The sequence below is a fragment of the Carettochelys insculpta genome, chromosome 14 (genome assembly GCF_033958435.1).
Source record: "Carettochelys insculpta isolate YL-2023 chromosome 14, ASM3395843v1, whole genome shotgun sequence".
In the NCBI taxonomy this organism is placed as follows: Eukaryota; Metazoa; Chordata; order Testudines; family Carettochelyidae; genus Carettochelys; species Carettochelys insculpta.
In genome coordinates this window covers 44947999-45175817 of record NC_134150.1, presented here as the reverse complement: position 1 = coordinate 45175817, position 227819 = coordinate 44947999, and the positions used below count along the sequence as shown (strand labels likewise).

At 46.0% G+C, this 227819-nt stretch overlaps 1 long non-coding RNA gene across 1 annotated transcript; it reads right to left on the bottom strand.

The window, feature by feature from the left end:
- Positions 1–17031: 17031 nt before the first annotated feature.
- LOC142020871 (uncharacterized) lies at positions 17032–227372 on the bottom strand. The gene is made up of 3 exons (XR_012647531.1): positions 227306–227372; positions 92790–92918; positions 17032–17099 (listed from the first exon to the last, which is right to left on the bottom strand). It is a non-coding gene; the product is annotated as an uncharacterized LOC142020871 (long non-coding RNA).
- Between the last annotated feature and the right edge of the window lie 447 nt (positions 227373–227819).

The window sequence follows — 227819 nt, the reverse complement described above, 5'->3', positions numbered from 1 at the left end:
TTGAGTTTTGTGAAATAACGCTTCCTTATGAATAGTCTCCGCACTATTCATGACCTTCTGTCACGTCCCTCCTTAGTCATCCCTTTTCTAAGCTGAAGAGTCCTGGTTTTTCAATCTTTCTTCACATGGAAGCTGCTGCAAATTTGTAATCATTTTAGTGGCCTCTCTCTACATCTTTTCTAATTCCAATAAATCTTTTTTTTTTTTTTGTGATGGAATGACCAGAGTTACATGCAACATTCAATGTATGGGCTTATCAGGGCTTTATATAGTGGCATCATGGTACCGTCTATCTTATTGTCCACCCTTTCTTAATGGTTCCTAACATTGTTAGCCTTTTTGACTGTCATTCTGCACTGAATGTATGTTTTCATGTTCCCTCCATGGAAGATCTACCAAAACAATAGCTTGATTTCACAGTGTGAATTGTGAGGATCTTTTTCAGCCACAGTGATAATGGCTATGTGGTTCCGATTCCTCTTCACTTGCCTCTTGGACAGCTTTTCTTTTCCTGTGATCAGGTTCAGCTATTTCCCCCACGTCCCATCCAGCCCAACGCCCATTAGCCATCATGTATGGTCACTCAGTCATCTGGGGAATCCTTTCAGCAGTGTGTCATCTTGTCTTACTGCAGACCAGTGGCCTGGAATCTGAATCTTTCACCTCTACCACTTGGTGCTCTCTCCATGTCAAATGTAAGTGGTCGTCATTTATGATGGGCTGGACTCTTTTAGGATTCACAAAGCTAGGACTCCCAGCAGTGCTGCAAGTTGTTGAGTTGTAAGAAAAACCTGTGCAGCCCCCTTCCTGCATAGTTCAAGGTCAGTCAGAGCAGAGACACGGTACCTGCAAGCAAGGCAGAACCTAACTCTGCTTTTGTCTTTTCCTGTTTGTGATCTGCCTTCCTCACATGGACGCTTAACTGATGAATAAGCTGCTCCTTAAATGTCAGCTGAACCCTCAGTTTTTCTTGTTCCGTCATTTGCCATGATGGAGTAACACTGAAACAGATGAAAACAACAGTGAGAAAGGACCGCACACAAAGGAAAGGTGGAAATCAGACATGTCCTTGTGACATCAGTCTTAACAGTTGGGGAGAAAGTGCACAGGTGGCCCAGGATAAGCCACTACACAGTCTCTTTAGGAGCTACTACAAATTCACAGGATTCAGCTGACAAAACACAACCCAAACTCTCTGGGCCACATTCCTTCCTGCAACTGAACAACCTAAATTCTAGCAAACTGTAAAAAATCCAACATAAACAGAGCAGCTCATACATCTCAGAGCACATGCTTCAATTTAGCAAACCCTACAATTAGTCTCTCATGACAGTAGTCCTTTTGAAGTTTACATTAGTTACTCCTGATTGCATAGGTCAGGAAGAATCACAGCTGGGATTTAGCCCCAACCCCTGACCCCCATCCCATATCATTTTCCCACATAGCATTTTCCTCATTCCCCTCCTGTGCTAAGCAAACATCCATTTTTCCCATTGGAAGGAAGAAAGGAAGGAAAAATAGGGTGTCCACAGAGACGACAAAGTTAACAGAAATCTCTTCTGCAACTGAATTCTCAACTGGCTGTCCACTGACTGTCCCCCAAAAATAACACAGGGACCCTGAAAAGCTTGAAGAAACAGATGATAGTAAAGTTTTTGAAAAAAGAGAGCTCCTGAGGGGAGGGTATTTGGCTTCCCTATTCACTATAAGGCTTCTGTACACAGGCTATGTTATCAACTGGCCATCCGCTGACTGTCCCCTCTCCCACAGTTGCATCCAATCCCTGAAAATAACACAGCGACAGACTGTATTCTCAACTGGCCCTCCACCCACTCCTCCCTGGAAAGATTTTTGTCTTTCCTCTTTACTACACAGCCATTGCCAACACAGGGGAGGGCAGTGAAATCTCACACACTGAGCTTACAATGGAACGAGAATCTCAACTGGCCCTCCACCCTGTGTTTTTTTTGTGGGGGGGTGGGGTGTCAAAGCATTAGGAAAAAGATTTTATAACAGAAATATCAAAGCAGCAGGTGTCTGCAAGAGGCAACAATGCCCAGGAAATATTTTTGGCGGGGAAGGGGCTAAGGTCTGCAGCTGCAGAGCCACTTGAAATGTTAAAATAGTTGAAGTAGTCCCCCCAAATATCTTAGCCACTGGGGAGACTTTCCCCTAGTGGCAGCAAGCCTCTGAGTATCGTAGCTGCCGGTGGAGAGTTCCCCCTGGTGGCAGAAAGCTCCTACAAATATTTTTTGGGGGGGGAACAGTTGAAGTAGTCCCACCCAAATATCTTAGCAGGTTGGGGAGACTTCCCCCTGGTGGCAGCAAGCCCCCCAAAATCTTTCCGGCACTTGGAGCCCTAACTGCTCACAAGCCAGGACATGGTGCTGCCTGCCAGCATGGTTGGCACCGAAGGACAGGCACATCCTTCTATTGAGTGGGGGGCCAGGCACGTGATGTGGCTGAGCACAGGAAAGACCCAGACTGTGTGGTGCCTGTGAGAGAGAGGGGGGGTTTGTGCACAAATGTGAACCACTGAGAAGAAGTTTTTCGGCCTTTTATATAAGCACGTCCCCCACAACAACCTTGCTGCCGCGTGGTGCAGCAGGGCAGTGGCTGGCACCAGGCAGTGCAGAAAAAATGCCACGTGTAGAGACAGAACCACAAACTGTGCTGGGGCTATTTGTAATGCGTAGCTGCTCTCACAGTGCTGATAGCAAAGGAAGAAACGTTTCTCAGGATCTCACACAAACATGATCCCAGAGCCACAGCCTTCCTGGTCCTGATTTGAAATTCACAGTCTTCCTGTTACTTAATTCCTGAGCATCTGGGAGACCAGCGGCCAGAGTGGCGCTCTGAGGGGCATTGTGGGTTACACATGGGACACCTCTGGAGGCTAATAAATTCGATTTTAAGACTTGGTGCTTCCACACTGGCCTTTAATAAAATTTTTGAATTGGAGCTTGATGCTAAATTGGCAATATTGACAGGTATTGACAATACTGTGATATCGATATTAGTGTTCCTTAATTGAGCTAATGGTAGTTACAGTGAACATAGTTACATGGTAATATCGAGCTAATTGCCTTAAATTCAAATTAATGCAGTTTCAGAGCCTTCTGTGTTGGCTATTTGCACAGAGCCAGCACAATTCACAGGGGGCGGTGGGGGGGCACGTGCATGCAGCCAAACGATTATCATCACTGGACTCAGCAAGATACTCACAACACACCACCGGTGACTTCTGACCACACAGGCTAGCATTCTGCACCACCAATTATTCATCTCCATCCCCTCTGTGGCTGCTAGCTGGGTGTTCAGGAGACAGTGTGCCCAGGAAAAGAGGAAGGAGTCAAGAGCCTTACAGAAGCTTCATATTGTCTCAATAGTCCCCTTTCAGGGAACAGGAGTTCATGGTGCAAACCAGGACATCATTCAGGGGTCAGGGATGCCATGTTGTCACGGGTAAATCAATGGCTGCACAGTAGCATGTTGTACAAGGCCCCTGGAGCTGGAGTAGCAGGGACTTGAGATAACATGGAGGGAATCTCTCTTGTGGGACAGGGAGTTGTTGGGTGTTTTCCTGCACATCACAGCCCACTAAAGCATGTAGCAAGTCACAGCCTTTGTCCTGTCTGCAGAGCTTCTAGCCTCTCCTCTCCAAGATGAAGTTTCAGCAGACTGTCAAGCCTGCACACACCTTTATGCTCAAACAAGTTTTTCTCTCCTACAGGGTGTACCCAGGAGGGAAATATGTGGTATTCAATTCAGCCCTGTGAGGAAAGGCTGGGTATGCAGTTTGCAACCCCTAACCCTTTGGAGGAAGCTACTCTTCTCAGAGGTACTCACAGGGATTCTCCAGGAAAAACTTCAACTTACATGCTGGATTCCACAGACACCTTGCTAGTGGCTAATGGCTATGGGATTTGCTGAACTGATACATTTCCTAGATCCCTGGATGATGCTGCCCACTTTTGGGACATCCCACTGGCTGATTCTGGATCCCTAAGCAAAATAATGGGGCTTGCTGATGCTTTCTGCCACTTGCAATCCTCTTTCAGGAAGACTTATCCTGGAGAATGGCTAGCAAGCATAAGATATACAGCAATCACGTGCTCTCGTTGTAATCAAGTTTTCTGTGCAGTCAGCAAGTCACAATTAGAAATGCAAATTCCACATCTGCATTTTCTTGCTTCTCCCTCTTGCTCCCACTGCCTGTTCCCAACCAAGCAAACTAAAGTAACATTTTTACACATATACAAAATAGGAAATGACAGCCTGGGAAGAAGTACTGAGGAAAGTGACGTGCGGGGTCATAATGAACCACAAGCCAAATATGAGTCAACAGTGTAACATTGCTGCAAAAAAGCAAACATCATTCTGGGATGCATTAGGAGAAATGTTTTATGTAAGAAATGAGAAGTAATTCTTCTGCTCTACTCTGTGCTCAACAGGCCTTAACTGGGGCATTATGTCCAGTTCTGGGGGCACCACATTTCAGAAAAGATGTGGACAAACTGGAGAAGGTCCAAAGAAGAGCAATAAAAATTATTAAAGATCTTGAGAACATGATCTATGAGGGAAGAATGAAAGAACTGGCTCTGTTTAGTCTGGAAAAGAGAATATTGAGAGGAACAGTGTCAATTACAAAGCAGAGGGAGAAAAATTATTCTCAGCTTTTGATGATAGGAAAAGCAGCAATGGGCTTAATTTATTTATTAAGTGCAGGAAAGGAGGTTTAGGTTGGATATGATGAAAAACTTCTTAATTGTCAGGGTGGTTAAGCATTGTAACAAATTATCTAGGGTGCTTGAAGAATCTCCATTACTGGAGATATTTAATAGCAGGTGACAAAAACACCTGTCAGGGATGTTGTAGATGGTGCTTGGTCCTGCCTTGAATGCAGGAGACTGGAACAGATGACCTCTTAAGGTCCCTTCCAGGCCTATGATGCTATGAAAAAGAAATTATTTAATAATTAGCCATAAGCCTTTGTGTGGTGCATGTGCACAGGAGGGGGAAGGAGCACATTTGTAACAACATAGCTGTCACCACCGCTGCGGTAAAAATGATGAAGAAACAGCACACAATAACAAAAAGTGAGCTAAAGACAATCACCTTGCAGGCTCGTATGTGCCTCAGCTCACATTCACACATATGCACCACAAACAGAACATGGCTCTGCCTACTGGGAATGCCAACCCTCAGGCTAATGTGAAAGCAAGTATTAACCTACTTATTGTACCCTTAGGCAATTTGCAGGGCCAGGAAACTAAGCATTTGGGGAGCAGGCAAGACAGATCTCAGCGTTTAACTACACTATCTTGTGATCATCTGAGGAAAATGACAAGAACTATTTACTATGTTAAGAACATTTTTCAGCCATTTCCTTGATGTGTCTGGAGAAAAGGTCATTTGTTTCACTAGACGTGCCCCGTTTTTAATGGAACACATGCTATGGCAGAATTAGAACCTTCTTTGAGTCTCTCTTCCTCTAATAGATAGCAAATAAATTTGCAGCAAATCAAAAGCTTTGTTATATCATCCACCGTTAGATCACTTTTCTGCCAATCTCTAAGCTTATGTGCAGAACAGGTCCACCACTCCTGGCCCTGTTGGCTGAACACTGTCCACCAGGGAGGTGCTGAACTAAAGCAGCTTGCCCTGTGGTATCCAACAGGAACTGAAAGAGTGCCACACTTGTGGTTGTCTTCTTTCTATATTCACCACAGCTTCCCCACAAGCCAGGCTCCCCCAGGCCCTCCTAAATAATTGCCCTCCTCCAGCACCAGGCTTCCCCAATCCCCCCCCCAGTAAATACCCTCACCCAGAGCCAGGCTCCCCCAGCCCACCATTCTAAATTAATATTGGTGATTCACCAGAAAAGTTGGAGGGGCTGCTGCTGCCGGAGCCACTGGGGGCAGAGGAGCCACCTGGGCTGGAGGAGCAGCTGGGGCTGCAGCCAGCAGGGCTGCCACTACGTGGCTGGGGCCACTGCCAGAGCCAGAGCTGCCACCGGGCTGGAGGAGCTTCTGGGGCTGGCAGAGCGGCTGGGGCTGCTGTTGCTGGGGCTTCCAGGGCTGCTGTTGCTGGAGGATGGCTGGGGCTGCCATGTGCTTCTCCCATCTTCTCTGCATGCAGCTCCAGAGCTGCAATTTGCCACACTGTAGTGTCCCACCACCACAAGTGATGATCGTGTTGAACATTGTGGCCCTAAAGACTCTGCACTCCTGGGAACATGGATGAGCAGCAGAAAAGAGGGTTCCAGGAGCCTTCAAGTTCTACCAGATTGGGCTCATATAAGGCTATGGTCACAAAGAAATGAGTATGACGGATTCAGCCTGGTCAGTCAATATTGCTTCTTCCAATAACGTATATCTGGAATATTCTCCATATCTGAAGAAGTGGGTCTGTCCCAAGAAAGCTCATCACCTAATAATATGGTTAGTCTTCAAGGTGCTACAGGACTCCTCTTTTTCTTTTTTTTTTTTTTTTTTAAATCTTATAAACAGTCTCCTGATCTCCCTTTCCTCTTACTTAGCTCAGCAAACCTGCTAGTTCCCTTGCTTGTAATCTTTGATTCTGTGAGCAATCTTCACTGTTTCTGTTCAGACACATGACAACCCCGATATCAGATCTCAGCTCAGAATTCACATTGCCAATTGCTTTGGTGCTTTCTTTGAAATCCCAGGGTTAAGGACTCTGGGCATAATTAAGACATATATGTTCCAAAATTCACAGTTTTAGTTCTCTGACTAAAGAAGAGCCAGGAAGCGTAGAGCCTGAGAAAGGGCAGGGACATGGACAGACAGGTGGAAAAGGAGGGTGAAAATAAAAACACAAAAGTGGTTACTGAAGGACAATGTGTGCAACACTACACAGTTGGATTCTAAAACATGAAGCAAGAGTGTTTTTTCTTGAATTTTACTACATGTTTTGAGAAACTACATTAAGAATTTATTTTTAGAAAGCTGTAATAAGAATAAATTTAGAAAAGGAACACAAGGTTTTAATAAATAAATCTACCACTTCAGTTAATAACTGAAACAAATCCTACTGGGAGCTTGATCCCACAAAATCTCAGCTTGATTTTCAATTACAGAAGCAACTGCCAGAGTTGGGTGCATTTTACAGTCCTTTGATACTTAACTACCTATTGCACCTACAAATCAGATGAAGTACTACATACCACAAATATACCTGTGGATACAGTAATGGAGGGGTGTGTTCAGGCTCTTCTGAAATTCAGAGTTTTATTGTTAAGTTGAGCCATAACTCAAACCCTGAAGATACTGCAGTGAGAATCCTCGTCCCCTTGCACATACTTTTCCGTACTCTATCCATAACAAGAATCAGACATACTCCAAGAACTGGAACATCCTCCTCTGTTCCTCTTTGGCTATGTCTACACTAGCCCCAAACTTCGAAATGGCCACGCAAATAGCCATTTCGAAGTTTACTAATGAAGCACTGAAATGCATATTCAGCGCTTCATTAGCATGCGGGCGGGCGCGGCACTTCGAAATTGACGGGCCTCACTGGCGCGTGGCTTGTCCCAACGGGGCTCCTTTTCAAAAGAACCCCACCTACTTCGAAGTCCCCTTATTCCCATGAGCTGATAGGAATAAGGGGACTTCAAAGTAGGCGGGGTCCTTTCGAAAAGGATCCCCTTCGGGACGAGATGAGCGGTGGCGAGGCGCGTCAATTTCGAAGTGCCGCGGCTGCCCGCATGCTAATGAAGCGCTGAATATGCATTTCAGCGCTTCATTAGTAAACTTCGAAATGGCCATTTGCGTGGCCATTTCGAAGTTTGGGGCTAGTGTAGACACGGCCTTTGAGTATCATTTGCATGAAAACGGCTTATTTCCTGCTATTTGTAAAATGATCTGTTTTGGTTGTTTTTCCACCATTTCTATTTTCAGTGTCCTACAGCTGAGCAGCTTGCTTCCTTTTAAAGCCTGCACTAGGTTTTAATCTATTTAGCTGGGATTAAAAGATTTGTTAAAGATTTTTTATGCTTTGGCTGATAACTGGAGAAAACAACACTTGTAAGCAATCAGTGCCATGCAGACAAGCCATTACTAATTTCAGGTATCTTTATCAGGTGGGGTCCCCATGGAGATTTTGATGCTGTACAACCAAAAGTTTCTTGGCAGTCAGGGTCTATGAGCTGTGGGGATCAGGACCTTCATTGAACAGTTAAGAACAGGAGAACAGCCATATTGGGTCTGACCAAAGGTCCACCCAGCCCAGTATTCTGCCTTCCAACAGTGACCAAAGCCAAATGTCCCGGACGGAGTGAACAGAAAAGGTAAATCACCAAAGTGATCCCTCTCCTGACATCCATTTCCAGCATCTGACGAACAGAGGCGGGGGTCACCATTCCTACCTATCTTGGCCTGTTTGCACCATTCTCAGAAAGTACCTTGCCCATGCAAGGCTGATGTCAACAAGTGGCACCACACAATGGCAGGGGAGCCAGCTCAGTAAAACAGGAGGCTGCACCACAGCTGAGTGAGCCAGATCTCATCCACTACCCGCTGTCATATTGCCTGTAGAAGGTAAGTGAAGAGGGTGCTGGTAGAACCAGTAGATCCACTTTGGACACAGCCTCATTGCTGAGCTCCTGCTCAATCTCAAACAGGGGTGCTGAAGCAGGTAGGTAGAGGGTACTAGTGGTCCTGCAGTGGCACTACTGTGGGATTCCCATGTAGATGCGCACATACTAGGGGGCAGCAGATTGGACCAGGAAACATTCTTCAGCCAGGCTGGAGTGGCTGCTGCAGGACCAGACAGAGGGTCCTGGAGGGGTTGGAGCATCTGCCTAGGAATGGGAATTCAGGGTAGAGAGTGAGATTTGATGAGGTTGGCAGTTGACACAGATTTGAGAGCAGGCCAGAGAGCAGGACCCGGAGGGGATGGAGGAGCAGCCCCAGGACCAGATACTGGGACTTGAAAGCATTGGAAGTGGCCCCAGGGGCAGGTGGAAAGCACCTCCTATTCCTTAATCCTCTTGCTTCCAGGGAGTAACCCTATCTGAAACATAATGACCACGATGCCTCCCATTGCCATCTCCAGGTGGTTATGACTAGCAGTTTTCTTGAAAGTTCCCCTGAAAAGCTTGCTGCCTTTTCCCAGGCCCTGGATATATGAGGCCTAACTACTCAGTTCATTTCAGTAGTAAATAGATCTCTGAAATAAACCACACAAAGAGACACAAGTAGATGCCTTATCTTGCTAAAGTTGCTTAAGGTTCAGCTGTTTGAGAGCAGTCACCACCAGTGTCCCCTGTACACAGAGTGCGTGGTTGGTGGCACAGGAGAGATTCAAATACTGATCAGCTGATTAGCATATTCCAGGCACATTTGATTGATCGTAACTTAAAGTAAGGTAAGGGTTTGGTTGTCTCAGGGCAATCAGATGTGCCTGGAATGTGACTGTGTCTCAAAAAATGGAAAGCGGGGGCTCTTCAAGCAGGGACAGTTGTGCTATATAATGACCACAAGGGGGCAGCAAGGGGCCAGATATGGGGCCCAGAAAAGCTATAACCCCACTGGGTCAGCAGAGGGCAGGGATGGAGAACAGCGCATCTATGTACTCTATATTTCAGAGAGTTTATTTATTTGCCTGTCTGCCTGCTTCTGAGCCAGGAGATGTGTCCCCCCCTCCTGAATGTGCATGCTGCAGCTACCCTGGCCATAGGCAGATGCTTCTCATCCGTCCCAAAGCTTCTGTGGTGAGAGGCGGACTAGGACTGTCCTCTCTTCCCATGGCAGCCTGAACACTGGGCCCCTTCTCCCCAGCCTCATCCAGTGCAATGATATTTGAATTAAAGAGCTGAGCAATGCTGGACAAATCTTCTAGTAATAAATAATTGCCAGATTGACAAGACCTTACACTCAGCTCCACCACGCTTCTGTTTGTATGTCCAACAGCAGCCACTGGCAGCACAATACCCCCAGCTCTGCTCTGCCCACCTTCCCAGCACAGTTTAAAAAACTGAAAGACTTGCCTCGCAGACAGAAAAGTAGTAAGAATGGGTGGTGCAGGTGAGAATGGAGGTCCACACAGAGACCCCCCGGGGAGGTAGGTGAACGGAGGAATTTGGGTCACTGGGGAGGAGGAGGGAGCACACAGAATCTCATTTGAGGGAGGGAATGGAGGACTCAGCAAGTCTTTGGAATGGAGGACACCACACACAGCAATGTGGCTGGAAATGGAACCCTGTTTTGTGCAATGTACTTGGCTTGCACAGGCCACAAAGTACTTCACTACAGAAACAACATAATGTGATGAGAGATTAGCTATTATGCAAGATGACGCCCACATTTTAAGGTCTTATATTTCCCAATCTTTGGCACAGGAATACAGATACTTCAGTCCTTACATCTAGCACATTCCTAAGTGCCAGGCACATGTTACTTTTTAAAAAATCAGTCTCAAAAATGGTTGCAGGGGACAAAATGGAGTCTCTGTGAGGGCTTTGGTTTAGAGGAGTACAGAAAGTCACCCCTTATGTTGCAACAGAGTTCTACTGGGTTCTGTGCAAGGGAGAGTGCAAAGGATGGAACAATATTCTGCGGCAGTTACTTTTCCACATGGGTTTAAAAGGCACTCCCAGAATTCTGAGGGGCAGCTCTCTATAGATTATTTCTCTTAAGATGCACTCAGCTTCAGCCACTCGCCTGACTGGAAGTGCACATGTAAGAACAATTCACCATTCAGGAAAAGCCAATGCTGCTGTCACAATTCAGCCTCATTAATGTCTTCATAATGCCTAGCTACTCTGGAGCCATTATGTACGTGGCAATTTCTGGCTTGGTAGACGTCCACGTAAGTGGTCTGGACACAAACTGCAACATGAGAACTGGGGTTGGTGAAGGAAGCCAGGAAAGTAATAGCAGTAGGAGTTCCAGGTTAGGATGGGGGTGGCCTGGAAAAAAGGCAGGGGAAAAGGGCTCCATGATGCAGGGGCTTGCTGCAGAGCAGGACTAAGGACAATCGGCAGAGTTTTGTGAAAGAAGCTTGAGCATTACCTTCCAGACTCAGCTGAGCTCCCCAAGGAAGTAGGTATGCTTCTGCTGTCTCAGTTCCAGAGTCATGTTTTAAACTAGTGGTTCTACAGTTTGTTCATTCTGTGAACTCCTTAGAAAGAGAAAGATTCCCTGATGGACCAGCTCTGCTCTATAATCTTCCCAGCCTCACAATACATGGTTCTTAGCATGCTGCCCTCTCCTGATCCAAAGACCGTAGCTGGATTCTGTGAAACCCCAAGGCAGCAAAATTACAGAGAGGCTAACAGTAGAGAATGAACTCAGAGCTGCAGCCATGTTCATCTGTAGCTTCACAAATGGCAAGCAATTGTGTAGCACCTTAAAGACTAACACATTTCTTAGGTAATGTGCTTGTGTGTGTAAGACACACTTTGCATGTTATCCCCAGACCAGTGGTCTGTAGAGTGGAGGAGAGCGCCACTTGTCCACCCCTGCAACTCTCTGCACAGCTCAGGAATGGCATTAGAGGTGTCCTGAGAGAGTTGTAAAGGTTACAAGAAAGAAGAGTGGGAAGAGCAGGTTCCCAGAAGGATAAGCATCATCATCCCAGGAAAGATCTATAATTTTGCTTCATTTTAGTTTAAAACTTGGAAATATTTAATTCATGTGCTTGCATCCAAGAAATGCCTGGACTGTTGAGCACCACAATTAGCTGACACTGATAGCCAGAGAGAGCCAGTGAGTTGAGCCAGTGCCGTGAAAAGAGCAAAAGACAGATAAACTCCTACAAAAGTAAGGTAAGAATCCTAATCCTGGCAACCTGCTTGTCATTTTACTCACACAGTAGATCTCTGCATCAGCCACATCTGAAGGGATTCTCATCACTGACTCCATCAGAAAGACAATGTGAAAATCCTACTGTGGTGCTGCCACCCCACACCCTGCTAAGGGACTCTTTACCTCCCTCACTCTTCCTCCAGATAGTAGCTTTTCCATCATTCTCTAGTGCTACAGCAACACTGATCTCCATTTTCTTCCCATCCTCTCTGGGCACAGGCTGCTCCTCCACATCTGACTCCCAATGGTGCTAATGCCCTGCCACTGCTAGGATGCCCCCATTCTCTTTGTCCAAGTGCTCATATCCTCACCTCTACAGAGGCTCAGCCCTTTCCTGTAGGCACATTCTAAGTTAGCCTGAGCTCTGCCCAAGTGGAGAAATGTATGGTCTGGTGAACCACAGCTCAGCTGCCTCATCTTCCCCTATGTCACAGGAGGGTGGTGAAGCACTGGAATGAGCTACCTAGAGAGAGGGCAGAATTTCCATCCCTAGAGGTTTTTAAGACCAGGCTTGACAGAGTCCTGGCTGAGATGATTTAGTTGGGGTTGGTCCAGATTTGGGGAGGGGGCTGGACTTGATGACCCCCTGAGGTCCCTTCCAGCCTTATAATTCTATGATCTCACAACAGAAAGAAGGCAGCAAACTTCCAGGTACATGAAAATCAAATCCAAAACCTTCTGAAGTCTAGACGTGTAAGGCTGTCAGGGCTTTTTCACCATTTCCTCTCAACCTCTCAACCTCCCTTCCAAAATTCAAAACATACCTACTTTTTCTTCTTGTGGCCTCACATCTAAACATTATGTTGTGCATGTGTCCTGAAATCCATTATGCTGTTTAGCCACACACAAAAATATGGTAATACATATTAGAAAAGCTCATTACGCCACATATGGCCAAAACCAACGCATACGCTGCATACAAATATGTCAACTTCACATATTCAGTGATGTTACAAGTATGAATTTATGCTTTCAGATAAAAGCTGTAATTGATTACACATTCATCAACTGAGGCCTCTTCATTCACATCAACACAATGTTCTTTAAAACCAAAGGCACTAGAAGCTTGCTTTATGTTCATATGAAAATTGGAACTCTGGTGAAAAGCTTTTGAGTGCTTTTTCACACTCAGGAAACAGCTTAATAACTGAATGGGACCTTTTCAATTCACAGTGGACAACCATTGCCAAATGCTCATTGCAAGCTCCACACCCAGTCCCAGAATGCCAGTAGTATGCATTTACTATAACATTTTTTAAAGAGACAACTTTAAACTACTGAGTTCATTTCCCCATATCTGTACCACAGAATCAAAAGTGAAAATTAGCTTTTCCAAGTACCACGATAAGTAACTATTTACTACTGTTCTGAGGCTTGCTCAGCCAGATATCCATGTAGCATCAGGGTACCATTATACCAACCAAAAGTACCTGCACACTCCTCTAGTTCCCATAATCCCAAACCCCTGAGACTTCTCTCTGTGGTCCAACAGGACTCTCACAATTACTAAGGTGGGGTGAAAAAGAAAGGACATGAAGAACCTTGCTACCAGTCCTGCATCTTCAGAGCATTTTTAAGACTTCCTTATGGTTGGAACTGGCTTGTCAGTTCCACCCATGAACTCTCTCTGAAAGGGTAATGCCACCACTAGGCTGACCTTCATAACTTTTCAGGAAGTCAGATACAGATCCCTTGCTGAAATCATGAGCCAGACACAAGGCATTTTCAAACCCTAAATAATCCCACTGACGTGCCACAATACCTGTCACGTACAGAAACCTTAAATGCTATTTGCCAGTACATATTTGCTGCATCAACACAAGCAAGCTCTTTCAAAAGATTTTTGAAAGGTGGGGGGGCTCTTTTGAAACATCCCACAGAGTATCAACACACAAAAGTAAATCGAAAGAATGTGGTGCTCCTTTCAACATCACTTTTCCTTTCCTGTTTCAGGAAGAGTGCCCCCTTTTGAAAACTTCTTTTAAAAGAAAATGTGTGTAGACACTCCACAGACCCTGTTTTGTGTTTTTTTGTTTTTTTTTTTTTGAAAGAGCAGTCATCATGGGGCCTGATTTTTCGATCCCTAGTCCTTTCTTCAAAAGAGCTGGAGGCTGTGTGGACACTCTCTTTCAAAAGAGCAGAGCTCTCTTTTGATCTGCTTTGTTGTGAGTGGACACGAGTTTTCAAAATATGTTTTTTTGTAAGAGATCTTCTGGAAGGGCTTCTTTCAAAAGATCTCTGTGGTGTAGATGTAGCCACAATGTCTACAAAGGCAGTCTGTCTCAAAGACACAGGTAGAAGGAGCAGACTCTTCTTCTTATCCTCTGTCCCAGACTTATCCCAATGGAAAAACAAAAAACGAAAATCCACCAGCAAGAAAGCATGCAAACAGGAAGCTTGCCCAGAAACTCTCTCTCGTTTTCAATGGCTCACGGAACCCCATGTATCAGTCATGTGGTTTGTAGAGATGTTAGGAGTGGAGGTAGGGGTAAAAGTGGGTGGAGGGACAGAGGGGAGAGGGAGAGACAGAGTATGAAAGGGGGCTTTGCCTCTGATGCATTAACGAGCATTTGGAAGTTTAATTTCTGCTGCTGCTGCTATTTTGAGGAGAAAGTACAGAGCTTTCTCATAGGGCGGCAAGCCAAGCCGCCTTCTCCGTGCCTCACAGGCTCACTTTTTTTAAATGATGGGAAACACTTTTAGACAGACACTGGCACTCATAAATTATACAGCCTATTTGCATATTCCAGTCATGAGACATTATGCAAATGTGACATGATTTGCATAATGGATTCCTCTTGTCGCTTCACCTGCTTCATGGTTTTAAAAAACAAAATGAAATAAAATGAAAGCATGAAAAAGTGAAAGCAGCAAGTTCCCAGTATTGCCAATGTCTCCTCCCATCTGCACTGTAATTCACCATCATTTGCAGCAGAGACTGGGGGTGAAGGTGAAAGAAATAAAAAAAAAAAAACAAAGCTCTCATGCGGTATATTTTGTTCTTAATTACAACAAGCCAACTTTCTCCTGGTTGAGATTCTTCACCACAAGCAACACATCTGAGCCAATTAAAAACACAAAAAATGCAGGGCTAGAGGACAAATGTTTAAAAGGCAGCAATATTCAAACTGCCTACCCCATTGGTTCAGTGTGCTTGGGGTGGGGAGCCCTCTCCTTCACAGTTACTTAATTAAATAAAGTTGGGGGGGAGTTGTTCATTATAAGAAGTCTTTTTCCCCCTACTAAAACTTCCATATCTTTCATTTTTAAAAGCGAGGCGGGTGAGGGAGAAAAAGGAGGAGGAGGAGGAGGAGGAGTTGCTTTCATTACTTATAAGAAAATATAATGGCAACATATTGCAAAGGATGAGACCACAGCCCGCTGGCTTTCATCAGCTGTTCCTCAATACACAGACAGCATTCCCTCAGCAGTGGCTTGGCTAGTTTTGTTGAGGGCTTTTCTCTGCCCTCCCTGCACCAGTGCAAAAGACAGAATTGTGCCAAGCGGATGGTGTCTGTACCTTGTGGGAAAAGTTAACTGTAATTCTTCTGCTTTTAAAATCAATTAACCTGTGTGTTAATTAACATCAAGTCGATGGAGGGGGGAGGAGGAGTGGAGGGGGAAGGGAGGAGGGAGGGAGGAAAGAAGCTGCAAGGGCGGATGGCAGAAGAGCTGGCACTGTGCCATCCATTCAGTGGCAACGCCACAGTTTCGTGTGATAACAGCAGCGGGTATATGTTACAAGGGCCCTGTATGCGGGCCAGACAGTGCAGTACAGCTAAGGGAGATTATTCAGACCCCCAGGAGCAAACAGCAAGCAGGCACTGAAGGCACAAGTGCCAGGATTACAGACTAGGTTCTTCCACTGCAAGCCCATCCTCGGACACAGGGAGTCGTCTATTGGGGATCTGGGGCACTCCCCCACCGCCGAGGCACGGATCTGACTTTTCCCCCCCTTACACGTCATTCTGCCGCAGTGGAACTAGCACAACGAATGCTTTCGCACCCTGTGAAACAAAGGCCGTCATCTCCGCCATGACACCGCTGCGTTCCAAGCCGAGGCCGGCATCCTGGAGTTTTTAAAATTAAGGGAACAACAAAAACAGCCAAAGAGAAATCACAACAACAAAACCCTCGTGCCCGTTCACCGTGCCAGGGGCTATCTGGGCATCTGTCACAGCAGAAGGCGCCTGTGTGGGGCTTTTCTTCTTCTTCTTCTTTTTTTTTTATTTTTCTTTTTTTTTTTTTTTTATTTTGGCAAGCTGTTGGCTTGTTTGACATTTGGGCTCATTTATAAATTAACTAAAGAAAAACAAACAAACAAAAAAAACCCATAAAACCCCCCAGCCTAGTCAACAACAAACAAAAGGGAGTAGCCGACATCGAGAGAGAAATGCCACAGGAAGCTGCAAGAATGCAGGCTACAGCCGATGCCACTTGCCATTCGGAGAACCTCAGGGAAAGGTGCCAGTTCTGCAGCTCGAGAGAGACACAGAGAAGGGAGCATAAAGGTCTCCACACAGAATTCCGAAGGAAGCCTGGAATACAGCTCTTCTAGGGCAGGATCAGAGATGCACACAGCCTCTGCTGGGAGGAGAGGAATGTTTGTAGAGCTATAGCTAGAGATGCTTATCTGTATACACACACACATACATGCGCATGCATGTGCACACACACACACACACGCACAGCCTCAGACATTTTCAACCACATAGATGTGTATGAATGTGAGGTATGTGTATGTTTATGTTTATGCACGTGTGTTTCTTTCTGTCTACACACAGACACACGTGTGCATGTCTCTCTCTCTCTCTCTCTCTCTCTCGCTCGCTCTCTCTCACACACACACACACACACGTGCCTGTGCATCCCATTTTTTTACCCAGGTATACACTGAAGACAAAATAAAAATCATACTCCAGCAGCAAGCAGGCAGGCAGAGATTTATCTACATTCACTGCTATCACCAGGGAGATGAATGGGGCCGATCTGAAGCCCTTTACAAGATCCACTATGGGAGTGAAGGAGGAGGAGGGATGCCACACAGACATGCACAAACTTGGAGACGGCGAGATTTGGAAGGTGCTACTTGTGCAACCTGGGTGGCACACCGGAGGGGTGAGAAGGAAAAGATTCACACACACACTTTGTGGGGCTTGGGGCTTTTGGAAGCGGGTTTCAAGGACAGCTGGCTACTTACGTTATCTGCGCTGCTGCGGATCCTGAAAGGTGTTCTGTTGGCACCGGGCGCTGAGCCAGGGATGGGCGCTGAAATCAAAAGGGAGAGACAAAATACAGTCATACAATGGGAATATCAATTGCCTCCTGCGGATTTTACAAAACATACAAACTCTTTTCTTTCCCTTTCTTTTTTTGTAAATGTGGATTGGCGCGCGTCCTTTTTGAATGGAAAATACTAGCACGGGATTTACAACCCAGCTACAGGGCTCAGGATTAACAGCGCTGGCATCTTTTGGGCATATTTTTCCTCTTAATGAATGAGCTTTCGCTGTTAATGAGGAATAATCGTTTGGCTAATGAGCTTTGAAACATTAAGAGAAAAGAGGTTTTTTTTCCCCGTTAATCGCCCTGGTGCGACCGCCTGGGTGGATTACAAAAGACAGCACTAGGAATGCAGTACAAAGGGGGGCAACGTCTTCTGGAGTGGGATAAATGCAGAGATGGGTGATGTATCCCTGCATCTCTCCTTCCTTTGCACTCTCTGCCAACTGCTATGGGTTTCCATAACTCCGCAATCAAAGTGGATGTTCAGGAAAGATTATTACAGTCAAACAGTGAAGCGTCAGCTGTTAATGTCTCCAGTGTTTAATCATCATACAGTAGAACGGTTTTATGCATATTTCATTTGCATATCATTAAACGGTGTTAGCATGGGACATTCAGAGTCAGGAGAGGCACAAAGTTGGCGGGGGGGGGGGGGGGGGGGGAGAAAGGTCCCTCTGATGCCTATCTTCAAATGCCAGGGACTTGTTCAATGAGCTGTCTTCACTTTCACTAAAATCATGATGATAGGAAACCTCTGATGTTGGATATAACCTTGTATTCTTCTAATTCCAGCAGAGTGGTGTATTAAAAAGAGGGAAATTTTGCTGCACTAGACATTTAAAGGAATATAAACTCCAGTGGTATGGAAATAGGAGCTCTTTGGGGAATGCACTGGCAGAGCCAGCCACAGCTTTGACAAACATCACTATCCTATCTGGTTAATATTGATAAAGGATAACATAGTAAAAGCAAAACAATGAAGACAACATACATATTAACATGGGAATTATATGTCTCTTTTTTTTTATCAAGGTGAAGAGAGGGATGGAACCAGCGGTAATTTACTCCCTAATTAGTGAACAGTTGCCTCTTTTTGTTTCCTTTTTCTTTTTCCTTTCTTGCTTCTTGGAAGAGTGTTGCCACTGTTGACGTGATTAATCAATTATCTGGTAGCTAAGATCAGTCTCCACTGGCACTGGACGGCGAATGAAGGTGATGGTGGCGGGGGAGAGAAAAATACAGTGGACTCTTTGTAGATCTTATACATGCACAACATATTAATTGGAGTCTTTATAAAGCTCCATCAATGGACTATTTTATTCCTGGTAGGACAGCAGCTGATTAGCCACTGTTGGCAACTCTTCAAATATCACTTCTACTGGGGGGTTTTTCTGTAATTGTTTGTTATTTTGCTTTATTTTTCCTCTGGATGGAGAGGGTATGTGTGCAATGCTACCCTACTTCCCCCCAGATTTTGAACAGTAATACAGACAATTTGGATTTCAAAGCAGTTCCTTGTGCAAAATACACACCAACATTTGGAAATGCAATGCTGTTTTATAGTTAAATTCCTCCCCTTCCTTTTCCTCCACATTTCTTCTCTTCCAAACCTTTGTCTCAGCTGTGAATATTCAGATGAGGTCTGATGTGATTACACTGTACAATTACTTGTGCACATGATGATGGTGAAGGAAGCTGAGGAAAGAAAGCCGACATGCTAAGAGCTCATTCTGGTCTTGTTTTCTGTATTTTTCCCCATCTCCATGGCACTGCAGCACATGCAGATGTCGCTGTTGTTCTTTATAAACCCTAATGATATGCAAAAGCATAACGACCCCATTTGTGTGCAAAGCATCAGCGAAATATTAAAGCGGGGGAGAGAAAATACTGACTGAAGGAATGTCCACATAAATTAGTTTTATTTAAATGAGCAGGAAGGGGGAGGTGGCAAGTCAGAAGAAGTCACATGGAGTGCCTGCATAATATTAATATGCAGAGAAACTGCTCAGCACAGCTCTAGGGACAAACATGCACAGCCTACCGCAGCACGTTCATTAGGGAATGGCACAGCCCATTGCTGGATTTACCTATGTAGGCTGCCCCATATTGCAGCCGCGCCACCAGGCAAACGTGCCACTGGGAGCCTCTTTGAGGCCTGGAAGCTGGCTGACCAGACACTTCTAAGTTTTCATTCAGAAAGTGCCCCCAGAATGTTTGCCAGAAGGGAGGAGCTGCTTCATGTAATGATTCTGCAGCACTGGAGCACTTCAATGAGGGCATGAAAACAGAGCAGTATGTAGCTGGGCAGGGATTCCCTCCAGTTCCAGCCTCAGATATGTTCTTCAAAGACAGGATACCTGGGGCAACAGCAAATAGATCTCTGCCCTACTGGCTTTGTCTCACTATCACTAAAAACCAAGGGCAGAGACAAGCTCTTTCCAGCTCAGGCAGCTATGGAACAGGGGTATTCACTGCAATCACTATAACAGGCTGCAGAAGACCTGACAGAGCCATCATTGCATAACACAGGTCATATCCTTCTACCAGTAAAGCCCCTAGCTTTAGGGCATTTGCTCCTGTAACAATTTCAGTTATTGCATCACATAATAAGTGTAAAAATAAGGGTATATATAGGGTGGGGTTACTGGATATTTTGTAAGTATGTTCAGGTAGAAATATTCTGCTGTATTGACCTCCACATAACAGCAAGGGGTTAAACAAGTCATATCCAGGGGATAAACAAGCAATGGCAAACAGTAATGTGGTCATTGCAGCTGTGGTTCCCTGGGCTTAATCAGAAAAAACATGTCCAGACATGTATAGCCACACAAAACGCGAGAACAGCTCCAGCCAAAACAGTGCTCTCTGCAGCACTCTGGACGCTGGCATGGCTCGAGGTGCGGACAGGGCTCTTCTCCAGAGAGATGGGTGCCATTGGTTTCTTCCCTGCCTACAAAATGAGCAGGTGAGACCCAGAGACAAAGGCAATTCAGGTGAGCTCTACTATGAAAACAAAAAAAAGACATCTTTCACCCCACACTGCAGAAACAGATAGACAGGGCCTAGTCTGTTACCCTAGAAACTCCAGGGCCAGGTCTTTGGCTAGTGTACGCCAGCATAGTTCCACTGGCTACAGAGCAGTTACCCAGATTTATCCACTGGTGGATCTAGCTTAAATGTAAGTCACAAAAAGGTCCTCAATGGTCTGCTGAAGAGTTCTTGAGGCCACAGTAACTGGGGTATGAGGTCAAGCCAGGTTTCCTCCAAGCAGTGAGCAGGTGCGGAAGGGACCCATGCAGAAGAAAATCAGGATGGACAGACTAGTGCTTCTCTTCGCCTATAATTATTCAAAGGGGGGGCAGTTGGGGGATGGGCTGTGGCAAAGAGGGAAACTCAGATGAGGCTGCTAGTATGTACTCAGGCTCATGGACTCATCTATCTTTCTGTCACTGCCATCTTCATGCTGCATGAGAAATGAACCTATCAGCAGAACACAAACACACACACACACACAAACGGTGAAAAGCAAATCCCTATTAAGGCCACTGGAGTTCTATGATGCGGGTCTAATTTATCTAGTCTCTACTTAGGTACTATGATACTCTTGGGACAATTCTGCAATTGTAACATTTGGAGTCATAGTAAAATTGCAGAATTCCTCCAGGACTGCACTATGGAGTGGCAAAGTGGTCTGGAGAACTGAGTAGGAAGGGATGGAGGTCAGGTCATCCTATATTCCAATCCTAGCTCAGTCTACTCTATAGCCCCACATAAGCCACTTCACCACTCTATAAAATGTAAATGCTGTAAAATGGGGAACGGTATTTATCAATCTACATCCCAGAGTGTTGCAAAGATTAGTTAATGGCTATACTGTGCTATGAAGGTCATCACTACATAGTTACCAATGGGCTTTACAGACATGCCTAGGATAAATCAGATCAAATCATAAACATGAGACCTCTGTCACACTTCAGTGCAGTGTATCACTACCCACTTCCAAGAAGGATGGATCACAGGTACCATTGTCTAGGTAAGCATCTCCAAGTAAAACAGAACATCCCTGGACCTAGGTGAAAGCATGAATACACCCTGCATATAAGACATGACAGGGCACAAACCACCTGCGAAATATACATTGGGGCCAGGAAAATATAGAATAATATAGGTAAAGCAAATATATAAAACTAAAGAGAGAGATGGCAGTTACAGGATATGTGCCTGTCTGCATCTGGTCTCTGCACTCAGGGGACCTGACCTCTGGCTGGCTTCTTCTCTTTTAGACTGTAAATTCTTTGAAATTTAAACAATCTGTTTGCCTGTGCTGGTGCAGAGATCAGTCTAATGGGTGCTTGATCCTGTCTGGGGCCTATGAGCACAACCACTATAATCCATCATTGGCATGTATATGGATAAGAGGGCAGGGATCTGAAAAGAAGTATGTTTCTTGTATATTAAACTCTCCTTCACATCCAACTGCACTTCAAATGAAACAGGATGGGAAGTGGACAGAGGCAGAAGGAAGCGTGAGGGGTGCCTCAACCGTGCCTTGGCTCCCAACAGTGAATGGAGGTCCTACCTTCTGTTTCCACAGAAGTGCTCTTCAGCATTACACTTGCAGACCAGGAAGGAAGGTGAGAATTTCGAAACGCACTCAGCTTCCACAACTGAGGCCAGCTTTACAAAAAGGCTCAAAACATTCGGTCCACCCAGCAGCTGAAAATGTGCCCATAAGCGGCACAGCTGAGCTCTTTTGTCAATACGTGCTCACAAATCCAGATTCTATGTTCTATGGCATTGGCACATGAGCTGTTGGAGGACGCCAGAGGTTTTTCCTAGCCTCTCATTATATTGTCATTTCATTCTGATGCATTCCTGAAAGCTCCTGAAACACTTGTCTTAGGTTCAAAGTGCACTCCTCAAAAGAAAACATGCCTGCTGGATTTTCTGAGGAGTAATTTCTGTTCGTTTACACCTCATAACATTGATGAGTGAATCATGGCATAGAATCACAGGGCCATGCCACAGAATCATAGAACCACAGAATACTAGAACTGGAAGGGACCTCAAGAGGTCATCAAGTCCAGTCCCCTGCCCTCATGGCAGGGCCAAGCACCATCTAGACCATCCCCAACAGATGTCTGTCTAACCTGCTCTTAAATATCTCCAGTAATGGGGGTTCCACAACCTCCCTATGCAATTTATTTCAGTGTTTAACTATACTGACAGTTAGGAAGTTTTTCCTTATGTCCAACCTAAACCTCCTTTGCTGCAGTTTAAGCCCATTGCTCCTTGTCCTATTCTCAGAGGCTAAGAAGAACAATTTTTCTCCGTCCTTCTTGTTACCCTCTTTTAGGTACTTGAAAATCTCTATCATGTCCCTCTAAGTCTTCTCTTTTCGAAACTAAACAAGCCCAGTTCTTTCAGTCTTCCCTTGTAGCTCATGTTCTCTGGACCTTTACTCATTTTTGTTGTTCTTCTTTGGACATTCTCCAACTTCTCCATATATTTCTTGAAATGTGGTGCCCAGAACTAGAAACAGTACTTCAGTTGAAGCCTAATCAGTGCTGAGTAGAGCAGAAGAATGACTTCTTGTGCCTTGCTCTCAACACTCCTGTTAATGCATCCAAGAATCATGTTTGCTCTTTTTGGCAACAGCACCACACTGTTGACTCTCATTTACCTTGTGGTCCACTATGACTGCAAAATCCCTTTCCGCAGTACTCCTTCCTTAGACAGTTGCTTCCCATTCTGTATGTATGACATTGATTGTGCCCTACTAAGTGAAGTACTTTGCATTTGCCCTTTGTCACAACAGCCAGGAAGGAGGCTTGCCTGTAGATCAGGAGAGCGGGTACTTTTAGATCACAACAGAGAATGATCAAGGATGCAGACAGATCACAGAGTATTTGGTGGGCAAATTATTAGGCCCTTTGCAATGGAATGGAGCAGAAAGTGGCTCACCAAACAGCATGGGGGGTGGAAGTGTAGCATCAAGAAAACTGAAGTCATATCCTTATAAGACAAAAGAAGGCTTATTGGGCACACTAGAGGAGAGACTTATTGTGGCAAGGTGAAACACAGCCCAGTGGCCAAAGAGGCAGGGAGGCGGTGCCACTGAAGGACAGGGAGTGGCATACCAGCTGTGCCCGGTAGAGAAAAGACTGTGTGTGATGGGCTGCGAAGGGAACTCATCTGAAAAGCAGTGAAGGTGATTTGGATAGGCTGCTGGGATCTAAATGGGATTATGGTGGGTCACTATGAAATGAGGTACAACAGAAAAATCTCAGAAGTCACTTTAAGGCAATCTTAGAGGAGAGGGGATTTGCCATCTCAGCAGGGTGGGCTATTCAGCCAGAAGGCCAGTAGGTGTGATGTCACATTGGGGACATACCTTTTTCTGATGAAGGGATCGTGTCATGTGAAGGCAAAATGGCTGATACTAGGGGCTGGGGCAATCATTGCTGAGTAAAGGTGTCACATCAGAAAGGGGAAGTTCAGGGCTGTGACATTATTTAGGATACAATCAGGAGCAAAGAACAGCTATGTCCTCCTCAGATCTCCAACCTACAGTGCCTTTTACACTGCTTTGGTGGTAGAGCAGCCACTCCTGGTCTCCTTACTCTAGCATGTAAATTACCCCCCAATTATAGTACATCAGTGCCATAACTAGCCCCTCTTGAATTACACTGCAGGGCAAGAGCACAAATTTCCAGCTTCAGTTTTGCTCCAGAATCTGGAGCCCAGACCTCACTTGGAGAACGAAAGCTTATATATATACTCTGTGATTTTATTAATAGAAAATGATACACACAAATCTTGTTATCCTGAGAAGGGTTTTCCGAACACTAATGACTATCTTACCTACTCCCTAAAATAGCATCCTTAGGAAAGGGTACAGACCAAATGTTATTTATACACAACTGGCTCAAAAATCAGTAGCACAAGTAGATTTATTCCAGAAACATAGATTTTAAGTGACAAGTAATGAGGCATAAAAGTCAGAACTGGTTACAAGAAAATAAAAATAAAACACAACTAATGCCCAACTTACCAAGCTAAGTGAATTCAGATTGAAGCCTGTCTCACAACATGCTTCACTAGTCATACTATCTGAAACGCTTTCAGTCAGGCTACCTATTCGTCCTCCCCCTCCCTCCCCTTGTCCAGTGCTTCTTTCTTTGTTCTTGAAGAACTGTGGATGCCATGGGTGGAAAACAAGGGAGTAATAATTTTGGGCACCCTTTCTCCTTTGTTATAGCCCTTTCTCTTCTTCAAAAATCATCTCCAGCTGTTTCTTTGTCAAGATGTATATTTTCACTCACAGCTTCTTTCCTGCCAAACAACTGCCACTTCAACAGATGATGGTCCATTTGATTTGGCTGACACCTATCTGAGTCATTGTTAATCTTTTGTCTCTGGGGTCCTGGTTGTGACTTCATGCTTGGAACGTCTTAGTAATATGATAATATAGGTTGCACTTCCTGTACCACCCCCTACCCCAGCTCTTCCCCACAGTGCGGCTGCCAGGGCTCCTTGACTCCAACCTGGCTCCCTGTCACTACCGGGCTGCTGGAGGGGATTCCCGGCCCAGATCTGCTGTCAGGGGTTCGCAACTGCACTGCAGGGCTCCCTGACCCCAGCGTGGGCTGCTCCCCACTGCTAGAGGGTTGCTAGTGGGGCTCTCCAGCCCTGGGTGTGCTTCCAGCAGGGATCCCTGACCCAGGCTGGGCTCCCTGCAGTGGGGCTCCCTGCCACCAGTGGGACTCCATTTCCGCTGCCAGCCAGACTGGCTTGGAGCAGCTGGGGCTCTCTGGTCCAGCCTGACCATAGATGATGCTGGATGAGAGTGTGCCAGATGAGAGAGTTTCAACCTCTATCATATAGCAGAATCTTTTAACTTTACACCTGATGTTCCCACATCTATTTTATCAGGACAATAATGATCACCAGATTCTGAGTTCTTAAATTATACCTCACAGGTGTACTTGGTATAAAAATGTATCACAGTCTTGTAAGGAGGGTGAATATAGGTGTACGTACTGTCACACAGGCACCACTGTGTCAGGGTTTAATGCACTCTGGTGTATGAGAGAGGTGCAAGAGGCAGGTCACAGCAGAGTGGAGGGAAGTATGTTGAGTGAATGGGAGGCTTTTTCACTAAGGACACTTTTGAACAAGCCACGTTCTTGCTCCAAACACACATAGACAATTGAGGTAGCTCAAGAGTTAGATGGCCAGTGAATGGGGAAAGGAACTCTAAGGAGAGTGGAAAGAATGAAACTAAGAAAGCCAGAATACCACAATTCTAGTCCTTCCATCCATTTCTTCAGCCTCCCAGGGAGCATGAAGTAGAAGTGTATAAAAATACTCAGCGTTTATAGGCCACCAGCTCCTCATTCCAAAGAGAGCAGATGGAGCTTCACAAAAGAGATTACGTGACTACTAAACCTTGGGAGAGGTGGCTAGTTACAAGCCAAGGAAGGGTGGTCATGTACTGAGGAACATGAGGGCTGACCTAGGCACTGGCAGGTCCATGCTGTGGAGCTGGAGCAGCCATGGAATGAAACTAGACTCTAACTGGGTTGCATGGGCAGGGTGTACTAAGCCTGAGAGAGAAAGGTCTTTCAGAAGGGAATAGCTGCTAAATTCAAAGGATTGTTTGAGGAGGTTGAACAAGGTGGTTTGGAGCTCTATCCTAGATGAACCTCCTGCAGGGCATTACATACACTTCAAACAAAATCTTTCCTGTATTATATCTTCCCCACAAGGTCTCGGAAGCCTAATGAGAAGAGAAATCCCATTACATTTAATACTGACTGTGGAATTCACTGGAGCTGTTTGAGCTTTTTTTTATGTCAACCAAACCTAAATCCATGCATTAAAACTCCTGCCCATTCTTAAAATAAGACTAAGGTTGTGACACAAACTGTGATACTCGGACTGCAGCTCAGGAACTTCCTATGCCCACTTTCCCCATCTCCTCAAGCATATGAATTTAGGAAAAGATACAGTAAACTCTTTCATATCCAGCATTATATCATGTGGAATTCTCAAATAACTGGCACTTTAACCATAAGTAAATTTGAGTTATGTTCTCCATAAGTACAGTATAGCGAAAGCAAATACAAATAAATACAGCAAATACATGTTTACAGTGTACAATACTACTATTTCTAGTAAATAAAGTACTCCACATGCATTTTTATTTGTTTCTTGATATCAAATCTTGTTTTTCTTTAATATTATGCATTGCTAACTACACCTCTCTATCATCCAGAATATTTGACTATCTGGCAAACTCCTGGTCCTGGGGCTGATGAACAGGAAAGAGTTTACTGTATTAGCTTTCACAAAATACACCTGGCTACATCTACACTACAGTGATCCTTTGAAAGAACTTCTTCTGGAAGTTCTCTTCCAAAAAAGAGAGAGCCCCTCCACAAACAAAATGCAGATAGAAAAAGCGATAAGCTCTTTTGATAGAGAGCATCCACACAGCTCTACTCTTTGGAAAGAATGGGCCAGGAATTGAAATACCCAGTGCCCTGAGTACTGCTTTTCCAGAAAAAGGGCCCACAGAATGTCTACACATCTTTTCTTTCGAAAGAAGCTTTTGAAGGAAGGAGCTCTTCCTAGTCAGGGAGTGGAAAAGTCTTCTGGAAGAAGAGCCATGTTCTTTTGAAAAGAACTTTGGCAAAGTTTGCAGACAATACTAAACTGGTCAGCACAGTTAAGATCAAAGCAGACAGTGAAGAACTTCAAAAGAGTCTCACAAAATTGAGTGACTGGGCAACAAAATGGCAAATGAAATTTAATGTGGGAAAATGTTAAGTAATGCACATTGGAAAAAATAACCCCAACTATACATATAATATGATGGGGGCTAATTTAGCTACAACTAATCAGGAAGGAGGTCTTGGAGTCATTGTGGCTAGTGCTCTGAATACATCCACACAGTGTGCAGCAGCAATCCAAAAAGTGAACAGGATGTTAGGAATCATTAAAAAAGGGAGAGAGAATAATACAGAGAATATCTTGTTGTTGTTATCCAAAACCATGGCATGCCCACATCTTGAATACTGCGTACAGATGTGGTCACCTTATCTCTAAAAAGATACATTGGCATTAGAAAACATTCAGATAAGGGCAACTAAAATGATTAGGGGTTTGGCACAGGTCCCCTCTGAAGAGAGATTAAAGAGGCTAGGACTTTTCAGCTTAGAAAAGAGGAGATTGAGGCATGATATGATAGCAGTATATAAAATTGAGTGGTGTGGAGAAAATGAACAAAGAAAAATTATTTACTTGTTCCCATAATATAAGAACTAGGGGACACCAAATGAAATTAATGGGCATCAGGTTTAAAACAAATAAAAGGAAATGCTTCTTCACACAGTGCACAGTCTAAGGCTGCTGCTACACTACCATGGTCCTGTCGGCAGGGCCATGGTTATGAGGCAATTTGAAGCAAGCTAATGAGATGCTCACATGCATATTCAGAGTTTCATTAGCATAATGGCAGCTGCATGAACAAACTTCAATTTTTAGATTGACAGAGAAGATGAGGGCAGTTTCAAAATAAGTGCTCCGTTTCTACATTCCCTTACTCCGTTCTAGTTCTGTGGCAGTAAGGGAATGTTGAAGTGGAGTGCTTATTTTGAAGCTGCCCCCATTTTCACTGTCAATCTGAAAACCGAAATTGTTCGTGTGGCTGCCATTATGCTAACGAGGTGCTGAACATGCATATCAGCACCTCATTAGCTTGGCTCGAATTGCCTCATTACCACGGCCCCTCCGACAGGACCATGGTAGCGTAGCAGCAGCCAAAATGTGGAACTCCGTGCCAGAGGAGGCTGTGAAAGCTAGGAATAGAATAAGGTTTAAAAAATAGCAAGATGAATTCATTGAGGTTAGGTCCATTAATGGCTATTAGCCAGGATGGGTAAGGAATGGTATCCTTTGCCATTGTTTGTCAAAGCTGGAATGGATGGCAGGAGAGAGATCATTACCATTTAGTTCACTCCGTCTGGGGCACCTGGTTTTGGCCACTATCGGTAGACAGGCTACTGAGCTGGATGGACCTTTGGTCTGACCCAGTATGGCTGTTCTTATAATTTCAGATCATAGAATCACAGAACACTAGAACTGGGAGAGACCTCAAGAGGTCATTGAGTCCAGTCCCCTGCCCTCACGGAGGCACCAAACATCGTCTAGACCGTCCCCAGTAGAGGATCTATCTAAACTGCTCTTAAGTGTCTCTAGTGATGGAGGGTCCACAACCTCCCTAGGTAACTTATTTCATTGTTTAACCACCCTGACAACTTAGGAAGTTTTTCCTAATGTTCAACCTAAACCTCCCTTGCTGCAGTTTAAGCCCACTGCTCCTTGTCCTATCCACAGAGGCCAAGAAAAACAACTTTTCTCCCTGCTCTATGTAACCCTCTTTTAGGTACTTGAAAACCACTATCATGTCCCCTTTAAGTCTTCTCTTTTCTAAACCAGATAAGCTCAGTTCTTTCAGCCTTCCCTGATAGCTCATGTTCTCTAGATCTTTAATCATTCTTGTTGCTCTCCTCTGGACCTTCTTCAATTTATCCACATCCTTCTTCAAACGTGGATTGAAAGGGTGCGTTTTGCGTGTAAACGCTCCATGTGTTCTTTCGAAAACTGGCCAGATTTTCTGAAAGAACTTTCTAGTGTAGGTGCAGCCCCTCACAGAACAACCAACTAGCCACCTCTCATTTGGGATCTCTACCTTCAGTGTAAAGAAAAATGTCACTTTCTTTATAGGACATGTGCCTCAAACAGACTCAGAGAAGAGAGAGGCAGCTGCAGCAGTACGGAAACCACCACTGCTAACTGTATTACGCCGGGGTGTCCAATCCAGAGCTCTCGAGCTGCATGAGGCTTTTTGAGCAATTAAATGCAGTTCCTACTTGGAGCCTACTATGTGCAAGCGTGACCTTAGCACTCTATCAGTGTGAACACCTGGCATTCGCTCACCTCAGACAGGCACGCCTGGAAACAGGGAGTGAAGGAAGCTCTTGCTTTGTATGAAACTACCTTGGTGAAGGAAGCGGAACACAGGAGAGCCCTCAGGAAGATCCATGCCCGTGATACCAGAGCGACATCTGCCTACTGCTGCTCACAGTGCGGAAAGTACTGCCACTCCCGGATTGGACTGCACAGCCACAGAAGATGCTGCTCGAATCAGTCCAACTGGGGCGCAAACCCATGATCCCTCGCGATCGAAGGATGCCTACTACTACTTGGAGCTACACACTAGGACTGCTGTCTGCCGTTCTCTGCACATGCCCTAGGGAGAAGCTCATGGAAATGGCAGTTGTGGTGGCTCTGGTGGGTCAGTGGCGTCAAGTATGAGCAGGGGAGTGGAGGTGCCTGGCTCTGGGGGAGGGATATGGCATTGAGTTAGAGTGGGTGGGGTTGGGGATGCCTAGTTCTGGAGGAGGAGGGGGGATTGGGTTAGAGCAGGGGGCTGGGGTGCCTGGCTATGGGGAAGGGGGAGAGCACTGAGCCACATAGTATATATTTGTTATCTATACACCAATCTAGATACCAATAAATATGTACCATGAGGCTCTTTGCACTCTATCCATGTGGCTCTGTGTACTCTATCTGTGGCTCTTAGTCCCTAACTGGTTGGCCACTCCTGGTATATGTTATTGTACATGCATAGAGAGGCACTGTGCTCAGCAGCTATGCCAGCACAATGTTTCTAATTACGAACAGGTGAGCATTGCGAAGAAACTCTCCCCACAGCAGGGCTAGCATGGGGCACTTGACTGAATGCTGCAGGGGTGCCATTGCTCTACCTGTCATTTTACCAAACACCCTGAAGAAATTGGTTCTTAGAAAAAGGAAATTCAAACATTTATGAAACATATTGCTATTCAGGAAAGAAAAGAATTGTTTTGCAAATAGGGGCACTATGGAAAGGAGGAGAGAGAAGTGCATCCGTCATTTGATATTACATATAAGCAGTTTATTAAGGAATTAAATATTTATAGACTATAAAGCAAGCAGGGTGATAAGTCTCAAACAGCTTGCTGAGAAGTACATTATAAAACAACGAGTCTGTTGATGACCAACAACATACAGAGAACACAAATGTGGTATAAAATCAAGAAGCTAGGTACGAATCTCCAAAGCTGCAAAATGAGACTGCAATAGAAGTCAAGGGTTGTACTGCAATGTGTGTGTGCAGCCACTATGGAAGGAAAGAGATCTGAGGAGCGATTTAGCTTCCTTCCCTGCCCCAGATACATGTGCAGAGCACTCACATGCCTGGCTATGAATTAATGCCCTCGAGAGATTTAACTTTTTAACACTTATTTTAAATGGAGGTCTGTTACTGGGGAGTGTAGGATTTCTGAAATTGTTTGAGGTAATTTCATTCCTACTTGCTCCCACAATTTTCATTTATAATTAGCACAGTGGCTATGATTCAGAATGAAATACCCACTCCATTGAGAGACCAACCCTGCAAATAATCAGAGGTGGAAACACTCTAAACAGCAGCTTCTCTGCTCCAAGCACATTTACCCAAATTGGACTCCAAATAGGGAGAAAAAATGCCTTTTCACATCCCAGACAGTATCATGCAGTGAAATTAAAATCCCCAGAGGTCAGAGTTAGAACAAATTGTTTGCATCTTGTACAGGTTTAGAATCCTCCTAGTTTGAAGTAATTAGGACATGGTGTTAATAATGCAACTTGTCTATGAGGAAATTCTAATTGAGAGTATTAAACTGAGTGCTGGCATCAACTACGTCACATTGTGACACCACAACTTTTTCACAGTCCATAATGAAAGAAGCTCCAAAATGGTTCCTTATTTTTGTAAAGACAGACCAACCTACAGACACCTTCATTATTTTTGATGCTGAAACTGAAAGCTCTAACTGTTTCAAAGGTTTGCTACAGTTGTGTCCACAGATGTCAGTTCTGATGAGATGTTTGAAAGGACCCAAATCCCAGCCTTTACATGGAATTGTGCTGCTGAGTCACTTAGTCCCTAGAGAATATCCCGCGCATTATGTAGTCTGTTTTCTCAAAAACAGTTACCTTAGTAGCCATTATCCTCCTAAGACATTAGGCCATAGTTTATACAACTAAACAGAGAGAGTAGGGACATAAGAATGTGGGAGACTGCAGACATTACTGCCTCTTAGCTACACCCATTGAAGCCTTCTGAATTATGATCTTTCAACAAGCACAGAGGCTAAGGGGTCAGAGACAATACCATCTGATGTTGTCAGTTGTTTTCCCAATATGTAGGCAAGGCTGCAGCAGTGATTATTGGTTTGATCATGATGATGTCTTCTAGCCTTGCAATCTATGAATACTTGTCTAATACGGCTAAAATGGAGACTCTTCAACTAATAGGGAGCAGTAGTCTTCCCTTCACAAACTGTATGAAAGCAGATTCACCAGAGAAGGCACACAAGCCTAAATTTCAGTTTAATATCAGTTCTTCTGGCTTAGCAGGAATTTCTCTTAAGAGGGTAAGAATCAGTCTCTAGAGGTTGGAGTGACATTCAGAATGAAAGGGCAGACAAGTCATAGACCTGTAAGTCCCACATGGTGAGGTCTTGCCTACCTGCTCCACAAAGTCTGCAGTTTGATTGCCCACCCTGAGATATGAAGCCAGTTAGATTCAGAAGTCACTGCTTGAGAATTCTGGACAGCCAGGACACTTATCACTGGTCTGCTGCAGCACTCTGAACACCATCTGTCCTCCGGTATTGATAGACTTACAAAAAGCCTTGTCATCGCAAGTCACAAAAGTGTTGCATTAAACTTCAACAAAGGAAAAGAATGAAGACTGGAACAGTCCACTAGACTAGGTGGATTTCCTTTCTCCCCTGTGTGTATGTCCTCCCTCAGCCCCTCCCTACCATGCATTTCTGATTTCTCTCAATACAAGCATACCCTGGTCTTTTATTCTCAAGGAAAGTCATCCCTCAACCCCATCTGCTTTTCCAATTACTGTTCTACCTCCCTCCTTCCCTTCAGCTCCAAAATATGCTGACCATGAAGTTTGCAATCAATGTCCCCTCCTCTAGCTCTGTCTTGGATTCCCCGTTTCCAGTCTACTGAGGCCTCCATCACTAGGGTCTTTAATGACTGGTTCTTGAGATAGCTGCATCCTCTGATGCTTTCAGTACTGTTTGTCATCCTCTCCTTCTTCACATTTCATTCTCACTGGGCTTTCGAGATACCATTGGCTGGTTTTCCTTCAATTTTACTAATCATTCTCACAGCATGAATCCTCCTCCTAATCTCCAAATATTTACGGTGTGTATCTGACAGCCCTTCCCCTCTGTAGCCACACACACAAGCTACACATCCTGGCATCTTGGGACCCTTATGGGGATGCACAAACACCTCCTTGCAGCAGTAGACATTCAGAGCCAAGATGCCATTTAACACCTATCCAACACTCCATTCACTAAATCCCACTGCTTCTAAGAGAGCAGGACCCTCAGGAAGAGAGACAGGCATCCTGCCAGTTGAAATATGTAGACATAACACTCTTAGGGCCTGTCTACACTTGTCCCCAACTTCAAAAGGGGCATGGTAATCAGGGTGATGGGAGATTACTAATGAAGTGCTGAAGTGAATACGCAGCACTTCATTTGGCTAATTCTTCCCCGCAGCAACTTTAAGTGTCAAACTTCGAAGTACTGGCATGCTTGTAGCTGTGGGCCTTCAAAGTGCCTGCACGCCTCAATATAACACCAAATTTTTACAGGTCATTAGGCATAGCTGTGCACAGCATAGCAATGCCTACATGATTTAGAAACCTGAAGTCTCATTTTAAAAAGGAACTTATGCACTTAGGAGCTAAGAAATCTCATTGATCCAGGCCAGAGGCCATATTTTGCGGAGTCCTGACCTGAGCCCAATCTTGTCATAATTTTTTTTTAATCTCAGTAGAAACAGTGGGAAGGCATAAAGAAGCTCTAGTCCAGCAGAAATGCATCTGAAAATAAATTTCTGCAAGATCACTCCCACCCTGGAATGGATCTAAGGACATACTGCAAAACTGTTTGCCACAAAGAAGCCTAGAGCCGCGTCTACACGTGCCAGCTACTTCGAAGTAGCCGCGCCAACTTCGAAATAGCGCCCACCACGTCTAGCCGTGGCGGGCGCTATTTCGAAGTTGACATCGACATAAGGCGGTGAGACGTTGAAGTCGCTAACCTCATGAGGGGATGGGAATAGCGCCCTACTTCAACATTGAACGTTGAAGTAGGGCACGTGTAGCCGTTGCACGTCCCGCAACATCGAAATAGCGGGGTCTGCCATGGCGGCCATCAGCTGAGGGGTTGAGAGACGGTCTCTCCAGCCCCTGAGCTCGATGGTCGCCGTGTGCAGCGGCCCCTTAAAGGTCCCCGCCCCCTGCCTTCCTCTGCAGGAAGCTGAGAGAGCGTGCAGGCGGCAGCCCAGCCACGCGGCCAGCCTGCATGCCCCTCTGCAGCCACACACACTCCCCCCACTGCGATGGCCGCCCGCCAGCCCCCCAAGCGACCCCAGGGCACCCCCCCCCAAGGGGAGCCTGGGCTCCCAGCCCGGCAGCCAGCCTGGCAGAAGGCAGCGGGGCCCCTCCCGGACGGAGGCCGAGCTTTGGGACCTGCTGGGGCTCTGGCGTGAGGAGGAGGTGCTCCAGGTAATGGGGAGCAAGAGGCGGAATGCAGATGCATTTGCTCGGCTGGCTGAGGGCCTGGCTGCCGGGGTGGGCCTGCCCGCACTCCTGACCACGTCAGGAGCAAGGTGAAGGAGCTGCGGCAGGGTTACGCCCGGGCCCAGGATGCGGCCGGCCGATCTGGGGCCGCCCCCGTCACTTGCCCCTTTTACAGGGAGCTCAGGGAAATCCTGGGCCCCCGGCACACCTCCTCCCCTCCGGCCACTCTTGATACATCGGCCAACGAGCCCCAGCAGGCCCCGGAGGGGAGCCTCCTCCAGCGATGGGGGGCTCCGGATCAACATCGTGTCCCAGAGCTCCAGCAGGGCGTCTGCCCACCGGGTGTCCCCTGGCCATGGGAGCAGACCACCAGGTATGTACCCCCCCGGTGCACACCCCCTGGGGTTGAGGGGCGGGGGTAACAGACATGACCAGGGCCCTCCACATGCCCAGATGACCATGGCCCCAAGGACAGCAGTGGCATGTCCCTCAGAAGAGTGCTTCAGCCCCTGCCCCCACCCAGCATGACAGTACCATGCCCCATCCCTGGGGATGGGGGGAGCGGAACCTAGGGTCCCCCGGGGGGAGGGGGTGGGACACCCATCATCATCAGCAGCAGCAGCATCTCCCGGGGACGGGGAGCCAGCAGCAGAGGGGTGGGGGGACAAGGGCCACGGCTTGGGGCTCACACTAACGGCTGTCTCCACTCTTCTTCCCCCCCGTGTTCCGCAGCTGCACCATTGGAGGGACTGGAGAGCGCCGGCGAGGTGTCAGTGGTCCCGGACAGCCCACCAGGGCCATCAGTCCAGGCCAGCCCCTCGGCGGAGCACCAACCAGACCCAGGGTGGGGACGACGGCGGAGCCAGCACTCCTGGACGGCGATGGACCCCCAGCTGCTGGTGATCCTCCAGCAGCAGCTGGAGGTCTCAGAGCAGCGCCTGCGGGTGGAGGCATGGGGGGCCTTTATGCACACGTTCGAGCGCATCGCGGACTACCTGGCCCCCCATGCCGCGCCGGCCGCCGCTCTGCCCATTCCACCTGCCATCGCACCGCCATCCGCCACCGAGGGCCCATCCGCTGAGGGGGACCTGGGGCCTGCTGACACCCGCCGGCCATATCTCCTGGTCCGCCCGGCCCCCAGCCAGCCCCGGCCAGGGTTGAGGCCGAGGCGTGGGTGGCGGCCGCCCACCCCGAGCGCTGGACATTAGGGGGTGCGGGGCCAAGGACGTGGGCCCCCCCTCCCCCTTTGTACATATCCCCTTCACTTGTCTTTTGTAAATAGTTTGTATTAGACCCCTGTTATGTTATGATGATACCTGCCCCCCCATGTAAATAGTTCTCCCCTTCCTTGTCTTCCCCTTTTTTTCCTTTCATCGTATAATACATATATATATATATATATATATATAATATTTATTTTGGCTGTAAATAGTATGATAATAATAAGAGTTCAACGTATTCTGGTTTGATGAACAACATGTCCGTTTTTATTTACAAGAAAAGGGGGGGGGTGCTCTTGGGTGCTCTGTGGTGTGGGCGTAGGGGCAGGGAGTGTTGTGGAGGATGGGGGGGTGCAGTGGGGGGCCTGCCAGCATTCACCCCGCGGCCTCGTTGAACTGGGCCCGCAGGGCCTCCCGGACCCGGGTCGCTTCGGGGTCCACCTGACGACTGGGGGCAGTGGGTGGCTCCACATTGGCCCTGCCAGCCTCCACATCCCAGCCCTGAAAGAATGCCTCCCCTTGCTCTCCACCAGGTTGTGGAGGGCGCTGCACGCGCCCACAATCTGGGGGATGTTGGTGGGGCCCGCATCAAGGTGGGTGAGGAGACACCTCCAGCGCCCTTTGAGGCGGCCAAATGTGCGCTCCACCACCTGGCGCGCGTGGTTCAGGTGCATGTTGAAGCGCTCCTGGCCAGCTGACAGGTGGCCCGTGTAAGGGTGCATGAGCCAGGGCCGGAGGGGGTATGCCGCGTCTGCGATGACACAGAGGGGTATGGTGGTGTCCCCCACAGGGATCTCCCGCTGGGGGATGTAGGTCCCCGCCTCCAGCCGGTGGCACAGGCCCGAATTCCAGAATACCCAGACGTCGTGGGTACTGCCAGGCCAGCCCACGTATATGTCCAGGAAGCGGCCCCGGCTGTCCACCAAGGCCTGGAGGACCACTGAGTGGTAGCCCTTCCTGTTTAAGTAGCGTCCTCCACTGTGCTCCGGGGCACGGATGGGGATGTGGGTCCCATCCAGAGCCCCGAAGCAACTGGGGAAGCCCAGGGTGGCAAACCCCGCGATGGCGGCATCCGGGTCCCCAAGCCACACAAGCCTGCGGAGGAGCAGGGCGTTGATGGTGCGGACAACCTGCAGGGGAAGCACATGGGAGACCACCAATGAGGGGTGTGCAGGGTGTGTGTGGCCCTCCCCTGCCAGGGCTCCCCTGCCCTCCCAGGGCTGCCTCCCCCTCTCCCCATGGGTCCTCTTACCTCCATGAGGACAGCCCCGACGGTGGTCTTGCCGACGCCAAACTGCTGGCCCACGGACCGGTAGCTGTCTGGAGTGGCCAGCTTCCAGACAGCGATGCTGACCCATTTCTCCACACTGAGGGCACGCCGCATGGTGTTGTCCTGGTGCCTCAGTGCGGGGGTGAGCCATTGGCATAGCTCCAGAAATGTCTGCCGGCTCATCCAAAAGTTCTGGAGCCAGCGGTCGTCGTCCCACTCTCTGAGCACTAGCCGCTCCCACCAGTCGGTGCTCGTGGGCTAGCTCCACAGCTGGCGGTGTGTGCGGCGGGGGGCTGCAGGGTTTGGGGTTGCTTCCTCCTCCCCTGCGGGCAGCTCCTCCTCTGTGGCTAGGATGTGATCAGCTGCCTCCTGGTTGGCATCGAGCAGGGCACGCACTGCTCCTACAGGGGCGGCTGGATGGACCTCTGGCGGCTGCTGCTGCTGCTGGGGGTCCATGACTGCGTTGCCCAAGGTGTGCGTGGCTATGGCTCTGCAAACCGCGTGCTGTGCAGGCTGAGTGTGTCTGGGAGGGGCCCTTTAACGGAGCGGCTAGCTGTTGCCCCGGAAGTGCTAGTCCGCTCTGTGACCCTGTCTGCAGCTGTTCCTGGCACCCTTATTTCGATGTGTGCTACTTTGGCGTGTAGACGTTCCCCTGCAGCGCCTACTTCGATGTGGTGCTGCCCAACGTCGACACTGAACATTGATGGCACCAGCCCTGGAGGACGTGTAGACATTATTCATCGAAATAGCCTATTTCAATGTCGCTACATCGAAATAAGCTATTTCGATGTAGCGTTCATGTGTAGACGTAGCCTAGACGACAGGCAGCCCACACCTTGATCAGAAAAAAGAGAAGTTACTCACCTGTAGTAACGATGGTTCTTCGAGATGTGTTCCCGTGGGTGCTCCACAATAGGTGTCGGGCTCGGCCGGCGCCACAGATCGGAATTCTTCTAGCAGTTTCTATTGGATTGCGCATGCGCCAACACACGCCACTCCCTTGCGCGCCCCCAGCCATGTGTGCGATCTGGTCCCTGCCAATTCCTCGACCAACCGCCTCGGATGCTCCTGAAAAACACCAGACAGAGATCCAAAGCGGGGAGGATGGGCAGGTGGTGGAGCACCCACGGGGACACATCTCGAAGAACCATCGTTACTACAGGTGAGTAACTTCTCTTTCTTCTTCGAGTGGTCCCCATGGGTGCTCCACAATAGGTGACTACCCAGCAGTAACCCAAGTAAGGAGGTGGGTAATCGATTTATGTGCAGCTTGCCCCCGAGAGGACTGCTGTCGACAGACGGGTATCCTCATTGAATACCCGATGCAGGGTGTAATGCTTGGCAAAGGTGTCGTAGGATGACCAGGTCGCCGCTCTACAGATGTCTTTTAACGCAATTCCCTTGAAGAAGGCTGTTGATGCCGCCACCGGCCTGGTGGAGTGAGCCCTAGGTGGAGCCAGCAAAGGGGTCTTTCGAAGCTTGTAGCACATTTTTATACAGGATACAATGTGCTTCGAAATTCTCTGGGAAGACAGGCCTTCCCCTTTTGACCTGGGAGCGAGAGACACCAGAAGCCTGTCTGTTTTGCGGAAGGACTTAGTTCTGTCTATGTAGAAGGCCAACGCCCTTCTCACATCTAGGAGATGTAGGCGCGCCTCCTTGCTGGAGCTGTGAGGCTTTGGGTAAAAAGAGGGTAAAACTATTGGTTCGTTAAGATGGAACTCCGAGGAAACTTTTGGAACGAAGGCTGGGTGTAACCGTAAGGTTACTGCCTCCTTTGAGAATACTGTGCAGGGCAGCGTTGCCATCACTGCTGCGAGCTCGCTCACCCTGCGGGCTGACGTAATCACAAGGAGGAAGGTTGTTTTCATAGTAAGGAGTCGGAGGGGTACCGTGGCTAAGGGTTCAAAGTGTGGTCCCGATAGCGTGCTGAGCACCAAGTCCAAACTCCACGATGGCGGTAGCGGTTTTCGAGGGGAGTACAGGTTTACCAGCCCCTTCAAGAACCTTGTGATGATAGGGTGGGCGAATATGGTGGGCCCTTTCTCTATATGCCGAAAAGCTGATATAGCAGCGAGGTGGACCTTTATCGAGGATAGAGAAAGCCCATCTCGTCTGAGGTCCAATAGGTATTCTAGTATTACAGTTATGGGAAAGCCAATGGGAGCTAACTGTTTGGTGGAACACCAGGCTGTAAAGCGTGTCCATTTCTGTTCGTAAGTCCTCCTGGTGGAGGCCCTTTGGCTACACTCCAAGACTTGTCGTACTCCCTCCGTACACATGCTCTCTAAGGCACTGAGCCATGGATTAACCATGCTTGTAGGCGTAGTCCCTGAGGGTGTGGGTGCACTATGGACCCCTGAGCCTGCATGAGTAAGTCCGGTGCCACCGGTAGGGGGAGTGGTGGATGATCTGACATGGGCAGAAGCAAGGGAAATCATTGTTGTCGGTCCCAAGTTGGAACTATGAGTATCATGAGAGCTCTCTCCCTTCTGGCTTTCTGCAGAACCTTGTGGATAAGCGTTGTGGGGGGAAATGCGTAGAGTAGAAAGCCCTTCAATGAAATCATGAATGCGTCCCCCAGGGACCCCTGCCCTATTCCTGCTCTGGAGCAGTACTGGGGACACTTCTTGTTGTACTGGGTGGCAAACAAATCGACTTGGGGAAACCCTCATGTACAAAATATGTGCCGTAGGAGGTCGGAGCGGATATGCCATTCGTGTGTGAGTGCGAAGCGCCTGCTCAGCTGATCTGCCTTCCCGTTGTGGGCGCCTGGCAAGTACGAGGCTTTCAACGTTATGTTGTTGGCAATGCACCAGTTCCACAATCAGATTGCTTCCGCGCATAGCGCACGGGATCGTGCCGCTCCTTGTCGATTGATGTAGAACATAGTGGAGGTATTGTCGGTATTGATCCCGACTACTTTGCTGTGTAGGTATTTCTGAAAATATCTGCACGCATTGAACAACGCTCTGAGCTCCAGTATGTTTATGTACAGTGTCTGTTCCGCAGGGGACCATAGCCCTTGCGTCACCTTGCTGCCAATGTGCGCTACCCATCCTATGTGGGAGGCGTCGGTAGTAAGAAAAATAGAAATTTGTGGTTGGTGAAAAGGCACCCCCACTAGCAGATTCTTGGGATTTCCCCACCACGCTAGGGATCTGCGCACTTCTGTCGTGGGAGACACTACCCTGTGGACAGTGTGGGATGCCGGTTTGTAAACACTCGCCAGCCAATGCTGCAGGCTTCGCAAGTGTAACCTGGCATTCTGTACCACAAACGTCGCTGCCGCCATGTGCTCCAACAGTTGCAGGCACGTTAGGACCGGCACCGTGGGGCTGTAAGTCACGATTTGCACCAGGGAGTTGATGGCGCGGAAGCGGGCGTTGGGCAGGTATACTCTTGCTGTGATAGAGTTTGTTTGTGCCCCTATGAACTCTATATCTTGCGTGGGTTCAGTCTTTGACTTTGCGAGGTTGATAACTAAGCCCAGCGAAGTAAATGTGTTCGTGGTGACGCGTATCATGCGTAGGACCTCTGCCTTTGAGGCCCCTTTCAGTAGGCAGTCGTCCAGATATGGAAAAATGAATGCCCCCTGTCTGTGCAGGTAGGCTGATTCCACTGCCAGGGTTTTGGTAAAGACTCTGGGTGCCGAGGATAGGCCGAACGGAAGAACCCTGTACTGGAAATGTTCCCCACCGACCATGAAGCGGAGGAAGTGTCTGTGTGCCGGGTGGATTGTTATATGAAAGTAAGCGTCTTGTAAGTTGAGGGCTGCAAACCAGTCTCCATCGTCCAGTGCCGTAAGTATAGAGGTAACTGTGATCATCCGAAAGCGTTGCTTGAGCAAGTAACGGTTGAGGCCCCATAGATCCAAAATCGGCCTCCAGCCTCCTGTTTTCTTCTCTGTTAGGAAGTAGCGTGAGTAAAAACCTTTCCCTTGGAATTGTTCCGTTACTCTTTCCAACGCCCCTATGAACATGAGGTGATCTACCTCTTGCTTCAGCCTCGCCTCGTGGGCAGCGTCCCTGAGATGAGGCCGGGTGGGAGGTTTCGTCAGTGGAAGTGACTGGAAGGGGATTGTGTAACCCGTGGCTACAATTTCTAGCACCCATTTGTCTGTGGTGATCTTTTGCCATTGGGAGTGGAACGGTGTGAGGCGATGATGGAACATGAGATGAGAATGGCATTGAGCGATGGTGTTGATAGTGCAGCCCTCGACATAACTGTCAAACTTGCTGTCTCTGGGCTTGTCCCGAGGGTGTACGGCTTTGTTGAGAACGTCATCTGGGGGCCCTGTACTGCTGCTGCTGTTGATGGCGCCCTTGGTCATAGCCTCGCTGATATTGAGCACGCTGTGGTTGGTAAGCATAGCGTCTTTGCCGAGGATAGAACTTCTTTTTCTTGTATGGGGGAGTATAAATATCCAAGGTCTTAAGTGTGGCCCTCGAGTCTGCTGGAGTGGAGGACCGAGTCGGTTGAGTCCGCAAACAGCTTTTGCTTATCAAAGGGAAGATCCACGATCTTCACCTGTAGGTCTCTGGGGATACCAGACGCCTGGAGCCAGGATTCCCTACGCATTACCACTGCTGCTGCTGTTGAACGTGCCGCTGTGTCCGCCACGTCCAGGGCAATCTGGACTCCCGTCCGCAACGCCGCGTAGCCTTCTTGGACAATCACCTTTAACACTGGCTTCTTGTCCTCCGGGAGTGAATCCATGAGAGGAGTGAGTCTAGAGTAATTGTCAAAGTTATGGTTTGGTAGATGTGCCGCGTAATTTGCCATTCTCAATAACAGGGTAGAGGAGGAGTAGACCTTCCTGCCGAACAGCTCTAGTTTCTTAGCATCTTTATCCGACCCCCCTGATTTGTACTGAGACGTTTTCGACCTCTGCTGGGACGATTCGACCACCAAAGAATTGGGTTGTGGGTGACTAAAGAGGAACTCCATGCCCTTGGCTGGGACGAAGTACTTCTTATCCACTCTCTTGTTCGTAGGCGGAATAGAGGCCGGAGTCTGCCATATGTTAGTGGCTGACTCCATAATGGCTTCGTCCAGCGGGACAGCGATTTTAGATGAAGCCGGGGTCTCAAATTTTTCAGGAGTTTATGATACTTCTCCTGAACCTCTGTTATTTGAATGTCCTGCATGAATCCTACTCTTTTGAACAGCTCCTGGAATTGTTTAAGGTCATCCGGAGAGGAGACATCCCCGGGGGCCATGGCCTCATCTGGGGAGGATGAGGAGGAACCGCTGGGGTAAACCTCCCCCAAATCCTCTGGCTCCCGAGTTCGGTGGTATACTTGCTCCCTGGTGGGCTGTGAAGGGAAGTCTCGGGATTCTGGACCTAATTCCCCCTGGGACAACTGCGTTCCCGTCCCAGAGTGAGAGTGTACACGGAAGTATTGACGAGTAGTAGGAGAGGATCTGCCCCTGGATCTAGACCTGCGGTGTCTGTGTTCAACATCATGAGGACGACCATAGCAACATGGGCAAGGGCCCGGTGATGGAGACCTGGACCACGATCGGGGAGTGTACCCATGATGTCTGGGAGAGCGGGATCTCCGTGACGACATTGACAGTGGTGAAGCTGGTTTGTGGTAGTACTCAAGGGGATCCATGCCCAAAAACGGTGAAGGTGGCCTGAGCCACGGTGAAATTGGTTGGAGGAATGGAGAGGGAGGCCTGAAATAACCTGGTGGAGTTGCAGCCCGGCGGTGCGGCGTGTGTATCTCGGGAGGGGGGCTGGGTGAAAAGGGCAGTGCAGCCCTGCCTGGAGATGGACTAAAGTGCCGGATTTTAGCTCTGGCCTTGCCCCTCCCCTGCGGGGTGGGCACTGCCCCCTCTGGTGCCAGGGATCTCGGCCCCGTTGTCAGCGCCACGCTCGGCACCGTCAACAGCGGTGCTGCACGGGTAGCTTCCTCCGGCGCCAGTAGGCTCCATGGCGGGTGCCCCTGCACCGTCAGCGCCACGGGAGCTGGTGCCGCGTGTGGCGGCGCCACCGATTCCGGCGCTTGCCGCGCTGGCGCTCGTGGCGCCTTCTGTGCCGCCTGTTGTATAATTGGAGGCTTGGCCTCTGCCACGTGCGCTGCTGCGCTGCCGCTTTCATCAGCTCGCGGCTGGGGGCTCTGCGTTCCGCTCGTCCTGCTTGCTGGGACCGCCGGCAAGGATCGAGCTGGGGAGAGTTTCCTCCTCTTCTGCACAGAGAGGGTCAAAGAGGCTGCCTTCCTTTTATGCGACCCAGAGGGCCCTTCTGTGTGAGGCTTCTCCGGCGGTTCAGGCTGGAGAGCCTTATCAAACAAGATCATTTTGAGCCTCATTTCTCTGTCCTTCCTGGCCCTGGCTGTAAGCTTAGTGCAGTGGGAACACTTCTGGGTAACGTGCGACTCTCCCAGGCAGCGAAGGCATTCACTATGCCCATCTGAGGCCGGTATAGCCTCGCGGCATGACTCTCACTTCTTAAACCCCGAGGAAGCCATCGCAGTGAGTCTTTACTGTTAATAGGGTACTTAGCCACTAATCAGTGCTTTCTAACCCAAAATAACATTCACGGCCTTCAGGGCAGCAGACGGCTTAACAGCCTTCTTGTCTGCCCCTCCTTCGTTCCTCTTCTCTCTGCTATCTAATATGCTCTTCTCTTTCATTCTTTTTTTTTTGTATAATAGTGACAAACAAACAAACTACATGTAAAAAAACAACTATCTTATCTGTCTCTGGCTTTAGCCGGAGCGGATTCCGTCTGCAGCCGATGGCGGTTGAGAAGGAACTGGCGGGGACCGGATCGCGCACATGGCCGGGGGTGCGCAAGGGAGCGGCGCACGTCGGCGCATGCGCGATCCAATAGAAACTGCTAGAAGAATTCTGATCTGCGGCGCCGGGCGAGCCCGACACCTATTGTGGAGCACCCATGGGGACCACTCGAAGAAGAACCATAAATGTCTATAAAGCCATAAGACAACATTTCTCTAGAATCAGAGCACAGAATCATACAAAAAGAATGTAATATTTGCAATAAATGTAAATCACAAGAAGCCTCTTGTTTTCACATGTAACGATCATGTCAACTAACACAGAAGTAACACACTATAAAAGGGCATGCTGGAAGTTCTTAAAAACCCATAATTGTGCATTCTCAGAATTAATTAAGTTAAATATTCATGAAACAGGTTTGAAAACTGATAGTATTGTCATCATAGGTCAAAAAGGCAATCTTGAAAGCATAGACAAATTCAGTAAGGTCACAATAAATTGCATCACTCAACCTGATATCAGAGCACATCCCAGCCAGAGTAATGTAGAACTTGAACCAATTTGAGAAGAGGAGGAAAACAACCAATCATTTTAAAATCGATAATGCATGGCCTAACCCTTACCATATATCTTTAAATCCACTGGCTATCATAGAAGTATTGTGCTATCTTCAGGTCGAGACTTGGACTTTTTTTTTTTTAAAAGGACGTAGAGATATACCTACATACTCCTAACTTACTCTCAGAGATGGTTTATTTTTTGTTTAGTTTTAAATTTTTTTCCCCACAAGGAGAAATCATTGTTTTTGACATCTGCAATAGATGGTGTCTGCTCGCGTGAGCTGTCTACCATAGTCATTTGGTGCAGTCGAAGAGCCTGCAACCAATCCCACAGGGTCATCAACTCCTGAGTGGGTGAGAGTGAGCCCCTCTCTATTTGCTGATGCAATACGTTGTTATTATGCTGTCTGACAGCAATTTAAAAGTCCAAGCTCTGATCAGTGAAAATATTAAGTGCCTCCCTTACCTCAGCTCCAGAACATCCCTCCAATTCCCCCAAAATGTGAATGATTAATTTCTGGAAACAGTCTCCTTCAACCCAGACTGGATGAGTCACTGATGACTACAGTGTTGGGAAAAAGAGGATTTAAATGAACTCCCTTCAACAACTTAAAATTGCTGAAAGGAAATACTTTTTACACAGTGCACAGTTAGCCAACGGAACTCTTTACCACAAGACCTCATTGAGAATAAGAGTTTAGCAGACTCAGAAAAGCTTTAGACATTCATAAAGAGCAAAATTCAAAATGCAACAAACCCCAAACCTACAAAAGTTCCAGAAAGCATAAAACATAGAAACCCTCATGGTTTAGGGCATATGTCAACCTTCGCATGAAAGGAGATAAAAAAGTAGCTTTACCTATAGGAAGGTTAACCCATAATCTTCCACAGAAGAGTTTCTTGAATTTTCTTCTAACATAGCTGATGCTAATCACCATCAGAGACAGGATCTGAAGTAGATAGGTCCTGATCTGATCTAGTTTGGCAATTTCCATATTCCTATGGTCAGTGATCGCCCCTCTCTCCTGGGGACTTTTGGAAGAATGATAATCAACATTCCCATATTGTCCACATCTAGAGTGATTTCTATTGCCAAATGATACTGCAGTGGGCTCAGGTGCTCTATGCAAGAGTTGTCACATGTATGTGGGAGAGGCCATGAGTCCCAGTAGCTTCTCTAAAATTAGAAGATCCTCTGTGGAAGAGGACAATGCAGTAAATGTTCCTGAACTACTTTTCTGAAGAAATGTATGGGCCTTATGAATGTGTAACTTCCATAAATTAAATAATAGTAGCTTGAGCCTATTTTAGAGGCTATGAAATACAGTATAAATTCTACCTTGTTAGGCTTTAATCATCTGAAGAAATGGGTCTATCGGAATGTATTGTAAAGGAAGGAGGAATAGCTAAGTAAAGTGCAGTTTTTGTACGTGGCAAACTTTTACTGAAATTAGGCTGCAGTATGTTAAGACTTTGTTTTAGCTTTTCTTCTAGTCACAGCAGTTTCACATGCGCAGAGTTTTCCTAATACTGTGTTATCCTCACCTCTCTCATTGCACTGAACAATTTAAAGGTTTAACCCATAGCACAGGTCTCCGCTAACAGGCCCTGAGGCCCGCCATTACAAGACCACATGACTTAGTGAAGGCTGCCTCCTTCACTATGTCTAGATTAGAGGGTTTTGTCAGTTAAATGGCTGTTTCGCTGACAAAACCCATGGAGCATCCAGATTCCCAAGGGCATTCTATCAACAGAAACTCGACAGAACACAGCACTTTCGTTGACAGCTGTATCCCGCTTGCCACAAGGAAGAATGCCTCTGTCGACAAAACACGTGGCTGGATGTTCCAGGGGCCTTCTGTCAACAGAAAAGGCCTCCATGACGCCGCACAGGTACCCTAGGGGACACCCTGTCCACAGCAATCAGTGCTTTATGGTGCCTGCCTCCGGCCCTTCTTGAAGTTGCAGAGAGCCTAGGAAACCCCGTGGCAGGAAGCTGAGAGTATGTGAACAGCAGAGTAACACACAGCTGTGTCCCACACCCTCGCAGCCACTCCTTACCAACCAGCAGTCCCCATGGCAGACCAGCAGGGAGCCTGCAACCCCCCTGGGCCCTTGAGAGACCATCCTGAGGGGCTCCAGGAGCCACCCTGGGACAGCAAGAGGTGGGCCCCCTCCTGGACCAGGGGCTGAGGTCCAGGTCCTGTTGGACCTGTTGGAGGAGGAGACCCTCCAAGACCCCAAAGTGAAGCACCGCAACATCCCCATCTACAGCTGGATGGCCAATGCCCTGGCCAAACGCCACCACCTGCCACCAAAGCATGGAGCAGGTCTGGGCAAAGGTGAAGGAACTGCACCAGGGCTATGTCTGGGCACAAGATGCTGCCCAATGCTCTAGGGCAGGTCCTCCCACAGAAGGAGCTGCACAGAATCCTGGAAGGGGGACACATCGCCCCCCCACTGCAGCATAGACATGGTGCTCAAGGCCCACCCATTGCAGTGGGATCCCCCAGAGGAGGAGGAGGAGACCTGAGGTCCAACCCCCACTAGAGCTAGAGACAGAGATTGAGGCCAGCAGTAGCCTCTGCATCATCCTGGCCCTGATCGCCAGCAGCCAGACCATATTCAGGGCATTGGCGGAGCTGAGTGAGGGTCCCTCCAAAGAGTACCCTGTGCATCTCACACACCCCAGGATGTGGGAGGCAGGCACAGATGGGGCATGCTGCATGCGTTGCCCAGCCAACTCAGGCAGGACCCCATACTACAGTCCTGGCATGTGGAACAATGTGTAAGGTAGCGTATGCCACCTGGACACAGCAGACAGCCCCCAAGCATGGGCTCCAGCCTGCTGCCAGCCTCACGGGAGACTGGATGAGCCCCAGGCCATGGAATGCAGGGGAGAGGCTCCCAGCACCTGCCACAACTGGACGCAGGATAACCACAAGGGCGCTGGCCTGATCCCAGACACACCAAAGAATGCAGCACCCAGCATGCGGGTGTGTCCCCAGGTGCAAGGCAGCATCTGCTCCTGTGGACAGTGCTGCGAGCTGCAGGTCTGTGAGTGGGTCCCGGGGAGGACTAAGCTGCTCCCAGCTCACCTGCCACCCGTGAGAGGACCCCTCTGTGGCTGGACATCCCCCTTAGCTGCTAGCCCATTGAGCAGGGCAGAGGGGGTGACCCACAGTGATCAACAGGGTCCCAGAGGCACTCCAGAGGCCCCAGGGGCCAGACCTGCTGTGCAGGCCACACATGGCTGTACCCCCCATAATGTCCCTGGTCCTTGGCTTGGGGGTATTGGTTGGTGTTCACAGCATGGGACAGGGCCTTAGGGGCTGCACTGCATGAATGACTCACCATCTCTCCTTGTCTTCCTAACAGCTGGACCCACACCAACCAAGGGCCAAGCAATCCCCACCTTACCGCCAGGGCAAGCCTGCAGCCGGAGGGACTGTTGGTGTGTTTATGACGCCCTTCACTGGGACCACATTGCTGCCCTCTGGCCAATGATGCACATCATGGAGCAGTGGCTGAGGGCCGACACGGAGTGGCAGTCAAGGGCCTGGGACCAACTCATGTCTCACTTAGACGCCACCACCGATGCCTGGTGGGACATGATGGACCAGCCACCTGCTGCTGCCATCCCTGCCGCTCTGCCCCCGCTGGCCATCCTGTAGGGTGTCTTGGACCTGCTCAATGCCTGGCCCCCTGCCTCCCAGGTCCCCTCACCCACCCAGACCTAGCTGCATCCTCTCCATACCTCTTCCTGGCCCTGGCCCTAACCCAGCCCTGCAGCGGAAGGGCATCCTGCAGCTAATGCCACTCGAGGTCTCATTCTCCCTTAGGTTCTCAGCCTCACACCCAATCCATGTGTTCAGACCCCGCTGTCCCCCACTATAAATAGTTCACTGCACTCCAGTTCGTTGTGAGGTTTTGAATTGCATTGTTTATTTTTTGCACAAGTTTTTGTTTGTTGAATAAAAGCCACTCAATTGTTCAACCCACCCACATCCCTCTTCATTGTACAGAGATTGGGGGGAGGGTAAGGGGGTGGAGGGAGGGGTTAGGGCTGTGGGCCCGAGGTCCCTGCTGGGAGTGTTCTGGGACATGGATTGGGATGTGGGTCCATCCATAGCCCTGATACAATTCAGGAAACCCAGGGCAGCGAATCCAGTCATGACTGTGTCCATGTCTCCCATATGGATGGCCCTCTGCAGCAGGTTCGTGTTGATGGCTGTCATGACCTACAGAGGGAGGAGACCAAACACACAGGTCGAGAACTGAGGGAGGAAGTCCCTGGGCATCCCCCAGACCCCTCCTGACCTTACAAGCTCTCCAGGAACCAACTCATGAGGCTGCCTCCCCAGCAGCAGGGATGTGCAAGGGTGGGATGGCATGGCCCCCTGGGGCCAGGGCTTCTCCCCACCTCAACCCCACCCCTTACACACCCAACCCCACTTCCCAAGGGTCTACATTGGGCAGGACACCCCTTCCTCACCCCCTCAAAGGGACTGCAGCCCAAGAGTGCATTACCTCCATGAGGAGGGCCCTGATGGTGGACGTCCCCATGCCAAACTGGTTGTTTACCAAGTAGTAGCTGTCAGGGGTGGCAAGCTTCTAGAGGGTGACTGACCTGCTTCTCCACTGGGATGGTGGGCTGCAGCTGGGTGTCCTGTCTCCGGAGGGCAGGGACAAGCCAGGCACAGAGCTTCAGGAAGGTGGACTTCCGCATTCAAGAGTTCTGGAGACACAGCTGGTTGTCCCGCTGCCCCATGACAAGCCAGGTCCACCAGCTGGAATTGATATGGTGCCTCCAGATCCACCTGTGCATTTGAGGAGGAACAGGTGCAGGTGTGACCATCCTGCAGCCACGGTGAGGTCCTCACAGGCGGTCTCGGGATTGTGCTCCATGAGGAAGAGGACAACAGCAATTACAAGAGATTCAGCAGCTGCTGAAGCACCTCTGTGAGGGACCAGCACAAGCCCAGAGGCTGCTCTGGCACCTTGACTCCCTGGAATGAGCTGTGTCCCCCAGTAAGATGCGAAGTCCCACTCTAGCAGTTCTGTCCCTCAAGGAGGTAGGCACACCTGCAGCACAGGCAGAGAATGGGTGTCGGGGGGGGTGCCTTTAAGTGCACCTCTCACCAGGGTTCCTAGAAGGAAATGGTGATCTGTGACACTGTCTGCTGTGGTTCCAAGTGGCCATTTTGCCAGATTGCTCTTTTGATTCGCTCCGTGGTCTGGATGTGGTCTGTTGACAGAAGTTTGTCACAAGAGATCATCTGACAAAAACTTCTGCCAACAAATCACTTAAATAGCCTAAGTTATGCTGATGGTAAAGCAGCCCCAGCCTCTGGAATCAGGAGAACACAATGGTGGCTGTAGAGCAACACTGCACTCCTTCCACCCACCAAAAAACAAACAAACAAACAAAACAAAACAAAAAACTTTCTCTCGGGTCTCAAACACATCAGACTAGCAACCTTGCAGCTGAAGATGAGAAGCAACACACGAAGCAAAATATAAATGGATCATGTTAAGCTGGAGAAAGTAACTTTTAGCAAAAGGTAACAATTACATATCCCAGTGAAGAAGGCAGGATACAAAATTTTTCAATGATCTGCATGCTCATCAATCAACACAGCAGTTCAGCAAACAGATCAGTAGACACCCTGACCAGAATTTGCTCTGGTAGAACTACAGCTTAAAAAACACACCTTGAGAAGGTCTGTTCTTCTGCCGCTGTGCATCTTTTTCACTGTAGCTAAATGTTCGCTCGTGTCATCCTCGGCAGACTCCAGAAGATTACGGAGAGGGTGTACCCCGAATCGCAGTGTGGATTCCGCGCAGAGAGGTCTACCGTTGACATGGTCTTCTCTCTAAGGCAGCTGCAGAAGTGCAGGGAGCAGAAGAAGCCACTCTACATAGCCTTCATCGACTTGACCAAGGCCTTTGACTTGGTCAGCAGGGATGGTCTGTTCAAACTGCTCCACAAGATAGGCTGTCCTCCACGGTTACTCAAGATGATTCAGTCGTTCCACGAAAACATGAGAGAAACCATCCAATATGACGGCGCATTATCAGATGCTTTCAGAATCAGGAGCAGCGTCAAACAAGGATGCGTGCTGGCTCCGACATTGTTCGGGATCTTCTTCGCACTCCTCCTGAAGCATGCCTTTGGATCTTCAACAGAGGGCATCTTGCTGCACACAAGATCTGATGGGAAACTGTTTAACCTTGCAAGGCTGAAAGCTAAGTCTGAGGTGCGCGAAGTCCTCATCAGAGACATGCTGTTCGCAGACGATGCTGCTGTAGTGTCTCACACAGAAGACCAGCTTCAAAAACTGCTGGATCAGTTCTCCAAAGCGTGCAAGGACTTTGGGCTTACCATCAGCCTAAAGAAGACGAACGTACTCGGTCAGGATGTTGCTGAATCCCCATCAATCAGCATTGACAACTATACGTTAGAGGTCGTCCACGAGTTCGTTTACCTCGGGTCCACCATCACTGACACCCTGTCGTTGGACACTGAGCTAAATAGGAGGATCGGAAAAGCGGCCACAACTCTGTCCAGACTCAGCAAGAGTGTGTGGAACAACAACAAGCTGTACACTCGCACCAAAATGCAAGTCTACAGAGCCTGCATCCTCAGCACCCTCCTTTATGGCAGCGAGACTTGGATCCTGTATGCCCGCCAGGAAAAGAGGCTGAACGTCTTCCACTTGCGCTGCCTCAGGCGCATCCTTGGAATATCATGGAAGGACAGAGTGACCAACACCGCCGTCCTCGAGCAAGCTGGAATCCCATCCATGCACACCCTCCTCAGGCAGCATCGACTCCACTGGCTTGGCCACGTCCACAGGATGAACGATGGAAGGATTCCAAAAGACATCCTGTATGGTGAGCTAGCCTCTGGCAAAAGACCTCCCGGACGCTCCCAGTTGCGCTACAAAGATGTCTACAAGAGAGACCTCAGAGAGGTAGACATCGAGCTGGACAACTGGGAAGAACTAGCAGACGACCGCAGCAGATGGAGGCAGGGGTTACACAAGGGCCTTCAGAAGGGCAAGATGAAGATCAGACAGCTAGCAGAGGAGAAGCGAGCGCACAGAAAGCACAATAAGGACTTGCCAGACACCCACTACATCTGCAAGAGATGCAGCAAGGACTGTCACTCTTGTGTGGGTCTTCATAGTCACAATAGACACTGTAAATGAAGTCCTCAATTGAAACTTTAAAGGGAGCGATCCATAGTCTGTGCAGACTGAAGGATGCCTACTATAAATTATAGGATCTCTTGTCTCTTCCAGTTTCTAACCAAGAGATCCTATATTTAGCTACAGTGAAAAAGAGACGCACAGCTGCAGAAGAACAGACCTTCTCGAGAGCGATTGGGGCTTTTTTTAATCTCCAGAGGTCTAAACTCAAGTGCAAGCCTGCCTTATTCTTTGGAGAAAAAATACTGGACTAATATCTAATGACACAAAGCACCCTGAAACTTGCTATATGGCTCTTATTTCTAGCAACATCATGCACAAAAGGAGATGGAGAAGTGGAGCACAGTTGGTGGCTCTCGAGGTAGATTTTAACTAGAAGGTATAACTTCTTTCATATGTTATGTTCAGTTCCCAAGCCTGAACAAATTGTGACAGTCACCCCCAGAAAGCAAAAAAAAGAAGGAGAAGAATTCAAGATTAGTCTTAAATCATCGAACACATCTTTAAAACTACCCCTTCCTGAGTGGCTGATGCTCAAATACTTCTGTGATTTGTTTCAACATGAAGCAACTAGACAGATTTAGAATTCTATGTGGATTACTGTAATCTCCTGTGCCTGCTTGAACTATATTCCTGACCATATCAATTCTGCATCTCTAGCATATCACTTCTTGCTCCCATACCCCTCAGCCCCTCATGTTATCCCTTAACCATCGTATCAGATTTATTAAAACTTTATCCTCATCTTCAGTACCCTGCACAACTGTACCCCAGGCTACAGCACATTTCCTCCTCCCAGGCCCACTGTGGGGAGGATCAAAGGGGGCACTTGCCCCCAGGATCAGCATTTCAGCCACCACCACCACTGCTGAAGTAGTAGCAGTAGCAGCTAGTGCTCCTGGCCTCTTCAAAACACTGCAGAGCACTGTGCTCACTACTCCATGTGTGGAACTAAGGGAGCATGGGGGTGGGGCCCATGGCTCATAGCCTTAAGCCCTGCCCCTTCTGCCCTAGGGGCCCCTCCTCCTACCTTGCCTCCGTGCCTATGGGGGCTGTTGGCACCACTGCCTCCTCCACTACAAGTAATGCTGCTTCTCTATTAATTATGTAAAGCCTTGACAATCCATTTTTCTCTTTCTCCTGTTCCTATGACACCCAGCATGTGTGATGCCCTTCCTCTTTCAAATACCCCCGACAGAAGTTCCACAAAAGCAGCTTCCCTCATCGGGCAGTTCTGCGGCCATTGGTCGACACTCCGCACATGCATGATGATTCCATCAGTCAGCGCTTGCTTCAGAAGCCCAAACGTGACATGTCTTGACACCTCTTGGCTTTGTCATTTAAAGACTTATCCCCCCCTTTCCACTCATGACAGTTTAGCGAGGGTGAGCTGCATATTGGTCAGCAGTGCAGGATCCATTCTTGCAGAGTGACCAGGCTGAGTGTGCAGTATACGAACTGTTGAAAGATGACACCAAATGCGTCTGGAAGCACAGGGGCTGCTGGGCTGTGAAGCAATGCATCACAGGGCATTGGGACAGGACCCAGGGAGCCCCATGACCAGAGTTCCATGTAAACTGTGTGCTTGTGTGGACATACAGGAGAAATTCAAATGCCACCTGGCTGATAAGCAGACCGACTACAGCTAAGTTAGTGTTTTATTGGGGGTGCATATTTGCACATACCCCAGTGCACATCAAAACATTATTTTGCACATGGATGGAAATATTGCACACATGGATGGAAAGGATTAAAGGACTATTGCTTACAACCCTCTGCACCTTTCCACAACACTTAGTGGCAGAAGAGGGAGAAATGCTCTTATGGTATAGCTACCCAAAGTGCACCACCCGGAATGCACCCCAAGTGTGAACATGCTATTGTGCAAGCAGCTGACAGAGTGAACACACAACAGTGGTCTCCCTTTAGTGCTCTCTGAGCAGTGATGTAAATTCACTGTGCAAAACCTTGCCAGTGTAGACGTACCCTGATTCTATCTTCGGAAGCTAATGCCAGCCACACCCTTTTACAAATGCGTCAAGTGACTGGTACAAAAATGTTCTCACATAACATTCTTCAACTCTGTCTAACATGCTGCCACTAAAATCGCCTTCCGTGCCTGCCAGTCCTGCCATGTCACCCGCTTCCCAAAATCTCTGAATTGGGCTTTGATCTCTTTCTCTCTGTTCAACAACAGTCACTCAAATCCCAGCCTTCAACCCAGATACTACCCTTCAATGTAATAGGCTTGACAATAAGCATATCTCATGATCTTCCACCATTACTCTTATGCTTCCATCTCTTTCCTACACCTTCTTTGAAACCACCCTTTGCTATCTTATGTCTACTTTAGATTGTGAACTCCTCAGGCAAAGGGCCTGCACAGCACCGTACGCACATCAAGAGCAGAGCAAATAAAGTGAAGCATACAGAACATTATTCCATCTACAAGCTGTCTTTTGCTTTTACCTTTTGAAGACTTTTACTCATGAAGTTCATCTTCCTCCCCCATCTTCTTTTTTAATTTAAAGGGCTTTTAAATGATTTGATTTTAATGAGTGCGAGGCCTAGAGTAGAAATGCTGTATTTCTTTCTCCTGAGTGATGAAGTGGGCACTTGGACTCTCTGCATTGATTTCTAATCTGCCATTTCATTCCCTGACAGGGAGTCCTGTAAAACAGGCTCATTCACTGGTTCTGAGAAGGTTTCAGTACATGAGAGAACCTGAGGCTGGCTAGGTCCCAGAGGGAAGAAAGGAAGAGCATAGTTACAGGTCATCCAAAGCCAGCAGCTTGAAACAATGAAGCTGTCAGGAGCTGAAGAAAAATCAAAAGGGAAGAGGGACCAGGGGACTCCCATACAAAGAGAGCAAAAAGAAACTCTGTGCTCACACGAGAACATTTAGACATTCTCTCACAAATGAAGGCAGCACACCTATTGCAGATACTGACATTGCATAGGCCTGGCCATAACTAACAGCCTACTCTGCCAACCAAGTCAGAGGAACCACTGAGCTCAGCTGGCAACAAATGAGGGTAATGTAATAGTGAGATGGGGAGTGTGTGGTGAAAACCTGCACAGAGTCTTATAGCAAATAAGTCACAAAGGGTGTACACAGACCATTGCTTTGATATATGTTCTGTGCAAGAGAGCCCAGAAGCAAAGCAATTTGTGCACCTTTATAATATACAATGAAACTCAAAGACAAGAGCACAGCCATTTCCAAACTCCACAGTAATCAACACTTTGCCGATGCAAAACTAATTTTACATTTTCTGTGGGAAAATGCTTCTGGGTGACAGAGACTCTCTCCTGTAAACATAGGCTGGTAACCCACATTCACAGATCTTTTCATATAGTAATAAAAGGTCTGCGTTTCACACTTTTGGGTATTTTTAACTCAGGAACATAACAGAGAGGTAGCCATGTTAGTCTGTACTCCAACAAAACAAAACAGCAGAAATGTAACACTTTAACGACTAACAAAACTATTTATTCAGTGATGAGCTTTTGTGGGACAGACCCACTTCCTCAGAACATAATGAATATTTTAAAAAGCTAGGACACGGAAGTAAAGGCCCCTCAGCTATTTAGTAGACCTGCATTGCAAGTGGTAGATTTTTCTGCACACAACAGCATATAGAAACCTACCCTTAGCCTGTATCTACATATCCATCAGCATAGATGTTCCAAACAACCTTTTACTCACACCCAGACCACCCACCATGAAGCCAGAAGAACCATTCTTAACATTCATCCTGTGCTATAAAGGTAAAGCTGTAAAGTCAGATATTTTCCTCCTTTAAATGTGACTAGCTATTTACTCCCTAACAATTCTGCTTCAGAGGTGATTTAGCATTTTTATTGGAATGTGAAAGCTCTTAAAAAAAGAAAAAAAATCTAATCAGGAAGAAGAGATAGAAAACTTGCTGAATTTTCTCTCCCCCTTCACACCCCCTCAATCCTATCAAAAGCACATCTTCCATTCATTGCTTCCCGATGTCATTATGACAAGCGGCTACAAATCAATAGGAGAAGGAAAGGCAGGACCAGCCCGCTCTCACCAAGTGATAAAGATTCACTCTCATTCCCGATTTGCTAATAGCACATAATAGCAGCCATTGGCGCCCTGCATTAAATCATATATTTCACTCTGCGTTTATTATGGGATTTTTAAAACTCCTCACCAAATTGGATTTTCTCGACGGTCTCTAATTTCCACATTTATCATTTAAAATTAAACTCCTCTGTGGGGAAGGAAAGAGGAGGGAGGGAGTAAAGGAAGAGTGAAGCCAAGCAAGTCTGTATTTTTTTCTCTTTCCTTTTTATGAAATCCCATAAATAAACCCAGGTATCATCATCATCAAGCACTGAAATTCTGTAAATAAAAAAATGCTACAAGTTAGGCTGGAATAGCTGGGGGACTTTGCTTACCTACATGCAGGGCTGTGAAAGGAGAGAAGATTGGAGAAGAAACAATAAGGAAGCAGATTTTAAATGAGAGAAATAAATCAAACAAAATATTCAAAAAAGTGCGGAAGCATCAGAGGTGATTTGGAGCATTACCCTAGATACTGGCAGAATGACCTAAGTAGCATGGCCAGGAGGAACATTGCACAGCTTTATGTATTGATTTATTTTTGTTAAATAAATGACTTATTCTCTTTTGAAGACCTCAAAAGATATATCTTATAGGCAGTACAGTCTCCTTTCAGCCTCAGATCTGAGAGTATGTCTACACAGCCTTATTTTGAAATCAGCTATATCATAAGAGCTATTCCAAAAATAGCTTATTCTGACATAACACAGCTACACAAAACACTGCATTTTGAAATAGCACTTAGAAATTCAAAATACAGTAGCAAGGGTTGCGTTCCCACATACCCTCACATAACTCAAATTTTGCGTAAGTTGGGGGTCAGCTTTTTCCCCGGTGGAATGCATGTTTTGCACTCGGGGAAGCAGCAGGAGTACCTGGAGCTCCTTTAGAAAGGTAAGTCCTGGGGTTGCAGGGGAGGGTTAAAGCTGTAGGAGGGGGCAGGGGGATTAAGCCCAGGGTGGGTTAGAACTGTGGGGGGTGGAGCTGAGCTAAAGCTGCATACTTGGGGCTTTGGGGGAGGCTGAGTTGGGGCCAGGAGTTGTGGGGATGGTAAGCCAGAGCCGCATTCAAGGAGGGGTGGGTAAGCCAGAGCCATGTGCAGGTAGTGTGTCAGACTGTGGGGGGTTTGAACCACGACTGGTGTGGTTGAACCAGGACGAGGGGGTTGAGCCAGAGCCAGAGCCAGGCGCAGAAGTGTTGCGCTGAGCTGCAGGGGTTTGAAACAGGGCCAAAGTGTTGAAACAGGGCCATGCGGGACCGGGGGAGGGGGCATGTTGAACTGGGTTACGGGGGTTGAACTGGGCCACAGGGAGCTGGATTTTGAGTTTGCCATCTTCTACAGCATGGGACATGAGCCAACTGCAGGTTTAAACTAGTGTAAATGGTGAATTTGCTGTAACTTGAAGTTTTTAAACCATGAGTTGAAGACTTTTATAACTCGATCAGAGGTGAGATCTATTTCAGGAGTGGATGGGTGAAGATATATGGCCTTCAATGTGCAGGTCAAACTAGACGATGATAATGGCACCTTCTGATCTTTAAAATTTCAAAGACCATCTTAAGAAGACTTCAGTAACTCAGCCTCTATGGTCACACTCAGATGGAGTACAAAGTCCACCTATTTGCTGCCGGAGACTCTTGTGAGAATAGTATCCATAGAAGGATAGGCAGGGGGTGGAATGGAAGCAGAAATTGAAATTGGATGATACAACTCTTTTGAATGATCGGTATGATCCACTGGTCCATTTTAATGACAGTCCATGCATCCTTGAAAAAGGCCAGTACCAAAACACAGAGGCACGCCTAGAACTCTTGAAAAAGGTGTCAACTTGTTGCCTTTGGTTACATCTAGCACAAGATGTGGAGAAGGAGAAACTTCCCTCTTTCTATAATTGCCTCTTGAAAGATTCAGTTGCTGTCTGATAACAGAAGTAGGAAAATTATGGTTTTTGTCTTGAGGAAACCTGAGGTTTGAATTGCTTTGTCTTGTTTGCCTGCCTAGAGGCCAAAGAGTTGCCCTTGAATCTTTCCACAAATGCGTAAGTCTTTGAGATAAGTAATGCCTTACAAAAGGCAAATCTTCTGTTGTGGAATGGACTTCTTTTGGGACATGAGATTGAACCAACCCACATGTTCTCTTTCACTGTAATAACAGAAGCCACTGATCTTGTGGCTGTATCTTCAGTATCAAGAGTTGGTTGCAGAGATAGCAATCTACTCTCCTTCAGGGGACAGAGACATATCTTCCTCCTTAGATTCTAAAGGATTTGTACCATCTAAAACCAGAAACTATCACATTGGAGATAGCCATAATTTGCTAACAAAGTCCAGTAATTGGCAACTCTGATTCAAACTAACTAAAGCATATAATTTTCTTACCAAAAGATTCAAAAACTTTTCTGTTCCTTACTTTTGGAGTGGATTTGGATGCAATGGGTAGTTTGCCCTTGACACATTAAAGAACCTGGGATAGAGTGATTATGAAATATTTCAAGCCCCTGGGAAGACTTGGAATCTGTGGTCTTCTTACTAAGATGGGGCAGTGATCAAAACTGGGGCCTGCCAGAGATCACTGATAGGATTTAGAATGACTTCAGAATTTAGAATAGGATTTAGAATGGCTTTGGTAAGTGACACTGGGAAACTGGGTATATCAAAAATGTGTATAATTTTTTCTGTATTACCACTAGTGGAATCTCCAGGGCATCTGCTATCTTTTTAACAAAATTTTAAGGCCATCCCTTGTATTTGGGCGTTGTTGGAGTGACAGATTCATTGCTGAGGAAGAAGACAATGCCGTGCTTGTCAGTGGCTCTTCCTCTTAAAAATTACCCTCTTACTCACTTCACATTTCCTGATCCTGTGCAAGAAACCTCAGGTTAAAGAAGGTGTATGAAATTCCCTCAGTGTAGCAGATTTACCCCCAGGTATGGCATGATCTACATTATATAGAATGAGAGTATGGGTTCCAAAATGGTTCAGTACGGGTATGATTGTATTCCATGCCGGAAGGGCATACAGTGTGCCAACAAGGTTGTCTCAAGGAAGTTTGAGATCTGTCCAACTCACATCTCCTATGATGATAGTCATTTTGGGATGTCACTTTTTTCCTCCCAAGACAGTTCAAATAAAACAGAACCACCTCCAAGGACTTCTTTCAGACCCAGATGATGACGGAACTGCACAAGACTTCTCCTCTATGGGACATACTATTCCATAGGGGTTTGCAGTAAGTTTCAGAGGTCTCGAGAGCACTCATTGAGAAGTCTGTATGTATGAAGAGGGACGTAATGAGCAATTCAAGTCAGTACCTTAGGGTCTGATGGTACAACTGATTTAGAGACAGAAGGTAGAGGTGAAACTTCTACAGAAGGGGATTCAGGGGAAGAAGAGCTCCTCAAAATTCTAGGATGTTTTAAAAGAAACTGAAAAGAAAGATGCGTGCACTGAAATTACTAGTACTGAGTTACTATTAATATTGAAGTGGGTGCATAAGAAATTTTTCTTTTTCTAGCCAGTACCGACATAAACGAAGGAGACAGTACCAGGTTTCAGAATACGCAGGGTGAAAACTGGCAACGTGTGATCAGTGCAGACCCAGTACACTCATCCCTTGTTAAATGAATACTTTACTTACGAGTACTCACTTAAATGAGGGACACACATACCTCACACATACCTACCTTTGTTCACTAGATGAGTGAACTCTCCTCGCTAATATGAGCTTTATCCCCCTCCCCACAGCTCCAACCCGCCGCAGCCTGAACCCCGCAGCAGCGCTGCAGACCCAACCAGCTGCAGCCTGACACCCCTCCCCCGCGCTGGCCCACACTCCCAACCCACCACAGCCTTAACCCCCTCGCTCGCCCGCCTGCCCCACAGACCCAACCTACCACAGCCTTAACACCTCCCCATCCACCCCACGGACCCAACCCACCACCAGGTTTTAACCCTTCCTCCCACCTCACAGCCCCAAGCTGCCCCCAGCCTTTAATCCTCCCCAACCCCAAGGTTCTCTTACCTTTCAAAAGCAGTGCCACATGCTGCCACTCCTTTGCCAAGTTAGGAGCACTAGGAACCAATCAGACACTTTTACTTGTAGTTTAATGGTAATTTAGTGTCCCTCTTACGATTTTTTGCCTATGAGTGGAATGTTGGGAACCAACTGTGCTCGTATAGCGAGGGATGACTGTACTATGGTATAATTAGCAAACTTAGCATAATTAGGTACAATTTAGCAGCTGCCTACACAGTAGCCTATCATGCCTGTGAGACTTTTTCTTTCAAACTTTTTCTTGTATGGTACAGAACACACACTCCCCCCCCTCCCCCCCCGACTTACACATGGGTTACATTCTCACAACCCCTGTGTAAGTCAAATTTTGTGCGCAACTTGGGGGAGCCAGGAAACTGATGAGGGCAGCAGCCTTCTCTGTTTCCTGGCTCCAGTGAGTGGAGGGAAGCTGGGGACCAGGTGGCAGCCTGGTTCTTGGCTCCCCTCCACTTGCAAAGCTGAGAAACTGACCAGGGCAGCTGCCCTCATCAGTCTCCCCACTCCTGTCAGTGGCAGCAGCTTAGAGCCTGACTCTTGGCTGCCACCACTGACAGGAGCAGCTGCCATCCCAACAGGAGCAGAGAAACCTCTTGTCAGTGGTGGCAGCCCAGTCAGCTGCTGCCTTGACAGGAGCCAGGAAACTGACCAATGCAGAAGTGCTGGTCATTTTCCCTGCCACTCAGGAATCACCTTAACCTGACATACACACAACTTGAGTGTGTGTATCTCAGGGGTCTGCTGTGTTGGGAGATCAATGCTGAGCTCCAGCCTTTTAACTGATGATCAGACTATGCACCTGCAAGGGATATGACCTTCTCCTACACACAAAATGTATTTGACTTGGTCATCAGTCACTGGTATCACTGCATCATGTGACAGGCAGGTTTTAAAACCTGACGACTGAGACTATGCCTACACAACAAGATACAAAAATCAATATTAATAAATTCAAATTTAACTCAGGATTTTATAAATTCAAATTTCAATATCCTCACCTCCCCACATGCTTCTCCAAGTCGACTTATTGTTGGTAAACATCAACTGTTGCAGCAGTGCACTGTGGGAACCCATCCCACAGTTCCCTCCTCCCCATAGCATTCTGGGTATTTTTGCTGGTGCAGCATGGGAAAAAATGCCCCACAAGTGGTTATGGGTATTTGACATCACCCTCCCACATTGCATTGCCCTCATTCCACTCCTGTGGTAAGCAAACATCCATTTTTCCAGGTGGAAGGAAGGAAAAGTAGGACATCAACAAAGATCACCAAATTAACAAAAATCTTTCTTCTATAACTGAACTGCATTTTAAACCTGTAGTTGTAACTCATTTATCAAAGATTTGTTAAAAAGCCACAGGTGTGTCTTCTCAACCGGCCCCTCCGTCCACTGTAAAGGTTTTGAAAAAACCAGATATTTGGTGAGGGAAGGTTTCTGGCTTCCCAGTTCATTATATAGTTTCTGTGCCCTGGGATCTCCCAGCAGTCTGTGTCGCCTTAACTGGCCCTCCACCTACTCTTCCCTGCATGATGGGGTCCAAAATTGGAAGAAAGACGCTAAGAAAAAAAGATTTTTAGCTTCCCTCTTCCCTACACAGCCACTGCTGGGATGATTGATGGGCGTTGGTGCTTGCCAAATTTCACTGCCATTGCGGGAGGGGGAAAGAGTTTAATATTTGGGAGGTTGAATGCCCAGTTGACATGGTGCCCAAAAATCTTTTTTGACAGTGAGGTGTGGGGTCCATGGCTCGAAAGCCACTTGAACTGTTCCCCCCAGGTGGCAGCCAGACCCCACAATGCATAGCTGCTGTGGGACACTCCCCTCCCCCGCAACAGCAGCAATCCTCCAAAAATATTTTTGATGGGGGGCCCATTGAAGCAGTCCCCCTGGTGGCAGCAAGCCCCCAAAAATCTTAGCCCCCAGGGGAGACTTCCCTTCAGTAGCAGCAAGCCCCCGAAAATATTTTTGGTTGGAGGGACAGTTGAAGCAGTCCCCTGGCAGTAGTAAGCCCCTGAAAATATTTCCTGCCCTTGAAGCCCTCACCACATGCAAGCCAGGACATGGTGCTGCCTGTTAGCATGGTCATCACTGAACGGCAGGCACATCCTTTTTTTGGGCTGGGACTAGCCATGTGATATGACTGGGCACGGGAATAACACTGTCTGCATGGTGCTTGTGTGTGTGTGTGTGCACGCGCGCGCCATGGGGGTGGGGCGCTTCACAAATGTAAACTGCTGAGAAGAAGTTTCTTGGCCTCTCAAAGCACAGCTCCCTCCAATAGCCTAGCTGGTAAATGGTGTGGTGGGGCAGCAGCTGGGCACCAGGCAGCGCAGAAAAAAATACCAAGTGCTCAGGTAGCAGAGGTAGAGGCAGAACCATGAACTCCGTGGTCGGGCTATTTGTAATAGGTAGATGCTCTCACAGCACTAATAACAAAGAAAGACAGACATTTCTCAGGCTCTCATACAAACATGACCCCACCGCCACAGGCTTCCTGGTCCTGATTCGAAATTCACAGTCACCCTGTTACCTAATCCCTGTGTACCTGGAGAGCAGTGGAGATGAAAGTGTCCAGAGCAGGAGATGGTGGGACACATACGGGACACCTCTGGAGGCTAATAAATTCGATTGTAAGACGTGGTGCTTCTACACTGGCCTTTATTCAACTTTTAAATTCGAACTTGATGCTACACCAAGTTGGTTCCAACGATGATATGATATTGATATTAGTGTTCCCAAAATTGAACTAATAGTATTTACAGTGAAGACAGTCACATTGTATTATTGAGCCAACTGCCTTAAATTCAAATTTATCTCATAGCATAGATGCAGTCTGAGTCAGCCATGTGGCCAGTAGTCTGGTGCCAAAGCAAAACCACAGTGAAGTGGCATGAGCAAGAAATTTACAAAATTGGCAAAGAAGCAGCTAGATGTTCCCATTCCCAGAGATTCCCTTTTTTGAACCATACTTGGAAATGATTCTCAAAGAGGAGGAAAAGGTGTAAGAATAGGGAACAGATGCCCCAAGATGTTCTTTTTTCTCTCCACCCTTGATAGCCACAATGTTTGAGGAACAAAGAAACATCTTTGAACCAAGGAAGGGATCCTGTCTGAAAAGAATACAGCCAGCAAGAGTGCTGCAGCATGTGCTGAGATATTTTCACTCTGAATTCACTTAGCTTATTAAATTATGAATTAGTTGCATTTATGTTTATCTTCTTGCAAGCAATTCTTTCATGCCAATTACTTGTAATCTCTTAAAAGCTACCTTTCTGTAATAATACTTTTTGTTGTTTTATCTAGATCTATTTGGATTGGAGTATTTGGGAAATTCCATTTGAGGGAAGAGAATTTGTGCATATAATTAATAAAATGATTAAATGTACATGAGCTTTTGTTGTCCAAGAGGGCATGGCAGCATAAAACACACATTTCTGGGGGAAGGTTTGGGACTGGGAATTTGCTGTTCTATAGAGTAATTCAAGAGTGGCTGGCCACAGCACTCCTAACTGGGAGCTGTGACTGTTCTCACAGCAAGCCCTTCCCCTGGGAGACAGCTGAGGGGACACAGCTGTTCAGCAGTCCAGATTGCCTTTTGAATCATGGCACAGGAGTGTGGTGGATAGTGAGCTAAAGCACATTTCTAGGCTTCCTTGTTGCAGAGAAAAGCCTTAAACAATTAATTCTCAGACTCAATCCCCAGAAAGAAAATAAAAGACCTATAATGTATTATTTTTAATATCTCAGGATTTTTGAAAATGTGAGGTTGGAAGTACTGCAGAGGAGTAGATGGCTATTGCTCGCTTTAAAATAGGGAGGGAAGAGCACAGCCTTGGATTCTTGTTCGTAGGATGTTTTGCCAGCTCTGATATTGCAGAGAGACAAGTTGTGCCACTCTGAATGCAGACACCTCAAGCACCAGCGAGCAGAAAATAAGACCCTGGAACCGGAAAACTAGCCCTGCCTCACTTTGGGGTGTGTGCAGGTAATCTGGTAACAATCCAGGTTTCCAGGCATTAGGAGTTTGGTGGAGGGGAGGGGAGTGGGGTTTGCAGATGAGAGCAGCACACTGTGGAGCCTCACACCTCCCCCTACCCAGCAGGAGCCAGACCTGCTGCTCTCTGCTTTCAGGGCGCAGCGTGGTGTTAGCTACCAGATCTCTGTTTTGGGGGAACCAGAGCATGACCGCTTGTCAGCCCTGTGCTCTTGGGGAGTCAGGGAGTGATACCTATGAAAGACAACCCCACCTGACCTGGGGCCTCTGTTGGAACCAAAAGACAAAACCCTGAAATTGGTAGGGTACACACACCTACATCCCACCAACAAGCGTGATTGGATAAGGAAACACCCCAAGCCTCACCTGCCTTGACAACAGAACAGAAAGACATTCCAATTAGCATACAGAGTGGAGAACGGCTTTTCCAAACAACTTAAGGGATACTGAAAGCAGAAAAGCACTGCCTGATAGGAAATTTCTGCTCCAGATGCTAATGAACCCTACTTTACTGCTTTCTGCTTCCAGGATCAGACCAGTTCTAGTAATGGAGCCTATTGATACTGAGTGACCATCCGTCCCATATCGGGCGGGACGCCCCCGTATCTGGGACGTCAAAAAGCCATTCCGTCTTTTCTTTTTTAAATGGACTAATTGTCCTGTATTTGGCTACCCGTCCCTGCCACCTCCCAGCCTTGGGGAAACGGGGAGCATGCACAGCTGCTGCTTCCCCAAGGCTCCTGGGGATCACTGGGGTCTGCTGCTTTCCCAGGCTCCCGGGGAGTGTCGGCAGCTGCGGCTTCCCTGGGGCTCCAGAGGATCACCAGCGACTGCAGCTTCCCCAGGGCTCCCTGGGAGTGCCAGCAGCTGCCACCTTCTTCCTGGCTCCTCGGGGCTTGGAGGAGCTGCCCCTCCCTCCCATATGGGACAGGGAGATATGGTTGCCCTGCATTGATATCCAAAATACTGAAACTGCCTAGTAGCATTGTGAGCTCTTTCAAGGAATATCACCCATAGCCAGGTCTGATCTGTCTCTATTGTCTCAGTTCTGTTTACCCATAATCAAATCAGATCCAGTGTTCCTCTACAAACACACCTACCCTTGCTCAAGAAACTGTCATGATAACTTGATGTAACTCTATATCAGTTCCATCGAGACTTCATCTCCTCCCTGACTGTGCGGGAGGCTCTGCTTGTCTCCTGCCCTCTGGATCCCCAGCTACCATCACCATCTGGAACCCCCGATCAGCGCAAGCTCCATGGAGTTCTGAGATCTCTCTCTCTCTCTCTCTCTCCAGATGCAACATCCTAACCCTCTGTGTGCATGTGTGTGTGTTCGTTCACCTGAGTCCATCGTGGGAAGAACTTAATTTTGTGGCCCCTGGGTCAGGCAGAACAGGACAGAACTGGAACACTAGCAATGCAAGCAGCACACTGATAGAATTATTCCTTCCCCACTCCTTCCCGCCCTAAATAGAGGAGCACATTCCCAGAGTAACAGCCTTAGCATGACTGACTGGGAGCTGCCCAGCTAAGCCTGAGCCCCTCAAGCCAGGAGTCACCTCCTTTATCCCAAACCCCTCATAATTGGCCCCCAAAACCCACACCCCAAGCACAGAGCCCATACCTCCTCATATACCCAACCTCCAGGACTAGGCCCCTCCCCACACCTGGAGCCCCCCTTGAATCTCAAACCCCTCATTCCCAGGCCCACCTCAAAACCCTCATCCCATCCTGCAACCTCACTCCCACTTCAACCCTCAGACCCTCATGTGTTTAAAAATCCTCCACCCATCCTCTAGTCCTCTCCTGCACCCCAAACCCCTCATCCCCAGCCACATATCAGAGCTCACACCCCAAATACCTACCTCAACCCAGAGCCACCTCCCATACCTGGAGACTCCATTCAGAGCCAAACCCTCGTTTAAAGACCTCAGCCCCAGCCCCACCACACACTGGCTACGTCTACACGTGAACGCTACATCAAAGCTATTTCGATGAATAACGTCTACACGTCCTCCAGGGCTGGCAACGTCGACGTTCAACGTCGACGTTGCGCAGCACCACATTGAAATAGGCGCTGCGAGGGAACGTCTACATGCCAAAGTAGCACACATCGAAATAGGGATGCTAGGCACAGTTGCAGACAGGGTCACAGGGCGGACTAGCGCTTCTGGGGCAACAGCTAGCTGCTCCCTTAAAGGGCCCCTCCCAGACACACGCAGCCTGCACAGCACGCGGCCTGAAGAGCCATAGGCACGCAGACCTTGGGCGACGCAGTCATGGACCCCCAGCAGCAGCAGCCGCCGCCGCCGCCACCGCCAGAGGTCCATCCAGCCCTCCTGGCAGGAGCAGGGCGTGCCATGCGGGAGGCAGCTGAGCACCTCCTTGCCACACCGGAGGAGGCGGAGCAGCCTGCAGGGGAGCAGGACTCAAGCCCCAACCGTTCAGCACCCCGAACCCAACCCCCCGCCTCACACGTCGCCGCCTCTGGAGCTACCCCACCAGCACCGGCTGGTGCTTGAGGAGTGGGACGATGACCGCTGGCTCAGGAACTTCAGGATGAGCCAGCAGACATTTATGGAGCTGTGCCAGTGGCTCACCCCCGCACTCAGGCACCAGGACACTGCCATGCGGCGTGCCCTCACAGTGGAGAAACGGGTCGGCATCGCTGTCTGGAAGCTGGCCACTCCTGACAGCTACCGATCCATGGGACAGCAGTTTGGTGTCGGCAAGGCCACCGTCGGGGCTGTCCTCATGGAGGTAAGAGGACCCACGGGGGGAGGGCAGAGGAGGGCAGGGGGGCCCGGGCAGGGCAGGGCCCCGCACACCCAGCTCACCCCTCATTGGTGCTCTCCCATGTGCTTCCCCTGCAGGTTGTGCGCGCCATCAACGCCATGCTCCTGTACAGGCTTGTGAGGCTGGGAGACCCAGATGCTACCATCGCTGGCTTTGCCACGCTGGGCTTCCCCAATTGCTTCGGGGCTCTGGATGGGACTCACATCCCCATCTGCGCCCTGCAACACAGTGGAGGACGCTACATCAAACCGCAAGGGCTACCACTCAGTGGTCCTGCAGGCCTTGGTGGACAGCCGGGGACGGTTCCAGGACATTTATGTGGGCTGGCCTGGCAGCACCCACGACGCCCGGGTGTTCTGGAACTCGAGCCTGTGCCGCCGGCTGGAGGCGGGGACCTACATCCCCCAGCGGGAGATCCCTCTGGGGGACACCACCATGCCCCTCTGCATCATCGCAGATGTGGCCTACCCCCTCTGGCCGTGGCTCATGCACCCGTACACGAGCCATCTCTCCGCCAGCCAGGAGTGCTTCAACCAGCGCCTGAACTACGCGCGCCAGGTGGTGGAGCGCTCCTTTGGCCGTCTCAAAGGGTGCTGGAGATGTCTCCTCACCCGCCTGGATGCAGGGCCCACCAACATCCCCCAGATTGTGGGTGCCTGCTGCGTCCTACACAATCCGGTGGAAAGCAAGGGGGAGGCCTTTTTTCAGGGCTGGGCTGTGGAGGCCGGCAGGGCCGACGTCCAGCCACCCGCTGCCCCCAGTCGCCAGGTGGACCCCGAAGGGACCCGGGTCCAGGAGGCCCTGCGGGCCCACTTTGATGATGAGGCTGCGGCGTGAACTCTGCAAGGCCCCCCACCGCCCCCCCACTTCCTCTACCATACTCCCTGCCCCTACGCCCACACCACGGAGCACCCAACCGCACCCGCCCCACACTTTTCCTGGACAAAAGACAGCACGCACTTGTGGCTAAAATTTAACTAGTTTTTCTTTGAGAACTTTGTTTTTTTGGAACTATAATTAAAACAAGAACAAACTATATACAAGATGTGTGTAACAAAAGTAATGTGTACAAATAAAACAATAGTAATAAAAAAGTTTGTTCACTAAAAAGAAAACCAGGGATGATAAAGCGGAGAACTATTTACATGGGGGGGATGGGGCAAAGGGGGGCCCCAAAAAAGAGAACTAAAATTGTCCATTGTCCTTTTTTAAAAATCAACTATATACAACGGGGGGGGCACGTCCCGGGCCCCACGCCCCTAAAGTCCGGCACTGGGGGTGGGCGGCCGGGAGCCCCACCGCAGCTGCAGCCCTGTCCGGGGCTGGCTGGGGGCGGGGCGGACCGGAAGATATGCCCAGCGAGTCTCAGCTGGCTCCAGGGGTCCCTCGGCGGTCTGGCCCTCGCTGGTGGATGGCGGGGCGACAGCGGACGGGACAGCGACAAGCGGAGCAGCAGGTGGTGCGGCGGGTGGAGCAGTCAGGGCGGGCACTGCGGTGGCCGGCGCGGCATGGGGGGCCAGGTAGTCCACAAGGCGGTTGAAAGTGTCCATGTAGGCCCCCCATGCCTCTTGGCGCCAGGCCAGCGCCCGCTCCTGCAGTTTGAGGCAGCGTTGCTCCACCCGCAGGCGCTGCTCCGCCACCTCCAGCTGCCGACGGTGGATGGCCAGCAGCTGGGAGTCCGTTGCCGTCGGCTGGTGGTGGTGCGGGGTCCGCTGTCTAGCCCGCTGTGGGGCCGGTTGGTCCTCGGCCGAGGGGCTTGCCTGGAGCGATGGCCCCGGAGGGATCTCCGGGACCACCGATGCCTCGCTGGCGCTCTCTTCCGGTCCTTCTGATGGTGCAGGTGCGGGACACGGGGGGGGGGGGGGAGGGGGAAGAAGAATGGAGACAGGTGTTAGTGTGGGCCCCAAGCCGTGGCCTTTGTCCCCCCAGCCCTGTGCTGCAGGTTTCCCATCCCCGTCCCCGGGAGATGCTGCTGTGATGGATGGGGTTCAGGGGTCCCCCTGCACTGCACCCCATCCCCTGGCGGGAGCGACTCTCATTTCACTCCGCAGGGTCTGACAGGAGAGGTTTCTTAGGCCACAGATGCCCAGTTTCTCCCAGGAGTGACAGCACCAGCTGTCAGAAGAGACAGTCCTTCCAACCCGTCCTGGGGAGAAGACCCCAAGGGGTGCCCCTCTGGGATGTAGCTTTCCCCCTCCTCAGGCTGGCTGCCTTCCAGCTCTCCCTTCCCCTAGCCTCTACCTGCGGCCCCTGCCCCCGCTCCCCCGATTCAAAGCCAGCTCGGCTCCTCCCTCCTCTTTGTTCAGGGCAGAGGTGTCACCTGCCAGCTGTAGCCCCAGGATCATCCTTTGCCCCTGGGAGCTATTCGGCTCTTGTTGCTCATATCTAGCCTGAGTCTCCCTTTTGCACTCCCCCCCACTCCATCACATGCTGCTGCTGCTGGGTGTCCCACCCCCTCCTCCCGGGGGCCCCTCGAGGTTCCGCTCCCCCCTGCCCCGGGGATGGGGCATGGCACTGTGGTGCGGGGTGGGGGGGGGGGCAGGGGCTGATGCACTGCTGTGAGGGACATGGCCCTGCTGTCCTTGGGGCCATGGCCATGTGAGCATATGGGGGGCCCTGCACACATATTTATTACCCCCGCCCCTCAAGCCCAGGGGTGTACACCAGAGGGGGGTACATACCTCTCGGTCCACTCCCACAGTCCAGAGATCCCCGGGGCGCGGAGGCCCGGCTGCTGCTCCGGGATGGCAGGAGGAGGATCTGCAGGCCGGATTCTGCGGAAGAGGAGCCCCCCTCCTCCTCCTCCTCCTCTTCCTGCCGCAATGGCCTGGGGGTGGGCTCCAGGGGGGGCCCCCGGGGTGCGGGGCTTACCTCCGGGGCGGACTCTGGCTGAAGGGCCTGCTGGGGCTCATCGGCCGAAGTATCAAGGGTGGCCGGAGGGGAGGAGGTGTGCAGGGAGCCCAGGATGTCCCTGAGCTCCCTGTAAAAGGGGCAAGTGACGGGGGCGGCCTCAGATCGTCCGGCCGCATCCCGGGCCCGGGCGTAACCCTGCCGCAGCTCCTTCACCTTACTCCTGACGTGATCAGGAGTGCGGGCAGGGTGACCCCGGGCGGCCAGGCCCTCGGCCAGCCGAGCGAACGCATCTGCATTCTGCCTCTTGCTCCCCATTACCTGGAGCACCTCCTCCTCGCTCCAGAGCCCCAGCAGGTCCCGCAGCTCAGCCTCCGTCCAGGAGAGGCCCCACTGCCGCTTGCCAGCCCGGCTGCCCGCCTGGCTGGGCTGGCTGCCCTGGCTCCCCTTGGGGGGGGTCCCCTGGGGGCGCTGGGGGCGCTGCCGGACGGCCATTGACGGTCCTGTGCCTCCTGTGGCTGCTGAGGGACGTGCAGGCTGGCCACGTGTCTGAGCTGCTGCCTGCACGTTCCCTCAGCTTCCTGCACAGGAAGGGAAGGGGAGGGGACCTTTAAGGGGCCACTCCATGCGGCCACCATTGAGCTGAGGGGCTGGAGAGAGCGTCTCTCAACCCCTCAGCTGATGGCTGCCATGGAGGACCCCGCTATTTCGAAGTTGCGGGACACGCAACAACTACACGGTCCCTACTTCGACGTTGAACGTCGAAGTAGGGCGCTATTCCCATCCCCTCATGGGGTTAGCGGCTTTGACGTCTCGCCGCCTAACATCGAAGTTAACTTCGAAATAGCGCCCGACGCGTGTAGCCATGACGGGTGCTATTTCGAAGTTAGTGCCGCTACTTCGAAGTAGCGTGCACGTGTAGACATGGCTACTATGTGCAGAATGACTTCTGTTATGTGACACTTCACCTCCGTATTGGTGAAGGTAACAAAAGTCATTCTGCGCATGGACATATAAAAATTAGAGGGAATACTGATCTCCCCTGAAGGCCTAACAGCAGCCTCTGCAACAGCATCTTTTGCATTTTCTGTCTCTCATGACACAAGCAGGCCCCAAAACACAGGTCAGCGTTGCCAATGTGCTCCTCGGCAGTAAATTAAGTAACTCCTTTTCATGGCCAATCAAGAAATGCTTGCTGAGGCAATGCACAATACATCATGTTTTCACTGGACCATTACTGCTGATGTCTTCTGATGTCACACACAAGAGTTCCACACGTTGACCATTTAAAAGCACATGACCGGGTGGCTCACACTCCCCCCGCTTGTTGACACAGAACACTATTGTCATGTTGTCTGACATCACTTGACTATGCCAAAATCTTATGAGTGGTAAGAACTGTTTGCAGGCCTCTTGGGCAGCTCTTGGAGCCTAGAAGTACATGTTTATCTTGGACTCTGGGAGAGTCCATGTACCCTGTGCTATGTATTTCTCTAGATGGCACCCCTTCCAAAAACTGAGGTGTCTTATCAGTGGATTCTGGAGTGCAGACGGAATGGAGAGAACTCCCATGTGCATATGTTTCTTGCTCTCCCACCAACCTAGAGAGGTCCAAACTCTTGGGAAGAGTGGGACTAAGCTATCCATATTGTACATGCTTGGCACATACATTGTTGAAAGCCAAGTTTTAGATAGAGAAGCCATAGTCCCGTGAATGGCGTCACCATAGGTACAGAACAATACGTGACCCAGAAGGATAAGGCATGAGGCAAACCCACAGCAAATCAAAGCTATTCACAAGGCCCCTCCAGCAGAGCTGTGATGAATCACCATTCAGCCATGCAACCACCCAGCTGCACTGCCTTACCCTTCCTGCCTTCAGGGATTCAGAAGCAACCTGTCCCTGAATCTGATGACCCCCAGGATCAGGTATTTCTCCAACCCTACAAGAGCTGCAAAACAATCAGTGCAACAGCAGTGCCAGGACAGAAACCCTCCTGTTTCCTCACAGTATACCAGACAATCTCAGCTCCCAACCTGCTTCTGATCCAGATACTGTTCCCTGACCCAGCCTTTCCCAAGACCTGCTCCAGTCTTATCCTTGCCCCGGTCTGACCTTGTCCTGATACTGACCTACCCTTGCCTCTGCCTCCTGACGCCCTCAGACACTGACCACACAGCTTCGACTTTTGGTGTGTGTCTGGATTCTGGCTATGGTCCTGATTTTGTTTGTTAAAGGACTGTGACCTCCTGGGTTTGACCTCTGAATTGCACCTAGATTCCAGCTACAGTGCTGGTTTGGTTTGTCTACAGACTCTGCTCTTGGTCCTGCTTCCAACATGTCCCTTGCTTTCAGTTCCAACTCTGGCCTTTGCCTAGTCCTGATTTTACATCTAGCTTCACCAGCCACTCTGACCACTAGACCTGACTGTGGAAGCAACTCCTAATGCATGGGCCCTTTCTGAGCTGGCTGATTAAATAAGCCACCAGCTGGAATCTGTTAAGCGATAGTTAAGCTCTGGTCTTGCTCTGCTGTTGCTCTGATACATTGGAACTAAAGAGGATTTTTCTGTGTTCATGCAGATTCCCAGTGATGTTAGACGACTGAAGAGAAATGAGATTGATGCCAGTATCTCCTGATGAGATTTCCTTGTCAATAGCTAATTGTCTTCTAGGTAAAGAAAGACTTTCAAGCTGTGTAGTTGAAAATGCACAGCTGAGGATGAGCATCCTGTATTGATAATGGATTAGGCTGACAGTGAACCTCAGAAATAGCCTGTAAGTGGACGGATGTTTATAAGAAAACAGGTATCTTCACATCGAGAGCTGTGAACCAGTCATTGCTGCTGAGGGGCAGAATAATCAATGCCAGGATTCCTATCCTAAATCTCAGCTGCTGTAAAAACATTAAGGCTGTGTCTACACTTAGTAAAATCTTCAAAATAGCCATGCTAATGGCCAAATCAAAGAATACAAATGAGGTGCTAAAATGCGTATTCAGTGCCTCACTAGCATGCTGGCGGCTGCGGCACTTTGAAAGTGCTGCAGTTCGTCTACACCGAGGCCCTTTTCAAAAGGACGCTGCCAATATCAAAATCCCCCTATTCCTATGAGCTCATAGGAATAAAGGGATTTTGATGTTGGTAGGGTCCTTTTGAAAAAGAACCCTTGTGTAGACAAGCTGTGAGCGAGCGAACTGAGGCACTTTCAAAGTACCGTGACTGACGGCATGCTAATGAGGCGCTGAACATGCATTTCAGCACCTCACTAGTATTCTTCGATCTGGCCATTAGCATGGCCATTTCCAAGTTTTTACTAAGTGTAAACATAGCCTTAGTTACTGGCAGCTCTAAAATTAGTTTCCCTTTATTGGGGATGAACAAATATTTTGAATAAAATCCCAGTTTTCTGGAAGGGACTCTACAGCTCCCCACTGAAGAAGGGAATCTACTCTCTGAACTAGTATCTCTTGTGAGAGTGCTCCCTAAAAAGGACTGGGGAATAGGGCTTTGGAGAGGGAGAGGAAAGAAACTCTGTGGTATATATGAAACGAATGATGCAAAGAACCCATTTGTCTGTTATCATCCACCATGCACAGGAAAATTCAGTAGGCAGCCAACTAGTCAGATTTCTGAAGTGGTATTATATGACATCTGAGTTGACAGGAAGCTCTTCCTAATGTCCAACCTAATTCACTCTGTGATTTTTGTCCATTGCTTCTTTACCTGAGAAAAATTTTTCTCATTCCTAACAACCATTGATGTACTTGGAAATTATTATAATATACCCTTCACTCAACTTCTTCAGACTGAGCACCACCAATTTTTTCAGTCTTCCCTTATAGAGCATGTTTTCTAGACCTTTAATAATTTTTGTTGCTCTTCTCTCAACTTTCTCCAGTATATCCACATCTTTGCTGAAATGTGGCACTCAGAACTAGATATGATACTCCAGCTGAGGAGTAATCAGAGAGGACCAGAGTAGAAGAATTACTTCTTGTATTTTGATTACAACACCCTTAATAATACAGCCCAGAATGACAGAATGATGTATACCACTTTGGGGGAGGGCCCGCTGGGGACAACTACTTTGCATTTGTCCTAACTGAATTTCATTCTATTACTTTAGTTTGCTCAGATAATTTTGAATTCTAATCCTATCCTCCAAAGAACTTGCAACCCCTCACAACATGGTATCATCCATAAACTGTATAAGTGTTGTCCTTATGCCAATTATCAAAATCAACAGTGAAGATACTGAACAGAACTGGACCCAAAAATTATCCCTGCAGAAACACACTTGATATGCTCTTCCAGCTTGACAGTGAATCACTGCTAACTTCTCTGTGGGAAGGGCCCAAATATTTTCACATTTACCTTACAATAGCTCCATCTAGGTTGTGTCTCACTAGTTTGTTTATGAGAAGGTCATGCAAAACAATATCAAAAGCCTCATTAAAGTCAAGATCTACTGTACAAAACATACTTCCCGCTATCCACAAAGCTTGTTTTCCTGTCGATGACAGCTATTAGGTTGGTTTACAAGATATGTTCTTAATAAATGGATGAGTAACATCTTCTATGTCAGGGGTCAGCAACGTTTCCAAGGTGGAGCGCCAAAATATGATCTTTTGACCTCTATGTATGGTCTGAGTGCAGGTGATACATTTTAAAGTTACTAACATCGGCCTGCAACAAGAGCTTCACTAATAAATAAATAAAGATGCAGAGTTTTACTGTTTAGGTGATGGTGGGCTTAGGTGATTAGCTGGACTATTATTCATTCCCAGGTGACACAGCAAGCTCCCAGCTGCATGCAGAGGAGAGGAGGGCTGGGGATGAGCTCCCACCTCGCATGCTGATGAAAATTGGTTTATACGCCATTCTTGGTGCCTGTGCTGGGGATTGCTGACCTCCGTTATACACCATCTAAAGATCAGGTACAGACAGCTGTTCTTGCCAGCCCAGGGACAAGGTCTACATATCTAGTCACAGGCCCTCATCAAGATCCCATTAGGCTACACATTATGCAAAACACACAGAAAGACAGTCTCCCTCATGGAAATGTTATAATCCGAATGGTGTTTTACGATTCTTAAAATCCGTAGAAAATTAAACAATTCCTTATCCCAAGTGGTTACTTTGTCTTATTGTAACAGCAGACAGAAGCACTGATTTCATTTCCAGGAAATAGCAAACCCTGCTTTGGCAGGAACAAAGAGCGAGACAAACTGACAATTGGCACATCGTTTTCAAATATACAGTAAGAGAGAGGGGTTCAGCCCTTTATGCTGCAGACAGACATGGTTACTGTCAGCAATTTCCATGGGCTGCTAAGGATTTAAAAAAAAAAAATCTATAGATTACGAAGGTTCTCAGCTGAGACAAACACAATTTTGTAGAGTACTCCTTTAATTCATCTAATTTCTCTTAATATTTTGCAGAAAACTAATTTACAATGGTGCTGAAGTTAAAATCTGACAGTTACCTACTTATCTCATGCAGAAGTTTGTTTTGATATCAATTTTTTCAACAGAGACAATATCACATTGAATCTCTAAAGTGCCTAATAATCGATCAAGTATTTTTAAATGCCTTTTCTTGCCCATTTTAAATGGTACAGGCTTAACACTTTATTAAGATATCTGTGCAATTTTTCTTTTTCTAATGAATAAAATTGTTTTCTAAATGAATACACTTTTTCTGGCTTATCAGCGGTGTACTTAACTCTTTTTCAGAAGAGCGTTTGTCAACCTTCACCAGACTTAGCATTTCTAACTCCTGTTCTGCTGACAATGAGGCAGACAAAATACACAGAATGAACAGAAGATGAGTGTCAGTTATATAATTGCAACATCATACTGTCTGTAGTATTACCAAGAATTATTTCTGCCCCCTGTGGTGTATGACTATCCCTGTACCCATTAGCTTCTGCTTCCAAGGACTCTACTACTACTACACCCCTGCAGAAGGGCAGCATGCTCTCAACACCATAGCAGTGGCCCAGATATTGGCACAAAGTACAGTAATAGTTAGTAACACCCCATGGTAAGTACATAAAGGCTGGCTAATGCTGCTACTTAGTGAGAAATTATAACAATATTAACTAGCACTTATATATTTTCCATGGGAATATTTCCTATTAAATATTACTGTACTTTGTGCCATTATCCAAGGACCCACTGTGAATCTGGGATGTTCCTTGCATTGCAAATATGTATCAACCCTGAAAATGGGCAAATATACAAAATCCTTTATTAAAGCTACATGAGCAATCTGATCTCCACCCATAAAAGCAACAATATTCAGAGTAAAATTGCAACTTTGTCCTTAAAATTTTTCATGAGCCTTGGCAAGTCAGTACTGACTTACTTGACTTAAATATTTGTACTCTAAGGGTGTGTCTACACTAGGAAATAACTTCAAAGTCAGTCACTATATTGAAGCAGCCATCAGAGAGTCTACCCACATTTTCCCTTACTTCGAAGTTAACTCTGAAGTAGGGAGCCCAACTTCAAAGTCCTTACTCCATTCCCGGGAATGGAGTAGTGCCCTACTTCGAAGTTAAACTTTGAAGTGGGGCACGTGTAGATGCTCAACTTCTAAGTTGCTTACTTCGAAATTGCACTTCAAAGCAAGCAACTTTGACATTATTGTTGTAGTGTAGACACAGCCTAAGTGGAACATAGGACATCTACATGTCTCCTCCACTTCCTTGTCTCAAGACAAAAACTTCTAGCTGACTCCAGAAGTACCCCAGTTGTTGTCCTTCAACCTCAGTAGATCTCCTCCATGTTGTCTGATGTCTTCCTCCTTTGTAGTAACAGAGAGATAGCAGTTCTCTCTATATACTATATACTATCAAAACAAAAAAGCAGTCCAGTAGCACTTTAAAGACTAACAAAATAATTTATTAGGTGATGAGGTGAAAGCTCATCACCTAATAAATTATTTTGTTAGTCTTTAAAGTGCTACTGGACTGCTTTTTTGTCTCCTCTTTTGTGTTTTCCTTGCAGGTTCCATGTGAGAGCTTGACAGTCAGGTGGCTTGTGTGTCCCAATGACTCAAAGAGCTATTCCAGCAGGAGCTACAGCTCCTGGAAGGCTCACCCAAACTGGGCAGGTCAAAGGTAGAGACCAGACAAATTTGGATCTCCCCAAGGCTAAAGGGATTAGCTTAGGGTTAACAATCCCATCAGTTAAACAAAGTTACAGAAACATCTACAAAGAAACCTACAACTACAAAAGCTTTGGGAGGAGTTGACAATCCACTCGGACTGAGTCTGGAGCAAGGCAGGGAAAGTCAAAAGAAAGCTGCCCTGCAGATGACCCTTCTCTTCCAGGATAATCACCTAGTTTGGTATGTGGAACGTTTGGACCATGTATCAAGCGGGTAAGACAGCACAGTTTGCAGCGGAGATGAAACAGTACGTGCTTGCAGTTTTGGGATTGTGTGAGACAAGATGGACACTGTGGGCAGTTACTCTTCAGACCAGGTAAAACCCTCATCTGCTAAGGACAAGTCAGTACAATGAAGACAAATTCAGTTTGTCCACTGTTCCTCAGTGCCTGACTAAGGACTGTCTGAACAGAACATAACTGACAGCTGAATGGAACTGACAGTCTTACTTCTTGGCACTTGTAGGTTGCAGCCAGACCTTTACCATCATTTGAATGCAATTTTTGTATTTAATTTCACAGGGGTTTCTTTTTTTGCCAGTTTGGCAGTCTCAGATTATTGCTTTTCCCACACTCACTTTTCTGAGGCTATGGCCTTGGCAAAGAGAATGACAGGGAAAATATTTATTAGCCCTCGACCTGTCAGAAACTCCATCCAGGCAAAGGATGGGTAGCAATGCCCTATTGCCAGACTTACAGAAACCAAGAAAAAGCTTCAGGAATTTTCTTCTTTAATAAATATCTAATCAACCAATTTCTGAGACCAGCTAATCGAGGTGTCCAAATCTGCTCGATGTCAGTAAGGTCATGCATTGCTTTTCAGCAAGAGAGCAGAACCTATCATGAATAATGCTACAGTATACATGAAGGAGAATGTCCTTTCTACAACTTATGGCCTGGAGGCTTTGTTATTCTTTTAGCTATAATTTAATTTGTCCCTTCCTAAAAGATCTGCTTCCCTGACCCACTTCCCACCCCTGAAAACATGCTCAGCTCATAATTTCCGATTAATGCAATCAATTACTAACCTTTCCCCCAACACTTTCTGCTCTCTGATTGGGATAGAAAGAAAGGGAATCTGCAATTTGCTGGTAGGTGAGGGAGGAGAAAGGCAGAAACAGGGGTAAAACAGCAATAAAAAGTAATTACATAAAAATGCTAACCATATTACATCTGTTAGTTTGCTTAGCCTAGTGGGCTTGAGTCTGCCAAGTTTCTGACATTGTGCACATGCAGACAAGAATAAGAGAAACACGGAAAGGTTCCTTCAATAAGATTATTAAACCAGTGCATGAAAAGTAAGAGTAGTCATTACACTGCAAACGGAGGGAGAGAGAAAGAGAAACTCACTGAAATTTCTTCCTGCAGATTTGCCTTTGTGATCTTTAAGGTGCTATTCTCCTGCTTATGCTCTGTTACCCTGGCAACATACTCCTGTAAAATAAAGATTATTAAAGCGCATATGATTATTTGGCCACTGAACGAATGAGGCAGAGGTTCTGAAATTCCTTATCAGAGAAATTCAATTTTAGGACAAATTGTGTTTTTGCAGCCTCCCATTTTCCCCCTCCCACCCATAATACCAATAAAATCATCATTTCCACAGCTGTACATGATATCTTGTCTCTAATTCTTTCACACATTTTCTTCTTCAGTCCAGGTTTTATTTTAAATTCCATAAAAGCAGAAGCTTTCCCCACTTTATAAGATTTTTTTGGTAGGCAGCTTTTTTAATTTTTGTAACTTGAACACATTTTCCTTATGATATACACAGTGAGGAAGCCAGTCAGTTTCCTGTGCCTAACACACAGCAGTAGTCATAGAAGAGACTCACATTCAGCCTGTGGTCAGAGGAGCCTAAAAAGCTAAGATGAAGTTTGGAGAGGCCATTACTGAGTGTTGCACACTTACACAATGGCCTCGCCCATCTGTTTCCTTCATCTGGGAGCCTGCTTCCCTTGAGTTCCATGTTGTTTCTGCTCTATTTTAAGTTTATCTCAAGAGTGGGCAGTTTGGAAGCTGATGACATGGCAGTCTAAGATGGTCTTCAGCTAATGCCTTCTCTCATGGGCATTTAGTTGCTGGCAACACTGTTCAACTCCAAAACTATCTACTGTCCCAGAGAAAGACATCCTGTAATCCCTTATCACTGATTAAGATAGTATCTAAAACTGAGCTGGCAGACATCACATCAAGGCTTGTAAAACAGTTGGAAAGGACCTCTCTTAGGTATTTTTAACACTGCTTTGTTACTATGACAATTTTTGCTGCTTCTGTACTACAAATATAATTAATTGTGTTGTCCAAAGGTGCTTTCTTCTTTGCAACTGTGCATTATTATGATGTGTTTGTATAGTTAATGTCTGGAGGACTTGGAACCCCTTTGTGCCAGGGACCATACACAAAGAATAAGAACAGAAGACATTTCCTATACCAAAGAACTTACAAACTAAAAAAGACAGGACAAACAAACGGTCCAATACTTTTTCCTCCTTTCACCTCTTTGTTCTCTCACAATCTCTCACTGACAACTGTCATGGCTTCCATTGAAGCCTGAGTGTAGTATATTGCATTTCTCTGAACACCATCAGACCTGGGCTTAGTCCACAGGGAAGTCAGAAGTCGTGAACCCAGATGAAGTGACAGCAGCTCCAGCCAGTGTGGGAGAGAACTGCTGATATGACTGTTTATGGTGGATGGTATTACTTCTGTTAAGGTGCGTAACACTCTACCAGTGTGGACCAAGAAGCAATACAGAAGAGCCTGATAACTGAAAATAGAAAGTAGACGTGTATTAAACTCACAAAATGAGTCAGATTCAGGATCAAATTAATCTCCAAGCCTTTTTTCCCCAGTAGGAATCTTTGTTAGTCCAGCACTACAATATTTCTCATTTTTGAAAAACAAGAGCTTATACGTAATTCCAAAGAAACACACTCATACTATTTTTACGCCAACCTTCAAACACGTGCAGAATACAACACATTAACTGGGGCCCTGGGTGCAGGCCAACAGCACTGGGGGAAACCTGCAGGTGTTAGTCACTCCCAGCACTGTGCAGCAGGTGTCACTACAACCCCATTGGCCTGAGGAATTTGGTGGTCTGGAATGCATAGAGAAAATTGGATACAGAACAACTAAATGGACAATGGATTTACATCGGCAAAGAAAAAGGCTGTGAAACATCTACACAAAAAGGAAACAAATGCTGATTAAATGCCAAGGAAGTCACCATCCCAACAGTAAGTGCTGAGTTTTCAATGAAAAAGGAGGTAGCGGGAGGAGAAAGAAGAAAGAAAGGTGCTCTGGCCAGAGGGAGTCATTAAGTGGACTGGGGAGTGCAGGGACGGGAATCACAACTTGGACCAGCCTTATGCACCTAGAAGAGTTTATTTTAACATCACATCAGCTTGTGCAGGCTGCACTTGGCCACAGGAAAGGGGAGCTAAATGCACAGTTGTGCAGATAGTCCAGTAAGGATTATAAAACAAAGTCTTTCAATTGAAAAGCCTCACAAATTAACTCCAATTACTGTCACAGTCACCAAAAAGGAGGCACAGGACTCGGGGCTGCACTTCCTCTTGCTTTATTATTGTATCTCTGCTCAGGCAGGAACAGTTAAAAGCTATCCCCTTTGTGGTACTGCAACTATGAACAATTTTTTTTTTTTAAACAATGTAGAACCGGGTAAAAAAAAACAAACTTGGACTAGGGTAACAGCTAAGAACACGAACAAGCTAACTAACTGAACTTGATCTCATTGCAGAGGAGTAGTGCGGCTTGGTCTGCCGCCAAGGATGGTAGAGAAGGAACTCCGGGGCTCGCACTGCTTGCACACCAGAGAGCACAACGCAGCACTTCTATGCATGTGCAATGCAGGAAGCTAGGCCATGGAAGAATCTTCAAGCGTCGGTGTGAGGACGCACCAACACCCAGAGTGGAGCACCCGTGGGGACACTACTTGAAGGAGAAGCTTAACATCTCCACATTCCGATAGCCCGGGAAGAATGCAAACAATCGCGCTGGGTATCCAGTTTATACGCCTTTGCTTTCCTTACCAGGAGGCTGGGGATTGAGAATTAAAAATCAGGCCCAGGTAGATGCACCTGATCGATCAAACAAAGAGGACTCTTCTCCTTCAGGTAGCATTTAAAAATGTATACACGCTCAGAGGAAATTGCTTCTTTTAATATCACATCACACTCCACTCAGAATTGTTCCTGTTTGTCCTCAGATTAATAACTATGAGTGTATGCAACTACAGGTTCCACCTCCCAAAACCATCATGCTCTGGTCCAGCAACATCCATGGCCCTGCTGGACTACAGATGTTACAGGACCAGAGAGCACTGGGCTGTGAGGATGCTCGGAGGGAAGCCTGGCGGGGCTTATTTTCTGGGGCCAGTGCTCAAGGCGCCAGAGCCATGAAGACAATGCCCTGGGACCAGAACTGCACTGGCAGCTCAGCAAGGGATGGAATTAGCCTCTGCAGGGTCAGGGCCACACTGGCAGCCCACCTGGTGCCCAAGGGCTGGAGCTGCACTGGCAGCCTGGCCAGGACTGAAACCAGTGTCCACAGGGACAGAGCCACAATGGGAGCCCAGCCATGGCAGAAGCCACCCTCTGCAGGGCAGGGGATACAGCTGGCAGCTTGGCCAGGACTGGAGGTGGCCTCCACAGGGCTGGAAGATGGGGACGCGACCAGCAGACCAGCCGCATCTGGGATCGGGGCCAGCACAGGCCAGGTTGTAAGGAGGGTGTTGGCGGGTGCTTGAGTTGGTGGGGACGGAGGCAGAGGGGCCAGTGGGGCATGGAGCTGCCAGCCAGGAGGGGCAGCAGGCTGAGAGGGTGATGCAGGGAGACCTCCCTTTGTTCAGCAAATTCCCACATTGGGGCCGGTCAGGTCTCGAGGGTGCCAGATAAGGGAGGTGCAACCTGTTGTAATGTTTGTGTGCCATTATTAATGAGCAACCAAAGTGCCCACTAGATGAGGCCATCTCAGATCATGAAAGGGATAGCAGAATATTTCCGTAGGGAACAGTAAAAGTCTCAGAACAAAGTCCTGTGAGTGTTCCTTTGGATTAATTTACATGGAAGAGTGGCTCGGTGAGTTGGAAGAGTTGGGTTCAATTCCCTGTTCTATTAGACTCCCCAGATCACCATTAGCAAGTCCTTATCCTTTGTGCCTCAGTTCCCAGCTATAAAAGCATTGTGTGAGCTTAGATGGATTTTGTCAGGATAAATACTGTGATGATTTTGAACAGAGCCTAGAAAGGATTGTATTAACTACCTCAGTAGAAGCCACAACACGATATGAACCACTTGCAGATAATCAAGGAGTCTCACTGTATCTCTGGGGAGTTCTGAGCAGCACCACTTGCTCACAACCAGTTGGGATGTAGTATGGAGAAGTGTTTCTGCTGTACCACCCTTTGCCCCATGGGAGTTCCAAGGACATACATATACATACGTATCTCATAGAACTGAAAGGAACCTCGAGAGGTCATTGAGTCCAGTCCCGTCCTCTTGGCAGGACCAAGCAACATCCCTATGGTTTATCCCTTTACAGAGCCACGTAACAGGACCTCTTGACTAATATTTTTTTGTAGGAAGCAACAATGTTCTAGTCTTAATCCCTAGATTCTAATGAACCTGCATCGCTAACTACTTTGCTCACTACACTTTACTCATTTGCTTGCAGGCAGCCCAAAACAAATCACTTTCATACATCCTTATGGCATCTGCCTTTTCGGTCAACAAAGAACCACTCTTAATTATTCAAAGCCCGTTATCTAAAGGAGACTTGTTTAGTATTATGCTTGTACAGCTATCAACCCCAAATGTGTTCAGGCTGTTATGGAGAGACAATGTTGGCTTGTGATTAAAACCAATCCATGTTCCGTTCCTGCCTCTGCCATTGTCACAAGGTGTGACGTAAAATTTATTCAACATTTTTGTCTCCATTTTCCCATCTGTAAAATTCAGTAACTCTGCCAACCAGTGTTCTCTGTAAGCTAGGCAGTTGGGCAGCTGCCCAGGAGAGATTCAGGCATGACCCAGTAAATCAGTGGAGCACCCACAGCCACCCACAGCTGGTATAGAATCATAAGGCTGGAAGGGACCTCAGGAGGTCATCTAGTCCAGCCCCCTGCCTCAAGCACGATCAACCCCACTAAGTCATCCCAGCCAGGACCGTGTCAAACTTGGACTTAAAAAACTCGAGGGATGGAGAATCCACCACCTCTCTAGGCAACGCACTCCAGTGCTTCACCACCCTCCTGGTGAAGTAGTTTTTCCTAATATCCAACCTACACCTCCCCCTCTTCAACTTCAGACCATTAGCCCTTGTTCTGCCATCTGACACCACTGAGAACAGTTTCTCACCCTCCTCTTTAGAGCTCCCCTTCAGGAAATTGAAGACTGCTACTAAATCACCTCTAAGTCTTCTCTTCCATAAACTAAACAAGCCCAAATCCCTCAGTCTGTCCTCATAGGTCTTGCGCTCCAGCCCCTTAATCATTTTCGTTGCCCTTTGCTGAACCTGCTCTAGCACTTCCTCATCCTTTATATCCTGGGGGAGCCCAAAACGGGACACAATGTTCCAGATGTGGCTTCACCAGTGCCAAATAGAGGGGAACAACTACTTCTCTAGATCTGCTCGAAATGCTCCTCCTAATGCACCCCAGTCTGCCGTTAGCCTTCTTGGCTACAAGGGCCCACTGTTTACTCATATCCAGCCTTTCATCCACCATAACTCCTAGGTCCCTTTCCATCCTACTGCTGCTTAGGCAGTTGGTCTCCAGCCTGTAACAATGCTTGGGATTCTTCCATCCCACGTGCAGGACTCTACACTTCTCCTTATTGAACCACAACAGATTTCTTTTGGCCCAGCCCTCCAATTTATCCAGGTCACTCTGGATTCTCTCTCTACCCTCCAATGTATCTACCCCACCCCCGCCCAGTTTTGCGCCATCTGCAAACTTGCTGAGGGTGCAATCCAGTCCCTCATCCAGGTTATTAATAAAGATGCTGAACAACATGAGCCCCAGAACTGAGCCTTGCGGCACTCCACTTGAAACCAACTGCCATCCAGATACTGAACCATTGACCACTACCCGTTGGGCCCGACCATCAAGCCAGCTTTCTATTCATCTTATAGTCTAAGGATCCAATCCATACTTCCTTAACTTATGGGCAAGAATGTTGTGGGAGACTATATCAAAAGCTTTGCTGAAGTCAAGGTATATCACATCTACTGACTTCCCCATGTCCACAGAGCCTGTTACCTCATCATAGAAGCTAATCAGATCGGTCAGGCAGGACTTGCCCCTGGTGAATCCATGTTAGCTACTTTTGATCACTTTCTCCTCTTTCAAGTGCTCCAAAATGGATTCCTTGAGGATCCCCTCCATTATTTTCCTAGGGATTGAGGTAAGGCTGACTGGTCTATAGATCTCTGGATTGTCCTTCTTTCCTTTTTTAAAGATGGGCACGACATTTGCCTTTTTCCAGTCATCCGGGATCTCTCCCAATCTCCAATTTAATCTGGAATTAAGTGCAAAGGAGCCAATTGTGATTTTAGGTTGCATGCGGAGCACCAAGAAGCAAACATGCACCATTTGGAGTGGTAAGCACCTCAGATAATTTGCTGACGACTTTGTATTAGGACCTCTTTAGCTTGCGTGGAGCAAAAATGTTCAGGTGCAGTGAGCCAACTAGGAGCCACGCGATGAGGTGAAGGGTCTGTATCAGAGAATGAAGCAGGTATCCTCGGTTCTCATATTGGAGTGTGGGAAGTGCTGGGAGCATCTACGTAGGGTGTAGCGACATGTGATGTAGTAATAGAAACTAATGCTGGTGAGCCCATGCAGAAGTTACTAATATGACTGTGGCCCCATCTGTCCAAATCTTGCGCAAGACTTTGGGGATGAGCACCATGGGAGGGAAGGCATAGAACAGGGCTCCCTTCCATTTGATGAGAAAAGTTTCGCCTAGTGATTTGGTCCCTACCCCACCCCTCGAGCAATGATAATGGTATTTGTTGTTGTGGTAGGTGGTGAAAAGGTCTACCACTGGACTGCCCCATCGGTGAAAGAGGAGATGGAGGACCCATTGTGCAGCTCCCACTTGTTGTCTGGGGCAAAGTGCCTGTGGGGGGAATCTGCTGTAATGTTGTCTGTGCCAGGTAAATAAGATTCCACATGGATGGTGGTGTTTTGAATGCATCACTTACACAGTTGGATGGCTTCCGCACATGGGGATTGTGAGTGTGCTCTGCCCTGCCAATAGACATAATACATCGCTGTGATGTTGTTGGTAAGCATTTTGACTGTGGTGTTGGAAATGAGCTCACGGAAATGACGACAGGTGTTGAGGACTGACCTGAGCTCTAACAGGTTGATGTGCAAAAGAACCTCAGTTGGTGACCAACAACCTTGAACCAATCTGGTACCCATGTGGGTGCCCCAGCCCAGAAGGGAAACTTCCATAGTGATATGCACCGCAGGTTGTTAATGTTGAAAAGGTACGCCTGCCAGCAGGTTGTACTATATTGTCTACCACGTGAGGGACTGACAGATCTTTAGAGCAATGGCACTCAACCTTTTCCAGACAGAGACCCATTTTGAAAATTTAGGAAGGCTTGGTGACCCGAGGCAATTCAAAACTGGCAGGGTCGAGGGAGCAGTGCTGTGACTCTCTAATTTTGCACTTCAGGCAAGAATATAAAATTGAGCTCCCTTGTGTTTATATAGTCATAGTAGTGGTTTCATAGAAAAAGGGAGAACACTAATGATAATAAAATAACATTACGTTTATTATAGTTAATTATTATATTATTATAGTTGATCTGAGTTATGGTGGAGGAAAATCCCTCAACCCCAAACCGCTCCCACCTGCTCCCACAGCTTAAACCCCACACTCAGAGTCTGGAGGGGCTGGGGGCAGTCACACTCAGAGGATGAAGGGGATGGGGGAGTCACACTCAGAAGCTTGCGGGGAGACATGCAGAGACCGGGGGAGTCACACTCAGCTGGGGGGCTGGGAGGATCACGCTCAGAGGCTGGTGGAGCTTGGGGGGGGGGTGTCACACTCAAAGGCTGGGAGATCGGGAGGCTGGGGAGAGTCACACACAGAGGTTGGCAGGGGGTCATACTCAGAACCTGGGGGAGTCACACTCAGGCTGGGGGTTGGGGCTCACATTCAGAACCTGGAAGAGTCACACTCAGGGCTGGGGGCGCTGGAAGGGTCAAACTCAGGGACTGGAGGATTTGGTGGGCTGGGGTAGTCACACAGGGCTGGATGGGTCACTCAGCGGCTGGGGGTGCTGTGGGGAGTCACAGTCAGAGGCTGGAGGGAGATATAAACAAAAAATGAAAACTGACAAAGCAGCTACACAGAACAGGAGAGGCAAAAGCAGGGAAGAGAGGAGGGGGATAAAAATTACTGTAAGAGTCTATTAAGTGGCTTGCCTGGGATGGGTACAAATATCAAAAGGTGGAGAAGCTGTCTTTGGAATGCATAATTGCTTCCCTATTGATAGAGATGGCTGCTGCTTGTGGCAGCATTAAGGAGCTGCCAATGGCTAAGAGCCACATGCAGCTCCGAGCTGCTGGCAACCCCCTTAACAAATCTAATTGCGACCCATGTTTGGATTCTGACCTAAAGGCTGGCAATTCCTGCTTGAGAGGAAGGGAAATTGACCTGTGGAAAGTATTCCTTGTGTGATTGCAATTGGAGCTTATCAAATGCTGTAAAATGTGAAAGTGAAGTCTGGCATATTGGACTACACATGTGGTAGCTGCCATGTGGCCCAATAGCTTTAAGTACACAGCTATCTAAACTGTTGGGCTGGTGGGGACGGCTTGTATTAAGTCCTGAATTGCCTGAAACCTTTGCAGGGGCGGTATGCTCTGGCAAAGATAGCATTGAGCCTGGCCTCTATGAACTCCAAGTTCTGTGTAGGGATGAAAGAAGATTTCTGGTTGTTGACTAATAGTCCAAGATGACTGAACATACTGTTGGTGATAGCAACCATATTGGAAGTCTTTGTCAGGGATTTGCCCTGGATAAGGCAGTCATCGAGGTAGGGAAATATGATGACTCCTCGATGTGAATGGGCCATGAATACTGCCGGGTTTTGGAAATTACTCTTGGCGCAGTGGACAGTCTGAAGGGTAGTACCTGATATTGAAAACGTTCCATGCCTACTGTGAAGTGGAGGAATCGTCCATGTGCTGGATGGATTGTAACCTGGAAGTATGCATCCTGAAGGTGGAGGGCAGCAAACCAGTCGTTGTGCTCTAGTTCTGGTACGATGGAAGCAAGCATCACCATCTTAAACCATCGTTTTTGTAAGTATCGCTTTGAGCCCCGAAGGTCCAGTTTTGGTCTCCATCCCCCTGTTTTTTTCTGTGTGAGAAAGTAACAGGAATAAAAACCCTTTCCCTTGAATTCTTCCGGTAACCTCTCCACACCTCTGATGAGAAGAAGGTGGTTGAATTCTTCAGGGAAGGGTCTCCTGAGAGAGGTCCCTGAAGAGGGACAAGGTAGGTTGGGTGGTTGATGGGATGGAGGGAAAGGGAATAGGATCACCTGAGTGAATGATTTCTAGAACCCACATGTCAGTGGTGATGGAGGCCCATTGGTGGAAAAGGCCTCAGACCATGGTGAAACTTGTGGGTAGTAGGACAGTTCAAGAGGGTGAGGTAGGCTGGTTTGGTGTCCTTGATGAAACCGTCAAACGTGCTGCCTGGCAGACTGGTGAGGTTGCATGCAACTGTTGTTATTTGGTGCTTGGGCGTAAGTTGTTGTGAGTGAGGTTGGTCGAATGTATGTTGCTGCTGAGTAATCAAAGTGCCTATGGTATGGAGTGAATCAGTGCTGTCGGTAGGGAGGTGTGTACATTCCTAAAGTGAGGAGTGTTGTGCGTGAGCCTTTACTTGAATGTTGGACTGAATCAGTCCTTTCGGTGAACAGTTTGGACCTATCGAAAGGAAGACCTTCCACTGTAGACTGGAGCTCCTCTGGCACCCGTGCCGACGGTAAATAGGAAGTGTGTCTTATAACTAGGCCCATAGCAGTGGCATGTGTTGCCATATCGGCTACATTCATCACAATCTGAATGGCTGTTCTAGCGGATACATACCCCTCCTGTACAACAGACTTTAAAATAGGCTCATTAATAGTTCATTAAGTGTGCCAATTTGGAGTTATTATTGAAGTCATGATTAGATCAATGGGCTGAGTAGTTGGCAATAAATAGTACAAGAGTGGCAGAAGAGTAGACTTTCCTTCCCAAAAGGTCCAGCCTCTGAGTCCTGGTCTGGTAAAGGTACCTTACAGTGCAGCACTTTGGCTGTGTGGTGAGCAGTATCAGCCACAGCGAGTTAGGCTGGGGATGGGTGAGTAAAAACTCCATCCGTCTAGGAGGAAAAAAATACCATTTATCCACGTGCCTGCTGAAAGGTGGCAAAGACACTGGAGTTTGCCAAATGTCCTCTGTAGCCTCCAGCACAGCCTCATCTAGAGGATAGCACTTTGGCACTTTAGATTTGTCGTAGATTTTTGAGGAGACGATGCCTCTTTTGCTCCGTCTCAGCTATTTTAAACTCTTGACTGAGGGCAAGAAGCTTGAATAATTCACTAAATTGCTTGGTGTCATTGGGAGGGGACATGTCTCCCGATATGATAGCCTCATCCAGTGAGGAGAATGACTGATCAGTTGGAGAAACAGCCTCCTGGTGGTCGTCGCTGTCCAATACCTGTCTCTCCTCTGGCTCAGAGTGCTGCTGGAGGGGGGAGGGTATGATGAAGAATGGAAGATGATTGTGGAGGAACAGGAGAATGCCAGAAAGAAACAGAAGCATAGCGGGTGTCTCTTTTAAAAGGTGATCTATGCAGATAAGATGAATAATACAGCGAATAGGAGCGATGACAGTGTCGATAATAGTACAATCTGGAAGGAGACAGTTATGCTCAATATTGTGATGTTCTATAGCGGACCCATGAAGATAAGTAGGGTGAGTGAGGAGATTTCCAAGTCACATAGGAAGGTATAGGTGAAGGAGAAGAAAAGATGTGATGTTGGTATTCAATTTGAATCTCGCTGGGCTTTGAAATGGTGAGGGTAGCCTCCTAGGAGAAGAACGACATGGCTTGTCCCAAGGCAGTGTGAATGAGTGCCTTTGCGGAGATAATGAGGGTGCTGGAGAGAAGGTTAAGGATGGTGAACATGGGGAAGAGCTACGGTACTTAGTTTGTGTAGGAGCCTTGCGTGATTCCCTGCAAGGAGATGCAGTAGCTGTAGGCACCAGTTCCTCTGATGCAGACTCTCTCAGCACTGGCTTCTTTGGTGCTGTCCTTGGTGCCATACTTGGTGTCGGGTCTGCTGCTGTTGAGTCTCTTGGTGCTGACTGCTTAGGTGCCGGATCTTTTGGTGGCCTATCCCTTGGCACCGTGTCTCTGGGTGCCGGTCTCAGGGTAGGATCTTGAGCCAGTGCCATAGCCTGTGGTGTCAGTGAATATCTCAGCACAGGCAACTCTACCAGTGCCTTGTGTTTTAGGGCTACCGATGCCAAAGCTGACTTAGGTGCCAGCATATCTGGGGAACGTGCAGCAGCAGGTTTCTTTGCCAGTTTCCCATTTAAGGCCGGTTTTGGTGCGGCCAACTCAGAGCCCTTCTTGTGGGGCTTATTGGAGCTTCTGGATCCACTCTGTGAGCGCAGACAGTGATCTTGTTAGAGACACACAGTCCTTCTTTGGCGAGGTCTCTAAGGTTAATGACGCTCACCTTTCAGGTGAATGAGCCTCGGGGGAAGCCACAGCCTCTGACGACAAAGGCTGGAGGGCTTTATCAAATAGCAGCATTCGGAACCGCATTTCTCATTCATGGTGGGCGGTAGCTGTAAGCTTAGAATAGTGCAAACATTTTTGGGGCACATGGGCTTCACCGAGGCATTTGATACAAGAGGCATGCCCATGTGACACTGGCATCACCTTGTGGCATGTGTCACATTTCTTGAAACCCAGAGAACCAGGCACATTGGTGCTTAGCACAGGAGCAAACAAAGAACTAACAGAAAACTGCTTCTTCTTCCTTTTTTTAAGTAAACAAAAACTTATTGGTTTATAGGGTAAACTCTCACTCTGATGTTACTATGAATTCTAAACTTTAATCAATAATGTGAATTTTCTTCTTTTTTTTAAAAAACAAAAAGAGAGAGAGCAGGAACTATTAAACTAAGTAAATAACTATGTACAAAGGCTCTTGAGATAGTGTCACTCTGAAGGATCCCCATGAGAAGAGGAGAGAAGAACGTTCCATCTGCAGCCTGAGGCGGCTGAAGAGAAACTGGCAGGATCCGGACTGCCTGTGTCACCAAAAGGGTGCCAATGGCAAGGGGCAGCAGCTGCACATGCGCAGTCCAGCTGACTACAGCTCTAGGAAATTCTCTGTCTGCGGTGCCAAGACAAGCCCAGTACCTGATGTAGAGCACCCATGAGGACCACTCGAAGAAGAACTAGATGATTCTTGACCGCTCTATAACAGCCTTTAATGCATTTGGAGACTTAGCCGGTCTCCCCCCCACCCAGTTTTCTTTTCTCAAGACTAAACAGCCTCAGGTTTTGTTTTTGGTTTTTTTTTTTTAAACATTTCTTCAAATATCCAGTTTTCCAAACCATTTTTCATTTATGTTGCTCTCCTCTGGACTCCCTCTAATGTGTCCACATCTTTCCTAAAGTGTGGTGCCAGAGTCGGACACAGTACTCCAGTTGATGCCTCATGAGTGCCAAGTAGAACCGAACAATTACCTCCTCTATCATACGCACAACACTTCTCTAATGACGCTACAGAATGATATTACACTTTCTCACAACTTTCTCACATTGCTGATTCATATTCAACTTGTGTTCCACTGTGAACCCCAGATCCTTTTCAGCACTGCTACCACCAACCTAGTTATTCCCTGTTTTGTAGCTGACCACTTTATTTTTCCCTCATAAATGAAGTATGTTACTTTTATCTTTATTGAATTTCATTTTGTTGACTCCAATTTGTCAAGGTTTTTCTGAATTCTAATCCTGTCCACCAAAATGCGTGGTGTCATCTGTATATTATATATAAGTATGAAAACCTTGGGCCAGCCACATACACCACGAAATTTTGAAAATAGTACAAAGCATAACTCTTACCCACAACAGATCCCATTCTTATGTTACATGTACAGTACAAAAATAACTGAAGTGGGATGGGTAAGGGTTAAAATGAAAAGTAGGTTCAACTGATGCACAGTAGATAACTCTCTGAAGAGCAGGTCTAGAAAGGAAGTTTCTTATGACACACACCTCTATTGTAGCACTTATGGCAGGTCTACAGTATAGCAGAAGGTCAAATTAAGAGACTCAATTATAGCTACATTAATTACATACCTAGAGTCAATGTACATTAATTCAGGCTTCCGCGTCATCTCCACTAAGTGAGGTTGATGGAAGCATGTGCTCCCATTGACTTCCCTTACTCCTAACAGGGAGGGATAAATAATATGATGGAAGGTATAAAGTCATTGTATAAATCTCTGACATGTCTCCAACGTGAATATTTCATGCAGATGTGATTAGCCCAGCTCAAAACATAATAGAAATAGAAAAGGTTCAGAAAAGAGAAAAAATAAATGGCTGCATATGAGGACAGATTAACAAAACTGGGACTTTTCAGCTTGGAAAAGAGATGACCCAGGGGAGGACATGATAGAGGGCTATAAAATCATTTTGACTGGGGTCCAGAAAATAAATAATGAAGTGTTATAAATAACACTTGTAACAAAAGCACGATGGATAAACAAATGAAATTAAGAAGCAACAGGTTTAAAATTAGAAGATGTTCATAGAATCATAGACTCCTAGGGCTGGAAGGGACCTTGGGAGGTCATCTAGTCCAGCCCCTTGCCTAAGGTAGGACCAATCCTAACTAAATCATCCAAGCCAGGACTTTGTCAAGCCAGGACTTACAACCCTCTAGGGATGGATATTCCACCATCTCTTTTGGTAATGCATTCCTGTGCTTCACCACCTTTCTGGTGAAACAGTTTTTCCTAAAATCTAAACTACACCTCTCCCTCTGTAACTTCAGACCATTGCTCCTTGTTCTGCCATCTGTCACTACTGAGAAGAGTCTCCCACCATCTTCTTTTGAGCCCCCTTTCAGGAAGTTGAAGGCTACTATCAAATCACCCCTCACTCTTCTCTTCTGCAAACTAAATAACCCAAAATCCTCTCCTCATAGGTCATGTGCTCCAGCCCCCTAGTCATTTTCCTTGTCCTCCACTGAACTCGCTCCAATGTAGCAATATCCTTTCTATAATGGGGGACCCAGAACTGGATGCAATACTCCAGATGTAGCCTCACCAGTGCCAAATCGAGAGGAATAATAACTTCTATAGATCTGCTGGAAATGCTTCTTCTAATGCATCCCAATATGCCATTACCCTTTTTGGCTACAAGGGCACACTGTCGACTCATATCCAGACTCTCGTCCACTGTAATCCCCAAGCCCTTTTCTGTGGCACTGCTACTGAGCCAGTCAGTCCCCAGCCTGTAACAGTGCTTGGGATTCTTCTGTTCCAAGTACAGGACTCTGAACTTGTCCTTTTTGAACTTCATCAGATTTCTTTTGGCCCAATGCTCCAACTTACCTAGGTCACTCTGGACCCTGTCTTTACCCTCCAACATATCTACCTCTCCCCTTGCCTAGTTTCACCTGTAAATCTGCTGAGGGTGCAATCCATCCCATCACCCAGGTCATTAATAAAGATGTTGAACAATACCAGCCCTAGAACCGATCCTTGGGGCACTCCACTTGAAACCGACCACCAACCATAGAGCCAATGTTCACTACGCATTGGGCCTGACCATCTAGCCACCTTTTTCTTTCCATCTTACAGTCCGTGTACCCAATCAATGCTTTCTTAACTTATGGGCAAGAATGTTGGGGGAGACGGTATCAAAAGCCTTGCTGAAGTCAAGGTATATTACATCCATTGACTTCCCCATGTCCACAGAGCCAGTCACTTCATCATAGAAGCTGATCAGATTGGTCAGGCATGACTTGCCCTTGGTGAATCCATGTTGACTACTCTTGATCACTTTTCCCTCTTCCAAGTGCTTCAAAATGGATTCCTTGTGGATCTCCCCCGCTACCTGCCATGATTTTTCCAGGGACTGAGCTGACCAGTCTATAGTTCCCTGGATTGACCTTCTTTCCTTTTTTTAAAGATGGGCACTACATTTGCCTTTTTCCAATCATCTGGGACCACCCCCAGTTTCCATTTGTTTCCAAAGAAAACAGCCAAAGGCTCTCCAAAGACATCTGCCAATTCCCTCTGTACTCTTGGATGTATTAAATCCAGACTCATGGATCTGTGTGTATCTAGCTTTTCTAAATAGCACTTAACCTGTTCTTTACACACAGAACACTACCCACCTCCTTCCCATACTGCATTGCCTAGTGCCGTAATCTGGGAGCTGACCTTGTCCATGAAGACTGAGTCAAAAAAAAGCATTGAGTACTTCAGCCCTCCCCATAACATTTGTCACCAGGTCACCTCCCTGTTGTGAAGGGCAAGACTATAACAGGATTCAAAAAAAGTAATAGATATGTTCATGGAGGATAGGTCCATCAATGGCTATTACCCGGGATGGGCAAGTATAGCATCCCTACCTTTTGTTTGCCAGAATCTGGGAATGGGTGACACTTAATTATTACCTGTTCTGTTCATTCTCTCTGGGACACCTGGCACTGTTCACTGTCAAAACACAGGATACTGAGCTAGATGGACCTTTGATCTGACCTGGGAGTCATTATAATGTCCTATGGGCATTGTTAGGAAGGTTTGCAGAATGCTCTGCAAATAGGGCAGTGATCCCTGCACAGCGCAGTTCTTCAGTACATTAACAGTCCTGTACAGCAAGCAAAGCTTACCTGAAGTTCAGTCTCTAGCGTAGCCACTTTCCACTTAGACACTCTCTCCAGCTCTTCCATTGTCTGTACCACGACATTATTGTGGTCACTCAGGTCCCTTGCATAGGGCTGGAGAAGCCTCACCTTCATCTGTAAATGGAAAAAGTGGCTCAGCTGAAAATTACTATGAATATCTATATCACAGTCACTAGCCCAGGGCCCTTTTACATTAGGTGCTCCACATGCACACACCCACAATGATACAGGCCCAGCCACAAAGAGTTTACAGCATAAAGACAAGGCATTACAATAAGTAAAGAGACTTGGGAAGGAAGGACAATGACTGTGACAGTATCATATGCTTACATAGGCTTGCAAGGTACATCGACGAGAGACTGAAACATTTAAAGAGAGCTGGTAGTAATGTCCTCCTCGCACTCTAAAGAGAGGTTTGCCCATGTAATGAAGTTTGGATTGAAGATATCCAGCACTGAAAAGTGGGTATGGGGAGGCCTTGGAGAAAACACACAGAACCACTATTGTTCTAGAAGTAGTGATGGAAAGGACATCTCTTCCAAACTGGAAATCGTTAGGCATCTTGATGAGCCAGTCCCCTAGTGTGTAATTTAACATTTAGTAATGCTGTGCCTGTGACTGAGAAGTCAGCTACTAATGAACTGCAGTTGTTTTCAAGCTCTCTCCTAAGTGAGGGGTAAGAGCTTGGGGTTACCCTACCAGGAGCATCCGAAGCGAGCTCTAAAGAAGGTTTTTCTTTTTTTTTGTTATTTTTTTCACTTTGATGGTAACAATATATCTTGCAGGGTCAGGGAAACCTGCGACCTTGGGGAGGGGTATTTTTGTTTTTTTTTGTTTTGTTTTTTCACAAGAAGTTAGTGGCAGGGTACTTAAAACATGTTTGCAAGCCCCACTTTTACATTCAAAGTACCAGAGTGGGGTTCAGCCATAGCAAGCTATTATGCACCATTTCAGACACAAATTGATATAAACATATAGCCAGAATAATCATCTATACTGAATTGTAACTTTTCCTTTGACTCCTTATATGATATACATTATGCAAGATTTGGCTACATTTCAATCATACAGCATCATATCCTTTAGTTGGGATTGGTGGCTCTTTCTATTTGTCTCTGAGCATTCTTGTCAAGTGAATCTTTCAGGCCACCATCAACCTTCATATCTTACTTCAGTATCTCAAACTGCTTATTTTTAGGCCTTTGACCTGTGACAAAGAGAAGTTACTCACCTGTGTAGTAACAATGGTTCTTCGAGATGTGTCCCCATGGGTGCTCCACAGTAGGTGTCGGGCTCGCCCCGGCGCCGCAGCTCGGAAAATCTTCAGCAGTCTCCGTTGGGTCGCACATGCGCCGATGCGCGTTGGCTCTTCGTGCGCTTACAGTCACGTGCGCGATCCGGTCCCCGCCAGTTCCTGATCAACCACTCCGGACGCCCCTGAAAAAACACACAAACAGAGCTCCGAAGTGGGGAGGAACGGGTGGGTAGTGGAGCACCCACGGGGACACATCTCGAAGAACCATCGTTACTACATAGGTGAGTAACTTCTCTTTCTTCTTCGAGTGGTCCCCGTGGGTGCTCCACAGTAGGTGACTACCCAGCAGTAACCCCCCCCGAAAAAGGAGGTGGGTACCCGATTTATGCACAGCTTGCCCGTGAAAGGACTGCTGTCGACAGGTGTGTATCCTCATCAAGCATCCTGTGCATGGCGTAGTGCTTGGCGAAGGTGTCATAGGAAGACCACGTCGCCGCTCTGCAAATATCTCTCAGCGCGATGCCTTTGAAGAAGGCCGTTGACGCCGCCATCACCCTAGTAGAGTGGGGTCTTGGTGGAACTGGCAGAGGAGTCTTGCAAATCTCGTAACACAGTCTTATGCAAGACACAATGTGATTTGAAATCCTCTGTGAAGATAGCGCTTCTCCTTTTGACCTGGATGCAATGGACACCAGGAGTCTGTCCATTTTCCGGAAAGGTTTAGTTCTATCGATGTAGAAGGCCAGTGCCCTTCTTACGTCAAGTAAGTGCAACCGTGCCTCTTCATTTGAGTTGTGAGGCTTAGGATAGAACGAGGGCAGCACTATTGGTTCGTTGATATGAAAGTCTGAAGAGACCTTCGGAACGAAGGCTGGGTGTAATCGTAAGACCACCACTTCTTTTGAGAAGATCGTGCAGGGTGGTGTGGACATTATGGCCGCGAGCTCACTCACTCTGCGAGCTGACGTGATTGCCAGGAGGAAAGTCGTTTTAATAATAAGTAGGCGAAGGGGGACCGTAGCCAATGGTTCAAAGGGCGGTCCCAAGAGGGTGTGTAGAACTAGGTCTAAACTCCATGATGGCGGTATTGGTTTCCGAGGGGGGTACAGATTCACCAACCCTTTAGGAAATGCGAGACCACAGGATGGGCAAATGTGGTTGATTCATCCTCTTCATGCTGAAACGCTGATATAGCCGCCAGATGCACCTTTATAGAGGATAGCGAAAGTCCGTTTTGTTTGAGTTGTAGCAAATAATCCAGAATCGTAGGTATGGTGGCGTCCCAGGGTATTAGTTGCCTGGAGGAACACCATTCGGAAAAACGCAACCATTTGTGCCGATAAGTCTTTCTGGTGGAAGTTCTCCGACTACATTCAAGGACTTGTTGTACTCCCTCTGAGCATGTAGTCTCTAAGGCGCTTAGCCATGGATTAGCCATGCTTGTAGCCGAAGTCTCTTCGGTTGCGGGTGCAGTATTGACCCCCGAGCCTGAGTGAGAATGTCCGGTACTGTTGGTAGGGGAAATGGCCGATGTTGAGCCATGTGCAAGAGCAATGGGGACCACTGTTGCCGGTCCCAGGTTGGGACTATGAGTATCATGCGTGCTTTCTCCCTTCTGGCCTTCTCAAAGACCTTGTGTATAAGTGTCGTGGGAGGGAACGCATAAAGTAGAGGGCCCTTCCATGGGATCATGAAGGCGTCCCCCAAAGACTCCTGTCCCATGCCCGCTCTGGAGCAGTATTGGGGACATTTCTTGTTTTCTTGGGTGGCGAACAAGTCGATTTGGGGAAAACCCCATCTGTGGAACACCTGGTGAAGTAGGTCTGAACGGATCTGCCGCTTGTGAGTGGGTGCAAAGTGTCTGCTGAGTTGGTCCGCCTTGACGTTGTGGACCCCCGGTAGGTATGAAGCCTTTATGATTATATTGTTGGCAATGCACCAGTTCCAGAGTCGGACTGCCTCCGCACAAAGCATACGAGACCTGGCTCCCCCGTCAGTTTATATAAAACATGGTAGTGGTGTTGTCGGTATTCACGCCGACTATTTTTCCGCGCAGATAATTGTGAAAATGCCTGCACGCATTGAACACTGCCCTGAGCTCTAATATGTTTATGTGCAGTGTCTTCTCCGCAGGGGACCATAATCCTTGAGTGGTTTTGCTGTCCATGTGAGCCCCCCATCCCATATGGGAGGCATCTGTTGTAATGAACACGTAATTTGTGGTTGGCGGAAGGGCACCCCTGTTAGGAGATTCTTGGGGTTTCCCCACCATGTTAGCGAGCTTTGTGCCTCTGTTGTAAGTGACACCCTCTTGTGGACGGTGTGGATTGAGGGTTTGTATACGGTTGCCAACTAATGCTGCAATCCTCGCATATGCAGCCTGGCATTTTGCACCACAAACGTGGTGGTTGCCATATACCCCAACAGTTGTAAGCACGTGAGAACAGGAACAGTGGGGCTGTACGTTAGTAGTTGTACAAGAGATTTGATGGCACGAAAACGAGCCTCGGGTAAATACACCCTTGACGTGACTGAGTCTATCCGAGCCCCTCTAAACTCTATATTTTGCGTGGGGTCGGTCTTTGACTTTGAGAAATTGATGATGAGGCCCAGTGAGGTAAATGTGTTTGTGGTGACGTGTATCATCCGTAATACCTCCGCCCGGGAAGTTCCCTTTAGCAGGCAATTGTCCAGGTACGGGAAAATGAAAACTCCCTGTCTGTGTAGGTATGCTGACACCACCGCTAAGGTCTTGGTGAAGACTCTGGGTGCTGAAGAGAGTCCGAATGGGAGGACTCTGTACTGGAAATGATCTGTGCCCACAAGGAACCGGAGGAAACGCCTGTGGGCTGGATGAATTGTGATATGAAAATACGCATCCTGTAAGTCAAGGGCTGCAAACCAATCGCCATGGTCTAGTGCCGTGATTATTGAAGCCATCGTAGTCATTTTGAAGCGCTGTTTGCGTAGGTACTGGTTCAGTGCGCGTAGATCCAAAATGGGTCTCCACCCTCCTGTCTTCTTTTCCGTCAAGAAATACCTGGAGTAGAACCCTTTGCCTTGAAATTGTTCCGGTACCCTCTCCACCGCCCCTATGAATAGGAGGTGGTCCACCTCCTGCCTTAATTCCGGTAGGTGAGAGGGGTCTCTGAGAAGGGATGCGGTGGGAGGATTTGGTGGAGGTAAAGACTGGAAGGGGATCATGTATCCCGTGCTTACAATCTCCAATACCCACTTGTCCGGCGTGATGCTTTTCCATTGTGGGTAAAATGGCTTGAGTCGGTGATGGAACATGTACTGAGATTGGCACTGAGGTATGGTCTTGGCTTCGCGGCCTCGACATACCCGTCAAATTTGCTGTCTTGCACTTTGCCCTGCGGAGGCGTTGCCCTGCTGAGGCCGGCGCCTAGGGCCCTTATAATGTGTTTGTTGATGACGTCCCTGATCATACCCCTGTTGAAATTGGGTACGTTGCTGTTGGTAACCATAACGGCATTGCTGAGGATAAAGTTTCTTCCTTCTGAATGGTGGGGTATATATCCCCAAAGTCCGAAGTGTCGCTCTGGAATCTTTGCTCGAGTGTAGGACTGAGTCGGTCGATTCAGCAAACAATTTTATTTTGTCGAAGGGGAGGTCTGCAATTTTGACCTGTAACTCCTTTGGAATGCCGGATGTGTGAAGCCATGACTCTCTCCACATTACCACTGCAGTGGCCACGGCGTGGGCCGCTCTGTCCGCCACATCCAGTGCAATCTGCACGCCTGCTCGAGAAGCCGCGTAGCCTTCTTGCACAATTACCTTAAGAATTGGCCTTTTACCCTCCGGAAGGAAGTCCATGAGGGCAGTAAGCTTGGAATAGTTGTTGAAATTGTATTTCGACAAATGAGCGGCATAGTTGGCCATGCGGAGCAACAGAGTAGAGGAGGAGTAGGCTTTTCTACCCAGAAGATCCAGCTTCTTTATGTCCTTGTCCAATCCCCCAGATTTGTACTGGGACGATTTGGACCTGTGTTGGGACAATTCAACCACTAGCGAGTTTGGCTGTGGATGACTAAACAGAAATTCCATACCTTTCGCAGGGACGAAGTACTTTTTGTCCGCTCTTTTGTTGGTAGGAGGAGTGGATGCTGGAGTCTGCCATATATTAGTGGCTGCCTCCATGATTGCATCGTCCAGAGGAATAGCAATTTTAGAAGAAGATGGAGGCCTGAGGTTTTTAAGGAGTCTGTGGTGTTTCTCCTGCACCTCTGCCACTTGAATATCCTGGGATTGAGCTCCTCATTTGAACAGCTCCTGGAACTGTTTCAGGTCATCTGGGGGAGAAATGTCTCCAGGTACCACGGCCTCGTCTGGCGAGGATGAGGAGGTATCACTATGGTATCTCTCCTCCAATTCCTCTGGATCCTGGCTGTATTGATGTGATTGCCTTTGTGGAATTTCGAGGTGGGGTTCAATGTCTTTAGACCCAGCCTCTGATTGGGGAACTCGTGGTGTTCCCCCAGGTGGAATTAGAACACTGTGGCGTTGAGGGGTGGTCGACGGGGATCCATAGTGAGACGTCGACCTCCTATGCTGATGCCCCGCATGATGATGGCGGTCATAGCAACAGGGACAGGGGCCCAGCAATGGAGACCTGGACCATGACCCAAGGATGTAAGGGTGGTGCCTGGAATGTCGAGACCTCCGAGATGATACCGACGTACGAGGAGAGCCTCTGTGAGAAGACTCGTAGGGATCTCTGCTAGATGATGGAGAAAAGCGTGCAGACCCCTGGGATGGACTCTGAAGAAAAGGAGAAGGACGTCTGTGGCAGGCTGAAGGTGTTGCTGCCCGTCGAATCTCTGGTGGTGATCGTGGTGACAGAAGCAGCGCAATTACCTCAGGAGAGGGGCTGCGGTGCCTGGTCTTCGTTTTAGCCTTTACCCTCTCGGGTGGTCTTATCGGTGAACTTGGTACCGGAGCAGGTGTCATGCTGATTTCCACTGCTCCCAGTGCCGTTGTTGCCGGTGCCGTTGTCCTCGGTGCTGTTGATCCTGGTGCCGATGTCCTCGGTACCGTCGTCTCCGGTGCCTCTGGGGAAGTCTCAATCGGTGCCGCAGTAGCCGGTGCCGGACTGACTAGTGCCCGCACGGCTCTCGGTGCCGTCTCCCTGGTAGCTGCAGGGCCTTGAGTGGTTGCATGCGCCGCGGCTTTACCAGTGGAGGAAGCCAGCATGCGCGGGCCCTTTGTTACACTCAGCCCGCTCCCACCAGCAAGGGGCAGGGATCGAGCAGGCGAGGCTCTTCTTTTCTTCTGCGCAGAGGAGGTCAAAGAGGCAGCCCTCCTCTTGTGCGATCCTGAAGAGCCCTCCGCATGCGTTGCCTCCGATGAGGCAGGCTGAAGTGCTTTGTCAACTAGCAGCATCTTCAGCCTCATTTCTCTATCTTTTCTAGCTCTATTAGTCAACTTGGAACAATGGGAGCACTTCTGGGGAACGTGCATCTCCCCGAGGCACCGTACACATCTGCTATGGCCATCCGAAGCAGGCATGGCCTCCCGGCAAGATTCACACTTCTTAAAGCCGGGGGATGGCATTGTTAAAACTTAACTCTGAGTCCTTAGGTGCTAATAGCACACTTAACAGTCTGTTAGGTGATGCTAATAACCGTTGGCCTTTGAAGGCCGACAAATAAAAGCAGCGGGCCCGCCCGGAGGCGGCCGCTGCGGTTTTAAGATAGTCTTTAGCTTTTAACAACTTTTAACAGAGTAACTAACTATAATAACTATAGAACTGCTAACTATGAACTGTTAAAAACTATTAACACGAGAAAAAAATAAGATTTATCTGTCTCAGGCGTTGGAGCCGGAGAGGATTCCGTCTGCAGCTGTTAGCGGTTGAGAAGGAACCGGCGGGGACCGGATCGCGCACGTGACCGTAAGCGCACGAAGAGCCAATGGGCATCGGTGCATACGCGACCCGACAGAGACTGCTGAAGATTTTCCGAGCTGCGGCGCCGGGGCGAGCCCAACACCTACTGTGGAGCACCCACGGGGACCACTCGAAGAACAACTAATTTTTGGACTCTCTGACCAACATATCCCCCATTTAGTTGTTTTACATGATCCAGCCATCTCAGGCGACATTCCTTCAAGCATGCTGTGAGCACTCCTTACCAGTTCTTGTCTGACCCAGCACGCGCCTGAGAATTCTCATTTGGCAGTGAAAAGCAGCTATTCTCTTTTTCTCATTGGCCAGTATTCCAACCTGTGCATTATGGCTGGCCTAATCATGACCTTACATACTTTTGTCTTTAATTTACATGGCACATTCTTAATACAGTAAATTCCTATCACCTCCCTTCATTTACACCACACACTCTTCATACAGCTTCTAACACCTGCATCCACATTCCTATCATAGCTCAACACTGAACCAAAGCATTTCAATTGTTGCATGGTCTGTAATCCTGTGTGATCTAATTTTAATGGCTTCTTTTTGTCCCTCTCAATAAAGCATGTGTTTCACCATCTGTCAGATAATTTGTAAGCCATTTTCTTCTACTGCAGCCTTCCATAGTTCCTGCTTATAAAATACCCTATGAAATCTGGACTGCCCTGATGATACCAGGAAGGGATCAGTCTTGAGCCATAAGTTAGATCTCCGGTTTGGAGAAGGTTTGAAGCAAGTCTGAGATTTCTTTCCATCTCCCCTTTTATCCACATGGGCAGTACTTCAATTAACTTCATAAGAAATATCTGTTATTTGCAAAAAGCTACAGCCAGGACTCCCAGCCTTTTAAACCCCGTATTCCTCTCATCAAGTGTGTGAAGGAATACTATGGTGGAAAAGCCTAAACTTTTATAGGGTCTCATCAAATAAAAGTTCACATTCAGAAAATATCATCTCCACATCATAGAGATTAATTCAGACACCTGGTTTGTGTATTAGGCTACTATTCTGTGTTCACTGCTTTACTGTTTTCTTTAGAGATAAATTGTGTATTTCTTCAGCCTGTTGTATAATGACAGAACTGTTTTTAAAATAAAAAGCAGTCAAGTAGCACTTTAAAGACTAGCAAAATAGTTTATTAGGTGAGCTTTCGTGGGACAGACCCACTTCTGAAGTGGTGATGGAAAGGACATCTCTTCCAAACTGGAAATCGTTAGGCATCTAGATGAGCCAGTCCCCTAGTCTTCCCTGATGAGTTTATAATGTAGGTATCTTAAACTTGTCTGTCAGATTTTTAAAACTGGAAGGGACTGTTCATCACCGTTGCATCTGATCTTTGGGTTTTCTCAGGCTCTCTGATCTCTCACACCGTTTTCTGTGTGTTTTGAGGTACAGAATCTCATTTTAGAAAGGCACAATCTTGCTTTTAAAGATTCCAAGTGATGGAGCATCCACCATACACATTTGTCAGTTGCTGGAATGAATGATTAACTTCCTTGTTAAAATGAAAAATTTACACCTTATTTCTAGTCTGAAACCATTGGATCTTGTATCTTTTTTGATACACTTGAGAGTTCTCTACTGTCTGAAATCTCCCCATATAGGTGTGTGTTGATTAGGAAAAAGTCACCTCTTAATTTCTCTTGGGTAAATTAAATAAAGTGAGTTTCTTATTACTCTCACTGGAGAAGTCTAACTTAATTTTACCCTTTGTTGATGGCAACCAATAAGTATACAGTTATTTCTGCAATATATTTGTTTGTAATACCAAATTATAGGAGCCTGTTTTTTTTTTTTTTTGAAAAAGACATATTAGATCTTTTCATGTTTTTGCTCATGACTTGTTCACAGGGCAGAGCTAGGGTTGTTCAGTGACCTAACCAGGGCATTTCCTTACCTTACACGGCTGAATTCCTTTAAGTTTAAATTTATGATGTGAGTTTCTTGGGGATTATTATGCCTGTTTTTGTGGACAAATACAACATCCCAGCCATGATTTTATTCTGTATTATTGGTGTGTGCTTTCAACCATCACTGTTAAAACTGCTTTTTGTGGAAATGTCCTTCGTTGGTTTTTTTTTTTTTGTTTTTTTTTTGTTTTTTTTTTTTAACATGTTCTCACATAAAGATGATGCAGGAATCCTGAAGAGAGTGCTACATGTGCCATTTTGAAGATTTGTACTGTCAGTAGTGCTGAGCAAAGAGCTGATTCCCTCCCCCCCCCAGGTTTGCTGGCACATTAGATCTGTTTGGGTCAAACCAAAAGACCTGAAAATGTTCACCCCCTTGAAAAATTTTGATTTATGTTTAAAGAGAATGTTTTATTGCATTGTTGGGCATTATACATCAAAAAACAAAGGAAAGTGGGGATTGAGGTCCTGAACAGCAGGCGTGGGAAGCCTGCGTGGGAGTGGTGGTGCCACCTTCCCCTTTATAACTTTCAGCTTTATTGTTAGGGGACACCAGGCTACTGTGGGGGTCTCTCTCACAGTCTGTCCTTTGGAAACCACTGGACTTTGTATAAATACTTGTCAAGTAGAACTTTGGACAGACTTCTAACTCCCTTAGACAAAGGGTCAATGGGCACAAAACACAGACATCAAAACACTCCAGATCCACAAACCAGTTAGTCAACATTTTAATGGAATGGGGCATTCTGTCAATGACCTAAAGGTATGTGTGTTACTGAAGAGGAATTATCGCACTGTTCTGGAAAGGGAAACAGCCAAGCTGGCTTTTATATTCAAATTTGGTACATTAACACATGGTTTAAATCGTGATGGGAACTTTCTGAGTCACTATAGGGGCTCATCTGCACACTTGGCTCAATCTAATTCTTGACCTCCCTCCCCACCCCTCCACTCTCTGATTTGATCACCTTGATTATCTTTTTCTGATTTGTCCTCCCTTCCTTACTGTTTTTGGTTCTCTGTGCCTTAAATATTGAGTCTGTTCTGGTCTGGCTATGGTCTGAAGAAGTGGGTCTGTCCCACGAAAGCTCACCTAATGAACTATTTTGCTAGTCTTTAAAGTGCTACATGACTGCTTTTTATTTTGATAGTGTATAGACTAGCACAGCTTCCTGTCTGTTACTGTTTTTAAAATGTTGTTTATATGGAACAATGATCAAATACAGAGTGTTGATACCTTAATGCTACATAGCACTGAACAGGATATAACCTAGAACTGGTTTCCAACTGTAGTTTTAAAAAGGTTAGAGGAATGTTCGATTACCTACATATTTAATTATATGTTTGTTTGCTATATATTATTCAGTCACTGGATGTCTCTGTATGCTTTATATAAATGCAAGCAGTGTGTGATTCCTGGTAGCCAACAAAATACAAAGACTGGTGCTGAAGCATGCAGAAACCAGTTGCAATTGTTTTCTTTAATTAACATTTCCTGTTGAAAAAAGGTATGAGATGCCATACATATTGAAAGACCTTATAGTCTCCTTACATTTACTGGAAATACAGAGGTCATTTATGTTAACCTTGGTAACGCCATTCCATAGACATAACCTATAGAAAAAGGATGTATAACTAAGCTCACACCTGCTCCTCCCACAATCATCATATTTAATAAGTATTATGAATTTCTTAACTTTTCTAGCAAAACAAAAAAGCAATCAAGTAGCACTTCAACGACTAACAATATTGATGAGAGTTTCAAGGTTAGAGAGGTCATTCTTGATCCTTTCCTGCTTATTGTTCAGGATACTGATCAGGTGGCTCCTCAGCTTCCTAGAGTGTGTGTGTGGCATAGTTTCTCACTATAATCAGTGTAGTAGGTTGATTGTAATGGGTTTTTCCACTTTCAGTCTCTTGGGTACGATGTCCATCTTTTTGCACTTGGTGAGAAAGATGATGTCTGTCTGGATCTGTGCAAGTTTTTTCATATAGTTGTTGGATTTCCATCCCAAATGGCTAATCTAGTGCCTTGCATGTTGAATGGTAACAGAGAGGCTACATGACTGCTTTTTTGTTTTGTTAGAATACAGACTAAGATGACTACCTCTTGTTACTATTTACCTTTTCTAGGTTTAGCTCTGAACCTAAACATTCCATAAGCATAGCTCTGTGTGTTGGTACAGTTCATCATCATCATCATCATCCACCACCACCATGGACTCAGCGCCCATTCGTATCTGATGCCTCTCTCACTATTTCCTTTCATTTTTTCCCTGTCCAGTGTAGAGTGGCTTAGTTTCTGTAGACTAGCTCCGCATCAATCTACTATAGCATCAACCAATTCTCTGCAGGGTCTGCATCTCCTGTTTGAGCTGTCCATTATGCTGAATACTAGGGTCTTGATTTTTTATTTGTCATTCACTCTGCAGATATGTCTGAATAGCTGTAACTTCCATTGTATAACCTTCTGCAGTAGGTTCTCTTTCATCTGTATCTTCCTATATAATTCCTCATTGGTGACCTTCTGCCTCCTTCCTATTCTCAGGATCTTACAACTCCTCTTGAGTAACAATATCCTTCTCTTCAAATCTTTCATTACCGCCCATGTCTCACATCTGTACAACATGCTGCTGAATACACTGTTTCAAGATCCTCAGCTTTGTTCCTAATGGCAGTGTGGCTCCTCAACAAAGCAATATTCAATAATAGAGTAAAAAGGGGTAAACAGCTGGGATAATGTTATGGTCGAGGTCTATTACAAACCACCTAACCAGGAAGAAGAGGTGGATGAGGCTTTTTTAAACAATTAACAAAATAAGACAAAGAACAGAACTTGGCAGTGACTGGAGATTTCAACTATCCAGACACCTGTTGGGAAAAGAACATAGCAAGGCACAGATTATCCAGCAAGTTCTTGGAATGCATTAGAGACGATATTTTATTCCAGAAGTGGATAAAGCTACTGGGGGAAAGCCATTTTAGATTTGATTTTAACAAACAGGTAGAAACTGGCTGAGAATTTGAAAGTAGCAGGCAGCTTGGGTGGAAATGATCATGAAATGATAAGAGTCCATGAGTCTAAGGTGTGGTAGAAGGGAGAACAGCTAAATAAAGACAATGGACTTCAGGAAGGCAGACTTTAGTAAACTCAGACAGCGGGCAGGTAAAGTCCCATGGAAAGCAAGATGACAAAAATAGTTGAAGACAGTTGGCAATTTTTCAAAGGGACATTACTAAGGGCTCAAGAGCAAACCATTCCTCTGGATAGGAAAGGTAGGAAGAGTGGCAAGTGACTAGCTTGGCTTAACCAGATCCTGAATGACCTTAAAGTACAACAGGAATTATATAAAAAGTGGAAACTAGGTCGAAGTACAAAGGAGAAATATGAACAAATAACACAGGAATGTAGGGGGCAAAATTAGAAAGGCAAAAGCACAAAATGAGCTCAGTCTATCTTGAGATATAAAGAAAAACAAGTATGCAAGTATATAAGACGCAAGTGGAAGGCCAAGGACAAGCTAGGCCTGTTGCTCAATGATGGAGAAACAAACAACATATTACACGGAAATATCAAAAGTACTGAATGATTTCTTTGTATCAGTCTTCACCAACAAGTCTGATGGAGACTGGATGCTTAACATAGTAAACGCTACTGGAAATAGGGTAGCTCATGAAGTTAAAATAGGGAAAGAAAGAATTAAAAATTACTTAGAAAAGTTAGATGTTTTACTCTGGAAAAGGGAAGAAGGAGAGGGGACATGATCACAGCCTTCAAGTAACTGAAAGACTGTTACAAGGAGAAGAGGAAAAATTATTCTCCTCAACCTCTGCTTAAACAGGGTAGGTATAGGTTGGACATTCTGAAAAACTTCCAGTCAAGTCTCCATCAATGAAGATTTTTAAGAGCAGGGTAACTAAATACTTGATGGGGATAGGCTAGATGGTGCTTGGTCCTGCCAGGAGTGCAGGGGACTGGACTTGATGAACTCTTGAGGCTCCTTCCAGCTCTATGACTCTAGGTCTAACCACTCAGATGCCAAGCTGTGAGATGAAGGCTGCTTGAGCCCAAATGCAGCATTCAACTGTTCATTTGCTAGAGCAAGTTTGGGAGAATGATAGAACATTAGAACTGGAAGAGACCATGACAGGTCATCAAGTCCACTCTCCCTGCCCTCATGACAGAATCAAGTACCATCGGAGGGGAGGGATAACTCAGTGGTTTGAGCATTAGTCTGCTAAATCGAGGGTTATAAGCTCAATCTTTGAGGAGGCTATTTAGTGGTCTGGGGCAAATAGACTTTAAAAAAAAAATTGTCAGGCACAGTGCTTGGTCCTGCCAAGAGGGCAGGGGACTGGATTCAAATACCTCCTGAGGTCCTTACAATTCTATGAGATTGTGTATCTCCTTTTTTTTTTTTAAATTTATTTATTTTTTAATCTAGACCATCCCCAATAGACGTCTATCTAATGGGCTCTTAAATATCTCCAGTGATGGAGATTCCACAACCTCCCTATGCAATTTATTCCGGCGTCTAACCATCCTGACAGGAATTTTTTCCTAATGTCCAACCTAAACCTACTTTGCTGCAGTTTAAGCCCATTGCTCCTTGCCCTAGCCACAAGGATGCGTCTACACTAGCTCCACTTCGTCGAAGGAGGCATGGTAATCAGCCTGAACAGAGAATACTAATGAAGTGCTGCAATGAATATGCAGCACCTCATTAGGCTAATTCTCCCTGCGGCAGCTTCAAAGTGTCAAACTTCAAAGCACTGGCATGTGGTGTAGCTGCAGGCATTTCGAAGTACCTGTGCAACTTCGAAGTACCCATGCAACTTCGAAGTACCCTTACTCCCAAAATTTTTAGGAGTAAGAGAACTTTGAAGTTGCGCACATACTTTGAAGTATCTGCAGCTACACGGCATTTCAGTGCTTCAAAGTTTGCCATTTTGAAGCTGCTGCAGGGAGGATTAGCCTAATGAGGTGCTGCATATTGATCGCAACACTTCATTAGTATTCTCCACTCAGGCTGCTTACCATGCCTCCTTCGAAGAAGGGGGTTAGTGTAGACACAGCCTTAGAGAACAAGGAGAACAATCTTTCTCCCTCCTTCTTGTAACCCTCTTAGATACTTGAAAACTGCTATGATGCCCCTCTCAGTCTTCTCTTTTCGAAACTAAACAAGCCCAGTTCTTTCAGTCTTCCCTCATGGCTCACGTTCTCTTGACCTTTAATCATTCTTGTTGCTCTTCTCTGGACCTTCTCCAATTTCTCCACATCTTTCTGCAAATGTGGTGCTCAGAACTGGACACAATACTCCAGTTGAGGCCTAATGAGCACTGAGTAGATGAACTGAAAGGTTGAGGAGATCCAAAATCCAGGACTGCCTCTGCTGTGCCTGTACAATGAAGATTAACTTGACACTTTCCCATTTCCGTTTGTGACAGACTTGTGGAAATAGAGTGATTAGGAGGGAACATTTACATTAGACCCAGTCTTCATCAATCATTTAATGTGGACTGTGACCAATATAAGAACAATACTGGGGACACAGATTGATAGACCAGACAGTCTGAGGAAGAAAAAAATAGAATCTCTTCCTGACTTTGAACATCCCTGATCTGATTTTCAGGTCCTCTTCCAAGGGACTTCAGGGAATGCAGAACAACAGCTTTCCCTTTTCAGGGAAAATCAGAGTCCAGGGGTTTGTCCACTATCACCAACAGCGTGGAAGATGCTTGTAGGTAGCTAGTCCTGCTAGCTGAAGTGGGTCCCAGTGAGAACATAAGCCCCACAACCTGTCTCAACAGGTCTCTTGCAGTTCACATTTCCTTTCAGAAGAATCAAAAGATGTTACAACTCATCTCTTCTAACTGTGCCTTCACCTCCACACAGCAAGCAGACAGTGGGGGACGTATCTGTTAAGGAAAAAGACCCCATATGATGGGCAATGTTTGAAGGTCAGAGAATGCTGCATATCACATAGTGCTCAGCACCATAAATTACTGTAAAAACAAACTAACTAGAAAGTATACTAGACCATAAGCACTAACTATTCAACTTTTTAGAAGAGAAGTTGCAGAGCTACAAGTGTGATACAAAAAATAAGCATGAGAAGGAGACACACACACGGGGATCTCTAAGGTCACTAGTAATAAGGAGGATATGAGTGGAAAGTGGTGCCGCCATGTTTTTATTACCTTAGGAATGGCCACAAGTAGGTGAAGGTGCATGTGCCACTCACCTAAGGGTACTGCTGCAGAAAAAAAAAAGTCTTCTGAGTCTGGTGCCACTGGTGAAAGCACACCAGTGTGAAATACACATCTGCTACCACTCAAAGAACTAGTTTACTTATACTATCTGCATGAATTCGTAAACCAGACAGGACACAGGCACCATCACAATCCTCATCTAAATGGCCCTGAGCTGTCAGCAGGAGCCTCAACTGCTGTTTCAGAATTCAACTATCACGGAACATTTTCCTCCTGTCTGAGCTATCCTCTTCCAGGAAAATCCCAGATGAGCAGCAGGAGAAATCACCCTTAGCAGATTCACCACACTGCCTTCTACTGACCTTGGAGAATCTGTCATAGTACACATTCAGCTTCCAGGTTCCTTCAGGTGATAACAACACAACCAGTAACTCTGAATCAATTAGAATATTCAACAGACACTATTGACATGTGGCAAGTAAGTACGATTAACTGCAACAGATCCTCCTCACATACTGTACCATATTCCTGCAACATCTCTAACATGTGCTGCCACAAATCTCATGCACTGCATACAGTTTTCTTGCAGCACCCAATAAATATGGAGGCATACCTATCTCATAGAACTGGAAGGGACCTTTAGAGGTCATCCAGTCCAGTCCCCTCATCTCTCACCATCCCTGACATTTTATTTTTTAATTTATTTGCCCCAGATATCTAAATGTCCCTCCCCAGGACTGAGCTCACAACCCTGTGTTTAGCAGACTAATATTCAAACCACTGAGCTATCCCTCCCACCTAAAAAAAAAAAAAACATTGCCAATGGTCTAATTCATATCCCACAGAAAATATCCCTAATCTAATTGCCTTTTAACAAGTGACACTGAATTCTCTAGGTTTCATTATGAGCGTGAACACAAATCTTCAAAAGAATACACAATATAGCAGGCTCCATTTCTGGCTGGAAGGAAAGGACATATTTCAAACTGAATTGTATCAGCTACCCATCTAGATCACATTATCTTTCTTTCATTAGATTAAGCACACAATTTTAAATTCTGTTTCTTCTTTCCAGAGGCTCACTGTTCATTGAAATCACTCTGCATCCAGACTGGGTGAGGGGGGACAGCGACAGAGATGCACAGGGGACAATTTGACTAATACTGGGAAGATATTGCACTATCATAGTAAGGAGCATGATTTTGTCTAGACTGTTCAAAACAAGGCTTGGCCAAAATCAGAAAGTAAATGGAACTGAGTGAATTTTATTACCATGGTTGCAAAGCTGATGTGAAAAATGCAATTTTCAATGCACTCTTGTAAACCTGGCTATACCAGCTGATTGGATCCATGAAGTTTGTAACACACATGAGTCTATAACCAACAAAATGGAGAAAGAATGCAAAACCGATGCTTCTCAGGTGTTTTGTTAACGCTAATAAAATGACAACAGTCCAGTAACAAACAGAATGAATGGGAAAAAATTAACTTTTTATTTGACTATGCTATGCAGTTACTGAGATAACATCATGGAACAGAGAGACAGCCTGATGCCCTAGAATCTAATTGTGAAAAATCGAGCCCACTGAACTCAGTAGCAAAATTGCTTTAAAAAAAGGCCTTCAAGGGAGCCAGGATTTCACTCTTGCCATGGAACAAGAGGCAATGGACTTAAATTGCAGCAGGGGAGGTTCAGGTTGGACATTAGGAAAAAGTTCCTAACTGTCAGGGTGATCAAACACTGGAACGAATTGCCAAGGGAGATGGTAGAATCTCCATCACTGGAGATATTTAAGAAGAGGTCAGATAGATGGCTTTCAGGGATGGTCTAGAAAGTGCTTGGTCCTGCCATGAGGGCAGGGGGCTGGACTCGATGGCCTCTCGAGGTCCCTTCCAGTCCTACTCTTCTATGATTCTATGGAAAAGATTTGTTAGCTAATCTCGTCCATTTCCATTTTAGAGAAGAATTGTTCCTGCAGTATGTTCTCTGGTGACGTTTTAACTGACACAGCCAATGGGGTTTTCCACATTTCCCTGGCAAAATTTTTTTTACAGTCTAATAAATCAGTCAGAGGCCACAATTCCAGATATTCAGCCTAAAATTTTGTTAGCATATTCTGTTCCCACTTGCACCTCGTTGTCCCCATTCTAAAAAAAACTGCTCTACCTCCTTTGGTATCTACACTCTTGAAATTCTTGTGGGTTGGTACAGCCACTTTTGATTTCATTAATTTTGACGAGATAAATATACTTAGTTCTTTCCATTTTTCCCCATAAATCTTTTTTTTCCCAGCCTTAAATGCACTTCTACTTAGAAAAGTGACTTTAAAAATAACATTGTGGAGATCTAGGTTAATTACAATAGAATCTTAAGTATGGTAGGAAACTCAAGAAGTCATCAAGTCCAGACCCCTATACTCACAGCAGGACTTAACACCATAACTAAGACCATACCTGACAGGCGTTTGTCTAACCCGCTCTTAAAAATCTCCAATGATTGGCAGACCACATATTTCCAGAGATATTTTTAGCTGCCTTTGCCTCCCACCCACCATTTTTTATTCTTTGGTATCATGATCAATAATAAACATTCAGAACCTTGAAAAAAACAAGAAGTCCTGTAGCGCTTTACAGACTAACATATATTGGAGCATAAGCTTTTGTGGGCAAAGATCCACTTCATCAGATGCATCAGATGAAGTGGGTCTTTGCCCATGAAAGCATATGTTCCAATGTATCTGTTAGTCTATAAGGTGCCACAGGACTTCTTGTTTTTTGCAGCTATGCTACCCCTTTTATATGTGTGTTCAGAACCTTCAGAATGCCCATCTACCTCCTGTTCTCTGAGACATATCTGTCACCTCAAACCCCTCATAAAAAGTCACTTCTACCATCTTGCCAGTGAGAAAGGAGGGGAAGAAAACTTAACAACCATTGCATTATCAAGTCATGTACATGCCTTACGTGTGCATCTTACCTTATTACCTCCCTCATCAGTCCTCACTTCTCACCTTTTTCCCCTATGATTCCCACTTATTGCATGTCATCGGTCACCAGCTCCTGATATGAGCTCTGTCTACTTTTTATTTTTTTTTAAAATGTGGCACCTGCCATATTTTAGGTGCTGACAATAGTCTGCCTTCATTTACACCTGTAGTACAACCTCCTACCTTCATGGTTTGCACAGCTGTGACTAGATACAGTTTAGCAAACAATTTTTTGAGGAGTCACAAAAATAGAACAGAATCCATTTCACACTGTCTTAACTACATTACCCCTGCAGGACTAAACAAAATAAAGTAACTTATAGTGCATCATTAATCACTAAAGTCAGCAGAGTTGACTTTAAAAATACAGGACAGCAGATCTGCTGAATAAGGAGGTGCCATTTTCATACAATTCCTTTTAGAGTAGAAATGTACTTCAGTGCAGACTCACAAAAACCCCTCCAAATTTTTCTTATTTTAGATGCCCGTAATTATTATTCCAGTCTTCACTAATATTTCCTCTGCAAGTTAATTATTATGGGTTGAGATGCTGGAGTATGCCTCAGAGGATTAGCACTGAACTCAGAGCCATAAGGCCTTACACTAACTTTAAAACATCTTGCCCCCACTCCCTCTGTATTTGGCTGCTGTAGGGGCTGAAAAAGCCCCCAAGAGTGTTGCCCAAAGATCCTCCCACTCTGTGCACTACAAAATGCTCTCCCACACCATGCCTCATTCCTTTTGTTGGGCCTCAGGTCTGCTGTTAGAGTCCCTTTTCTCTACTTCCACCCCTTTACCTGGTCACAGGGGTGAAAAATCTCACCTAGGCTGTTTTCCTTTTCCCAATCACTGACAAAGTCTGTCCACAGTGTTTATTGCATATGGTTCCCTAACCCCATGGATATTTACACATTTGTTTATACCATTAACCTTCCAAGCCTAAAAATTTTACTAGATACTGAAGTAAGTTTTCCTCACCCTCCTCCCACCCTGATACACAATGCAATAACAAAGACATGGCTACCTCTCTGACACAGTGCGAGTAATATCTCTTTTACTCCTCATCAGATTTTTGGCAAAGTTTAACCAGCCTGCTTTATTTGCTGCCCCTCTTTTCCACATAAATCGTAACTGATTTTGAATATTCTTGTTTGCCTCTCTTTCCCATATGAGGCTATGTCTACACCACAGCATAATGTTGATTTCAAGGCAGTTAGCTCGATTTTACAATGTGACTATCTTCACTACAAATACCATTAAGTCAATGTTAAGGGGCACTAAGGTATATTTTCTCACCTTGACCTTCCAATGTGGTGTAATGCCAATTTAGAATTTAAAAGGTTGGATTAATACTAGTGTGGAAACAGTGTTACTTTAAATAAATTTTATTGGAGTGTAGAGGTATCCCACAATGCCCAGAATGTGTCCGTTCTGGCCACTTCCACCTCCGCTGCTCTCCAGGTGTGCAGGAAAAAGGAAAAAGGAAGCCTGGCAATTTCAATTCATTTTTTTTCTGGCCAGCATGGTGATCACACCTAGTCATGAAAGAGAGCCCCAGCATGGAGCCATCAGGAGAGTCAAGATCTCATTTCGGCTGGCGGGCTAGCTCCCACCCCACCATACCTCCGGGCAGCTTGGCTGTAGGGACCAAGCAAGCAACATAGCAGACAGTAGCATGTCTTGCCCTGTGTGAAGAGAAGGCTTCCTCCCTGGACAAGATTTAGCAGGAGAGGCCAAGAAACTTCTTTTCTGCACTTCACATATGTATGGGGCAGGTCCCTCCACAAGTCACTGTGCAGCCAGAAGGCTAGCCCCCACCACAACACATCTAGCCTCCTCCTCCAGGTGCTGTGCAGCTGGCGGGCCAGTCCCCGCCCCACCACATCAACTATACACCTCACCACAGTCACTCTAACTCAGGGACCCATCCATGCAACAAACCTCGTTGCCAGCTCTGCCCACATATCTACACCAGCAACAACATTACAGGACCTAACCAGATCAGCCACACCATCATGGGTTCATTCAGCTGCACAATCTACCAATATAATTTATGCCATCATGTGCCAGCAATGCCCCTCTGCTATAGACATCGGACAAACTGGATAGTCTCTACGTAAAAGAATAAACGCACACAAATCAGATATCAGAAATGGCAATATACAAAAACCCGTAGGAGAGCACTTCAATCTCCCAGGCCACACAGTAGCTGACTTAAAAGTGGCTATCCTACAGCAAAGAAATTTCAGGACCAGACTCCAAAGAGAAATTTCTGAGCTACAATTCATCTGCAAATTCGATGCCCTCAGCTTTGGCTTAAACAAAGACTGCGAATGGCTGGCTAAATACAGAAGCAGCTTCCCCTCCCTTGGTGTTCACACCTCCAGATCAACTGCTGGTAGTAAGCCTCATCCTTGCTGACTGAGCTAACCTTGTTATCCCCACCCTTGCTCTGGCTTATTTATACCTGGCCCTGCAGATTTCCAAGACCAGCATCTGATAAAGTGAGTCTGTGCTCACGAAAGCTCATGCTCAAAACTTTTCTGTTAGTCTATAAGGTGCCACAGGACCCTTTGTTGCTCTTAAATTCCAAAAGGATGCATACAAGAAATGGAAACATGGACAGTTGACTAAGGAGGACTATAAACATACAGCTAGAGAATGCCGGGCAGTAATCAGGAAAGCGAAAGCACAATTGGAACTGCAGCTGGCAAGGGATGTGAAGAGAAACAAGAAGGGTTTCTACAAGCATGTGAACAATAAACAGGTTATCAGAGAAGGTGTGGGGCCATTACTGGATGAGGGAGGTAACCTAGTGACAGATGATGCAGGAAAAGCTGAAGTACTCAATGCTTTTTTTACCTCAGCCTTCACGGACAAAGTCAACTTCCCCATGATGGTCCTAGACAACGCAGTATGGGAAGGTGGAGGGCAGCCATCTGTGGGGAAGGAACAAGTTCTGAGCTATCTAGAAAAACTAGATGTGCACAAGTCCATGGGTCTGGATTTAATGCACCCCAGGGTACTGAGGGAATTGGCAGAGGTCTTTGCTGAACCTTTGGCCATTATTCTTGAAGACTCTTGGAGATCAGGGGAGATACCAGATGACTGGAAGAAGGCAAACGTAGTGCCCATCTTTAAAAAAGGAAAGAAGGACAATGCAGGGAACTATAGACCGGTCAGCCTTACCTCAATCCCTGGCAAAATAATGGAGGGAATCCTCAAGGAATCTGTTTTGGAGCACCTGGAAGAGGGGAAAGTGATCAAAAGTAGCTAACATGGATTCACCAGGGGCAAGTCCTGCCTGACCAATCTGATTAGCTTCTATGATGAGGTAACAAGCTCTGTGGACATGGGGAAGGCAGTAGATGTGATATACCTTGACTTCAGCAAGGCTTTTGATATGGTCTCCCACAACATTCTTGTCCATAAGTTAAGGAAATATGGATTGGATCCTTGGACTATAAGATGGATAGAAAGATGGTTTGATGGTCGGGCCCAACAGGTAGTGGTCAATGGCTCAATATCTGGATGGTGGTCTGTTTCAAGCGGAGTGCTGCAAGGCTTGGTTCTGGGGCCTGTGTTATTTAACATCTTTATTAATGACCTGGATGAGGGACTGGATTGAAGCCTCAGCAAGTTTGCGGATGACACAAAACTAGGGGGGAGAGGTAGATTTGTTGGAGGGTCGAGAGAGAATCCAGAGACACCTGGATAAATTGGAGGACTGGGCCAAAAGAAATCTGATGCGGTTCAATAAGGAGAAGTGTAGAGTCCTGCACCTGGGGAGGAAGAATCCCAAGCATTGTTATAGGCTGGGGACTGACTGGCTCAGCAGCAGTACGATGGAAAGGGACCGAGGGGTTATGGTGGATGAAAGGCTCGATATGAGTAAACAGTGTGCCCTTGTAGAGAAGAAGGCTAACGGCATACTGGGGTGCATTAGGAGGAGCATTTCGAGCAGATCTAGAGAAGTAATTATTCCTCTTTATTCGGCACTGGTGAGGCCACATCTGGAATACTGTGTTCAGTTTTGGGCCCCCTCAGTATAAGAAGGATATGGATTTGCTGGAGCAGGTTCAGCGAAGGGCAACAAAAATGATTAAGGGGCTGGAGCACAAGAGCTATGAGGATAGGCTAAGGGATTTGGGCTTGTTTAGCTTACAGAAGAGAAGACTTAGATGTGATTTAATAGCAGCCTTCAACTTCCTGAAGGGGAGCTCTAAAAAGGAGGGTGAGAAACTGTTCTCAGTGGTGTCAGATGGTAGAACAAGGAGTAATGGTTTGAAGTTGAAGAGGGGGAGTTGTAGGTTAGATGTTAGGAAAAACTACTTCACCAGGAGGGTGGTGAAGCACTAGAGTGCGTTGCCTAGAGAGGTGGTGGATTCTCCACCATCCCTTGAGGTTTTTAAGTCCCGGCTGGACAACGTCCTGGCTGGGATGACTTAGTGGGGGTTGATCCTGCTTGAAGCAGGGGGCTGGACTAGATGACCTCCTGAGGTCCCTTCCAGCCCTGTGATTCTGTGAGGCAACATGTGCTGGTGGCTGGCCCCTGGCAACTGATATTTTCAGGGGCTGGCCCCTCAGAAGTAATATATGCCAATACTCTCCCTTCCCAAAGTGTGTGCCCTGGGCTGGGGGGCGGGGGGGCAGTCCCAGCAGTGACCTGTTTGGTATGTTTTCACCAGGGGAAAAGTAGTTGAGTGACCTGTTGACAAATCACAGTCAGGTGTGTGCTCCCTGAGCTCACTTGTTAAGGATGCTTCATCTTCTGAAGCCTACTAACTGTTTGGTTTTCCTTTGCTTGGGATTCCCTACTTTTCCCTCATTGCTTGAGAATAATCTGAAGTGTTTTCCTGTTCCATGGAGCCAGTTTGCTCTAGCTGGGCATCATGTCTGGTGTTTTTTCACCATGGGAAGAAGTAGTTGAACAACCTGTTGACTTGGTACAGTCAGGTTATTTTTTGAAGTCGCTGTTCTTTAAAAAGAGACAGAATGAAGAACACTCCCAGCAATGGATGCTTACAAACAGCTTGAAGGAGCAGGGGGGCATAATGTAGATAAATCAAACAATTTCTCTCATTGGGAAAAGACCTCCGAAAAGTGGGTGTTTGTTTCAATGTGAAGAGAATGAGGGCAATGCGTTCAAGGAAGATGACCTCACACACCCACAACCACTTGCAGGGCATTTTTTCCCATAATGCCCCAGTAAGAAAACCCAGAAAGCCACAGGGTGCAGGAACTATGGGATAGGTTTCCACAATGCACTGAAGCAACAGTTGAACTTTGAAACGACAAGATGAGTGCCAATCCTACGTTTTTCTGCAGCAAAAATTACTCTTTTTACTTCCTCTCACATTAAATTATTCATCAGATATTTATGTTTCCACCAAGTTGTAAGAAAAGCAAAACTATGAGAGATCAGTTCTGTTCAGATCATTTAATTTTAAATTTTAGTTGTTTCTTTCCATGCAAGGAAAGGTAGGCCATGTGATTTCAGGGATTCTTCAAGAATGTGTTATGTTTAAATCACAGAACACTAGGACTGGAAGGGACCTCGAGAGGCCATCGAGTCCAGCCCCCTACCCCAATGGCAGGACCAAGTATTATCTGAACCATCCCTGATAGACATCTATCTAACCTGTTCTTAAATACCTCCAGCGATGGAGATTCCACAACCTCCCTTGGCAATTTATTCCACTGTTTGACCGCCCTGACAGTTAGGAACTTTTTCCTAATGTCCAACCTAAACCTCCCTTGCTGCAGTTTAAGCCCGTTGCTTCTTGTTCTATCCTCAGAGGCCAAGAAGAACAAGTTTTCTCCTTCCTCCTTATGACTCCCTTTTAGATACCTGAAAACCGCTATCATGTCTCCCCTCAATCTTCTCTTTTCCAAACTAAACAAGCCCAATTCTTTCAACCTTTTTTCCTAGGTCACATTCTCTAGACCTTTAATCATTCTTTTCGCTCTTTTCTGGACCCTCTCTACTTTCTCCACATCTTTTTTGAACTGCAGTGCCCAGAACTGGACACAATACTACAGCTGAGGCCTAACCAGCGCAGAGTAGAGCAGAAGAATGACTTTTCGTGTCTTGTTCACAACACACCTGTTAATGCATCCCAGAATCATGTTTGCTTTTTTTGCAACAGCATCACACTGTTGACTCATATATAGCTTGTGGTCCACTATAATCCCTAGATGCCTTTCTTACTCAACACGCTTAAGAGTACTCACTCATTTCTCAGTGCAAAAAAGCCTGGAGGAACATGATTAAACTGTCTTCTTTGGATAAAATTCTCTGCAAAGACCTAAAGCAGTTTCTTCAACTGCTGAAACACACACACACACACACACACGAACCTACAAGGTAGTCCAGTGTGGAGAATATAATGCAAAGAGTACAAAAGACTGAAGGGAAGATAATGTTATTTCGGGTGGGCTTGGATATCTTCATCTTGATGTTGTTAGAAAGTGGTACAACACTGGCTGGATCTACACTTGCCCTCATCTTAGAAGGGGCCATGTTAATCAGGGTAATGGGAGATTAATAATGAAGTGCTGCAGTGAATATGCAGCTCTTCATTAGGCTAATTCTCCCCTGCAGCAACTTCCAAGTGTCAAACTTCTAAATGCTAGCATGCGTGTAGCTGTGGGCACTTGGAAGTACCCGTGCTACTTCCAAGTGCCTTTACTCCTCAAAATTTTGAGAAGTAAAAGCACTTCGAAGTAGCTACATGCACGCCAGCACTTTGAAGTTTGACATTTCGAAGTTACCGCGGGGGAGAATTAGCCTAATAAAGTGCTGCATACTCACCGCAGCACTTCATCATTATTAATCTCACATCACCCTGATTAACATGCCCCCTTCGAAGTTGGGGGCAAGTGTAGAACCAGTCTGTGTGCTTAAGAAGGGAGTTTCAAGGGAAACATTTTATTCATGTTTATTGCTGTCTCTGTGGATTTTGAGTCTAGGATGTCATTGTTATTAATTAACATATTTATCTCTAATTAATCACCTCATATCCCCGGTCAGGCCTATAATATTATTTATTCTACTGTAAGAGATCTGTTGTGCAATTCTAAAAAGAGGAAAAAAGGAAAAATTGTGAAAACTTCTATCAAGCAAAAGTCTCTGCTGGTTGCTGAGTATGCTAACAAACACAGGTTGTGTGTTTTGGAGAGATTCTAGATGCAAAAATAAAAAAATTTAAGATCAGGAAAAGCAAGTTCAACATCCCTGAAAAACAAAAGCTCAGGCATGCTTCACAAAAATTAATACCTAAGGTTTGGGCACAACTTTAACTCAAAAGTCAAAAGAAAGATGCAAGAGGGAGATGAAGACAAAGTGAAAAGAAGAAAAATCAAACTCACGAGAAAAGGAGATAACATTATTTCTTAAAATGTAATTACAAACTTATAAGTGATAAAACACAAGAACTAGGGGGTCACCAAATGAAATTAATAGGCAGCAGGTTCAAAACAAACAATAGGAAATATATTTTCGCACAACACACAATTAACTTATGGAACTCCTTGCCAGAGGATGTTGTGAAGGCCAAGACTACAGAAGAGTTTAAAAAAGAAATAGATACACTCATGGGGGATAAGTCCATCAATGGCCATTAGCCAGGGTGGGCATAGAGGGTGTTCTTAGCCTCTGTTTGCTGGAAATGGGCAACAGGGAATCCATCACTCGATGATTACCTGTTCTGTTCTTTCCCTCTGGGGCACCTGGCATTGGCCACTGTGGGAAGACAGGATACTGGGCTTCATGCTAAGATTTTAATAAAGACCTAGAATAGGTGTTCTCTGTTACTGTTCCCTCCCAATCAAACATGCTCCAAAAGGCAATAATCTTACATTTTTTTACATCAATATAATGTCCACAATAATTGTAGCAGATCCAAGATTTCAAAACTAGGTTCCTGTTTCATAATGAAAAGAATTAATAACACTATTACCAGTGATTGCAAGTTAAAGACATTCTCTGTATGAGCCAGACATTCAGGACAATTGGAACTATGTCTCAGAGTGAAAGACAAGATGACAAAAGGCACACAGAGAGCATATTCAGATTTTGTTAACAGTTAATGACAACAAAAAGAACTACAGAAAACAATGGACATACAGTACTGCTTTGGCAACAAGTTATTACCAGTTTGGTTTCCCAGTTCACATCTCACATTCTAAAAACATGGCAAGCTTTAACAGTGTGAAGTATTTTCACTATAAAGTCAATGAAAGAGAAAAGAAGCGTCTCAATACTAATTTTTAAAATTTAGTTCAATTAAAGGTAACATCTTCAACTTTCTTTTGTTGTATTTTCTAAATGTTTTAAAATATGAACAACAAAGCACTGATTTTGCGAAAAGCCCAAAGCAGTCAGTTAAACTCTGCCAACAGTAAAAGAATTGTCTGTGAGAAAATCGGCTAACTTTCTATTATGCAGTACAATGCACGTTACGCCAACCTCTTTCCTATACCAAGGGCTTCCTTTACAGGGGACCTCTATAAGTCACCTCGCTATAAGTTGTTTCACATATACGTCCTTAATTAATTCCTGAAACCAAATTCATTGTACGTCGCACTGATCTGCACTTAAGTTGTTTAGGAGCCAAGGGATCAAAAGCCAGGAACACTGGTAAGTTTTGTGGTGACCAGGTGGAAAACGCTGTAGTGCAGGAGCCCTGGAAGTGAGCCTGAAGTGACGCACAGCACTCCCTTGTCAGCAAAAGCCAGGGAGGATGAGGGGTCATGGAAGCCAGCAGCCCCTCAGCAAGGGGGAAAAGGGACTGGAAAAGATAAGGGCAGGAGTAATGTACTGGAGGGCAGCCAGGCGGTGGAGGGTGAGGCAGAGGGGGCCATCGCACTGCCCAGCAAAGGCAGCTAGAGGCAGGCACAGGCTGCGTACTGGGTTAAAGGGAGGCAGCAGTACATAGTTTCCTCCCATTGTGCACAGGGAGGACTTGCAGGGGCAGGCTGTATGTGGGGTTAAAAGGAGGCAGTGGTCCATACATGCCCTCTCAGCGCGCGGGGGAGTGTCCCATTGCAAGGGGGAATGGCCAGGGCATGTGTGTCGCCTGCATTCCCTCCTGCAGAGCCAGCTTTTTCCCCAGTTAGTGACACTGAGGTTGTGGGGAGTGGGACTTCGCTATGTCCCCCATAAAATTTAATGCCCCCCACTTCACACATCCCTGCTGTAGTGTGCACACCACACCACAACCCTTCGCATTGTCCTTACTGTCTGTAAGTGTTGAAGTGTAACTCTATACTCTATGAAAACAAAAAAGCACTCCAGTAGCACTTTAAAGACTAACAAAATAATTTATTAGGTGGTGAGCTTTCATGGGATAGACCCACTTCTTCAGACCACAGCCACACCAGTCTGTTCTGGTATGGCTATGGTCTATCCCATGAAAGCTCACCACCTAATAAATTATTTTGTTAGTCTTTAAAGTGCTACTGGGCTGTTTTTTGTTTTTAAGTGTTAAAGTACATGAACTCTCAGTGCATTCACTTCATCTTAACATTCTGTACAGCACTGTATTTGTGCAAGCCTTTAACCATGACTGGGAAACCAAGTGTTGGTGCAAAGTTAAGTGCTATTTGCAAGAGGCAACATGTCAGTGTGTCTCACTGTGAAAACAGATGTGAAAGTGAACAGGTGGCTGACATTGCTTGCCTTCTTGCCCCACCTCCAACAACGATTCATATACTTGCCAAGAATGCTGATGATGTAACGGAAAGGGCTAAGCATGCAAAGCAGCATTCTTCTGTGAAGACCACTCAGCAAAGAAGCAAGGTTATGGAAATGATGGAGACAATGTTGGCTATGTGTTAGATGATCTCCATACATGGAATACACTGGTAAGTCTTGGTGCCATTCAGGAGAAGGTAGCGAGGTTATTCAAATTCCTGAAGGACAAAGAGAAGCACAAGATGGAAGGCACTTCTAAAGAAGAAACACTTAAGACTAGCCATAGCAGGTTTCACTCTTAAAAGTCTTGCTGTTGGTTCAAGAATGTTAAAGCGCAAGGTGAAACAGCGACTGCCGACACGGAGCAAGCTGAAGTGTATGAGGCAAAGTTGAGAGAGATCATTCAGGAAGGAGGATACAACCCATGACAAATCTTTAATGTGAATGAGACGGGACTTTATTGGAAATGAATGCCAAAATGAAAGAGAAGTTACTCACCATAGTAACGATGGTTCTTCGAGATGTGTCCCCGTGGGTGCTCCACGATAGGTGTCGGGCTCGCCCCGGCGCCGCAGGTTGGATCTTTTCAGCAGTTTCTGCCGGACCGCGCATGCGCCGGCGCATGCCACTCCTTTGCGCGCTCCCGGCCGCGTGCGCGATCCGGTCCCCGCCAGTTCCTTGACCAACCGCCTCGGATGCTCCTGAAAAATACTAAACAGAGATCCGAAGCAGGGAGGATGGGCGGGTGGTGGAGCACCCACAGGGACACATCTCGAAGAACCATCGTTACTACGGTGAGTAACTTCTCTTTCTTCCTCGAGTGTCCCCGTGGGTGCTCCATGATAGGTGACTACCCAGCAGTAACCCAAGATAGGAGGTAGGTAATCGGTTTATGTGCAGCTTGTCCCCGAGAGGACCTCTGTCGAGAGACGGGTATCCTCTTGGAATACCCTGTGAAGGGCATAATGCTTGGCGAAGGTGTCATAGGATGACCAGGTTGCCGTTCTGCAAATGTCTTTTAGCGCAATGCCCTTGAAAAAGGCTGTTGATGCCGCCACCGCCCTGGTGGAGTGAGCCCTAGGCGGGGCCAGTAAAGGAGTCTAAGTTCGTAGCACATTTTTATGCAGGATACGATGTGCTTCGAGATTCTCTGCGAAGAGAGACCTTCTCCTTTTGATTTGGGAGTGAGAGAGACTAGGAGTCTATCCGTTTTCCGGAAGGACTTAGTCCTGTCTATATAGAAAGCCAGCGCCCTCCTCACGTCCAGGAGGTGTAGGCGCACCTCTTTGCTGGAGTTACGAGGCTTTGGATAAATGAGGGTAAAACTATAGGTTCGTTAATATGAAACTCTAAAGAAACTTTAGGAACAAAGGCTGGATGCAGCTGTAAGGTTACTGCCTCCTTGGAAATTACTGTGCAGGGTGGCGTTGCCATAACTGCCGCAAGCTCGCTCACGCTGCGAGCTGACATGATTTGCAAGAAGGAAGATCGTCTATCGTAAGGAGACGGAGGGAAACCGTGGCTAAGGGTTCAAACAGTGGTCCCGTTAGCGCACTAAGCACCAGGTCCAAGCTCCACGAAGGTGGAAGCGGTTTCCGAGGGGGGTATAGGTTCACCAGCCCTTTGAGGAACCTGGTAACCATGGGATGGGCAAACACCATGTGCCCTTCCTCTTCATGTCTGGAAGCCGATACAGCGGCAAGGTGGACCTTCAACGAGGATAGGGAGAGTCCGCCTCTCTTGGGGTCCAGTAAATACTCTAGTATTACAGGTATAGGCACAGCAAGGGGGGCTAATTGCTTGGTAGAACACCATGCAGTGAATCGAGTCAATTTTTGCTTATAGGGTTTCCTGGTGGAAGTCCTCCTGCTACTTTCTAGGACTTGTTGCACTCCCTCCGTACACGTGCTCTCTAGGGAGCTGAGCCATGGATTAACCATGCTTGCAGTCGCAGGCCTCGGGGGTGTGAATGCACTATGGACCCCTGGGCTTGAGTGAGCAGATCCGGCGCCACCGGGAGGGGCATCGGTGGATGGTCCGACATGCGCAGGAGTAAGTGGAACCATTGCTGTCGATCCCACCTTGGGACTACTAGGATCATTCGGGCTTTCTTTCTCCTGGCTTTCTGCAAGACTTTGTGGATAAGCACTGTGGGAGTAAAGGCATAGAGCAGGGGGCCCCTCCATGAGATCGCGAATGCGTCCCCCAGGGACCCCCGTCCCAGTCCTGCCCTGGAGCAGTATTGTGGACACTTCTTGTTGTGTTGAGTGGCAAACAGGTCTATCTGGGGAAAACCCTCTGCATGAAAAATCGGTCGTAGCAGGTCGGAATGGATCTGCCACTCGTGTGTGAGTGCAAAGCGCCTGCTCAGCTGGTCTGCCTTCGCATTGTGAGCGCCTGGTAAATACAAGGCTTTCAAGGTTATATTGTTGGCGATGCACCAGTTCCACAATCGGACTGCTTCCGCACATAAGGCACGGGACCGAGCTCCTCCTTGCCCATTTATATAAAACATGGTGGAGGTATTGTCTGTACTGATCCCGACTACTTGCCTTGTATATGGTCTCAAAAGTGTTTACAGGCGTTGAACACTGCTCTGAGCTCCAGTATATTTATGTGCAGTGACTGTTCCGTGGAGGACCACAGTCCTTGCGTCACCTTTTCGCCCATGTGTGCTCCCCACCCTATGTGGGAGGCATCGGTAGTGAGAAAAACAGATATTTGTGGTTGGTGAAAGGGCACCCCTGTTAGCATGTTCTTGGGGTTCACCCACCATTGAAGGGATCTGCACACCTCTGTCGTGGGCGACACCACCCTGTGGACGGTGTGTGCTGCCGGTTTGTAGACGCTCGCCAGCCAGTGCTGCATGCTGCGCATATGCAATCTGCCGTTCTGTACCACAAATGTTGCTGCTGCCATGCGGCCCAGCAGCTGTAAGCACGTCAGAAGCGGCACCGTAGGGCTGAAGGTGATGACTTGCACGAGGGAACCAATGGTGCGAAAGCGGGCATCTGGTAGATAAACCCTTGCTGTGATGGAATTTATACGTGCCCCTATGAACTCTATGTCCTGTGCGGGGTCTATCTTTGATTTGCCAGATTGATGACCAGGCCCAGCGAAGAGAACGTGTCTGCTGTGACGCGTATCATGCGAAGTACCTCCTCCTTCGAGGCCGCTTTCAATAGGCAGTCTTTTTTTTTTTTTTCTTTCAGATATGGGAATATAAACACCCCCTGTGTGAGCAGGTAGGCTGACACCACTGCCAAGGTCTTGGTGAAGACTCTGGGGGCCAAGGAGAGGCCAAACGGCAGAACCTTGTACTGAAAATGTTCTTTGCCTACCATAAACCGGAGAAAACGCCTGTGAGCCGGGTGAATAGTTATGTGGAAATACGCGTCTTGTAAGTCGAGGGCTGCGAACCAATCTCCATCATCCAGTGCCGTAAGTATGGAGGCGACTGTGATCATCCGAAAGCGTTGCTTGCGCAAGTACCGGTTGAGGCCTCGAAGATCTAGGATGGGCCTCCAGCCTCCTGTCTTTTTCTCTGCGAGGAAGTATCTTGAGTAGAACCCTTTCCCTCGGAGTTGCTCCGGCACTCTTTCCACTGCCCCTATAAGCATAAGATGGTCTACCTCCCGCTTGAGTCTCGCTTCGTGGGAGGCGTCCTTTAGGTGAGGTCTGGGTGGAGGCCATGGCGGTGGGAGCAACTGGAAGGGAATCGCGTAACCCGTGGCTATGATCTCCAGTACCCATTTGTCTGTGGTGATCTTTTGCCACTGGTCGTAGAATGGTTGGAGGTGATGGTGGAATAGTAGGTTCGGATGACATTGCGCGATGGTAGTGATAATGCAGCCCTCGATCTGTGTGTCAAACTTGTGGCCTTTGGCCCTGTCCCGAGGACACACGGCTCTGTTGAGAACATCGCCTGGGAGTTCTGTACTGTTGGTGCTGTTGATGTCGCCCTTGCTTGTAGCCCCTGTGGTACTGGGGACGCTGTGGTTGATACTGCAAACAGCTTCTGCGTGTCAAAGGGGAGATCCACGATCTTCGCCTGCAGATCCCTCAGGATACCCGATGTCTGGAACCAGGACTCCCTGCGCATGACCACTGCCGTAGCTGTTGAGCATGCTGCCGTATCCCCTACATCTAGGGCGATCTGAACTCCTGTCCTCGAGGCTGCATAGCCTTCCTGCACGATGGCCTTGAGCACCAGCTTCGTGTCCTCTGGAAGCGAGTCCATGAGGGAAGTCAGCCTGGAGTAGTTGTCGAAATTATGGTTCGCTAGATGCGCTGCGTAATTCGCCATTCTCAACAGTAGGGTAGAGGAGGAGTAGACCTTTCTGCCGAACAACTCTAGTTTCTTGGCATCTTGTCCGTTCCCCCTGTCTTGTACTGAGAAGTTTTCGACCTCTGTTGAGACGATTCCACCACCAGAGAATTTGGTTGCGGGTGGCTGAACAGGAACTCCATGCTCTTCATCGGGACGAAGTACTTCTTATCCGCTCTCTTGTTTATAGGCGGAGGGGACGCAGAGGTCTGCCATATTGTGGTGGCGGACTCCATGATTGCTTCATCAGCGGAATAGCTATTTTGGAAGAGGCTGGAGGTCTCAGGTTTTTAAGGAGCTTATGGCGTTTCTCCTGCACCTCTGCTGTTTGGATGCCTTGCGTGAAGGCCACCCTTTTAAACAGCTCTTGGAACTGTTTGAGATCGTCCGGAGGATGGACGTCCCCTGGGGCCGTGGCCTCATCAGGGGAAGATAGCGAGGAACCGCTAGGGTAAACCTCTCTGGACCTCTCTGGGTCCTGTTGACGGCGATACATCCTCTCGCTAGATACTTGCGAGGGAAAATCTCAGGGTTCCAGAATCAACTCCCCCTGAGATATCTGCGTTTCCATCCCCGTCCGCGATTGCCCTCGGGGATATTGAACCGTCGGGGGGGATCTGTCCCTGGGAGTATGCCTATGGTGTCTATGCCCTGCGTGATAGGGGCAACCATGGCAACACGGGCGCTGTTCCGGAGGTGGAGACCTGGACCACTCTAGAGGCGCATACCCCCTGCGTCTGGGGGAGCGAGATCGTCTGGGTGATTGAGATAATGGAGAGACTGATTAATGGCAGTACTCCAGAGGTTCAAAGCCCAGGAAGGGCGATGGTGGTCCGAGCCATGGTGATGCCGGCTGTAGGAACGGGGATGGGGGCTCAGGGTATACTGGAGGTGACCCATGCCGCCTTGTTGGAGTCTGCAGCATAAGTGGAGGGCTTAGAGCGAGTAGCCCTGCAGCCCTGTCTGGAGAAGGGCTGCGGTGCCGGGTTTTCTGTGCTGCCTTTCCCCTCCCCTGTGGGGCTGGCTCCGCCCCTTTCTGCGTCGGGGATCTTGGCCACGCTGTCTGCGCCGCGCTCGGCACACTCCACTGCGGTGCCGTGCGGGTGGTCTCCCCCGGTGCCTGCAGGGCGCGTGCCTGCAAGCTCTGCACCGCCGGTTCCCTGAGTGTCAGTGCCACCAGTTCCAGCGCTTGCCTGGCCGCCGCCCTGCCCTCGGTGCGGGGCAGCTGTTTGATTATTGGAGGCTCAGCCTCTGCCACGTGCGTCTTCACGCCGCTGCCGCTCAGCTGTGACTGCAGCTGGGGGCTATGCGCTCCACCCGTCCTGCTCGCTGTGGCTGCCGGCAGGGATCGGGTTGGTGGAAGCTTCCTCCGTTTTTGCGCTGATGGGGTTAGGGAAGCAGCTTTCCTTTTATGGGCCCCTGTGGGTCCCTCCTGCTGAGGCCACTCCGGCGCATCTGGCTGGAGGGCCTTGTCAAAGAGCAGCATTTTCAGCCGCATCTCCCTGTCCTTCCTTGCTCTGGCTGTGAGCTTTGCACAGAAGGAGCATTTCTGTGCCCATCGGAGGCCGGCATCGCTTTGCGGCATGACTCTCACTTTTTGAATCCTGAAGAGGACATTGCGGTGAGTCTTTGAGTTGTTAATAGGGTACTTAGCACCTTCTCTGTGCCTGCTCCCCTCTCGGACTCAGCCTGCGGCGGCAGGAGGCCTAATGGCCTTACGTCCCCGGGCCTCCGCTGCTCCGCTGGCTACTAAGGCTGTAAAACTTTACTTTTTTACTCTTTTCTTTTTTTTTTTTTTTTGAAAACAATAACAAGCTAACTTAAGCTAAAGACTGAAAAAGAAGCTCTGAACACTTTAAAAACATTGAATACGCTAACTCTGGCCGTAGCCTGAGCGGATTCCGTCTGCAGCCGATGGCGGTTAAAGAGGAACTGGCGGGGACCAGATCGCGCACGTGGCTGGGAGCGCGCATGGGAGCGGCACACGCCGGCGCATGCGCGGTCCGGCAGAAACTGCTGAAAAGATCCAACCTGCAGCGCTGGGGCGAGCCCGACACCTATCGTGGAGCACCCACGGGGACACTCGAGGAAGAACCTACATTTCTGTTAATGAAAAAGTGTGCCAGGTTTCAAGGCTTCAAAAGAATGCCTGACACTCTTGATTGGTGACAGTGCCAAGGGAGACAAGAAAATTAAACCTCTGCTCATTTACCATAGCAAGAATCCTCATGCCATGAAAAATCAAGTCAAGTGTTATCTCCCTGTCACATGGAAGTCTCAGTGAAAGGCTTGGATAACAAAGCAAATATTCTGTGACTAAATATGAGGCAACAGTGTTGCAAAAAAAGCAAACATGATTCCACTCCACTCTGCTGATTAGGCCTCAGTTGGAGTATTGTGCCCAGTTCTGGGTACCACATTTTCAAGAAAAATGTGGGAAAATTGGAGAAGGTCCAGAAAAGAGCAACAAGAATGATTAAAAGTCTACAGAACATGATCTCTGAGGGAAGACTGAAAGAACTGGGCTTGTTTAGTTGAGAAAAGAGAAGACTTAGAGGGGACATGATAATGGTTTTCAAGTACCTGAAAGAAGGCTACAAGGAAGAGGGAGGAAAACTGTTCTCCTTGACCTCTGAAGATAGGACAAGGAGCAATGGGCTTAAACTGCAGCAAGGGAGATTCAGAAAGGACATTAAGAAAGTCTTCCTGTCAGGGTGGTTAAACACTGGAATAAAATTGCCTAGGGAGGTTGTGGAATCTCCACTACCAGAGATACTTCAGAGCAGTTTAGGTAGATGTCTATCAGGCACAGTCTCGATGGTGTTTGGTTCTGCTGTGAGGACAGGGGACTGGACTCGATGACCTCTCAAGATTCCTCACAGTTCTAGTATTCTGTGATTGTATGATGTGCAAATGGAGGAATCTTAAACTGGCAGGTATGCTACAGTGAGATGTTTGTGCTTTTTGCACCGACCTGCATATTTTCTGTACCCCAACAGTCATTTCTATAGGATTTATCCCTAAACCAATAATAGTTTACATTGCAAGCCAATTTCACACAGTGAAAGAATACAGCATTTGACTTGTATCAGAGGGGTAGCCGAGTTAGTCTGTATCTTCAAAAATAATAAGAGTCCTGTGGCACCTTATAGATAATAGATATTTTGGAGCATAAGCTTTCATGGGCAAAGACCCACAAAAGCTTATGCTCCAAATTATCTGTTAGTCTATAAAGTGACACAAGACTCGTGTAGTGTTTGACTTGTCTTCATGTGGTATTAGTCCCAGTATGACTCAAGTGCTGTTCCTAACCCAACTCCTGTTCATGCAAAAAAATCTCTAGGCTGGCTTTAGTGGTGCTTTAAAAAAGAGCTACTGACTGAAGCGGGCAGGAGGAGAGAAAGGCAGGCAATGGGCTGAAGTTTGAGTACTCTCAATGCTCAAGACAGCAACACAAGAGGATGCAGCTGGTTACAAACTCAAATCAGCACAACTGATCAGCCCCTAACCCAATTACTCCCTGTAGCTCCAGCACTGTTTCACAGTGTGGCCACTCTCATTCAACCAGCTAGCTAGAGTGGAGTAACAAGTATAAAAATTGGAGTTAGCAGTTACATTTGAAGACTTGCCCTTAGGCAATTTCTACACTGCACAGTTAACTAGGGTGGTCTGAGCACCTGAGTTAGCCTTGCCCAGGTGAGAGCATCTCCATGGCAAAGCCCTGCCCTCATTTTTGTGCCCTCACTGTTTCAGCACTCCCTTGTCTCTGTGGGGGGCATCTCTCATGGTTCATTACATTAATCTAGCATTCCTCCCTCTTCACCCTAAGGAGAACTTGTCCATTCTTCAGTGTGGAGGCATTATAGGAAGGGCATTAGAGAATACCAGCAGCCGAACAATTTAGTGTGCACCCCCACTGCAAAGTGAACAGGTTCCAACCCAACTTCAAGCAGAGTCTATGTTCCAATCTACACTGCCAATGGGGAAAACCTGCCTGAGTCTAAAGCATCTCCAAACAGTGTGGGAGCAGGGCAGTATTAAGGCTAAACCCAGGTAAAAACCCAGATTAATTACACAGTGTAGCAATATTAAAGTTTTTCACATTGTCCTTTATGCTCAACCCCCAGTTTATCTATTCCATAGATTCCATGACAGTGTTGCAGCTCACCTGAATCTTTAGCATCTATTTTCACTGATGCAATAACCATTTCTGAGTTGTTCTACTTTGCACACTGCGGACTAACCAGTCCCTTAATGCACCATACCCACTGTTAAATTGCTTATTTAAAGGTTAATTTAAACTTCTTAGCATATGCACAATCTGCCTGGGTGGCATGTGACAAGGGTTCACTAACAAATTTGATCCACTGGTTGATCCTTTCAGCTTCTCCAGCGTGAGCTGGATTCTGATGGGGAGTGCAGTAATTTGGCCACCTATTCAGGAATCGTTTCAGTTTCTTATTCCTTCAGTTTATAAAAGTAGAACTGCTGTGCAGTTACTTATCACTGAAAATGGTGTGTCTGCTGATTTAATAGAAGACGTTTGGCTGTGGAGCAGGCTATAAATTTTAGCTCCTATTTCATTCAGTAAAACCATCACCTTTTTCTCCCACTCACATATAACATTAGCTATTATTTGCTCTACCAGTCTCCTAAGATATGTGGGACAATCCTCTATCACACAAGTACATTTCCCCTAAACAGGAAGACATTTTTAACCTCTTCATCCTCTGACGGTGCTCACTGCAGTCACAATGTTTGCTGCAGGGTGCAGTTTCCATAAGGCTTGCCTCCAATACCAAGTGGACCAAAGCTGCAGCGATCAAGCTACCCCCTTGTATTCAGATGTGGCTTTTATGGCTGTCCACCAGTGCTCCCTGTGGACAGCTCAGGGCAGTCGATAGCTGCTCCACAAGACTGGCCCTGGGCATAGCGGGGAGGGTGACGACTAAGCATCCTGTCTGCCAGCTTCTCTCCAGGACTGGACTGGTGAGTGGCCAAGCATCCCACCCCTCAGTTTCTCCCTTTGGCTGTATGAGGTGGCAAGGCCTGCATCTGCTCCCCAGGGCAGGCTGGGGCCCCTCTGCCAGCCAGAGAGTGATCTCTAAGGCACTTGTTGCCCACTTTGGTCACTCAGAACTATAGCTGTCCTGCTAGCTTTTACCATTTAGGAGGAGTTCTTGAACAGATGGGCTTACAGATGGATGGCTAGACAGACACATATTTCTCATACATAGACAGACAGACAAAAGTTCTGATCATATGAGACCTCTGACTGGTCTCTAGTGGCCACACCCATACACCACCACTAGAGAGCTCAAAGGGATAAAACCCCATAACAACTTTCATTCCAATTTGCAGAACATACTTTTGGCTCCTCCCTTCTCAAAAAAAGCAACACACCTAGGAATTTGGCACGGATGTAGACGTCTGCATTTTTCACTAGCAACACATTACTGTTTTAAGTGTCCTGAAAAGTACAGTTATGTCCACAAATACATCCTAGTGCTAGCAGATCTTCTAGTGTAGGAAGTTCTGAAAAAGATGGCTTCAGGGGCCTCTGTCTACAGATAAAACCTTCCCTCTTTCTTCCAAAGCTATTACATCTTTCATTTCAACAGTATTCTCCTGCTTCAGTTAGCGAGTTTCTAAAATCCTGTAATCAAGTATATTGTCAGTTACTTGCTGAACCTTACCACATACATTTGAAATATATAATTACAGATTGATGAAATATACATTACCGATTTTAAGTCATTTTCTTTAAACTTAGCTAAGAGCATACTACTCATGAAAACCTGTTTACACCATGTAAAGAAGCCACCCCTTCCCAAGAGAGACAGTGTAGAAGTAGTACAAAATAAGGCTAAATCTACACTACAGAAGCTACAGAGATACGGTTAAGGCATCACAGCAGTAATGCTGTAGCATCAAAGTATAGAAACTTGCTAAAGAGATGAAAGAGGTTTTTCCATTTCTGTAGTTAAACCACTCCTCTATGAAGCAGTAGCAATATCTATAGAACAATTCTATCATAAACCTAGTGACCTAGCTCAGATGGAGGTCTTAAGGCCACCTCTATGAATACAAACTTTAGCCTGGCTTCATGACCTCTTTTCGTGCAAGGCTTAACGTCACGGCAAATTTGGCAATGCTCCCAACTATAAGCTTCCTCAAGGCATTTCGGGCAACTGGAGTGAGGGATGTTCATGGTCACAGACTTACTGCAAGAAATGCACGGTTTGAAGCTTGATGACTGCGGTGTCTCTTGGGAGCACAATTTGACTGAAACCCTCAGAGAGGGCATAACGTCAGCTAAACAAATACTAAAATATTCACAGTACAAAATAACACAGTCCACTGAGAGCATATGCAAAAGCAAGAGTAATTCCAGCAACTGTCACAGTGGTGAGATGGAACTGATGGTCAGCGTGGCCCTTTATAAAAGTGAATGACAGCAGGGAAAATTCTGGCATCTGTACATTGAGCCAGGAAACACCAATTGTGTGATGCATGTGTACAAACACTAGAAGAAGAAAGGGAATAGCATTATCTGGTGAGGATGATGAGAAAAAAAAAAACAGATTTCTTCCACAAAAGGTGCAGTCTTGTCTGGAGTACTGTGCCTGCATGGTATCAAATCAGGCAGAACTGCAGCAAGCAGCTGCTTGCAAATGACATTCCTCTAGACCAGTGTTTCCCAAATGGTGTTCTGCGGAATCCTGGGTTTCTGCAAAGTGAAAATAAGGGTTGTGTGAGGAACTTCCATTACAATAGCTGACGACTTCTCAGCTCCCTGCCATACTGCTGCTGAAACAGTAGATCCTAAATTTAATTGCAAAAACAAATAGAAGTCCTGTGGCCCTTATAGCCTAACATTTATTGAAGCATAAGTTTTCATGGGCAAAGACCTGCTTCATCAGATGCATGCATCTAAGTTATATGCATCTGACAAAGTTGGCCTTCCTTCTGCTGGGCGCATGTGGCCATCCAGTGTAGGCTCCTCAGCCAGCATCACAGATGGGTTAGTCCTGGAGACCGATTTGGGGCTGAGGTGGATTAATCTTGGGGACGGGGAGCAGGTTTTGGGCTAAGAGGAGTTAAGCCTGGGTATCGGGGGGGTGGGGGGCGCAGGTTTGGGGGGCCAAAGGGGGTAGATTCTGGGAATGGGTGTCTGCAAAATTCTTTCAAGTTTAAAAGGGTTCCATGGCAAAATAAAATTGGGAAACACTGCTCCAGAGTGCCAGGAGTGGACAAGCCAATACCAGATCTATGAATAAGTCAGCCAGTACTGAGGTCTGGAGCACATTACTGGTGCAAAGGATAGAACAAGAAGTCTCAGTGCTGACAGTGTGTCAAAGTACATGACAAGTCTGGAAACAGTGTAATCCTTGTGGTACAAAGAAACCATTGGTGTTGAGTCTTTAGCTCAGGTTCAATGAGTTGGCACAGCACCAGGATTCTTGACAAGACTAATGATCCTCTCTCCCTTCCTCTGAAACTTTTGAAGACTGCAGTCAATGGGAGGAGGCCACTCACGAATCACAGAACCAGAAGGAACCTTGACAGGTCATCAAGTCCAGTTCTCTCTCTGCACTCCCAGCAGGACCAATCACCATGTAGACTAACCCTGACAGGTGTTTATCTAACTTTCAAAAATTTCCAGTGATGGAGATTCCACAACCCCCCTAGGCAATTTTTTCCAGTGTTTAACCACCCTGACAATTACAAGCCTTTTTCTGATGTCCAGCCTAAACCTCCCTTGCTGCAATTTAAGCCCATTGCTTCTTGTCCTATGAGAATGATTTTTCTCCTTCTTCCTTAGAACAACCTTTTAGGTACTTGAAAGCTGTTCTCGTCCCCCATTCTTCTCTTTTCCAGACTGAAATAACTGGGTTTGTTTAATCATCCGTCATAAGTCATATCTTCTAGACGAGAGGTGAGGAACCTTTTTGGGTCAGTGGTCACTGACCGACTGAAAAATTGGTCAGGGCCACATAAGCTAGAAGCCAAAAAGACAGAGACAGACAGACTGACCGACCCCTCATACAAGAGCATGGGGGACCAGAACTGGTAAATTTATACACTACCTAGAGTTTGGAGTAGGGTCAAAAACGAGGGGTTCATTGTAGGAGGGACTGCCAGGAAGCAGGCTTGGGGTATGCAGTCTGAGTGGAGGGAAGGTACAGGAGTGGGCTGGGGGTCTGTGAGTGTGAAGGGTACAGGAGCAGGAGGGAGGGAATGCAGGAGTAGACTGGGGGTGCAGGGTCTGGGCAATGGGGTACACAGGACTGGGCTGATGATGCGGGGTCTCCGTGATGGAGGGCACTTACCTGGTACATCTCCCAAGATGTTCCCAGGCACTGTCCTGCACTGCTCTGATTGGTTACAGTTCCAGCCAATCAGAGCAGTGGGGAGGAAAGTGTCTCCATGCAGCACTTCTTGGCACTGCATTCCCCTAGCTGGGGGAGAGGGGAAGTGGCAGCAGCTACCTCCTCCCGCACCAAGCAGAATCTGTGGATTGGTTGTAGCCCTGGCTTGCATGACTCCAGCCCTCAAGGCTCGGGGTTTCACACCTCAACCCTGCAGCAGGTCAAATGCTGGGGAGGAAAGCCCCCATACCTCAGGGACTGAATCCAGGCAAGACAGACCAGATCCAGACTGCAGATTCCCCACTCCTGTTCTAGACCTTTAACCATTTTTGTTGCTCTTCTCTAGACCATCCCCAATTAATCCACATCTTTCCTAAAATGTGGCAACTAGAATTGGGCTCCGTACTCTAGTTGAGGCCTAATCAGTGCTCAGTGGAGCAGAAAAGTTACCACTCAGGTCTCGCTTACAGCATCTCAGAAAGATGGGTGCTTTTTTTGGCAACAGCATCACTCATATTCTGCTTGTGGTACACTGTGATCTCTAGATTGCTTTCTGCAGTACTCCTCCCAAGACGATAATTTCCCATTTTGTTCATGTGAAATGATTGTGCCTCCCCCAGTAGCTTTCTCCATCTTCTGAAACAAAAAAATTGTCTCCAATACATTCCAAGAATTTGATGCCTAATCTATGCCCTATAAATTGTCATTCTCCCAACAGATATCTGGATAGTTTGAGTCCCCACCACCACCACGTCCCGTGCTTTGGAAGATTTTGTTAGTTGCTCAAAATAAGCCTCATCCACATTTTCTTCCTAGTTAGGTGATCTGTAATAGACTCCTGCCATGACAGCATGTCCTAGTAGTAGTAGGCTTCCTTCAGTCTACATAGACTATGGATCGCGCCCTTTATAGTTTCAATTTAGGACTTCATTTACAGCATCTACTGTGACTATGAAGACCCACAAGAGAGTGACAGTCCTTGCTGCATCTCTTGCAGATGTGGTGGGTGTCTGGCAAGTCCTTAGTGTGCTTTCTGTGTGCTCGCTTCTCCTCTGCTAGCTGTCTGATCCTCATCTCGCCCTTCTGAAGGCCCTTGTGTAACCCCTGCCTCCATCTGCTGCGGTTGTCTGCGAGTTCTTCCCAGTTGTCCAGCTCGATGTCTGCCTCTCTGAGGTCTCTCTTGCAGACATCTTTGTAGCGCAACTGGGGGCATCCGGGAGGTCTTTTGCCAGAGGCTAGCTCACCATACAGGATGTCTTTTGGAATCCTTCCATCGTTCATCCTGTGGACGTGGCCAAGCCAGCGGAGCCGACGCTGCCTGAGGAGGGTGTGCATGGTTGGGATTCCAGCTTGCTCGAGGACGGCGGTGTTGGTCACTCTGTCCTTCCATGATATTCCAAGGATGCGCCTGAGGCAGCGCAAGTGGAAGACGTTCAGCCTCTTTTCCTGGCGGGCACACAGGAGCATGTCCTAACCACCATGAGTACAAACCCACTAGGACCCCAAGGGTACATACAAGGTGCAGAAAGCCCATGTTGTGGCAAGTCACAGCTCATGCTATATAAGTTAAAGTCCTTTAGAGGGGCTGCAGAATAAGCACATGTTTCACACAGACAGTCTCCCAAACTGTAAGTTCAAGTGTCCCATCTGAAATTTCAGCACAGTGGTGGTTAAAACAGTGAGAGAAAAAACAACATTGTTTTGCACTTAGAAACCTGTTTCTAATCAGCTGAGCTACTCCTATGGGGTCAAATAAAAATGATTAGCTTATTAAAAGCATAGCTTTGCTATTTAATAAGCAAAAATGATTGAAAATTCTGTTCCAGATCCTGATAATTTTAGTGTTGCTAGTTAAGCCTGCAAAATTGCATTCATTATTAGTGTCTAGATTCATTAACAATTCAATTTATAGATATTAATGCTTATAATGCATGCTTCGCTTGCCAAAACTTGAAGAGAAATTGTTTCAATTAGCTTTCACGGATCATGAATCCTACCGGCTGGGTATTTTTAGACAAAAGATACAAATACAACCCCAAGCAATGCTAATGTACAGCTGGGATTTGTAAGTAAGGTCACTTGAGCTAAAAGTTTAAAGGAAACACAGTAAATGAGTTTTGCCCAGAAGAGACAGACAGGAGTAATGTGTATTTAGCTACCAATCAAATGTTTGTATGTCATACTAGTACCTTGCGGAGAGGGAGAGAAGACCAGGATTTTTGGCTTTTCATACATATTTCCAGCAGACTATCTTGGCCAAGGCGTATCAGTTCACATATTATATTTTAAATCAAGCTGTGCAGGCCCAAACCAATGACTAAGTTAAAAGAAACTTTTCACTGCATATGAGAGAACACAGAGGAATCTGTGTGTGTTTATAGGCCTTGGCCAAGACAGTCTTCTGTCAATTAAACCCCGGAGATACTGCTAGAGACAATGGGGATGTGAAGATTTAACTGAGGGCATAATTTGACCCCACATATTGTTTTACTCCATCCTTAGGACAAATCCTGTTGCACTAAGGTGTAAGCAAAGAACATACATACATCTTTGTTGTACACACACACACACATACGGGATTGAGGAATAAAATTTTTAGCCTCCGATAACCAAGCTGCCTGTGCAGCCAAGCTATAACCACTTTTAGTAAGCATCTTGAAAAACAGAAGACATGGCAAATATACATAAATGGCAAAAACTCCAACAAAGCCCAAGGTGACTCCATACCCAAAAGAGTTCTATCTTGCCAAACAGCACCTTTACTGCAAGCACAGCGCATCTTTTGAATTCACTGGGGGTTTATTAATACATCCAAGGGAACAAAACAACCTCAAAATTGAGATTACTCATTAATTTCTGAGTCCCTAAAACAGAAATGTATGAATGGCATGCAGTCAATCTACTAGATCTAGGAATATACAGGAGTTGGTATTAAAAAGTCAGCATTTACCAACAATTACTGATAATCCTAGTTTTTCCTCTTATAACAGCTATTTCTTATTCTGAGTATATCTACTGGCAAATGCTCGTATTTTAATTGCCAAATTATTTCCACAAAAACAAGATATCACAAAAAATAGATGATTCACCTGAAGTAGACCATCTTCATATTAATGCAAATAATATTCTCTGCATTAAGATCACTAACTGCAATAAACTAGTATACTGGGCTTTGTCGTCTTTAATTTATGGAGGAAGAACGAGAGGTTTCCAGTTTGTTTGTTTGTCTTTTTTTTAAATAGTGAACAAATAGTTACAAGCAGCTCACTGAATGAAAAAAGCAAGGTACAACTAGAAATAGTGAGTGCAATGTGCAGAAGGAAGCTGACTGTAATGTGAGTCACCTATTTACTGACCTAGACAACAATTTCTATATTACTTATGGAACAAAACTAGAAAAAATGGTGCCATGCAACCTGTTATCCAAAACAAGAAATGAATACAAAGAAACCAGTTAAATACAGCTTTCACAACCTGATACTATGAAATGGAGAAGAATGGCAAAGAAAAACCTGTAATATTAGCAGATATGCCCATATTTCAGGGACCCATGTATTAAATCACAATCTAAAGTTGGGTCAGAAAAATAATGCATACATGTAAGAGTACTCATATGATGGCAAATAAAATACACAGCGGGGCCCCAATCCCAGAGACTGCTAGGTTTTACTGCAATAAAAATATTAAACAACATTATAGCTTCAAACAGAAATGAGTACTTCAAAACAAACAGTGGACCAAAAAAAGTACACACAACAAAATGGAGACATTTGTTTCTGTCTGGGATTAAGAGCTGACACTGCAGTTTTGTAACGTAGTGGTGAGGAACTTTTTATTCACAGTAACCCTGAAAACTCTTGCTTTGGACACAGAGCCTTTAACACTTGATTCTAATAAACTAAAATATGCAATATGCAAACCTCCCAAAAGAGTTCTCCAAAAAACTTTGGTCTGAACCACACAGACATTGCCTGGAGTCACCTCTTCCACTTCTTTAATAACTAGTGTGTACATTGGGGATGCCAGTCAGTCACTTAAGACAGACAGTGTTCTAAAGGTCTGGAGAATAGAAAATGCTGCATCCATATTTATAGAAGGCTCCAGGGATGCTCCAGGGAATTACAGACTAGTGAGTCTTACAGCTGTGCCAGATAAATTGGTTGAAAAATACAATTAAAAATAGAACAACAAAACATCTGGATGATTATTATATGGTCTAACCATCACAGTTTCTGCCAAGTGAAAATAGTCTCATTAATTTCTTATCATTTTGTGAACATGCCAACAAAGTAATGGATAAAGAAGAACCAGTTGGCATAATTATTTAAACTTTCTAAAGGTCTCTCTCAAAGTCATTTATAATAGACTAATAAAGAACCTAAATCTTCATGGGATGAGAAGCATAATATTTTAATGGATCCAAAAAAGAGACATGAGCAACACGCCTTGAAGAACATCAGTTACGGAAACAGGTAACTGCTTTTTTAAATCCATTTGTCCATTACCTTTGCCGAGAGAAGCAGAAGGGAGCGGGAAGCCAGGGGCTCAAAGAGAGGCCCCATAAGTCTCCTTTTTGTTAGGTGGGCCACCACAGACCTTATTTACTACATACTATTCTAACCAAGCTCTCAAGACAGAATTATTAATTTCCAAATCGGGCTTTTACTATGGCACTCATCTCAGGTATGGGGTGTCCAGGGAGGGGTAGCACCTCTGATGTGGGGACTTGTCGTGTTTCTTCAGGGCAGTTCATGCACCTTTGGTCCCCACCTGGCACCCAGCTCTCACCTGTGGCCCCAAGAAGCTGTAGCATGCAGCGGCCACACCCCGATAAACTGTTTCGACAGGCTGACTAAACCAGGTGAGGGTAGCCAGCAGGTCGGAAATCTGCAGTGAGATAGGGAATTGCCTACCCCAGCATGCAAAGTCGGCCCCAGCAGACTGGGTGGATGATAGCAGCAGCAAGATCCAATGCCCAAGAAGGCAGTTTTGCAACGCTCTGTGGAGAGCAAAGGGCATGACCGTCCACTGCAGCCTAGGAAGTCCCAGCTGTGACGACTTTTCGTACCACTGGAGTCAGACTTCTGAAGTTGAGAGAGTGGAACTGCGATTGTGCAATGGCTCTTCCACTTAAAACATTCTCCTGCACAGGCTCTTTGCACATTCTCATCACTTCCGTCTACCTCAAAGTCCTACGGTGATGGTGGAGGGGCGAAGAGACAGATGGAGGTGACCACTGGCAGTGGTAGCTCCAAACCTGCATGTAGGAGGCCTGTGGACTTCGGTCGCTTGACTCTGACCCCGGGACGACAGAGGAGTTCGGCAGCATTCCAGACGACTGAGCAGGCCTTTTTAGCAACAGCACTGCTCACCCTCAAAATGAGGTAGGGGACTAGAAAAGGCGTCCCAAAAATTGCTTATCCCTACCAAAATGGCCAGCATGCCACAGCTGGCAGTTTTCCCCTCACAGCAGTCGAAAAACAGTGAAAAGAAAGTGATATTTGCAGCATAGAACATTCGCACCCTCTTGTATAGGGAGAACGCAATGAGACCTGTGAGAAGAACGGCCCTCATAGCAAGAGAGCTGGCATGTTATAACATTGACATAGCTGTCCTGAGCGAGACCAGACTGGCAGAGGAAGGATCCATCTGCAAACCAAAAGGAGGTTACACCTTCTTCTGGAAAGCCAGGCCAGAAAATGAAGACAGAATCCACAGAGTGGGACTTGCCATCAAGACATCACTTCTGCACCAGCTTCCTAACCTACCAACTTGCATCAGTGAGCGTCTGATCAAGCTCCGCTTCCCCCTCAACATCTCTCGCCACATTACAGTCATCAGCGCTTACGCCCCCACACTGGCTAGCAGCGATGAAGCAAAAGAAAGTTTCTAGGAGGACCTTGACAATCTTGTGAAACCAACTCCTCCTAGTGAAAAGCTTCTCCTGTTGGGCGACTTGAATGCCAGTTTCGGTAAGGACTGTAGGACCTGGAAAGGGGTGTTGGGGCATCCTGGTGTTGGCAACATGCCAAAGGCTGCCTTCTGCTGAGCTTGTGTGCAGAAAACGACCTGACGATTACCAACACTCTCTTCAGGAAAGCCAATAAATGCAAGACCACATGGATGCACCCGAGATCAAAACAGTGGCAACTGATTGACTATGTCATCAGTTGCAGGCGGGACATTCGAGATGTTAAGATCACCAGAGCCATGCGGGGAGCTGAGTGCTGGACTGATCATAGACTCATCAGATCAGTCCTTATGCTGCACATCACACCACTGCACCGCAAGAAGCTCAAGGTTGTCAGACCCTCCTTCAACATTGGAAAGCTGCAACATACTGGTCCTTGTGAGAAATTCGCAGCCTGCCTTGACGGAGTGCTCATGTCCCATGGACCTCTGACTGGAGGCTCAACACAAAAGTGGGACCAGTTCAAAACCCTGGTGATGGAGTAAGCCAAGTCAACACTAGGACTAAAAAAGTGGGGGTTCACCAAGACTGGTTTGATGAAAATGACGAAGCCATCATGAAGATCTTAGAGGAAAAACAGAACGCATTTCCGCTATGGCAAAATGATCAGTCCTCAATCTCCAAACATGATCGTTTCAAACACCTTCAGAGCCAGGCACAAACGGCTCTTAGCAAAATGCAAGATGAGTGGTGGGAAAGTAAAGCTGATGAAGTCCAATACTACGCTGACACCAAGAACTCCAAGATGTTCTTCAGTGCTATCAAAGCTATATATGGACCTTCAAAGCCACGTACTACACCTCTCCTGTCTGCAGATGGCATGACCCTTCTGAGGGAGAAGAACAGCATCAACAAAAGGTAGAGCGAGCACTTCAGCAACCTTCTCAACAGACCCTCCATTGTCGACCCTGTGGCCCTAGACCAGATCCCTCAGAAACCCACAATGGACAGTCTTGACCTGCCCCCTACAATAGATGAAGTCAAAAAGGCAAATCAGCCAGACCAGCTCTGGCAAAGCCCCTGGGATGGACGGTATCCCTGCTGAAATTTTCAAAGCAGCAGGACCAGTGTCACTTGAAGCCTTTCACAACATCTTGCTCAGCATCTGGAAAGAAGAAGATATGCTCAAAGACTTCATGGAAGCCACAATCATCTTGCTCTTCAAGAATAAGGGCAAAAAAGCCGACTGTGGAAATTATCGGGGCATCTCCCTTCTCTGTACTGCTGGGAAGATCTTGGCTCGAGTCATCCTCAACCATCTGATCGCCAACATTTCAGAAGAGAACCTACCAGAGACACACTGTGGTTTTTGCCTAGGCCGCAGCACCATTGACATGATCTTTGTTGTTCGTCAGGTGCAGGAAAAGTGCATAGAGCAGACCTTGGATCTGTATGCTGTCTTTATAGACCTGACCAAGGCATTAAACACCATCCGCAGAGAAGCCCTGTGGATTATCCTGTGTTGACAATTTCCCCTGTCAGCCCTTGTGGGTCCCTGCGCCTCCTGGTGATTCTGTTATGCATCAGAGACTCACACAGACTCCCTTTCTGCCCAGGCCTTTCCAGAGGCAGGTGTCTCTGCTTAGCAAGCCATCCTCTTCATAGGCAAGTCAAGAATGGGGAGGACAAAGCCAGTCCCCTTGCAGGCCCATACCTGCTCCAGTGGAGTAACCCTCTGGGGAAGGGTGTCGGGGGGGGAGTTCAGACCCACCCTCTACCCTGGACTCCGGCCCAGGGTCCCTAAGAGGACAAGAAACAGCCGGCAGGGCTTTCACCCCTGCCCCAATGTACCAACCTCACCCTGGGCCACTTCGCCCACTGCTTCCCTGTGGTACCTTCTTACTCTGTGTGAGCCGATGCCCAGGTGCCAGCTAAAGGTCTGGTGAGGCAAAAAGGTGGGGCGGGGGGTGATGCTACACCAGCAGCTATGCTAAGCAGCCAGGGCAGGCTGGGTTCTTTGGTTTGTGTTTAGTTTGGGTACAGCAGCAAGAGGAAAATTACACTTAGAGGCTTTAACAGTTACTTTTTATTTATACAAAGATGGAAACAATTTAACTAAGACAAATGATTAAAGTACAAGTTAGTACTCATGGTTCTTAAAGGAGAAACAACACAATTTAGCTTTAAGAAAAGTTTTAGACAAACTAGCAAGCTTAAACTAATACAATTAATGTGTACACAAGAAAGGCCTGTTGCAGGTGTGATTTTTACCCCTGCCTCTTAGACCTGGTGGAACCAGAGTCTTTCCCTCAATTCCTATAGGAAAGAAGTGTAATACAGGTGTAATTCTTACCCCTGCCTTCTAGGTCCGGTGTGACCCAGAATCTCTCAATCCCTCGGGAAGAAGTAGATACGAACCAGGCGTCCCCAGTTTCGGGAGTTAATTCCAAACCTAGCCAGCAGGTGTAGGTGATTGAAACTCAAAGCGGGGGTGGTCTGACAAGCCCCTTTATACTGCTTGTGGCACATAGGCTTCTTCCTGGTCTCAAGTGGCCAATTGGGAGGAGAGTGTTTGAACCCCAGGTTTCCCAGGGAAGATGCAAGGCTCAATTTGCACCTGTGAATTGTGGACAATTGGGCACCTTTGGAGGTGATGGGCGGGGTTCCCCAATCTTCCTGGGGAAGTGATCAAAGCTGGGGCAGTGATCAAGGCGTGTCAATTACTGAGATCAGCCAGGAGGGCGGCCATTAGCTAGCCCATCCACTGTCTGGTTTTTGTGTGTAGTAGAGAGGCTGGGCGAGACAGCACACCTGCGTTCCCAGGACATCAAAGGCCGCCTGTCTCCCCTGCTTGTTTCTCTCTCTGTCTCTCCCAGTGGGGGGGAGAGGAAGAAAAGGCCAAATGGGGGGTTCATGTCTGGCTACACTCTGCTCCTGCTGCTGCTCCTCCTCCTGCTCTCCGGTGTGCCTTCCAAAACCTTCCCCCCAGCTACCAGGTGGGGAGCCTTTCATTGGGAGTGCAGGGCCTCAGCTGACCATGAGTGCTGATTGGACTCAGCTGTGGCTGATTCCTAACGAGGTCCCAGCTGCCTGCCCTAATTGGGCTTAATCAAGAAAAAAAAGCATTAGCCCACCAGCCGGCATATCTTCCTTTTAGAAGGCTGCTGCAGCTTGTAGGCTGAGGTCTGCCACATCTGTCAAAACTTGGCTGCCCGAGAAGATTTGTTAACCTCACACGCCTGTTCCATGACGACATGACTGGCTTTGTTCTTTCAAAGGTGAGTCCACAGATCCATTTGAGATACCCTTGCTTCACACCATTGGGTATGTGCTGGCCCCAGTGTTATTCAACCTCTTTTTCATGTGTGTTCTCAGCCACGCAGTTAGGGACCTGGACCATGGAGTTTACATAAAATGCAGACTTGATGGGTCACTTTTCGACCTTCCTCATGTGAATGCTAAAACCAAGACGTTTGAGAGGCTCACCCTTGAAGCCCTTTTTGCTGATGACTGTGCACTTATGGCACACAAGGAATCTGATCTCCAGCTCATCGTCAACAAGTTTGCTGATGCCACTCGCCTCTTTGGTTTCACCATCAGCCTAGGAAAGACCGAGGTGCTGTTTCACCCTGCTCCAGGATCTGCTGTTCTCCCTGCTTCAATCTTTATTGAAGGAACAGAGTTAAAAACAGCAGAGGAGTTCAAGTACCTTCGCAGTGTGATAGCCAGTGATGGCTCCCTTGACAAAGAAATCAATGCCAGAATCTGCCAGGACAGCCGGGCACTAGGACATCTGAGAGAGCGAGTGTTGAATCAGCACAATAGCCAACGGTCCACTAAACTGGAAGTGTACAAGGCTGTAGTCCTGACCAGTCTTCTGTATGGCTGTGAAACTCGGACCTTGTACAGAAAACATATAAAACTGCTGGAGGCTTCCACACACGCAGCCTGAGGTCAATACTGCACACATTCGATGGCAGGACAGAGTTACGAACCTGGAAGCCCTGGACAGAGCGGGAACCATGAGCATAAAGCCATGATTCTGTACACCCAGCTTCGCTGGACAGGGCACATGATACGAATGGAGGAATCGAGAATCCCTAAGCAACTCCTCTATGGTGAACTCTCCCAGGGCAAAAGGAAACAAGGTAGGCCTCTCGAGAGGTATAAAGACTGCATGAAGGCCAGCATTGCTCATGCTGGTTTAAAACCAGATCAGCTAGAGCAGCATGCAAAAGACCAAACAGGCTGGCATGCTCTCATACGACACGTGTATGACAACTTGGAAGAGCAGCATGCAAAAGACCGAACAGGCTGACGTGCTCTCGTATGACACACGTATGACAACTTTCAAGAGCAGCGACGCATACGCCTCATTGATGCTCATGAGAGAAAGAAACCAACAGCAGCAGCCGCACCAACAGAGCCATGACAGTTCCCTTGCCCCCAGTGTGAACGCCCATGTCGTTCAAAGCTTGGACACCTCAGCCACGTATGAATCCACAACCATGAACCTGTGCAAACTCAAGATGTCATCGTTGGACATCACGGACTACCTACTGGCATCTCAAAATATCTGACTTCTTAACAAACATTAATCTTCACAACACCCCTTTGAAACAAGGAAGATGCATGGTACAGATAAGTAACTGAGGCACAAAGATTCAAAGCAAAAGTTTCTACTAAATTTGGGTGCTCAGTCTGAGCTGTCCATTACCTCATTGTTCAGAGGGCACAGCATTAAAAAACACTATGTGTAGAAAAAACAGCTCCCAAGACTTCAATTGCTGCTACAATTATTCAATACTTCTGCAAACAAGATCCCAGGGTCTCAGAACAGATATCCAGAAAACAAAGAACACACAGTTAGAGACCACCTATGTAAATTTAGGTTAAATGACTTATCCAGCATCACCAAGGAACTCTTATGGCAGAGGCAGGGATAGAATCCATTTCCTCTGAGCAGCATTTAAACTAGGTTCAATGAGGCAGGTGAGCAAAGCACACAAGTAAGTCATAAACATGGAGAAAGTTCAGAATTTGGGGAAGCCTGGGCTGTAATAGTAAAGATAAAGGAGAGACAAGACTGACCTGGGGGCAAAATTAAGTCAGTAACTTAGATGTCTGTATACTAATGAGAGAAGTATACAGAATAAGCAGGAAGAACTTGAAATGCTAGTAAATAAACATAACAATGACACATTTGGTATCATAGACACTTGGTGGGACAGTATGCATGACTGGAATATTGGCACAGAAGGGTACCGCTTACTCAGGAAAGATAGCCAGGGAAAAAAGGGAAGAGGACAATGTTACACTGAAATTGAGATGGTCATAGGAAACAGACTTGTTCAGAATCTTTAGGCAAGAATAAAAGGTGGAAAAGAGGTGATGTCATGGTAAGGGTCTACTACAGACTTTCTAGCCAGGGTAGAAGAGGAGAATGAGACTTTAAAAAAACAAACAAACAAAAAAAAACCTACTAACAAAATCATCCTCCACACAGTGTGCGGCTTCCCTGGAGGTAGAATTCAGGATGTCACTGAGAGTCTTCCATGACTGATCAGGCTCCCAGAATGTTACCCCTTCATACTTCTCAACATGGGCACCAATGATACTGTCTAAAATGACTTTGAATGGATCAGTGCCATTAAGTGGAAGTGGGAAGAAGCATCAAGGAGTAGGAGGCATAAGCTGTGTTCTTGTCCATCCTGCCTGTTGAAGGAAAAGACTCATGTAGGGATTGTTGAATTTTGGAAGTGAATGTGTTGTTGCATATGTGGTGCTAGAGAGAGGACTTTCAATTCTTCAAACATAGGATGATGGTCTGAACAGAAGGATTGCTAGGAAGAGATGGCATCCACCTAACCAGGAGAGGGAAGAGCATCTGTACAGGAAGGCTTGCAAACCTAGTGAGGGGGGCTTTAAAATAGGTTCACTGGGGATGGTAACCTAAGCCCAAAGGTAACAGATACCGGGGGAAAAGAAAACACAAGAAGAAAGGTGCAACAGAGAAGGACCCATGATCCATACTGTTAAAGTAGGGCAAATTGGCTAATTATTCTAAGTGTCTGTACATGAATGCAAAAAGCCTGGGAAACAAGTTTTTAGTAAGATTTTGGTAAGTACAGACATGGCCTAAGAGAAAAAAACAACTGAAGAGATTTGCCAGTTTTTCAAAGGCACATTATTAAGGGCCCAAAAGCAAGCTATACCGCTGCATAGGAAAGACAGAAAGTATGGTAAAAGACTGCTTTGGCTTAGCCAGGAAATCTTGCAGGATCTCAAAATCAAAAAAGAGTCATATAAAAAGCGGGAATTAGGAGAAATTACAAAAGATGAATATTAGCAAGCAATACATGTACGCAGAGGCAAAATTAGAAAGGCCAAGGCACAAAACGAGCTTAAGCTTGCTAGAGACATAAAGGGTAACAAGACGACATTCTATAAACATATTAGAAGCAAGAGGAAGACCAAGGACAGGATAGGCCTACTACTCAGTGAGGCGGGAGAAACAATATCAAGAAACTTGGAAATGGCCAAGATGCTAAATGACTTCTTTGTTTTCATCTTCACCAAGAAGGCCCATGCAGAAATGCCTAACAATGTAAGCTAGTGGGAAGAGGGTAGGTTTAGAGGATAAAATAAAAAAAGAAGAAGTTCAAAGTTACTTAGAAAAGTTAGATGTCTGCAAGTCACCAGGGCCTAATGAAGTGCATCCTAGAATATTTAAGGAAATGATAGAGGAGGTTTCTGAGCCTTTAGCTATCATCTTTCAGAAGTCCTGGAATTCGGGAGAGATTCCAGAAGACTGGTAAAGGGCAAATATAATACCCATATATAAAAAGGGGAAAAAAGAACAACCCAGGAAACTACAGACCAGTCAAGTTAATTTCTGTGCTGGGAAAGACAACAGAGCAAATAATTAAGGAATGCATCTGCAAACATCTGGAAGAAAATAGGGTGATAGGCAACAGCCAGTGTGGATTTGTGAAGAACAAATCACGCCAGATCAATCTGATAACTTTTTTTTGACAGGATATCAAGTCTTGTGAATAAGGGAGAAGCAGTGGATGTGGTATACCTAGAATTTAATAAAGACATTTGACGTGGCCTTTCATGATCTTCTTATCAATAAACTAAGCAAATACAACTTAGATGGGGCCACTATAAGGTGGGTGTATAACTTGCTGGATAACTGTTCTCAATGAGTAGTTATTAACGGGTCACAGTCATGCTGGAATGGCATAATAAGTGGGGTTCCACAGGGATCTGTTTTGGGACCGGTTCTATTGAATATCTTCATCACCAATTTAGATACTGGCATAGAGAGTATGCTTATTAAGTTTGCAGATGATACCAAGCTAGGAGGGGTAGTAACTGCTTTGAAGGATAGGGTCATAATTTAAAATGATCAGGACAAACTGGAGAAATGGTCTGAGGTAAACAGCATGAAGTTTCATAAGGACAAATGCAAATTACTCCACTTAGGAAGGAACAATCAACTTTATACATATAGAATGGGGAACAACTGCCTAGGAAGGAGTACTAAGGAGAGGGATTTAGGGGTCATTGTGCACCACAACTAAATGTGAGTTAACAGTAAGATCCTGTTGCAAAAAGGTGAACAAGATTCTGGGATGCATTAACAGGAGTGTAGTGAGCAAGACACAAGAAGTCAATCTTCCGCTCTACTCTGCATTGAGTACTGTGTCCAGTTCTGGGCACCACATTTCAAGGAAGACTTTGGATAAGGTCCAGAGAAGAGCAACAAGAATGATTAAAGGTCTAGAGAACATGAGCTATGAGAGAAGACTGAAAAAACTGAGCTTGTTTAGTTTAGAAAAGAGAAGACTTAGAGGGGACTTGTTGGCAGTTTTCCAGTACCTTAAAAAGAGGGTTACAAGGAGGAGAGAGAAAAATTGTCTTCCTTGGCCTCTGAGGATAAGACAAGGAACTATGGGCTTAAACTGCAGCAAGGGAGGTATAGGTGGGGCATTAGGAAAAACTTCCTAACTCTCATGGTGGTTAAACACTGGATTAAATTACTGAGGGAGGTTATTGAATCTCCACCACTGGAGATTACTAAGAGCAGGTTAGATTGATATCTATAGGGGATGGTCTAGATGGTGCTTGGTCCTGTTGAGAGGGCAGGGTACTGGACACGATGACCTCTTAAGGTCCCATCCAGTTTTAAGTTCTATGATTCTATGTGATTGGAATAATGGAGACTCCATGGGATGCCTCACATGCTTGGAGCACTGTCATGGAAGGGTGTAAACTGTTCAGGAAGGAAAGGCAGGGGAGAAAAGGTGAAGGAGTATGTAAGAGAGCAGTATGACCGCTCAGCACTCCAGTATGAAATGGGAGAAAAGCCTGTTGATGCTCTCTAGGTTAAGTTGAGAGGTGAGAGTAATAAGGGTGATGTTGTGGTGGGGTCTGCTATAGACCACTAGGTCAGGTGGACATGGCTTTCTTCAAAATACTAATAGAAGCTTCCAGATCAGAGGCGCTACTTCTCAAAGGGGACTTCAGTGGCCTTGATATCTGCTGGGAGACCAATGCAGCTGTACACAGAAAAGAACACTGTGTGTCTGTCATATTCACCTATCCATATTGTAAAGGCAGACTCCACTCTAGTGCTTGAACTTCAAAGGTGGAAGCCAGTCCCTCATTGAGACATATCCAACTATGATAGTATCAAGGAACTCAAAAGTAGTAACATTTATTATTGCCATAGTCATCATCAACCACCATGGGCTCAGCACCTGTTGGTGTCCAGTGCCTCCCTCACTATTTCCTTCCATCTTTCCCTGTCAAGTGAAGAGAGGCTTAGGTGTCTGTAGACTGGCTGTGCACCAATCTACACATTCTCTATAGAGTCTGCCTCTCCTAGCTGAGCCACCCATGATGCTAAATACCAGAGTCCTGACTTTTTGCTCGTTGTGCATTCTGCAGATATGCTGTGATGGAGTGGGGAATATCTGTGTGTGTGTGAGTGGTTCACAGAGGGTGTGGGTCTCCTGCTGAGGGTAACCTTGATGACCAGGTAACACCTTTGTACTGCAGACAAAGGAGGAGGTGGAGCCTGAGGGGTTTGAATTGGAACTGGGATTTGGAAGCAGTTAGTCTGGGCTGGGAGAGAGAGACAAAGAAGGGGGCAAGGCCCCGGCTCTGGGGGCCCCTCGGGGCCTCCTCTCCCCAACATGGATTGGACTGGCTGTCTCTGCCTGCTGCACTAACTCCTCTGTACGATGCTGTGTCCTGTCGGCTAATAAACCCGCTGTTCTCCTGCTAAGTGAGAGACTCTCCTGCCTACGGCTGGGGTGCAGAGCTTGGGGGACCCCAGAACCCCATCACACTGGTGTCAGAAGTGGGATGTTCTGCACCCCAAGGATGGAGCATCCAGTAGTAAGTGACGGGAGCCACGGAAGAAGAAGAGGGGCCTGCGAGACCCAGGTGTGCTGACGGGCAGTGAGGTGCAGTTTCCCAAGGCAGAGGGGCCTGCGGCCGAACCCGAGCAACTGCGGTCGTGGTCCTTGAGAGGGGGTGTCACACCCGAGGAGGGGTTACTCCTGGGAATTTATTGGAGTCGGTCCCAGAAGGTGGAGGGGCCGAGAGCCCAACCCCCAGGAACAAGTGACCCCTGAGGAGGCGGACGCTGAATGAGTTCTTCCCAAGACAGGGTGCTCATGGTCCCTGACAGCGGGTGTCACACTGAACAAGGGGTTCCGCTGGGAGTCTGTTGGAGTCGGTCCCAGAGGGCGGAGGGGCCTACGGCCTAACCCTGGGCAGCTTGTGACCCGCAAGGAGCCTGGCACACTGAAGGGATTCTTCCAGGAATCGTGGGGTGCAGAGGGCATCAGCCTAAGAGCCTGCAACCACGCTGAGCAACTCCGCTGTGAAGTGGCAGCACCTGAAAACTGAATCGAGATTAAAGAAGCTAGACAAGGCAGCGTGGATGTGCAGTGGCAGAGCTGAGGGGTAAGGAGAATCCTGCAGAAGTGAGCCGGGATCGGGGCAGGGAACCCTGGACTGCATGGAGTTCTGAACCAAGTGGCCTGCCACAGCTCAAGGAGGGAAGGAGCGATTCCAACCCATCATCTACTAGTGGCCAAGACAGACCTGTGAAGAGTTTTCCAGGCCTGGGCCGAGGAAGGTGCCTGTGTGTCTGTGCAGGAAAGCAGCTTGTCCACTGGGAATGGCAAGTTGTCTGTGAGAGAAGCTGCTCCACCTTCTGTGTGTGTGTGGAGACCAGCCGGGGGGCTGGGACAAAGGAGAAAGTGTCTCCCATTGTCTGTCTGTGTTGAACAGCAGCAGCAGCCTGGGGAGAGAGCAGAGCCTGCGTTTGGAAAAGGTGCCAATGAGGAAACTAGCCCATTGTCTGAGGAAGACTTCCCCAGCCTAGAATAGCTGGAGAAGAATCCACCAAAAAAGACCATTCCAGGTGTGTCTCTGAATCCAGCCATGGGGGCTGGAGCAGAGGGAATGGCTCTGGGATGGGCAGTGGTGTCCCTGCTAAGGACACTGGTCCTTGGTGCAAGAAAAGTGCTTCTGGGGAAGTAAATCCTTTGCCTGAGCCTGTGGGGGCTCAAGATGGAGCCAAGATCCCAGAGCTGGATCTGAGGGCAGCTGAAGCCCAGATGGGAAGTGGGCCTACCTCTGTGTCTCTCAGGGGGGATGATGCTTTAACTTGGTCTGATCCAGTTAGTATCATCAGGGAATCCCAGAGACCAGACGATTCTGGTACTTGTTCTTTGCCTGATGCTGAGGTGTTACTGGGAGGGGGTGAGAGGACTCTGTCCTACCAGAGTCATCCTCTCGCCAGGACACAAGAACAGATGGGCAATGGAGGTACGCTGACTAATGAAAATAAAGGAGCTGGTAGCAGAAGGGAGGAAAGGGACCCTGACCTTCTGTCCGGTGGTACTGGCTGTCTGCCTGGAGGGGGATTACATGGAAGTCTGCCTGATGGGCCAGAAGTGATCCTGGGTGTAGGTGAAACCCAGGAGCTGGTTGTGGCTCAAGGGAGCAGTGCCCCTGTGGAGCCAGACAGGGGTGAGTTGTTGTTTGGGGGAGCTCTTGAGGAAGAGAATTTCCCTGAAACTTTTCCTGACCCGTCTGTGGGGACTGCAGAAAATGGGAGTGAGGTGAAGGAGAGTGAACAGAAAAGGTGCATGTCTGTAAGAGCCAGAGCAGCCCTTTGCCTGGGGAGAAGTTTGTTTCAGCTCCTGATGGCCAGGACCTGCCTGAGTGTGAAACCACTGGCTGTGCTCTGGAAGGGTCCAAAGCAGGCAGTGTAAAAGTTTCTCAGGAATTGAAAGTTGGTGCAAGTAAAGTAAAAACTATCAGGGAATGTGAGCAGCCCTGTGAGAACCAAGTAAAACAGCTGCACAGCCAATCTCTGTAGAATGCAGGAGAGGTTCAGCAATTCCCCATCTCCAGATGCTAGAAACACTTATATTCTCACACTAGACTCCAATTCTGATTCCATGGGGAGGCAGTAGTTGGAGGTGGAAGGACAAAGAAGCTTTGGGCCTGGTGGGCCAATAAGGAATAAACAGGAATTCCTCCATGTGGATTCTGCATCTGGGACTCACAAAACAATTCTCAAAAAGCAGTTTGGTTTGCAAATTTCCAGGCTGGCTGGGAGGGGGCCGTCTCCCTGAGATCATCAATGGCCCAGCTCTTGTTAGAAGGGAGGGCACAGCCAGAGAGATCAGATTTCCACCCCAGGGGGCAAGGGAGAAGATTAGAACTTCATGGTGCTAAGAAAGGCCTCAGCCATTTATCCCCAAAATACCAGATTCTCAAGGATGTTGCACAAAGGTTGTGGTCTACCAAAGAGCAACGTAAATGTGCAGTTGCAACGGGTTTGTTCTGTTACTCACGCTGACTGCTGTAACCAAGGGGTGCTGCTACCAAAAGCTGTAGAATTGTACCATGTACTGAAGGTTTGGAAAGAGCCATGTAACATAATAACATTGATGTAAAAGCATAAATTGTATGTTGAAGGAGTCTGTAACTCTAAAATGTCACCATTGTTCCCTGTAACTAGTCTTGCAACCTCTCACATGAGGAGGAACATTCCAAACCTATTGTGTGGCATGGAAGGGGAAACTAAGGCACACAACCATTTTGGTGGTCTGGCTAAATGCCAAGGGTGGAAGCATTTGTACCTTCCTTTACTGGACTGTAACTAAATTCCAAACATTGGCTGGAGCAGCTGTATGGACTGGTGGGCAGACAGGGCAGGGCCCAAACCAAAAAAGAACTATTTGATCTGTTGGTGCTGCAGCATCTGTATGGGCTCTGCCCGCCCGACTTGAGAACGTGGCTGATGGACCAGAGACAGAAGCAGGAAAACCAACCAACCTGAGGGAACTAAAGGGACTTGCCCGGCTGCATCACATAAAAAGGGCCAATACCAAGCTCCTAAGTTGGAGCCTCCCCCAGCAGGATTATAACATGGAGGTGGTGCACATCAAGGGGAGCACTAAGGGTACAGCCGATGCCCGATCACAAGGGGAGGGCCCCGAACTTCCCCAGGTCACTGGCTGAGTGACCCAGCTCAGTTCGGTCTGGAAGGGGGGAGAGATGTGATGGAGTGGGGAATATCTGTGTGTGTGTGAGTGGTTCACAGAAGGTGTGGGTCTCCTGCTGAGGGTAACCTTGATGACCAGGTAACACCTTTGTACTGCAGACAAAGGAGGAGGTGGAGCCTGAGGGGTTTAAATTGGAACTGGGATTTGGAAGCAGTTAGTCTGGGCTGGGAGAGAGAGACAAAGAAGGGGGCAAGGCCCCGGCTCTGGGGGCCCCTCGGGGCCTCCTCTCCCCAACATGGATTGAACTGGCTGTCTCTGCCTGCTGCACTAACTCCTCTGTACAATGCTGTGTCCTGTCGGCTAATAAACCCGCTGTTCTCCTCCTAAGTGAGAGACTCTCCTGCCTACGGCCGGGGTGCAGAGCTTGGGGGACCCCAGAACCCCATCACATATGCCTGAATAGTTCTTGCTTCCATTGTATAACCTTCTGCAGTAGGTTCTCTTTTGGCTGTATCTTCCTATATAATTCCTCATTAGTGACCTTCTGCGCCCATCCTACTATCAGGATCTTTCTATAACAACTCCTCTCAAATGCCAATATTCTTCTCTTTGAATCTTTTGTCATCACTCATGTCTCACATCCATACAACTTGCTGCTGAACACATACATTTTCAAGACACTCAGCTTCATACCTAAGCTAATCGCTTTGCTCTTCCACACCTTATCCATCACCTTTGAACTCGCTCTTGTTTTTGCTATTCCAGTAGCTATTTCTTTCTTACAAACTAGATCATACATCATGTTACTCTCCACATAAGTCAACCTCTCTACATTCTCTAGTTCAGTCCTGTCTACACTGATCTTCCTTATCTACAAATACCATTGTCTTTGTTTTACCTCTGTTCATAATCGGTCTGGTACTGCTTTCCTTCCTCATTTAGCATCCGCACCTCTCTCTCTAGCTTCTCTTCATCTTCCTCAATAACTATATCATCTGCAAACCTTAAGTTGTTAATTCTCATCCAGTGCACCGATATCCCTTCTACATCTTCCTTGATCTTGTCCATCGCTCTCTCTAGGTGTGTGATGAAGATACTTGGCAATACCAGATCTCCTTGTCTCGTACCTCTGCTTGTTCTAAACCAACTTCCCAACGCTCTGCATGTTCTCACTGCTGCGTCCACATTGTTGTTGCTATTCTTCAACAACCTCATCAGACTTCTTTCCACTCCATATGACTCCAACACTGCCCAAGTCACTTTCTGATCTAAACTGTCAAATGACTTCTGAAAAATCGATGAAGAAATTGTAGATGTTCTTGTTCTTTCGTCCCGCTTTCTCCACCATTAATCTGAGTGCCAGTATCAGCTCTGTAGTACTTCTATCTTTCCTGAGTCCTGCTTGCTCATCTGCTGGATGTTCTTTTATTTGCGATCTTAGTCTCTGTCAGTATCTTCATCAGCACCTCGCCTAGATGACTCATTAGGACAATCCTTCTGTAGTTCTTGCACTCCAACGCACTTCCTTTCTTGTGTATTGTCACTAGCATGGATCTTGTCCATTCCTTAGGTGCCTTCCCTTCTCTCCATGCTATATTACACAGTTGGTGTGTTTCCTGAATCATACTTTCTCCACTGTATTTGATCATCTCTCCCGTGATCTTATTTCCAGGGCTCTTATTGTTCTTTAGTCCTTTCATTGCTCTTTCCAGTTCCTCCTTCAACATATCAGTCTCACTCTCAATCCTTGGCGGTGATATCTCTTTCAGTTATTCAATCAGCCACTCTGAGACACTTGGGTCCAAATCTGCTTTGTACAGATTGGTGCAATATCTCACCCATCACTGCACAATCTTCTCCTGTACACCCTTGCAAACCTCAAATTTTGCACAAGTCGCGGGGGGAGCCAAGCACCAGGCGGCAGGGAGCCAGGAAATTGACCAGTTCACCAGTGCTGATCAGTTTACTGGCTCCCAGAGCTGGTAAGCTTTCCGGCTGCCTGGTTCCTGGCTCCATGCCACTCTGGGAGCCAGGCGTGACTAGGGGAAGCTGGGTCAGCAAACTTCTCCAAGTTAAGTGCAAGTCAAAATCACGCATGTCGAGAGTTTACTGTACTTTCACCCCTGGATTTGAGAGCAAACTAGGATGAGGAAAATGCTGTGCCTGGGAATAGGCTCTTAAGCAGGCAGGAGCAATATTTGCATTAACCCTCCATGCTCCCTCCATTCCCAGGCTCTACCCGCCTCAGCCCCCAAACCCACCCTCCCACATCCAGGCTTAACCCCTCTCGGTCCCAAACCCACCCCTCCATCCCCAAGCTTAACCCCTCTCAGCTCAAACCCACCCCCACATTCCCAAGCTTAACCCTTCTCAGCCATAAACCCAGCCCCTTGGCCCCAGGATTAACCCGCCTCAACTGACGAGCTACTCCAGCTGCGCATGCTGCCTCTCACTGCTCCCCCACAGCTGCCACCTCCTTCTCAACGGGGCTGCACTGATCCATCGGGGCAGACTTGGCCGCTCCTCACCCCTGCTCTCCTCCCGGCTTAGCAATTCCCACACCTGCAGCATGGGCAGCTCCCTGCCCTGCCACCACTGAAATAATGGAACTAAATTCAGTTAGTTTAACAACCAGATCCCTCCCACTGCCCTGCCAGCTGTTCTAACAATTAAATTTAGTTCTACTGTTTCAGTGGCGGCAGCACCCAGAGCCACAACTGGCTCCTTAAAGAGCTGCATACGACTTGGGAGACTGGACCTTTTGACCACAGGGATGGTTTCTAGGAATTCTCTATGCTGAATTTGCTGGCTTTAGGCTTATGTCTTTCACTCCATGTCAAAGTGCTTGACTATGGGCTGCAAAACATCCCAAAAACCATGGAAGGGGTCATTTTTCAAGATGTAGTCATGATGGGAACAGGAAAAGCAGTTTCAAACCATGCAGATACCACTTTACCGATGCATTCTGGGCTTTCACTTTAAAAAGCACAACCACTAAGAACTTTCTAGTAAATACTGGAAAATTTTCACTGATGCTACAAAAACATAATGTTGAAGGCCAACTAACTTCAATCATGCAACATCCCCTGGCAAAGCATTGCCTGCTGTGTGGTGGTGGGGAAACTGGATCCCAGCTTCTACTTGGTATCATTGGCATGGACATGATTCCAGTCAGCAAGCTCTATATACCCCAAGTTTTAGAGACATTTCATATTTGTTTTTCAAGCTCACTTCTTCAAGGAAATATCCCCACAGGCATGTTTTAGCGTAGGAAGACGTTCCTATGCCAAGAATTTATAAGGGAGTAAGGAGCCCAAGCACCACAAAAAACTAATTAGCAAGGGTGGGAAGGAAAGAAAACCAAAGAACGCCTCCAAACCTATTTACCTCATCCCTCCTTAGCCACCAGGCTTGGTAAACAATGAAAACCCTGGGGGGAAAAAACCCACTCATTTTTTCACTGTAGTAAAATACAGACCACCAAGAGTAATTTGACTTGAATACCCTGCACCAGTTCCCATACTGAAGCTGTTATTGTTGGCCTACATATTTGAGTACAACAAGATTCTACTAATGTTTTTAAACCCCTTGCCCACAGAAGCAAGCCTGCAGGAGATGGATACCACTGCCCGGGAAATGCAGATTCCACAGCTGTTAGTCCAGAAGACAGCCCAAATTAAGCAGATCTCTAAAAAAGGTCTGAAAAGAACACTCTGATGAAAAGCAGAATTTTTTTTCCAAAAACTGGGAGTAGATATTTCAGCTACCAACTACACACGAGTCTGACAAACAATGTTCTAAACTCATCTGATTATTCTACAGTAAATCCATCACTTACACATAATAAAAATGACAGATAACTTACATGTATTTGGGATCAGCACATGAAAGGATTTTCTTTTCTGCGTGTGCTTCCAGTTTTTCCTTTCCCTCCCTGCAACTCTGACTTCCATGTTAGTGTAGCATGCTAGACTAACACCTGTGAAGACTTAAGTCCTCATTTATCCACAGAACTGATTCAGCCTGGGAATGAAAATGCAAGTATCTTCACACTGCATCCGTTCTTCAGACCTGGCCTGCAGTGCACAGTTTTCTAGATCTCTGTGTCCATTTAATTTTTGGGCTCTCTGCTGAGATGCAAAAAAAAGACCAATTACTACTAAATATGCTGGGGCTGGGGGCAGGTGGTGACATGATTTTTTTTCTCTAGAGAATGGACTGAGATTCTTGCTCCAATACTGGGGCAAACAACATAAGGAGGTAATGATTTTCAGTCACTATTCCCAAGTCCCTTCACTAGTTTCCCCTAATATATGTCTACCTATGGTAAATTAACCTGTGGTAGGTGCACGCACAGGCACAGACTATCTGGCCATAACCAGGGAAAGCAGAGCACACACTATGGTTTCATACATAGGGTTTAAAAATTGCTATGGCCCAAATTCCAGCCTATTTTCTAAAGAGACATTTCTTTATGAGTTTATCCTTTCCCCCCTTGGCAGGGTCTAATATTAAATGGGACGCTGTCTGTTTAATTGCTGGAATGATGTTCCATGTCACACAAATAATCTTTTTCCATACTAAGGTCTCTTGTTTAAGTTATAAATAAAATACCCCAACTCTTTTCTTTTTCCTACAGATGAGAACATTAAAACTCTGACATTTTAATCTGTTCTGTACAAGAGCGAGTTGTGTCAGCACACTGCTTCCAGCAACAACAGAAAATACTAAGTTTAATTAAAGACAGAGTGGAAAAGCTGCATTGTGGTGTCTGAGCCACAAGAACTAAATGCACAGTCTGTTGCTCACTCTTACCATCGCCACAGGCTAAATTTCCTTCCTAGATAACTCCTTGAGCAAAGAAGAAAGAGAACACATGCATTTTCAGATCAGATTTTGGAACAGTGGGGAAAAAATGGGAATACCTCAATTTAATACTTTTCTTTTCCAGTTAATTTATGGTATTCATGAAAGTGAGGCACTAAAATTAAAACACAGTGCTGGCCAGCCACACTCACATCATTGCTGCTGTTGCAGTTTTCGGGCTCTCCTGCAGAAAAAAAACCCTGATCAAGACCAAGTGATGAAAGCATTAGAGACACTGTATATAGTGAACAAGCAATACACTCATTTTCACCAGTGATTATAACAAATTTGTGCTGAAACCTCCAAAGGTGAAAAGTTACATATTTTAGTTACTGTGCCACGTATTTCTTGCTGACAAAGAGCATCCCAAGCAAGAGAAATATTAGAGAGGGAAGCCATGTTAGTCTGTATCCACAAAAACAACAAGAAGTCCTGTGGCACCTTATGGACTAACAGATTTCTTGGAGCATAAGCTTTCTTTGCCCCCGAAATCTTATGCTTCAAGCAAGACACACACTTTTCTGGATTCTCATCCCTCCCAACCAGCTGCAGGCAGCGGGGCTTGTCTCCCTCTTCCTCCCCCTCAACTGCAGACTGGCTACAGGCTTGGGGAAGGGGACGGTGAAGGCCAGGCCAGACTCACCTCCCCTTCCACAAGTAGCTTTAGGTTGGGATCCCCACCCTGAGCACCTCCCCCACTTCCCAAAACCAGCTGTAGTGAGGGGACAGCCACAGCTGGAGGCTGGGGCCAGACTGGTAAGTGCTTTCCCACTCCCCTGCAAACAGGCTGCAGGGTGGGGCAGTGATTCTGGAGGCTGGGGCACTCCCCAGAGGCTCTTCCCATCCCCAAACCAGCTGCAGACCAGGAGGACAGGCAGCTGCATGCAGGGATACATTTCCAAAAACAAAAACACTATTTGACTTAAAGACCTCAGCAATGCCAGGTTAATCTGCTAGTGTAATATAAATATAACATCATCATGTGACAAGTTCTGCACACTTGGCAACTGGAACATTCTAGACTAAGGCTACCTCTACACAGCAGTGTTATTTTGAAATTATCCATTCCAGAATAGCTATTCTGAAATAGCTAATTTTGAAATAACACAGCTACACACAAGAATGTATTTTGAAATAGCCCCAGCTATTCTGAAAGAGGCATTATGTGCCCAGACATGCTATTTTGAAATAGTGCCACTGGATGCCATTATAGCTTATTTCAAAATAGCTCTATTCCATGTCTTAAAAGAGCCAATTTCAAAATAGCTATTATTCCTCCTGCAATGAGGTTTACGAAATTCAAAATAATGCACCCACTATTTCAACTTTGTTTGAAATAGCACGTACATAGTGTATAGATGCTCACAAAGTTATGTCGAAATAATGGCCATTATGTCAAAATAACTTTGCTGTGTGGCTGTAGCCTAAGACTGAGTCATGGGTTTCTCCTATGAAATGAAAACCAGCTCACTTTTAGTAAGCTCTTGTCCATGAAGAAGGTAAAGAGGAGTATGCATCACTCATATACTGTATCATGAGCCACCAGCCATTCCAATCTACACTCCGCTAAAGCTTGTCACTCTGCAAGATAAGCTTCTCAGCCAGCTAAGTGAAGATCTAGAGCTGCAGTGAGTGACGCAAACAAGCGAGTGGGTTGCACGCATTAGTGGCCCTCCCTCATCTCAATGGGCCACAACAGACTTGTAACCAAAAGGGTCTCCCAGGACAGGGTAGTTTTATTCACTACACTTGCATACTTAGAATTTGTGGGTGTGTCAATTAACCATAGCCGTGATTTGACTGGATGGAGAGGGAGCAAGTGGTTTTTCTAGTTAATGTTATGTGCAATCAGCATGGACCTCACTTCACATGCCCCTGCTTTGTGTGTGCGCCACTTCAATACCAGTACAAAACAAAATGACATGGATGGAAACCAGTGGAATCTGACAACCCTGTGAATGAGAAACAGTAACCAAAATGTCCTGTGGGATGCACACTGTAACTTGATGGCCCACATCTGCATCACAGAGAGAGATGGAAATGCAAAAACACAGGGCAGTAAATTTACCTAAAAACTCTGTGCATATGTATTTAAAATCACATATTTTCTGCCTCTTTCCCAGATAATATGTAACATATAAAATCATTTTCTATTTTCCAAATAAATGAAATACCCATTCAAACAATGGGTCAGATTATCAAAAAGCTCAGCTTCTGCAAAGGCACCTTAATAAGTAGCCAAGTTTTCAAAGAACTCAGCATTTTGACCACAGAGTTGCTTTGAAAACCTGGACCAGTTGTGTGTGAAGCCTTTGAATACAGCCTTATATGTACTACATTCCACCTCTGCCAATAACTGATGGCCATTAATAACCTTGTGTGTGCGCGCATACTGTTCTGTCTATGTCCACCTTTTGTGTATGCTACTGCACTACGTCCACATATGGGACACTATGTTTCTGCACATGGAGTATTGCGCATTTTTACACATTGGCCATGCCTATACTACAAAAATAACTTCGAAGTTGCTTACTTCGAAGTAACAGACTTTGAAGTTGAGTGTCTACCCACACCCTACTTCAAAGTTCAACTTTGAAGTAGGGCACTACTCCATTCCTGGGAATGAAGTAAGGACTGCGAAGTTGGGCTCCCTTACTTCAAAGTTAGGGAAAACGTGTGTAGACTCTCTGTAGGCTATTTCAAAGTAGCACCTAACTTCCAAAGTTAACTTTGACGTTAGTTCCTAGTGTAGACACACCCATTGTGTCTTAGCCATTAGCATGTGGTGGTATGTGCATATGTACTTCTCTCTGTATATAGATGTGTTATACAGTGTTTTGAAGTCTCTGAAAACCTCGTGTGTGTATATTTTATAATGTTCCGATTTATAAATAGTGTTCTAATTTTCATATCTATGAATCCTGGGTCAGGAAAGACCTTAGCAAGAGAACTATCTCCCACCCCCAAACACCCCAGCCCCCCAACTCCGAAGAAACAAAATCCCAATTCAAACTCATTGAAACCAATTCTGGACTCCAGAGGTCCTTTTAGACAACTGGAAGCAGAATTTTCCAACCCAGCAGCTGTAGTTCATTAGCTCTGCCATGGACCGTGAAAGCCACTTGCCAATAGTGTCAAAATACTATTACTCATTTCAGTGTCTCCAAGAGGACAACTCTCTTTCCAGAAATACATTAGTGGAAAACACTGCGTTTGTGACTGGAACAGTTCAGGACACACAAACAGAAGTTGAATGCAGAAAACTAAAGCCAAGCTGGGATGGCAGAAAAAAAATTCTAGCTTCTCACCTTCAGAGACAAGGGCTTCAACGTAGATTACAAAGCGGGGGAGGGGGAAGTGTTTTGGCATTAATACAGCACTTGTATTATCTATGATAACCACACAGTCTGACCTAGCAGACCTGTCAGTCTAAACAGCAAATGCTCTGCATCTGATTGAGCCTAGTTAATCCCCACAGTTCACAAGGGCTGGGGACCACACTGTAGCCAGTAAAATCAGCTCAGAATGTCAGTCACTGTCCACGCAATGCAGCTAACCATAAATATCAAGACCTCCCCCTGAAATAATCTGATTCCTGGTGTGAAGCAACAATGAGGAGAGAATCTGGGAAGCAATCCATTTTTCTCACTTCCATTAATTCACAGATTTACAAATTCCAAGGCCAGAAGACACCATTGTGATCAACTAGTCTGATCTCCTCAAGAACATAGGATATTTTCAATAGTACTATAGAAATTATTTTGAGGACATTCTCTGGCCTATTTTGATTTTAAAATTTAGGGCAAATCTATCACAAACCTTGGTAAATTGTTCCAATTGTTAATTACTCTCACTCTTAAAAACATACATCTTAATTCCAGTCTGAATTAAAATCTGTTATTAATGATCATGAAAATACTATTTATCTGAGGTGGGACAACTGGATTGACTCCTGACCATTCAGCAATTATGACTGGGGGCATGATCATAGCTTTTAAGTACCTAAAAGGTTCAAGGAGGAAGGAGAAAAATCACTCTCTCTAATCTGATGATAGACCAAGAAATAGGCTTAAATTGCATCAAGGAAGGTTTAGATTGGGCATAAGGAAAAAACTCTCCAACTGGCAGGGTGGTTGAGCACTGGAATAAATTGTTTAGGGAGGTTGGAACTATTTAAAAGCTGGTTAAACAAACACCTATAAATGATGCTTTAGATCAAGGGGTCAGCAACGTTTCTGAGGCAGAGTGCCAAAATTTGACCTCTGCAGGGTCTGAGTGCTGGTGACACTTTTTAAAGTCACTAAGGCTGTGTCTACACTAGCTCCCTACTTCAAAGGGAGCATGGTAAACAGGGTGTTGGGAGATTATTAATGAAGTGCTGTGGTGCATATGCAGCACTTCATTAAGCTAATTCTCCCCCATAGCAACTTCGAAGTGCTATCTTGCATGTAGCCGTGGCTAACCCCCCGGTACTTCGAAGTGCCTCGGCAACTTCAAAGTCCATTTACTCCTCCAAGGAGTAAATGGACTTTGAAGTTGCCGAGGCACTTCGAAGTACCGGGGGGTTAGCCGCGACTACACGCAAGCTGGCACTTCGAAGTTTAACACTTGGAAGTTGCCACAGGGGAGAAATTAGCTTAATAAAATGCTGCATCTGCAGCACAGCATTTCATTAATAATCTCCTGACATCCTACTTACTATGCTCCCTTCCAAGTAGGGAGCTAGTGTAGACACAGCCTAATAGTCCTACTTACAACAGTTCATCAATAAATAAGTTAAAATGCAGAGCTTTACCATTTCGGTGGTCATTGGTGACATTAGCTGGTTTTTTGTTAATCCACAGGCAGCATTGCTTTGAGCAAGTTCCTGGCTGCATGGAGGAAGGAGGGGCAGGGCTGAGCTCCCGCTCGGTTGCCAATGAAAATCAGCTCACCTGACATTCTTGGCATCCATGCCGTGGATTGCTGACCCCTGCTCTAGATGGTGCTTGGTCCTGCCATGAAGGCAGAGGACTGGACTCAATGACTTCTCTAGGTTCCTTCCTGTTCTAGTATTCTAGGATTCCTTCCTACCTCTCAACCAAATTTTAACAGTTTTCTCTCTTCACTACTAGGTTTCTCCTTCACTTCTAGCATTATATAGTAACTCTCCATTCACAGGAATGTAGTTCCCATAGTTCCCAGTTTTATTATCAATTGCCTGACCACAACTCTAATTATGCATCTCAACCTAAGATAGGTGCCAGCAATTATCAATGCTTGCTGTATTACAGCTTAGAAATAAGGTATTGCCAGACTGGATCAAACCTCTGGGTCTGTCTAGTTCAGTACCCCATCCATGACGGAAACTAGCACCAGCTGCTTCTGGGGCAGATGTTAGAAATGCCACAGAAGGCAGATATGGATGGTGATAGAAGTGCCCCCCATGAAGGTCTGATTCTAACCCCTAATAGCTAGACACTGTCTCAAGCCATGGGTGAGCAAACTTTTTATGTCAGGCCCCACTTTTGGTCCCTGAAATGAGCAGCCCCTTCTGCTCAGCAACTTGTCAATGTAATCCAAACCAATCCTGGGGGCATTTTGGGGATGCTGGGGGGATGTACAGCTGAGGGCAGTTTGGAGTTGCAGGGGGTGGTTTGTGGCTGCTGGGTGGTTTTAAGGCTGAAGGCAGTTTGGGACCACAGGGGGGCAGTTAAAACCTGGCCGAGGGTGAGGGGGTGTAATACAGTAAACCCTGGAGTTACCCAGGGGTTGTTCCTGCAATCCCTGCATAACTCAAATTTTCCTACAAGGGGAGTGGAGCCAGGAACCACCAGGGCTGGTCAGCTTCCTGGCTCCCAGAGTGGCAGGAGCTCGGAACCAGGGGCAGGCTGGTTCCAGTCTCCCCATGGCTTGCAGGGCCGGGAGGGCCATTGCAGGAGAGGGAACCAGGCTAAGAGCCTTCTCCCGCTCTTCCCTCAGCCAAAGGGCTGTTAAGACAGCTGTATGTCTGAGGGAACGGAGGGAGAAGGCTCCAGCTGCGGGTCTCCCCACCCTCAGCTGGGGACCCCACGACTGGAGCTGAGCCAGCTGCAGGGCTGCGTGTTTCCCCGTCCCCGGACAGGGACACCGCTCATATAAGCAGGGGAAGTTCACTCATATAGTGAATAAAGGTAGGTATATATGTTCCTCATTTTAGCAAGTACTCATAAGTAAAGTACTCATGAAGCGAGGGATGAGTGTATATGCAAACTTCTCTCCAAATGGTGCTACCCCCGAGAACGGGTATAGGTTGAACTTTGTTAGCCAGCACCCTCAGGATCTAAGCAGTGATGAAGCACAGAATTTGAAGAGCCACAGAGGTCCATATTGTCTAGCAGCATTATCAACACTTTGGCTGCGTCTACACGTGCACGCTACTTCGAAGTAGCGGCAGTAACTTCGAAATAGCGCCCGTCACGTCTACACGTGTTGGGCGCTATTTCGAAGTTGAAATCGACGTTAGGCGGCGAGACGTCGAAGTCGCTAACCCCATGAGCGGATGGGAATAGCGCCCTACTTCGACATTCAACATCGAAGTAGGGACGTGTAGACGATCCGCGTCCCGCAACATCGAAATAGCGGGGTCCTCCATGGCGGCCATCAGCTGGGGGGTTGAGAGATACTCTCTCTCCAGCCCTTGCGGGGCTCTGTGGTCACCGTGGGCAGCAGCCCTTAGCCCAGGGCTTCTGGCTGCTGCTGCTGCAGCTGGGGGTCCGTGCTGCATATACAGGGTCTGCAACTAGTTGTTGGCTCTGTGTATCTTGCACTGTTTAATGAAAGTGTGTCTGGGAGGGGCCCTTTAAGGGAGCGACTTGCTGTTGAGTCCGCCCCGTGACCCTGTCTGCAGCTGTGCCTGGCTCCCTTATTTCGATGTGTGCTACTTTGGCGTGTAGACGTTCCCTCGCTGCGCCTATTTCGATGTTGGGCTGAGCAACGTCGAAGTTGAACATCGACGTTGCCAGCCCTGGAGGACGTGTAGACGTTATTCATCGAAATAGCCTATTTCGATGTCGCAACATCGAAATAAGCTATTTCGAAGTTGGGTGCACGTGTAGACGTAGCCTTTGACTGCTTACTGGGCTCTTAGAAGATGGAGTAGGGTTAAATTACAGCTAAATAACAGCACAGAACACTAAGAGCCACGACTGGTGGCTGTAAACAAATATGGCCACACCCATGATAAGAGGACATCCAGCTAACTAAAATCATGCCAGATCATGGATGTAGCTGTGTTGACTAGAGAGGTTTAACATGTACAATATGACCATGCCTATTCAAAAAGCCTCTTTCAACAGAAGTTACTGTCAGAAAGGATTTTCCCACAAAACTTCTGTTGATAGATTGCACCTACACATAAAAGAAAACTGAAAGAGCAATACATTCTGTTGACAGAGAGCAGCCAGACTGCCTAGACCTCTCTCAACAGAGCAGCTGACTGGAAGCTCTGCAAACAGGGCTGTCCCATGAACTGGAAGCCCTGTCTGTCAGCAAAAGAGCCCCAGAGTGTCTACACTGCTGTTCTGTCGACAGAACATTGTTGGGAGAGGTGTTATACCTGAATGGGGAGAGGTATAATGCTGCCAGCAATTTTGTTGCTAAATTAAATTATCGACAAAGCACATTTGCTGTGTAGATGCTCCACAGTTTTTTCCAGCAGAAGCCTGGTTTTGATGGGAAAAGACACTGGTGTAGACTTGGCCTAAGAGTGAATTTGCCTACTCCCCACTGTTCTTAGCTCCTGGAGGCTGCGGTCGCCTTTGCCCCCAACATGGAACTATCTACAATTCCTCAATAGTAAGTACACATTTGTATTTTTAATACAGTGAACACCTGAAACATTTGAACTTAATTCAGTAAAATATAACTATCCAATAAGGTTTGTCCATGGTAATGCAGAATATTATCAGTTCTGTAACTCCCTGAAAGACTTATCTCACAAAGAGAAAGAAAATAAATCAGAATCACAGGAAGGGAAAGACAAAGCCATTGTCATGAGGGAGGCCATGGGAAGGAATGCAGTGAGACCCTGAAATACATGGGTATAGGAGGGTGACACAGAGGAGCTGTGGGATGGAAGAACACAAGAACATAAGAACATAAGAATGGCCACACTGGGTCAGACCAAAGGTCCATCCAGCCCAGTATCCCGTCTGCCGACAGTAGCCAATGCCAGGTGCCCCAGAGAAGGAGAACAGAAGACAATGATCAAGTGATTTATCTCCTGCCATCCATCTCCTGCCCTTGTACTGAAGGCTAGGGCACCATACTTCACCCCTGGCTAATAGCCATTTATGGACCTAACCTGCAAAAATTTATCGAGCTCTTTTTTAAACCCTAATAGAGTCCTGGCCTTCACAGCCTCCTCCGGCAAGGAGTTCCACAGGTTGACTGTGCGCTGTGTGAAGAAAATTTCCTTTTATTAGTTTTGAACCTACTACCCATCAATTTCATTTGCTGTCCCCCAGTTCTTGTATTATGGGAAAAGGTAAATAATTTTTCTATATTCACTTTCTCCACACCATTCATGACTTTATATACCTCTATCATATCGCCCCTCAATCGCCTCTTTTCCAGACTGAAAACTCCCAGTCTCTCCAGCCCCTCCACACATGGGACCCATTCCAAACCCCCAATCATCCCAGTCGCCCTTTTCCGAACCCCCTCTAATGCCAATATATCTTTTTTGAGGTGAGGAGACCACATCTGCACGCAGTACTCAAGATGTGGGCGTACCATAGCCCCATATAGCGGAAGTATGATATCTTTTGTCTTATTATCTATCCCCTTTTTAATAATTCCTAACATCCTATCCGTTCTACTAACTGCCGCTGCACACTGCGTGGATGTCTTCAGAGAACTATCCACTATAACTCCAAGATCCCTTTCCTGATCTGTCGTAGCTAAATCTTCCTCCAATTTGATACCCAAGCGCTTTGACACTTTGGCTGACATCTTAGTTAAGATGTCTACCGTGGCAGCTCCTCCATTCCCTTCCTCCCCACACCTCTTTTCCATCTCACTTCTGCCACACACATCAATACATATATATGCATCTTCTGAAGCAGGAGTACAGAAATAGGGAGAAACACCTACAGTATAAATCTACAGCTTTCCCGGTCTGTGGTAGAATTTCACAAGGTTAACTCTTTCCTTGTCAAATCACCACTTCTTCCCTACTTTCATTTTGCCCATATGCCTCACCTGAAGGCACAGCATTCAATATCGCAAACCAGAGAAGTGTCCTTGCAATTTCCCACAGAGGTGAGCCATCCGGTCTCTCTCTCTCTCTCTCTGACAGAGTACTGCTGCCCAGGAGGAAGCATCATCTCACGCTTGAGGTGGTTCTTCTGCGACAGTCTGTAAAACCCTGGATTGCATAGCAACCCTGGCCAATAGCAAATGGACAAGGTAGAAAGAAGCACTCAGCTGGTACTAAAGAAGATGCTGAAAACTAAATCAACCAGGGAATCTAGGAACATGAAGAAATTATTGTATTGTCTATGCATCTAGAAGCCTGGCTAACAAGAATTCAAAGTGCTTAATTATGAGCATAAATTCAACCTGTGTGTTATTACTGAGTCTTGGTGTGATGAGTCACAAGGTTAGAAGATTAAAATCAATAGTTACAATGTATTTAGGAGGGAATGAGTGGACAAAATTGGAGAAGTGCCTCTCTACATCAAAAATAGCATTGCCTATTTCCAAGTCTCCCATAACACCAAAGAAAATGCTGATGGATCACAAGACTGCAGTATTAACTGGTGAACAAGTCTCTAGTGTGCATAGTCTTGGCCTATAGAAGAAACAATAATCTAGGTTTACTTTGCTGTGCCTAAATAATGTGAAAAGTGTGGGATACTTCCCTGGTCCAACTGGGGATCAGAAGGAGTGTGGTACACAAGAATGAGAAGTTCCATAATGTCTCAGATCATACCTTGTTTTCAGCTTTGTATCGGCAGGGTGATTTTTGCTCTTCATTCCTGATCTCCTGGCTTTTATTCTTCATTGGGCTTCATTTTTAAAAATATGTTTTAATAAGATTACCAGCCTGCTAGAGGCCAACTTATTGTAATTCCCTCAAGTGACAGCCTAGTTTGAAAAAGGAGGAAAAATAGAACACATGAATTGAAAAGTTGCAAAAAAAGTTATCAATAAAAATTGTGAACAGATAAGTTTGCACTCTGTAGATTCTTTCTTTACACTGCAGAGTCCAGGAAGTATATGGAAGAGATGGTCTATATCAAAGGATGTATTAGCACAAACATTGCACCTGCAATAGAATCAGTTTTTCCATACTATTTTGTTCTATTTAAGCACATTCAGATGAAGAGGGCTCCTAGAATGAAGCATATTCGCAATCTGTGTAGCAACTGCCCCTAATTTTCTCTCTCTATATATGGAAGTATTTTAGCAAAAGGCCTTTCCTGATAGAAGGGACCTTGCCAGAGCAAAGTTGCACTATCTGACCCTAATAACAGAGAGGGAGCCGCGCTGACCCTATAAACACTTCACTAAGTCGTCCCACTCTACAGCAGAGACGCATAACCAGCAAACAGACTGATTGTTCACAGTCATTGTTTGTATGTGCAAGAAAGAGAACCCCTTCCACAAGAAGGCAAGAAAAAAAAAAGGGATTCAAGTAGTGAGTTTTATGAGAGGAAAAACAAACTGAGTTCAACAGGTTCCCGAAATCCCAGCAGTGATCGATAAATCGACTTTTGCTTCACCTTATATGAAGTGGCTGTACTTAGCAAATCACTGTGTAAGCTGCCTCAATAACAGCACTCCTGCTATCAAGTTTACTTGCAACAATTTCAACGAAGAAATTAATTTCTTAGATGACATGAAAAGGTTATCTAGAATGAAGAAAACACAGGAGAACTGAGCTTTCCACTAATAAAACAAACAAATATCAGCCTCTGTACTGAATTCCAGGCTGGCTTTTTTTTCCTGAAAAATATGAATTCCCTGTGGCCCAAACACTAGCTACAAAAAACAAAAAAAACAAAACTTCACATCACTGTACAGAGGATGAGTTCCTAAAATACAAAGAAACCGTATAGTGCTAATTGGCTCTCTTGTCCTTAAACAACACAGTTAATTCGCCTGCGAAAGCTATTCCTCATGCAAAGGCCAAATCAAGAGAATATCACATTAGAGCAGCTAGTGGTCAAAAGCTAACAAAGCGTATTAAGAATCTGTTCTTGTAAGTCACCCAATGTTTTACTCCACTTCAAAAATTTTAAGATGATTTAAAATACCTTTCCCTTGTGTAGGTTTTCCAGATTTCAGATCATGTTCTCCAACCTCAAGCTATTGCATTTAGGTAGTTCTCCTCAAGATTCAGCCAAATAAGAAAACCATACCTCCGACCAAGGCATTCTATTGGTTTTTATTGTTGAGTTCATTTCCAGCAGTCTGTGGTCTGTTTTGTAGGTAGAAGTCACCTGTTCTATTTTCTGCATCAGAAAGTCAGATGGAAGGTGCTTTCTTAGAAACATGTTCCTTTACCAGACACCATTTCAGTTTATGGTATTCCATTCTTCTGTCACACTGACATTACAGAAACGCATGACCTTGAACAGCTAGTGTCATTGACACCCCTGCCCCCCAATATTCATGTTTTTTATGCATATAAAGTGACAAAGTGAGCAAAATTATATTCAATACCAAAGAGTCATTCAATTAGGAAGAACAAGTATTTGCTTGACAACAATTTACAGGAACAGGGACCAGACTCATAAGAGAAATTTGCCATTCTAAGAACCATTTTAAGCCTAAAAATACTTGAAAAACACCTGATAGCCACTCATGCTCAAACCATTTTGATACAGAAGATCTGCATGAATTAGACAAGGGAGTGACAGAACCCTGCGCAGATGCAAAAATGTGGATGCACATCTGATCTGCATCCACCAGACTCAACCCATCCATCATCTGATCTGCAATCCACATTTTATTTGCATCTGCACAGCAAACTATCTGGAGGGGAGGGGTCATGCAGGCAACATAAAAAGCAGGTAAGGAACAGCAAGGGGCTTGAGAGAAGGGGCAGCACCAGCTCCAGCCCTACAGAGCCAGGCCCTACTCCCCTCCAAGCAGGGCAGCTCGCTGCTTTGCTCAGAGACTTCTTCCTCTCCCAGAAATGAGTCATCTTTCTCATGCACGCTCCCAGCTGCCCTAGCAGGCAGCACAGAACTGCGTACAAGATGGGCAGCGTGTGTCCCCGAGTGGGACTTGAGACCAGGGCTTCCACCAGATGGGAGAAAAGTGGCCAAGCAGGGCCAGCACCCAGACAGTCCTGCAGGATGTTTTAAGGAGTTGGTTGCATCCCTTCCCAGCCCAGCAGCCAGGGTGGGGGGGGAAGAGGAGAGCCCTGCGTGAGTATACACTCCACTACCATAGATACCTGTGTAAGGAATGTGCCAGCAGGAGCTCAATACTGCTGAAGGATTTGGGGAACGTCCCCTTTAGAGATTATTTCCATGGAAATGCAAAGGTGTGTCTGTTGTGAAGTTACAATTTATGCTATCACCCAGCGTAAGAACTGTGGAGTCTCACCAATGAAGTTGCTGTGGGGGTACAGGGTAGTCATCATTGTTGTGTAAGATACGGATCGCACAGGACTGTCCCCATTTGAACATTGTGAGGCAGAAGGAGGGATGGATAGTGGTTGAACCAGCTGGCTGGGAGCCTTTTGGCCATACAGCCGTAAGATGGGTTTGATTAGTTCCCTGCCCCATCCTGCCTCCCACACTGCCCCACTGTTCAAAGTCAATCTAAAGATGGGGTCTAGAGTTATTTTGTGAGACTGCACATTGATGGATACTGAGGTGCTGTGGCTAGGCTCAGAGCTGAAGCCATTATGAGCTGAAATTATTGAGAGCTGAAACTACTGGCAGCTGAAGACACAGAGCTGGAATCACAGGGTTTTGCTGTAGGCAAAGTGGCCAGCAGAGCACAGTGGACGGGCAGCTGGCAGGAGCAAGTGGTGAGTGGCTGATAGGAGAACCAGCAGGGCAGCTGGCAGAAGCAGACAGCCAGCAGAGTGGCTGGCAGGAGCGACTGGCAGGCAGCTGGTGAGGCAGCTGGCAGGAGCAAGCAGAACACCGGACCAACACTAAGGTGGCATTGCCTCAGGCTCAAGAGGGAATCCATCAGGGTGATTAGTCAGGGCCTGTACATACTGGACACAATTGTAAGTGGGGCATGTGAAGAGTGGGGTACAGAGAAGGTTTGGGTATGGGAATGGGAACTTTACAGTATTGGACTGGTGAGCCTGAGAGGCAAAGAAAACTGCTCAATCCACTTGAGCTGGGACACTTATTTGAGGGTTGGTTATGAACTCTGAGTGTGGTATTTTCCCAAGCTAATGCTATGTGAGTTCTCTGCCTCTTTCATTAAGTTTCTTTTCTACACTCAGAATCCATGCTTGTCAGTAGGGAAGCATTGTAGGGTAAAGTATGGTGCCCTAGCCTTCAGTACAAGGGCAGGAGATGGATGGCAGGAGATAAATCACTTGATCATTGTCTTCTGTTCTCCTTCTCTGGGGCACCTGGGATTGGCCACTGTCGGCAGACGGGATACTGGGCTGGATGGACCTTTGGTCTGACCCAGCATGGCCATTCTTATGTTCTTATTGCCTCTCCGAGGCACTCGGGGTGTGCGAATTTCCCAGGCTACAGGTTGGGGCTTGAGCTGGTTCTGTGTGAGATGGATCAAAAGAAACCCCCAGATATGGAACCTGGCCCTGGTTGCTGCTGACTGCTGCTGGCAGAAGAGTTACACCTGTATCTGCTTTGATGAATATGAAATGGATATTGGCAGATATGCAGGGGTCTAGCATCAAACATCTAAGCTGCGTCTACACGTGCACGCTACTTCTAAGTAGCGGCACCAACTTCGAAATAGCGCCCGTCGCGTCTACACGCGTCAGGCGCTGTTTCGAAGTTAACTTCGACGTTAGGCGGCGAGACGTCGAAGTCGCTAACCTCATGAGGAGATAGGAATAGCGCCCTACTTCGACGTTCAACGTCGAAGTAGGGACCGTGTAGACGATCCGCGTCCCGCAACGTCGAAATTGCCGGGTCCTCCATGGCGGCCATCAGCTGGGGGGTTGAGAGATGCTCTCTCTCCAGCCCCTGCGGGGCTCTATGGTCACCGTGGGCAGCAGCCCTTAGCCCAGGGCTTCTGGCTGCTTCTGCGGCAGCTGGGGATCTATGCTGCAGGCACAGGGTCTGCAAACAGTTGTCAGCTCTGTGTATCTTGTGTTGTTTAGTGCAACTGTGTCTGGGAGGGGCCCTTTAAGGGAGCGGCTTGCTGTTGAGTCCGCCCTGTGACCCTGTCTGCAGCTGTGCCTGGCATCCCTATTTCGATGTGTGCTACTTTGACGTGTAGACGTTCCCTCGCTGCGCCTATTTCGATGTTGGGCTGAGCAACGTCGAAGTTGAACATCGACGTTGCCGGCCCTGGAGGACGTGTAGACGTTATTCATCGAAATAGACTATTTCGATGTTGGCTGCATGTGTAGACGTAGCCCTAGGCTGCAAACCACATATGGACTATTTGCTGCATTCCTGTGACTCACTGGTATATTAGCTTCCACAGGCTCTTGAATTTAAGAAGCCCTCTTGAATTTCTAGCCCTCATGCTTAAAAAGATGCGACTACAATTGGTAGAGCCAGATGCAATCATAGCAGGGGCTGCCATACTGAGGAACAGATGGTGAAATGGGACTTAGCTGGACTCAGTACTACTTTGGACCAAAAATTGTTAAAAAGGATATTCCAAAGGGCACTAGGACGTGCCTTTGAGAAAAACTGCAGAATGGAGTCAGACTCCAGCCAACAGAAGCACTCACAGCTAAAGCAGCAACCTTGTTGCTTTGGCCATTTAGAGAACTTTCTGCAGTTTTCACCAGGCTTCCTCTACCCTGTAGTAATTGGCTGTTTCAATCTTTCCCCATTTCCATCTCAGCATCACTCTGCACCAGCCCCTCTTACCCTCTTTTGCATCTTCCTTGTGCCCCTCACCCTCTTCCATTCCTACATGGCTAAAAAAACCAGTATCTGTGAAACCATCATGGCACTTACTGCCCTCACTGTTCACTCTGTTATGTGCTCTAGCTCTCCAGCCTCCCCCCAACCCCCCTGCACAACACCCACACACCCTGGCTGTTTGATCTATTTGTTTGTAAGCTTTGTGGTGAAGGGACCAACTAGTACTTTCTGGTTGTACACAGCCAAGCTCAACTGGGCCCCATTCTTGGCCCTGAAACACAACCATAATAAATATGATTATCAACAACAACCATCATTGTCTCAATATGAATGAAGCATAAACCCAAACAATATAGGCAGTCTGAAATAGTGACTCTGGGAGGCTTGAACTCTCCTCCCATTCCTGTTCTTCTCAATGGATACATCTAAAGCTTAACAATGACACTTTAAATTTTAAATGCTTTACTGACAGATAGAATGGGAAGAGGAGAAAGTGAAGCCCATAGGTGTTGAGCATTGGGAATGGTGGCAATGAAGCAAGAGCAAAAAAAATGGAGAAGATACTTTGTAAAAAAATACTGAGCCCTCTAAGAGCAGAAGCCTCTGCACCTAGCGCACACAATCATAGACCGCTAGAACTGGAAGAGATCTCAAGAGGTCATCAAATCCACTCCCCACCCTCATGACAGGGCCAAGCCCTGTCTAGACCATCCCCGATAGATGTCTGTCTAACCTGCTCTTAAATATCCCCAGTGCTGAAGATTCAACAACCTCCTTAAGCAATTTATTTCTGTGTTTAGCCACCCTGACAGGAAGTTTTTCCTAATGTCCAACCTCAACCTCCTTTGTTGCAGTTTAAGCCCATTGCTCCTTTTTCTATCTTCAGAGGCCAAGGAGAACAATTTTTCTCCCTCTTCCTTGTAGCTTTCTTTTAGGTACTTGAAAGACACTTTAATGTCCCCTCTAAGTCTCCTCTTTTTCTCAACTAAACAAGCCCAGTTCTTTCAGTCTTCATTCATAGCTTGTGTTCTCTAGACCTTTATTCATTCTTGTTGCTGTTCCCTGGAACTTCTCCAATTTCTCCACATCTTTCTTGAAATGTGGGGCCCAGAACTGGACACAGTACTCCAGTTGAAGCCTAATGATTGCTGAGTAGAGCAGAAGAATGACTTCCCCAGTCTCGCTCTCAATACTGCTGTTAATGCATCGCAGAATAATGGTTTGATTTTTTTGCAACAGCATCACACTGTTGACTCTTATTTAGCATATGGTCCAGTATGATCTCTAAAATCACTTTCTGCAGTACTTCTTCCTGGACAGTCACTTCCCATTTTGTATACATGAAGCTGACTGTTTCTTCCAAAGTGGAGTACTTTTCATTTGTTCTTATTAAAATTCATGCTGTTTACCTCAGACCATTTCTCCACGTTGTTCAGATCATTCTGAATTCTGACCCTAGCCTCCAAACCAGTTGTCACCCTCCCAGCTTGGTATCATCTGCTAACTTAGTAAGCATGCTTTCTTTGCCAATACCTAAATTGCTGATGAATATATTGAATAGAACCAGTCCCAAAATGGACCCTTGTGGAACCCCACTTGTTATGCCTTTCCAATATGACTGCGAACCATTAATAACTACTCTTTGAGAATGGTTATCCAGTCAGCTATGTTCCCACCTTATAGCAGCCCCATCTAAGTTGTATTTGCCTAGTTGATAGATAAGGAGATCATGTGAGACTGTATTATATGCCTTACTAAAAATCAAGATACACCACATCCACCACTTCTCTCTCATCTACAAGATTTGTTATCCTGTCAAAAAAAAAAAAGTTACCAGGTTGGTTGGGCATGATTTGTTGTTCACAAATCCATGCTGGCTGTTACCTATCACCTTATTTTCTTCCAGGTGTTTGCAGATGAATTCTTTAATTACTTGCTCCATTATCTTTCCTAGCACAGAAGTTAAACTGACCGGTCTGTAGATTCCTGGGTTGTTCTTTTTTCCCTTTTTATAGATGGGCACTATATTTGCCCCTTTTCCAGTCTTCTGGAATCTCTTCTGACTTCCAGGACTTTTGAAAGATGATAGCTAATGGTTCCAATGCCGCCTCTATCACCTCTTTGAGTATTCTAGGATGCATTTCATCAGGCTCTGATAACTTGCAGACATCTAATTTGTCTAAGTAACTTTAAATTATTTTTTAATTTTATCATCTAAACCCTACCCTCTTACCACTAACATTCACCATGTTAGGCATTTCTCCATCAGACTTCTCGGTGAAGATCGAAACAAAGAAGTCATTAAGCACCTCTGTCATTTCCAAATTTCCTGTTATTGTTTCTCCATCTTCACTGAGTAGTGGGCCTACCCTGTCCTTGGTCTTTCTCTTGCTTCTAATACATTTATAGAATGTCTTCTTGTTACCCTTTATGTATCTAGCTAGTTTGATCTTGTTTTGTGTGCCTTTACCTTTCTAATCTTGCCCCTACATACACGGATTATTTGCTTATATTCATCCCTTGTAATTTCTCCTAATTTTATGAGACTCCTTTTTGATTTTGAGATCATGAACCATCTCCTGGCTAAGTCATGGTGGTCTTTTGCTATACTTTCCATCCTTCCTATGCATCAGTATAGCTTGCTTTTGGGCCCTTAATAATGAAAGATAATCCCTGGGACGTATCTGAAAGAGTCTCCATGGTTTAGAAGGCATGGGATGCGCAGTCCTAGGGATGGGAGTTCTATGACCACCACCCCAAAGAGAAAAAAGACAAGTGGTGGTGGTCAGGGACTCCCTCCTAAGAGGGACGGAAGCATCCATCTGCCACCCAGACCTAGAATCCCGGCAAGTTTGCTGCTTGCCTGGAGCTAGAATTCGGGATATTACAGAGTCACTGCCAAAAATTCTAAAACCTGTAGACTATTACCCCTTCCTACTTCTTCATGTAGGAACCAATGATACAGCCAAGAACAACTTTGATGAGATCATGGCAGACTCTGTAACCCTTGGGAGAAAGATCAAGGAATACGGAGCAAAGGTGGTCTTCTCGTCTATCCTCCCTATGAAAGGAAGGGGTCCGCGAAGGGATCGTCGAATCACAGAGGTAAAAGCGTGGTTGCGTAGGTGGTGTAGCAGGGAAGGATTTGGCTTCTTTGACCATGGGATTCTGTTTCGTGAACAGGGATTGCTGAGAAGAGACGGGATCCACCTCACTAAAAAAGGAAAGAGCATCTTTGCGGGCAGGCTTGCTAACCTAGTGAGGAGGGCTTTAAACTAGGTTTGTCGGGGGAAGGTGACAAGCCTGGAGGTAAGTGGGGAAGGAGGAGGGAACAATCAAGTGGGCTTCCTGGGTGAAGAGGAGGAAAGCGGGCCAATCGGCCCCTTCTCTAAGATGCTTGTACGCTAATGCCAGAAGCCTGGGGAACAAACAGTAAGAATTAGAGGCTCTGGCACAGTCACACAAGTATGAGGTGGTTGGAATAACGGAGACTTGGTGGGACGATTCGTATAACTGGAGCACGATCATGGAAGGTTATAAATTGTTTAGGAAGGACAGAAAGGGGAGAAAAGGAGGAGGAGTTGCACTCTATGTGAGAGAGCAGTATGATTGCTCGGCGCTCCAGTATGAGGAAGGAGAAAATCCAGTTGAATGTCTTTGGGTTAAGCTTAGAGGTGGAAGTAACAGAGGTGATGATGTAGTTGGTGTCTGTTATATACCGCCAGATCCGGGAGAGGAGATAGATGAGGCTTTCTTCAGGCAGCTTAGTGAAGCTTCCAAATCACAGGCCCTGGTTCTCATGGGAGACTTTAATCACCTGGACATTTGCTGGGAGACCAATAAAGCAGCACACAGACGATCCAGGAATATTTTGGAGAATGTTGGGGATAACTTCTTGGTACAAGTGCTGAAGGAACTGACCAGGGCCGTGCGCAACTTGACCTGCTGCTCACAAACAGGGAAGAACTAGTAGAAGAAATAGAAGTGGGAGGGAACCTGGGCTGCAGCGACCAGGAGATCGTAGATTTCAGGATCCGGACGAAAGGAAGAAGGGTGAGCACTAACTTACAGACCCTTGATTTCAGGGAGTCAAAGTCTGCTCTTCTAAGGGACCAGATGAGCAGGATCCCTTGGGAAACAAAGATGAAGGGGAAAAGAGTTGAAGAGAACTGGAAGTATTTTAAAGAAGTCTTACTGAAGGCACAGGAACAAACAATCCTGCTGCGTAGTAAGGAATGCAAACATGGTAGGCAACCAGCTTTGCTTAACAGGGAAATCCTTAGTCAGCTTAAATTCAAAAAGGATGCATACAAGAAATGGAAACGTGGACAGTTGACTAAGGAGGAGTATAAACATACGGCTGGAGAATGCCAGGCAGTAATCAGGAAAGCAAAAGCACAATTGGAACTGCAGCTGGTTACTCAGATGTGAAGAGTAACAAGAAGGGTTTCTACAGGCATGTGAACAATAAATAGGTTATCAGAGAAAGTGTGGGACCATTACTGGATGAGGGAGGTAACCTAGTGACAGATGATGCAGGAAAAGCTGAAGTACTCAATGCTTTTTTTGCCTCAATCTTCACGGACAAAGTCAACTTTCCCATGACGGTCCTAGACAATGCAGTATGGGAAGGTAGAGGGCAGCCATCTGTGGGGAAGGAACAAGTTCTGAGCTATCTAGAAAAACTAGATGTGCACAAGTCCATGGGTCTGGATTTAATGCACCCCAGGGTACTGAGGGAATTGGCAGAGGTCTTTGCTGAACCTTTGGCCATTATTCTTGAAGACTCTTGGAGATCGGGGGAGATACCAGATGACTGGAAAAAGGCAAGCGTAGTGCCCATCCTTAAAAAATGAAAGAAGGACAATCCAGGGAACTATAGACCGGTCAGCCTTACCTCAATCCCTGGCAAAATAATGGAGGGAATCCTCAAAGAATCCATTTTGAAGCACTTGGAAGTGGGGAAAGTGATCAAAAGTAGCTAACATGGATTCACCAGGGGCAAGTCCTGCCTGACCAATCTGATTAGCTTCTATGATGAGGTAACAAGCTCTGTGGACAGGGGGAAGTCAGTGGATGTGATATACCTTGACTTCAGCAAGGCTTTCGATACAGTCTCCCACAACATTCTTGTCCATAAGTTAAGGAAATATGGATTGGATCCTTGGACTATAAAATGGATAGAAAGCTGGCTTGATGGTCAGGCTCAACGGGTAGTGGTCAATGGCTCAATATTTGGATGGCGGTCTGTTTCAAGCAGAGTGCTGCAAGGCTTGGTTCTGGGGCCGGTGTTATTCAACATCTTTATTAATGACCTGGAAGAGGGACTGGGTTGCACCCTCAGCAAGTTTGCAGATGACACAAAACTAGCAGGAGATGTAGATATGTTGGAGGGTAGAGAGAGAATCCAGAGTGACCTGGATAAATTGGAGGACTGGGCCAAAAGAAATCTGATGCAGTTCAACAAGGAGAACTGTAGAGTCCTGCACCCGGGGAGGAAGAATCCCAAACATTGTTACAGGCTGGGGACCGACTGGCTCAGCAGCAGTACAATGGAAAGGGACCTTGGGGTTATGGTAGATGAAAGGCTGGATATGAGTAAACAGTGTGCCCTTGTAGCCAAGAAAGCTAACGGCATACTGGGGTGCATTAGGAGGAGCGTTTCGAGCAGATCTAAAGAAGTAGTTATTCCTCTTTATTCGGCACTGGTGAGGCCACATCTGGAATATTGTGTCCAGTTTTGGGCCCCCAGTATAAAAAGGATGTGGATTTGCTGGAGCAGGTTCAGCGAAGGGCAACAAAAATGATTAAGGTGCTGGAGCACAAGACCTCTGAGGATAGGCTGAGGGATTTGGGTTTATTTAGTTTACAGAAGAGAAGACTTAGAGGTAATTTAATAGCAGCCTTCAACTTCCTGAAGGAGAGCTCTAAAAAGAAGGTGAGAAACTGTTCTCAGTGGTGTCAGACGGCAGAACAAGGAGTGATGGTCTGAAGTTGAAGAGGGAGAGGTATAGGTTAGATGTTAGGAAAAACTACTTCACCAGGAGGGTGGTGAAGCATTGGAATGCGTTGCGTAGAGAGGTGGTGGATTCTCTATCCCTTGAGGTTTTTAAGTCCCGGCTGGACAAGGTTCTGGCTGGGATGACTTAGTAAGGGTTGATCCTGCTTGAAGCAGGGGGCTGGACTCAATGACCTCCTGAGATCCCTTCCAGCCCTGTGACTCTGAAATGGAGCACTGATAAAAGGACTTTATATAATCAGTCCAGTATCTCAGTCTAGGAAGAGATACAGGTAAGGTGTTGAATTTGATCATTCTATAGTCAAAGGCAGAACACAGCTGGGCTAAGACACCTATGGAATTCAACCAGTGATCTGATTTCCACTAAGTCTTGGAAAACTGCGGAAGCTCCACAACACAATAGGATAGCTAATGTTGTGCAAATATTTTGAAAGGAGTAAATGGGGTGATCCAGAGATCTATAGGCCTGTCAACCAGACATCAAGTACAGGCAAAATTACAGAACGCCTAATATTGGATCTGATTAATAAAGAATTAAAAGCGTATAATATAACTAAGTCCAATCAACTTGGTAAAAGGGTTCACTCCCTCCAGATGTCCCCTTTTGGCCAGGCATGTGCATATCAGGCTCATCTTTTTGGTGCCCTCTGTTGATTGTCCCAAACAAAAACCCTGAAGTGGTCTGGAGCCTCTTGTGACTTGGCCCTACCACCAGATCATGCATTGATATCCACCCCTTTCAGTATATAAAGAATCATGCAACAAAGAAAGTCAGACTAGATAGGCAAAGGGCTCCAAGACCTCTCCTTGACTGAGAGGAAAACTTGCCCCATTTCTCTTCAGAGCCTTCTTTCATCTACAGTCTTCTGTGTCAGTTTATGGCATTATATGATTAAAATATGATCATTATTACAAGTCTCTTGTTGGCCCCCTAGGTGTTCTGCACTTCTTGACAGATTTTATTGTGCACCTCAGACTCACAGTGGCCCTTCCACTGCCTCGGGTCTTTCCAGAGGTAAGGGTCTCCACTTACACTGACGTACTCATCATAGAGAAGTCAAAGGGTGGAGCAAGACCCTCTTCAGAAGGTTCTGATGCCCCAGTCCTTCTACTAGGGCAACTTTCCAGGGGAAGGGTTGAGGGAGCCCAGGCCTGCCCACTACTCTGGGCTATAGACCAGAGATCTAGATGGGAGGCAGCTGATGGGTCTTTTCCCCTGCCCCAAATACAGCTGCCTTTCCCTGGGCCACTTCTTCCACCACTTCCCTCCAGCACCTGACTGAGCCATTTCCCTCTTCCCAAACCTCAGTCCTTCAGCTGCTCTTCCTGGTTCACTCCTCTTCTCCTGCCCACTCCCTGTGGCGGGAGGGAGACCTTTTATAGCAAGCCAGAAGGCCTTAACTGGCAGCAGATGTCTGATAAGTCTTTGTTGCTGCACACTGATTCTTAACGGGCCCCAGCTGCCTGCCTTTGCTGCTGGACCACACACTGTGAGCCTAGGTGGGAAACAAAAAGACAGTGACCCAGTTCCCAGTAGATTTGCCTTTGACCTGGCTCTTGTAGAGTGCTGCTTGTGGTCTGCCACACCATGTAGATCATTGTTGCTACAACTGTTATGTAACTGTAACAAATGTTGTACAACATATGTCCTCTAAAGTGTCAGTGGAAAAATATGATTTGCTGAATATGATTATCCTATTTATATACATGTATTATTTTTATAGGTGATGTTATGAATATTAACCATATACCAGTACATCAAATGTGTTTGCTCCTGGTTAATACCTACAAGGTAGTTTACATTCATCCTAGCCAGCACTGTAAATGGACTATTCATGTTGATGGCTCATCAAGAAAGTCGATGGGCCATGAAGACGCTTATCCCCATGTGATGGATGTTCCAGTCAGAATATCAGTAATGGGCCTATGCTTATGGAAGCTTACCAAGACAGAGGACACCAGACTCCATCTTGTTGCCTTTACTTTTGCACTGACTGTACTTAGTGCCTACCCACCTTATGGCAGAAGAATAAGAGGCCCTGAAACATCTTCATTTTGCCTCTTTCTTGCTTTGATCTCTGGACTGACACTAATAGGAACATTCTAAGCAAGGGGCTGAGGATCTTCCATCTTTCTGAAGAAATCAGAAATTTAACAAGCAAGGAGTTTTTCATCACTACTACAAACCTGACCCAAGAACTTTGCAAATTTGTATGGTTTTTATTCCTTTAACCAATTTAACCCTTTCCCTCCTTTTTTTCTTATAAATAAGCCTTTAGACAGTAGCTATTAATAGATTGGCAATAAAGTAATTATTGGGTAAGATCTCAGTTATATATTGACCTAGGTATGTGGCTGGTTCATTGGGATCAGAAGAACCCTTTGGTTGATAAACCTGGTTTTAAATTACCACTTGTCATTAAATCTAGTGTCTGGGTGTTGGGACAAGGCTGGGATACCTAAGGAACCTGTTTTCCTGACTTGTTAAGCTAGTGTAGTGAAAGAGAAATTTACTTCTGTTGCTGACTTTGTATATCTTATGAAAGAATAGCCACGAGGTCTGAGGTCTGCCCTATTTCTCAGAAGTTTGTCCTCAATCTGGTATTCTCATTTGTGTCCCACTGAGGCCTGGTGACATAGGTATAGGCTTTCTGCCTTCTGTAACTTCTAAGGGTGAGTAGGGAAACGCACTCCAACTAATTCTGATTGAGGGTCATGGGGAACTAAGTCTTGTACCCAAAATGTTGGTCTGCAGAGCAATAAATGACCCACATCATAGCCACAGCTGGCCCATGACAGCTGACTTGGGATGTGGGGCTAAACACTGCAGCAAGTCACAGTCAGACTGGAGCTGGGACTATGAAACACCACAAGTGGTGAGTATGTCAGAGCCCAGGCTCCAACTGGAGCCCAAACATCTATACTGCAATTTTTAGCTCTGCAGCCTGAGCCTCAAATCAATTGACCCGGGCTCTGAGACTCAGTGCTATGGGCTTTTTATTGCAATGTAGAGTATCATATGAGTGCTAGACTGTTGCCTCTCTAAATCATTTCCTTCAGTCCCCTTTTTCCTCACAGTTCAGTAAGACATTAAATAACTGAATTTGAAGATAAAGTCTCAGATCAGAGAGATATGAGCATCTTCTCTGTGGGTGTGGCACAGTGGTATGAGTCAGGGAGCATTGCTCCTTCCTAGAAGGTCAAAGGGTAAGTCAGTTCACCTTACCGTCTGCTCTACTACTAAGTGGACCTTTTCTTTTGAGCTCTTTCTCCAACCCTTCATGATTTGTAGGTTGGCAGGGGTGGGGGCAGGGAGCTGTCCAAATCAAGAGCAGCTGCTTAGCCTTTTTTCTTACAGGTGCAGGGTTTGCACAGCTCATTACACGTGATTTTATGGAAAACAGAACCTGCCAAAATAGCTTCATATAATTTGTTGAGACTAACAGCATCAATGTTACCAGCGAAACTTGTAAAGTAATAGACTTCTCTAACACAACTGACATGGTACTGCATGAGACTGATTAAGAAACTAGAATAATAAAAAGCCAACATGGCACATATTAAGTGGATTAAAACTGGACTAAAATGACATGTCTCAAAATGTAACTGTAAATGAGGATAAGTCTCAGGTGTATCTGCACTAGTCTGTATCTGCAAAAACAACAAGGAATCCTGTGGCACTTTAAGAATTAACCAGTTTATTTGGGCATATGCTTTTGTGGGTAAAACTCACAAAATAAATCAGTTGGCCTTTAAGGTGCCACAGGGCTCCTTGTTGTTTTTGTAAATGAGAAATCCTCACTGAGAAGCTGTGCTTCTAGTAGGTCCCACTGGGGATTGGGTCTTGGTTGTAACTATTCAATTTTTTTTTTATGAATGACTGAGAAATAAACTAAATCATAATTATTAAATTTTACAGAAGACACAGAGATTGGGGAATAGTCATTACCATGGAATAATCTTGACCAGTTGGTAAACTGGAACGAAGCAAAAACCAACAACAACCAAAAAAAACCACACACACCACGTTAAGCCATACATCTAGGGTGTGTCTGGATTCAATCTGACTGCCAGCAGCATGAGGCAAATAAGGGGTCACGAAATTGCAAATGGCTGTTCATTTGCATATCCACAGCAGAAAACAAGCAGTGTAGATGCGATTCTGCCAGCGAAAACACCCTGTTGCCAGCCCCTTATCCCTGAAAAAAAAAAATCAGTTTTACCCACAAACACACATGCCCAAATAAACTGGTTAATTTTTGAAGTGCCACAGGATTCCTCATTATTTTTGCGGATACAAACTAGTGCAGCCCTAAGAACAAAGATTGTAGGTAGAGTTAACTCTTTCATATCTGGCAGTCCCAGGACCAGGAGGTTGCCAGATATTCAAATATTCTGGCTAACAGAGAGGTATAACTAGCAATGCATAACACTAAAGAAAAACAAGATTAGATATGAAGAAAAACAAACTTACGCAGAGTACTTTATTTACCAATAACTGTAGTACAGTAAGGTCTCAACTTTTGTGAGGGTTCCATGTTCAGAATCCTCGCAAATGTTGAATTTTGTGAACATGGCAGCTGCTCCGGAAAGCGGCAGCCACCAGCACTCCCCACTCCACAGCCCCAGGAAGCGGCAGCTGCCAGTGCTCCCCACCCCACAGCACCAGGAAGTGGTGGCTGCTGGTGCTCCTGCCCGGAGCCATAGGGGAAGCAGCAACTGCCAGTGCTCCCTATCCTGGAGCCCTAGGGAAGAGGCTGCTTGTGAATAATTGAATTCGCAGACCTTAAGCTTGTGAATGTTGAGACCCTACTGTATTGTAAACTTATACTGTATTTGCTGTATGTATTTGTGTTGACTTTCACTATACTATACTTACAGAAAATGTAACTAAAATTTACTTATGGTTAAAATGCCGGTTATTTGAGAATTCCGGATGATAGAATGCTGGATATCAAAGAATTTACTGTAACACTTACAACATGAGAGAGACTACCCTGGGAAGCAGTAAGTCTTCCCAGGAGACCATGGTAGATGATCAAGTGAACATTAGCTCTTGATGCACCACTGTACCACAAAGCCTACCATGATCAGGGGGACTACTGAGTAGGAATACAAAAGCTATATTTTCTTTACTTTTGGCACTGTGCAATTACAAAATAGAATACTGCATCCAGTTCTGATGTCTGCAACTCAAAAAGATGGGAAAATGGAAAAGGTTTCAGAGAAAAACCACAAGAATAATTAAAGGATTAGGAAAAAATGCCTTATAGTGAAAGACTCAAGGAGCTCAGTCTATTTATCTTATCAAAGGGAAGACTAAAGAATGACTTAATCACAATTCCATGGGGAAAAGAAATTTGATAATGTGTTCTTCAGTTAGCAGACAAAGATATAATACTCAATGACTGAATGTTGAAGCTAGACACATTTATTACAGAAATAAGATGCAAATTTTTAAACATCAAGGTAATTAACTACTGGAACAATTTACCAGGGATTGTGGTGGATTCTCCATCATTGGAAACTCTGTTCTGTATTTGGAGGAAAAAAATATGCAGTCTTATCATATAGTGATAATGACACACTTTCCATTACACCAGTATTTCTTGAGGGGGTTAAACAAAAGTCACTGAATTTAGATACTTTTGAATCAGCAAGTCAGATAAATTTCAACCAATAATTCTAAAAGAGATGGCTCAGGAGCTTGGAGTACCATTAATGTTGATTTTCAATAACTTCAAGGACTGGGGAAGTTCCCAAAGACTGGAAGAAAGCTAATTTTATCCGAATTTATAAAAAGCGTAAACAGGATGAGCTAGGTAATGATAAGCGTGTCAGCCTGAAATTAGTCTTGGGCAAGATAATGAAGCAGCTAATCTGGAACTCAAAGAATAAAGAAAAAAGGGAGTATAATACAATGAATGCAAATCAATATTGTTTATGGAAAAAACAGAACCTGTCAAACAGCTTGATTTTTTTTCAATGAGATGACAAGTTTGGTTGATAAAGGTAATATTGTTGGATAATACACTGACTGGGTACCACAGATTTTGATTAAAAAACTGTAATATAAAATCAGCATATGACACTCAGTAAATGGATTAACAAAGTGTCCACAGCCACCCAGAGCTGGCCGCATGTGTTTATACTGGTAGTGCACAGCTGCGCACCTGCCTTGGTGCACATAACAAAATTTATTCCAACCATGGATGGAAAAAAAAGAGAGAACACACTGGTCTCGATGTAATTCTGTGGCCAAAAGAATCTGAGGACACAAACAACGGAATGTCAAGAAAGAGCAGAGGTATTATTTTACTTCCCTATTTGCAACTGGTACAATTGCTAATGCTATATTGCGTCCAGTTCTAGTGCCAACACATCAAGAATGCTGTTGATAAATTGAAGAGGGTTCAGAGAAGACACACAAAAAACAATGAAAGCACAAAAAAATGTGCCTGATAGTGATAGATTCAAGAAGCTCAAATCTATTTAATGTAACATAGAGACAGTCAGAGTGTGACAAGATTTCAGTCTATAGATACCTACATGCAGAACAAATATTTATTAATGGGCTGTTTCACCTAGCACAGAAAAATATAACATGATCCAGTGGCTTGATGTTGAAGCTAGATAAAATGACACTGGAAATAAGGTGCATATTAACAGAATTAACAGTTGGAATAATTTACAAAGGGATGTGATAGATTCTCCATCACCGAGCGTTTTTAAATCAAAATTGGACGTTTCTCTAGAAAGACCTGCCATGGAAATATTTTGGTAACTTCTATGGCCTGTGTTATACAAAGATCAGACAGATGATTGCAATAGCTTCTGTTGGCCTTAGAATCTATGAACAACAAAATGAAAATCAAAACATATTCCTAATGATATGCTTAAATTTGGTGTTTCTCAACCTTTCTGAAAACAAGGGAGAGGCTTCCTGTATTCCTAAACTATGTCAGAAAGATCTCAGAAACTGGTACTAGTCCACAAATAGGTTGTTGAGAAACATTGTTCTAGTTCAACCGCAACTGTTGGACCAGAAGCAGGGACTAATTCAGGGAAGCCTACAACCTGTGTTATACAGAGGATTAAGTGAGTGGTCTCCAACCTTGTCACTAGTGTGCTCCCCAAATCATTCCCCCTAAACCAAACCACAGACCCCTAAAACCTATTCTAGCCACTACGTAAACTTCATTAAATGAAAAAGGAAACCACAACATAGATTTTTGGACAGCTAACAACATTCTTAAAAGATATTTATTTTGAAAATAACAACCGATTGTCACTTTGCAATTTATTTAAAGCTTATTGTCTATGAGAACAAGAAGCAGCCTTGCAGCAGCTTATAGACTAACATTTTTTGGAGCATCAGCTTTCGGGGGCAAAGACCCGCTTCATCAGATGCATCTGGGGGGCGGGGGGGGAAAAAAAAGATGAAGCAATTGTAGATGCATCTGATGAAGTGGGTCTTTGCCCACAAAAGCTTAAGCTCCAAAATATCTGTTAGTCTGTAGCTTCGAGAACAACAAGAAGTCTTGTGGCACCTTATAGACTAACATGGCTGCCTTTCTGATACTTACTGTCTATGATCATTTTAACTTATCTATTCCCACCCCATGGGTCCCCTGCAATACCCTCAAAGACCACCAGGGGTCTACAGACCTCAGGTTGGGAACCACTGGACTAGAGCATCAAAATCGTCCCTTCTGGCCTACAAATCCATTAATTAATCCATGAAACAGTCAAGAGGGTTGGTGAAATGGACCCTGAAATTGGCCTAGAGAGAGAACGAGAAAGGCCTTTGGCTCAGGGGTGAGAGCAGGGGAAGAAGAGGCTGAAGTAGTGTGGTGTAGAGAGGTGGTGAGACCTGCAGCAATTACTTAAATACCCAGGTGGTGAATTTCAGCAAGACTGGTCAAATGTCAGTGGGACAGATAGATTATTGAGCCTGCAGAAAGGCAAAATGGACTGACGGATCCAAGGGAGAGTGTGAAGAGGAACAGTAATCCAAAGAAGAGACTCTGTTTAGCCAGCATTTTGGAAAATCTGCCTCAAAAATCTTCTTAATGGCACTAACAGTCATACTAGATGTAAACAGCAGGCTACTAATTAGTCTTCCATGTTTCCTAGACTATATGCCAAGGATTCATTTCCTTTTATTAGTATGAAAAGGATTTTGTGACAAAGCAGTGTCCTGAGCATGTCTGGGTTTATTTTGTCAAGTTCATACATTCTTCCAAATAACATTACTGAAATACACTGACAAAAGCAATATCTCATTTAAAAAACCCATGCAGGATGAGCAGAATGGATGAAGCCCAGGCTACCAGCCCTCCCCCAACCCCCACTATGATTTGTATTCCACACCACTCCTGCACACCACAAAAATCACACCAAACTCAAAAGGAATGATTTTATTTTGGTGGGGGAGAGGTTTAAGTGGCAGGGAAAAGAAGCCTTCTTAAGGGTGCTTGAATAGTCTTTTGCAGTGGCCTTTGAGGCTGGAGGGGCAGGCTATCCTTACATAAGAACATAAGAACAGCCAAACGTCCATCTAGCCCAGTATCCTGTCTGCCGACAGTAGCCAATGCCAGGTGTCCCAGAAGAGGTGAACTGAAGACAATAACCAAGCGATTTGCCTCCTGCCATCCATCTCCCACCTTTGACAAAAGGCTAGACACCATACCTTACCCCTTGCTAATAATCATCTAGGGACCTAACCTCTAAACATTTATCGAGCTCTTTTTTAAACTCTGTTAGACTCCTGGTCTTCACAGCGTCCTCTGGTAAGGAATTCCACAGGTTGACTGTGCGCTGTGTGAAGAAAAACTTATTAGTTTTGAACCTGCTACCCATTAATCTCAATTGGTGTCCTCTAGTTCTTATATTATGAGAACGAGTAAATAACTTTTCTGTATTCACTTTCTCCACACCATTCATGATTTTATATACCTCTATCATATCGCCCCTCAGTCTCCTCTTTTCTAGACTGAAAAGTCCCAGTCTCTCTAGCCTCCCCTCATATGGGACCCGTTCCAAACCCTTAATCATTTTAGTTGCCCTTTTCTGAACCTTTTCTAATGCCAATATATCTTTTTTGAGGTGAGGAGACCACATCTGCATGCAGTACTCAAGATGTGGGTGTACCATAGTTTTATATAGGGGAAGTAAGACATTATTTGTCTTATTTTCTATCCCTAACATCCTATTTGCTTTACTGACTGCCGCTGCATGCTGCGTGGATGTTTTCAGAGAACTATCCACTATAATTCCAAGATCCCTTTCCTGATCTGTTGTAGCTAAATTTGTCCCCATTATATTGTATGTATAATTGTGGTTATTTTTCCCAATGTGCATTACCTTATACTTACCCACATTAAATTTCATTTGCCATTTTGCTGCCCAATCACTCAGTTTGCTGAGATCTTTTTGAAGTTCTTCAGTCTGCTTTGGTTTTGACTATCCTGAACAGTTTGGTGTCATCTGCAAACTTTGCCACCTCACTGCTTACCCCTTTCTCTAGATCACTGATGAATAAGTTGAACAAGATTGGTCCCAGGACTGACCCTTGGGGGAACGCCACTAGTCACCCCTTTCCATTGTGAAAATTTACCATTTATTCCTGCCCTTTGTTTCCTGTCTTTTAACCAGTTCCCAATCCATGAAAGGATCTCTTCTCCTATCCCATGACCACCTAATTTACATAAGAGCCTTTGGTGAGTGACCGTGTCAAAGACTTTCTGGAAATCTAAGTATACTATGTCTACTGGATCCCCTCTGTCTGCATGCTCGTTAACCCCTTCAAAGAACTCTAATAGATTAGTAAGACATGACTTCCCTTTACAGAAACCATGTTGACTTTTGCTCAACAAATCATGTTCTTCTACATGTCTGGACAATTTTATTCTCGACTGTTGTTTCTACTAATTTGCCCGGTACTGACGTTAGATACTTACCAGTCTGTAATTGCTAGGGTCTCCTTCAGAGCCCTTTTTAAATATTGATGTTATATTAGCCGTCTTCCAATCATTGGGTACTGAAGCTGATTTAAAGGATAGGTTACAAACCATCGTTAATAGTTCTGCAATTTCACATTTGAGTTCTTCAGAACCCTTGGGTGAATACCATCCGGTCCTGGAGACTTGTGACTGTTTAGCTTATCAATTAGTTCCAAAACCTCCTCTAATGACACTTCAATCTGGGACAGTTCCTCAGATTTGTCACCTATAAAGGACGGCTCAGATTTGGGAATCTCTCTAACATCCTCAGCCGTGAAGACTGAAGCAAAGAAATCATTTAGTTTTTCCGCAATGGCATTAATCTTCCTTGATTGCTCCTTTTATGTCTGTATCGTCCAGAGGCCCCACTGCTTTTTTAGCAGGCTTCCTGCTTTTAATGTACTTAAAAAAACAATTTTACTATTGTTTTTTGAATTTATGGCTAACTGTTCCTCAAAATCTTTTTGGCTTTTCTTATTACATTTTTACATTTAATTTGGCAGCGTTTATGTTCCTGTCTGTTTTTGTCACTAGGATTTGACTTCCACTTTTTAAAAGATGCATTTTTATCTCTCACTGCCTCTTTTACATGGTTGTTAAGCCATGGTGGCTATTTTTTAGGTCTCTTACTGTGTTTTTTAATTTGGGGTATACCTTTAAGTTGGGCCTCTCATATGGTGTCTTTGAAAAATTTCCATGCAGCTTGCAGGGATTTTACTCTAGTTACTCTACCTCTTAATTTCTGTTTAACTAACCTCCTCATTTTTGTGTAATTCCCTTTTGAAATTAAATACCAGAGTGTTGGGCTGTTGCGGTGTTCTTCCCAACGCAGGAATATTAAATGTTATGTTACGGTTATGGTGTTGCGGAGCATGATGGTGTTGATGACCTCTCTTCAGGGGTCTCCGGGCAGCAGGTATTTGCCCTGCAGTGATGTGTTCGTCCAAGAGAAGAGAGTGTTGAAGATCAGAAGGGATGTTTCTGAGAAGGCAGAATAGCAATATAGAGTGAAATGCAACGAGGTAAGTAAAACAGACAGAAAAGATAAGGCAAAATGGTTAGAGGAGCAGTGTGAAGATACAGAGTGGTATTACGACTAGTGTAAGACCAGGCAGGTATATAAAATGATTAGGAATATTAAAAGGAAATGGCAGCTGAAGCAGATGGCAATCAAGAATGAGAATGATGAACAAGAAGACAGAAGGAGTGGTCTTGTGGCTAAGACACTAGACAGGGAGTCAGGAGAGAGAGGGGTTGATTCTCCAGCACAATCAAAGATTGTGTGTGTGTGACCTCGAGCACTTAATAACGTCCCATAATATTTCTCTCTGTCTTAGTCCATCTGCTGTGAAGTGGGAAAACACTCATTGAAGAAGAAGAAGGTTCTGCCGCAATGGACGAGATATTGTACAGATCTGTAAAAAGCACAGTTGGATCTGAGTGTCTCAGAAGGACTGATCGAAGAACTGAAAGAGATATCTCCACTAAGCATCGAAAGCAAGACCGATATTTTGAATTAGGAAAAAGAAAGAGCAGTGAAACAACTAAAGAACAACAAGGTTTGCCCTAACGAGTCATCTAGGCAAGCTATTGATGATAATACTGACAGAGAGATAGACTGCAGATAGAAGAACATCTAGCGGACAAGAAAGTGGGATTCTGGAAGGACAGAAGTACCATACAGCAGATATTGCCACTAAGACTGATAGAAAAAGCTCAACAAAACAACAAGAGCATCTACAATTGCTTCATCGGTTTTCAGAAGGCATTTGTTAGTATAGATCAGAAAGTGATTTGGGCAGAGTTGGAGTCGTAGGGAGTGGATAGCAGACTGATGCGGCTGTTGAAGGATATCAGTGACAATGTGGAGCCAGCAGTGAGAACGTGCGGAGAGTTGGGGATTTGGTTTAGAATGAGTAGAGGTACAAGACAAGAAGCGCTGATATTGCTGAGTATCTTCATTACACACCTAGAGAGAGCGATGGACAAAAATCAAGGAAGAGGTAGAAGGGATATTGGTGCACAGGATGAGAATCAACAACTTGAGGTTTGTAGAGGATATAGTTATTGAAGAAGATGACAAGAAGGTAGTGAGAATAGTGCAGGTGCTAAACGAGGAAGGGAAGTGGTATGGACTAATTATGAACATTGATAAAACAAAAACCAATGGTATTTGAAGATAAGGAAGATTAGCGTAGATGGGATTGAACTAGAGAACAGAGAAGTTTGCGTATCTGGGGAGCAACACAACATATGATCTATGAGGTAAGGAGGAAATAGCAACTAGAATAGTAAAAGCAAGTTTGAAGGTGATGGGTAAGATCTGGAAAAGCAAAGCGATTAGTTTAGGAATGAAACTGACTGTCTTGCAAACATGTGCACTCAGCAACATGTTCTACAAATGTGAGACGGGTGATAATGAAAGATTCTAAAATAAGGACATTGGCTTTTGAGAGGAGTTGTTACAGAAAGATCCCAAGAGTAGGATGGATGCAGAAAGTCACTAACAAGGAATTATAGAGGAAGGCACAGCCAAAAGAGAACCTCCTACAGAAGGTTATACAATGGAAGTTACAGCTATTCAGGCATATCTGCACAATGAAAGGCAAACGAAAAATCAAGGCCCTGGTATTCAGCATAATGGTCAGTTCGAGTAGAAGGGGCAGACCCCACAGAGAACGGGTAGAAGATAAAGCAGACTGGTGCTGAGCTAGTCTACAGAAGCTAAGCCACTCCACATTGGACACAGAAAGATGGAAGGAAATAGTGAGGGAAGCATCAGACACCAACGAGTGCTGAGCCCATGGTTGATGATGATGATGATTGATGTTAAACATGACAGTCAGGTACACAACAAAAACAACAAATAAAAGCTTAGTTATCACCTTAAAGACCAGATTCTTCTCTTGTGCAAGATTCCCACTGCACAAAGGCTGGTACCTCAAACATGTTTATGAATCTATTGTGAAAATGGGAGACACGTTTTCCCACTTCACAGCAGATGGACCAAGACAGAAAGAAATATTATGGGACATTATTAAGTGCTTGAGGTCACACAGAAAATCTTTGATTGCTGGAGAATCAACCCCTCTCTCTTGACTCCCAGTCTAGTGTCTTAGCCACAAGACCACCCCTTCTGCCTTCTGTAGGCTCTGCTGAGAACTGTAAAAGACACCCAGAGAGCCACACAACCAAAACAGGTTAGAACAGCTCTGTCATGGGCATGGAGCAAAGATACAAGAATTCTTACAACATACCAGCATGCTGGTGTGAATGTGCTGAAACCTGTTATGTCCAACTGGTTCAGTTAGATGGGAATAGCACAGCTTAAAGACCTGGACTTAGAATGTGTCATCTCTGATGACTGTAGTAACAATATTGCCAGATCTGTTCATGGGATTCTTAAAATCTAACCTACATTACAAAATTAAACCACTCCAACGAATACTGCTAACAACAGTTGAGCTTCATGTGTAGGCAAGGATCAAGCCATATTCAGCTCTATTTCAGTAATTATGGTTCAACAGTAGCTTTGGTTTTTAAAAAATATTGAAATGATGCCAAACATTAATACAATTAGAAAAAAATACCAGCACAGGAAGCAACCTAAAGTCCTCCAAGCAAATCCCACTGAGTACAGACAGCAATCTGGTCGGCCAGAGGGTAGCACACTGGAGAAACTGTACCCCACTTGTAGATGTAAAATGCATGACTTAAAATACAAAAGGGCACTCAAGCAGTGCTGGAAAAAATCTATGCCAAACAAGAAACAAATGGTTTTCAAATGATTCTGGATTCTTTAAAACTAAAAGCTCTTATTTTTAGACAACACACAATAGTGGAAGGTGTTTTTTCTTTAGTCCCCAGTATGATAGTTAAATAACTACACGTGACTAGCCTAGTTCCTTTCTGATGGTAAATAGGAGATTTTGCATTTAAAGTTACAATATGGAATACTTCAGAGCAACCTCATGCCAAAATGGCACATTTCTGAAGGATGCAAAGGTATTCAATAAAAAGCTTTTAAAGGCATATTTTTAAACTTGCAGCAGGAAAGCTTTTCGGTGTCAAGACACTAATTCTTTTAACAGCATTGATCAAAATGTCATTCTTTTACGAGTGTACAATACCTTTTAATGGCATACAACAAGCCATTAGGGTTATACACCTCCAGACAGCTTACTGGAAAAAAGGGAACACCAGCCAAGATACAGTCACCAGTTTTTATACTTCTAATAAGGTTCAGTATTTCTTTAATTTTTTTCTAATTTTGCCCCACATATATTTCATCCTAAAATACACAAATGAAATTGTCCCAGGATCAAACCAAACTTCACTTCACCAGCCCGTTATTTTCATGGGGGCCCACACCTACATATATACCCGAGAAATGCCTTTTTCCAAATGCAGTAAAATATTCTAAATACTGTACAACTATGACACAATTGGCATCAGAGATTGGTAGGATAACATACATGACTGGAGTTATGGTATAGTAGGATATAGCTTAGTCAAGAAGAACATGGAGAGAAAAAGGGAAGAAGTTTTGCCTTACATATAAATATATAAGCTTAGTCTGAAGTTGAAATGGAATAGGAAGACTCGAAAATCTCTCGGTAAGGATGAAAGGGATAAAAATAATGGTGATTCATAGCAGGAATATACTACAGACCACCTAACAAGAAATAAGATCTAGATAAGGTTTTTTAAACAACTAATAAAATCATCCATACCACAGGACATGGTGGTAATGGGGCACTTCAACTACCCAGGCATCTATTTGGAAAATAACACAGTAGCTAACACAGATTAGCCAACGAGTTCTCAAAATGTACTGGAGACAATTTTAATTCCAAAAGGTGGACAACTGCAACAAGGGGAGAGCTCTTCCAGATTTGCTTTTCATAAATATGGAGGAACTGGTTGAGAATTTTAAAGTGAAATGCAGCTTGGATGAAAGTGTTCATAAAATGATAGAGGTCATGATTCTAAGAAATTATAGGGGTAGAAAAACAGTAAAATAAAGACAACATATTTCAAGACAGCAGATTTCAGCAAACTCAGAGGGTTGATAGATAAGATCCCAGGGAAAGCAAGTCTAAGGCTATTTCTATCCTAGACATAGTAGTTGACTTGCTAATATGCAATTTTAGCTATACCAATTGTGTAGCTAAAAATTGATTTATCAGTGGCCAACTTTAATGTGTGTTTTCACAGAAGAAAGTTGACAGGAGTGTTTTTCCCAGTGACCTTCCTTAATCCTTGCCACTCATGAGGAGTTCTGGGATTGACTTTGAACCCAGAAAGCACTGTTTCGCACACGTATGAAACAAAACCCCAGAAGATAGACCCTGAGTGGGTCGATCTTCTGCAACAGTGTAGACCTAGCTTAAGAGGAAGAATAGTTGGTAGTTTTTCAAAAAAGATATTATTAAGCACAAAAGAGCAAACCATCTCACTGTGTAGGAAAGATAGGCACTATGGCAACAGACCACACTAGTTTAACCAGAGCAACGAAGGGTCCTGTGGCACCTTATAGACTAACAGAAAAGTTTAGAGCATGAGCTTTCGTGAGTTAACTCACTTCTTCAGATGCTGGTCCCGGAAATCTGCAAGACCAGGTATAAATAGGCCAGAGCAAGGCTGGGGATAACGAGGTTAGCTCAGTCAGGCAGGCTGAGTTGTATTGTCATCAGTAGATCTGGAGGTGTGAACTCCAAGAGAGGGGAAGCTGCTTTTGTATTTAGCCAGCCATTCACAGTCTTTGTTTAATCCTGAGCTGAGGGTATTGAATTTGCAGATGAATTGTAGCTCAGCAATTTCTCTTTGGAGTCTGTTCTTGAAATTTCTTTGCTGCAGGATAGCTACTTTTAAATCTGCTACTGTGTGTCCTGGGAGATTGAAGTGCTCTCCTATGGGTTTTTGTATATTGCCATTTCTGATGTCTGATTTGTGTGCATTTATTCTTTTACGTAGAGACTGTCCAGTTTGTCCGATGTATATGGCAGAGGGGCATTGCTGGCACATGATGGCATAAATTACATTGGTAGATGTGCAGCTGAATGAGCCCACGATGGTGTGGCTGATCCGGTTAGGTCCTGTAATGATGTTGCTGGTGTGTATATGTGGGCAGAGCTGGCAACGAGGTTTGTTGCATGAATGGGTCCCTGAGATAGAGTGACTGTGGTGTGGTGTATAGTTGCTTGTTAGGATTTGTTTTAGGTTGGCAGGTTGTCTGTGAGCAATGATAGGTCTGCCTCCCAAGGCCTGTGAAAGTGGGGGATCATTGTCCAGGATGGGTTGTAGATCCCTGATGATGCGCTGTAGAGGTTTTAGCTATTTTCATGGCTGACCTAGAACAACGCTTCCTCAACTCTCGTCCACTAACACCCCGGCTCTATTTACGCTACATTGACGACATCTTCATCATCTGGACCCATGGGAAGGAGACTCTGGAGGAATTCCACCGGGACTTCAACAACTTCCACCCCAACATCAATCTCAGCCTGGACCAATCTACACAGGAGATCCACTTCCTTGACGCTACCGTGCTTATACACAATGGACACATCAGTACCACCCTGTACCGTAAATCCACTGACCGCTACTCCTACCTCCATGCCTCCAGCTTCCATCCCAGACACACCACACGATCCATCGTTTACAGCCAAGCACTTAGATATAACCGCATTTGTTCCAACCCCTCTGACAGAGACAAACACCTACAGGATCTGCACCAAGCATTCCTGAGACTGCAATACCCACCTGAGGAAGTGAGAAAACAAATCAACAGAGCCAGACGTGTGCCACGAAGCCTCCTACTACAGGACAAGCCCAAGAGAGAAACCAACAGAACACCACTAGCCATCACCTACAGTCCTCAGCTAAAACCTCTACAGCGCATCATCAGGGATCTACAACCCATCCTGGACAATGATCCCCCACTTTCACAGGCCTTGGGAGGCAGACCTATCATTGCTCACAGACAACCTGCCAACCTAAAACAAATCCTAGCAAGCAACTATACACCGCACCACAGTCACTCTATCTCAGGGACCCATCCATGCAACAAACCTCGTTGCCAGCTCTGCCCACATATACACACCAGCAACATCATTACAGGACCTAACCGGATCAGCCACACCATCGTGGGCTCATTCAGCTGCACATCTACCAATGTAATTTATGCCATCATGTGCCAGCAATGCCCCTCTGCCATATACATCGGACAAACTGGACAGTCTCTACGTAAAAGAATAAACGCACACAAATCAGACATCAGAAATGGCAATATACAAAAACCCATAGGAGAGCACTTCAATCTCCCAGGACACACAGTAGCAGATTTAAAAGTAGCTATCCTGCAGCAAAGAAATTTCAAGAACAGACTCCAAAGAGAAATTGCTGAGCTACAATTCATCTGCAAATTCAATACCCTCAGCTCAGGATTAAACAAAGACTGTGAATGGCTGGCTAAATACAAAAGCAGCTTCCCCTCTCTTGGAGTTCACACCTCCAGATCTACTGATGACAATACAACTCAGCCTGCCTGACTGAGCTAACCTCGTTATCCCCAGCCTTGCTCTGGCCTAGCAGATTTCCAGGACCAGCATCTGAAGAAGTGAGTTAACTCACGAAAGCTCATGCTCTAAACTTTTCTGTTAGTCTATAAGGTGCCACAGGACCCTTCGTTGCTCTACAGATCCAGACTAACACGGCTACCCCTCTGATACTAGTTTAACCAGGAGATCTTGAATGATCTAAAAATAAAAAGGAGTGTCTTACAAAGAGAGGAAACAAGGTCAAATGACAAAGGATGAATATAAACAAAAAACACAAGCATGTAGGAGCAAAATTACAAAAGCAAAAGCACAAAACAAAATTCAATCTAGAGACATAAAGGGTAACAAGAAAACATTCTTCAAAACACAACAGAAGCAAGAGGAAGGCCAAGGACAGGGCAGGCCCATTATACAATGAAGAGGAGAAAACAGTAACAGGTAATGTGGAAGTGGGAGAGGTGCTTAATGACTCTGCTCCAGTTTTCACCAAGAAGCTTAGTGGTGACTGTATGCCTAACATAGTGAATGGCAATGAAAATGGGGTAGGTTCAGAAGCTAAAATGGGGAGAGAACAAGTTAAAATTACTTAGACATGTTAGATACCCTCAAGTCGCCAAGGCCTGGTGAAAGGTATCATGGAACACTCAAGGAGCTGACAGAGGAGGTATCTGAACCATTAGCCATTTGAAAAGATTCCAGAAGACTGGAAAAGGGCAAACGTAGTGCGCATCCGTAAAATGGAAATAAAGGCAAGCAAGGCAATTACAGACCAGTCAGCTTAACTACTGTACCATGAACAATAATGGAGCAAATAATTACAATAGGGGTGAGGAGCTTTTTTAGGTCAGGGGTTGCACACAAGTGAGAAGCGGGGGGACCACACCACCTCACTGCATGTCAGAAAGAGGGGGGGTGGAAATCAATTATATGCCCCCCAACATGATTGACACTCACCTCTCATGTTATCACACGTCCTCTCTGTCTTCTCTTTTATAGACTAAAACCCAATTCTTTTAGTCTTCCCACCAGATCTTGTTTTCTGTTGTTTTTATTGTTACCCAGAAGACAAAGGTAACAGGATAACAATTTTCAAATACGTAATAGGTTATTACAAGGAGGACAGAGTTTAAATTGCAGCAAAGAAGGTTAAAGTTGGACATTAGGAAAAACCTTCTAATAGTCAGGATGGTTAAGCATTGTAATAAATTACCTAAGGAGGTTGTGAAATCTCCTTCATTGTCTAATCTCTTAAAATCTCCAAACATCTGTAAAGGATGGTCTAGATGGTGCCTGGTCCTGCCATAAGCACAGGGGACTGGACTTGACCTCTAGCAAGCCCTTCCAATTCTACGATTCTGGCTTTCCACATGGGACTCTGACAACAAAGACGTACCCACTTGTGCTCTGCTTTCCTTACAATGATTGTACTTCTCTTTTAGTCAAGCATAGTATTGTTCTATGCTATTAGCTTCCTGAAATTAAAAAAAAAACCAAACAAAAACACTTTCTAACAATCAAATTCTATTGCAAGTCTCAACAGTTCTACAGATAATGTGAATTTCTTCACGTGCACCAACCCTTCAGAGATTCTAAGCAACAGTGGTGATTGCATTTACTCTGCTTGAATGACAGTCAAACATGAGCTCCTGAGAAGCGTTCAGCATCACTTCAAATCCTTGCTTGAGTAAAATATGAATAGGAAAGAAAGGGTTTTGTCATTCCACCTTTGAGATTTATATTTATATATTTAATTGTCTGAAATATTCATAGACAACATTATATATATCTTACCTTCAGCTACTTCTTACATGGACTAATTGGCTAGAAAATGTTTAAGTCGGTGTTATTAAAACTAAGAGAAAAAAATTCCTTTTCAAAAAGTAAAATGACAAAAAAGCTAACAAAATACAAATGCAAAATAAAATTCTGACTAGAAACAAAGGTTATAAAATCATAAGCTAAGGCACATTCATTTAGGACTATGAGCTTGTTTACACAGCAAATTAGTTCATCGAAAACCAGAACGTGACTCCATAGGCCATTAGCATAGCATGTACTAACTCACCACGCGAACCCTGCTACTGCACACCAGAAGTTCCACAGAGTACTTTAACATAAAAATTAACATAGGGGCTGTGGCAAAGTTCATCCAGGAAGTTAGTGTACAGCAAGTAACTATATTATAGATTCACATCCTGGCTTGACGCTGAGAGGGCCAAGACTATAACAGGGTTCAAAACAAAAGTAGATAAGTTCATGGAGGATAATAAATGGCTGTTTGCCAGGATGGGCAGGGATGCTGTCTGTAGGCTCTGTTTGCCAGAAGCTGGGAATGGACAACAGGGGATGAATCACTTGATAATTTCCTGTTCTGTTGATCCTCTCTGGGGCACATAGCATTAGCCACTGTCAGAACACAGTATGCTGGGTTAGATGGACCTTGGTCTGACCCAGTATGGCCGATCTTATCTTTTTTTATTATTTCCTTAACAACTCACTGGATAGACAAAACCCAGTGGTCCTTGCATCTCTGTTCTAATTTGTTTTGTACTCTAGCTTAGTACTAGCTATTGTCATGTCAACATCCAGAACTTAAGGCTGAGAATACTACAGCAGGGACCACATGGGACACATCAAGAATATAAAACTAATAGTTATAGTTTTGCACAAACTCCTTAAACATACTTGAGCCTTACTACACAAATAAACAAAATCACACCTCTAACGTAAGTGGTTACCCTTGGTTTTGTGGTGTTCCAATCAACTGTGTTTACATCTGCCCTGCATCTGTCATTAAACACACAGGTACATATAAAGAGGTCTCTCCACTAACTTACCAGCTCACCTCCAAACAGCATAACATGCTTAGCCAGCTCAACTAATAACGCAGACCAAAACCAAATCAAGATTAGAAGAGCAGAGGTCTAAACCAGATATAGCTAAGAAACGTATCCAGGTAGCTAATGCTGTCCATAACAATATAATACCTCTTCAGATAACACCACACAAACACACATCTTGTGCTTGTTAATGCAGCAGCAAAACCTTAGTCACACAAGTAAGTCTCCACTAAGTTCAGTTAGCTACTAACATGAATAAACATGGACAGGAACAGGGCCATAATAGCTTAGTTGAGGATAGCAGCAGAACAGGTATAGGGGAATAACAGTCATATGGGTAACACATGAATGAGCCTTGATCCCCTCACATATATTTGGATACCTTTGGAATGTATTTTCTTGAGTTTGCTTACAATGCTAGTCTTACTAGAATACAAACCTTTTTTTTTTTCCTTTTGCGCACTTTGGTGCATCTGTTATTTTTAAGCAGAATTATTTCTGACAGTAAAAAGGAGAAAAAAAATTGTGGAAGTTGCTGAAAAGTGAAAATAAGTTCTCTCTCAAGTAAGCTACAGGAACCACCTGTTTGATAGGGTTTGTTTATTCTGACATGTACTAGAGAATTCACAGCGGCTCTGCCACAGCTGTTACAGTCAAAAGAATGAATATATATTCAAGTACATACTTTAATTTCCAAAAACATGATTTACTAGATTACAGCTTTTTGTGTTAACCCAGCTGCTGTGCTGTGCAGTAAATTGTTGCTCATTTTAAAAACTGATCTACATAATGTGTAATAAACAGTACAGCGAAGTGTAATAACTGCTATTCAAGATATCCAAGAATAAAACTACAAAGCTTTGGTGCTTGAACATTCAAAATTTAGCTTCCATGCAGACCCCTCTGTAATGGTAATAAAGATTTAGTCAAAAGCTAACTTTTTATACCTGCATATGAGGATCTGTAATGGAATCATGGCCTCTACTTTAAACTCAAGGAACACATAGCAAAAGTACACAGTGACCCACTGCAGAGCAGAAGACCTAATTCCTTGTTATTCCTTTGAATTCAAGTATACACAGTGCTTTTTTTTGTGCCAGTACTCAGTACTGGCACCCTTGGCAGCCCCAGACATGAGAGGGGAGTATTTGCACTCTTATTTTAAAAAAAAACAGAAAAGGCACCGAGCGTACATAAATCTCAGTGGATGTCAGCATGATATGGAATAAACACACAGGTACCCTAAACTCCTTCCTCAGAACATTACCCACAAAGTTAGAGTGGCGAGATAAAAATAATATACTTTTAATAAACCTTGATTGCACTGGATACACCCAGTACCTCCAATATCACCCCTAAGGGAATTCTGCAGCAAAAAATTAAAAATTCTGCGCACAGTATTTTAAAATTCTGCAAATTCTGTCAATAAATAAATGTGGTGGCTCCAACATGGCAAGTGGAGAGCATAAGCTACTGGCTGTACAGAGGTGGGAGATCATACTGCAAACGCTCTCCTCAGGACAAGGATTAGGCAATGAGGCTGCATTCAACCCTGACAGAGTACAAAAGTCAGGCCTGTCAAGAGATCTGCATCCCAGGGGGAGGGATGAAGGATGATCTCCTACCTCAATGCAGTCACCAGTGCTTTCCACTGTCATGCTGGAGCCTCCGGATTTATTTATTGACAGACAACCTTTACAGAATTTGTCTCTCTTTGGTACAGAAATCCCTCAGGAGCAGTGGGAAGCAACTCACACAGGGTCAGCCTAGGAGGATCCAAGCGTGGCAGGGCTTAGCATGGGGAGGGGGGGAACCAAGGGTGGGGTTAGAGGATTCTGTATGGGGCAATCTGGGTGAGGGTATCTTGAGATGGTTGAGTCCAGGATCTTGACCAAAGAAAGAAAGGGGAGCAGAAGAATATGGACCCTCAACTTTAGAAAAGCAGATTTGGACTCCCTCTGGGAACTGAAGGGTTGGGTCCCCTGGAATGCTAACATGAGGGGGAAAGGAGACCAGGAGAGCTGGCTGTATTTTAAAGAAGCCCCACAGAAGAAGTGCAGTAAAAAGAGTGAATATGGTAGGCAACCAGTTTGGCTGAATAGAGAAATCTTTGGTGAGCTTAAACACAAAGGATAAGCTTATAAGAAGTGCCAACTTGGACAGATGACTAGGAAAGAGTATAAATATATTTATCAAACATGCAGGGGTACAATCAGGAAGGCCAAAGTGCAAGTGGGAGTTACAGCTAGCTAGGGATGGGAAAGATAACAAGAAAAGTTTCTATAAGCATGTTAGCAATAAGAAGGTGATCAGGGAAGGTGTGAGACCTTTACTGAATGGGGAAAGTAACCTAGTGACAGATGATGTGGAAAAAGCTGAAATAGTACATGAAGCAGATGGGCAGCCCTCAGTGGTGAAAGAACAGGTTAATAACTATTTAGAAAAGTTGGACATACACAAATCCATGGGGCTGGAACAAATGCATCCAAGGGCACTGAGGGAGTTGTCTGATGTGATTGCAGAGCCATGGGCCATTATCTTTCAAAACTCCTGGTGATCAGAGGAGATCCCAGATGATTGGAAAAAGGCAAATGCAACATGCATCTTTTAAAAAGGAAAGAAGAAGAAGAAGAATACAGGGAACTACACGCCTGCCAGCCTCACTTCAGTCCCTCGAAAAATCACGTAGGGGATCCTCAAGTAATCCATTCGGAAGCACTTGGAAGAGAGGAAAGGGATCAGGGATTCACCAAAGGCAATTCATGCCTGACGAAGCTGACTGCCTTCTGTGATGAAGGAAACTGGCTCTCTGGATATGGGGAAAGTGGTAGAGGTGATATACCTAGACTTTAGCAAAGCTTTTGATAGTCTCTCACAGTATTCTTGCCAGCAAATTAAAGAAATATGGATTGGATAAATGGACTGTAAGGTGGACAAAAAGCTGATTAGACTGTTGGGCTCAATGGGTTGTGAACGATGGCTTGATTCCTGGTTGGCAATCAGTATCAAGTGGAGTAACCCAAGGGTCTGTACTGGGGCCCGTTTTGTTCAACATCTTCATTAATGACCTGGAGGAGGGGATGAATCACACCCTCAGGAAGTTTACAGATGACAGTAAGCGAGGGGATTGTAGGGATAAGGTCCAGAGTGACCTTGACAATTGGGACAAGAGAAATTTGATGAGATTTAACAATGAGAAGTGCACTTAGGACATAAGAATCCCAAACACTGCTACAGGTTGGGGACCAACAGGCTCAGCATCAGTTCTGCACAAAAGGACCTCGGCATTCCAGTGGATAAGAAGCTGACGTAAGTCAACAATATACCCTTGTAGCCAAGAAGTCTAAAAGCATATCGGGCTGCATTAGTAGGGGCATTGCCAGTAGGTCTAGAGAAGTGATTATTGCCATTTATTTGGCACTGGTAAGGCCATATCTCAAATATTGCATTCAATTCTGAGCTCCCAGTTACAAAAAGGATGTGGACACATTGGAGAGAGTCCAGCAGAGGGCAACAAAAATGATTAGGGAGCTGGAGCACATGACTTATGAGGATGGGCTGAGGGATTTAGGGTTATTTAGTCCACAGAAGGGAAGAGTGAGGAAGAGGGGTTTGATAGCAGCCTTTAAGCACGTGAACGGGGATTACAGAGAAGATGGAGAGAGGCTGTTTTCAGTGGTAACAGAACAAGAAGTAATGGTCTCAAGTTGCCATGGGAGAGGTGTAGGTTGGATATTGGGAAAAACTAAGAGAGAGTGGTGAAACACTGGAATAGGTTATCAAAAGAGGTGGTGGAATCTCCATCCCCAGAGGTTTAACTATCAGCTTGACAAAGCCTTGACTGGGATGATTTAGTTGGGATTGGTCCTACTTTGAGCAGTGAGTTGGGGGGTTGGACTTGATAGCCTCCTGAGGACTCTTTTGGTAGTATGATTTGGGTACAGGGGGATCTGGATGCACAGGGGCTTGCTGGAGACTTCTTGTACAGGAACAAAGGGACTCTGCAAAGCAGTCCAGGTGAAGGTGGTTGGGGCTCAGCAGGTGGAGGAAACTGGGTGGGGGGAGAATAAGACTCACCTGGGGGAGGTGAATGTCTCAGTGGGGCAACCTGTGTGCTGTGAGAGTGGAGCTTGGTAGGATGGGGGTCCAGTTGCATAGGCAGTGGGGCTCATCAGAGTGGGAGTTTAAGTGCAGTGGGCTCAATGGGAACTGGCCTGGGTAGAGAGGCTCAGCAGGTGTCCAGATAAAAGGGTGTTAGGCTCAGCAGCTCCCTGTAACAGGGACCCTTTACCTCACAGCTGAGATGCAATGGAAGCAGGAATTGAGGGAGGGGTTCAGAGCTGGGAGGTTTCTGGGGGTACTCTGGGCATCCCCAACCCTCCCCTCTCAGCAATTTACCTCTCCATCAGCTACCTCAAACAACATATGCTCACTAGTAATGAGATATATGTGACCTCTCTTGTGGCTTCCCTAGCAGAAAGTAATTTTTCTGTGGAGAAGCAAATACATTTGTGCAGGAAGTGAATTCTGTGCCTGTACAAATTCTGTGGCGGAGTTTTGTGACCTTGTCCTCACCCACAACTATTTGAGATCTCAGGACAGTTTATACCTTCAAATCAGTTGCACTGCTATGGGCACCCTCATGGCCCCACAGTATGCCAACATTTTTATGACTGACCTAGAACAACGCTTCCTTACCTCTCATCCCCTAGTGTCCCTCCTCTACCTGTGGTACACTGATGACATCATCATCTGCACCCATGGAAAAGAGGCTCTTGAAGAGTTCCACCATGATTTCAACAGTTTCGACCCCACCATCAACCTCGACCTGGACCAGTCCACATAAGAGATCAACTTCCTGGACACTACTGTGCAAATAACTAATGGTCACATAAATACCACCCTGTACCAGAAACCCACAGACCGCTATGCTTATCTACACGCCACCAGCTTCCATCCAGGGCACACTACACGATCCATTGTTTACAGCCAGGCACGAAGGTACAATCTCATTTGCTCCAATCCCTCAGACAGAGACAAACATCTACAAGACCTTTACCAAGCTTTCCTCAAACTAATTGAATTTAATCTAATTTCTTCACCTAAGAAAGCGAAGAAAAAGAAAGAGCCAGACATGTACCCAGAAGCCACCTGCTACAAGACAGGCCCAACAAGGAAAGACAACACAAACACCACTGGCCACCACATACAGCCCCCAGCTAAGACTTCTCCAGCACGTCATCAGTAATATACAACCCATCCTGGACAATGATCCTTCACCCTCACAGACCTTGGGAGGCAGGCATGTCCCCGCCTACAGACAGCCTGCCAACCTTAAACAAATTCTCAACAGCAACTATAGACCACAACACAGTAACTCTAAACCTGGAACCAATCCCTGCAACAAACCTCAGTGACAACTCTGCTCACATAGCTACCCCACCGATATCATCACAGGACCTAAACACATCAACCACACCACCACGGGCTCTTTCACCTGCCCATCTACTAATATAATATATGCCATCATGTGCCAGCAACGCCCCACTGCAATTTACGTTAGCCAGACTGGACAGTCTCTATGTAAAAGAATCAAAAGGACATAAATCAGATATCAGGAACAGTAAAATTCTAAAACCTGTAGGAAAACACTTCAGTCTCCCTGGACACTCAGTAACAGATTTAAAAGTAGCAGTCCTACAAACACAGAAACTTCAAAAATAAACTCCAAAGAGAAACTTCAGAGCTGCAATTCATTTGCAAGTTTGACATCAACCAAGGACTGAACAGAGACTGGGAGCGGTTGGCCCATTACAAAAGTAGTTTCTCCACTCTCGATGTTCACACCTCCACATTAGCTACTGATAATGAGCCACATCCTCCATTGACTGAATGGACTTGATTTCTCCTCTCTTGGGCTGTATCTACACTAGCTCCCAACTTCGAAGGGAGCATGGTAAGTAGGGTGTCAGAAGATTATTAATGAAGTGCCGCAGCGCATATGCAGCACTGCATTTAGCTAATTCTCTCCCGCGGCAACTGAGAAGTGTTAAATTTGAAGTGCCAGCTTGCGTGTGGCTGCGGCTCACCCGTGGGTGCTTTGAAGTGCCTGGGCTACTTCAAAGTCCCTTTACTCCTCAAAATTTTGGGAGCTATTGTAGACACAGCCTTGATGTTCACAACTCCACTTTAACTGCTGATAATGGGCCACATCCTCCATGACCGAAAAGACTGTCAACTCTGGCCCACCCCTTGACTGAGACTCCCTCTTTAAACCCTCCTCTGAAACCCTCCAACTCAGGCATCTGACAAAGCGGGTCTTCGTCCACAAAAGCTTATGCTCCAAAATATCTGTTAGTCTATAAAGGTGCCGCAGGACTTCTTCTTGTCTTTGAAGAGACAGTCTAACTGTACCCATCTGACACTTGTGCCTGCACAGTGATGCAGAATTCCCCCAGGAGGACATTATACACATGCACAAGCACCCTGGTGATGCTCACATTACAAATTCAATTTACCAGAGGATTTTCCAATTTATGCACCTTTGTTTACTTCACCACCACACTGTCCTCTACAGGCTGAGCCTCTCTCATCCGGCAACATCTGTAATCCAGCATGATTTTAGTTAGCCAAAACAACAGCTTATCATTGGTGTGGCCAAGTTTCCTGAGGTCCCATACAGTTTGTTGTCAGCCACCAGTCCTGGCTCTCAGTGTTCTGTGCAGTTGTTTAGCTGTAATTTACCCCTAAATGTCTTCTAGGAACCCAGATAGCAGTGGAAGTGTTGGTAATGTGCTAGACAATATTGACCTCCTGTGGTCCAGCAAATTCTCTCATTCAGCACTAGTCAGGTCCCAAGGGTGCTAAACTAGAGAAGCTTAACCAGTAGACCCTCTTCCTCTGGGACTTATTAGAACAGGGGTCAGCATCCTTTCCAAGACAGAGTGCTGAAATTTGACCTTTTCACCTCTATGTACAGTCTGAGAGCCACTGATACTTTTTAAAGTCATTAATAGTCCTACTTACAACAGCTTCATTAATAGGTTAAGATGCAGAGCTTTACAATTTAGATGGTGATTGGTATCATTAGCTGGTCTTTTGTTAATACACCTAGGTGGCCTGGCTTTGAGCAACCTCCTGGCTGTATGAGGGAGGAGGGGCAAGGCTGAACTCCTGCCTCACATGCAGATGAAAACTGGCTTGCATGGCACCCTTGGCCCTTGTGCTGGGGATTGCAGACCCCTGTATTAGAACATGCCAAACTCAGGAGTGACTTCAGACAATACTGCCATTCAAATCACCCAACATAATTGTTTTCCTGGAACATGTTTGAGTGTTCTTGAATCCACCTAGTTCCAGGTTATGAAGGGCAATATTGAGTCTTGGAATGTAATGCTGAAATCTAGTAACTTAAGTTTTAGATTAATATAAAATCTCACATGGACAATAATTTTGATCCACAAGTATACGAACATATTAGTGGAAATGAACACAGTGTCGGCAGGAAAAAAAAAAAACCCTTTGTCGTTGCTTTAATTAAAATGTCTTAAGAGTCGTCAGAGCTATGCTCCTCACTAAACGCCTGACTACTTACTATTTCTACAAATCACACAAGCAAGGAAGGAAGAGTCTAAATGCAGTTTCACTAGTTTTTTTCTCTGTCACTAATTTAGTTACACATGCACACACAGCTTAATTTCCTTTTCAGTGTTAGAAGATGTTTGTTTAATGGATATGCTTTTAAATAACTATGACAGTTGTACACATGTGAATGCAAAAGTACGATCAGTAAACACAAACGCTTACTGTATGTACATGAATAAAACTTCTACATCCTCACAACTCGACCAAATCAAAAGCAATTTTTACTGAAAAAAATCACCTCTTCTCGCTCAAATTTCTATTTCAGCATTCTAGGGCTTTTTTTTACAAAATGAACAAGTATGTTTAATATGAAGAATACATTCTTTTCATTTTCAAAAGGAGACATTTTTCCCCCTCAAACTTAAGGAGGTGGTAGAGGGAAGACACCTTTCAGCAGAAGTGGAAAACTAGACTGAAAAAACTTCAGCCCAAAATCTCAACATTTTGTAAAAAGTCATGAATAGAAATCTTAAGGCAATCTTAACAATAGCACCTGTGTACTGGCTATAATATCCAACTAGAAAGAGTGTGATTGTAACTTTAAGGTTGCACAATTAAATTCCTAAAAAGTCATATACAAAAATTAAATTCCAACAGAAACTTTAAACTTGGTCACTTTACATATAACATATGTAATATGGAACACATTCTGATGTAGTTCTATACAAAAACCAAGATAACTATTAACCGTGAGTCAGACTCTGACTGACCCAGACAAAAGTATGCAGCGAGAAAAGGAGCAAAGGTCTTTCTCCTTACTCGACAGTGCACTTAAACATGGAAACAAGGATTTCTCTGAGCAGCATGCAGTTCTTAAAACAAGCCAGGTTCTGCTCCAGAGACAGTATAACAGGAGTGTCTGTTTTGTACAAAAAAAGTACCTGGTGCTTTGCCAGCTCCCCTGCCACCAGCCAATCCTATGGCTGGGGCTGCTGAGATACCAGCAAGTATCAGTACAAAAAAAAGCACTGGGAATCACTATTCATTGATGATGTCACTACTAACTCCTGCTGTACAGTGTCTTTTCCCTATGCCCCGAAAACCTCAGTGCACACCACAGAGCTGATCTGCATCAGTGTTCCCTGTAAGCTGAGTGTTCGGGTGGCTACCTGGGAGAGATTTAAATGTCAACCAACTTATTAGCAGAGCACCCACACTACTCACAGTTGGCAGCATGTGTTTCTAGTGGTGGTTCAAATCCACACATGCCTTAATGCATATAACTAATTTACATACATGGACATGATGGAAAAAATTAGAGGGAACAGTGGTGTACACTAGGGGTGGATATCAATCTAAGTTATGCAACTTCAGGTACAAAGTTGACGTTGTTAGACCTACTTACAATGGTGTCTTCACTACAGTGTGTCAACAGGAGATGCTCTCCCATCAACAGTCCTTGTGCTTTTCATCTGGTAGAGTACCAGAGTCAACAAGACCAATCAGCAGTCAATTTGTCTATTCTATACTAGTCTCAACCTTACTCTCCAGATCATCACCTTGTCATGATGAGTCAGCTTGTGTGTTCCAATGAACCAAAAAGCAATGCCACAGGGAATCTCATACTCCCAGCAGGATCACCCATGGCAGCAAGATCAAGTGGAGGCTCCAGACAAAGAACGATCCTAAAAGTCCTCAGTGGTGGAACAGGAGGAGGATAGCAAAGGTAAAGCTGCAAAGGGAGACAAAGGCTGCAGCTGACGGGAGACTCCCAGTTGTCGTGCATGCCATGCCATTGGACCTGAGTTTTCTATCTGTCAAGAACTGTGTGGTGGCTGCAGTGCAACAGTTCCCCCATGTTAAAAGAAGTCACGCACAGGTATCTTCCTTTGTGTACTACTCTCCTGAACTTAACCCCTACAGTGGCTGGCGAATGGCAGCAGAAGCGGGATTGTGAAAGCTGGAAGCTTTCAGTCATGAACCAGCATGTAGGCAGTGTATATATGTATCAGTCATTCTGTTTGGAGGACTGAGGTGGTAGAATGATCCGGCTGCTTTATCCACGACTGAGCAGCCATATTCAGGATCCACTCTGCTCACCCCACATGGGAAGGGAGCTAGAAAAGGTGCCCTAAACATAGGCCACCTCAATCCCCCTCACTGGATAACCCCATCCAATGAGGTCACCTCCATGCAGTTAAACAGTAAACTTTTGAACATGGAATATTTGGACTCTACTGGACAACTCAGACAATGAACAACCCGAAAAGACACACAGCAACTACTGACCGCAAGCTGCAACGATTCAACATAGATATCTCTGCCCTGGTAGAAGCGTGTAGACCAGAAGGAGGACAGCTAAGAGCAGAAGGCAGAGGGTACACATTTTTCTGGAAAGGAACCCCAAAAGGAAGAAAAACAAATTAATGGAGTAGGATTTGCCATCAAAAAAATGAGCCGACGAAGATCCCATTCAAAGTCCCTGTTGGCATTAATGAGAGTACATTACTCTCCACTTGAAGCTTGCCAAAAACCAATGGGCAACTGTAATCAGTACTTAGGCACCAACTCTAGATACCAAACATGATGTGAAAGAAGTCCTACGCCCAAAAGTACACAGTCCTGAAAGACATACCCAAAGAAGATAAGATTATTTTCTTGGGGGATTTCAATGCCAGGGTTGGAAGAGATGCGAATCTCTGGCAGACTACCATTGGGAAAGAAGAGTCAGCAACTCCAATGCAGCGTTCCTCCTTACAAAATACACAGAACACGAGTTCGTCATCACGAACATCCTGTTCTGCCAGAAAAACAAATTTAAGACTTCATGGCAACATTCTCAAAGCAGTGGCATCTCACAGACTATATCAATCGCCCACGCTTGGGATTGGCGTGATGTCCTTCTCACACATACGATGACTAGTGCTGATGACTGCTGGACTGACCACCACCTTATTCAATCCACAATGGTGATTAGGACTGTCACCAAATGCCAGTGCCATTGCGGAGCGATTCAATGATTTCTTTGCTTCAGTCTTCATGGCTGAGGATGTTACAGAGGTTCCTAAATCTGAGCCAGCCTTTTTAGGTGACAAATCTGAGGAACTCTCCCAGATTGAAGTGACATTAGAGGAGGTTTTGGAGTTAATTGATAAGCTGAATAGTAACAAGTCTCCAGACCAGACGGTATTCACCCAAGGGTTCTGAAAGAACTCAAATGTGAAATTGCGGAGTTATTAACAGTGGTTTGTAACCTATCCTTTAAATCTGCGTCAGTACCCAATGACTGGAAGACGACCAATATAACGCCAATATTTAAAAAAGGCTCTAGAGGAGACCCTGGCAATTATAGACCGATAAGTCTAACATCAGTACCAGGCAAATTAGTAGAAACAATAGTAAAGAATAAAATTGCAAGGCACATAGAAGAGCACAAATAGTTGGGCAAAAGTCAGCATGGTTTCTGCAGAGGGAAGTCGTGTAACTAATCTATTAGAATTCTTTGAAGGGGTTAATAAACATGCAGACAAGGGGCACCCAGTGGACACAATATACCTAGATTTCCAGAAAGCCTTTGACACGGTCCCACACCAAAGGCTTTTATGTAAATTAGGCGGTCATGGGATAGGAGGAAAGATCCTTTCATGGATCGGGAATTGGTTAAAAGACAGAAAACAAAGGGTTGGAATAAATGGTAAATTTTCACAATGGAGGGGGGTAACTAGTGGTGTTCCCCAGGGGTCAGTCCTGGGACCGATCCTGTTCAACTTGTTCCTCAATGATCTAGAAAATGAGGTAAGCAGTGAGGTGGCAAAGTTTGCAGATGACACCAAGTTGTTCAGGACAGTCAAAACCAAAAGGGATTGTGAAGAACTACAAAAAGATCTCAGCAAACTGAGTGACTGGCAGCAAAATGGCAAATGAAATTTAATGTGGGTAAGTGTAAGGTAATGCACATTGGAAAAAATAACCCAAATTACACGTACAACATGATGGGGTCAAATTTAGCTACGACAGATCAGGAAAGGGATCTTGGAGTTATAGTGGATAGTTCTCTGAAGACATCCACGCAGTGTGCAGCCGCAGTTAGTAAAGCAAATAGGATGTTAGGAATTATTAAAAAAGGGATAGATAATAAGACAAAAGATATCATACTTCCCCTATATAAAACTATGGTACGCCCACATCTTGAGTACTGCGTGCAGATGTGGTCTCCTCACCTCACAAAAGATATATTGGCATTAGGAAAGGTTCAGAAAAGGGCGACTAAGACGATTAGGAGTTTGGAACGGGTCCCACATGGGGAGAGGCTAGAGAGACTGGGACTTTTCAGTCTGGAAAAGAGGCGATTGAGGGGCGATATGATAGAGGTATATAAAATCATGAATGGTGTGGAGAAAGTGAATACAGAAAAATTATTTACCTTCTCCCATAATACAAGAACTAGGGGACACCAAATGAAATTGATGGGTAGTAGGGTCAAAACTAATATAAGGAAATTTTTCTTCACACAGCGCACAGTTAACCTGTGGAACTCCTTGCCGGAGGAGGCTGTGAAGGCCAGGACTCTATCAAGGTTCAAAAAAGAGCTCAATACATTTTTGCAGGTTAGGTCCATAAATGGCTATTAGCCAGGGGTGAAGTATGGTGCCCTAGCCTTCAGTACAAGGGCAGGAGATGGATGGCAGGAGATAAATCACTTGATCATTGTCTTCTGTTCTCCTTCTCTGGGCCACCTGGCACTGGCCACTGTCGGCAGACGGGATACTGGGCTGGATGGACCTTTGGTCTGACCCCGTATGGCCATTCTTATGTTCTTATGTTCTAAATGGAGAAGTCAGAGGAAACAGATCTGACGAAAGATCAATGTGCCAGGCTTGAAGGACCCCATCAGACAAAGTGACTTCCAGATAGTGCGCCAAAGGAAGTGGCTGACTGTACACCCTGATTACACGGAAGAACACTGATGTCAATTGAAAAATGCCATAACTGGCGCTTGTGGAGAAACCATTGTCTACCAGATCAGGAAATATCAGGACTGGTTTGATGAGAACAATGTTGAAACTGAACATTCGATTAAGGCAAAAAGGAAAGCCTTTAGGGTCTGGCAAAGCGACATCAATTGCACAACGAAGAGAAGTGCACGCTAAGGTCAAGGCAGAAGTGCAACGTAAAACAAGGACTCTGAAAAAACTGTGGTAGACTGAGAAGGTGCGAGAACTCCAGCATCTCGCAGACATCAACGATACAAGAGGTTTCTTCAATGCTACCAAAGCTGTTTATGGATAAAGAAACCATGGAATCAATCCCCTGAGATGAAAGGATGGTACCCAACTCTTGAAAGACAATGAAGCCATTGCTTCTCCCTGGAAGGAACACTATGAGCTCTTGAACCACCCCTCCCCTGTGGTCCTAGAATCCCTTGATCAAATCCCTCAGCAACCACCTAGAGACAATCTTGCAATACTTCCTACCCTGAGTGAGGTCCAAGCTGCCATCAAAGCGATGAAGTGCAACAAGGCAACCAGACTAAATGGAATCCCTACTGCAGTCTTCAAAGAAGGTGGACCCTACTGAGTCTCAAGATCTGGGATAGTGAGCAGATACCACAAGATTTCAGAGACACAGTGATCGTCAGTCTTTTCAAGAAGGGCAACAAGTCAGACTGTGGAAACTATTGTGGCATCTCCCTCCTGGCAACAGCAAGGAAAATCTTAGCTCAAATCCTTGCAAACTGACTCTTGCCATTCTCAGAAGAAATTCTCCCATAATGCCATTGTGGCTTCGGATCATCCCGTGGAACAGAAGACATGATCTTCACTGCCCAGCAACTGCAAGAAAAATGCTGTGAACACAACCAAGACTTATATATGAATTTCATCGACCTGACCAAAGCAGCGCTCTGTGGACCATCCTCTCAAAGATCGCCTACCCCAAAAAAATTCATTAGCGTTTTAAGGATGCTTCACAGCAACATGACTGCCACAGTATTGAACAATGGATTCCAAAGCGATCCCTTTCAGGTCAAAATGGGAGACAAGCAAGGTTGCATCATTGCCCCATCACTGTTCTGCATCTCCATTGCCATAACCCTTCACTTCATTGATGGCAAGCTTCCAGATGGTGTGAAGATTGTCTATGGAATGAACAGGAAGCTTTTCAATCTCAAGAGACTGACGGCTAAAAGCAAGCCCTCCACAACTTTGATCATGGAACTCCAATATGCAGACGACAACATAGTTATTCCTCCTTCTCCCACAGCCCTTCAGACCATCTTAAGTGCCTTCGCTGAAGCATACGAGAGTCTCGGCCTCACCCTGAACATCAAAAAGACCAAGGTGCTCCACCAACAGGACAATCTCATGAACCTTCTATTGATGTCAATGGAGAACTACTGGAAAATGTGAAGCACTTCCCATACCTTGGAAGTCATCTTTCCAGCTAAGTCAACATTAACACGGAAATCCAGCATCGTCTGAGCCATGCAAGCTCTGCTTTCACCCACTTGAGACAAAGGGTCTTCAAGAACCAGGACATCTATCCTAAGACAAAGCTCCTTATATACCATGTAGTTGTTGTTCCAATGCTACTATATGCATGTGAAACCTGGACAACATACTAGTGTCACTGGAAGACACTTGAACAATATCTTCAATGCTGCCTCAGGAGAATCCTAAATATCTCTTGAGAGGATAGGTGCACGATCACTAGTGTTCGGGAAGAGTCGAACATGGCCAACATTGAAGCCATTATCATTCACCAACAACTTTGTTGGACTGGTCACAAGGCTCAGATATCTGATCAGCACCTCCCAAAATAGATCCTGTTTTCCAAATTGGAGAAAGGACAGATGAGCACGGCGGGCCAGCAGAAGCGATATAAGGACACGCTGAAGGCACACAAAGTACAGCATGGGTGTTGACAGTTGGGAGAACCTGGCCCAAGACCATCCCCAGTGGAGAACGGTAATCCATGAGGGGGTGGCGCAATTTGAGAGGTGCTACTGCAGTGCAAATGAGGACAGGCAGAGAAGAAGAAAAGACCATCAAAAACTGCCCGACGCCCCTCCAACAGCTACTAACACCTGACTTTTCTGTGATAAGATCTGTGGCTCTGGAATTGGGGTGATCAGCCATCAGACTCGCAAATAGGAGGTATCAAAACAAAAAGCAGTCAAGTAGCACTTTAAAGACTAGCAAAATAGTTTATTAGGTGAGCTTTCGTGGGACAGACCCACTTCTTCAGACCATAGCCAGACCAGAACAGACTCAATATTTAAGGCACAGAGAACCAAAAACAGTAAGCAAGGAGGACAAATCAGAAAAAGATAATCAAGGTGAACAAATCAGAGAGTGGAGAGGTGGGGGGAAGGTCAAGAATTAGATTGAGCCAAGTATGCAGATGAGCCCCTATAGTGACTCAAAGTTCCCATCACGATTTAAATGATTTAAATATAAATCAAGAATTTAGATTTAATCTAATCTAATTCTTGACCTTCCCCCCACCCCTCCACTCTCTGATTTGCTCACCTTGATTATCTTTTTCTGATTTGTCCTCCTTCCTTACTGTTTTTGGTTCTCTGTGCCTTAAATATTGAGTCTGTTCTGGTCTGGATATGGTCTGAAGAAGTGGGTCTGTCCCACGAAAGCTCACCTAATAAACTATTTTGCTAGTCTTTAAAGTGCTACTTGACTGCTTTTTGTTTTGATAGTGTATAGACCAGCACGGCTTCCTCTCTGTTACAAATAGGAGGATGACATAAAGACATCCTACTCATTATTGAGTGACTGCCAAGAAGATGACTAGTCTCAATATATCAATCACCACTGGATCAACTGCTGCACATTGACAGGAATTAGCGTAGGTATACCCACAGAGTGAGGCACCGAAGACACTGGTGCCTGGGAGACCAGGATTTATCCTGCTCTTTCAATGGCATAGATTCAACATCCCTAATTCTGGCACCTTTAGAATAAAAGGCAAGTTTAAAACCAGTTAACGATAAAAAGAAATTCAGGACACCTGCTCATTAGGTCTCCATCATAAAGAAAGTTTGGTGTCTCTTTCCCATATCAGTACAGACCCCTTACACCAAGAATCAAGCCTTTGAGATCAATATTCCATGCAACAGAACTCAACTGCACAGCAATGTGGAACAGCTCCAAGAATTCATGTAAGTGAAAAAATACTGTAAAATCCTATTTTAATAGCTTAGTATTATTTATTTGTGGTAGCACCCACTTGGGCAACTTGAGAATACTTAACATGAATGATATTATGGCTACACAAAAGTTATAGTACAAATAGCTTCATCCTTGGGGGGAAAAAAAAGTCTCAGCCTATTCCTTGCCCCTTGCCCCCTGCCCCCCAACTGGAGGGAGAGAGAGGAGGGCAGTGGAAAAAACACCCAAAAGACAAAACAAAAAGACACCTAGGATGGTGAGTTAAATATATAGGCACACAGGACCAAAGAGGGGCAAGGAAGAAGACGTGTCAGACTGGTCAAGTGCAAAGCAAGAAAGATCCACATCCCAGCCTACAAACAATGCACAGAGGCAGAAGCACTCTGGACTACCCAAAGAGCTCTGATCCAGCCCACAGAATGCCCAGGAGAGACAAGGAAACTGAGGCAGGGAAAGGCATGCAAGGTTCATTGTTTTATATGATCTGTACCCTCTCTTGTACTTAAGAAAAGGAGCAAACAATGTGTTTAAATATGAGGGAATCTGAAGGGTCAATGCTTCACCTCAAGAGGCCGGACAGCACACTTCAGCTCTAAGAGAGTACTGTATTAGACTATGTATTTGCTCATAGAAAGGGCATCTAGGGAACTGGATCCCAAGATCAAGCCAGAGACTGGGATCCATTCAGGTTGGAGACACTTAGCACATCAACTGAGTGGATGGCTAGAAGAACACACACCTGACAGGAATGGCGATACTCACTACATTTGAAGTACTTTCCAAACTCTTGGAAAGTTTAGCTTCTGATGTACTACAGGTTGCACCTCCCAGATCAGGGACTCACTCATTCGGCAACATCGGGTCATGGATGTTCCAGGACCAGAGAACCCGGGGGCCAAAGTGGTGTCTGTGGGGCACGAGCTGGAGCCAGGCACAGAGACAGTGTTTGCATGGCTGGCGTCTGCCTTCAAAAATCTGGCTGGACCAAGGTCCAGAACAACATCTGTGGACACACTGTCATCTAACAGCACAGCCAGGACCACAGTGACAGCTGAGGTGGCCTGCAGCAGTCCACCAGAGTGGCATCCAGGCCCTAAGTGGTGTTCAGCAGCCCAGCTGGGGATCTGTGGTCCAGTCGGACCAGCAATAGGAAGGCCTGTCAGGGTGGAAGAAGCGGGGAGAGGGAGGTGTAGTGGTCTACGCAGCCAGAAGCAGGGGACCTCCCCTGATCCAACAAATTCCCTTTTTCAGGATTCGTCAGGTCCAACCTGCAATTTAGAAAGTTTAGGTAAAAATCCCCAAAAACTCTACAGGTAGCAAGAGAATATCCTTATACCTACAGCTAGAGAAAGAAAGCAATAAAGTGAGATATCTTGTATTTCATGGCCCTTTGATAGCTTCAACTCCACACAATTAGTGCCATGTAAGGATGTTCTCAAGGTCACAGGAAGCAATGCTTTCTAGAAGTTTCTTGAAAGTCAGCAATGCTGGTATACACAGCAATTTATATGACTGCATGGAGAAAATTCACTTACAGAACCTGAATACTCTTTTGAAGAATCAATATGTGAATAAGGCATTCCATTTTCCTTGGAATAAGAAATTAACAGAAATAGAACCCTGCCCTCAGTACTATTTAGAAATGGTCGCTGTTGTTCCCAGCTGAGAGAGAAAGAGAAATGACCATGTTTCTCAGTACTTTCTTGTGAGAGAGATCCCTAGATGGGATGGAGAACAAAGGCTGGGGGCCTAATTAGGCATTCATTACGTAGAATTGGAAATTCCAGCTAGTTGTATCATTTAAAATATTTTAAATTAATTGTATATTTTAATTGTATATTTAATTGTATATTTTAAAAACTCACATTGGGCTTTTCTTATTTTTGAGTACTGAACTATGAAGCCTTAACATACTGTTAATGGAGGCTTTTTATATTGGATGTTGTCATATTGAAGAATCTAAGTGTTTGCACAATAAAGCAGTTCAAGTAAAGAATATATTCCAGTACTAAACCTCAGTAGTTTGTTTTTTTGCTTTTATTGTTACCTGTTAGAATTAGAACAATATAACCATGCTAATCTATACAAGAACTGACAAAGGCTTTCTACCTCTCAGTGAAGGTTTAATAGCAGAGCACTGCAAAGAAGTCTTGTATTACTGAGAATTCATTACTTTTTACAAACTGTATTATAAAACAGCACTGCGCCAAGTGGGAGGCGTGCCCCCTTGGGTAGGGGGCATGAAATTTCATAAGCGGGAGGCGGGGGCGCAAAGCAAAGTCCCTGCAGCTGCAATATCGTTAACAATGGACAAATCCACCTCTGTGAGAGGGAGTGCAGGCAAGCATATGCCCTTGCCACTTTCTCACTTGCAGTGTGCCACTCCTCCCGTGCACCGGGGCCATATGCACTGCCGCTTGCTGCCTCCTCCCAGCCCAGTACCCGACCGCAGTGTACAGCCCACTCCTGTGAGTCCTCCAGCTGACCTTGTACAGCCTCCTCTGCCCCCTCCCCCACATTGCCTGGCTGCACTCAGGTAACCTGTGGTGCGCCAGCAGGACAGCGCCTGTCATTACCCATACTGCTGCTCTAGGAAACACCACCCCTAGCCTCCACCCAGCATGAGAGCAAGCCAGGGACTGTTTGCACTGTGGTAAAGGAAGAAGCCCCTTTAACCTGACTCCCCAGCATTGGACTTGTGTGTTTCACTGAGATTTTTAAAATCTCACCCCAAACCAATGTTCCCTCTAATTGTTTCTATCTCCCTTGCTGCCTCTGCTGGCTCCCACTGCCTCTGTTGCCTGCCTCTAACCTCCACGGCATCTGGGTAAGTGAAATTTAATGTGGGTAAGTGTAAGGTAATGCACATTGGAAAAAATAACCCAAATTACACGTACAACACGATGGGGTCAAATTTAGCTACGACAGATCAGGAAAGGGATCTTGGAGTTATAGTGGATAGTTCTCTGAAGACATCCACGCAGTGTGCAGCCGCAGTTAGTAAAGCAAATAGGATGTTAGGAATTATTAAAAAAGGGATAGATAATAAGACAAAAGATATCATACTTCCCCTATATAAAACTATGGTACGCCCACATCTTGAGTACTGCGTGCAGATGTGGTCTCCTCACCTCACAAAAGATATATTGGCATTAGGAAAGGTTCAGAAAAGGGCGACTAAGATGATTAGGAGTTTGGAACGGGTCCCATATGGGGAGAGGCTAGAGAGACTGGGACTTTTCAGTCTGGAAAAGAGGCGATTGAGGGGCGATATGATAGAGGTATATAAAATCATGAATGGTGTGGAGAAAGTGAATATAGAAAAATTATTTACCTTTTCCCATAATACAAGAACTAGGGGACAGCAAATGAAATTGATGGGTAGTAGGGTCAAAACTAATAAAAGGAAATTTTTCTTCACACAGCGCACAGTCAACCCGTGGAACTCCTTGCCGGAGGAGGCTGTGAAGGCCAGGACTCTATCAGGGTTCAAAAAATTGCTCAATACATTTTTGCAGGTTAGGTCCATAAATGGCTATTAGCCAGGGGTGAAGTATGGTGCCCTAGCCTTCAGTACAAGGGCAGGAGATGGATGGCAGGAGATAAATCACTTGATCATTGTCTTCTGTTCTCCTTCTCTGGGGCAGCTGGCATTGGCCACTGTCAGCAGACGGGATACTGGGCTGGATGGACCTTTGGTCTGACCCAGTATGGCCATTCTTATGCTACCACCAAGGGAGCACGGTGCATCACTTCTGGGAGACCGCTACTCATTTCCAGGTCCGACGGGGGAACCCTGCTAATTGCAGATACAAAGATGTGGGGCCCAACGTAAAAGTTTCCTCACACCACTACAGAACACTTGTAAGCACAACACAGAGTTAGAAATCTAAACTACAAGCAACAAATAAATTCATAAAGTACACACTTAGTTACAGTGTTTATTCGTTTTGCAAAAAAACATGCAAACATTCTGCTCCACAGAGTGCTTACTGAGTGCGGTCCCAATGACTTCAGTAGGATTATGCCCACTACCAAGCACCATTTATAAGGAAATGTTTGTAAACTCAAACAAGGGTAAACCTAAATCTATTTTAAAAGTGCACTTGCAGTTGCCCCATTGAACTACTGCATACAGTAAATGGTAACTGCCACATATGCCTCTCTCAGGGTTCATCCTGGCCTACCCTGATTAGCAGTTATCCCATTTAATTTACTGCATAAATTAAAAGGTAACTGCTAATGTCCCTTTTTTAAAATAAACTGAAACCTGGACTAGAAGCCAAATTCAGTCCCTCGTATGAAGGAAAGAAAGTTAGAAGCACAGGAACAGTTGCTACAAGTGCCATTTGTATTGTTTCAGAAAGATAGGATGGAGTCACTCGCTAGCAGCTCCACAAATGTGTCAGGAAAATCCCCTGACATGATATTATTCCATTGAGAGAAAGAGATCATTCAATAACACAACCACGCCCATCTCTGTAACCAGACTGGCCAAGGTCAAGGCATTCAGAGGAACCAAGAAGGTGCCAGAGTTGTCAACTCCATTTTCTCCAACAGTGTAAAGATGGAACTCCTCTTAAGAGATAAATAACTCTTGAGGCTAACAAGTGTCTATTAAGTTAAGTGGGATGCCTGCGATCACTGAGAATATCAAAGATGGGGAAATTGTCCTTGTAACGCATCAGATAATTGTGATCTTTGTTGAGTCCATGGTGATAAGTATCAAACTTGAAAATAATTCCAATTCACTGTCTCCTTTTGTAATCTGGTTTTAAAATCTCTACTTTAAAAACACTTACCATTAAGTCTTCAATAGTGTGCCCTGCTAAGTTGAAATACTCACTTATCAGTTTGTGTGTATTCAAATTCCTAATGTCTTATTTGTGTCCATTCATTCTTAGGCAAAGCAATTGTGTATCTCCATACATTATTTTATACTGGAAAATTGGACATCTCATAGAACTGGAAAAGACCTCAGGAGATCAATGAGTCCAGTCCCCTGCCCTCTTGGCAGGAGCAACCACCATCCCTTTTTTCCTATAATTAATCTATTTGCCCCAGATCCCTAAATGGGCTCCTCAAGGACTGAACTCACAACCCTTGGTTTAGAAGGCCAATGCTCAAACCGTTGAGCCATCCGTCCCCTGCCAACATATATGATAGAGGGGCATTTCTAGCACAAGATAGCATATATCACATTAGTAATTGTGCAGGAATAGGAGTCCCTGATCATGTGACTGACATGGCTGGGTCCAGTGATGATGTCTCTAGTGTAACTATGTAGACAGAGTGACAGGCCTAGGTGACAGTCTTGTTCTTTCCTACAGACAGCCACCCAACCTCAAGAAAATTCTCACTAGCAACCACACCCCCTAACACAGAAATATTAATCCTGGAACCTTTCTTTGCAACAAACCCCATTGCCAGCACTGTCCCTAACCCTGTGAAAATTTTGATAAAGTTGTGCTCTGTGATCATTTCTTACATCTGATTGACTTCATAGAGACAAATCATCTCCAAATAATGAATATGATATTTCAAAAACACCAACATTGTTAGGGGATAAGGAAAAGCCTAGATGCAATCACACTGAATCTAACTGATTATGTGCAGATAGACACCAGAAGAATCTTAAATAATGTAGTAACAGAGAGGGAGCCGTGCTAGTCTATATACTATCAAAACAAAAAAAAGCAGTAGGTCTGTTCTGATATGGCTGTGGTCTGAAGAAGTGGGTCGGTCCCAAGAAAGCTGACCTAATAAATTATTTTGTTAGTCTTTAAAGTGCTACTTGTCTGCTTTTTGTTTTGATAGTGTATAGACTAGCACGGCTTCCTCTCTGTTACTACTGCACAGGAAAAGAGTGAAATGAACCTGAGTATAAGGTCAACAAGGACTTCAATGAAGACTGTTAGGAGTTTATCTTGCAGATAAGCTCAGCAGTTAAGACGACAAAAGCAATGAAGACAATGGGACCCAAAGAGCTGACCAGCAAGGAAACACTGAATCCGAGTGAGGAGGGCACAAATGAAATTAGAAGGGAAAATGGGTGAAACATACAGAACACTGTAAAGAAAATTGCATAAAGATCAAATAAGATTTTAAAGACTTCAGAAAGAAGAAATAGAGAGGCAGCTGAAAAAGAACAAAAGTCTGAAAAAGGCAGAAAGATAAATTAGTCTGAAACAGGTTGAAAACAGTGAAAGAACATTGGACAGGAGAAAGATGAACAAAATTCTACAATGTTCTCTATGCCTTACATGTCAATATCCAGCATATAGCATCAAGGGAGCAGGCTACAGAAGTTACTACCAGCATTATATGGGAAGAAATTGTATATATAGTTCATAAAGAGAGGGAAGAGCCCACTAGTGGATATTTGGTCAGAATATCTCAAAGCAGGGGAAGATACATTCTTCAAAGCATTGGCGCAACGATTCACCATCTACACAATAGCAAGCATGTTCCAGAGATGTGGAAGAAATCAAAAATACTACCGATTACACAAAGGTGATTCAAAAGAGTTGGTCAATTACCATACAATCACACTCCTTTCACAAGTGTATATGGTCTTCACTATGTCATACTCAGCCTAAGTAGTATCTTGAAGTTCAAAAAATGTAAAAACAAGCTGATTTTCACTCAGGGCTTTCAACAACTGACCACATCCACTCATTTGGCAGCTCACTAAAAAACGTAAGTAATACAAAATTCCATTGGGTCTTGTATTTGTTGACTACAAAAAAGCATTCGACCCAGTGGAGACTAATGATTTACCCAACAATACCGGAATCAGCCCATGTTACCTTGACCTACTGGAAGGAATTAACAGCAATTGTTTGACTTCCCTATGGACACTGAATAATGTTATCTCATCAAACAAGGTGACAATTTCGCCAAAGCTCTTTACAGAAGTATGGAATAATGTTCAAGAAACTGAGCTGGGAAAACAGAATTAGGTTAGACAGGGTACAGTTAATACATCTTCTGTTCACTGAGGAGTGTGTAATAGTGGCAAAGAACACAACAGAACTGGAGAACAAAGTGCAGCAACTGCAAATACTTTCACAGGATATCTAGTTGGAAGTAAACACATTGACAATAAGGCAAGTGCATGTTAGGGCTCATCCCACTCTGAGACTGAGTACAGAAAGTGGGGGCCTGCAAAAAGCTTAAATACCTTGCCTCTATCAGCTCTACTTAAAAAAGCTCCTCAAGGTTATAGATTTCCTGACTCTGGGGGGTAATTGCCACGACCATCATGTGAAGAAAAGAAATCCCTTTAAAAAAAAAAAACAAGACAACACACTTGGATATCCCCCTGTGGGGTAACCATAAGCTTCCCCCTCCTTTAGGAGGGTCTTCAAACAGAGATAAGAAATTAAGCTATAATATGATAGCTGACCTTCTGGTCTAGGCAGGCATTCACACAGACACTCTTTTAGGACACAGGAATTAAATTATTCCCTTAAAAACTAGTTTACTAACACAAGATGAAAAATATCAAAGTGAATCACAGGGCTGGAAGAGACCTCAGGAGGTCATCTAGTCCAGCCCCCTGCTTCTAGAGGGATTAACCCCCACTAAGTCATCTCAGCCAGGACCTTGTCAAGCCAGGTCTTAAAAACTTCAAGGGATGGAGAACCCCCCACTTCTCTAGGCAACACATTCCAATGCTTCACCACCTTCCTGGTGAAGTAGTTGTTCCTAATATCTAACCTACACCTTTCCCTCTAACTTCAGCCATTACTCCTTGTTCTGCCATCTGACACCACTGAGAATAGTTTCTCACCCTCCTCTTTAGAGCTCCCCTTCAGGAAGTTGAGGCTGCTATTAAACCACCCCTAAGTCTTCTCTTCTGTAAACTACAGCCCAAATCCCTCAGCCGATCCTCATGGGTCTTGTACTCCAGCCCCTTAACCATTTTTGTTGCTCTAAATCAGCATAGTTGGCTGCTGGGTGTAATACATTAAAAGCAACTCAAACCCTCAAGGTTAGACTACAGAGAATGACTTCCCTGGGATTCACCTTGGACACTACAGAATACAGGGGAAAAATACATCAACCAGCCTTGAAACGCCCACACCAAATTCAAGACAAAAATAACCTGTTCATGTCTGTCTAAACATTTCCTTTCTTCTTGCATATCTATGCACTGATTATGATGTGGCCAGGATATTTACTGAATTAAGTTAAAAGTCAGTCATCTTTGTCATCTAACTACATCAGCCACACAAAGACCCCTCAGTAGGCAACTGTTTCCATTCAGAAAAGGATCAATCTCCCCATTGGCTCACCTGGCTGCCCTGCACAGAGAACCTTTTCTTTCTGGGTTTAACCCTTTACAGGCATTCCTTCATAATAATGTGGAATAAGCATTGTGCAGATGGAATTGCTGAATGGGAAAGTAATCAAGTGGGTCAACATACTGTGGCAGACCACAGCCTGTGGGCTGCAAAGTCCTGAGAGAAAGCAGATTTATCGGAAGTTGGGTTAATGCTTTCCTGTTTCCTAACTAAGTTCAATCAACAAAGGCAGCTGTGGCCTTATTAGGAGCCAGCCTGCAACAGGGCACAAATCAAGCACCCATGGCCAGTTAAGGCCTCCGGGCTTCCTATAAAACACTTCCTCCCAGGCAGCAAAGGAAAATTAGGAGGCATGCAGGGAGTAGAAGGCCAGAGGATTCAGCTCAGCTAGGTACCAGAGGGAAATGGTGGGCAAAATAGCCCATGGAGAGGATGCTATGGTGAGGCAGGGGCAAGAACCCCACTAGCTGTTCCCCTGTCCTAGGGATCTTGGGTTGGGGTCCAGGGTAGTGGGTGGGTCTGGACTTCCCTTTCCCCTGGAAGGCCACCCTATTAGGCTAACAAGAGCAGCCTGAAACCTATAAAGGGGGTCTGTCTTACCCCCACCTATAACTTGCCTGGGAAAAGAATGGCTCAGTAAATGAAGACCCTTGCCTTTGGGAAAACCCAGGCAGCAAAGAGGCCACCATGAGTCTCTGAGGCACACTAGAAAATCACCATAAAGCACAGGAACCCCTTGAGGGCCAACAGGAAACTGCCACAATACATGTGTATGTCAACACCTGGCCATAGACAATTCATTCCAAGGGGAATGCAGTAGGAGAAGAAAGGCAAGCTGGGCAAGTGTCAATAAAATAAAGACTTTTTAAACAGATGATTATCTGCCCATGATGAAAAGGCAAGAACTGTTTAACTCCACTCTCCTGTCAACAATACTACACTGAGCAGAAAGCTGGTCAATGATGAAAGCAGAAAAAAAGAGAAATTTCCTGTCACCCAGAAAGCAATGGGAAGGCATGTGTGTAAAACATCACTCTTGACAAAATGGAATGGGATGGCATCAACTTGCTTTCACAGGGGGATGGATGAGAATTAGATGGACAAAGGCAATAAATTAGTTTTTTTGGGCAATGCTGATTGTTAATTTGGCTCCTGAATCACTGAGGTCTTATGACCACTGTGCTAAAGTACTGCACTCTAAAGGCAGATCTACACAACGGGTAAAGTCAACCTCCATTAACACCACTCTAGATGCAAGAATAACACAGGTTGGAGACTATATCATAGGTCAACTTACTGCAGCGTCTGCATAAGGGAACAGCAACCTTTCCAAGGCAGAGTGACAAAATTTGACTTTTGACCTTCATGTACAGTTGGAGTGCTGGTGATAACTTTTTAAAGTCACTAAACAGTCCTACTTATAACAGCTTAGCTAACAATAAATTAAGATGCAGAGCTTTACTATTTGGACACTGGAGAACTTTATTCTTTAAGGGAATAACAATGGAGGCAAGATATTGCTGTGCTACAGAAGTCTCTGGATGGACACAGGTTGCCCACTCCCATGAGGCCACAGCAATGTTGGTTTGAGCCAGATGCTTTCCGCCTTCCTGGCAGTAAGAGAGACTGGTCACCTCAAGGATTGTGTAGCAACCCTAAATGGCTAGGTATATTTTAATAGAACTTTGTATTACTATGTATCTTGGTATCACCCTGTATCTTTTTAATAGGCCACAGACTTTTGTAATACTCTCTAGATTTATTGTATATACTACTTTCTACCTTCGTATTATCCTTTATATTGGTTATTTTATATTCATAACATACTTTGTACTGGATTCCATGTTGTACCTAAAATTCCATTTTACTCTTGTACGAGCCTGTAATCCTTGTGCTGTCTGAAAATGAGTGAGAGCCACCCGGAAGTGTGAATGTGGATGCTTAAAGAGTTACCCTCTGGAGCCAGCCTGTCTGGACAAGACAGACTTGGTGACTGAAGAACAATGAGAACTGGACTTTACAGCAGTGACCCACCCAGAGAGGAAGATGAAGTCCCATCTGTAGGTGATGAGTCACACAGAAACCTGGACAGTGGGAAAGGGTCAAACCCATCTGGTTACTCATGGTGCCTGGGGCAGTGGGACAGAACCAGAACTATGGGCTAAAAGCTATAAACTATGTGTGCACCACCACAGGGTTAGGTTCCTCTTCTCACCTTGTCAACACTGGAGCATTAATCTGGCTCAACAGAACCTCACTCCACTCACATCTGGCCAATGGATTAGAGTGAGCAACCTTTGGTAACTGTAAGCAACCACAAAACGTGTGTGTGTGTGTGTGTGTGTGCGCACCTCTGAATAAACTATGTATGTTATATGCATATAATATAAATGATGCTGTATTCTCAATAAACACCGTGTTCTCGCCTTGCCTCTCTAAAAAGAGCCCATGTACTTCTTATAAGCATAACAACTGCTGCTGGGTAGGACCAGCACATGCTGGGGCAGGAGAAGTGGCATCCTTTCCTCTCATCCCAGGGATGCTGCCATGTCGCATCTCCCAGCAGTGGCTGGGTACAGCCAGCATGAATGCCTCTTGGATGATCTGCTGAGCCCCCTCCCCTTGTGCTTGGGGCACACTGTCCTGCCCTTTTCCCTGCCATACCAAAGGGCCTGCAGCTCCTCTCCCTCAAGCATTTCCCCGCTGAGGGCAGAGGGTGATCCCCACCTTCCCTTGTGTGGTGAGCTAAGCCACTGTCCCCCTGTAGAGAGGGGGCTGGGCCCCTCCTTCCCTGGCCAGGAGACTGGCTCCTTCCCCTCCCTTGGGGAGCCAGACTGGGGCCCCCTTGGGGATGGACCACTGTCTCCCTGGGCTGGGCTGGATAACAGGCTCCCTCCACCCCAGCATGCTGCACACAGCATATGCCTTGACTCCTCACTCAGCTTGGCATGGGGGGGGCAGAGCCCAGGCAGTGGGGCAAGTTCTCCCAAGACCCTACATACATCCCATTCATGCCTTATCTGCACTCTGTCCCCTGCCCCCCACCTGCCCCATGTGCTACCACATCCCCAGAGCTGCCCGCCATGGCAGAATTCTCTGTCGTGCACCCCAGACATTGTTGCCTCCAGGGAGCTGCCTCACATGGCAGGGCCCAGAGCCCACCGGGCTTGCCTGGAGGTGAGGGCGGAGAGACACAACTAGCTCCAATGCACCCATGGCCCTATCTGGGCAGATGCTGTACCAGCATCATATTCCCCTGTGCATCAGGAGGAGGGGTTAAAAGCTTCCCTCAAGGCTGGAGTCCATTTGCCGGAGTCCTTGCATGCCAATCAAAACTGGCTCACATGTCACTCTTGGCACATGTGCTGAGGTTGCTGACCCCTGGCCTACACCATGCTGCATTAATGGGAGAAACTCTTATTCTGGTGGAGTACTGGAGTCAGCAGGGATGGGTTTGGTGGTCAGTTTAGACAGTCTTCAAACAGAGCCATTAAATCAACCCAGGTGGATCAGTTGCCGTAGCCTCAATCCTCCAGTGGTGCAGACATATGCCCTGCATGGGCCCTGCTACTGTGAGCTGAAAGGAACCTAATTTACATTAATTTAGCTCTGTCTATCTGCCCTAGCCTACCCTATAAACTTATATCAATATAAGTTCATGACTGAAGAATGTGGAAGAGCCACCCATCTCCATCATAGGCCCCTCTCCTTGGCATGGCACTACACACACACCCCTATATTAAATGCCCCTTCCTCCCAAGGCCAGGGGCAATGCATGGGGGCACAAAAGAAGCACATGCCCTCCAAACACCGTAGACAGGAGAAGCAAGGGACTAGATCCCCTGGGAAACCTAGCAAATGGTGCAGGGCAAAAGGGGGCTGGCTGCAGCAGAGGCCAGGGCTCCCCCTGAACCCACTAGCAGCAGTGGGGTAAACAGGGCAATGTGGCCCTAGCTCACTCTGCTCCCCCAGCTCCTGAAACATCACTGGACCCTTTCCCCCACACACACATTCACCTTCGGGAAGCAAAGCAATGAGGCTGGGAGCCAGGGGAACAGAGTGAGCTAGGATCACATTGCTTTGCTTCCCCCCACCTCTGCCCGTGAGTGCAAGGGGGCCTAAACCCTGCTGCCAGTGCCAGGTTCCCTCCCTGCTAGTCCCCTGGCCTCTCAACCTAAGGGAGGGGATGAAGCAGGGATAGGACAGGAAGAGGCAGGCAGGGTTCGGATCTGGGGTAGAAGAAGGGTTGTTCCACCCTACACCCTGGCTAGGGGTTGCACAGGAAGGATTTACATAGGAGGGACGGTAACATGCTCCGTGCCCCCTGTGTGTGTCCTTCAGCAGCAGTCACCTCTGCTCAAGCCATTACTCCACTCAGTGTTTGTGTAATATGAGTGCTTGGGCAGGAGAGATTCAGGGGCTGCCCAGAAGATTTCGGAGAGTACCCACAGCCAGCAGCTTGTGTTTGTACTGGGAGGGCACAATCCCACGCGCCCCAGGGCACATAACAAAACCGATTGCACAGCTGGACGGAAGAAGCTAGAGGGAACACTGACTCTGACCCGCCCCACCCCGCCGCCATTACTCCGACCCCCCCAGGTCGGTAGTCTCCATCAAGGCCGCACCCTTTCAGGCAGTGCCCTGACTCGGCGTGCCCAGTCAGCTGAGTGCTTGGGCAGCCCCCCAGGAGCGGCTCAGGGGCCACCCAGCGGGCAGCCTGCTCCGGCTGGCGGTGCACACCTCGCCCGGCCTGGTGCACAGCACACAACGTGCTCGCCCCACGGAGGGCCCACAGGGTCTTACCCTGACCCCCGCGCCACCCCCAGCACGTCACCCGGCTATGCCTCCGCCAAGCCCGGCCTCACAAGGCACTAGCCCCAGCACAGGCCCCTCGCAGCACTAGCCTGATGCACGTCACAGCCCCTCGTGACAGGGGTCCCCCCGACCGACCAGACCTCGGACCCTCACCTGAGGCGTCCCCCCCGCGCGCGCCACGTTACTCGCCGCTCCAGGCTGCCGTTCGAACTAGGCCGCCATGCCCACCACCCGCCCAGCCCTTGACAGACAAGTCACTCTGCCATTCGCGCTGCGCTCCGGCCGCGCTCCCGCCCCCTTCGGCGAAAACATCTCCAATCAACGGCCAATGGGGCGGGGCTCGGAGTCAGACCAGCTTGAACACAGGGGCGCCTGGGCGGGGCTTAGTTTTGAAGAACAGCTTCCGTCCCCAGTAGCAATACAACATCTCGCTTATAGTCTCGCTCCATTGGACAAAAAAGGGATGAGGGCGGGACCCTTCCATGAGCTCCTGCAACTAGGCGTCGCGGACGCCCAGCGTCCGGTTGCTATGGGGACGGACTACGGCAGCTGCGCCTAAACGCGAGCAGCCCGCCGCAGTTACTATGGTGACGGGGACCGGAGTCGAAGTCTGGGCTTAGCTTAAATGCGGCCGCCAGCGGCTGCGAGAAGGGAAGAGGGCAGCTTC